Source organism: Cnephaeus nilssonii, assembly GCF_951640355.1.
Source record: "Cnephaeus nilssonii genome assembly, chromosome: 18".
Classification (NCBI taxonomy): Eukaryota; Metazoa; Chordata; class Mammalia; order Chiroptera; family Vespertilionidae; genus Cnephaeus; species Cnephaeus nilssonii.
In genome coordinates, this window is record NC_137089.1 from 4,930,364 (window position 1) to 5,170,026 (window position 239,663).

Here is a 239,663-nt window from a genome sequence, read left to right on the forward strand (position 1 = left end):
GCCGCTAACAAAGCCGACGGGCGCTTCTGCCATTACTCTGGGCTTTCCCCTTTAAAGCCTCTCAGCAAAGCAGAAGTTAAGGGAGCTCAGGGCCAGAGCGAACTTGCAGCTCTCACCTCCTTGGCCCCCTTATTCACTGGACATGTCTTTCTGGTTTGTTTGTGTGTTGTTGTTTTTTAAATATATTTTTATTGATTTCAGAGAGGGAAGGAGAGGGAGAGAGATAGAAACATCCATGATGAGAGAGAATCATTGATCAGCTGCCTCCTGCACGCCCCACACTGGGGATTCAGCCCGCAACCCGGGCATGCGCCCTGACCAGGAATCGAACTGTGACCTCCTGGTTCATAGGTCGACGCTCAACCGCGGAGCCACGCCAGCTGGGCTGGACATGTCTTTCTTGAGGGTCTCCTATGGGCCGGCACTGTCCTTGGCACTGAGTGATGGCGACAAGCAGCTGTCCTGCTCTCACACAGCTTGCCCATGCAGCGGAGACAGACAATAAACAGGCAGCCAGATAGACAGGAAACATGGAATAGTGACAAGGGCCATGGAGCAGTGAAACAGGGCACGTGACGTGGCGTGGGGAGAGGTGTGGGCGGGAGTATAGGTGCCGAAGACAAGGAGATCAAATGACCAGGGAAGCCCCTGGAGGAGCGGACCTCTGAGTTGTGGGCTGAGTTCCGGAGGGCAGAGTCTTCCAGGCAAAGGGCGCAGCAGCTGCAAAGGCCCTGGGGCAGGACCCTACACTCCCAATGCCAACCCAGAGCTCCCACCGCTTCTGATCACGGAAAGAGTTGCAGGAAAGAGTCAAACCCGGTCTAAAACTGGTGTCTGGTCCTTCCTTGGAGCAGAGGGGCGGATACCCAGCTCACTTTCAGTTCCTAGCAGGTTCATTGCGAGCTTTGGTTTTCACTCACGGGCACATTGTTCCCTCTTCAAAGTCTGATTTGGTTTCAAAGGAATTTGAAACACTTACAGCAAAACCACCAAGCTGCATCCTCCACGTGGAAACCCCCCCGCGTGTGGCATTTCCGTGGGGAACTGCAGCGGATCACTCCCACGGGCCACCGAGAGTTCCTTTGGTTTTCTCCACCTCTGTGTGGCCTCCCAGACAACCCCCCACCCCACCCCGTGTCCTGACTCAGGTGAAGAGCAAAACCCCCGGTTCTGTGAAGTTTGCTGAGTTTCAGATTTCACCAGAAATAGCCACTCACCTTTGCCTCTGCTGAGGGCAGTTTCTGAAACGCTGCAAAGAAACATAACCAGGCGGCGATTAGGAGGGAAAAGAAGTCCCAAGGCTTTGTGAGGAGGCATAGATGGGCACAGGGTGCAGCCCGCAGGGGACAGCCCTCCTTTCGCTGAGGTCTCGTGGGGAAAAGGTCAGCCATGCTGTCATTTATTCGAGCATCTGCAGTGTGCCAGTCCCCGTCTAAACACTGGATTCCCAAATCAAACCTGTGGGAGCGGGATTACCTACTCATTCCACATTTGAGGGCAGGGAGGTTCCGAGAGGTTCAGTGACTTACCTAAGGTAACACAGCTGGAGAAAAGGCAAAGCCCAATTCCAACGCGGGTCAGAGCCCCAAGTCCATACTATTACTGCGGCACTATCCCCATACTGTCCCTGGCACTGGGCAAAATGTGAGGAAATTAGCAAAGTGGAAGAAGGGAACGGAGGCAGACAGGTCAAGTCATTTGTTTTCTTGACAACACGGCTAGGAGCTTGGAGATTGCAAGTTCGTCCTCTGCAGGATGGGAGAGAGAGAGGCCAAGGCCCCTTTCCTGCAATTGGGGGGCTTTAGAAAGGCATCTACCTCCCAAGGCCAAGGTTTGATGCGGACAGATCCCATGGCTTCCACCCCTGGGCAAGAAGGAGGCAGGCTGGAGGGGGAGTGAGGCGGAGGGGCAGGGTGCCGGCCCCCAGACCCCTGGGCCCCCGGCCCAGCTCGCTCGTGGGAATCCTCGGTGCCCACCCCCCACGGCCAGGTGTCAGTGACCCCGCCTGTCTCCCCCCCACCCCCGCCCCCTCCCCGCCTGCGTGCCGGCGGGCCAAGGGTTAAGCGCGGCGGGAGCCCCCGGCGCGGAGCGGGAATGCTTAGTCAGGATCCCGATTTCCTGTCGAAGTGTTTGGATTTCCTGAAACCCGCGCCCTCCGCTGCCGAGCGGGTTCGTCCGAGCCGCGCGCGTCGCTGCGGCCTCCTCCCCTCGGCACATGGTCGCCCGCCCCTTCCTGCGCCCGCCGCGCTCGCCCCCCGCGCCTCGCCTGGCCGCCGCCGCCGCCGCGGGCGGGCACTCCGCGCTCGGGCAGCCCGGCCCGCGCCCCCGCCCCGCCCCGCCCCGCCCTCCGCTCCCGGCGGCGCCCCTGCGTTCCGCTCCGAGAGCCGCGATCGCTCGGCCGAGGGGGCCGGGGCGCGGGCGTGTGCGCCGCTGCCGGGGAGCCAGCGCGGAGCCCGCGATGGAATAATGCCCAGCGGCCCGCCAGGTCCCGGTGAGTTGCAGGCACCCAGACGGGCTCGGCGGGGTCGCCCTGGGTCGGCGGAGCCCCCGCCTGGGCCCCGCGTGGAGAAGAGCCGGGACGGGGCGCTGGGCCGGCCCTAGGCTGCATGCCCCTGTCCGCGGGGAGGGCTCCAGACCCAGGCTCTGCAGGGCCCCGAGGAGGCGCCGAGGTGGTGGGTTTGGGGGATGGGGGTGGGGGAACCCGGGGGATGGCTCCGCACGCCCTCTGAGAAGGGCTGAGACTGCGCGCCCCGCGGGGTGGCGGGGCCCCGCCAATGGGGGCCCTCCCGGTGCGGAGCGCGGGCCCGGGCATTGTCTCCCTGGCACGATGGAGGAAAGTTCCCCGCCGCTCCTGGAAGGGCCGGCCCGGCCTCCCGGGCCCTCGGGTCCCCGCACCCCGGTCAGGCCGGGACCTCCGGGCCACTTGCTGAAAGCAGATGAAACCCATGGGGAGGAAAGGTTCCCGCTCGGGGCTTGGCGTTGGCTCCCCGGGAGACTGGGAAGTGGCGGGGGATGGAACGCGTGTACCATTGGGGGACCTGCTGCGTTTTCTAAGAGCGACGTGAAGTTTAAAAGAAAAAAGTCCCTGGCGTCCGGCGTTGTGCGGTTCCAGCCATCCCGAGCGTTCTTCTCGGGCATTCCTGAAGCGGTTCCCTTTCATGATTTATTTTTCCACTGGGCAGGGGGTTCAGGGCCCGGGCCAGATGATCGTTAACGCGACCTCTGCTTTCCCTGCGCTGATGAGAAAGAACAAGAACTTTCTCCCGCTTTTCCCACAGGCTCGGTCAGGTTGTCTTGGCATCGCTGGTGCTGGGATGACGGGCAGGGCAGGGCTGGGCCGCTGGGTAATTATTGTTTGGGATTGTCAAGCGTAACCGAGCATGGAGGCCAGTTTTCTCTCCACTGCAGCCTTTACCCCGGGGCCTTTCTGGTGTGCACTTGGAGGGCCGGAGTAAAGCAGGAAGATGCAGGTCGTCTGGACGCATCAGATTTCAACCTCTGAGAAAGAAAAAAGGGTCTTGGAGAACAACTGTTTGAGCCCCTTCTTGTTATACAGAGGAGGCTGGGAGAGGTGCCGTGACTTACCCAAGGTCACGTGGCCTTTCTCCTCTCACTGTCAGTTTGTGATCTGTCAGGCATGAATCATTTGGGAATGTCTTCTTTATATGATCACCTTTCTGGTTTAGTGTCTTCTCTTGTTCTGTCTTGTCTATTACCGCTATTTTAAAATATAGGCGGTTATCTCAAACTGCATATGTTGAGATAAAGAGTTTAAAAAAAAATTCTCTAACCCATGCTGTTCAGCCACTAAATGGATTTGGAGATGCAGCCACCCAATGGATTTGGAATATAAAAATGGGTGGCTGATTACGTAGGGAATTACTTTTCTTGCTCCCATCCCTTTATGAAAAATAGAGCCTCCCAGGTCCAGAAAAAGGGCAGCGTCTTAGCACACAGTGTACCCTGGGATACTCCCCAGACCTGATTCTCGGCCCTCCTGTCTCTTGTGAGCTAAGCAGCCCATCTATTTTCCTCCGAATGGCTGGGTTTTCAATTTTAGTATGTGATGATGTTGGAGAAAAAGGACTTTTTCACAAGCTTGCCATTTGGTGAAGGAAATTGAAATTCTCGCCACCTCCCCAATCCTCACCAGCCACAGGGAGCCAGGTTTTCAAAATCAGCCGGAGCCTTTCAGGCCCCCAAAGGACTGTGTGCATCCAAACGGGGCCCTGCCCGGTGCCTGGTGGACCCTCCTGCCCATCAGCATCCCCAGGCTGCTCCCGGGCGGCTGACTTGCCCTGGACCCTGCACCCCATTCTCATGTCTCCTCCTTGTCGCTTCCTCCCACTTCTCTCCCACCCACTGTAACTGGCACGGGCTCGAGAAGAAGCCTTTTCTATGGGATGCTCGAGGCCTTCCCACAGAAGCAATGATAACGGTGACAGCTAGCTCTTACGGAGCCCTTGCCGTAAGCCCCAGACACGTTACCTCCTAAGGAGTCCCGAGGAGGGGAGGGAACCCCTTTGGGAGCCTTGCCCAGAAGGGACGGCGTTTCTCAGATTCATCTGGAATGGTCATGCCTCCTTCACCCAGTGTGCATGGCTGAGTGGCTTCCCCGTGGGAGGTGCCAGTTGTGCAAAGATGGATGAGGCCCTGGGTTCAAGGCCCTCTATTTCCAGCCTCATCTTTCGGTGTCAGCCTCCCACGTTCTCTTTCCATTCGTCTACTCCACATGCTGAGCAGGGTGGGAAGTCCCGACGGACCAGGTAGGGCCCTACCCTCGTGGAGCTTGTGTTCCAATAGAAGAGCGAGGCTAAAGCAGAGAAGCAGGCACCTTCTAACAGATGAAAGGCTGTGACTCTTATTATCGAGGAAACACATGAGGCAGTGAAATCATGACCAAAGGGAAGTGGGGTGGGAGTGGTCCCCGTTTGGCCAGGGAAAGGATTCTCTAAGACCGAAGAGTTGAAGAACTGGCCAGGCAGAGAGGTTGCAAGAGAGGGATCAGGATGTGCAGAGTCCTCTATGCACCAAAAAGCGTGATGTGCTCCTGGGAGTGAGGGGAGGAGGGGGAGAGCAGAGTGTAAGGGAGTGACGTGGGGGAGTGGCATAAGGTGAGGTTTTAGAGGGAGACAGGGGCCAGATGACACAGCGGGTTCCAGGCATGCTGGGGAGGTTCCTCCCACCCGTACAAAGGGAAGCCTCGGTGAGAGGAGGCTCAGGAGTGGGATTTGATTGACATTTTGAAGAGGTTACTGCTGGATGAACTGTTGATCACAGGGGACAAAGCGTAGACGCAGGGAGTCCAGTTAGGAGACCATTGCACTAATCCAGGAGCCATGGTAAGAGCTTGGGCCAGGTGTTCGGGGAGCAGGTGGAGAGGTGTCGCCTGTGAGACCTCGGAGGTAGAATTGATGGGCTTTGGTGATGGATTATATGAGGGTGAGGCAGGGGGAAGGGCTCCAAGATGACTTGTGGCTTGAACAGAGGGGTGTCACTTTGGGAGACAGGGAAGAGGAGGAACGTGCTCCTGCAGAGAACGAGGCTCCCTATTGGCCATGCTCAGGCATAAAGGTGGAGACTGCAGGCAGGCCTGAGGGCATGTGACTGGATCCCAGAGGAGACCTGGGGGCTGGAGACACTAATGCAGAAATGATCAGCCTGAAGCTAGCACCAGGGTGCTTGCCAGCACACGCACTGCGTCTCATTTCTCTAACGTTCTCCCCCTGCCTGGAATATTCTGCCTCTCTTCCAGGCTAACTCCCACTCATCCTTTAAAATACACTTGTGTCTTTATCCCCTTGAAGATGCCTCTAACTCCCTCCCCCACTCCCAGGTCCCTGTGTTTACCTTCAGCCTAGTGTTCTGTGGAAGTGACCTTTTTACAGTATCTTGCATCTATGAGAAACTTGGTAAAACTCTTGGAAAAACTCTGCCACATGGTAAGTGCTCAACACATGTTAGCTTCAGCTATTATTATTATCATCATTACTGAGGGGAGTTGGATAGGCATATCATTGAAAATTATGTTAGGGTAAGTATGATGACAAATGGCATATTCGTTTCTTCTTGCTGCTGGAACAGATTAAATTACCGCACACTTCGTGGCTTCACCAACACTAATTTATTCTCGTACAGTGCCGGAGGCCCGAAGTCTGAACGGAGTCTCCCTGGGCTAAAATCAGGGTGTTGGCAGGGCTCTGCCTTCTGGAGGCTCAGGGGAAGGCTCTGTTTCCTTGCCTTTTGCAGCTGCTCGAGGCCTGCATTCCTTGGCTCACGGTCTCCTTCCTCCATCTCGAAAGCCAACAATCTTGGTCTTAGTCTTTATGCTCCCATCATTCTGGTTTTCCCGTCGGGCTCCCTGTTCCACTTTTAAGGACCTTTTATGTTATATCAGGCCACCCTCTCCCTGACTCCCCTCACTCCCAGGAACACATCAAGCTCTCTTGTGCATAGAGGACTTTGCATATTCTGGTCCCTCTGCCTGGAATGCACTCCCCATGTAAAATGATCTCCTTGGTTTAAGGTCCACTGATTAGCAACCTCCCTTCCATCTTCAGCTTACTTCCCCATGGCCATGTAGCCTGCCGCATTCACAGGTCCTGGGGACTTGGATGGGGGCGCCTTTGGGAGCTGGTAAGGGAAGGTGTTACGGGAGCTCTGGGGAGAGGAGGCCAGGGGAGTCTTCACAACAGCAGGGATGCGTGGTAGGGGTCAGTCTCCACTTGTATCCTGACTGTCCTCCCCAAGTTCATTCCTTCATGGCGGTGTATTCATTCCTACATTCAAGCTCTTCTCCACACCGGACTCCACATGAGGAGCTGGAGTTGAGGATTCATTTCACTGCGCTCTTGGGCTGCAGGCCAAATAGTTTACTTTCACCCCAGGGACGCCCGCTCTTGTCACTCGGACTCATGAATGAATGAATTCACCAGCCCGTGAAAACGCTCTCGCGGCCCACCGACCCTGAGCCCACTCCCAGGACCGAGTGGGGCGCGTGATGGGTTGGTGCGCTCGCTAAAAGTCTGTTGTGGGTCATTCCCTGCACATCATGAATCCCAACACCTGCACATTTTGTCCACCTAAAACCTTGGCCCCAGAGCCTCAGCCGGCATCCTCCACCTCAGCCAGCCCTGTTCCCCCAGCAGGAGAGTCAGGAAAGTGTGTGCCTCGGGCAGGACAAACCCATCCTGACCCTCAGAGGGAAAATAACTGGAGGTGAACATCAGGGGAACACACCACGCCCGGCCAGCGTGGCTCAGTGGTTGAACGTCGACCTATGAACCTGGAGGTCACGGTTCGATTCCCAGTCAGGGCACATGCCCGGGTTGTGGGCTTGATCCCCAGTATGGGGCGTATAGGAGGCAGTCAATCAGTGATTCTCTCTCATCATTGATGTTTCTCTCTCTCTCCCTCTCTGAAATTAAAAAAAAAGAAAAAATTTTGCCCTAACCTGTTTGGCTCAGTGGATAGAGCGTCGACCTGCCGACTGAAAGGTCCCAGGTTCGATTCCGGTCAAGGGCATGTACCTTGTTTGCGGGCACATCCTCAGTAGGAGGTAGCTGATCAATGTTTCTCTCTCATCGATGTTTCTAACTCTCTCTTCCTCTCTGAAATTAAAAAAAAAAAAAATATATATATATATATATATATATATATGTATATGTGTGTGTGTGTGTGTGTGTGTATATATATATGTATATATATATATATATATATATATATATATATTTTTTTTTTTTTTTTTTTTTAAAGAAAACACACTGTGTTGTGTCACGTAGCCGTGGAGCTGTGAGGGCTAATTAAGACCAGATTTTGAACATCCTCTCAGTTATCTGGAGAAAATGGGCTTTTGTTTCAGAGACTCTCCAGAAACAGCTGGCTCCCTGCGACCTTAGGCACTTTGGAGGGCCACGTTAGCTCTGTCGCCCGCCAGAGGGCTGGGTTGCAAAGAGACCCGGGCCCCTTGCTGTCCGAGGTCCCCCTGCCAGCCCCTTCCGTCCCCATCCCTTGGAAATGTCACAAACCAGCTTGTCTTGTAATATTTTTGGCATTTCCTCTTCCTCTCCTCCTCTAAGGCAGGAAATGAGAAAGTGCACAGTTAGAAAAACACAAAAGTTAGCAAGCAGTGCATTGCCAACGGACGGGTCTCAGTCGGAGTCAGGTTAAACGCAGGATAAAGAAGAGCGCCCGTCAGCGCTTCGCTTCCCCCAGATGTGGCAGCGGGTTCCGGAGACCAGGGGGGCGCAGGCTGCCCCCGGGCAGAACAGGAAGCCAAGAGCGTGGCTTTGCTTGCATTTCCCTCATCAGGGCTAATAATGAATTCCCCATTAAGGATGCTGCCTTCATAGCGCCCTGCGTGTGGCAATACTGCGTGCCGATTTCACTGTAGTTTTGTGTCTAAACAGTTATCCTTTGGTGTAGAGATGCAGAAAGTGGTCTAGTAAAAGGACATGAGAGATGCAACTTGCCCTCCAATGGTCAAGAAAAAAATATATATATATTGTAAACATTATATGTGAGTGAGAATAAGAGAAAAGAGCAAATGGAGTAAAATACTGCTAATCATAGGTGAACGTGGCATATTGGGGTTCTCTGTGCTACTGGTATTATTACTCTTGACAGAGGACAGGATGGGTGAGTGGGGTGGCTGGTGGACAGGAAGCCAGAGGTTCCGGGGTCTCCCACGGACCCTGCCTTGCCTCCTCTTCTTGCACGTTCTGTTCCGGGCGGAGAGGATGCAGGGAAAGCCTTCCACACAAGGATGCCGTTCTCCTCTGGAAGTGCCTTTGCTCAGATGGCTGCCTCACCTGCAGACTGAGCATCTCTTAAGGGGGGCGGGGGGAGGGGCTCTGTGTCATTGCTCTTGCCCCCTTGTGCCCGGCACATGCAGATGACCACGTGCCTGGGCTTCCTTTGCTCAGCTGTGTTGCCATGTTTGTTGAATTTCCTCATCATTGAGTTTTTAACGCCTTTCCGACTCTGTTTTACTTCTAGAAATGTTCGTTGGCTCTCTTTCGGATCATCCTGGCCGAATCCTTGGGTCGAATTCTTTCATTAGAGTTTCTCATTCTTACTTTATGCCTTTGTTTTTGTTTTTAAAAAAATTATATTTTTATTATTTCAGAGAAGAAGGGAGAGGGGGAGAGAGAGAGAGAGAGAAACATGAATGATGAGAGAGAATCATTGATGGGCTGCCCCCTGCACACCCCACACTGGGGATCGAGCCCACAGCCCGGGCATGTGCCCTGACCCGGAATTGAATCGTGAACTCCTGGTTCATACGTCGATACTCAACCACTGAGCCACGCCGGTGGGCTTGTATCTTGGTTTTACTCTGGCTGGCGCCCTCTTTCAGCTTGCTCTGTTACACCGGTGCTCTCATCTCCTGCACCTTCTGGTTTGGGCACAGCGGTGCATACCCCGGAGAGTGTCACTTCTCCTGGGTCCCGAACAAGTTTCTGTGATAACCTCTGGGCTCCAGACGTTTAAACCCCGACTGGCAGTGTTTGTTGGGGCTCTGCACCCATGCCCAGGGCTATGCACCCTCTAACTGAAGGGCTACTCTTTCTGTCTGGTCAAGAGTTGGGCACTGGGGAGCCGAGCTGGCTCCTGTCCCATGTGATGTTCTTTCCTTCGAAGGTCCCTCTGGAATCCCACAAATGAGGGCTGAGCGGCAGCTGAGGGCCGCTGTGGGGCGGAGTTTGTGAATGGCCTTGCCTTCTGACCCTTGACCTTTTGTCCTCTGCGGCTGCTCCTCTGGATGGAACTTGTGAGCCTCCAGTGATCTGTCCTTTCTTGCCGGAGGTGATTTGGTGGGTGGACGGTAGAAGCATGTGTCACGATGCAATGGGAAAACAACTGACTTTGAAGTCAATAAAGACAGCTAATATTCATTGCGTATTAATACATGGCCAACACTCAGCAGTTTTTGTATACGCACTCATTTAATCCTCATAATAACCCTAGGAAATAGGCATTATCTTTATCCTTATTTTATACAGGAGGAAATAGAGATACACAGAGGCCAGCTAACTTCCCCACGGTCAGGTGACTCATCGGTAGCAAGATTTGAAGCAGTCGGTCTGTGTTCAGTGGCCACACCCTTGACCGCGATGCATTATTATCTCTAAAGACTTGAACTTGAATTCCGTGCCCTCGTTCCTTGGGAAGAGTCTGCCTTTAGCCTCCTGAGCTTCAGTTTCCTTTTTGGTAGATTTTGTGAGCGCGTGCAGGTTTCCTTAAACGGTGTTCAATAAAGCAGTACAGCAAGTTGCTGAGGGCCGGGCCCATAATTGGTCCTCACAAGAGTGAGTGGCTTCCCAACGGGATAAGCGTTCTCATTAGCATGATCAATGGGCAGCGGAAACATAGAAGGACGTCCACGTCAGGTCTTCATTGCACAGACCTTGCCTGGAGACCCACCTCCGTGCCAGGCTCCTAGGGCACAAAGACGAAAAATCTAGGTCCCCGCACTAAAATTTCCTACAGGTGATTGATGAGAAGAGAAAGATGTGGAACTGCTTATAACTTTGGACTGATGTCCACACCATGGGAACGTTCCAGAAGAATAGCCACGCCTGTGCAGGGAAGGGAGACAGTGATCCCAGAGGGGTGGTCAGAGAAAGTTCTGGGGGAGGAGGTACCTGGGAGCTCACTCGTCCCCAGTAGGCAGGATCTCAGGAAGTGGACAGAGTGGGGAAGGTCGTTAAGGCTGAGAATAGCCGATCAAAGTCTCTGTGGTAGGAACGTGCTGGTGGTTATTTGGGCAGTCTCTAAGGAAAATATTTGTCCAAGGGGCAAGGTAAAACTCTGAGTTAAGCCCTAGCTGGTTTGGCTCAGTGGCTAGAGCATCAGACCACGGACTGAAGGGTCCTGGGCTCAGTTCCTTGGTTGCAGGCTCCATCCCCAGCCCTGGTCGGGATGCGTGCAGGAGGCAACCAATCCATGTGTCTCTCACTTCTATGTTCTTTCTCTCTGTCTCCTCCCATCCCCCCTTCCACTCTCTCTGAAAACCAATAGAAAAATATCCTCATAAACACACACAAAACTCTGAGTTAAAATAAAGCGCATTTGGGGTTTCTCTCTGGAATAGAGTCATCCTTGTTGTTTCCTACCTCTCCTCCCCCCAAACTCCTGATCTCGAAGAGCGAACTGCGTGCGGTATTGTTTATGGGTCTTTCCATAATAGTCTGCAGCGTGTTTCCTCTCCTAAGACAGTTACTTCCTGAGCCCGAAAATAGACCGGCAGGAGGGTGGAGACGTGGGATCTTTGCCCGCTCCTCTCCGTTGAACGGCGCACTTTGGAGGCGAGTGGGCAGGAAGGTGCAGCGGACGCTGTTGGTTGCTCATCGAACCCCCCTTCCCCTTCTTCCCTGCCGACAGAACACTGATCTCCAGAAGTCCAGTCCCAGCCCCACGGGCGAGTCACTGCGGTCCTGTCCCCTTTGACAGTGACTGGTGTAGACACGTGGCAGTGTCCTGGCTCTGAAATATGAAGGGACGTTTGCTGGAGGTGGTGGGGAAAGAGCTTTTCTCCATCCCAAAGAGAGACATTTAGACACAGCCTCTCCTTTGTCATGGGACACGGTCGGGTTGGCGTGTGATAACCTGGTTCTGTTGCTGCGTCTTGAGACATATGAGGGTGAGCATGTTGAGCACGTCAGAGCAGAAAGATGGTAGGAATGAGACACCGGCCACCCTGCCTTTACACTGTTTTGCATTTTCTGTTACTTGTAGCCCCAAAACTGATAAGCAGTGGGCTGGCCACTTCACATGACTTCTAGATGATTCTGGTTTTATGCACCCTTCCCCACGCCCCCTGCTTAGCCACCACTGTTTGAAATCCACCACCAAATCATACACTTTTACCCTTCAGCAGTCTTGCTCTTTTCAAAGAAAACTATTTGTATTGATGTCAGAGAGGAAGGGAGAAGGGGAGAGAGAGAGAAACATCAATGATGAGAGAGAATCATTGATCGGCTGCCTCCTGCACTTCCCTCACCGGGGATTGAGCCCACAACTGGGCATATGCCCTGACCAGGAATCAAACCGTGACCTTCTGGTTCATAGATCGACGCTCAACCACTGAGCCACGCCGGCTGGGCCAGTCTTGCCCACCCCCACCCCCCAACCTGAATTGCCCTTTCCCTACCTTCTCCACCTACCAAAGTCCAACTTCTGTAAAGTATGACTCCTACGTACCCTTTCTGTGAAGTCTTTCCTGATCCTCCCTGTTGTACTTATTGTGTTCTTTGAGTCCCTCCAACGCCTGTTGCCCTTCCCTCCCTCTCTCCTTCCTTCCCTCTCCCCTTTCGTTCTTTATTAAGTGCCTACTGTGTGCCAGCTCCTTTGTGAACAGGGCAGACATGCACAGCTAATCGTGAGCCAGTGTGTTAGCGTGGTCACCCGGGAACATAAGGTATTACGGGGTGCTTATGACGAGGTGCCTGACCCCACCTTGCAGGGAGGGTCACAGTCTTGCTACAGGGTGTATCCTTGAGCTGAGTCCTAGATAATGAGTAGGAATTAGCCAGAAGAAGGGCAAAGGGGAGGGAGGGAAATTCTAGGTGTGGGGAACCACCTAAACAAGGATGTGGATGGTAGAAATAACACAGTTTGTGCTGGGAACTGATATGGCTGGACCCCAAGGCTTGAGGTGGGTGCATTGGGGCGGAGAAGAAGGCGGGAGCCACGTCCTGAGGCCTGGGCTTTCATTCGAGGCCACTGAGGGGCCATTGAAGGCTTGAGGCCGGGGAGTGATGGGACTCTTGCCCTTTAGCAAGATGGTCCGGCAACACTGGACGGAATGGGCTAGGAGGTGAGGGCAGGGAATGGAAGCAGGGAGCCCTTGAGGATGAACCTGTGGGAGTGAGTGGCCAGGATGGACAGGGAAATACCTGGGCAGTGGGATGGGCTTGTTTGGGGACTGGACAGATGCGGGGCCCGGGAGGAGGGAGAGCCGTTGATGACCCTGAGCTTCTGGCTTGCCCACGAGGCTGGTCACGTCTGTGTCTGACAAGACTGCCACGCCCCTGGCCTGGGCCCGCCAGCCTGCGCATCCCCTCGAGAGCTGCAGTGCAAGACGGGGCGACGGAGAAGCATGTCTGCTCCTCCCTCCTGTCCTCCTTCTCCCACGACCTCAGCTCTGCCTTTCCTGAGTAAGAGGAAGAGGAAATAGAGCTGTGATGGGGCTTCCCTGGTGTCCCTGCCTCCTAGGTCTGAGCCTGGAGCCGGGGGAGGACTTTCTCAGAGCCTGTGACCCATGGCGTTCTGTTTGTTCCTCTCCCAGACCAAACCAATTCGCAGCAGCCTGGCCCAGCAGCCTCAGTCCCGTCCATTCGGCCCCTCCCCACAGTTCCCGCGCAGGCCTGGCTCCCAGGTGACCTCCCCGAGGCGTCTGTCCTTCCCTAACTCACCGCCCTCCCCTTAGTCCGTTCTCCAAGCCACTGCCGGGGGGGCGGGTCTCCCTAAAACCTCAGAGGAGGGTCACCCTCATGCCCGACAAGCTTCAGCCCCCCCTGTCCAATACCTGGGCGGTCAGATGAGAAAGAAAACAGTTGGCTTTTCAGCAGCTCAGGCCTGGTGTCAGCCTGGACGCTCGGTGTACTTGCTGAGTGCTCTTGGACAAGTCATTTCACTTGCTGAGCCTCCCTTTCTTCACCTGTGAAACGGATGAGTGATGTGTGCGTGAAAAAGTACATTAAAGTGCCTGCCTGAAACACACACACACACACCCCACAGGTTTTCTTTCTCCCCTGCAGTCTAATTCATTTCAGTGAATCCTTAGTGCCCACCCCACAGTAGAGCAGATGTGTATCTTCTTAAAAAATTATATTTTTATTATTTCAGAGAGGAAGGGAGAGGGAGAGAGAGAGAGATAGAAACATCAATGATGAGAATCATTGATAGGCTGCCTCTTGCACGCCCCCTACTGGAGATGGACTTGGCCACCTGGGCATGTACCCTTGACTGGGAATTGACCTGTGACCTCTTGGTTCATAGATGGATCGATGCTCAACCACTGAGCCACAACAGCTGGGCCAGATGCATCTCTTGTGTTCGATGAGTGAATGATTCCTTCATTCTCTTTTAGTTGAGAGTTCGACAGCCTCTTGTTTGATAAATCTGAGGAATTCTTTCAAGTTGTCCTACAAGGACCAGAAGGAGTGGGGTCCTGACACTAGGGGGAGGGATTAATGTGGAGGACGAAACGGAGTTCAAGACTCCAGGGTTGGCTTCCTGACCCCATGCCCCGCGCTCTTTCCATGGCCCGCCCTATGACTTCCTGGGCAGCCAGGAGCCACCTCCTGGGGCAGGTGCCAGGGTTCCCCGATGTGTCACTCTGCAAAAGGGTGGGAGCCCCCCACACAGCTGTCATCGACAACAGCAGATTCCAGTGTTTGCATAAGCAGGGCTGCATGAGTCAGGCAGTGAGGTACACATGCGTTTTTCTGGATGAATCTTGATGGACATAACATATGTATGTGTGGGGTGTTCCCATCCTGGAACAGGCTGGGAGCGGGTTGGGGTAAGCTGAGTTCAGCGACGATATTTTAGACTTCGAGGCTGAAGGAAGTAACCGCGCCGAGCATGTGCAGAAGGGAGTTGTGTTGGAGCTGAAATAGAAACTGTGCAGAGGGTGGTCACATCACCGGGAAACAGCTTCTGGGGTGTCGACCATTGGGTAAGATTCTGGACCCTGGATTTAGGTTGAGTCCTAACACGGCCTGTTTGTGGCTACTTGCTGACCTCGGGCAAGTCCTGAGGTCAACTCTCTGAGCAACTCTGAGCCTCGGTTTTGCTACTGGTCAAATGGAAAGGCTAAGACTCCCACCTCCTGGATCGAGGTGAGAACTCCGTGTGGTGGTACATAGACGGCAGTGGGAATGGTGCCTGCACACGGTAACTGAAGTGGAAATGGGAGCCCGTCCTACAGTGAGGATTGTTAGGGGTTGAAGCGGATCCTCCGAAAAAGTTCAAGCCCTCTCCCAGTGCTTCAGGATGTGACCTTATACGGTCTCTATGGAGGTAGTGAAGTTAGAGTGATGTCACTAGGGCGAGCGGGCCCTAATGCAGCATGACTGGGTCCTCATGAAAGAGAAGTGTGGACACAGAGACAGACACGCACAGAGAGAGGGTGACGTGAGGACAGAGGGCGAAGTGGCCATGGGATCGGAGTGATGCGTCTTCCAGCCGAGGAGCGCCAAGGATTGCTGATAATCCCCGAAATCTAGGAAGATGCAAGGACGGGTTCTCCCCAGGACCTCAGGGAGAGCGCCGTCCTGCCGACATCTTGATCTCAGACTTCCAGCTGCCAGAACTGTGAGAGAATCCATTTCTGTTGCTTTAAGCCAGTCATTGCTGGACTTTGTTATGGCAGCTCGAGCAAACTAATGATGACGATGATAGAGATGATGGTGATGATGAACATGATGATGATGGAGGAGGAGAATCGTCGTCGTCGTTGTCGTCGTTGTCGTCGTCATCATCATCATCTGGCCTAAACACTGAACAGAAAGATGGTCACACTTGTCTGACTGATAGGCTTGTGGCACTAAGTCAGCGAACACTGTGTGGATATACCTTCCATTTCTAGATTCTGCATCATTCGTCTCTAAGGGTCAGTTTGAGGCACAGAGGGTAGCAAGTGCAAAGGCCCTGGGGTAGCTGCATGTGTGACATATTTAAGAAACCTCAAGGTGGCCAGTGAGGCTGGAGGGGAGTGAATGATGGGGATCCATTGATAAGGGGGAGAGGTGATGGGGTAAGAGTGACAAAATGCCTTGTTGGGCATTTTGAGGACTTTTGCTTTTACTCTGAGAAAAGAAGCGCTTGGAAGGTTTTGAGCAAAGGAGTGATATGATCTTGGCTAACCTTTTTCACCAGGATCCTACTGTCTGCTTTGTAGAGAATGGGTTGAAGGGGGCAGGAATAGAGGCAGGGACAGATTGGGAGGCTGTTGCAAGAATGTAGGAAAAGTCCAAATATTTACTGTGACAGATTTTTACAGGTAGAATTTCTGGGTCAAAGGGTAGGCATATTTTAGTGTCAGGTAGTACCAAACAGCATTCCAGAAAATACCTTTATCTCTTTATGAGCCATTGTTTTTCCTCACTTACGAATTATTTGTATAGGTCTTTTGCTCATATTTTTATTTGGTATCTATTTTTTTCTTGTTGATTTGTGGTAGTTCTTTATATATGAATGTTGCCCACTACTTCTTCAATACCTTATTCTGTTATATATTTCTATGAAAGATATTCTGAATTATTTGGAGAGAACCAGCAGTTAGTTTATTTGATGGTTAGCATGAATATTAAGGGGGGAAAAACAGTGACTAAAAACAGAAGTCTTGGGTTTGCATCCTCATGTTAGCGCAAACCAAACTTGTATGTTTGGGAACACCATTTTCCCCTCTCAGGACCTCGGTTTTCTCATCTGTATAAAGAGAGGGTTGGCTAATGAGATCATTGTAAGCAGAATTCTATGATTTTATTATAATGGTAGCACGTTGGGTCCACTTGTATTTATTTAGTATCATTGAGTTTAGACATTCTGCAGTGTCTTTAAATATCAGAATGTCATCAACTAAGTAGAAAGTGGCATGAGTATGGACTGTGATAGTTGTTGCAAACTGGCCTAACAGCGCACCTTCACGTAGACTCGGGTTCTACATTCGATTTCGCCGACAACTAGGACCTCCGACCACTTGCTCCACCTCTGAGGGCTCACATTCCTATGTGAGGGAAGGAAAGCAATGGACAGTGAGGGCGTTTCTAGCTTCCCCTTTCTGATTCCTTGTAAAGAAGCAACAGTGAGGAAACTGAGGCCTTTGCCTGCCTATGGACCTGCTTGGGGTCCCAGAATTACCAAGCCACCTTTAGATTTGAACCCAGGCGCAGTGCCTCCAAGCTTTCCCCAGCTCCACGCCCTTCTGTGGACAACGAACCCGCATGCCATTACCACTGTCCATCACCAGGCCACTCCCACGGTGGCTGGGAATCCCCTCCAAGAGGCTGAGCTGTGGGAGAGAGTTTCGGGGACACAGAGAAGGAGGAATGGCGAAGATTACAGGGGAAATGTCTGGATTTCTAAGGACAATGGGGCTGGTGGGCAGAAAGAATTTAGGAGGAGCCGCAGAGAAGCCCAAGATAAGAGAACATTGTGGAGAGAGAAACACCACACCAGAGCAAATGAGACAACCAGGAAGTGCGTTGACTCCCGTAACTGCCAGCTCCGCCCCTGCCCCCCTCCCCCCACCCCCCCTCGCCCGGACACCCACAGCACCCTTGAATTAAGAGAAGTCAAGAAGAATTTCATAAAGGAGTTTTCTAAAATCGAGGTGAAACTGACATGACATTAACCATTTACCATTTTAAAGCATAGGATTCAGTGGCGCTTACCTCATCCCCCCCGCCCCCCCAATAGAAACCCTTTACCCATGAAGCAGTCACTTCCCATCCACCCTCTCTTTCCCCATCTCCGAGCCCCAGTCTGCTTTCTGTCTCTGTGGGTTCAGCTCTCTTGGCTGTTTCACGTAAGTGGAATCACACGATACGTGGCCTGTGTCTGGCTTCTTCCCCTTGGCGTCGTTTCCTCAGGTTCACCCCGGGTGAAGAGCGTATCACTGCTCATTCCTTTCTGTGGCTAACTACCATCCCATTGTGTGGATGGGCCGCATTGTGTTCATCCATCTGTGGATGGCCGTGGGGTGGTTTCCACTTCCGGCTCTTGTGAACAGTGCCGCTGTGAACAGTCATGTACAGGTGGTTGTATGGAGACCCCCTTTCCAGTCCTTTGGGGCGTGTACCTACCGATAGAATTGATGAGTCGTCTGGTAGCTCTGTGTTTAACTTCTTGCCAGACTTTCCCAAGTGGCTGAGCCGTGTTGCATGCCCCAGCAATATCTGAGGGGCATGCAACATGGTTCTACACACTTGTTACTTTATGTTTCTTAAATTAGTAGTAGTATGGCTGACCTAGTGGGTAGGAAGTGGTAGGTCACTGTGGTTTGGATTTGCGTTTCCCTATGACTAATGCCTTTGAGCATCTTTTCCTGTGCTCGTGGGCCACATGTGGGATCCTTGGGCAGGTGTGGGCAGGTGTGGCGAATCTCTGGGGCTGTGCAGTGGCCAGGGCAGGTGGCCCTGGGGCTCCTGTGACACATCCAGTTTGAGGGGTAGGGAAGGAACAGTTACTGGAACCTGGAGGCAGCAAGGATTGTGCACAGGGGCCCAGCCAAAGCTGGGAGTTGAGTGGAGTGCGGCAGCCAGTTCACAGGGACCCGCAGAGAGGGAGCTGGTGGGGGGATGGCAAGGGAGACACAGAGCTCAATGTCCCCGCTCTGTCGCCTCCTTGTTGGCTAAAGCTGTCCCGCAAACCAGAGGGGTAGGGAGCCCTTGCATCATTAGTCCCTAAGGGTCGATTTGAGGCCTGGAGAAGGGGGAGACTGGGGCTCGGAGCGTGCGGCACAGTGGGGTCCAGGAGCCCGGCTCCCTTTCCCTGTGGTCCTTGTGTCCGTCCTTCCTGGGCTGGCTTCTCCCTGAGGCTGGGGTGGTGGCGACACAGGCTGCCGCCTCCTCGGGTTTCACATCTCCATTGTACCGTCCGAGGAGGAAGAGAGAAAAGGCCGTTTCCAGAGAAAGAGCTTTCCCAGAAACCTCCAGCGTCAAGTCTCATTGACCCACCTCGGGTCACGAGACCTCTGCACTAGTTCCTGGCAATGACTGGGAAAGTTTGAACCAGCTGGGCCCGCAGCCAGGCCCTGTAAGAACAAGCGCTTCCTGGGAGAAGGGAAGTCCCAGATGCAGTCAGGAATGAGGAAGGATGCTGGGGGAACCCGCCGTGGCCCTCCCCGAGGCTTCCTCGGAACCGCCTGTGCAATGGAAGCCCACGATTTTTCCACCAGGAACCATGCCGGGGCGAGGCCTCCTGGAGTGACTCACGCCCTCGCGGCTGCAGGACTGATGCTGGGCCTCGCGCCTTCTCCAGTCGGTGCTGCCCGCCCCCCCCCCCCCCCCCGCCCAGGCCTCCTCCGAGGGCCCCCGGCCCCTGTCATCTCTCCCCTGGCTCAGCCACCATAACAGTCCAGGGAGGGAGGCCCGACTCCATTAGAACCAGAGGCCTGAGCTCGACCAGGAGCTCGGGAAATAGGGTCTGTTTGTAGATGATCCACAAAAGACGGAATTTAAAAATCCCACCTGTCGTATGACGCCATATAGATGACATCTCCAGAACAGGCAAATCTATAGAGACAGGAAGCTCACAGTTTTGTTTTGTTGTTTTTATTGCCAGGACTGGGTGGAGGTGGAATGGGGAGTAACTGCTGATGGGGTGGGGTTTCTTTTGGGGGCGATGAAAATATTCTTAAATCTATTGTGGTGATGGTTGCATGACTCTGTGAATTATTTTAAGGCCATCGAACTGTATACTTTAAGTTGGTGAATTGGATGGAATGTGAATTATATCTCAACAAGGTTGTTAGGAAAACAAGGTACATAAGAGCTTGGTCCGCTTCTGTTCGTTTTGTTTTATTTAAAGTTGAAGTTGATTGCTATTGTATTCCCTAATAATAAAAGTGATCTGTAGCTTACACCATGTTTTCTTTTTCTTCCCTCTCTTTCCTTCCTTCCTTCTTTCCTTCCTTCCTTCCTTCCTTCCTTCCTTCCTTCCTTCCTTCCTTCCTTTCTTTCCCTCCCTCCCTCCCTCCCTCCCTCCCTCCCTCCTCCCACTCCCACTTTCCTTTGGTTCTGCCATGGGGTCCCCCTTTTCTCCCTTCCATTTTGGCTACGTATTGCAGACCATCTGAGTCCCGCTCCTGTAAGATTTGCCGTGTTTGTAACCAGGTGGAAGGGACCACGTCAGCTCAGCCTGCTGTGCGGCCAGAGCAGCAGAACTCGGGTGCTCTGTCTGTTCCGTTTCCCTGGAAACACAACTGTCCCGGAACCCGGGCACCGTGGAGCCCGAGGCTTTCAGGAGCCAACGGCCTTTTCATTCGATGGTTTTGTCTTCAGAGCAGGTATCACTTGCCGCATCTTGGAGACAAGCGACTTCGAAATAGAAAAGATTGTGATTTTCCTCAGAAGGAAGGAGACCTGTCCTGCCTTCGGGGAAAGCGTATTTTCCAAAGAACCTTGGAGACGCCGGCTGATCCCTGTGAATTCACAGGTAGTAACAGTCCCAAGAAGCAGAGATGGGTTTCCAGAAGCAGCTGGAGGGTTGGGACTGCCCCAGCTAAGCCATGGGAGCTTCCTGCTGGGGCTGAACACCTCTCCGTGCATCCTGGTTCCCCTTGGGCGGTGGAGGCAGACATGGGGTACTGCTCCTGGAAGGTGACTTCGGGCCTCCGCTGTGTCCTCCTGGCTGTCCCTGGGGCGGTGCCCACGGACAACAGGATGACCAGCTGAAGGAGCCACATCCGTGGTGCCAGCCTTGTGAGTCAGGACCTTGGGCTGCTGATGCCCTGCCTAGTTGTGGGTTGTCACGGTGGTGGCAGGTGGCCACCATACCTCTGCTCTGTGCTAGCGTTTCTCACCTCCTTGTCTGGGGACTGTACCTTGGAACAGTTGTCCCTGGCCCTTCAGCTGCTCACGGTGGCCGAGAGCAAGCTCTCGGGCGGGAAGTCTTGGGGGCGAGACTTCAGTGGGTGTACTTGGCCTTTAATGGACTTGTGAGTCCATCAAGACAATGGGTGTGGGCACTTTCATAGTCTGCTACCATTTTTCCAGACGATGATACAGGCTCAGAGAGGCGAAGTTCATTGCCCAAGGTCACACAGCAATTACGTGGGCCAGCCAGTGTGGGAAGGTATGTCTTCCTGCCCCAAAGGCTGTTCTCTTTCCACTGCTCGGGAGACTCCCCCAGCTCTAGGCCGCCTTCCCTTCTCCACCGGGAGCACAGGGGAGTGGCTCTGTGCTCGGCGTGCTCACCGAGAGCACACACGTCAGTGTGGGAAAGAACAGTTGGGCCTGGCCAGCATGTTCAGTGGTTGAGCATCGACCTATGAACCAGGAGGTCTCGGTTCGATTCCCTGTCAGGGCAGGTGCCGGGGTTGCGGGCTTGATCCCCAGTAGGATGTGTGCAGGAGGCAGCCGATCAATGATTCTCTCTCTTCATTGATGTTTCTATCTCTCTCTCCCTCTTCCTTCCTCTCTGAAGTCAATAAAAATGTATTAAAAAATAAAATTAAATAGTTGGTAGCACAACAAACCCTAGGCAAATCCTCAGAGACTGCACATTCCCCGCTTGCAGCTCTTCCCGGGGGACCTGAAGGAATCGTGTAGTTTGTAGTGGCACAGACGGCGCTGAGTCTGCTGCTGGCTTGAGCGGGGCCTGTGACTGGTGAGTGAGCCTCGCTGGCCTCCCTGCGCCCGGCCCTCAGGGTGACTTGGTGGTTCTCTCCTTATGTCCCCAAGGCTGTTTCTCTGGCATTCGTGTATTTTAGGATTCACAAAATTCTCAGGATGCAACTTTTTTATATACATACTAGAAGCCCGATGCACAAAGATTCGTGCCAGAATGGGCCTTCCTTTCCCTGGCTGCCGGCACTGCCTTCGCTCTGGCCAGAGCCGCCTTTCCGCCTTCCCACGCTGCCCAAAGGCCTGGAGCAGCCGGGGTGGGGCGGAATGCCTGCGTCGTTGCCATGGCGACGACACAAGTGTCCCGCCCCACCCCCTGGCCGCTAGGCACCTGTGTATGCAAATTAACCCGCCATCTTTGTTGGGTTATTTGCATACACACTCCTGATTGGCTGGTGAGCATTGCAAAGGTACGGTCAATTAGCATGTTACTCTTTTATTAGGTAGATTATATTTTTTATTGATTTCAGAGTGGAAGGAATGGGGGCAGGGGAGAGAGAGATAGAAACATCGATGATGAGAGAGAGTCATTGATCGGCTGCCTCCTACACGCCCCACACTGGGGATCTAGCCTGCAACCTGGGCATGTGCCCTGACCGGGAATCGAACAGTGACCCCCTGGTTCATAGGTCGATGCTCAACCATTGAGCCACACCAGCCGGGCAGGATGCAACCATCATGAGATCCTTGATATTTAGCTTCACAAATATTTTTTCAGTAAATGAGTGGATGAGCGGGTGCATTTCCCCAGTAGAGTCTTCTCATTATGGGATGTTCCAGCTGGGTAAGGCCCTTACCACATGTTTACGAGGCAGGGCCTAGGACACTGTGTCCACACCCAGATTACATCTCTGCGAGAGTTCATCCTGTCTGTTGTCTCTAAACCTGTTTCCCGCCCCCACTGGACTGTCAGCTCCACCTGCTCGACTCGCCTCACTGCCCGGCCCCGTGTGCCGTACAGTCAGCAACAGGATGTAAGTCATGAGGTCACTCGTCATGGTTTCGCCAGCAAGACTGCGGTTCTGGTGTTTCTGACCATGGGTCCTTCACAGTGACTTCTTTGCAGAGAAGAGACCAAACCATCTTTGATTGTTGTTGTTTTGTGTGTTTTTTATTAATCCTCACCTGAGGATATTTTCCCATTGATTTTTAGAGAGAGTGGAAGGGAGAGGGAGAGACAGAGAGAAACATCGATGTGAGAGAGACACATCGATTGATTGCCTCCTGCACGGGGAACCAAGGTACGTGCCCTTGACTGGAACCGAACCGGGGAGCCTTCAGTCGTGGGCCAGTGCTCTATCCACTGAGCCGACCAACTAGGGCTGATTGTTATTTTAACTGGTGGGTGAGGCAGGGCGGGACCCCAGGTCCAGAGGGGTGGGCACTGCCAGGCGGAGCACGCCAGCCTTCCCTGGCTTTAGTGGGGAGGCTTCTGTGGCGTCTGGTCTGCTTCCTTCGGTGCCATATACCGGGGTTGGCTCATCCTGGGCAGACAGAGTCCGCAGGAGCTGCCCATCCCAAACACTTGCTGGTGGACGGGGGAAGGGGAGTTGGGAGAAATGGCACGAGTCCGAAGTTACCTGGCCAGAGGCCACAGGTGCCTAACTTGGGGTTCCTCTGAGCAGGTAGGGAGGCAGGACTTACTGCTTGCTAGTGGGTATGGAAGCTGAGAGGCCTGGTAATTGATAGGAAATCCCTATGACCCACCAGTAGTTCCCTGGATTCACCATTCAGGAACGCCACCGGAGAGGAGGTTTGCCTTAGTTGTTTGAAACAAAATCAGAAAGGGATACAGAACGGGATGCACTCAGTCATAATCCCGCTGCCTTGCTGAGCGTAGTGAGGAAAGCCTCGAGCTTCGACGTCAAGCCGTTCCAAGTCAGAACCCTGAATGTGCCCTCGCCATCTAGCCTGTGACGTGGGACATGTTATACCACTTCTGGGAGCCTCGGCTTCCTTACCTGTAGAATTCAGACCATCGGTTCCTTGCAGGGCTACGGTGAGGATTGAGTGAGATAGTGAACACGCCCCGGATGGGTCTGGCACCTAGGAGTTGCCCAGTAAGGGGTCACTGTTGTTATTGTTGCCATTATTAACAGAGTAGGAGATCAGAAGTAGATGGATTGTTGGGCTGGGAAGTTAGAGAAAGCTTTCTGGAAGAAAGGGAATTTCAAAGTGGGGGGGGCTAGACAAGTTGGGCTGCGGCTAGATAAGAGGGAGATTGGCGTCAATGTGTGTTGGGCTACCTTCTAAATACAGTTTCCATGGAACAGGGGAAAATCACATCAGTAAATAGGAAGGCAGCCTGCCGTGATGTTATGGGAAAAGAGAAATGGTCCAAGCCGAAGCCAGCTGCCGATGACTCAGGCGCCCCTAACATCCTCTGCGAAAGGATGCTGCGAGTCCCAACATCCGCGGAGTCATGTCTGTTGAATAAAACTCAACACCTATTTGGGGATTTGGCAGCAAAGACGGGTTTGTGCACCAAGTGATTTATGTGTCTCATTTCTGCCTGGCACGCAGGCAGCGCTGTCCTGACTGTCACACCGCAGGCCAGAGGAGAGGCTCAGTGGGAAAGCAGAGAGGTGGGTGGATAAAACATGCGGTGCTTGGCGGTGATGAATTCTGGTTCTCTCTAGGAGGTGGACACTAAATCTCTCATCGTTGGTGGCAGCGGGAAGCGAGAGGGTGCAGAGGAGACCACAGGGGTTGGGATCACACCCTCACCGATGTATTTATTGAGCATTTACTTACGGACGCTGTGTGTTCCCTGCCTGTGACATGAGCCCGGCCCGGGAGGCACAGACAGGGCCTGTGTCTCAGGCAGGCTTTTGGAATCTCTTTGAGCCCCTCCCCTGGCCATGCCCAGCATCAGAGCATAAATGCCCCGGCTTCCTCCTCCCCCCCCGCCCCCCCGCGCCCCGACTGGGTGGCACAATTCTGAGGTGTGTTCTCCACTCTCAGAGGGTCCCAGGTGGGATTGCGCCCCCGGCTCCTAAGAGGAACCTGCGTGGCCTCGGACAAATCCCTTCACAAACACCTGCGTTTCAGCTTCCCATGGGGTGATTGTGCGGGTTAAACGAGATGGTAATACCACCACCCCTCATGCCATTTATCCATCGACTCCTGGGAAGAGTCATTTTGCTCAGTGCTTTAACTGCCTTCCCTTTCTAATGCTCACTGGGACTGGATGAGGTGAGGACTCTAGTTACCCAACCTTTGTGACGCGGGAAGGGAAGCAGGAAAGGACAAATAACTCACCAACGAGCCGGGATCTGAGGTCTAACCGGGGGCCTTTGTTCTGAGGGGCGACTTCTAATAGTAAGACAAAAGGCCATAGTGTAGGGTTTAGCAAGAAAGCTGTTGGTGTCATCGTGATGACTGCTATTGGCATTATTAGCAAGTGCCCAGCATACAGTAGGTGCTCTATATTTGCTGAGTTGAAAAGGCAGTGAATGGACGGCTGTTATTTCCTTGAGATCATGAGCATCCTTTTGTTATTGGTCCTCCTTCAGGCATCTAGAGGAGTCCCTGCCATAGGATTGGTACAAGGCATGAATGAGTGAATGAATGAATGAATGAATGAATGAACGAACGAACACAAATGGATTTTTCTTAGTTATGGGTAGTTCCCTGGTTCTATGAAAATCATTTTAATTGAAATGCATTATTTATTTCAACCTGACAAAGTCCCAGAAAGGAAGTAACCTTAAAGTCCTAACAGTATTTATGTGTAGGTGTTGGAATAATCAATATTTTAGCTTCGTGCCTTACTATTCTTTGTGATGGACCTGGATTGCTCAACTGGAAATAAATTATCTGTTTGGGGGCGGGGGGGTGGGGTGGTGGAAATCAGTCTCAAAGTATAAATGGGTCCCAAAGCAGTGGGGTGCGATCCTCACGTATACGTAGAAGCTGATCTAATTTGAGTGGCTTCAGTCTCGGGAGCAGGGTGTGAGCTGACTCTGGTGTCACCGCTCACACAGCTCTTTCACACACCGTCTCTCTGGAGGGTCACGCCAGTCTAGTGACGTAGGCGGGCTAAGGTTAGCAGCCTGTTTTCACACCCCACGGGACCTGAGAGCCGAAGAGGCTCACCGCCCAGGCCATGGCTCTGCTCAGGGCAGAGCTGGATTGGAACCCAGGGCATCTGACTTCGGTTAAGCCCAGTGGCCTCTGCACTCTGTCCTGGGAACTTCTCATGGAACAAGGGCTGCAGGGTGGGGGTGGGAGGAGACCAGGGACTCATGGGACAGCTGTCTCTGAGGATCTGCAAGACCCTTTTATAGAGGGAGAGCCTGGCTGGGACTCTCTGAGTTAGACAGCCTGGGTTGGGTCCCCCTTCTGTCACATTTTCTTGGACACAATACGGCACTCCTCGGCCTCCATTTTCTCACCTGTAAAGCTGGTCCAGCGTCTGCCTTGCAGGATTGCTGTGAGGGCATCACACCTGAGCTCTCTGTGTGCCAGGCTTCCGTTTCTTCCAGCCCGTGTTGACGCTCATTGGTGCCCATCAATTCCTGTGCCCGTGTGTATTGGTCCATTTCTGCCAGGTAACGAACCCCGCAGAATTGCACTGGCCGGCTTGAGGGTGTGTTTACTTGCATGCTCGTGGTTCTGTGAGTCAGTTGTGGGTTGGCGGGTCTTATTTGGCCTGGGCTGGCACAGGCTGGGCTTCAGGGTGGGTCCAGATCTGTCCCCCTGTCACGCATCAGTCTGGGGTCCAGAGTGAAAGGCAGCAGCGGACAGGGGCTCGGGAGACATACTCGCGTCGTGGCCCATCCTAGGAGAGCGATGGGAGGGACCTGGGACCCACACATTGTCACCTCCACCTTCCATTGGCTAAGCAAGTCCAGAATCCAGGGGGACAGAGAAGTCACCACCACCCACTGTGGTGGGGAGTGCTGGGAAGTCCATGACAGAGGGGATGGAGTGAAGAGTTAGGAGAGTGGTCCAGCCTCTCTGTATGCATCTCAGCTTGTGCGCATGGGTGAAGCAGGGGAAGCAAGTGGCATAGTGGCCGGGGGCGGCTGGGGCTATTTTTTCAGTAACAAGGCCTCACTTTTCATAGCCGTGTGCTGGGTAACGTCTTGCCCAGGAGGTGACTGTCACAGGAAGATCACCGTCTGCGATGCCTATGGGGAGCACACTGTGTTGGTTACTTAGCTTCGCAGTAGGTTTGGAAATTGGTAAATGTGAGTCCTCCAACGATGTCCGTCCTTTTCAAGGTCGTCTGGCTCTCCCGAGTCCATCACTTTTCCATAGGAACTTTGGGATAAGACCGTCAGTTCCCCATCTAACTTAAATGAGTGATTCACACTTTAATGAAAAGATTCAGTCACCATCGGCATCTACGTTTGAAAGAAGTGGTTCTATCATTTAACTGACCAATAGTTATTCATATTATGGAGGGCGCTGTGTGATGGAAGTCAAACTTAAGGAAGTACGGGAGTTACCAGGGAAAAGAGGGTGCGTGAGGGAGCCCCCCAGGAAAAGGAGGTGGCGTGTGCAAAGGACCCGGGGCAGAAGAGCCATGGCAGGTTCCAGGATCCGAAAGAAGGTCATGTGTCTGCAGCAGTGAGCCCGGGTGGACAAGCAGAAGCCAGACACGTGGGCAAGAGTCAGACCTTGTTCCGTGATTTGGGTTTTTATCCTAAAGCACTAAGAAGCCCCTGGAAAATGTGAAGCTGGGGGTGGGAAGGCGGGGAATGACAGTCAAATTTGTGTTTTAAACTTTTCATTCTGCTTATCATCCAGTCATAAGGTGTGAACCCCATTTGGATCTGGATTTTTAAAAACAATTGTTAAAATTTTTAACATTCATGAGACTATTAGAAATTTGAACATTGAGTATCTGGTGAATTGAGGAATTACCTTTTTAGGTATGACAATGTTATTGCAGTTATATTTTTTTTATAAAAGACCTTATCTTAGCCATACATGCTGTACTATATATGACTAAAATAATAAGATGGCTGGAATTTTTTTTTTTTGAAATAATAATGTTGGGAGGGGCAGGATTAGGGTACAGATGAGGTTGGGTGGATTTTGAATTGATGGAGATTGGGGCTGGGTGGTGGATACATGGGGTTCTCGGAACGCTTCTCTATTTTTGTGTTTACAAACATCTCCATAATAAAACATATAAAAAGAAAAAAGTTATTCTCGCTTCCGTGTGGGGGACCAGCTTTCCGAAGAAGAAATGGTGATGCGGGAGGACCCGATAGGCAGCTGGAGCGGCCCAGCGGAGGGGGATGGAGGGATGGAGGCTTGGTCCAGGGCTGTGCCAGTGGAGACAGAGAGGGAGATGGGCCGAGAGATCCTTAGGGAATAAGGGAGACAGGGCTTGGGGATGGATTGGATACAGGGGTCACAGAGATGGCGGGTCAAGAGTGTCCCTGTGTCTGGCCCCAGATGGAAGAGCCAGGGATCTGAGGTGAGGATCCCTGGAGCAGGGACCCCGCAGGTCCCTTCGCTCATCTGGTTCCCACAGCCCCGCCTCGACTTCCCATCCATCCCGAGAATCGAAAGCGGTTCCCTTATGTAACACCTTTCATCCCAGACTTCCCGCACTCTGCGCGCTCAGCGGTTAATTAAGCTTCGATATGCACGCATTCATTAAAATCCTCTCCCGGGTTCGGAGGGGCTGAAATATGGATCTTCATCTCTCTCTCCCTCTTCGCTGGGGCTGGTTCCCTTTGCTGGGGGGACACCTCTGCTCTCCCGTGGCCACACAGCTCTCTGTCTGTCTGTCTGTCTGTGGCACCTGTCGGCACCCTTTCATTCCTTGTTGAGGAGCCTAGGTCTAGGAAGTTAATGACTTGTAAATTGCTCTGCACAGGAGAGCTAGAAATAGAACGCAGGATGACGGTTCCCGAGCCCTCGCACGCCCTGAGCGATGGCGGTGTCAGCCCGAGCGTGGCTTGTTGCGGCGGCGGCGGCCTCCTGGCTGTGTCCCCGCGCGTGCCTGGCCAGCCCCCCGGGCGGTGAGAACACTCCCGAGACATCGCTCTGCCCAGGCCCCTGGCTGACGCTTGTCCCCTTTCTCCCTGCCCCATGCAGGTCGTCTTCTGGTGCGTGTGACACCTGAGACATGAGATCGTCAGCCTGCAGGCTCTCCAGTTTTTCGAGAGACACACTATGGAATCGGTGAGTGGCCTCAGCCCACCTGGCGGAGGGCCCGGCCTGGGGAGCGTGGAGGGATTCTTTGGGGGGCGGGGGGCGTTGAAGTGCACAACGTGACCAAACTCAAGCCCTTGGATGTGAGTATCACGGCGAACCGATCACGGGGGCGGGGGGGGGGGGGTCGACTTGTCTACCTGTCAACTTACCAAGTGCCTCGGGTCACCTCACCTGGCTCCTTGATGCAGAAGGAAAGGTGGGAGGCGGTGGTACCAGAACGCAGTCCGAAGTAGGAGCAGCAAGGACCCCGCCAACAGCAATGGGCACTAGTCTAGCCGAGTGGCTTTTCAGAAATATCCCTTCCTTCCGTCCACCCGGCGCACCCGCCAGGCCTGAGGGACGCCGTACATTTCACAGATGACGGACTTGCCCAGCTGGGTCTGAAGTCAGTTTTTCCTGACTCCCGGTCTTCAGCCTTCTCCCTCTGGGCCAGGCTGCCTCTTGGTAAAAGTATGAATTGCCCCACTTTGCCGCTGGGAATACTGAGTGTAGGGACACCTGATGGAGTCTAAGGACTCTGACCTCAGTGGGTGGAGGTTTGGGTTAGAGGACGATAAAAAACTATGCTGGACAGGAAGATCCATGAAAACTAGGCAGAGGAAACGCATGGAACCTGAGAGGGTCTTAAAGTCACCGGGGCGCCGACACAGGGTTGAGGTGCTGTGGCTGGTCTTCCCCAGGGGTCAGTGGGGGGTAGAAAGAGTGTGGGAGCTGGAGGGAGGGGGTGGTTGAATCCGGGCTCTGCCACCAACATTCCGTCTGACCTCAGGTCAGTCCCTAACCTTCTCTGTTATCTATGAAAGGTGGTGATTTTTATTTTTCACGTTTTATATGCATAAAAGAAGGTATACAGCATAGCATCTTCTGTAAAGTAGGCACATAAAGTATTGTTATTATTCAAGTTTTAGGAGAAAAGCAATTTTTAAGGATAATTAGACCGGCAGACGTGCCCAGAATGGGTGTGTGTGGGGGGGGGCGGTGAGTGGCTGGAGGGAGGGAGACCACCCTGAGAGGCTGAGAGGTGACCCAGACACGGGGTGACGGGGCACTGATACCACCTTCCAGGATGAACGGACTGCTTATTTTCCGAGATTGGCGTCTGCAGGGTTACCTGAAGTCATGTCGTATTTGGTTTTGTTTTTTAAATCAAGAGTCCAACACAAAGGTGACATTGATCTCGCAGGTGTCTCTTTTGGGGATGTGAATTATAATTGCAATAACTCAGCGCATGACTCAGGATGAGGTGTTGCTCTGAATGGTGTAAAATCTAAAAGAACATCAGCTTAAAGAAGATGCGGGTCTATTTCCCTCTTACCTAAACGTGCAAACACAGGTGGTGCAGGGCGCTCCGGCGCTGTCTGCGAGACCCCGGCTTTCCTGGGGCAGGCGGGCAGTACTGCCCTGCAGGGAGCGCGGGGTGGGGGTGGGGGGGCCTCCAGAGGTTCAGGGTGCCGGTTACATGGTGTAGAAGTTAATTCCTTAAATGGGATACTTATGACATAGACAATTTTATGTACAGTAAGTCCTCACGTACCATCGTCTTTGGGTTCTGCGACTTTAAGCAAAACAACATAGAACAAAACCAGTTTCACCATCGGCTCATTGATGCAAATAAGGGTCAAGTTCTGACAGCATCTCATTGATGTCCTAACAAAAGGACATTAACCGAGGACCTACCACCTTCCAGATAAAAAATATCTATATTATATTGAAATGTAATACGAATGCAGCAAACCCACACCCTCTTAACTATGACAAAAGGCCAACACCTTTATCTCAGATTTTTCTTTCTTTCTTTGTTGGCTCATTCCTATAACATAGGTCAAGCAATTGCTTACTAGTTATGTGCAAGGAACTGGGACAGGGTGTTGGCACACATGTGCCAGCATCAGACAGGGCCCCATCCTCTGGGGGCTTTCTGTCTAGAGGAAAAGGAAAGATGTCAGTCATACAGATCTACAGCCCCTGGCTGAGGCTCCGTGTGGGATGCCCTGGGGCCGTGGTCGGCAAACTGCGGCTCTCGAGCCACGAGCGGCTCTTTGGCCCCTTGAGTGTGGCTCTTCCACAAAATACCACGGCCTGGGCGAGTCTATTTTGAAGAAGTGGCGTTAGAAGTTTAAGTTTAAAAAACTTGGCTCTCCAAAGAAATTTCAATCGTACTGTTGCTATTTGGCTCTGTTGACTAATGAGTTTGCCGACCACTGCCCTGGGGCACTTAGATCCAGCCAGGCAATCCTTAGATTTGCATCTCCACCCACTCCTGTGATGGCGAGAAGAGTTGCAACACCAGTGGGTGAGGCTGTAGGCACATGGTGCTTCCTTCCCTCTGTTCTCCGCTAACCGGCCCAGAGAAGGGGTCAGCTTTTCCTTCCCATGTTTGTCACCGTGACAGACGCCGACCTCCACCTGGCGTCCCTGGAGCACGGGCGCTGGAGCTCGGAGCTCCGTGCTGAGAAGGGGAACCCACAGGAGCCGAGACTTGCTCCATCATCAGGGCTGAGTCCAGGGGCCTCTTGCGTTGTTAGGCTATTAAAATGAGCGCATGGATGAATGAACGGTGGACCGAATGAATGAAGGAATAAAATCACACCCCACAACAGGGCAGAAGTCATCCCTGGGGAAGCTCAAGGTGTTTCCTTCATTCCCCCAGCGTGCTCCCAGGCCCAGGAGAGGCGGGGGATGAGCAGCAGATGGAAACTGAATGGAATTCTGAGCCAGCGGTAGAATTCCGTTGGCCTTATTTTTAGGGATTTTCTCCGTAGGTAGAAACGAACTGACCTAAACTTTAGACGCACCCATACCAAGCCCAGGAGCAACCGCTGTGACTGCCCCCCCCCCCCAGCCACCCCCACCGCCTTTGCCTTTCCCAAGGTCAAGGCAGACGCCCTGTCATTAGTGTGCCGCCAGCTGTCAGCCAAATTGAGTTTCCCTGAGCACAGCTGATGTCCCTTTATGGCCGCAGGACAGGGGTCAGGGAACGAGCACTGCACGTGGACGGGAAATGTGTCCCTTGCGCTGACCTCTGACCTCCGAGCCGCATTTCTGACATTGTTGGGAGGGTTGGGTGGCAAGCCTGTGATTTCTGGGTGTAGAAGGAAAAGAAACGTGTTTTAGAAAAAAACGCTCATATTCAAGTTCTACCGTGAACGCCCTTTCACGATAATTGAGGCCGTTGAAAATCCAGCCGTAATTCCAGGGCGTCGGCCGTCCCTCAGTCACTGCACAGAGGAAGACGCTTCTGCCTCGACGGCGATTGGGGAAGGGCGGTGGTTCGGGTCCTGTTTCCTGCGTCCTTCCCTCCCTCCCTTTGTTTTTTCCTGCTCGCCTTCAGCGTGTGAGGAGCAGCTCCCATGGGCCACACCGCGGACTTCAGGAGAATGGATGAGCAAGGCTCGTCACCAAGCCTTCCTGAGCGTCTCTCCTTTCATTTCGTTTTATTTTTTATTGTTTAAAATAGATTTTTATTGATTTCAGAGAGGAAGGGCGAGGGAGAGAGAGAGAGATAGAAACATCATTGATGAGAGAGAATCATGGATAGGCTGCCTCCTGCACGCCCTCCACTGGGGATCAAGCTCACAACCTGGGCCTGTGCCCTGACCGGGAATCGAACCGTGACCTGCTGGTTCATAGGTCAACGCTCAACCCCTGAGCCACGCCGTGGGCTCTCCTTTCACTTTAAAATGTTCATTCTACAAATGTGTATTGAGCATCTAATTTGCTCCAGTCTCTCAGTAGAGACCAAAGACAGTTCCTCCTCCTGCTGAGTTTATACTCCATTCATTTTTTCCCTCGCTCACTCAGCAAACACTTTCTGGGCGCCTGCAGTGTGCCAGGGATGGTGCCAGCTGCTGGGAGACCGACATGAACAAAGCGTAGCCTCTGTCTCGGTGGGGCTGAAGGGTGAGACAATATTGTGCTTGTCTCCTAGGGCCCCAGGAACAAAGCAGCACGGACTCAGTGGCTTAATCGAAATGTATTGTCTCGTAATTCCGGAGGCTGGGAGTCGGGTTCTGCTGTTTTCCCATTGAAGGGACGAGCTCAGGGGACGGGAGGGCTGTCGGAGGCCCGCTGCTGGGAACGGGCAGGAGTGGGATTCAGTTGCAGGGAGTCTGATCCTGGAGCCTAGAATTCCCACTGTCCTCCCCCGTTACGATATCGTCCCTAGGCCCTAAGGAAAGCCTTTTAAGATAAGCCCCCCACCCCTCCCCCCACCCCCAAATCTCAACGCTTTGGGATTACTCTACAGTCCACGTGGCTTCCTGGAGGCATTCGACTCAGCTGGCCGTTTCTCCCTCTGGCAGCCCACCCGGATTGCCCCTTGGGACTCTGCCCTCTGTCTCGGTCTCAGAGTAGGGTGCCCCTCGCTCCAGCCAACTCCAGATGTTGCTGAAGACCCTCTGTAGGCTGACTCCTTCCAGATTCCATCTCCAGCTACACCTGCCCTGACTTCCAGACTCGAGTGTCCCAAATGCCTAGTTATACCTCCATGTGGAAGTCCAGCAGGCGGCTCCGGCTTATACGCCCACCGTGGGTTTTTCTCCCAACGTCTCCCTCATGAGACGCTAGGCCTCTGCTGGAAGCCAGCCCTGGTCCCCGCGCCCCTGCCGCGTCACTTCCAACCAAGTCCAGATTCCTTACTCCGGCCTGCGCGGGCCGGCGTGATCCAGCCTGCTCCCTGGTCTGCCTGCCCGTTCCCTCCCAGGCATCAGCCACTGGCCTCTGCCTGGCCCCAGACTCTGCCTCCTGCTGCTTTCTGCCTGTGGGGCCCCTCTCCCTGCACCTCCTGTCCCCCAGCCCCCTGCTCCCCACAGGAGCGACACCCTTCTCATGGAGTCCCAGCCTCAGTTTCCTCAGGGACCTTACCTCCCCTCCCCCATCGCCTCTGTGACAATCTGGAATCATTTGTGTGTTCACTTGTGCCTGTCTATGCCCTGTCCCGCGCCCCCCTCACCCCCCCCCCCTACAGACCACAAACTCCCAACAGACAGTGATGGTAACTGCTTGTCCACTAACGTTACCCCGGAGCCTGGCACAGAGCCTGGCACGCAGTGGATGTTCAGTAACTACATATGATTGTTGAAATCAAATCAGTGGCCTCTGCTAAGTCGATCATGAACATAAAGGCCAACTCCAGGCCTGCTACCTGTAGAAGAATCCTTTCTCAAGCAAGGCGGTACTGATGTGGGTGTGCGAGTGATTGAGAATTGGCTGGAAATAAATGAACAGAAACAAACTCATGGGTACAGACCACCAAACGGTGGTTACCAGAGGGGAAGGGGAACGGGGAGAGGGCAGAATGGGGAAAGGGGTCAGGTGGGTGGCGATGGATGGAAATTAGACTTTTGGTGGTGAGCGCACTAGCGTGGATACAGATACCGAATTACAGTGCCGTACATCTGGGGCTTATACAGTGTTGTCAGCCAGCGTTCCCTCCGTTTAACCCTTTGCACTCGCTTGCTTTTTTCTCGATTCCTGCTACCGATGCTAACCATGTCGAGTCACACTCGACATCCGAGTGCAAAAGGTTAAAAGAGGAAGGAAGAAAGGAAAAATTGGGTGGGACCTGGACTTTTTTTATGCTCCCTGGTCTCTGTTTTCACATTTCTCCAAAATGTCAGCACTTACAAAGGTAATCTGAGGGAAGACAGCAGTCTGGGATAGCCGATCCACGCTAGAGTTGATTTGATTTGGATTTAAAATGGAAACTGTGATCTAATGCATTTTACAGAATTGAGTAAAGAACAATTTTCTTTGTAAAGAGAGAGAGAGAGAGAGAGAGAGAGAGAGAGAGAGAGAGATAGATAGATGTGGGACACTCCGTGGAGGTTACCATCACGCCCAAAGCTCCTGAAGGGGTTCCAGTTTGGTGCTCAAAAGCTATTTCCCAGGTTTCCTGAGTATTGATACCCCCCCTCCCCCCAACCACCACGCCACCACTTCCCCAGCGAGGATGTGCTTGGCAGAGCCAAGTGGAGGGGGCTCTGGCTGCAGGTGAGTTTCAGGGAGTCTGCCAGACGGCCACCAGCAGGACTGGCTGCCTGCGCTCCGCCAGGCTCCCCGCCGCGCCGCCTCCCCGTCAGCAGCAGCGTAACTGACTGTGAGGGTCTCAGCTCGCAGACCCTGGCTGAGCTGACTGCTTCTGGCTGCTCCCCCAGGTGAGTCAGGGTGGTCAGGCGTCCCCAACCTGGGAATTTGGTGACAGAGAAGATTGGAAACGGAGTTTTCACCAGGAGACTGCCAGTGGCCATGTGTCCACTGTGGGCAAGGCTCTGTGGCTGGCGTGGTGTCTGAATTCCCTGGTGCCCCCACCCCCTCCTCCTCAGCACCAGCTAGGCGGTGGGTTCTCTGGGTAGCAGGAGAGAGGAGGTGACCATTACAGCCCAGAATGAATGCTTGTCTGCAGACGGGCTCGTAAATTACATAGCGAAGCTGACAGCTTTGATGTTGCACCTGAAAAGCTGTAATCGTCCCGTCCTCCGTGCGGGTCTGTCCCATGCGTGGAGGAGACAGGGGATCCTGTCTTTATTTTAATCAGAAGCCCTTCCCTGCTGGCAACTTGAGGTCCATCCATTTGGGCTCCGAGCGTGTCCTCTGGTTTGAGTCTCCCATCGACCGCTTTTGGATTGCCTTTATCTAATTTGGTGCTAAAGGCCCGGCGGGACCCGGAGGGGCATGATGGGAAGTTGACTTACCCCGTTGTCAGCACATGCAATCTTAGAAGATTCCAGTTCCCTCCCCCAGGGCTCAGCTGAGAGTCCAGATGAGTGTAGACGAGTGTGGCCTGTGCACGAAGGCCATCTTCACCGGGAGCCGTCAGAGGGGGGTGGCCTGTCGGAGGGGAGCCAGCAGGCCCGGGCGCTCCTGTGGTGGCCAGACTGATGGGGATTGGGCAGATCCTTCCGCATCCCTAGGGTGCTGTTCTGTGTCCGTTGGGCATCTCTCAGTGGCAAGCAGCGGCACAGAAAGAGAAGTCCAAGGTTAGAGCTGACTTCAGGCCCTCCTGGATCCAGGGACGCCACTGGGGTCATCTGGACTCGGTCCTTTGTATGTCAACTTGAGACTCACCATCTAGCACCTCCTTGTCATGTGACCTTGGGCAAGCCACTGGCCCCAGGAGCTTCGCTTTCCTCCTGCAGTGAGGATTGAAGGAGCCAGTTCATGAAAGCACCTCGCCCCGGGCCCGGGTGCACCCCGTTGTGTTGTGTGGGGAGAGGTGGAAAGTTGCCTCTGATTCCATTCCAAGCCCTGGGAAGCCATCGCTGTAACCCCTTGTCTGCCTAAGTCAGGGCTCCTCGCTGGTGCCCAAACACTGTGCCAGATGGTAGCCACCAGCCACATGTGGCCACTGAGACTGACAGCTGGCTGGTCCGAATTGAGAGGCCCTGTAAGTATAAAGCAGACCGGTCTTTAAGACTTGGAAACAAAAGGATGTGATATTTGTAATTCACGTTGAAATGGTAATATTTTGGATATATTGGGTTAAATGATACTTATTATTTAAAAAAAAAAAATCCCACCCGTTCCTTTTAACTTTCTTAAATGCAGTGGCTAAATGTTACAGATATTTCCTACCATGTACCTGGGATCTTTCCCTTAAATCCTTGTCTCGGGCTCGGCTTCTGGGGCCCAGCCTGAGATGCATCGATGCCCAATAGAAGGAGAAACGGGGGCCAGCTGTGCAGCACATCCCTGGGATGTGTGGGTGAGTGGAGGGATGGGCTTCCCGACCCGACGGCTCCAGCCTTTGGACCTGTGAGCCAGAGGCCAGGGAGCAAGGCCTCCGTGCCTGGCGTGGGGCACGGCGTCTGGCTGGTCCCCGTGCTTCCAGCCGCCACGCCCAGAGCCACCGTGAGTCAGCAGCTGAGCCAGTGAGGACCGCGCCGCCCAGGTGAGCTCTGCCCTGTGTGAGTCCGCCCGTGGCTCCCGGGAGTGTCGCCGCTGCAGGGAGGAGGGAGGGAGTGTCCAGCCCGTGCCACGACATCGAGTGTTTATGGGTGTGATGTCCTTTGTTCTCTAACACCACCCCTGACCCCAGGCAACTTTCCAACTCTCCGGACACCACCTAGGTGTCCGGCAATCAATTCAGTTCTGACACTAAGTACCCGGAGTTAGCACCGACCCACAGGTTGGGGGCCCGGCTCCACTGGAGTGCTCCCCCCTCACACGCCAGTCCCGAGTCTCAGGGGTGCTTCTGATGAACAGGCTGTAAATTCAGAGGCTTCCACAGCCCCTCACGTTCAACAATTTGTCAGAATGACTCTCTGGACTCAGGAAAGCACTTGGCTTAGCATTACCAGTTTATTATAAAGGACACAACTCAGGAATGGCCAGTAAGGGCCAGGTGTTGGGTAAGGGGGTACACAGTTCCGTGCCCTCTCCGGTCCCTGCCTTCCATCCAGCACATGGATGTGTCACCGACCGGAAGCTCCCCACCCACCCCTGTAGTTGAGGGGCTTTGTGGAGATTTCATTACACAGTCACCATTGATTAAACCATTAGCCTTTGGTGGTTGAACTCCAGTCCCTCTGCCTCCTGGGAGGGGTGGGTGTTTCTCTGGTCACAATCCTGAAGCTGTTCAGCCCCCCCACACACACACACACACCTGGGAGTCGTCTCATTAGCATACAGAAGACCCTCTTGCCTTCTGCAGATTCCAATGGTGTTGGGAGCTCTGTGCCAGGAACCAGGGACAAAGACCAAATATATTTTTTATTATTCCACAATGGGGCATAATATTAATGCGATCAGATGAGGAACATGTGGGGAGACCTGTGACTGGCGGGTTGCCTGGATCATGGCATGTAATATGTTGGCATGTGTATAGGAGGGAGGGAGGGAGATGCTCAGTCTCGCTGTATAGAACTGCTGGTGTGCGTCCATTCTTCAGTAAGCATGCAAAGCACCTACTGTGTGCTCACGTTGTGCCAGGTCAGGACCAACATTGCAGCCAGATTGAACCTTCTCAGCAGCAACCCTAGCAGCTCAATTTGCTTTTAAGGCAACGTCCAGTCCTTGGCATGACATCCAAGGCCTTCCCTGGCAGCCCTGCCTTTCTCTCCGTCCTTGGCTCTGATCCCTGCCAGCATGCGTCCTTCACTCTCATTGCACTGAGCTATTTGCAGGGCCTCACATCTGTTGCACCTGCTAGACCTCCACTCACTTGTACTTGCTGTTCCCTCTGCCTGGAACACCCTTTGCCAGCCGTCCAACTTGCTCACTCTTCCAGGAGGCAGCTCAGCATCACCTCCTCCAGGCAGTCCTTCCTGATTTTCTCTGCCATTGCCCTATCGCTTCTCCATGTCCCCTGTACTTATTTCTCATAGAACTTCAGTCATTTCAGCAGACACATGTTGGGCGCTTACTCTGTCAAAGGTACTGCACATTAACTCTAAGAATCCTCTGCCATCTATCAGCATTGATGAAGTGCCAGAGGCCCAGCTAACCAAGACGTGTATTATGTGACCTAATCCTCATGCCGCCCTATGAATAGGCACCAGTGTTAACCCACTTTTCAGAGGTGGAAGCTGAGGATTGGAAGAGGCTCACAGATAGTAAGTGATGGGCCAGGATGCACCACGCCAGCAGTCAGACCCCAGAGCTCTCGTACTTCGCTGGGAAACAGCACTCTTATTGCATTATCCCGAATTCTCTGCCTCCCAGATCAGTCTGGGTCCCAGCGTGAAGCCGACAGCACATTCATAATCGGATAATTTGAGCAGAGTTTAATAAAGGGCTCATCTGAGGTGTGGGCGAGGGGTGGGGAGGCATATGGGATGGTGGGGTGCGCCAGGCTTCTCCGAAGAAGGTCTGAAGGGGCGAGGGAGGGGATGCCGCTGGCAACAGGAGCCAGAGAGGCTGTGTAGGGTCCTCAGACAGCAGCTGAGCAGCAGGAGCCGGAGGGGGAAGCACCCCTCCCTGCATGTTCTTACTCCTCCAGCTGCCAAACCCAATCCGAAGCCGGAGGACCCAGCAGCCTGGGGATGTGTTGGGAGCAGATCAGGCACAGTCGCTGAGTGTTTGTGGGCTCCCGAGGGCCTGGCTCAGCCTTGCTCTGCAGCCAGGTGCTCGAGTGTGGGCCAGGAATCAGTAATGGTGACAGCTTCAGTGTCTGCTTGCCGACCATGTGTGCACTTGGGATTCTGAGTGTATGTGTGTGTGTGTATCTGTCCGTATTATTTCTGAGTATGTGTGTGTGTGTGGGGGGGCGGTTTCTGTGTGTGTGTGTGTGTGTGTGTGTGTGTGTGTATGTGTGTATCTGTCCGTATTATTTCTGAGTATGTGTGTGTGGGGGGGAGGGGCGGTTTCTGAGTGTGTGTGTGTGTGTGTGTGTGTGTGTATCTGTTTATGTTATTTCTGAGTGTGTGTGTGTGCATATTATTTCTGAGAGTGTATCTGTTCATGTTATTTCTGAGTATATGTGTGTGTATGTGCTTATTATTTCTGAGAGTGTGTGTGTGTATCTGTTCATGTTATTTCTGAGTGTGTATGTGTGTGTGTGTGTCCCATGTTATTTCTGAGTGTGTGTGTGTGTGTGTGTGGGTGGGTGGGTGTCTGCGTTATTTCTGAGTGTGTATGTGTGTGTGGGGGGGGATCCCATGTTATTACTGAGTGTGTGTGTATATCTGTGTTATTTCTGAGTGTGTATGTGTATGTGCACTATTAGGAAAGGAAAAAGAGTAAAAATTCCACCCAAGGTCTGGAGAAAGGACTGTACTCCATTATAATCCGAATTCTGGCTTCTCACTCACTTGTACACATACACAAATGCTGCCTATAATACAGAAGGACAGTAGAATTTTTCACCCTCATGAAGACTGTTTGGGGTACGAGCCCTAGCCATCCACCGTGTATACAAAATCAGATACATCAGGCAATAGAATCAAACAGTGAAAACTATTTTCTTCCTCCAAATGTTTTGCCCTTACTTTTGTCATTGTGGCTTGAATTCTTAATCCTAAATAGAAAGATGGGTAATGAAAGAAAACCCATTCTTGACCCCACAATACCATACCAACCTGCTGTCGGGTTATACATAATACATCGACTAATAAATACCACATCTATCTTATGTAAATAAATAAACAACAAAGCAGTGCTTCTATTTCAGTTGTGGAAAGGCCACTACATTTGTCTTTCTGGCAGGGAAAATAATGCTGGAACGTTAAGGTTGCCCTTGAAGGATGGGGCAGATCATTGATGTTCAAGCACAGCAGTCTTTGAGCTTTATCATCCTACTTCCGGTTTGGAATCTGCCCCGTCTCTTCTCTCTTAACCAAATTGTTCAGAGGTTGTACAAGTAAAATTGCTTCTTCGGAAACCCAAGCACGGAGCCTGTTGGCTCCTCTGTGGCTGTATTTCTGAATCAATTCCCGAGATGACATTTAAGTGCTCCTAATATGTATTTGTCTGTACTTGGTAAATTGAGACCCATCTTTCCAGTGATTCTATAACTTCACAAAATAAGCCTCGGTGACTGTCCTTGGAATAATTCAGTAGACGATCTAAGCCTCTGAATACAGAATCTAAAACATAGAGAATAAGTTGGGGAAAAGGACTGATAGAATCCTCGTAATTTGACCACTTCTGAGCTTTTTTTGTTGTTGTTCGTTCTTAGTTGGTTCAGCATGTTCATTCATAGGCTCGAAGTTAGATTTCAGCTGCATATCAACAAAAATCCAAATAACGTTAGCAATTAGAGTTTTTTGTTCTTTTTCTCAGACCAAAGAAGTCTAGAGATAGTCCAAAGTCAGGTGGTGCCTCCATGGTTATCAGGGGCCCACGCTGCTTCTATCTCTGGTTTTGCCATCCTCATCACATTACCTGTTGCTCCAAAGTGGCTGCTGGAGCGTCAGCCATCACATCCACGTGACCGGCAGCAGGATGGAAGAGGCAGGGAAGGAGAGCAAGGGTCTCTCTCTTGCTGAATTAGCTCTTTTTAAGACACTTTCCCAAAAGTCCTGCATCGCACCTCGGCTTGCATCTATCTCCGCGGCTAGACTTAGGCGTGTAGCCACACCAGCTGCAGTGGAAGCTGAAGACAAGTCTTGTAGCTGAGCACGTCACTGCCCTAAATCCAAGGAGGCTCCGTTACGGAAGAAAGGGAGCGCAGACAGAAGGGACCTGGCTAGGAGTGCCAGCCACATGCAGCGAGGCACTGCGTATACAGACTGCAGTGTGGGAGGGAGGGCTTGCCCTCTGAAACCCCACAGACTTGTGGGGGGATCTTACTCGGCTCCTCCAAACACAGCTGCAGGGCCGCTCCTCCGGGCCTCAGTGTCCTTTCCGTGGAACAGGAGGGGAGTCGTCGCCACTTTGTAGAGTTGTAGTGAGGTCGAAACAAAATCGTGTCTGTCAATGTCCTTATACACAGCAGGTCCTCAGTGGTAGCCATTATAGTTGTTATTAATGGATACCTTGGGCCTTAAACCCGTATTACCATAGTGACTGTTTTTTAAATTGAGGTATAATTTACATAACATAAAATTTACCCTCTAGGGGTGTGCCATCCAGTGGCTTGTAGGGTATTCACCAAGCCGTGGAACCATCACCCCAGTCTAATTCCAAAACACTGTCATCACTCCCCAAAGAACCCCCTACCCATTGGCAGCCATTCCTCCTCCCTCCCTTCCCCCTTCTGGACATTTCCTATAAAATGTCCTACAAATGGAAACCCGTAATTTGTGACCTTTGTGTCTTGCACTCAGCATAGCATGTTTTCAAGTTTCATCCACGTTGTAGCCTGTGTCAGTCCTTTGTCCTCTTTTCTGTGGCCGAATGATACTCCATTGTATGGGATGGATCGTGGTTTGTGTATTCATTCATCTGTCGATGGACATTTGGGTTGTTTCCGCGAATTGACTAGTAAGAATAATGCTCCTTAAAAGCATCCACGTACAAGTGTTGGGGTGGGTGTGCGTTTTCATTTCTCTCCGGTATATACCTCGGTGGGGGCCTGCTGGGTCCATGCTAACCCTGTGTTTCACCTTTTGAGGAAACGCCAGCTTGTTTCCGAAGCTGCTGCACCATTTCACGTTCCCACCCGCAATGCATGAGGGTTCCGTTTCTCTACATTCTCTCCAACACTTGTTTTCCGTGTTTTTAATTACCGCCATCCTGCCGGGTGTGAAGTGATGTTTCATTGTGCTTTTGATTTGCATTTCTCCAATGACTAATGATACCGAGCATCTTTTCAAGTGCTTATCCATTTGCATATCTTCTTTGGGAAAATGTCTATTCAAGTTCTTTGCCCATTTTGAAAATTAGTTATTTGTCTTTTTATTGTTGAAGCGTAAGAGTTTCTATATTTTAGAAACAAGACCCTTATCACATATGTGATTTGCAAATATTGTCTCCCATTCTGTTATGTGTATTATCTAACTGACTATTTATAACAGTCCTCTGAGGTGGATATAATGATTCCCAGTTTACAGATGAGGCAGTGACTAGTTTATCCAAGGTAACATCCTATCTAATAAAAGAGTAATATGCAAATTGACTGCCACTCCAACACAAGATGGCCGCCCCCATGTGGTCAAAGATGGCTGCCCCCATGTGGACACAAGATGGCCTTCAGGGGAGGGCAGTTGTGGGCGATGAGGCCAGCAGGGAAGGGCAGTTAGGGTTGACGGGGCCAGCAAAGGAGGGCAGTTGGGGGAGACCAGGACAGCAGGGGAGGGCAGTTGGGAGGGACCGGGCCTTTAAGGGAGGACAGTTGAGGCGGGGAGGGAGACTCAGGCCTGCAGGGGAGGGCAGTTGGGGGAGACCAGGCCTGCAGGGGAGGACAGTTGGGGGGTACCCAGGCCTGCAGGGGAGGGCAGTTGAGGGGACTAGGCCTGCAGGGGAGGGCAGTTAGGGGTGACCAGGCCAGCAGGGGAGGGCAGTTAGGGGTGACGAGGCCAGCAGGGGAGGGCAATTAGGGGCAATTGGGCCAGCAGGGGAGCAGTTTGGCGTCAATCAGGCTGGCAGAGGAGTGGTTAGGGGGTGATCAGGCTGGCAGGCAGGCAGGTGAGCAGTTGGGAGCCAGCAGTCCTGGATTGTGAGAGGGATGTCCGACTGCCCGTTTAGGATCGGACATCCCTCAAGGGGTCCCAGATCGGAATGGGTGCAGGCTGGGCTGAGGGACACACCCTCCCCCGTGCACGAATTTTGTGCACCAGGCCTCTAGTATCTAATAACTGTGAAGATGCTACTGAAACCTAAAAAAAGATTAGCCAGGGCTCTCTTAGTTTTATTGCTAGAAACCCATCTTAGACCAGCTTATGCTAATATGGAAGTATAGTTGCTCACATCCCTGGGGAATCCATGGCTGAACCCGCATCAGGGTGGGATAGTTCTGTAGATCTAGTGGTTGAAGTGATGTTACCACGACTCCCCTTCCTCTCTCCATCGCTTGCCATCCTTTGGTTGGCATCACTCTTACTAAGTAAGCTCTCTCATGTATGGCAAATATCGTCACCAGTAGCTAGCTAAGTCCTTTGAGCTGGATCTTCTAGAAAAAGGGACTTTGCTCTTTACCCCAGCATCCGTCTCAGACATCCATAGAGCTCCCTGGTTGGCCTCGCTTGAGTTTAATGCCTATTGAAAGACCCATCGATGCTGCTTTCAGGAGTCTGGGATGCTCTGATTGGACAGCCTGGGCCCAGCTCTCTGATTGGGAATGTGGAGATATATGATTGACAGTCTCTAGAGAATCACATGGAGTCAAGGAAGGGAGGGTATAGTTCCTAAAAGAAGGGGATGTGTAGGGCAGACAGAAAATAGAATCAGTGTCCTACAAGTTAGGTCTGAACTGCTAAGTTCAAGATGCTGAAATGAGTTGGGGGTAGGAGAAAAGTCAGTTTGTTCACAAAAGAGAAATGAAAGATACCGAAAACAATTACCTGTAGATCCAGTCAACACTGAGTTCTCTGCTGTCCACTTAAACATAGTAATTTTATAAATTAGTTTATATAATACTCCTGAGTCTTAACAGCCAGAGCAAAAAGACACAGTTTTCAATGACAAAAACAAAATTCAAAACCTAGAACAGCCTGGCTGGTGTGGTTTAGTGGTTGAGCGTTAACCCATGAACCCAGAGGTCACGGTTCGATTCCTGGTCAGGGCACATGCCCGGGTTTCGGGCTCAGTTCCCAGTAGAGAGCATGCAGGATTCTCTCTCATCATTGATGTTTTTATCTCTCTCTCCCTCTCCCTTCCTCTCTGAAATCAATAAAAATATATTAAAAAACAAACCGGGAACAGAAGCTGGATGTGTCTGTCAAAAGGTTTGCTAGCAATTGTAGAGGCAATTTTTTTTAAATTGGAACCCCTAATGTGATTCAGAATGTTCACATCTGAGAAAGATGTTAACCAAATAGCATATGCTAAGAAAACTCGACCGAGGGTGTGCAATTTTCCTTTTGCAAATGGACCATGCCCCACATTTGACAGAATTACGGGAAAATTCTGTTATAATACAGCTCATTGTGGTGTAGGGTGAAATACATTTGCAAGTGAAAGCGTGTTTTTGAAAGGCAACAAGTGGGCACCGTGACAGATCATATAACCCAGGGGGCCCCTCTTGGGGGCACAGAACGGATGACCTCCAGACTGTTCTTGGCCTGCAAGCAGCTCTGGAGGCAGCACTGGGCGCCATGTGGTGTTTGGGGTTGGTTACACTGATGCCCCCAAAATTCTTCGATGTTCGTGCCCTAGGACAGACCTCCCAGATCTTCTGTCCCAGGCTCTGATTTTAACTGCAAGGAAAGGGAAGCCACAGTAGGTGAGAGGGTTTGGCGGAGGAAAAGCAGCTGAGCTCGCAGGCGTCCCATGTTCCAGCTCAGTGCTGATGTCACAGGTAGCTGTCACTCATCCGATGTTTCTTACAGACTAGTGTTTCAGGCGATCCGCAGTTCCGAAAAGTGCCCATGCAAATAGGTCTGACTGGGCTTTGGGCAGATAAGAGATCTCCATACATGGAATGGCCGTTCTTTGGACTTGACACTCGTAGGTCACATATTTGAAATGCACATGTATTTTCTTCTTTTTTTAAAAAATTACTTTATTGATTAAGGTATCACATATTTGTCATCAACCCCCCCCATTCCCATCCCAAACCCCCCCCCACACTCATGCCCCCATCCCCCTGTTGTCCGTGATCACTGTTTAGGCTCATATGCAAGCACACAAGTCCTTTGGTTGATCTATCTCCCTTGTCCCCACCCTCCCCTACCTTCCCTCTGAGGTCTGACAGTCTGATCAATGCTGTTCTTGTTTTCAGTCTATGTTGCACATGTATTTTCTGTTTGAGTTCTCTGAGCACTTCATCAGTTCTGCTAGAAACTTGTATGTCTGTCTGCATGGGAGGGCAGGGCTATGTCCTGTGTATCTTTTTGGCTCCTGAAGAGTCTAGCACAGGACCTGTATGGAATACAAATAATGATATTAGAAACTAACATTTCTTGATCATTTACTATAGACCAGGCACTGTGTTAAGCATCTCGCATGGATTATCTCATTTATACCTTACAACAACCTTATTAGAGAGAGAGAAAGAGAGATCTTCTCATTATCCTCCTTTTAAAGGGAAAGAAACTGACATTAAGTAACTTGCCTAAAATTAGCAATCCCTATTAAGTAGCAGAGCTGGGATTTGAACCCGGGCAATCTGAATCCAGATCACATACTCTTAACCACTGGGAAGGTTATCGGGCTGCTTAGTAACTATGGGATGGAACTGAACGGATGGGTTCCAACCTAATACCTCTGCACCCACTGGAGAATGTCCTCAGGCACCAGGAGACCATGATCTCCTATTTGAAAATGCCCATTGGGGAAGAACTTGCTCATCTGGACAGGAAAGCGGACTCGCCAAAAGAGGCATCTCCCCTCTGCTCTGCATGTGCTGCAGAGCTGCTGGGGGTGGAGGTAGGGTAGAGCAGTGGTCGGCAAACTCATTAGTCAACAGAGCCAAATATCAACTGTACAACGATTGAAATTTCTTTCGAGAGCCGAAAACCGACTTCTGCGCATGGGCCACGAAGTTTCAGTCGCCCTGTACGTGCGCACCCGGATGTGGTATTTTGTGGAAGAGCCACACTCAAGAGGCCAAAGAGCCACATGTGGCTCGCGAGCCGCGGTTTGCCGACCACTGGGGTAGAGTGTTTACAAAATATCATGACCGACTGGCACTGTTAAGGTCACAGAATATCTCTCTCCTTACTAGTATTTCTCCTGACTTCTTATCTTTTATAAAGGGGCTCTTGAGAGAAGGGCCAGGGGTGGGATGGAGGACTTAGGAGGCCCTTTCACTGGCATTAATTGCCCTCAGGCTCCCCAGCTTCATTGGCCTTGGGGAGCAAGAAAGAAGAGAACAAGACAAGAGAATGAAAAAGGAGGTGGGAGCACTACTCCGGTCTCACTGTCCTCACAGTCTTCTTGCTCAAGTTCAGGGCCATCAGTGAGGTGAGCTGTGGGTACAGTGTTTAAATAGCAGGCAGATGTCGATAAGCATTCCTTGATACCGTGATGCAAAGACTACATGTGATCCGTTCTTAAATGGAAGTTTCTGAAGACAAGGTCTTTAATCCCTTCCTTGGAATGTAGCTGGGAAAGGTGACAGCTTGGGAAAGGCTTTGGGAACCAGGATACCTGGGATCTGGCCCTGGTTCCCCGCACATCTGCTGGGGAACGCTGTGCAAGCCATTCAGCCACCTGAGCATCAGTTTCCTCATCCGGGAGATGGAAGGGCTGGAACCCACATTATCCTGGAATGTCTTTGAGGCCCTGGTAGTGTGTGATGATGTTAGATGACTCGAAGAGACGCGAAGAAGCAGGATTTCTCTTTCTAGTTCTCCTCTCCTGAGTCCTCTCACATGCCTCTCTCTGTAAGCGTTAGTTTGTTCATTTGTTCATTCATTCATCCATCCATCCATTCCTTCTTCCTTCTGTCTATTCAATAATTATCTCTTAAGCACCTGGGACTCCGGGCTGTAGCAGTGGATGGATAGCCCCCTGGTCTCAAGGAGCTCACAGTCTAATTGGAGAAATAGAAATATTTGGAAAATGGTACCAGGGAAAAGGGCTATAAAGGAGGCACATGTTTTCAGTCTTGAGAGCACAGAAGTGGGCGTGGCTAAGTGTGATAACTAAACTGAAACCAAAACAGACTCATCAGAAAGAAAGAAAGGGAGGGAGGGAGGGAGGGAGGGAGGGAGGGAGGGGAGGGAGGGTGGAAGGAAGGAAGGAAGAAAGGAAGGAAGGAAGGAAGGAAGGAAGGAAGGAAGGAAGGAAGGAAGGAAGGAAGGAAGGAAGGAAGGAGAAACCTGGATATTCTATAAGTTCTTTCTCATTTTTTCAGATTAATGTTTTTCAGAAATAAAGTAAGATTTAAAAGCCCTCACTCTTATCGATGGCAGGCTTTTAGGAATGCCATGTCGCAGCATACTTTGTCTTCACTGGAGGTTGTTTTACTCATGTTAGAAGTGATGTAGCTCATGGAAAGGAGTTGGTTCCACATCACATGTATTGGGGTTCACAGGAGACCGGCAGCAGGCAGTACCTTCTGTGGGAAAGGAAGAGCTGCAGGGCTGGGATTCCGACGGGCTGTGAATAGCAGTTCTCCACTTATGAGCTGTGGACCTGGAGTAGACTGCACATGTCTTTGAGTTCTCTCAAGGGCAAGCATGGTACCCCCTGGGCTACTGGGGAGATTCCAAAAGATGAAGTTTGTCACGGCCAAGCCTGGGCTCCAGGACCTTCCTGTCCCTCCTTCCGTTCCTGGGGGATGGAGGTGACACAGAGAGGGAGATGATTTGTTCCCCAGGGCCCTGGGGGACTGGCACTGGGAATTCTGTAGTGCAGGGAACTTACGAGGAAGACCTGAGCCAAGCTCTGCCACAAACGGAGCTATTTGTCCATGTGTACACAAGTCTGAAGTCCTTCTGAGCCGTGCCAACATCCTCCACTTACACACACAGAGAGAGAGAGGCTGTATGGCAAACATCCGTGCGAAGATGAATCCCAACTAGAGGAGTGCGGGCAGGGGAGCGCCGTCCAGGCCAGAGGCGCTTGCCCTGGAGTTGGGCTTGCAATGAGTTCCCCAGGAGGAAAGAGCACACACACAGACCCTAACAGAAACCTAACCACTGTCTTGTGTGAGCACCTGCGGTGGCTGATCCCGTGGGCTGTGACCTCTCACTGGTCAGCCTCGCTCCACCATCTGTCACGGTGACCTCTAAGCTCCAGGGTTCCCTCACCAATGAAATGGGAACAATATGGGTACCTGGTTCACTTTATTTATTTGTTTTTAAATAAATGTTTATTGATTTCAGAGAGGAAAGGAGAGGGAGAGGGAGAGAGAGAGAGAAACATCAATGATGAGAGAGTATCATTGATTGGCTGCCTCCTGCACGCCCCCAACTGGGGATCGAGCTGAGCATGTGCCCTGACTGGCTCATAGGTCGACGCTCAACCATTGAGCCTCGCTGTTAGGCGGGTACCTGCTCTATATGGTGCTTCAAGTGGAGTGTCCGGGGAGACTGGGCCTGCCATGACTCAGAAAAGTGCAAGGGCATATACTGCCCACAGCGATGGTGAGTTGATATTCTTTCACGGGACAGAACAGAAATACGTTCCTGAGTTCATTCCGTTGATATTTACACTACGAGCTGAGTCTCCTGGGTTTCCCAGCTCCCTGCCTGCCTCTCCCTCCTGACTCCTCCAGAAGGAACAGTCAGGGCGCAGGGACGTAAAAGGGAGTGGTTTTTACCTCTCTGCACGAACGGTGTTCTCTTTATTTTCTGAGAACACTACACAGCCCCTCTCCCTCTGCATCGAGTACACTTGGGGCCAGACTTTTTATCATTAGTTTACATGAAACTGCACGAGTGCCCTTGGGCAGCACTCACACAAGTCTGACCGTAAAACACGTGGCGTCAGATTCATCCTGCCCTCCTCCCGCCGTCCCCCCCCCCCCCCCCCCCCCCCGCCCCACAGCGCTTTCCTTTCCTCCGTGACTTCATGAAGATGATAGAAGACGAATTCCTACGTTATCAGGTGAAATAAGGACATGAGAATCCTTTCTTCGGTTGTCTGGGTTGGGGAAAATATCTAACAGAGAAGCACAACACGCGGTGTTATCAAGAGACCGATTTTGCTGGCGGTTGGAAAAGGCCTGGGTTTAGTCCGCCAGGCTGGGGGACATTACCTTGCTGGGAGACTTCACTGTGTCTCAGTTTCCATTATTGTAATGCTCCCATGTCGGGACTGTTACGTGAATGAATTCAGGCCCTGCTTGCATAACTACCCGTCCAGTGCCTGGCGGGGGACTGGAGCTCAGAAAGTAGGGTCCTATACCTTAGTAGCCTCAGGTTTCTCTCTGGTAAATTTGGGACAGTTATACTTACCTTATGAAGTTGTCCTGAAGTTTAAAGCAGGGCATATGTGTCCAAAATCTGTACTTAGCAACAGTGTCTGTTGATAGCAGAACATCAGAATTTATATCTCCAGATAAGGTTTCCAGTATCCCAGAATACCTGAAAGGTATTGGCCACTTACGTCTCAGACCCTGCTAAGCACTTTATGTGCCTAGGCCAGTGATGGGCAACCTTTTGAGCTTGGTGTGTCAAACTTCGCCAAAAAACTGAGCATAACTCGGGTAGTGTGTCACTTTGAGGAAAAAACTAACTCCAAGACTCCAGTCGCAAATGTTTCATCCTCAGGAGCAGCAAATGTTTCATCCTCGGCATGCGGCCGCATGTCATCAGAAATGGCTACGCGTGTCAGTGCTGACACGCGTGTCATAGGTTCGCCATCACTGGCCTAGGCTCATTGAATTCTCAGACATAGGTACCATTCGTTGCCCCCATTTTGCAGATGTGAAAACGGAGCCTCAGAGACATTAGTTACTTAAACAAGGTCTGGTAGCCGAGAGAAGGTAATTGCTTTTAGCGAGGCCTCATAGCTAAAACATGGCAGAGATGGGAGCCCAAGTCTTTTTCATGCGAGAGTCAGCCTATAACTGATGCTCCTGTGAAACACCAGTAAATGCCCTATTCTGTCCCCCAGAAGTTGCCTTGCTCAGAATAGCCTTCTGAAAATGAGGCTCTTATATTATGACTTAAACCCACTTCTGCTCTTAGTGTGTTATCCTATTTCTCCTAAATATTGTTTATTTACTTCCCAAATCCCAAACCGTTTACTAATGGATCCATTTCACAAAGGATATTTACAAGAATCAGCCAGGTCTAGGAAAACGATTCCCTAATCCGGGATCCCAAACACTGGGAACTGCTGTGCAGCCTCCCCCTCCCTCTCCTCTCCTCCTCCAGGTGACTAATTTAGAGACATTTCTGAGTCCTGGAATGCCAAGCGATGTATTTATAGTCCAACTTCACATAGAAAGGGAGTTCAAAGGGAACTAACTCTGGTTGATTATTCACTGTGGGTCAACTGTTTTAGCCACAGCTCCTCATTTGATTTCATGTAACAACCTCTAGCATGGTTTTATTATTACCCTAATTTTGCAGATGAGAAAACAAGGCTAAATAAGTGACAGAGGAGAGATGCCCACCGAGGTCCATGTAACAAAATATATTCTCTGCCTGCACTCCCCATTGCTGTCCCATGAAGACATGGGGACCCTTGGACGAGGGCTGTAATTCCATCCCATCAGCCGGGGACGCGGGCGAGCACTGTTGATCAGGGCCACCAGTAACCTCCTCTGGGTTTCTTGCACCCTGAGAGCAACCCAAGCTCCCACCCCCACGCTTCACTCCTGCTACATTGTCAGTCATCTTGTAAATGCAGCTCCTTGGTCATTCGTTAGGCAGATGGGTGAGAGGGACGTCTGCAACTGGAACTATCCCCCGATGACCATGGCATCCATCGTGCAACCACTGTCCCTGAGAATAAGCCGCCACTATTCTCACGGCCTCTTTTCAATGAGATGAAAGCCATTCGGCAAGGACCACGCTGCCGTCTTATCCCGTCCGCGGCGCTCAGAGTAAAGAACTGGCGTGAACAGTCCAAGGTGCTGAGTACTCTTGGATGGGGAATATGGAGGTGACAAGGATATGACACGTGCTTAATACAAAGCCGGGCGCACACGTATTTTTGTGTGTGTGTGCGTGTGTGCATGTGTGTTTCCTGGCCCTGGAAAGGATGATGTCTGTTCTGAGCAGCTGCACACACCAAAACCCAGCATTTTCAGTTCTGCCCACATCAGACTCTGTCCGCTTTCAGATACCCAGGCATGGTCATGTTCAGGGCACCCGAGAAGATGAGAGGTGCCGATGGTTTGCACTGGGGCCTGGTTTCAAATCTAAAGAGGATTATGGCCCATGAACCCCAGATACGGTGTGAACCTTTGAAATTCGAATGGCAGGCCAGGCGGAGGAGGTATATCCTTACACAGTATCACATTGCTCACACGTTCCCTTCTTGGCTGGAGGAGATGGGGAGGAGGAGCAGATACATAACATAATCTTCAAATGAAAGTGAAACACCAATTGATGGCTGCAAGTTTGGGCTCTGTGGTGAATTCAGTCAAGAAAGGAACCCCTGGCTGTTTACCATCGCAGTTAGCTTAGCTTGTAAGCACCTTCATATCCTGTGTCTGTAGAGCCGAGGGTATGCACAGACTCAGCTCCAGCTGGGAGGGATCTGTCTCGTCATTTTGACACATCCCCCTTTATTTTACAAGCGATGGCACCAGGGCCCAAGGTGACAGCATCTGTTATGAGGAAAGGAGGCTCTGGAATCCAGGGCTCCTGGAATTGAGGCAGTTAGTCACTCACTCTCGGCTTTTAATAACAGTTCATAGTTACTGAGCCATCATATGGCTTTTGCTATATACCATACATAAGGGATGGGAGGAGCTACCAGCCCAGCAGAAGTGACAGGCTTTATTTTTTATTTTTTTTAAATATATTTTACTGATTTTTCACAGAGAGGAAGGGAGAGGGATAGAGAGTTAGAAACATGGATGAGAGAGAAACATCGATCAGCTGCCTCCTGCACAACCCCTACTGGGGATGTGCCTGCAACTAAGGTACATGCCCTTGACTGGAATTGAACCTGGGACCCTTCAGTCCTCAGGCCGACACTCTATCCACTGAGCCAAACTGGTTAGGGCGAGAGGTAACAGGCTTTATTTTTACTACTTTTTAAAATAAATCTTTATTGTTCAGATTATTAAAATTGTTCCTCTTTTTTCCCCCCATAGTTCCCCTCCACCCGGTTCCCACCCCACCCTCTGCCCTTACCCTCCACCACTGTACTCATCCATAGGTGTACGATGTTTGTCCAGTCTCTTCCCGCACCCCCACACCCCTTTCCCCCCGAGAATTGTTAGTCCACTCCCTTTCTATGCCCCTGATTCTATTATATTCACCAGTTTATTCTGTTCATCAGATTTTTTATTCACTTGATTTTTAGATTCACTTGTTGATAGATATGTATTTGTTGTTCATAATTTTTATCTTTACCTTTTTCTTCTTCCTCCTCTTCTTAAAGAATACCTTTCAGCATTTCATATAATACTGGTTTGGTGGTGATGAACTTCTTTAGCTTTTTCTTATCTGTGAAGCTCTTTATCTGACCTTCAATTCTGAATGATAGCTTTGCTGGGTAGAGTAATCTTGGTTGTAGGTTCTTCTATTCATCACTTTAAATATTTCTTGCCACTACCATCTGGCCTGCATAGTTTCTGTTGAGAAATCAGCTGACAATCCTATGGGTGCTCCCTTGTAGATAATTAACTGTTTTTCTCTTGCTGCTTGTTAGATTCTCTCTTTGTCTTTTGCTCTTGGCATTTTAATTATGATGTGTCTTGGTGTGGTCCTCTTTGGATTCCTTTTGTTTGGGGTTCTCTGCGCTTCCTGGACTTGTAAGTCTATTTCTTTCACTAGGTGGGGCAAGTTTTCTGTCATTATTTCTTCAAATAGGTTTTTAGTATCTTGCTCTCTCTTCTTCTGGCACCCCCATAATTCAGATGTTGGTACGCTTGAAGTTGTCCCAGAGGCTCCTTACACTATCTTCATATTTTTGGATTCTTTTTTCTTTTCCAGTTGGGTGTTTTTTGCTTCTTTGTATTTCAAATCTTTGACTTGATTCTTGCGATCCTCTAGTCTGCTGTTGGATCTCTGTATATTATTTTTTATTTCAGTCAGTGTGTGCTTAATTTCTAGTTGGTCCTTTTTCATATCCTTGAGGGTCTCACTAAATTTATCAGCCTTTTCTAGAAAATTCTTGAAAAACTTTATAACCGTGGGTTTGAACTCTGTATCCAGTCATTTGCTTTCCTCCATTTCTTTCATTTGTGACCTGTTTCTTTTTCTCTGCATTTTGGCTGCTTCTCTGAGTTGATAGAGTGGCTTTGTGTGCTAGGTGTCCTATAGGGCCCAGTGGCTCAGCCTCCCCAGTTACGTGAGGTGGACACTCTTGGTGCACCCCTTTGTGGGCTGTGTGCACAGTCTTGTTGTAGTTAAGCCTTGATTGTTGTTGGTATCACTGGGAGGAATTGACCTCCAGGCCAGTTGGCTGTGAGGATCAGCTGTGTCTACGATGGGAGAACTTCTGTGCTGGAGACACCCTTATGAGACAAGACTTGCTTCAGTGGGGCTTTGGTGCTCACTGAGTCTTCCCTCTGAGTGTGTCCCTTATGGATTTGAGAAGTTGTAATCTGGATGGTCCCACTCTGACCCATGGGTACACTGGCTCTTGGATCTCCAAGGAGATGCTAATTTAGCCTCTGCCTGAGGCCACCCAGCAGGAGCTACGGAGAGATCTGCAGATTCCTCTCTTTGTTTGGGTTTTGGAGGTGTCCAGATGAGGCCCAGCTGTGAAGCAATGCAAGCTGCTGGGGGGCCTTGGACCTTCTTTAGATGTTCTGGGTCTCACTGACTCAGCTGCAATCTGTTAGGTAAGTTTAGAATTCAAAGGACCAGGGCATTCATATGCAAAAGCCTCTGCACTCAGCTTGGATGGGGCGGAGTCTCGGGGCGGAGCAACCAGCAATGGCTTCCTGTAAGCCCTGCCCTAAGAGGCCCCTGGGTCTCAGTGTCCCTCGGTAATCGCTGCAAGCTCCTCTGAGAGAAAGCCGCCCTCGAGTTCCGCCCGCTGCCAGACAGTCCAGTTTCTCCCCGTATGAGTCTGGGTCCCCAGAGTCTCGCCTGGAATTGGAGTTCAAAGCAGTAGGGAGCTTTTGTCTCCCTCCTGCTTGAAAAAGACAGCCACGTACTCAGTTGCCAGCCCTCTCCGTGTTCGTGCCTCCGTACCTCTGCCTTCCGCAGCTCCTGTGAGTCTCAGTGTGCTTTTCTCTTTCCTTCTAGTTGTAGAATTTCCACTCAGCCAGCCTTCCTGTGGTTCAGGATGATGTCCGTTTTATCTTTTAGTTGTAGTTTTGAAATTGTTGTGCGAGGCAGCAGTTCAGGCGTTTACCTATGCCGCCATCTTGGTTTCTCCGAGGTGATAGGCTTTAGATGACAAGTTGGAACAGAGGCAAGAATAGAATAAATGCAAAGTCCAATGGCATTTGAATTGATCTCCAGCCTAGAGGAAGGCTCTCTTGGAGTGGATGGAAGTCTAAGTATCAGCTGTTGTGCTCTCACCTGCTCCACGGCGCAGCATGGGGCTGCTGAGACTCACAGGACTTAATTAGCTCAAGCTCGTTGGGGCCATGTTTGCTCCCAGTCACAGAACCTTCAAGACTGCAGGAGACAAAACACCTCAAACTCTCATAATGGCTTTCCTGTGCGCAAAGCACTTGCTCATCCATCAGCATTCAGCAGCCTCATGGGGTTGGCGCCCTTATCTTCCCTCTTCATGTGAGGCCACTGAAGGCCAAGATCCCTTCGCCAACCGGATATCAATGGGATTCAGCCCATCAGTTCCTTTTCTGCTCAAGATGTCACCTTATCACAGAGGCCCCGACTGAACATTCCGCACAACTCCATCACTTTCTTGCTTCACATGTAATCCACTTTATCTGGCATTTTTATTGATCTCTGTTGCCCTACTAAGGTAAGCTCACCAGTGCACGGGCCTTGTCACCACTGAATCTCGAGGGCCCTCAGGATGTATTGACAGTAAGTGAGTTATGCATTTTCATTTGACAACCTCTTGGCTATGATCTGCCCCAGGCCCAATGCAGAAAGCAAGGCCCCTGGCCTTCGGGGCACTCCACTATAGTTTGGGGTTAAAGACCAGAGGACACACTTAATGGATCAAGATAGCAGGAACTAAATCCTGGGGGTGGCCACAGGGCCAGCCTTCTGCCCTCAGGGGGCGCATTAGGGTGATTTGGGTGAGGAGGAGGTTTTTCCGGTTTGTTTTTGTTTGAGAGCTAGAGAAACATTGACCCACTGCTCCCCATTTATGCATTCATTTGTTGCCTCTCTCTTTTTTTTCTTTTTTTGGCCCATTTTATTTATTTATTTTTAATTTATCTTTATTGTTGACAGTATTACAGATGTCCCTTCCCCCTCCCCTCCTTGACCTTCTCCACTACCCCCTCACCCTAGCCCCCACCCCTCACCCCCTCCTGCTCCCTCCCTAGGCCTTCACTGCACTATGCATGTAAGTTGCTTGGTTAATCTCTTCCTGCAACCCCTTCCTCTGGAATTCATCAGTCTTCAATGTTACTGGATCTATTTTGTTCCTCATTTTATCTTGTTCATTAGATTCCACATATAAGTGAGATCACGTGATCCTTGTCTTTCTCTGACTGGCTGTTTTGCTTAGCATAATTCTCTGGTATTCGCCCTCACCCCAGATGTAACCTCAACCTGGGTTTAAGGGGGATGACTCCGCTAACCAACTGATCCACCCTGCCAGGGCGGAGGTGAGCTTTGAGGTGGCTATAGGAAGCTTCACTGGCTCCAATGACAGGAGCCAATCTTGTGTTGCTTCCCAAAAGCCTAGGTGGTTGTTTGTTGTTGTTTTTTTTCCTTCTTTTGAACCAATTTCATTGGCAATCAATGGTGGGAAATTAAATGGATTCATTGGACTAAGTAGATTGAGCTAGTGAAAAAAATAGCCATCTGCTGGGGCCGAGGAATGAGCAATCTGTTGGTACTTTTTCCGCAGAAATTTGGCATCTGCTTAGTGTTGTACACCATTTGCACCTCGGGAAATGCGTTTTACACCCCATGACCCTGATCTTTCCTCCGGGTTAAAAAAAAAAAAAAATGGGCAACGAAAGATTAGAAAATAGTAAAAAATCAAAACCCTTTCATTTGTTTTCATCCGGCACTTTAGCGACTTAAGCCAACTGCACCAACTAGCCTTCCAGGGGCGGCGAGAGCCCCGCAAAGGGAATGCGGGCGGGAGCCCGGCCAGCGGGCAGACGCAAGCCTGGCAGCCGGCGGGCTCCTCGCTTGGGCCGAGGCCATCCCGCGCCCCGCGGCCCCCGCGGCAGGAGGCGGCTCTCCCCGCTCGCTTCCGGCACCCACACGGGACCAAAAAAGATCGCGCCCAACTTTTTTTGGTCCCCCTTCTCGCCCACCGCCGGCGGAACGAGCCCGCGGAAGCCAGCGCTGGGGGCGGCCCCCGCCGGCGCCCGCGTCGGAACTTGGCCCGGGAGGCGGCGCGCGGGCGGGGGCGGGGGCGTGGCCGCGGGCGGCGGGGGCGGGGCGGGGGGGCGGCGGCGCGTGCGCAGAGCACTTCCTTGTTTGTCCCCGTGACTGTAGCGGGAGCGCCGCCGCCCGCAGCCTGGCCGCCCGTCCGCGGGAGCCTGTGCTCAGTCAGTCGGTGTCCGCGCCGCCGCCTGTCAGAGCGTCTGGGGAGGCAGCGCCGGCCGCCCCGCAGCTGCCCGGCCCGGTCCCTCCGCATCCCGCCGCCCCGTCCCCTCCCCCGCCGCCGAGGAGCCGCCGCCGGCATGCGCCCGGGGAGGCGGGTCCCCAAGAGCCCCCTGCCTCGCGCGCGGCTCGGAGTTTGAAGGGCCCCGCGCCTAGCGCCGCCGCCGCCGCCGCCTGCTGCTCCTGCCCGCCCGCCCGCCCGCCCGCCCTTCCTTCCTCCCGCCGCCGCCGGGGCCGGGAGCCGCGCCAGGCCGGGCGCGGGTGCGGGCTGCGCGGGGCGTTCATGAGCCGCCGGACGGCCCGCGGCCCCCGGAGCCCGCGCCCCGACTCACCCCGCGCCTGTGTCTCGCCCCCCACGCCAGGATGCCGGACCAGATCTCCGTGTCCGAGTTCATCGCCGAGACCACCGAGGACTACAACTCGCCCACCACGTCCAGCTTCACCACGCGGCTGCACAACTGCAGGAACACCGTGACGCTGCTGGAGGAGGTAGGTCGCGGCCGGCGCGCCCCGCGGGGACCCCCGGTGCCTCCGCTGGCAGCTGCTGCCCGGCTTGCCTGGCAGTCTGGTCTGGTCGCCTAGATTCCTGAGCCGGGGATGTTTGGGGCTGCAAAGCCACACCCCCTCCGGGACCCCCGCTTTCGGGTGAATGGGGGATCTGGGGGTTGTGCAGCCTCCGTCTGCCTCATATGCCCGGGTGCTGACCCCCCGGAGGCTGGAGGTGGGCAGAGGGCTGAGCGACCCCCCCCCCCGCCCCGGGAAGAAGAGGGATGGCCGCTCCCTATCTGCCGCCCTTCCTGCGTGTCGGGCAGTCTGCTAGATGCTTTCCACATCATCCTGACCCTGTCATAACTCGAGAAGTAGGTGGCGTCAGGCGACCGAGGGCAGAGGGAGGGGAAGCAACGTGGCCAAAGTCACCAGCAAGGGACAGGGAGATGGTCAGTGAATGCACTGCTCCAGGGCTTGGCAGGGCTCAGGCCAAAATCCTAAAGGAATGAGAGGGGACTCAGGCTGGGACTGCTCCCACCCCAGAAGCCCTAACCTAGTCCGGGGCCTACAGTCCTGGGTGGGGGAGAGATCTATGCAGACAAGCCCCCCCCCCCCCCCCGCCCCACCCGGCCCCCTCATCAGAGGGTTTGGTTATGCCCGAGGCTGCTGCGCCAGCAGGACCTGCCTGCTGGGCACTTACAGCCATGAACCGAGACCGGAGGCCTTGCTGCCTGGAAGTGTCAGAGCTGAGGCCAGAGGCTGCAGGAAGAACAGCTCCTCCTGTGCACACCCTCCAGAGAACCTTGTGGGTGTCTGGGGACAGGGCCAAGGACGGAGCGGTTTCCTTTACAGTTTTAAGTGAATTAGTGATAGGGTGAGATGGGTAGGTAAGGGGGAGCCCCAGGGCGGTGAAAGCCTCTGAACCTCGATGATGAAAATAGGACATTTGCCCTGGAGCTTGGCACCATCTGTAAGTGCCATAAAGCACCACTCCCCTCCAGGCAAGCCATACCTATTTCAGCTGCAGGAGACAGCACTGGGGGAAGTTCGGAAAGCAGACGGTTCGGTCCAGATGGATTCTCCTGGGTTGGCTTATTTGAGGTTTGGGGAGCCCTCTTTAGCACTGAGAAGCTTGCGCTTCTGTGGGCAAACTGCTCTTGATACGGGGTTTTGCTGCTTGCTCTTCAGACCAGGTTGCATGTAGCTCTGGTCTTCCGGAGCACAACTGCAGAACGCATACGCTGCTGGAGGAGGTAGGTCCAGGTAGGTCGACGGCGCCCCACCCCTGCCCCTCCTGGGACCCCCTCCTTGCCTCCACTTGCAGCTGCTGCCTGGCAGTCAGAGTGTCTTTTTTTTTTTTTTTTAATATATTTTTATTGATTTCAGAGAGGAAGGGAGAGAGAGAAAGAACCATTAGTGATGGGAGAGAATTATTGATCATCTGCCTCCTCCACGCCCCCCATTGGGGATTGAGCCTGCAACCTGGGCATGTGCCCTGACCTGGAATCGAACCTGGAGCTACTGGCTCATACATAGGTTGACACCCAACCACTGAGCCATTCAGAGTGTCTTGATTCCCGAGCTGGGGGATGTTTGGGGCCAGGGAGCCACACCCCTTCCCCGGTCCTAAATTTTAGGAGGAGAGATTTCTGCTGGTACTGGGTCCCATCTTGCCTGCCAGGTACTGCAGATTAGTCTGAACGTTTTCTGCCAGTTGAGGATGCTTTCTAGAGTTCTTTCTGAAGTTAATGATGGTGATGGAACTGAATTTTGAAATTCAGTTGGAGGAATATCTCACCAAACTAGGTGTGTTTGTAAGCCAGAGGTAAATGATCTTTTTTTTTTCTTTTCTTTTCTTTTTTTCCTTCTTTGTGAACTGTCAGCCTTGTGCTAACCTGATGCTTAGTGTCCAGGATTACATGGAGTTGCCAGGCATTCCACCCCATGAAGGGTCAGTCCTTCACTGAATTGTGATGAATTGGAACATGCTGATATCGGAGCATTTTGCATCCTTTTTTCTGTACTAATTGTATATGCCTCTAAAGGATGTCACATTGATTAGACTAAGCGGTTATTTTCCTTCTCGATAACTTCTTCAGTGCCTGCTAATAGTGCCGTCAGTTGTTTTAACTTTCCCTGTCTGCACATTCAGATAGTGTTACTGCATTCTGTTTGGGGTGTGATAAGAGTAAGTAGTTGGAGATGCTATTTGTAGGGGTATGTGCCCATAATTTCAGCAACCGCAAAGGATAGGATAAATGTTGCTCTTGGTCTTAGTTTGAGGTACCATAACTAAATTTAAAAGCAAATGCAAGGCGGGTGTGTGTGTGTGGTGTGTGTTACTGTTTTGCAAGGATAGAAAAATAGATCAGTCATAATACAAACGTGTTCACCTATGAACTTGAGAAGGAATTGGAACCAGGCTACAAGTTTAAAAGTGTTATGTTAGAGTACATTGATAACACTCATGGTCTCAAAAATGTAACAGTAACTCTCACTCAGAATGGCGCAGTAATTTTGTAACTCTCTTTTCTGAACTTGAGGACAGTACTGGTCAGGAAGTCATTGTCCCCAGTCTGTGTCTTTTAACTTTTGAATCATAGTCCATGAAGTTGAACTCCTAAGTGATTTTCATTTGCATAAATGTGAAACATACCCTTTAGTTTCTTATTGATAGACTAGTGGCCCGGTGCACCAATTTGTGCACATTGAAAGGAAATTAATTAGAAATATTTTAATATCGCTTTTCGCCCTTTCTCTATAATAGAAGTGTCAACCAAATTCACGATTGACAATGATGGAAACACACCACGTGTGCGATTGGTGCCAGCAAGAGATTTATATGTATCGCACATGTGCGAGTCATCTTAGCCTTTTATATATATAGAATAAACTTGCTTAATTAGACCTGCTTTCTGATGTAGCTAAACTTTTTCCAGCCCAGTGAAGCACCCCAACTTCTCTTTCAGGTAATTGTCAGCAACACAGCAGTAAATATCAACATGAAGCAGATTATTATTGTAGATCACGCAGGGAGAGCAAAGGGTAAAATATTTAACTGCAGCAGTGTTTAACTATATTCTGCACAGTGAGAAAACCTGAAGTCATTTTCAAGGTCCACCATTTCTTTCTTCTTTTCAGTCGGGTCAAGTTTCTAAGCTTTCTAAATCTCTGTTTTCCGGCTAATGAAAAGAAAATAGGATTCCACTGAGTCTCCTATCTACCTACTCCAGGTCTTCTGTGAGGATCAAATGAGATGAGGCATGGGAAAACGCTTCACAGACATTTGGTTAAAGTGTAAAATATTTCCACCTGTGTTCCTGGGCTGAAGAAACTGCAAGGAGGCTAGTCGTCACTAGGGAGAGGAAGCCGGGTGAAGCTGTGACGTCATTACTGGGACGGACACTTAGCATATTAGCCTTTTATATATATATATATATATAGATAACCACCGCGGTTGAATTCCCACCACCCCCACCCCAGCTTACATGTATGTCGGGTACATTATTGCATGTATCTTAAGTGGATCAGAATTCAGCTCTTAAAAAACCTGGGCCTTAAGAATATTAAAGAAAAGTTTCAGAGCAAACTACCGAATCTTGTTGGTTTGTGCTTCACAGGTGAGGTACTTGGGACCTTTAGGACAGGTCGCCAACCTTTCGGACCTCACCGACCACCAGTGGTCCATGGACCACCCGTCGGCGACCACTACTTTAGAACACTGTTGGTGTCATCTTGTGGTTATTCTTAGGAACAGAACTTTTGGGTACTTTTTTGGTGATGTGGAAACTCAGGAATAGATATTAACTTGGGCAGTTTGGAATTAATTCTTCTGAAAACAATCTCTTCTAGGTCTAGTAATTAAATGTCTTTCTGTTCGTTTACTATTTTGCTCTCTGGGTTCCTAATTAGCATGCGTAAGTCTCAACTAAAAACCTGTGTTGAGCTCCAAGCTTGGAATCTGCGTTTAACTCACTCTCTCCCTTGTGCTGTGTCACTGGCAGAGAGAGTGTTCTGCAGATGTCGGGGCCTCTGCTGAAATCTCTCTGTACGAGCACTCCAGGAAAGGGGTCAGAAATACGGTAAAGGAGGCAGAGGCTCCTCCTGGGCTTCGCCTCTGGGGGCGAGGGGTCCCCAGGACGCGGGGAGTCAGGATGTGGCTGGCACGCAATGAGTGGCTGCCTTTGGGAAGCAGGAGTGGGTTGGCTGCCAAGCCTTCATCCTGGTGGAGAGTGTTTTCCAAGCAGAGAGCCAGTGTTTTGCTTATTCAGCAGCCAGAGCACACTGACGCGCGCTGTTTCCCTTGTGACCGCTTGGAAGTTATGAGCAAATGACTAGGAGGCGAGGAGAAGACAGCTTTCCCGAGGATGGAGCAAGCAGGCCTTCCAGGACCACTGTTGGGGGAGCCAGTAGGAGCGACCCTCTGTTTAAAGGCTTGGATTGGGCTCTAGCCGGTTTGGCGCCGTGGATAGAGCATCGGCCTGCGGACCAAAGGGTCCCAGATTCGATTCCGGTCAAGGGCACATATCTCGGTTGCAGGCTCTTCCCGGGCCCAGGCCCTGGTCAGGGCTCGTGCAGGAAGCAGCCAATTGATGTGTTTCTCTCACATCGATGTTTCTCTCTGTCTTTCCCTCTCTCTTCCACTCTCCGTAAAAATCATTGGAAAAATATCCTCGGGTGAGGATTAACAAAAAATAAATAAATAAAGGCTTGGATTGGTCAATGCTTAGTGGTTGGTGAAAGGGAGAGTCCAGCAAAGGTGTGCTTGGTTACTTAATATTGAGCCAGCCTGTTATCCTTGGTAACGATGGAGGAGGCATGTTCCGCGCATTTGTTGAGCAGCTGCTCTGTGCCAGGCCCGACGTGGGCAGATGGCATGCATGCTCTCATTTAATCTTGAGCTGTAGGAAGGAGGGACCATTGTATATCTCCATTTTACAGAGAAGAAAACTGAGGCCTGGAGATGAAGTGATTTGTCTCCGGAGTCCGATGGCTATAAGAAAATGGAGTTAAATTCTGAATGTCTGCGAAGACCTAGTTCGCTGGCTTGGTAGAGGACATAGGAGGCTTCGCTTTCATGGCACCTTTTAATTTCTGTCTCATGAAACAGCGGTGCCTAAGTCGCTAAGTGGCTTAATTTTTCCTCATGTTCACATTCCAGGGGGTTCTTAATGGCAATACTTAACTACACCATGTTCCCCCACTGCTTTCAAATATTTACTGACGGTTTTTCAAATTCAGATGTGGGAACTCACTTGGGTGTCAACACATTTTTGGGGAGCACCTGCTATGTACACATCGTTTTGCTAAGCCTAGCTGAGACATTGGAGTTGTTATGTGGATTGTGTTACGGGAAACCAATGGTCTTTGAGAAGGAGATAAAAAGGGCTGTCACTATTACTAACAAGGTGGAAAGGGGCAGTGCATGGGAAAGACCACAGGACATTCAACCCGGCAGTACACGCTCAATCACTCAACTGAGCATCCAGTCCCTGAACAAGGCGCCTGTTATGTGCCCAGCAGTGTGCTAGGCCCTGGAGATATGCAGATCAGCAGCTTTGCCCTTAAGAAGTGGTCTGAGTTTTCTTAAGGGGCCCAACAATCAAGTGTGGGTCTTGCGTTAGAGGCTAGCTTGGCTTAACGTGTGCAGGCCACGTGTGCCGTCTTTCCGGAAGGCATGGAATTTTTGGCTGAATGAAGAATGAAGGTGTAGAATGTAGATTCACCATCAAGATCCATTCTGTCATAACAACAGTAATTACCAGTTATTAGCTTTCCTACTACGCGCAAGCCCTATTCATATTTAACACTTGCATTCACCCTACTATTATCATTACCCCCCTCCCCCCGCCCACCTCACAGCAGATAAAGTCTTGCCCAAGCTTGCACCCACAGTAAGCGATGGATTTGGGAACTAATCCCATCCTGTGGCATCTTCCTGCATGCCAGTCAGGCTTCATCTGTGCTTCCTTTTTACCCCGGCTCTTTGGGGCGTCATTCCGTGGACTCTCACACACTGGGCCTCTGTGGCCAGGGCTTGAGGGGATCTCGTTCCGCGGCTCCCAGTGTTCGGGAATGCAAGCTCTTCGGTTCTCTGAAATGTTGAAAGCTGGTAAACCTAATAGGAAGTGCTTGTTTCTATAGCAGCTGCTCAGCTAGGTGCAGTCCCACTGAAGAAGTGGGCTCGGGAAGAATTGACAGAAAATGCAGGCTGGCCCTGCGCGCTGCTCAAGGTAAAGACCATGCCCTTGGTTTGTCCCTGATCTCTGGAAGATAAAACAGCAAACGGTGGACACGCCTGCCTTTGGCACACCGCCCCACTCACAGCTGCTCTGTGGCCCCGCCCTCTGACCCCGCCCAGAGATCCCCAGCAAAGGTCAGCCTGGAAAGATACATTTGCCTGCAGAAGCCAAGAGAGAAGGAACTGAACTCAAGCTCTTTCCAAAACAAGGCTGAAACCTGTTGGCCAGGTATTCCAAGCTAATGCTGTTTGCCCTCTTATATACCATCTTTAGGCTTTAAAACACATCTTCCATATCTACCATCCAATGTCTGGTTGCATTCTGTCATTTTCTTACATTTGAATAAACCCAGGCTCAGGGAGGCCTAACAGTGGAAGGAAATGAGACCTGACTGTTCAGGTGTCCTGACTCCCAGCCCTGGCTCTTCGCACTCTGCTCACAAAGGCTATGGAGGCTGGAGTTTTTGTTTTTTGTTGTGTTGTGTTTTTGTTTTTGTTTTTGGCGGGGGGGCGGGTGGACTCTTCCCTTGCTGCTCCTTAGAACTTGCTTCCAAGTAGGATGGGCAGAGAGTGAACTTGAATTTAGGAACCCGATCTTGCAGGCCAGTCTGCTCTCTCACAAGACATACTGTGATCCGTGCGAGGCCACAGCGTAGGTCACAGGACTCCCTGGTGCCGGGCTAAGGCTCTCCCTGGAAGCACTGGTGTGGGGTTGGCCATTCAGCCACTGCCCAGGTCGTTGCCCTTACGTCTGTGAGTCGGGAGCCTTGGAGAGGGTGGTTTCCATTTACGTAACCTAGTCCCTGGGGACTAGAGCCAGACCTTGGCCTCAGCCATTGCCACATGTGTTCCTTAAACATGAGTAAGGGATGGGCTGGGGATCACTTTGCAGCTAAGCCTCGGTTTCCTCATTTGCTAAATGGAGTTGTTCTGAGTATTAAAGGAGATCATGCACGTGAGGCACTCGGGTGACTTCATTGCCGGTAAAGTGTGGCCCGATGCAGGGCAGGGTCCGAGCAGGCACATTAGTCAGCCCCCCTCCTGGGGGGGCGGGGGGAGGGCAGAAGCATTCCTCGGTGGGAAGATGGCAGAGTTCTCTCCGCCCGGACCAGTGGCGACATTTGGGTTGAGGAGGAAGAAGTTAATGGCAGGGTTCATTGCAGCCCCATCACCTCCCAGTGTGTGTCTTCGTTTCCTCTTGGAGGTTGTAACTACCTCTCAGTGAGTCAGTGTCTGCAAAGTGCTTAGAGCAGTGCCTGGCTCGGTGAGTGCTCAGTAAAAGATTACTTTTTTAATAGTATGTTTTGATTTCAGAGAGGAAGGGAGAGGGATAGAGAGATAGAAACATCAATGAGAGAGAAACATCATCGATTGGCTGCCTCCTGCACGTACCCCTACTGGGGATCGAGTTAGCAACCCGGGCATGCGCCCTGACTGGGAATCGAACCAGCGACCTCTCGGTTCCTGGGTTAACGCGCTCAACCGCAGAGCCACACCAGCTGGGCAAGATTATCCTTATGTCCTCATTGCTGGCGCTGTGTATTGTTACTGGGCTAGACCCTTGAATGTGTAAGTGTGAGGCGGAGACTCAGTAGACTCATTCCAGAAGGGTGGGTGGTGAGTCAGGTGGCAGAGCTGGGTGTGTGCCTTCAAGCACCTAGTATTGGAGGCGCAGGGATGGGACTAGAGGCACCACTAAACACCTTGACCTTTCAGGGTCATGGTCAAAGCCAATTTGATCTGAAACAGACTGTCAGCTCAGTTTTGCTGTATACTCAGTCCTTGTGGGTGCTACTCCCAGGTAGGGAGGTGCAGCCGCACTGTCCCGGCTTCCGGTTTCACTGCCGATTCTGTTTCCTCCCCTCAACCCCTCCACCATGTCCCTTCCTTCCACGGGTGCATCGAAGCCAGGGCAGCGCTGGCCCCTGGGATTTCTGCGGGGGCTTCTGGGTAAGGAGCCACTGTCTCGGCTGCATAATGAATGCAGGTATTTGTGGTTATTGGTGGGCAGGCGCTGGGGGTGCATTTGTGCCTTGGCCCTGGCCATGGCCGCCGGCTTGTGTGCCTTCCCGATTCCAGCGTGAAGCACTGAGACCACAGGAATTCTGTTTTGGTTTGGAGGCAGCGCCTTAAAGTGAACAGGATCTGTCCTTGAGCTTGAGCCTCTGTGTGCCTCATGACTCTTTTCAGGGTCCGTGGGCTGAGTTTTAATTATTAATTATTGTGGGGTAGGGGGCAGGTGAGGCCTGAGGGCACTTGACCCCGTTTGGTCCTCACAGAATCGGGAGTTCACAGTGGGCTCCTCCTGCCTGGAGCGTGTCGAGCTGCCCCGGACGTGGTGCAGTTTGCGTCCACTTATGTAAGAACCGAATTTTAACACGGAGATTACGCTATAATTTTCCCCAAAGAGCTGCAGTGTAGTCCCTTGAAGAAGACAGCACTCACTTTAGCCACCCAGGAGCTAGGAAGACAAAAGCAGAACCTCCTGTGCCAGGGAGGAAAGGCCCAAAACACGAAGGCATTCTTGGTACCAACTGTTACGGAAAGCGGAGCTGGCTACGGTGAGCTAGGCCATCTCTGTTCCTGCCAGATGTGCTTCGGATGGAGGAAATAGCAGCTCTTTCTGTCGTGAATACAGCCCGGGTAGCTTGTGTTCTGTAGCCCTGTGCTCAGGGGCCGGGCAGGGATGGCCCTGTCCCCCCTGCGCGGCCTGGCCCCTGGCACGGTGACTCCGTTATTATGGAAAACACTCGACAGAGCTGGGCAGGGCCTTCGAGACCATCCGTCCATTCCCTCTTCTCTACGGGGAGGAAACGGAGGCCCACAAAACCCAAGGGTGTTGGGCGCCTTTGTTATGACTAACAGGCTCCACCTCACCCCCAGAAAACAAAGTAGAGCTAAATGAGGCAGCATGAGGGTTCATTGGAAGGACTCCTGGAACATGAGTGGCGAGAATAGTAGGAAATGAGGGTGTTCGCTTTTGGGGGAACGGCAGAGGATGGCAGCCCCAGCACTACGTGCTCCTAGCCCAGGGCCCCCCTCCAGCCGATCCCATCGGCGGGGAGGATGGGATGGGACCAGCTGAGGTCAGGAGAGCACTTGGGCCACGTTGGTGGGGTTAGGTGACGGGGGCTAAGCCTCCCCTCGGGCAGGGACTGTGGTGTGGGGGTCGCCACCCAGAGCACACAGCCAGGCTGGGACTAGGACCGAGCTCTCTGGCCCCGTCCTCTTCATCGTCTTCATCGGTCTTCGGAGTGAGAGCCCAGTGGAGAAGCCGGGGCCTCGGGGTTCTCAGGAGAAGCAGCGGGAACACAGGCAGCAGGCCTGGCCCCAGCCGCACTGGGAGCGCCTTAGTTTCTCTGCCCCCCTCTCTCTGCAAGCCCCCCCCCCCCCCCCCCCCCCCGCGGTACTCATCTGGGCACTTTGAAGGGCTGTGGTCAGCCCTGTGCCTCTAACTGCAGCTTTCCTGATGTGGTCAGGAAAGACCAACATTCCGCACAGGCTGTGGGCAGAGGAGAAACTCCCCGCTGCCGCCTAAATCCACAGAGAGCAAAAATAGCTTTCCGTGGACACGAGCTGGACGGAGACCGGGGGAAACGGGCCGGGCTCGGCATTTTCTGGTTTGCCTGGCCGCCTGTGTGTGTGCAAGAACAGGCGCTGCTTAAAGGTCGGCCGAGGGCTAACGGCTTTCCTCCCTTCGGTGGCTTCCTCGCTGACCAGTGACATGCAGAGTAAAACGGGAGCGTCTTCATTTTCCCGAGATGTGAGGAGTCCTCCTCGGTGTTGCATTAATCATTTTTTTATGAAGCCCATTTCCTTTTCCTCGTAATGTTTATTCGCATTAATAGCACTTACATAAAATTAGATACTCCCCTCTTCTTTCCACAAAGTGCAAGGCAAAATAAGCGTTCGCTGCTGGCCCAGCAGCTGCCGCCGCCTTAATAACGGGGAGATGTTCACAGCCCTGCGAGCGAACGCGCTGCCTCCCGGTGAGGACAGTGGTGCCAAGTCCGATCACGCCGCCACCATCCCAGGCATCTGCATTTGTGATGAGAATGTGAGCAAATTCAGGATATGCGGACACCGCAATAAATCACCTACTGTGTGCTGGGTGCTGTGCTGGATGCCCGACGCACATCATCTCATTTAATTGAATCCAGCAGTTCCTCGGGCCGGTGCTTTCCCCCTGCTTACCGACGACGAGCCAGGCTTAGGAAGGATTCCAGCCTCCGAAAGGATTCGGCCCATCCCACGCTCATTCTACCTCCAATGGGGCCTCAAGAAAAAATGCTTGTGAATAGAAGAGTAACAACATAGAACCATCAGGAAGTAGGCTTTCGCTGACACATGAGGTATTTAGGTTAGAGTGAAGAAGAACTTCCTGGCAGGGTATTAAAATACCAATTGGATGGCCACAGAAGAGCATTTCTTCCCTCTGGTTTGAGGACGATTGTCATTGATTGGCTAATGAGCTCCATTATGTACTTATTCATGTTCAAACCTGTCTTCAACTTAGTATAGTGGTCGGCAAACTGCGGCTGTGGCTCGCGAGCCGCAGTTTGCCGCTCTGTTGACTAATGAGTTTGCCGACCACTGACTTAGTACATTTACACTGAAAGTGCCTCAGAGCCATGGATTGATCCCTCCGTCTCTTTTTTTTCCTTACTTAGTTGGCACTCATAAATTTGACTAAAAATATGAAGATTATGGTGAAACGGCATGTGACTTATAATTGTTGAGGGCAGCGCTGGCAAAGGTTTTCCAAATTCTGCTGTGTACCTCTCTGGCCTCTTAGTTACATGCCTAGCGATTACACAGAGCAGCCGGAAACCCTCAGTTACTAAATTTGCTAGGACATCCATATCACAGACTCGTGGCAAACCTGGATGCCCGGCCAAGTTCTTGGTCTCCCTTCTGGGGTCTGCAGCCTGCCGCCTGTCGCCGGTTAGCCATGTCTGGAGCCGTGGTAGCTCCGTTGCTGAGTCCCAGCCCTGGACCGAGTCCTTCCCGTGGGTTGTTTGTAACTCACACGTCACCCAGTGTGACGGAGCCAGGAATCAAACCTGGGGCTGCGGGGCTCCCTGGCCCTCCCCCGGCATCCGAGAGTCACGTTCTTTTACTCCCTTAGTGGAAACACACACACACATCTACACACACAGTCTTCTGCCGGTGGGAAGGGAAAATATTTCCCCCCTGACTTGCTTCCTGCGTGGGAGGCATTTGAATGTGGGTCATTTATATCTGCCATCCGGGCGGCCGTTCATGAGGTGGCACTGGAGGGATTAATGAGAGACGGGGTGTTTCAGAGTCGGCCTCTCTGACTTTGCTTTGTAAATGGTGAGCCGTGGGTCATGTGATGTTAGGAGCCCCGGGCTCTGGGTTTGCTTGCCAGCAAGAACTCTGCTACAACTTACAAAATGCTTTCCTATCACTTGACTCGTTTTATCCAGACAACACTGTAAGGCAACAAAGCCACCATTTCCTCATTTCACCGAGGAGGAAAGTGAGGCTCAGAAAGTGACCATGACTTGTCAGAGGGCGCAGGGCTGACACAGCGGCAGGCTGAAGCTTGTGGTCAGCTCCGCCTTCTCGTCTCCCGTGTCATGTCACCCCTCCTCACGCTGCCATAGCTCACCATCTGAGAGACAGACTCGGAGAGGTTTTGTCAAGTAATTTGTAACGTAAAGAAGACCTTTGGCATTTAAAAAAAAAAGGTTTTTATAATTGGATAATTTTGTAATACTTTGCATTATCAGTAACCTCCGTACACATACATGTACCTTTCATGGTCTTTTTTTCTTAGTGGCTCAGCCATTCAAGTGGTTTTTCACTTAGGGCCATGGTCGGCAAACTGCGGCTCTTTGGCCCCTTGAGTGTGGCTCTTCCACAAAATACCACGGCCTGGGCGAGTCTCTTTTGAAGAAGTGGCGTTAGAAGAAGTTTAAGTTTAAAAAATGTGGCTCTCAAAAGAAATTTCAATCGTTGTCCTGTTGATATTTGGCTCTGTTGACTAATAAGTTTGCCGACCACTGGCTTAGGGTATGCTCCTCTTTTGGTCTGTCGGTTTGTTTTTAGCTTTTACACATGCACAAAAATAGAGCGATGAGTTTGCATCTCACACACTTCTCTCTCAGCTTCGGCACTGACCGGCCTTGGCCAGCCTTGTGCTCATCTCTGCCCCACCCCTGATTTTCCTGAACCACCCCAAGGTGGTTTCATTTCACCCATGAATATTTTAGGACTTGTCTCTAAAAGATAACTTGAAAAACAACAACAACTGAACCACAGCACCATGATCACATTAAAAAAAAAAAAAATAGGACCTGTTCTCCATATCACCAAATATCAGGCAGTGTTCAGATTTCCCCAGTTGTCCTTTTTTGAATGATGGTCTTCTCTGAGAAGTGGCACATGGTTTTTTTCAAAGCCGAGTTGTATTCCAGGTGTCCTTGAGTTGGCCCCATCACTGTTGTGCGAATCGGTTACATGATGGGTTCCTGACTAAGGAGGCTTTCCTGGGCTAACCTGGATCCCAGCCGCGGTGCCTTCTGGGGTGGTGCTTTCTCACTTCCACAGGCTTTGGAGAGACCCACTCTCAGGTCTGAGGCGTCCTCTGAGTACGCTGGGCCTCTGCTTCCTTAGGGAGTCCCATCGGCAGGCATGGCTTTCTGGAGCCGTTTTCCAGGGGCATTTCAGCTCAGAGTGGGTTTCTTTAAGTTGGGCTCAACTCTTCATAGAATGTTCCAGGTTCCAAGCTGAATACTTTACAGGTAGTATCCTAAAGAGTCCTCAGAGAATCCTGAGAGTAAACAGTGCCAACTTCATTCTGCAGATGAGAAAATTGAGTGTAGAGAGCAATGGTGAGGTGACCCAGATGTGCAGTGAGTGGGAAGCTGGAGTTTGTGTCTCTAAGGCCTGTGGTCTTCCATGATTGGGGTCTTCCCTGCCCATTGGGTTCCCTTCGTCATCCTCCTTGTCCCTTGACGACTTCTTATTTCCTATGAGGTTCCAGGTCATCCTCCTCCCACCCACCCCACTGTGATTGCCCTGGCTCAGGACCCATATCTTCCTCTCCAGGGTGTCGGCTAGCTCTCCTGGCGGGAAAACTTACCATGACTCACTGGGAGGTATGAATGCCTGACAAGGTGCCACAGCCCTCACCTCTCCCAGGGCTGTGTGCACTCGCACAGTGCTGACGCCCTGACCCAACAGAACCAGCAGAGCCGTGGGCTCAGGCTTCCTCATGAGGCTGTTGGGAGGTGGTTGTAGGGGTTGAGCAGTGCAGCTGTCTCTCCCCATAGCTCAGCCTGGTGAGCCCTTAGGAACAATGCCAAGTTCAAGACGTTGCATCATTTCATCTTTGCATCAGCCTCGGGAGGTGGATGCTCAGGTCCCAGCATTACCGATGGCGGAAGCACTGGGAATGCTACCCGGCTCCCGGCGTGTGTTTTACCATCAGGCCTCACAGCCGTCTGTGATGTACCGCTTGAATTTTCAGAGGAGGAGCTGGGGGCGTGGTGGTGGGCATTTTCCCCGGCTCAGGTGGTACTGTTGAAGGGAAAACACCAAGATCCAGCCTGGGATCCGTGTCTCCCAGGTCTCCAGGCCGTTTGTAGTTCTCACCCGGGGTCCCACAACTGCTGCTTGGGCAGGTCCCCTCGTGGCGCCAGACGCTGTGGGCGCTTCACCCAGACTTACTCTTACAAGCATGAGTGATGGACAGGAGCTTGACATGTGATTCTTGACTCACACATCCATTTTGGGGAGCAGGGTGGCCTTCCTGGGGCCCTGCGCCTACCCAGGCCAGCTGGGGTGGGGGCTGAGCTTTACTCTGAAGCTGAGCATTTAGTGTCAGATTCACTTCCTGCTGTAAGGCACCGTCACTGGACTCTGACTTAGGTTTGATCTATCAGCACCCCCGCAGTCATGTGGCATTGCTAGATCACGGGAAATAGAGGTTAAAAAACCCCACTCCAAACACCCCCTCCCAGTAAAGGCAGACCTGCTCCCCCTGTGGAGCCTTCTGGAAATGTTTCGGCCTTCATTCCCACTCTGCACATCTTCAGAAGCCTCAGGAGCCGCTACGGTGTTGTAGTAGCCACAGCTTATCAAGCAGCTCAGTGGCGGGTAGGGCTACATTAATTTCTTGACATATTTCTGATCCTGGCAGCAGCTTTCCAGGAGCTTCTCCACTTTTTAGGGCGAGAGGAGATGCTTAGGGCCGACCAGTGAATGTTCAGACGGTACAGCTGGCACACGGCAGAGCTAAGCTGCAAACCGGACCTGTTTGGCTCCTCGATGTTACGCCACTGCCGGAGGCATTGTAGCCGCTGAAAAACAAATTCATGGTCTTAAAGTTCACAGCTTAAACATCTATGTACATTTTACGCATGGAGTACAAGAGTATGAATACCACACATGTTCTCCATCAGACAGTTCATTTCTGCTCGTGCCCTTCCCCTAGAAACGTTAGCGGGAAGGGAGGTTCGCCCTCAGCCAGCGCACGGTTTACCCAGGGCGAGTTGAGTTCACTTGTGTTTGTTTCTGAAACGGCAGCGGTTGCTTCCTGAGGGCCTAAGCTCGTGGGGTAAATTGCTGTGTCAGTCTGTGTCCTGACTCTCCGAGGAGACAGAGCAGCTTTTCATCCCCTGGGAAGTTCCCTGGGGCCTCGGAGCCTCCCATGCTTCCTGCCGGCGGTGCGATGCTTGGAAAACGGGGAATCGCTGGGGTCACTGCCTTCTCCAGCCAGCTCAGCCTTTCCTTCACCGGGACCAGCAGGCCGGGACGTGGGTGCTGAGTCTGCCACATCGCTGTTTGGAGGACAGGACAGTAGAAGGGACCACATGTGGACGAGCAAACCAGCACACACATATGCACGCACACACGCAGTGGGGAGGCCTTGAAGAACTTAGGCAAAGGTGCACCGAGGAAGAATTGAGAATTGAGAGTCCGTGGACCGGAAGGAGGGGAGAGGGGGGACTCCAGGACTTGTCAGGGTTCAGGGGAAGTATATAAACTTGCCATTTCAGAGCCAGAAGGAGCGAGCCCTAGAGAGCGTAGAGGTCAAACCCCTTCGGATCTTGAGATTCCTCCTCAGCCCTGATTCTGGACCCGCTGCCCAGGCAGGGCAAGGACCAGACAGACCTCTCCATCGGTGTTTCCATTGATAGACACACTGATGCGTCCGCACATTGTGTTTTGTGCTTTTGGTCATTGGTTTTGTGTTTGAGCCCTGAGATCGTTTTGTCAGGAAGGAAGGCAATTTTAAAAAATCCCAGAAATGAATCAAAAGGAACACTGCCTTCGAGTGGGAGGGAAGTGCCCCGTGCTGACCCTGTGACGGCCAGGCTGGCCTTCCCGCCCCTCCTCCTCCACTTCCCGTCTCAGTACCTTCCCCTGCCGCTCCTGCTCTGTTCGTGACCACACTTACGCATTTGTTGAACCTTCAAACTGGTTCTTACAGAGACTTAAATTATCTGTCCGCATCTCATCCACAGCTGCAAAGATTGCCAGCGTGTTTTATTTGTCAGCACCCTACAGGGTCAGAAACTTACCTTACTCTGAGGGGTTGATGAAGAACCATAGCCCAGCGAAGGGAACTCACTGAAAGCCTCAGAGGATGAGTGCTGGTGACGTGTTGGTTCCCGGTGAGGTGACTCGGCTGCCCATGGCTTTTCCATGGAAAGGAAATTAATTAGAAGAAATATTTTGGAGGCTGGGGAGGGACCGTGGGAGATTGGCCGGCCACAGAGGGACGGCGGGAGGTTGGCTCCAGGGTGTGTCCAGTCCATCTCGCCCAGTCCCAATCTGCAGGATCCCAGCAGCAAACTAACCTACTGGTTGTAGCATCTGCCCCCTGGTGGTCAATGCGTGTCATAGCAACTGGCCGAACGGTCGAACGAATGGTCAGACAATTAGCATATTAGGCTTTTATTATATATACACACATACACACACACACACACACACACACACACACACACACATATATATATATACACACACACACACACACACACACACACTGAGTGCCCAGATTATTATGATCTCTGAATGCATAATCTGGCCACTCATTGTATGTGTGTGTGTGTGTGTGTGTGTGTGTGTATTAGAGGCCCGGTGCATGAATTCGTGCATGGGTGGGGTCCGGCCAGCCTGGCCAGGGGGAGGGGACATGGGCAGTTGGCTGGCCTGCCTGCTGGTTGAACTCCTGGTCAAGGGGACAATTTGCATATTAGCCTTTTATTATATAGGATATACACTGAGTGGCCAGATTATTATGCATTCAGAGATCATAATAATCTGGCCACTCAGTGTATATACATATGTACATATGCATATAGTCTCCCCAGTGAAGCATCTCTAGCTGTATCTGTTAAGCCTACTTAGAATTCCTTGGACTTGAGGACTCATTTCCCACCTTCTCCTCAGGCACTCCTGGATTGCAGCCCACTGGTACAGGGGTGTTTCTGCTCTCTGCCCCCCACCCTGTGAACTTGCTTATGAGGCCAGCAGTCCAAATTCTGGAGCCAGCACTCAGCAGGAAGAGCCCAGCTGTGTGTGGGGGGCGGGGCGGGGCAGGGTGAGGGGAAGCCAAGGGGTCTGTGATCTGCTGGAGCCACTAGCTGGCCGAAGCAGCAGCAGGACATCAGTGCTGGTGGGCAGGGACATGCGCATTGCCCTCAGTTTGCAGCTGAGGAAACCCATGCTCAGAGATGTGGTGCAGCCAGAAGGTGGTGGAACCCGGGCCCTGCGACCCAGCATGCACGGTTCCCCCACCCCCCACTGCGTGCCTTCCAGAGCAGGACTGGAGAAACGTCCCAGATCTGCACGACCAGCTGCAGTCTTGGAGATATGGCTGGAAGTGTGCTTGGGCGGCTGTGGGCACTAACGCTATTCAGGACGGTTGGATAATGTCCTTATTTACCCGCCACATCTGCGCTGCGCCGGCTCCTCTCTGCGGCACATTTCCTGTGTGCGTGGTGCTGTGAGCAGCTCGTTTCCATCGAGTGCTTGCTGTGTGTCAGATGCCAGCCTGAGTGACCTGCATGCACTCACTTAAACCTCGAATCCGCCATTGGAGGTGGGTGCTGTTCAGTACCTGCCACTGCCACTTACTAACGGTGCCATTCGAGGCAAGTTTCTTAGCATCTCTGTGCCCTGGGTGCCTGCTCGCAGCACCACCTGCTAGTAGGTGCTTTTTTCTCAACCGTAGTGTTTGTACCCTTCTCCTGCACAGGGCGGCTGTGAGGGGGAAGTGAGAGGAGGAGGTGAAGCACCCCAGGGCCTCGGGGTGTGATCGAGGGCCAGCCACTTCAGCCCTCTCAGCCTGTTTCCTCATCTGTGAAATGGGTATAATGTCTATATAGTGAAAGGGTCGCTGTGAGATACCTGCCAGGCACCGTGTGCTCTGCATCGGCGCGCAGCAAATACTGGGTATGACTGGTAGCTGTGGAGTCTTACTGTCTCCACGGGAGCTGGTCCCCACCCTTTCACGCGTAGGTTATAGGACCAAGGAGTCCTGTTAGCAAGGCTGGCCAGTGGCCGCTGCCTGCTCAGGCTCAGAGCCGAGAATGACTTGGTGAAAAGGAGAGATTTCAGGTTGGGGGTTGAGCCAAGTTCAAAGATGATTATCAAAACCAAAGGAAACCCAAGAACACGGCGGCGGAGAGGCGCTCTGAGACGCCGTGGTAGGTTGGGGCAGCCTTCAGTTCTGCAGTTTCCACGGGATGGGAGGAAACCGCCCACCAGCGCCTCCATCCACACCCAGCTTTTCTTTCCTGGCAGGATTGGATTTCTGTCTCAGTTCAGCCGCTAGAACAGTGCCTCGGCACAGTGGCTGGTCAACAGCCGGGATCTGCTGCTCACTGTCTGGAGGCTGGGAGTCCAGGTCAGAGTGCCAGCGTGGTCCCGCTCAGAGCGCCCTCTTCTGGGCTGCGCTCTGCCAACCTCTCCCTGTGTCCTGGCATGGAGGAAGGGTGCGGGAACTCCCCGACACCCCTCTTATAAGGGCACTAATCCCTTCTGTGAGGGTTCCATACTCCTGACTTAATTGCCTCCCAGAGGCCTCGCCTCCGGTACCATCAGCTTGTGAGGTTAGGGTTCCCACATGAATTTGAGGGAATGCAAGCATTCAGTCCATTGCAGTCACCATGCTTTGTTCTGTTCATGGACATGTTAGGATTTGATCATTTGGGGAGGACTAGCGTGCTTAATTAGCACCCAGAACTTAGACTTCATCATAGGGGTTATGATGCACTCTCTTTGGACGGCTGTGATGGCGTCACTCTCCGGCAGCTAGTTAAATGTGCCTTCTTCAGTTTGGAAAATTTTCTCCGTTTTAAATTCTCTTGTTGTCAATACCAGTGGATACAACGCACTTTCTGACAGTAACAAACCTCTTGGGGATTTTCTAATTTTTTTAAGAAAGGGAACCTGAGACTAAAATGTTTGAGAACCATTGCCATACTGGGCAGAGCCCTGGCCAAGGTGCCCACCTGGGCAGAGAGCATCCGGCCACTCCTCCCAGCACTGGCCGGCAGTCACCACAACCTCCGTGTCCTGCGCCGACCGCCAAGCCTGTTTCCTCTCCTGGACACGGGGGGCCTTTTCTTTGTAGATGCAGTGGCTGCAGCTTGTCTTCCTTGGGGCCAGCATATTTTTTGTGAGTACCCCATTTCCGTTACATGTAAAGAATCTGGAAACAGAAGGACCGGGTGTAGTGGAGTTGGTCTCCTTCAGGCAACCGTTTTGCAAGAGTTGTTTTCAGAATGAAAATAAACGAGGAATTGAGAAGTTAGCAATTTTCTTCAGCAAGCCAGTGATCCGCCCAGGAGATGAGATGTTGGCCATTGCAGTTCTTCTGGTGGCTTTTATTCTAGAACTTGAGAATTCCTCCGTTGTGTGGTCCTGGCCTGCACGGTAGACTCTTAATGGCACCAACTGCCCACCCAGACCCTCTTCCTTTTTCCTCCTTCCTCCCAGGGGTTTGCCATGAGACCATGCCGCCACTGCCACCGCCACCTCCACCCCTTTTTTTCTGGTCTGAAATCCTTCCTTTCTCTGGCACATAGTAGATGTGTGGGCCACAGGGGAGGGCAGCGTTACCTGTCATCTTCCATCGGACACGATGAAGGGATGCCTTCTCCTGAAGGTGAAGAGATTGAGAAGTACCAATTGGTGGTTACAGAATGGAATATAGTCAGCAATATTGTCGTAACTATGTACGGTCCCAGGTGGGTACTTGAAATATTGGGGGGAACACTTTGTAAATTACATGATTGTCTAACCACTGTGTCGTACACTTGAAGCCAATACAAAATAATATTGAATGTAAAAAAAAGGCGGAAAACACACACAGAAACAGAGAGAGAGAGAGAGACAGGCACACATGAGGGGCTGGTTCAGGGTCTCTATAAAGCCCCCCGTCTCTCAGACAGCTTCCTTTTCAATGCTCAAACCTGTGCCCCTGGCAAACATCAGAGCACCCCCACCTCTGTCTTTGTCTAGACTAAAATCTGCAGAATCACTGTGTCTTGCTGCTTTTGTGATTTCACTTTCTCTGTGCCTATTTAAAGAGCAGGTGTGGCTCCTTACGTATTCATTGCATGAATGTGTTCACCAGTGACCTTTCTCCAAGTGCAGGCCAGCCGGAGGCAAGGGAGCCCTCTCAGCAGCGGGGCCTCAGAGAAGGAGACCCCTCAGGACTCTCTTGTCCTGAGCTGTTCTGCTCTGGCCCCACGCTTGCCTACCTCCCTCAGGCAAACAAGGCCCCACAGGGGGTGAGCTCACCTTTCTCACAGAAGGCAGGTGAGCGACAGGTGTTAACCTGACATGTCCCAGGGAGCGCTCGTCATCCTACAGAGAAATTACCCTTTGAACCTTCTCAGCTACACTTAGAACTCCTCTCTGGAAGAATACTAGGGTATGGTTTTTTCCGTGTAGTACATTTTAGAGCTCCTTTTGCATTTATGCCCTGAGCACTGGCCCAGGTGGAATCCCCTTGTTTGGGGTCAGCCCCAGCAGTGACAGCGGAGTGCCCATAGACATCGATGGCAATGGTTGTCTTCGTTTCTGTTGGCCTTGTTTCCTTCCTGCAGGTTCTCCCAGCGTGTCTGCTCCCAGCCCAGCACCCGTCATGTAAACAGCTGGATCACCACACAGACCTAGAATGAATGAATGTACATGTATAGTGCTTGAGAGCAATGGACCACATCCAGGCGTTTCTCATCGGCTCATCAGTGCAGGGAGTTGATCTGATTAGCTGTGGGGCACCTTGACCCTGAGGAGAAGACAGAGGACATGGGAAGAGTCTCACTTCTGGATGAGTAGAGTGGGGAGGGAGCAGGGCCTAGAGCTCTGCCACCAGGGCGTGGGCCATGGTATCTTCTTTGTGTGTGTAGATCTTAGTTTTTATTACTTTTTAAATTAATTTATCTTTATTATTGAAAGTATTACAGATGTCCCTTTTTTACCATCCCACCCCCACCCCGCCCCCGCAGGCTTTCACTGTTGTGTGTGTCCATGGGTTATGCATATAAGTTCTTCGGTTAATCTCTATTCTTGAGGGGCAGAAGGATATTTCTGCATTTCTGAAGTTCTTTCCCATTTCCAGGGCCTGGGTTGAGGGGTCTCCCTCCTCCCTATTATCTCTCTTTTCTTTCTGATCTGGGTGGCCTTGTGTGTCATTGTTGTCTGATGGGTAAATTCTAGGAACTGCGCAGAACCAAGGAGTTTAGTATAAGTGGTGGAGATGGAAGTTAAACTCTCGTCTCTGGACCCTCCACTGGGTTCTCTTTCCATTAGCCCAGGAGGAGAGCCGACTGCCATGGTGCCCCACCCCCACCCTCAGGGCACAGAGTGCCTGTTTGGGGGGAGACGCCCTGTCCACTGAATCATTTCCCTGGAGCTGGCCTCGGAGTTTGCTGCCATATGTTTAGTTGCTAGTGGCTTCTGTGTGGGTGATTTTTCCAGAAAAATATCTGTTTTTGTTTGTTTTGAAGATCCAGTGATTTTTATATTAGAAACATGGTGAATTTTCCTGTTCTGGTGCCCAATTGTGGACTTGGATAAACAGACAGGCTGAGCATTTTGGGTGTGCATTGGCAGTTTTAAAAAAAAAATCCCCTGTGACAACATTTTTCAAGCCACCCACAGGCCATATTTCAAGCCCCTTAAAGTAAGAGGGAAGCTCTCTAGCCGAGTCCTCTTACTGCATTATTAATTCCAGCGGAGTGCTGCTTAATTATTGATGTTTTGTTGCAGGCTGGTTTGGCCGACTGAAGTAAGCAGCTTGACTGGGAAGAGGCCCCTTTGTCCCATTGCTGGGTCAGAACCCTCGGTGCCGTCCCTGCCCGCTCAGCGGCTGCCTCTGAGGGTCACTGGTCGGCTCACTGTGTCCTGTTCTCTTCTGCTGAGACGGGAGGGGATTTTTGCCTCTAACTGGAAATGTCCAATAGAGAGAGAGTTCCTCTTCGGTGCTGTCTGGTGGCTGCACTGGTGCCAGCTGTTCTTCTGGGGCTCCTGTGTGGTTCGGGGGCAGAGTGAAATTCCCCAGTCTGCCTCCCTAGAATCTTTCACTGAGGTTGCAAATAGCTACTGGTGTGTGTTGCATAGACCTAGGCCCCTGCTTCTCGAACTGCAGTGTGCATACAAATTGCCCGGGGAGTTTGATGAAGTGCCGATCCTGGCCTGGTAGGTTTTGGGGAAGCCCAGTGTTCTGCATTTCTAACGCGCTCTCAGGTGATGCCACTGCTGCTGGGGGACCGAGCACTCTGTGACCAGCAGGGATGAGAACATTGATCTACACGCAAGCATGTCAAACCCGCAGGCCGCAGGCCTCTTTTAAATGAACGAGGCATGCGGTCCGCCGGCCGCGAGTTGGACGTGCGTGAAGCCTCACACAGGTGCACACACCTGTGTTTCACTTGGCCGACTTCTCCCGGCTGGAAGTTTAAGTGTGAGGCGAGAATCGCTGCCGTGGTTGATTGATCATTCTTTCAGCGGACATTTGTCTTGGGTCGTACCAGGAGGAGGCCTGGATGTTTTCAGGGGGCTGTTTCTGAGGCTTCTTTCTGCAGCATTTTAATCCCAGGTGGGCAGGGATCGGCGTCGAGTAGTTTCCATTGGATGCAGCTTGCCCCCTTCCTGGGCCTCCATGCCCCGTGAGTCACTTGGAAATCTCATTTCCCAATAATCATATTTCATAATCATTGAGCTGCCTGGAGTTGGCAATTTTTTTTTAACGTCCTGAAAACTTACTGCGAGTCATGGACTGACTCAGCAGCGCCACAGAAGCAGTAATAGTTTCCGTAACTGTTTTGCCAGCAACCTCGTGTGGAGGCTCTTGCCTGTGGAGTGGTCACCCTGGTGTGTTTGCGGGGCTTCCTCACGAGCTGCATTTCCCCACTGACCTCCGACTGTGTGACTCTGGCCAGGGAGCCCCAGGACTCACCCCGAGTGGGGTAGGGGGACACATCTCCGACAGAAGGGTCTGCTCTACCCTTAAGCCCCATGAGAGGCAAAGTCGGGCTCAGAATCTGCCTCCGGCTCTTTCTTTCCATCACTTTTCACGTGGGTGGCTGTATACTCTCAAACACTGTGGATTTTTGGCCTTGGATCAGAACACAGGCTTTCTACATCCCAACATCTATGAATAGGGTGGTTCCTGTCATTCACTTGGCCAGTTCTGAGTAGAAGTGTGGCCATGGTTTGAATCGGAGGATCCTGGCCACCTTGCTCACTGTTTGTCAGTGAACTACATCTCTGTGGTCCCCAGTTTCTTTCAGCCTTAGTGTTTCCATCTTTAAAATGGGCTCCGACATTGACCTTCTTGAATGATAGGCTGAAATGAAGGAGTCTCTTTCAAGGCCCAGTGGAGGGCCTGCTGCATGATAGGGGTCCAGTTAGTGGTCATTCTGGTGGCGAGAATGAGGGTGAGAGCCATCAAGTGAGAAGGAAGAGAGCACATCTGAGATCATAGTTTGGGGAAGAGAATGTTCCTGGGAGGTGGGGGGTGGGGGGCAATAATGGGCAGGAAGGTGGCTTCACTCTCTGGACCCCAGTCCACTCTGAAGGGAGGAGAGGGAATCAGCCATCTCGGGGCTTCTCGGGTCAGTGATGGACAAAGCAGTGTGACCGAAGAGTGAGCACGGGAGGGTAGAGGAGGAGAAGGCAGAGGCTCGATACTCCAGAGGGGGGAGTGAAGATCTGGTGTGTGTTTGGGTAATCTAAAGGGAGGTTTATTAATGAAGGGCTTTGTTAGCGGCGTGATTGTTCCTGGTCATATTGCGGTTTTTATGTTAGTAAATGGAGAGCTGTTGGTGCTTGAGAGCTGCCCAGTTAGTTTCTGAGTCTGAAAGGGGATTGTTGTTGATGCTGTAGCATAAAAAGTACTCTGTGAGTGTGGTGCCGGGCTGCCAGAAGTGTGACAGGAACAGGAAATCACGACACAGAGGAAATACAACAGATCTTCCATTCATTGTGCGGTCTGTTTCCTCCGCATTGTTAAGTAAAAGTTGACTTTGGGCACACGCTGCAGCTCGAAGCCATCGCTAAGCCGGCAGAGTGGTTGTGAGAACTGGTGGAATCGTCTCAAGATAACTGTCTTTGCTTCGTGGCATGTTCTGCTCCAGTTTGGTTCCTTGCCTTCTGGTTTAAAAGTAAAAAGCTGATGAAACGCGCCCTGTGCTGAACTCTGGCTGAGTGAGTGGCGTGCAGGCCGAGCCCTGGAGGGCTGAGGGCTGCAGACGTCAGTAGGGATGAATGAGGAGCTGGACTTGGGGAGAGCGTTTTCTGTTTCCATTGCCCAGGAAGCCGACGTGACACACCGATTCTTGTTACCTGGAAACGCAGGTGTAACCCTTTATGTGTGGGGAGCTTTCCGTGGCTTATGGGGTGTGTCCCTTCTCCTTAGCAGCCAGGCCTACAGACTACTCTTCTGTCTTCCTTTCCCGCTGCTCGAAGGTGCAGATCAACTGCAAAGCATCTCGCTGTTTCGAGGTTCCTTGCTCTCCCCCATAGCAGACGAGCCCTGGTCTTCCTGGGTTGAGCTCAGACATCACTGCTTGGAGAGGCCGCTCCTCACTGTTGTCTCCCCCGTCCTGGGCATGCTCACCCGTGGTGCTTCGTGGGACTTGCCCGTGGCTGTGGGTGACTTCTGTATTCCAGCTTCTGTGCGATAGCCCAGCATCATGCCCCTCGCATAATGCCCTCCAGAAATACTGCTGGATGGGTAAATCCATGGAGTACTGTGATAGTTCCATTTTATCAATGTGCTCAGTGAAAATATTGTTCTTTGATTATTGTGACCCTTGGGGGTAAACCTTTCTGCTTCAGGATGGGCAGTGCCCTGCTCTAACCTATATATTTTAATATATTATCATTGATATTAGGAAGGGAGAGAGGGATAGAAACATCAATAATGAGAGCAAATCATTGATCGGCTGCCTCTGCACGCCCCCACTAGGGATCGGCCCACAACCCCAGCACATGCCCCGACCGGGAATCAAACTGTGACTTCCTGGTTCACAGGTTGACGCTCAACCCTGAGCCACGCCGGCCGGGCTAAAAAGAGTTTTTTAGTCAGAAAAAGAAAAGTTCTTGCATTCCGGAATATTTCCAAAAATACAAGTGAAGTAAAAGTGAAGTCACAACTGATTCTGACTTGGGGGGAGCTTAGAAGGTCTTTCCTACCCGGACCGTGAAGGACAGGTGAGCAGCAAAACCCCGAGAGGGAAGGTGCAGGGTGGGATGGAGACTCCCATTGGGTGGGGGTAGGGGTCCGCATCCCCGGGGCAGCGCTGTTGGCTTTATTTCATGCCCGTTCAGGTTGATGTGATGAAGCCGTCGATCTCTGTCTTCCTCTGTTAAGTGTCTGCTATGCTTTATGTTTTGTTGGGGATGCATGTGGGAGACATTCATTTCCAGCTGGGTCCGGCTGCAATGAAAATGTCCTGTTTGACAAATTGAGGAATTAGTTTACAAGTGCCTCTCCCTGAAAGCCGGGGCACGAGCTGTAACATCAAACATCCCTCCCTTCGCGGGCAGGACAGGGGGGAAGTGGTGATTTAGGGCTGCTGGGTGTGTTGACTGGAAAATTGTTAGAAAAAACAGGGCTGTGTTGCTCAATTGATTAATAAATAAATATGGGTCCTCACAGAGCCTCCTGGGTTTTTCTCCAGGGAGAACCGGGAGGGTGCGATCTGGGGCTGCCCCAGTGCGGAAGTGGGCAGCCAGCAGGTGGGCAGAATTTTTTTTATGGGAAGAATTGATGCGTTTATGTGACGTGCTGTTTAGGCCCTATTTCAGAGCACTTCTTTTTTTTTTTTCTTAAAATGTGAAGGACTCTCAACCTTTCAAGTTTGAAAGTTCTTGGTTGGCTACACATTGAAGATGAGCCAGCCGCATACGTGCCTGGGAGAGCTGGACTCGGACCAGGGGCACTGGTGGTACCTAAGCGGGTTGCCTAGCCACCTGCCCAGGCCACTCGCCTCATCTGTGAGGTGACGTGTGTGGGCCAGCTGACCTCCAAGGGCCCCTCACACAAGAGCCCCTCGGAAGGGGGAAGGATAAATCCCAGCTCCTGCGTCCTTGCTCTGCACTTGGCCATGTCACAGCTGTGGGAGTTCACACAGACGTAAGTGACAGGGACCAAGTCAGAGCTGGGCAGCCCTGTGGCGTCCTCCATGTATGTATGCTTGTTTGTTTGTCTATCTTCACCCAAGGATAATTTTCCCATTGCTTTTTGGAGAGAGTAGAAGGGGGAGAGAGGAGAGGGAGGGAAAAAGAGAGAAATATCGATGTGAGAGAGACACATCGACTGTTTGCCTCCTGTACCTGCCCAACCAGTGACCTCGAACCCATGACCCTTTGGTGCTCAGGCCACTGCTCTAACCACTGAGCTCACCATCCAGGGCCAGATGCCTATTTTGAGGGGAACGACAGCGCTCAGCACGATCACAGAGCTGGAAGTCCTCTTGCAGAAGTGGCTGAGGGAACTTGTTGTGTTGCCCAGGGAGGAGGAGTGATGGTGGCGCTGGGGACACGCTGGCCTTTGCCCACTTGGAGACCCCACAGGCCCACAGTGACTTCACTGTGAGGAAGAGCCACCCGGTGTCTGCTCTGCATGGAGATGAGGTTCCTCGGAGAGCAGCGGGGCCTCGACGGGAGGATCTAGGAAGGTACCATAGTCCGACGCTCAGAAACCGGGTCAAGGAAAGGAATGCCCTGGATTTCCAGCCAGTCCAGGAGGCCTTGCCTCTTCCACGTGCTAAGACTCTCTACGTCATAACTAACTAATTGGGTTTTTACGTACGTTTGTCCTCATACCGCCCATCTCCCTCGTGGGAACAATTGGGTGCGATGTGGTGTGGCCAAGGTGTTCATGCCCAGGGCCCACCATGGAGGACAGATGCTAGAACTTCATGGTTTTGTTTGGCGGAAGTCTAAATCTCTGTTTTCTCCATAATCTGGAAAATTAACACAGCAGTACTGTAATGAACAGACAGAGGCTCAGTCTCCTCTCGTTGCTTAGGAGCCTGCCGGCCACCGTGTTTTAGGCACAGTGGTGCGGAGCATGTAGGCTCGGTCTGATCGTGCTGGCTGCGAGTCTCATGCCACCAGGTGCTGGTCTGAGCTTGATCGGGTCCTTTGTTTCCATGCGTCATGGTCATTTCCTCCTCCGTCATAGCGTCGTCTCAGACCGTTGTGACTGTGGATGAGAACTGCAGGTAAGAGACTCGCCAGAGTGGCCGTTGAGCAGGTCAGGTGCTCCGTCAGGTTGACCAGCTGGCCTCGTGGTGGTGGAAGGAGAATCAGTGGAAGGCGATAAACCTCTGAGTCTGTGAAGTTTTTTTTCAAAGGTGGGATTCATTCATCTGTCTTAAACCCTGCTTCTTTTTCCGTTTCTTAATGTTATATATTGACCATTTCTGTCATTAGTCTCCCAAGCCATCAATTTTTATAACAGCTTTATGGTGATAGAATTCACATAGCACACTTCATGCATTTAAAGTGTACAATTCCGTGGTTTTTAGTACATTCACAGAGTTGTACAATTAATTGTAGGACATTTTTATCACACACAGACCCCCCAAAAGCCCTGTACCCATTAGCAGTCATTCCCCATTTTCCTCCCAAGCCCCAGTCTCTCTGAATGTGCTTTTCCTATATTTAAAATAACCTATATTTTTAATGGCTGCACAGTGTTCTGACATGCGGATGTACATCCCATGCTGTTGGACATACAGGTTATTGTCATTAATACAGGTGATGTTCACACTGTTTCAGTAGAGGCACCGGGGGTCATGTACTTCTCAGGAGGAGGTAACGTGGACTCTGGTTCGTGTGGTGCTCAGGCCTGTGCTGTGAGCTGCTCCTGGACCTGCCAAGGAAGCCCGGCCCGAGCCCCACCACTCTGAGGTCCCCCTTGCTGTCCAGGGGACAGCAGCAGCAGTCAGCAGGGACAGAGGGAACGACCTACTCGGTGAGCGAAGCTGTTGGAAGGCAGACCACGCACAGGGCCGTGGGTGTCACCAACTCTTCAAATGGTGCCACGGTCTCAGGCCCAAGGACACATCCCATTGGAACCGGAGGGCAGGGAAGTTCCTCGTTACGTCTGCACAGAAAGACAGCGCCTGGGTGCCTGCCTCTGGGGGCATCCATCACCTCCATCTAAACCGTCTCCTGTGATGCACACTGACGGGCAGGGGGTGTGAGTCTGATGTGCCAGCGTCTAAAGGGCTTATGTCGAGGTGACTTGGGAAGGAAGGACCCTGAAGCAACAGGCCATCTTTGTCTCTGAGTCTGCTGTGGGATCAGTTCCACGTCCCAGGGCGAGGGAAGGGGCTGTGGAAAGATGCATTCAATCCGTGCTTTGCTTTCCAATGCCGGGATTATCATAGGAGAATCTGTTTCTGCACATTTGCCATCTGGCTATCTTAATCCATTCGAGCTTAGAGTAGTTTACATTCATTTGTTGTTCCTGGTGTTTTCTCTGCCCTTTGCTGGTCTCAGATGTACACACTCTTAGTTCCGTTAGATCAGTGGCGACTGGCTGCTCAGGCCCCTGTCGGGGAAGGTGGAAATGAAAGTTGTTGCAACAGCAGCTCAGCAGTGTTGCACAGCGACCGTTCCAAGTACATCGGTCTGGGGATGATGTGCATAGAAACTTGTATTTTATTTGGGGTGGAAAATTGCTCGAGGCATTTTAGCTTTTTTATACTTAAATTGGGGATGCTAGCGCAGCACTTACTCTTTTATAAAATCAAGGAATGAAAGTAGAGAAGTGTGGACTTTGCAGGCATCCGAATCCTCAGGCTTTGCAAGCAGGCACAAAAGGACCGTGACCGTGGCCATGACCGCAGGCCTGTGAAGCAGGCTCCGTGCCACGGTCGGCGGTGCACTGGCGTGTTGGGCCTTTCCTCACTGCTCAGGCCACGGCAGTAAGGGATGGGCTCTGGGAGGTGGGCAGGGAGGCACAGCACCTGATGGCACATGCCATCCCTCCTCAGGCCTCCTCTGATACCCACACCCTCGCCACAGAGAATGGAGAAGGTGGTGAAGGGTACATGCTGTGCGGGCAGTAAGGCAGCTCTGCCGTGTCAGGTTCCTTAAATTCTGTTTCCTCATTTGTGAGTCGGGGATAATATAGTACCTCGCTTTAAAGGGTTATTGTGAAGATGGACTGAGAATTCCGTGTAAGGTGTGTAACACAGCACAGTTGCCGGCATAGTTAGTGCCCACATGGCCGTGGTGACTGCTGAGCTGTTGGATTCAGAGCCACTTGGACCTCTCTGAGCCTCAGTGTTGTCCTCTTTGGCACAGGACAGACGCATTGATCTCAGCAGCAGCTTTGTGAGGCGTGGGTGCGATGGTGCTGGGAAAGCGGGAGCCACTCCTGACTCGTGTGGGACCCTTGGCAGGTGCGCGACCCTTCCCCTGCTTTACGTCTGTACCTGGTCACTGCGCTGGCGGTCCCCGTCGCTGAACTGGAAGCAGAGGCTGTGCTTTCACCTTGGTCTGTCCCAGAATGCCTAGCTCGGCACAAGAGCAAGACAACAAATGGCCGTTCAGACAGGTGTGTGTGAGCTTAGGGAGCACGTAGCTTGAGAACCAGTATCTCTCATCTGCCGCGGGAGAGGAGAATGGGATCAGCGGCCCCGAGGTCTTTCTCTCAGAAGGATGCTTGTGGTGAGGTTACCCCGCATCACACGAGGTCAGCCGGGGGCAGCCTGGGCCCCTCGCAGGGTGCACTGTTTGAAGTCGACCTCAGAGCCAGAAACCCACGTTTCCTGAGCTGGGGGTTCGACGTTCTGGTTGGCTTTGGAATGCTTTGAAAGAAGGATTCTCCGATGTGTCTGATCCTCCCGGTTTAAAAAGAAGCCGCCAGACCTGGTCCCAAAAAGAGCTAGATGTGAACTCATTCAGCTTTTCAGAAAAGGCAGGCCTGGAAGCCCACACATTCACTGCTGTTGCTGGGATTCCCCCAGCTCTTCCCCCCACCCCGACACATCTGGAATTCTGGCCCCTAAGTCAAGGTGAAGGTCCCAGATAGGAAAGGGTAGCTCACCACTGAAGGGTCTGGGAGCAAGGCCGCCAGCCCCAGCAGCCGGGCGTGGGGAGGCATGTGGCCACGTGTGGCCTCCGCTGTCAGCCCGTCTTCTCCAGGTTTCGGTCGCTTCTGCTTGCCTTTGCAGAGTGCAGGGTCGATTGGACACGCCTCCTGCTTCCAGCATCGTTGCCCACACTTTGCCACCGCCAGCTAAGGAAACAGGCTTCCACTAGCCCAGGGCTTTCTGTTGTTTAAAGGGGACGCTTTACAAACGGAGTGGCGAGGATGTGGGCCCTGTGCGTGCTTGTTACAAGAACCTTAACCATCTGGTGAGAACAGATGAAGTTGGGGGCTCCGCTGGAACTCAGAGCCCTATTCAAGCACCCACAAAGTCAGAGGCCTGCACTTTCACCGATTTGGTGAATTTTGCTTCCTAAGTTGATGTAGCGCGGAAAGGCTGTAACTAATTCTCCTCCAATACATGAGTCATGCGGTGCATGTGCGGTCGCTCCTGGCGGTCTGATGTCTTCGCTTCCAGCCAAGTGACTCCCGGTTCGTGTCTCCGCGCCTCCGTTTCCTCTTGTAGAGAGTAAGGGGGTCCGACTTAGCGCATCTTCACAGACTTTTAACTGTAGCTTCTCAAAAATGACTTAAGTGGCACCAACCTCCCCCTCCCCCCCGCAGTTGGGTGTGGGATTCATTCAGCCTCTTGATCCTACCAGCTTTCTGGACAGCCAGGGGGCCTCAGCTGCTCCCCAGTCCCCCTGGTGCCGGCCCCTGAGGCTCACCTCCTCCTGCTTCTGGAAAAGAGAAGCTAGCCTCGTGTTTCTGGAAGAAAAGGTTAACAGGCAGCCTGCAGGACCGGGAGGGCCCTTCACAGAAAGCTGGATTCTGCTGGTCGGATGATTGGCCCTGAGGGTTTGGTTAGTTGGCATCTAAGAGACCTGGCAGGGCAGGGGGAGAGGGCCCAGCATGCTTGAGCCCCTGGAGGAATGGGGGAGGGTGCATTGTCAGGAATCCTGGCAGCTCTGGGAGCCCCGGGCAAGAAGGGGGAAGCTCCCTGTTTCTGGGTCTGAATCAGATAAGTAGTGTGTGCGCCTGGGGCTTTCGTAGGCCCTGGGGTATAAAGTCCAGAGCAGGCCCTCCAGGACCTCACAGGCCAGAGGGACAACACCCACCCACCTCATGGGAGCGCCCAGCCTGGTGCTGGTGCCTTCTCTACACGTATGACCACCTCTTTCTAATACAGCGACGAGCAGTGCTCAGCAGAGGGCTGTGGGAACATAGGGAGGGAGGAAGCGTTCTGGCTGCGATGGCGAATAAAGGGAGTAATGGTTCACTTTCCTCCCCAGCAGCACCGGGACTTGCAAGTAGAATTCATGCCATCAGCAGGGTGTTTGTCTGACAGTGCGCGGACAGGCGAATGCTGCCGTACCCCGAGTCCAGGGTTGGCTGAAGCTCTTACAGTTACCTATTGTTTTCAGAAAAGTGGACCCAGGGAGGTAGATTCCTGTGTTTACGAACACCCTTGACTTTCCACCCCTTTCTCAGCCGCCCTCCTTGGATAAGTGTCCAAAGTGTAAAATGCTTGCATTTGCTTCAGGTGCGGAGACATGCCGTCTGGACCCCGGGTGATGGGCCAGGAGAGCGTTCTTGGTGTTACCGTTTTCTCACCAGGAGTGGGTGGCTCTTGGTGTTTAAGGAGACACCCGTTTCCTTCTGTGCCGGTGCAGTAGTTGTCATTAACAACTCTTCTTTGAAGCAGGTGCATTGATATTTTCTTTGTGATGCCCTTTCCGGTCTTAGTCTTCCTCACCGAGTTTGATTCCACAAATGCCTCTGTGTCATGAGGTCTGGGTGGTCCTGGTCCTATGGGACGTGTCCTTAGAAAGCCCCGACACAGGTGCTGGGTTCTTGCCCGTCCTCCATCTCCCTGGGCCTGGAAATGCTCTCTCCCTGCTTCTCAGCAGCACGGGGCTTTGTAGCTCTCCTTTTGCCCTTCTCACGCTCTACCCTTCGTTGCTTATTTATACGTGCATCCTGTCTCTTCTAGCAGATTGTAAACTCACCTTGGCAAGGACTGTGTGTTCTATATGTTCTTCACAATCCCCAGCGCGGGCATTTGCCATAATCAGCACATTATAAATATTTGTTGAACGGAATCCAGGCCGCGTTATTTATTCTGAGCTAAGCCCTCATCAAGGCCAAAAGGCATTGTTTTTAGGAAGGCCAATATTTGCTTTCCTCTCTCCCAATTCCTTGCCCTCGGGTCTCTATTTAGTTGGTTATGTGTCCCACCTGCATCCCGAAGGATGTGGCCGCCGAAAGATTAGGGTACCAGGTAAAAGGAGACAGTGGGCATGAGATCCACATAATACGTCTGTAAGAGGAAGCGGGCACCGAGACGCCCGGCTTCAGCAGGTGGTATGAACTCCCTAATTTACTTGCATCGAAGATGCTTAGTTACCGCATTTTCCCTTTTTACCTCCGATGGCATCAGGTTCATCTGCCGCGAGACTTCTCGGCACTCAACTTGAGAGTGAATTTTTATGTCTTGGGTTCTTACATAGTTTGTCAGCGTGCATCCCGACCCAGTCAGTCTCCCTTCAGAAGTTGTTTCATTGAATTGTTTTGTGATTTTGTTCGTTCCAACTGCTGCATCTTGTGTCTCCTCCACGCCTCATTTTTCTCAACAAGAAACCGGAGCGGTGAAGCACTGTGTCAGCAGATCGTCCCCAATGCAATATGTATGGTCTGCTCGCCCCGCGCAGGGCGGCGGTCTGCTGCATGCTTTCAAAGCAAGTTTAATTTGATAAAGGAAACATGTCCATTGGATTCAGATTTTGCTTCGATCTTTTGGCCCTCTGTTAGGAGCCGGGCACTTGCACATAAGTTATTTCATTTTATCATAAAAAGTTATAACAGGGAGAAAATTCCGTGATTATTAAGAACCATGCACCTCATGCTACGGAGTGAGCTCTCCAGGGGTTTATGTGATAGACTGGACGAGCCTGGGGTACCTTCCTGGAGCCTCAGATTGGGAGGGGGGACTCATACTTGGGCGATTCACATTACCAGTTGTTCGGTAGAATTTCCCCGGGGAGGGATCGAAGAAAAAGGCTGGCAACCCCAGTATTACTACATCGAGGGTTTATGAAGGGAACTTACAAACGAGGCACATTTTGGGCGGCGGCCAGATGCCATGGATACGCTCCACGCCACGTGGCAGGCGCTAAAGGGTTATAGAGGACGGGGCAGGATGGAAAGGGGTACCCGGGCGTGACCCGCCCCAGGTAAGGGAAACACTCCTTACTTGCTTGCCCAGGTCAGGGCAAGGGCCTGTTTCAGGAACCAGCCTGTCTGGGGCACAGCAGAGGGGTCGGCAGTCTCTGTTCTAGCTGGGCCTACCAGGAGGGTCCCGCAGCCGGCACGTCACGGAACCTTCTCTCCTCCACACCAGTAAAGTATTTGACATGTAAACCATCATATTTAAGGTTAGAAGAATATAGAAATACAGAGGAGAAGGCAAAGCATGCATGAGTATCGGCGATAAATCAGAGACTTTATTAGGGTTCTGTACGTAGAGTAAGTGCTTTAGGATGTACCCTCTGGAAGGGGTACGCTGTGGGAGAGCGGGAGGGACCCTGATCTAGTGGGTCCCACACCGAGGTCTCAGAGTTCACGTCCCTGTTGGCTGAGGTGGGACTTGCACGCCCAATGCATTGATTGTCCTTTGGACCCTGCCCCAGGGCCTGCTTCTCCCCGCCCATCAGAAGCTTGAGTGCAGGACCTGAAATCTATACGCTCAGATGGTCGCGTGGAGCTGAACTTGAAAGCCAGTCTACTCACAGGGGCAGCCCAGCACCTTAGCAAAAGGAGGCAGAGGGGGCTGGACATGCCAGGCACCTGTCTGTAGCCACTGGGGCTTCTTCTGTATTCCACTGTAATCCACGCGTGTTTGCAGGAAATTGACTACCAGCTGCTCTTCTTGGACCACCTGGCTTAATATGCCAGAAATTAAATTATGTCTTGTAATCACAGGGCTTAACATTTGAAAGTGTTCTTAGGTCTTCTGGGCCAACATCCTTGTGTTATATATATATGTATGTATGGGAGGGGATCATAGGGTTTTTCTATTTGAAGTTGACAGGTGGCTGGCCTGTTAGTTGCTTACTATTTTACTGCCCTGGTGCCTTTAACTGAAGACTGGCCTGGGCGTGCTGCTGTCGCTGGCGAAGTGAACTAGGGCGATGGTGTTGATGTCTGCTGACCCGATCGTGTCTCTGGTCAGGTAATTTTACTCCTTTCCATAGATAAATTTCCATGCAGAGTGGGCCGCGAGCAACTACGAGAAGCTATGAATCTTCTCTGTTTTATGACCGGACACTGAGAGGGAAGATTCTTGTCCCCTAGTGTGGAAGCCAGAACTGGTTGGTTAACATGTTCTTTTTAACCCTTCCTGCTTCAGACAGTCCTCGTCTTCTCAGGGTGTAAGTCTGGGTGCACGTCTATTTCTCTCTGTGTCTCATGACCACACAGCCTCGGAGCACAGGACATATGCTCATTGATATTTCACTTGGGCCGTGAAATCAGACTGCTTGATGGGCACGATAAGTTTGGTTTCTGCATTAAAATATGTTGGCTTTCCTGATTACCAAAGTAATACTCTCCTTATTATAAAAACACAGAAAAATATAAAGAAACTTGCATACCACAGTCTTGAGACTGCCGATAGTATTAACCAGACAGGAATATGTTCAGATTTACTTTTCTGTGCATTACGGAGTAATAATTGGGATTATGTATAGCACGTGTAATAATTATCGTATGAGCAGTTACAGTGCTGTGTTGTAGACTTAGTTCTTTCACTTACCGAGTTTTCCCTCATCTCATTAAAAATGCTTACCCTCCGTGTTAGCGGCTGCATAATACTCCATTGTGTGGATGGTTCCACTTGATTATTCATATTCCCGTTACTGAGGTTGAGTCTTTCATTCTTCTGCTGTGATAACACACACATTCCTCTTCCTAGGGCCCCTGCGGGAGGCCATCTCAGCTGCTGGGCTCAAGGCCTTTTGGACACATTGCCAAACGCTTCCCAGAAATGGTCCGTCAGTCCCACCAGGGGGTACAGTGTGTCCCCTCTCCACTGGCAAGGCAGGCTCGGACTCCCCATTCTTAGGGCGTGTGAATACTGGCTCTGTGCTGGCTGCCCCCGTGTTCCCACACCCCTGCATCCAAGTCGCCATCACCCTTAGCATCGCTTCTTCCTCCCCCTAGCTTTGTAGTCTTCGTTCACTGATAACTTCATCTGTACAAGAAGTGCAGGGAGATTTCTTAACATACTTTTTCTTTCTTTCTTTTAAAGGACAGAAATGTCTGTCTTAAAATTAGGCACAGCTGGGGGCCACTTCTGGCTGTGGGGCCCAGGGTGACAGCGACTTCAGTGAGGTGCCAGTCTCTCTCTCTGGCTGCGCAGCTTGCTGCCGTCTTAGCCTCTTCACCAGGGTGCTCGGCGCCCATGCAGGTTCTCTCGCACGGAACCGCAGCCGTTGCCACAGAGGAAGCGGAACTGTAAAAACACCTCGGAGCCTGCTGGCCGCGCAGACTGTAGGAGTGGCTGCTCTTCAGTTCTAACAGGTCGTGTTCCTTTTTCGTTCAGATGCAGCAGGAGCCCGGGCTTTGAATTCCCCTTTTCGGTGGTAGAGCTGCTTGGTTTCCTCCCTCCCCACTTCTCCTGAAACGGGCCCGCGTCGCCCTGGGGAGACCCTGCGCCCCTTGGGCCCCACTGCTCTGACCTGCCCATCTTCCCTCCCCTGGCCTGCTCTCCCTCCGCTTGGTGTGGTTTGACTCCGTGTCTTATTTCCAAGGGGGAGAGAAGAGGTTTATTCAGGTGTTTGGTCCTTATTTGAAGTTTAGACACACATGGGCTGATCCTCAGCCCTACCACATACTAGTTTTTGTTTGTGTGTTTGTTTGCTTAATTGTGATGTATTTGACATGGTTTCAGGCATGCAGCATAATGATTCAATGCTTGTGTACGCAACAACGTGATCACCCCAGTAAGTCCAGTTAACGACCATCCCCTTATATAGTTACAACAGTGTTTTGGATTTTTTTGTGTGTGATCAGACTTTGGTTTTAAGACCCTGGGAAAGGAAGCTGACTTTCACTTGCCACGTCTGTAAAAGGAAACGACAGTCGCGCTCGCTGGGCTGCTGGGGGCTTGGCCAGCGCGGTGTCACAAGTGCACAGAGCGAGCAGCGCGCCTCCCTGTCGTTCCGTGGCCTTGCAGTGGGTGTTCCACCTCAGGCCGTTGTATTGCTATGACGATGGGCGGAGATGCTCGGGCAGTGCCCACCGGGTGCCTGCACGGAGCAGGTGTCTCCCTGTAACTCCGCCTGCGCCCCCGCCCTCTCCCGTGACACAGCAGGTGCTCCACACAGAAAAGCCATCTGCTCCGTGGATTCCATTACACCACCAAGACCCGTGCCTTCTCATCTCGCCATAGAAACGGCCGGTGGGTGCTTCCTGCACACCCATTTGCAAACGGCTTCCTGTTCCTTATTTTAGCTGCTTCTGTAAAAGTAACTCATGGCGCGGCAACCATTTCTTCACCAGTCCTTCCTCCGCGCGCCCCTCGGGGCACCCCTTCCCCGCTGTTAGAGGGTCTTCCTTGCTGCTGTGTCAGCGGGCGGCTCCTCGGTGTGCTCTGGGGTAGCAGCTGTCCCTGCCAGGCTGGGAGCTGGCGTAGAAGGGACGGCGCTGGGGCAGGGTCTCGGGGGCACACTCCCTGATGGCTCACTGATGTAGTCGTCATACCTTTGCCCACTTAGTCAGCGACCATTTGTAGAACTTCTGAGTGCCAGACACTCTTAGCAGCAGGGTCACGGACAGGGAGGCGGCGGGGCCCAGCCTCAGAAGGACACAGTGACGTTGGCCGGTTTCGAGGTGAAGTGCACGGAACTGGGGGAGGTGTTAGGATGGCACCTGTACGGCTCGAGGAGGCAGAAGTGATGGGCTTGGCTTTTCCGTTTGGGGGAGGAGGCGATAAAAAGCCTTCGTGTAGGCCATGGGCTCATCCTGGTTCACAGACGAGGCCCAGCCCTTCCCTGCTAGCTGAATTCCTCGTGGCGGAAGCATCTGGCACGGGCAGCTGAGCTCAGCCCGCTCCCTGGGTACCGTCGTTGAAACCCTGGTGGTGGATTATGGCGTTTTGGGTGATTATAGCGACGGTTTTCCCTCTTGCAGGCGGAGAAGGGGTGTGTGTATGGTGACCATTGGACTGTGTGGCGTTAGCATGCATGTCAGGTGGGAGAGTGAAGACTAAAATGAATCCTCACTTGCCTGGGTCGTATTCATTTGAGTTTTATATGAGAAGAAATTCAGAGTTTACGAATATATTTTTAGGTTTCTTTGTTTTAACGTATTTGTGGTACTTTCCTAAAACATTATATTAGAGACAACCACAGGGATTTCAAAGGAAGAGTGAGAGATGACGCAGCCAGGTAGGAATGAGTCTGCAGGTGTAAGCTGTACCAAATGATGGTAGGTCCTAGAATAGGCAGCAGGGTCTCTGCTCACACTGTAGGATTTTCTTCCCACTTGTTTCTTCATTGTGAACATGGTTGGTAGGTAGCCCTGGTTTTGAGACTTGCCCCCTACCCTAGGCCCCAGTGTCTGGCTCTTACCTCCTGGGACCAGTTCACCTTTCTGTTCCTAGATCTCAACTCTGCTCCCAGACAGAGGATGGTAATACTTGCTTACATGCCAAGGGACTGGCCATTTAATGGAGGATTCGCAGGCGTTTTTTTGTTCCTTTTTGCTTAAGTCCTGGAACGACCCCCTGTGCCACTAGCATGATTAGCGGCTGCCCACCTCTTCCTGATACAGCGCCCCCCTCCACCTGCCCAGCGGCTCTTGGTATTCTTCCCATGGACTACAGACTCTTACACATTTCCTCCTCTGAGCCTCAATAAACGAGGTTAGAGCCGATGTTGCTTATCACTTGCTTATCAGCAATGGACTCGTTGTAGCCCATTTCGCTGCGGGAGACTTGGGGCTGGAGCCCAGGCTGTCTGGTTCCTTTTCTCGAGTGTAGAGGTCCGGCGAACACAGGTGAATACAGGGTCTTGGCCTGAACAAAATCGAGTCAGTCAGTCTGCTGTGGCTGAAACAGTTGTCTGCCTATCCCGACCACATCTAAACCAGTCTTTGATTGTAAATGTTTGGTATTGTCTGGGGCTCAGCTCTCTTCCATTTGTGCCAGTTAGAGCGTTTTGTCTGTCTAGCACTTCCATCCTGGCCAGATTAAGCAGGTTTTTATGCAGGTCCCAACCTCACGGGGCCACGGGGGAGCATACCCTGCCGTCCTGCACAAAGCTGGCCAGGCTCCGGTGCTGTGCAGATGTGGGTGTGGGTGGTTCCTGGCGTGGGTGTTAGCTCTGTTCCCCTGGGCACACCACTGCATGGTTCTGGGCCTCTACTTCCCCATTGTGGAGTTGGAGCAGACACATGAAGTTCTTGGAACATTTATTGTCTCTGCAAACCTTAGTGGTCTCATCTATAAAATGGGTATAATGATACCCACTTTTGCAGTGTTATGGAGATTAAATTAACTAGAGCTATGCACCTTGTCTAACAGGACAGCTGGCTCTTAATACTTGTTCCACCTTCTTCCTCTTCCTCCTCCTCGTCATCTTTTCAGAGTGCTTAGAGAGGCTCATGAAAGTGATGTGTGGGTTAAAAAATAAAGTCAAGGCTGTCATGATCTGAACACCTTGCCCGCTCAGTAGCATAGCGTGTAGTAGAGTGTGAGTGCAGGGAGCAAGCTTATCTTTGTGACCCAGAGCGAGAGCTTTGCAGATGAGTCTTTTCTGAAAAATGGCCTCTCCTGACCATCCTGAGAGTGCCACCGAGGGTGACTCCTCCGAGCCTTCCACTGATAATGCTCGTGCACACGCATTGCTTCTATTTTCAAGTTGACTTCCCGTCACACTGAGTTGGTTGTTGGTGGGCTGCCTGCCATCCGAGGGGTGGACCGCAAAAAAGTGTGGGAAGGAGGCCAGCAATCTGCAGGGCTATACTGACGTGAGGCGAGAGGAGGACACGGGGACATGATGGCTAGTGAGGTGGCATTAACTGCAGGCAAGATTTCTTCATATCGGAGGACCCCTGCCCCTTTCCCTCCGCAAAGACTACTAAATGGTCATCGGATAGCGTTAAGTCCGTTTTGTACTTGACTCGGAATGTGGGCAGTGTTTAAAGTGAAAACTCGTGAGCTTTGAAGATTCTGGGGCTCATAGTTTCCGGCAGTGAAGTTCATTGTTTCTTCACTCGAATCCTCATTTCCTTGGGGACATTGATTTCGGGTTCTGCCCCCTAACAGAGCTTAAATTGCATCTCCCGGTTGTGCAACATGACTGTGCTTTGAGAACACCAGTAGGCCAGTCTGTTACTGTGCAGATAACCCTGCAGTACATTTGCATGCAGGCATTACTTGAAGACAGTTTTCTTTGATCCGTGATTGCAAAGCAAAATAGCAATTTCCTCTCTAAGGCAAGAGGTTTGGGAGGAAGGCTAGATGTATGTTATCTCACTGAGGGTCAGCTCAGCAAAGATGAGGAAAGGGAGTGGACCTTCCAACTTTTTGTTTTTATTTTATTTTTGTGGAAGGGGGCAGTGGAGAGGGATGGATGCTATATATTTTTGGGGACCTTCCAAAATCACTTAAAATTGTCTGCAGGGCATAGAGGGTTGTTTATTCGTCAGTCATCAACTTGGCACCGAAGTAGCACTCAGTCCTCCTTCCCTTCCCCACTCTCTGGGTTGGAAGTTCGTTATTCCCATGGCAGGTCCATCCAGTTTTCACTTTAAAGAAAGGCCTTCTTCAAACAGAGCGAGCCAGCGGTCCCCAGACCTTGGTGTGCAGCAGAATCCCCTCGGAGGCTTGTGAGAACACCTTGCTGGCCCCACCGTCAGAGTTTCTGAGTCAGGAGGTCTGGGATGGGGCTGGGAACTTGCATTTCTGACAGGTGCCCAGGTGGTGCTGGTCCAGGCACCGCGCTCTGAGGCCACTGAGATAAGCAAAGCGGAAGTTCCAGAGAACCTCTTCCGGCTGCGAAAGCATCACTGCATGAGGCTCATGACCATTTGAGAGGATCGACTCTTAGCGCCAAGAAATGGCAAACAGCTGAAAGTTTTAAATTTTAGAAAGAAACAAGACAGTATAAGGGATTTGGGGGGAGAGGCCACATCTCTCCTCTTTAGCCTCATTTTGAGCACGTGTCCACCCGTGGCTGTTACGTTGGCTTGTGAGTTTGTTTTCATTCCCCTTGTGATTTTGGCAGAACTCACATCTACATGTATGTCTACAGTTTTTTTAAAAAAGGTTTTCATTTTGGAAAATGTCCAGATACACCAAGACAGAAGGGGAGCCCGAGCCCCCTTGTATTCAGCGCCCAGCTCTCAGTACAAGAAATGATTCTTTCGGAGAGGAGCTGTTTAGACCTTCCAATCCGGCCCCTCGGGCCCTGAGAGAGGAAGGGACGTCCTCAAGGTCACACGTTGCGTGAATGTCCCATGCTGTGCCGTGCGCTGGGCTGGCCCAGAAGGCATCTCGCGTAATTAACACCTGTTTATTCTTGCCAAGGGAAAGGCCACCTCCTTTCCCCTGGGGACTGAACCTTACTCAGCGCCCCAGAGGCCCAGCAGCAGGGCTTGGCCTCCTGCCGCCATTTGAATTTGACCCGTGCCACGTGAAGGGTAAGCCGTTTGGGCAAGTGAGCTCCAGTGGTGTTGGCATCCCAGAGCGTGTGAAGGTGGAATAACACACTCTTCAGTCCCTCGGCGCCTGCAGAAAGAAGTCAGTGTGTGTCTGTCCTTCAGCTCAGGGTCGTTGGCAGGATCAGGTGCTGTGGTACCGTGTGCCCTGGTCAGCCGAGAGTGGAAAGAGCTAGAGAGACGGGGTGAGGTAGTGGAAAGAGCACTTTTTTCTTCTCAGCTTTGCTCCTTCCTCCCCTTGGCCGGACCTGCGTCTCTGGTGTAAAACCAGTGGATGGGACCAGAGCTCTGTTGTTTGACCTCTCCTCTCTGAGACAGTGTTCCCATGTACGGAGTTGGGAGACTGGCTGCCTGATGCCACGCTAACATTCTGAACTCCGTTTGCACACACACGCCAAGAAACAAGGTCAAGGTGTTCAGGAATCCAAGTGTTTGTAGCCCGTGCTGCCCCTTTGCTACCTCTCCTTTGGCTCCAGGCTCCCTTGTAACTGATACACAGTTTAGAGGTAAAAAATTAAAGCTGCAAAAACGGCTGTGAGCTGGAAGATTTGCGTTCATTGTGATTTTTCCCTACGAGTCCGAGAAATAATCTTGCAAACTATAGGAGGGACGCCGCATCCATGGGGACTGGAGGAGGCCCCAGTAACTCTCCCTCCCTCAGCGCTGGGCTAACCTGCGAAGCGAGACCAAGGGACAAGGCAGGTGGGAGGCAAGTAGCCGTGGTCGTGGCTGGGAACGGTGGCGCTGGGTGGCCTGGCTCCTGGCTGTGGCAGGTGCACGTCCTAACACTGCGCTCCAGGACTGGAGGCCTGCGTCCAGCATCGGAGAAGCAGGACAGAAAGGGGTGCAGCTCACTCCCGAGACGGAGGTGTGAGCAGATGGCTGGGCTCTGGTCGCTCAGCTTCCCTTCCCTCGTACCCTCGGATGGAGTGTGCGGGAGCTGGGGAAGGCAGGGTATCCCACCAGAGCAGCGCCCTCGCCTGGAGGGAGACATCTGGCCGGAGCGGGGACGAGGCCTCCTGCAGAAAGGTGTGAGGGCAGTCTCCAGACTCTTCCTGTGGTCTTCCCTGGTGGTCTGGGCGGTCTGTGCGCACCCCCTCCCCCGATTGGAAGGTCCGTGTTTGCCCAGCCCAGTGGTCGGCAAACTCATTAGTCAGCAGAGCCAAATATCAACAGTACAATTATTGAAATTTCTTTTGAGAGCCAAATTTTTTAAACTTAAACGTCTTCTAATGCCACTTCTTCAAAATAGACTCACTCAGGCTGTGGTATTTTGTGGAAGAGCCACACTCAAGGGGCCAAAGAGCCGCATGTGGCTCGCGAGCCGCAGCTTGCCGACCACGGGCCCAGCCTAAGGATTTTTAAGCCTCTAGGGAGCGAGGTGTTTGTTAACGAGGCTGTGTGTGCTAGAACAAGAGCTGTTCTTACTTGGGCACTGTCTTTGCGCCAGCCACTGTGATATAAGCATGTCGTACTAGCACATTCACATTGAATCCTCGCTGCAAAACATGTCAGTAGGTGCCATTGTTATCCCCATTCTCTGGATGAGGAAACTGAGGCTTAGCGAGACGAAGCAGAGGCTTACAACTCGTGTAAATGAAGAAAGCCACGCCGCTTTATTCCACTCGGAGCGTGTGTGGCGTGTGTGTTGCCCTGCGCTTTAAGCCTGGTGTCGCGGGGCTCGGGAGGGAGCTGACACGGCCCGGGGTGAAGGGAAACCTCCGCACACACCTGAGCAGCCGTTAGAAGAGATGGTCCAGGGGGTCAGTGGTATCAGCCGTGTTCGTGAGCACCCTGTGCTTTGGGGCGGCCTTGAGGTGGAGACCCAGTAAAGGTGAGGACACTGCCACCCGCTGCCACTTACTGATGGCCGGCCAGGAGCCGGCGCCGGCCAGGCGCTTTACGTGTGCTGGGCCCTCTGAAACATGCATGTGTTTCAGAGGGGCGGGTGACGAGGCCCCATTCTCTGCCGTAAGCCTTTCAACCGCGTGTACACGCCGTTTCATGTGATTGACACGTCAGCCTGCGTCTTCACTTGGAAGCGCTCCTAACACAGGATGCTCACCGCACAGAGCGCCCCGGGGTGAGCGCAGGTGTGGCGCTTCTTCTTCTTCTTTTTTTCCTCCATTTTTTTTTATTAAGGTATTATATGTGTACATATCTTACCATTGTCCCCACACTGGTGTGGTGCTTCTTTGTAGCCAGAGCGCCAAATGTTTTCCTCTTCTGTTCGTCGGGTCGTGTTCTGTGTAAGTGCGTTCGATGCAGTTTTGTTCTGGTCTGGGTAGTGCTCAGGCCCCCTTTCCAAGGCACCATCCATGCCCAGGGCCAGGGCTCAGCACAGGGACCCTGCGGGGTGGTGGCCTGCTCCCCCGGGCACATCACCTCCATCTCTACAGTGGGTGGCGGTCATTTAGAATTTGATAAGGTGACTAAGCAAGACAACCTGCACATACATGTTCCAGACTGAGGGAGCCCAATGAATAGCAAATGCTATGGGCCATATGAAATTACCTTTGTTTTAAAACGTTGCCGTTGTTAGCTGGAGCACTTGCTTTTGTAACTGTAGGTAACCTGATATCTATTGTTAATTTTGCCCTTTTAAAGTAATGGTTTATCAAGTTTAAAAACGCATGTGCATTCAAAAAAGGTCTGGAAGAGGCAGACGGTGCAGTGGAGGTGATAGAATGGGCCATTGCTGTCTTAGCCTTCTGTACTTCCCACATTTTCATCCGCGTGGATTCTTATTTTCAATTTGGAAAGGTCGCCCCGACTCCAGCGCTCGGCTCACCGCAGCTGCATTGGGTGTGTGGCCCCGGCTGTCACGTGCAGCTGAGCAGTGACCCGGCTTCATTTCCCAGCCTGCACACGTCAGACAGGCTGCCCTCGCCCTTGTCCGTGATTCCACAGAACCACTGCCCTCCCCACAGGAGGAGCCCCTGCCCATCCAATGGAACCTCACACTGGAACCTCAATGAAACAGGTCCGATGGCTGGTTTCGCCCCGCACAGCTCGCACCGCGCCTGCTCTGGGGAAGGGGAACCTGCACGCGGGGTTGGCAGCATACAGCCTGTCTGTGCACAGCGCAGCTCAGACGCACGGCGACCTGGGACAGTGTCTGCGCTGAGCCCCTTGAGAAAATGCTCTGTTGAGTGTGGGGAGAATTTAAACAGACTCCTTGCTGATCTCCTCTCACGGGCATGAAGCAGCCCTGTTTCACTTGCCTGTTCAAGGAAGTTGTCAGAGCCTTTTTTTTTTTTCTTTTTCCGACTGAGGAATGCGATTTGGTGATGGAAACTATAAATAAAGTGACCCATTTTTAACTCGATGGTGGGTGTGCTTTTCATTTTCAGCAGGACGTTGTGGCTGAGCTAATGAAATCTTCCAGAGGTGATTCTCCGAGCCTTCTGTCTCGTTCTATCGCCACTGCCGCTTTTATGGCTTAATTGCCTTTGTGGTTTAATCCACTTCACGACACATCCATCACCGTGAAGTTTACACTCTTCACCCCTGCCTGTCCTAGTATTTGCTTGATGGCTCCTGGGGTCAAGGAGAGGCTGAGAGGTGGTTTTATGCTATTAAAAATAAGTGGTTGTTTGGTGTGGGCAAACCTGTCTTGTTTAATTAAAACAGCCCTTTTAATTTTATTTAGTGCTTTGAATCTACTTCCTTCTGATGATTTGCTATGCCGCGAGACATCAGCTGAGCCTATAATCAGTTATTTCTCTCATTTTGTAGAGAATCAGAATTTGTAAAAGCTTTTATATTCAATCCTTTAATCACTCCCACATTTCCCTCCCCCAAACCCACTGGGGCAGATATTATGATCATTTTGCAGATGAGGAAACTGAGGCAAAGAAATTAGAGGGAGAGAGTGCCGGGTCATTATTAGTAGACGGCAGAACTGGGACCATTCTAGGGTGGGAACTAGACAGGGGGCTGTTACAGTTCAGGAAGAGCTGTTTCATTGCTGTCTTATCACTGGGACTGCCCTGGTGTTTACATCTTAGTCACGTGTTAGAAGGCCCACGTGGAGTTCTGGATTTGGAGATTTTCAGCTACACTAGGAAGCTGGCTTGGGCACATCTTCCATTTTTGTGGCCGTGGCCCTAAGTTCATGGGGCAGTGAGTCACTGATGATAAAAGTCTGGCTTGGGAGGAACCAAAATACGTTTTCCTTGCTTCCTTTGGAGCCAAACTCTGACCGCTTTGAGCCCTCCCACTGTCCTCCATTCACGGACATGGACTCAGGAATTTCCAGGCGGAGCCCAGCGTACACCCTCCTGTCTGTGCACTCTCCACGCGGAGTCTGTCTGTGGTGGCAGCGCTTGCAAAGTGACAGCCACACCTCTTGGCACAGCCCACGCGGCCTCCTGGCTGTGCCCCATCACTCCACACCTGACTGGTAACTCCTCACCCCCAGCAGCAGCTGCCCACACAGCTGGGCTTACCCCGGGGTGTGTTCATTCACGTCACCCTGCGCTCTGCAGTTCCCCTCCCCCGTTCTCCTCACGGTGAGGAGTCGGTCTAAGGGTCAGAGCGCCCGAAATCTCCCCTCGCACTTGACGAGCCATCGCCCACCTCTCTCACACTGCACCGGGTTCGCCTTTCTCCCCTCTTGCATGTTGGAAACGTGCACACCTGAGTTGTAGTACACACCTGTGTTGTAATACGTACTCCTTTGAAATATATTGCTTACCTGTCTCTCTCTGCCCATCGTTTTACCCACCAAGACTGGATGTCTTAAAGCCCTAGCCCAGTGGTCAGCAAACTGCGGCTCGCGAGCCACATGAGGCTCTTTGGCCCCTTGAGTGTGGCTCTTGCACAAAATACCACGGCCTGGGCGAGTCTATTTTGAAGAAGTGGTGTTAGAAGAAGTTTAAGTTTAAAAAAATTGGCTCTCAAAAGAAATTTCAATCATACTGTTGATATTTGGCTCTGTTGACTAATGAGTTTGCCGACCACTGCCCTAGCCGGTTTGGCTCAGTGGATAGAACGTCAGCCTGTGGACTGAAGGGTCCCAGGTTCAATTCCGGTCAGGGTTTCGGGCTCGATCCCCAGTAGGGGGCATGCAGGAGGCAGCCAATCAGTGGTTCTCTCTCATCATTGATGTTTCTAACTCCCTCTCCCTGCCTCTCTTAAATCAGTTTAAAAAATGTGAATAGATATGTATACGTTTGTGTAAATAGGGACTGCATCCCAAAGCAAGCTCTGTATTTTTTAAATAGCAGCCACCCCAAGGATGGGTAGTCCCAGTCCTTAGCACACTCACCCCGTTGCAGAGTAGTCCCAGTCCTTAGCACACTCACCCCGTTCCGTAGATGATGCTTCCGGACCCTTGATTCTCTGCATGTAAGTTACCAGAGGCGTGGTTATCTGTGGCAGATGTAGGGAACCACACGCTCCCCTTCCTTTGACTGCGAGGTTCGTAGACCCTTTCCCTCCTTCTGCGCATACATTCACGCCTTGTTAGTTGATCTGTACTGAGGGACTTACACATTTTTTTGACAGATGTAAAAATAATCTCATTTGCGGAATGGAATCTATTGCCAAAAAGACCTGAAAGTGACTTCTAAACTATCTGTATTTGGGGTTTTCTTCCTCCCTTTCTTCCCTGTCGGGAATGTTAACTAAACTTGACAACATTGTGTCGTTTTATCAAAAGATCTTGCACTTAACTGATTTTTTGCTTTTGACCCCACGATAACTTTTAAAAGAACATTTGTATCTTATTCCAAAGAGTTCAGTTATTTTTGTATGTAGACACACACATGGAATCATGAATGTTCAGTTTGATTTCAGTCTATTTGATTCACTGATGATAAAAGTCAGTTTTATTTATTAAGTAGTTCACTTCACCCCTTGGGTCTGCCTATATTCAGACTTCTCATTTTGATCATAACCTGGGCTTGGTTATTTTTGAGTTTGAGTTTGGATTCAAGAATCTATTTTTATAGTACAATTGGAGAAAACCCTCTAGGATCTTAGGTTTTGAATTGGGCAATTGTGAAAATCTTAGCTTTGGAATATCTTTTACATTTGGAGTAGAATTTTAAAGCTGTGACTTGTCAAGCTTATTAAGATGGATAGTTACATGTGTTTAAAATATTTCTGTACTAATTAAAGAAGCTGGTGATAGCATTGCAAATGCAAGATGTATTGCTAGGAGCAAATTGGGTTATGGATTTAAAATTTGAACATTTCCTAAATTAATTCTGAGCCAGGAAGCAGCGACAACTTTGGAGGGAAGAAGCTGCTCACTGAAGCTGTGCTAATGTTACTTCTCTCGCGTGTATTTTAATACTAACCTTTTTAAAAAGCCGTTTTGTGTCTTTGGAAAGACAGCTTACAATGGTAGGAGGAGGGAGCATTTTGGAGCCAGAAATACCTGATTACAAGTTCAGCACCACACTTACTCCTTGGTGACCTCGATGTAGTGTTTCTACTTCCCCAGGCCTTGTTGGCAAATTAGAGTGGGAATTGGGAGATGGGGATGCTTATCCCCTGTTCCTCCTGCCTCAGGCTATTAGAAGATCAAATGAGAGGTGGATTGTTGAGCATTATACATGTGTGTATGTATACTATACATAGAGAGAGATAGCTATAAGAGAGATAGATATAACAGAAATAGATTTAGATATAGATATACAGATAGATAGATAGATAGATAGATATATCTTTTCCATAGAGGAGGTTGCATATTGGGTGTTGGGGAGGAGAATAAAAACCAGAGGCAGCAACAGATAAGATTTGCCAGTTTGCTCAGCACTTCTCGATCCCTTTGAACCACTGGAGACAGGGGCAGACAGCCCCTCCTGGTCTGCTTGGTGTGGCTCAGACCTGAACCTCTGGCTCATTGCCGCCGTGGGTACCTGCCAGGAGCCAACAGCCCCCATTTGGGGACCTCCTTTATTTTTTGCCACAGGATCAGATAAACATTTGTGACCTTCAATTCGTTAAATGTGACTGAACACTCACTATAAGTATTCATTCAAGAAACATTAAATTGAGCACTTAATATATCATAGTACTTGTCCTAAGTGCTGAGGACTACAGCTGTGGGAAAACACAGACAAAACCCCTGAATTCTCAGAGAGTACGTTTTAGAGGGAGACAGAGCAGACGAATGTTAAAGGTCCGTCTGGGTGGTGATGCTGCTGTGAAGGAGACAGCTCGGAGCCTCGGTAGAGCGAACGTGGGTGGTCTCGGTGAGGATGGCCCCACAATGCTCCGAGCATCCAGGGTAGCTGGCTGGCATGAGCTGTCTGCTTCTAGCTTTGTCTGGCTCTGTGCCCTCTGCCCTGAAAGACGTAAATTTTAATTGGAGGAGAAAAAGCACCACTGGGATGAGACTATAAATAAATGCTGAGTTACATGGTTGGTGCATGAGTGCTAAGAGATTTACGTGGTGCGTTCGAATTTATTTCAAGAGTGTACTCTAGTATGTGTATGCAATAGCGTTCCAGCCCCAGGCCTCCATCCTTGCACCTGCTAATTTAATCTTGTGCAGAGAGCTGGCTTCGTTCCTCCTGGTGCCCCACGCTTACTGGCCTCCATCTCTCGGTCTCTCTTGTTCAAAGTTTACAAGCAGATGAAGGACCAGCTCTGCTCAGGCCTTTGACCGATTGATCATGCGAATCCTCAGGGGCTTTGCGCTAATGGCAATGGATAAGGTTTTGCCTTTGCTTCTGAATTGATTTTGTGGTGTGTGTGTGTGTTTTTTTAAAAAAAAAGGGGCATTTATCAAAGGCTAAAGGGATTGTCAATGTGGGGAAAGGCATTCAAAAAGAAGCCATTATCCAAATGACTGGTGGAAGGGAGTCACGTATGATGTACATTTGCAGTGACTTGTTAAGTAATGACACTCCTAATACAGGCTGATGCATAGCAAGTGCTTGCTCTTTGCTCAATTCCCCGTGGTACTGAGGCCTTTCTGTACCGAACTCCCCTGGATCCTCCGGGAACCCCATGGGGTTGGCATTATCACCGCTCATCCTCAGGTGAGAACCCTAAGGCTTAACTTGTTGGAGGTCTCATGGTCAGTCATGGTGGCTGAATGGAACTTGGACCCAGGTCTTTCTGGCCTGAGAGTCCTGCTTAATCATGCCAAGCAGGGCTTCCTCTGATGATGTTAGGACTGTAAGCAGAGGGCCTTGTGGGAATGTTGTCTGGGGAAAGTGATGCATCGAGTGAGATCTCTGTGAGAGGAACCCACACAGCCAATGAAGGGCCTTGAAATAGCTACGGAGGGCCTATTGGTTGTGAGTTTCTTGGTGATGATCCTTAGGGAACCACTCTGAGGGTGTGGCGGGGGCCAAGACAGCTTATCGCGAAGTCCATTTATTACCATTAACACATCATTATTAACCAAAGTCCGCAGTTGACATTAGTTCACTCTGTGTTGCACATTCTGTGGGTTTTGCCAGTTTGTGACATGTATCCACTGCTACTGTATTACACAGAATGGTTTCGCTGCCCTAAAAACCACTGCTCCTCTTACTCATCCCCCTCCCCCTCCTCTCAAGTACCTGGAAACCACTGCTCTTTTAACCGTCTCCCTCATTGTTGTGCCTTTTCCTGAGTGTCATATGGTTGGATCCATGCAGTATGTAGCCTTTTCAGAATGGCTTCCTTCACTTAGCAACATGCATTCAAGGTTCCTCCATGCCTTTTCTGGGCTTGATAGCTCATTTCTTGTTACCACTGAATCGTCGGACGCACCACCGTTTGTTCATTCACCTGCTGAAGGACATCTTGGCTGCTTCTCTGGAGACGTTGTTGGTGGTCATCAACTTAGAAGAAGCCAGAGATGCTGCTAAACATCCAGCAATACGCAGGGCGCCCCTGCTACAAAGAATTATCTGACGCAGAAGGCCAGCAGGGCTGAGAGTGAGAGGCCCAGTTCTAAATATGCCATGAGGAGTAGAGACAAAGTATTTCTTCAACCGGACACTTTCAGTTGGTGGGCTAGAGCATGGCCGGAAACCTTCCAGCAATCCCCGGAGCCAGGCGTATGGTAAATCCATTTTGGGGGCGAAGAAACAGGCCCCGGGATGTCGGTTAACGGCCTTGGTCATTCTGTTGGTGACAGGCCGGAGCCGGGTTCAGATCACAGCTAGTCTCTAAGCCCAAGCATGACGCTTGCACCCAGTGTATCAGGTGTGATTGGGGTCTTCCCTTCTGCGTTATTTATGGGTTCTTTTGCTTTCAACCCACATGCTCTTCCTTTTTTCCTTGGTGGCTTACATGCCTCGTCACCCTTTCACTTCAGTTCAGTGGCAGCCCTCTGAGGGCACTGGGTCACTCGGGGTTCTGCCCTCAGGGAACCTTCCATCTCGTTGTCTTCCGGTTTCTCGTGTCTGCATCGTTTTCTCCCCTTTGATGTGGTTGCCCCAGAAGATACAGGTACAGGGACACGTCCTCTGGTGACTCAACTTGTCCTGGTCTCAGACCCCAAAGCCAGTGTTCTCCAGGGAGCCACTTGCTTAATGGAGCTAGCTGTCCGCACACGCCCGCACCCGGGGGCGTCTGTCCCCAGGGCTGGCCGCCACCTCTGGCTTCCTGTGGCGGTGGACCGTCCCCGCAGATGGCCTCTGCTGTGGACGAAGGAGTCGGCTGTCCTCCTTGGTGCCCGGCGGCCGCCTGCCCTCTCCGCCTGCTCTTCCTGTTTCCCCGAACAGCTGGCAGCGCAGCGTTGGGTTAGAAGCCAGCATTGTATTTGTTTGGGATGTTTGCCTGCTCATTTTTAGCATTTCTCTCTCATCTCTTTCAGCTGTGGAGATAGCTGTTCACAGTGGCAGATATTCCATATTTGGGGGAAATGAGCCCCACCCCCACCCCAACACCCTCCCTGACCCTGCCCTCTCTAAATATATATATATTTTTAGCAGCCCTGGCTGATTTCCATGATGTTATTTAATCTACAGAGAATTTTCTTATGTAAGGTTGGTACAATGCCTTCTTACTGGTTAAGGGGGACAGGTATGTGTGGTTTTTCAAATTTTGCGCAAATGAGACCTGGCCGGTGTGGCTCAGTTGGTTGGAGTATTTTCCCATACACTAAAAGGTGGCGGGTTCTGTCCCGGTCAAGGCACGTGGGGGAGGCAACCAAGGCATGTTTTTCTCTCCCATCAATGTTTTTCTCTCTCCCCCTTCAATATCAATATCAATAATTTTTTTTAAATGTTGTGCGGATGAGTGTCAGGGTGTGCATGTGTGCCCATGTCTCACACACTGTGAGGCCGCAGCTCCGGGCAGGTCATTTACTTGCATGCAGTCTCTCCCGCTGGGATGCGGGCTCCTGGAGCACAGAGGTTACGACACAGCTGAGTGCTTCCCCAGCAGCTACCTCTGCCCGGGTGTTGGGGAAACCTCTGCCTTCATGGAGCCACGGTCTTCTCATTCCACCTCTGACCCCGCCCTTCTGCGCTGCGGATGTTATCCTGTCCGTGGGCTTCGTGTAGAATTGGGAAAAAGAGGCTCTCGCACAGGCCAGCGTTAGTGAACTCTGGAGTACAGTGACAGCAGCGAGCAGTAACCGGGACTAGCCAGGGAAAACAGAGGCTGTGAAACAGCACAGGAAGGACCATCCCGTTTTACGTTCCTGTAAAGCATGTAAGTGATACGCTCAAAGGGCCGCACTGGGCACCTCTGGGTGCCCGAGCTTCAAGATGGTTCGTCTTTTTCCTAGCGAACATGTAGTATAGGTGTAATCAAATAAAGCCACGGAGCAGGAGAACACACCATTGAGCGCAGGCTCCTGCCCTGGAGCGGCTCCTGCGAACAGCCGTGGCCATTCCGTGCAGCAGATGCGGGTCCGTTATTCAGCCGCTGTATCTGGAGCGGCAGCGATAACCCAGGCCCTGTTCCAGACGCGCAGGCCACAGCAGTGAACACAACAGCCAAAGCCCTTGGCTCCTCAGAGCATCATACTAGAACGCAGTGTGCCTTCATTTCTGTCGAACAACGGAAATGCGTGTGAAATGCTACTGGATAACAGGAAGGAGCCAGAGGAGGCATCGCTGCAGGTCATTCCATAGCCAGGAGGTGGAGGGAGGTAGCCTGATTCGTTATGCAAGCACTTACATTAGGACGGTCTGGGTAAAATGTAAGGTGCTATTTCGTGTCATGGCCTGTGTTTATGCTGGTTCGCCATGCACTCCTCTGAACTAATGGGCTTTTTGGCATCATCCCTTAACTGAATCACAGGGAATTAATGTCTCTGCTAAGAAGCCCCGTCAGGCAGGGTTTGATTTAGCGATAGCACTCCGTGCTTTGCAGCGCAGGATGGCAAGGAGGGAGGCCCCCTTCATCCCCCCTGACAGATGCTCTGCTGAGACCTGGACCCCGCAGAAGGTAAAGGGTTGGATGGTGTCTCCTTTTCCCTGTCTCGGCCGAGGCCGCCCGAGGGGTGGGCTTTTATTTTAACAAGCCAGTTGTTCAGGCAGGGGATAAATAAAAGCAGGGAAAGAGATTTTCTTCATAGAAATTATAGCAAGGCTCAACCTCATTATCTGGTCCAGAATCGGAGAACTTGCCATGCTAACCTGAGAAATGCTATGCCTGTGGCCCCCCACCGCGCCTGCACGTTAGGCTCATGCTGGGAACAATTAAAAGCCCCAGGCCACCCCCCAGACCAGTTAAATCAGAAACGCTCTGGGCGGGACTAGGTGGCAGGATTTTATTTTATTTATTTTTTTTAATCCTCACCCGAGTATATTTTTCCATTGATTTTTAGAGCGAGTGGAAAAAAGAGGGAAAGAGAGAAATATCGATGTGAGAGAAATACATCGATGGGTTGCCTCCTGCACGTGCCCTGACCAACCGAGGTACGTGCCCTCGACCGGAATCAAACCCGGGAAGGACCCTTCGGTCTGCAGGCCGGCGCTCTATCCACCGAGCCAAAGCGGCAGGGGCAGGTGGCAGGATTTGAAACTGCCCAGACAGAACTTCTGCAGAATGGTTATACAGGCTACTCAGGGCAGAGTCTTACCTTCTAAAACTGAGAAAATCGGGGCGATGCAAAAACATTGTCCTTTTCTTAAAAGGAGAAACGTGACAGGCCGAGTTCGTTTCGACGTCTGACTTGGCTTGATTTTAAACTCCCGCATTTCATTGAGCCCGAGAGCCACATCTGCCGTTCGCCTGTTCCATGCCTCATCCCTGGGACGTTCTGGGAGCTTGTCATTCTTTTGTACTGACTGTGCGCATGTGTGTGCGTGTGTGCGCGCGTGTGTGTGAATTTCTCTTTCTTTTTCTTCTTTGGCCAAGAAGCTGTAAGTGTTAGAGCTTGTTTGTTTTCCCTTCTCTGTTTTGGCTCAGTTGTTGTTCACGGAACTGCCTGACTCCTCGTTTAATTAACTTCCATTTCCTGCATATGTGGCTCATTTCACAACCCACCCTCTCTGCTAGTGGTTCTCTGTTCCACTGGCAACAATCTGCGTGAACACCCCTCCCTCCTCTGCGTGTGCTGTTGGTTGTGCGGGAGCACGTTATTTCTGATCTTGCAGTGCCGTGCTTTCCATGGTTTCTGACAGGAGCGCGCTCCCCCCTGCACCGCCCGGCTCGCTGCTGCTCCTTCCGACCTTGAACTTGCTTTGCCCTGGAAAGTTTCGACAACGTTGCCATCTTCTTGACTACTGTCTCTTTAAATCCTAAATGGTTTTGCACTTTCCCCCCACTATTGAAGTGCCACACGTACTTGTCACATGTGTGGGGAACGACAGCCGTGTCTGTTTAAACCATAGAGTCACCAGACCCATGTATGACCCTTTCCTAGCAAACGTCCTGGCTGGATATGCATCCTTTGAAGGGGGTCTGGGGTGTCATGGGGCACACGGCCCAGAGGCGGGGGATGTGATGGTTGGTGATGCTGGATCCCCAGGGTGGCTGAGTTCCTTTGTGAGCTCCCCTCACCTCATCAGTCCCCGTGCTCAGCAGCGGCATTAAGACGCGTTCTCGTTGCCAACACCTGGAAACGTCGGGAAGATAACTCACCATCTTTTCAGGGTCCCCGAGCTCCACGGAGTGGGGAGTGGGCACATCTGCACACAGCACTGGTTCACAGCCGCTTGTGCCCCTGCGTCCGCTCACGTTCTCACCCAGCCGCTGGGCAGATGTGCAGAAGCACAGACACACCCAGCTGGACTCCCCCCCACCCCCACCCCTTTAGCCTCTTCTTCAGCTGGCCCTCCGTCCCCACCGTCCACAGCTCCCCCAGCAGAGATGTTTGTTTCTGCAGTTTGTACTGTGGCTCAGCACTCTGCTGGGTGCTGGGATGTAACTGAGTGCAAGACAAGCGGTTTCAGCCTCCCTGGCCCCGCAGGCTGGTGGGGAGACGGACAAGTAAACAGGAATCTACAGCGCGCTGTGGTCAGTGCTGTGGTGGGGAGAGCGCTGGTCCTGGGCAGGGCCCACCTAAGCCACTTGGTCACAGGAGGGAGTCAGAGGAGGTGACACCTCGGCTGGGGCCTCAGGGATAGAGGGGGAGAGAACCTACCACTGCAAGAAAACGTTCGTTAGAGCTGGAGCATGATGGGGAGAGAGGGCATTGTCCTCTGGATCCGCCTTTAGAAGGGCCCTGTGCCTGCAGCGTGGGGAGGGATTGGAGGGGGCAAGCACACGTGAAGGGCGACAGGTGTTTGCAGTGTGTTAAAGGTGACACACGGGGCAAGTTCTCACTAGAGAAATAGGGACCATGCTCCTTAACTAAGTAACCTGCGGCTTTCAAATGTGATATATTAGGAAATCAGTCCAGTGCCTGGCACGTAGTTGACGCTCAGTCAGCGGTAGCTGTGTTCATACTAGACTCTTGCTCTCTGTCCCATTCCTGTGGTTCCCCAAACCACAGACCTAACCACCACGTCCCCGATGCGGTTTCAGGATGCGAGATCTTTGCTTTCATCCTCCAGGGTGACAGAGGACCGTCTGTAGATGTTGAGCCCAGGAATGAGAATGTTATTCTGGAGTCACGGCCAGTCGTTTGCAGGGCTACCAGTTAGGTCTCGTTTTTCTCACTTTTTAATGCTTGCCACCTGTTGTGAGCAACAGAATTCCAGGCTGAGCAGCTAACTGTAAAGGTGCCTGATTGCTGATGGAAGCAATAGTCCTTTAGAGTTAAAAGCGGTTTTGTATACATCCTCTCCTTTGACTCCACAGTCTTGTAGAGAGTCTTAGCTCTGGTCTGTAGAGAATAAAACGGAAAGCACAGAGAGGGTATGTGGCACGCCCAGAGTCACACAGTAAAAACAGTAGCAGTGTTTGAGCAGAGGTCTTAAAACTCCAGGTTCAGCGCTTGCTCCCCGCTGCCCCCCGTCATCGGCTGTCTCCACGGTGAGACACCAGGAACCTCCGTCAGTGCCTCTGCTTTGGTGTGGCTGTCCCTGTGCACACAGGCACCCGGGCCGATGGGAGCTGGGGAAGCATCTGGATCAGGAATGGAATTCTGCAGTAATCAAGTTTTGGAAAGCTTCGTGGCTGTTTCTGATTTAGAGCCTGGAACAGTAGTAAGCGACGTCCCTCCTACTCCCGGCTTCCCATCCACCTCCGGCTCTTCTGCAAAGCCCGGCTCGGGACCCCTGCTCTGCAGAACCTTCCCTGGCGTCAGAGAACTGGTTTCTCCCTTGGGGTTTTACTCAGGCTTTTGTTACAAAGCTGATCACTGCGTCTTAACTACCTGTCTTGTCCCCCACCTGCCCAGACAGCCTGTAAGCTCCCTGCGGACCTGCGAAGACTCCTGCTCACCGTTACAGCCCCCGAGCCTGGCGCATTTTGGTCCTCCATACATGGTGCATGTATGAGTGCATGCATGCATGAGCCAGACTCTGTCCTGCCCTTCTTTTCCCCCATTGTCTGCTTTTTGTGGGTTTGTAATAGCATCTGAAAGTGCGGCTGGGCAGGAAGGGTGCAGACGGGAGGTGACGCTAGGATTTGTAGTGTGGCTCCCCATCAGCAGCTCAGGGAAAGCACTGGGAGGAAGGGGAGCCTCGCTCAGGGCTTGTGAGGAGCTGGTCCATCACAGCGAATGAACCAGCAGCGACTGCGGCTGCGCGCACGTGCAACACTTGCATGGTATCTTTCCTCGCTGTCCCCTTGTAAGCCTGGAATAGAACAGGCGACCTTCTAGGAAGCCCGCGTCATCAGGCTTTGCCACAGTTTGGAGAACTTGAACCTGAGGTGGCTTGGATCTAAGGAGTTCATTCCCCTGGAAATGTAAGTGGGAGTGACTCTCACCTCCTGCTGAGCCGGTGGGGGCTCTGCATGCTGTTTCACGGTGTGAATGAAATGTATTCACTTATTCACACCATTCAGTTACTTCCTCCTGCACTCTCTCATTCATTTGTGACACTTTCCTACCCCCTGTCTCCCTCCTCTGCTCCCTCCTCATCTCTGTTCTCACCGGGGACCCTGTGGGAGATGGGAGGATAGTAAGTAAGTGTTTTTGCAGTGTAAGGGGTACCATCTCAGACCTTCCCTTCTTGTTTCTCAGGAGGAAGTGGAAGGGGATGGATTTTTGCAGACCTTTTCGCTAATGAGGACAGTGCAAGAAGGCAGAGAGAGGCAGGGGTGAGGGGTGCGGGGGACAGATGAATAAGCAACCCTTTGGCCTGGGTCTTCTCTAATTGCTTCCCCTGGAATAAATCCACTTGGAATATATGCTCTGCAGTGGGCTCTCTGGCTTCAGCACTCATTCTCCAGGTGTCGATCCTGGTTTCAGCTCTGAGTGTTTTCCGGAGGAGAACTTGACATGCACACTCTAGGAGCGTTCTGTAATGTTTCCATTCACATACCACTTTCCCCGTCTTTGGCTGGAGGGGTATGTGAGTACATACCAGAATCTGAGGCTCATTTTTAGCTGCGGCAGAGGCAAGCCCCGGGGGAAGCGTCAAGATAACTGGATTCCTGAAACGGCAACTTGGCAGCTCATCTTTGTTTCTCAGCCTGCCCCGCGCCCTCTGGTTTCAGAAGATAGGTCGCTCCTCCCGGTGAAGGTCTTAGGGGAGTGACTCATTAGAAGAGCCCTTCTAATCCCGACTCCCTTCAACTGGCGACATGTCGCCAGCTTGAACGCGTGTCAAAGCAAGAAAGAAAAAGTATATTGGATACGGCACTAAAACTGGTCGGGCGGGCCTTCCTTCCTGGCGAAAGGAAAGGAAGGAGGAGTAGCATCCTCTGTGTTAAAATGCAGATGTTGCTGTGGCTCAGAGAACCTGCAAGGAACTAGCCCGAGGCAAAGATCAAGAAGGGGTTTGGGATTTGTGGACAGGGCTTGGCATTTTCAAAGGCCTCATGAACCGGAATGACCTCCATTGGAATGAGGAATAGCTGAAGGACTAAGGGGTTGTTTGTGAAGTTAGGGCCACATCCCATGTGGCTGAGGCTAGCCTAGGGCATCATGTAGTCCTGGCGCAGGTGTGCCCATTTCCAAGAAGGCTTCACCTGTGCCATGGAATCCTGTGGTTAAACCTGGGAAGGAAGGGGAGACCCAGGTGGATCTCTTAAGTGAAGGTGGTTAACGTGTATTTGTTGAATTGATACGCAGGCCAGACTTCTGAATGCCCCCTTTCCCCTTGACCTTGAAGATCATGTATGTGTTAAGAGCTGGCTGAGTTCCGTAAATGCAGGAACACGGGTGGGACACTGCAGCTCCAAACGAGACATGTCCTGATAAACATCAGCAGAGGTCATACCTGTCAGAGGATCTCTGTTCTCTCAAAAATAGCCTTTAGATTACAGTTGTTTCAGCAAGGGACGTTTTTCTCTAGTAGCTGTTGCAAAAGAATGGAATTATTCCAAGGATGAAGTTCTGGCAAACAGAGTCGACTGGTGCCCTGGAAGTCAGATACTAGAATCGAAAAGGTTAGAAATAGACTTAAAGTCTCAGCTGTATCAGAAAAAAAAGCGCCAATGAGCAGTCTCGGGCAGTTTCCTGAGATGAGCTTTGCACATGCGCATTGATGAGCCCTGATTGAGTGGTGAGTGAGGCTGGGGCTGGCACGGGGGGACTGGAGCAGAGCTTGAGTGTCCACTGGGCTTTGGGGTGCCTCTCTGTTGCTTGGTGCTTGATTGTGGGGGTGGGCATTCCAGGGGGAAGGACCTGGGCAGGAGGACAGTCATCGCAGGGACCCAGTAGGGCCACGGAGTGCACGTTTGAAATTTTAGGGAAATGCCAGATCAATGTATCAGCCCTTCTCTAAGTCCCTCCTACATGCGAGGCTGAGTGCAAAGGGCCAGGGGTTCAAAGTTGACAACATTCAGACACGGCCCTGTCGGAGTGTACTCAACTGAAGAATGCAAAATAGCTAGTTAATGCTGCTCTGTAAACCATGGCATGATTGTGTCAACGCCCCTGTTTCCAAGAAGGCCCTGGTGTTTGTGAGACAGGCCTGATTCCGAGTTTGCACATTCGAAATGCAGATGCAGAGGTCTGGGGGGTTTGCCCACAGCGCTGGGTGTCAGTCCTGGCCTTTAGTTTATGTCCCTAAAACTGCATCGCACTGTTTTCCTTGGCCTGGAAAAATCAGTGTAACCAGGTTTCCCCACAGAAATCAGCTGGATGGATGATGGTGGGTAGATGGATGGAGGATGGAGGATGGATGGGTGGGTGAATGGATGATTGATAGATGGATGATGATGGATGGATGGATGGATACATACTAGTAGATAGATGGACTGATGGATGGATAGATGGTGAATGGATAAGACCGATTGAACAGCATGCCAGCAATATTCGCCAGAGGAGGGTGTGACCAAATGAGTGAGTGCATGTCACCCTCTGTGTTGGTACTTGTTCTTTCTGCTCGAGGTCTCACTAATCTGAAGTGACCTCACCTACCTCATCTTATCTATTATTGCTCCCCAATATCCTCCCAGTGGTCCTTCCATCTGCTGTCCTTTCACCCACCCGGCCTAGCTTTGCCTGCTCAAGCACTACCTGGGGTAGAAATATATGGAGATGACGCATGAGGCTCCGTGTCTCGAGGCGCTTATGTGATCCTGCTTTGTTAGGTGAGAATAAAATAATTCTGCTCACCAGCCTCTGCGGCCTGTGCTTTCCCTGCCATCACTCACCCCGTGTCTCTGTCTGTTCCTTGGGGTCCCATTACGAGGAATGCACTCCCTGCTGCTCCCTGAACTGCCCCTCCTCTTGCCTCCTGCAGGTCTGCGCTCCCTTGAGCTGTTTCATCACAACGTTAGCCTGTCTGATCTGGGTAATAAGTGGGTGCCTGGGTTAGGGTTCCCCGAGGGCGTAGACTTTTGCTTCCCTGTCATTTCATCATGATGAGCACACAGACATTAAGGGTGTTGGCTCACTTGCGCCTTCAGTTAGAACTTCTTAAAGTTCAGTAAATCTGCTGGATGTTCTGAGACTTGATCACCCCGCTTGGTCCATGAAGGTGATGGCGCCGACCCGTTGGAGCCCTGACCTTGTATCAGGCACTGTTCTTCGTTCTTGAATCCGTACAGCCACCCTGGTTCACAGAGCAGGAAACAAGCACACAAGGTTAAGCGTCCTGCTCAAGCAGGATTACAACCTCAGGAATCCTGGCCCCAGACCCGCTCTGAAACCACAGCACCGTCAGTGTAGGACAGAGCTCTACCTGCCGCGACTCTCGGTTTGGTAAATGGTGTGTTGTTTTAGTATCAAACTAAGTGACGGGCTTCAACTGCCAGTGGAAGTGGCATGTCATATACACAATGAGATGAACATCAGTGCATGAGAATAGCTCATTTTGTAGCCACTTTTTATTATGGCCCCCTTTTCACCAAAGCTCATCGAAGACCTCGGTGGTCCTGGTTTCAGAATCTCGCTCTGCCCTTGGATGCTGTGAGCCCTGGAGCCAGTTTCTGTGCCTCTCTGAGCCTTGTTCTCCTCGTCTGGAAAACAGGTGGTAATTCTGCCTGGCGGATTGCCTGTGAGGTGTCAGGGAGATCACACACACAGGTTCTCTACAGGGGTCCATACCTGGCACATGGCAGGTTTTTAATAGCGAATGGCTAAAAGCATAGGTAGTTCAGAAACCCGTCCTTAGCAGGCAGTGATTTCGTACTGTAGGCCAGGCCATGAATTATTTATTGTACCTGTGCCACTAAGGCCTTGCTCCTTATTTTGTTTCTGTTTCTTTGTCATCAATATTCGGAGCATTGTTGTGCTTTCCTCAGCAGAGACAAAACATGGTGAAGTTAGAGCCGAAACCAGAGGCAGGAGACCTTCCACCGTGAGCACACAGTGCATGTTTCTAGAGGAAGGCTGGTACTGCCCAAAAACTGATGGCAGCTTTTTCCAGCGAATGTGACCGCAGGGCCACTGAGCGTGGGTGCCTGCCCAGAGCTTTCAGAGAAACCAAGTCAGCCTGCTGAGCGTGTTCCCTTTCTGGAGCGCTCAGGGTTACAGTTGGCTGGGTATTTCAGCTGCTTCACATATGACGACGTCTCCATTTCAGTAATGAAAACAAACTTTAAAAAAAGATGGCTCTGGAATAGATAACTATGATGATCACTGCACTTCCCCTTGGTTTTATGGAGACCACCAAAGATGATTCTAGTGATAAGGTCATTTTGTGTTGGCCGGGCACCTACCATTCTCTTCATTCGTGAAATTCCATGTCCATATGCTCACAGGCTGGCACCAAGTCAGTTATTTTTTTTTTTTTTAACTTAATGGTTCAAAACTCCTTGAGTCTTCCATTTTTATTGGTGTGTGTTCTGGAAGTTCTACAAGGAAGATGGGCTGGTGTGCCTCAGTATTTACTTTGCTAACCCTTTCCCTGGATGCTTTGGGTAGGCAAATGAGCAGGTTGCCAGGCCTTCCTTTTCTTTTTGGTCTAGCACAGTGGTCAGCAAACTCATTAGTCCACAGAGCCAAATATCAACAGTACAACGATTGAAATTTCTTTTGAGAGCCAAATTTTTTAAACTTCAACTTCTTCTAACGCCACTTCTTCAAAATAGACTCGCCCAGGCCGTGGTATTTTGTGGAAGAGCCACACTCAAGCGACCAAAGAGCCACCTGTGGCTCGAGAGCTGCGGTTTGCCGACCACGGGTCTAGCATCCCCTGAAGTCATTCACTCCCGATCTGGTAACCAAGGAAGGAAGACTAAAGGGTTCAGAGCCACTAGGGCCATGCTTTTAAGAGACTGGTCTTTACTTTCTTGGGTCTTGACTAGGGGTGGGGTGGGGAAGTTCACAGGAATGGAGACCAGTCTCTGTGGGCAGCCGCCCAGCTGTGAGGAGTGGGGAAAGGGAGTGGAAAGGAATGGTGGCTTTCATTCCCTCCTAGGGAGGTCCCATTGTCTTTATGGAAGAAGGGGGTATCAGGAAAGATGTTCTGTTCTTTGCGAAGCTGCCATGCCCTGTCAGTGGTTGCTAAGATACTTATAATTGTGCTGCTAAGTTACCCCTCCCTCGCAGCATTGCATCCTGCATCTCAGTCTGTGTGTGGTCACCCTGGTTCATTGTCACTGGTTCCCAAGCATAACCGGAGGAAGCCATTGGGCTCATTGAGAGGTGATGCTTGTCTTCATAAATCCCAGCTATACCCTGGAATCACTGATTCACAAACTCCTGTTCTCAGGAGGCCCTGGCATCATTAAGAAACCAAGAACCAAAGAAGGTTCCCCTCCCCCAGGAGTGAAGTTTCCAATCCAGTTAGTAAGCATGCACTAACTAGTCTTTCTATGGGGGAAAAGGCTGGAAGCAATCAAGGCATTGACCATGAAGAGAGAGATTTGTAGAACCTTAAGAGCAGGAGGAAAAGCCATAAGCAGTAGAGAAGCATTATTTTCATTGATCCGTAGGTCTCTAATACTGGTGGTCACCTTTTATTGGGTGTTAGTCTTGCTTATTCCATCCAACAACCTTTGGGAGTGCATATCGTTCTCAGTTTTACACACGAGATACCATTGCGGTGAGATAACCAGTCGAATGTCACACGGCCCAGGGTGTCTGCCCCTGTCCTTTCCCCTGTTCAGTACTGCCAGCAGATCTGTTGTATTTCCTGTGTGTGTATACATACACACATATTCTAAACCTGTTGGTTATTTGGAAAAATCACACACTGTTTTTTATGTATTGATTGGAAAAAGTGACTCCAAAAATGTACACATTCATTCACCCATGCTTAGACAAACCAGTGACTGCTATACCAGGTGTATTGTGGGTAACTTTAAATGGAACGATGCTATTAACACTCAGGCATAGCAGATGACTGACAAATTCGCATTTCCTTGTTTTTAATTTCAATAAAACTTGAAATGTGGTTGAATTCCAGCGCAGAAAATTAAATTCACTTGTGGTATTTTTCCTAGCTTTGAATAAGTAATTGTTCTGAATTCTAAGTAACCGGATAGTTTTTGTCATTTTATTACAGATTTTTATTCTTAAACAGAATTTCTAGAGTATATTTATGTGCCTCTGTACTCTCTTGTATTTTTATTGTCTTGGATACATAACTCCAGGTCTCAACGCTGGAAGAGTTCATTAGAGTGAGTCGATGATATTGCATGAATCATGCTCTAAGAAAGTTCCTGTCCAGGTACTGAAAATGCTGACACGACTGACCCCTATCAGTCATGGTAGAGTGTACGTGGAGAACTCCTTCCAGTAATAATACTGATTGGCTGTCAAAAGGCACCATAACCATTATCACAATGAGACTCTCTCCTGGAACTGTAATCACCATTGAGTGTATGGCTCACCACTCTCTAGGCCAGAGGTCAATTACCATTCTATGCTGATGGATTCTTCTGATATCCATAGATGAGGAACAGAGAAGGTGGAAAGGGGACAGCAAGGAGTATGAGAAAGAGCGCTGGTAAAATAATCTCTATTTCAGTCTACCCGCGCTGCGCACTGGCCTTGTGGTCTTGTTTTAAGGTCCTTTGATTCCTCGAAACCATGGTTTCCATGTCCACATAATGAAGGCAAGATCATCAGCTCTTTTTTAAAAATTGATTTAGAGAGAGAGGGGAAGGGAGGGGGGACAGAGAGAGAGAAATACTGATTTGTTGTTCCACCACTTATTCATGCATTCATTGTTTGCCTTTTGTGTGTGCCCTGACCAGAGATTGAACCTGCAACCTTGGCATATAGGGATGACGCTCTAACCAGCTGAGCTACCCAGCCAGGACCACTGCCTGTGTTATCAATGACCAAATGAAATAAGGAACATACACGTGCCAGTTTGAGATTCTTGTTAACAGTGCAAGTTACTGAACTAAGACACAGACTCATGTTTCTAAACTCAGGTTCCATCGTTGATGTTCACTGATAGTTCCCACCTCCTCTTTCTAGCCTTCGGTTTTATATTGGTTACTAGAGGCCCGATGCATGACATTTGTGCAAGAGTAGGTCTTCTTCTCCCCCTCTCCCCGGCTGCCAGCACCGCTTCCCTCGCAGCCCTTGCTTCGTCCAGAAGGACATCCAGTCTAATTAGCTTATTACCCTTTTATTATTATAGATTGGTTATTGGTTCAAGAGGGGCAGTGGTTTCCACCATTAGTTATAAATACCCCAAACTCCTCAGTGGACCAGCTTCCGCCTACAGCCCTCTGCTTCTCCTTCCTGCCTTCACTTCTGGTTTTCTTTCTCCGCTGCTTCATCTCTGATTCTTTCTGATGTTCCTTGTAGAAATTATAGGACATTTTTACAGTCGAGAGCGATCTAGAAAGCATCTGGTCACATCTGTGTGTTTTATAGACGAGGGAACTAAAGCCGGGCGGCGAGTTTTGCTCAGAGCACACAGCGAGGGAGCAGCCAGGCTGCTGAGCCCCATGTGCTCGGTTCCGAAAGCAGACCCGTTTTCCACACCACGCTGCGTTTTAAGCTTTGTTGCCATGGGATGGGGCTCCCCCACCCCCGTTTTAAAATACAGTTACATATCCCCGCAGAAGTGGTTTTTAATACCTGCCCTTGGCATTGACTATGGTGCGAGCCGGTTCGCTGTCTGTCGGGTTCAAGGCACCATCGCGGGGGACACTGATGCCCCTTGCAGAGGAGCGGAGCGTGGCAGGAGTGGGTGCATGAGTCAGAGCTCACAGGAGAAAAGAGTCATTTCCTTCGCCTCCCCCACGGACTTCTGGGAGAAAGCGACCACAAAGTTCAGGGGAGGGTGTAGGACTTGTGAACATGTCAGTTTTTCCCCCTCTCAGTCACTTTGTGAGTCAGGTGCTGGAGGTTTGGGCGTTTTGCTCTCACCTGACAAGCAGATCCTGACAGAAGCCTGATCTGTTCCTCTCCTTATTAGCTGTGTGATCTAGAACACTCCCCTCCCTTCAGCGTTTTCATCTATGAAATGGGTTCAAGGGTTCCTGTCTTGTTTGTCTCAAAGGGATGTTCTCAATCAACTAATGGATGAAGAAGGACTTTGGAAACGTGCCTAAGGCCCTCGGATTGGGAGGGCTTTTATGAAGAGACTTTAAAGTATGGGATCAAAGACTTGGATTTGAGTTCCCCCAGCGCGGGTAGGGTGAAGGGATGCTGGCGACCCCGGAACAACCGCTCTCTGTCCTGTTTCACCCTCCCTATTTATATTTAGCAAGTTATTTTGGGTCTTTTGTCCTTTATCTCTCATCTCTTTTATCACGTGTGTCAGTCTAATACGTACACAAAGAAAGAAAGAAGACAAAAGGAACGTTCATTTGCATGGAAGACTTTTGCAAAGAGGGTTTTCTCATCGGCAGGTATTTTCTTCTTGTGTTTCTAATGAAACAGAAGCCAGTGGGTCTCTTATTTCTTTGTTTCCACTTGGATGTGGTGGATGTCAGCAGAAACTGCCATTTGTTTTTGGAGAGGGTCCTTTTCTTTCTTCATGGAGCACAGGAGTGGATCCTACCTGCCATGCCCCTCTAAAACAATAAAATAGCTGTAGCATCTGGGCTGCAGACCTGGGCTCCGAACATTCTTTTGGAAATGCTCCTGTAACTGCAGTGACAAGCATGCGTGAAGCCACCTAGAGTTCTTCACCTGCTTGCTCCCTCCACACTGTCTACTTAGCATCCGATGGAGGTAAGGGCCCCATCGTCTCAGGGTGTTAGTGATCATTTGCATATGTTAACATGGCCTTGGATTTTTATTTTTTTTTCTTCAGGTTTTCAACACACTCATTAGACCCTGTCTCATGGCAGGAGGAAGTAAATGTTCAGCCTCACTGAGAACCAGGATTTCTTCCTTTCCCTGCTGCGAGTTTACTTATCGGGCCAGTTGAGCCCCACCCAGAGGGGACGGGCTTCCTCCCACCTCCGCGAAGGCCATTTGCAGGCTGAAAGCAGCTGCCACGTTCCGGGTGCTGGGCCCACAAGGCCAGATGCTCGCAGTCAGCGGGCACGACACACGCAGACAGGCATTCCTATCCTCTGGGGACACATTTGGAAACTCCTGTGAGAAATCTCACAGAAATCATTTCCAGATTGGAGCTGATGGCTGCCCTTTTGTGCTGTTTCCTAAGGTCCATTTCTGCATCTGTACTTCCGCTCTTCCCGCCCATCACACTCCTTTTTGGTGCCACGCTGTCAGATTTTGAGTACTGTGACACCAGTTTTGGATTTCTATCATGAGAACACTTAGTGTCGTTGATTACTTTGTGTGTAAGACCTTTTGATTTTAAAAAAATTTGGGGGGGCTTACATTTTTAAAGATGGTGTTGTCTAAACATTTTTTCCGTGTTGCAAAAATAGAACTGGTATTTTGCATATGTTTTTGTTGTATTGAATTGAATTTTCTGGTTCTTGCACCTCAACTTCTGTTGTGTCTTTTTTGTTGTCTTAACCACATTGGCCAGCGTGGCTTACGGTCACTGGTGGTTTCCTCTTGCCGCCTGCAGCCATTGTCTGGCTGCCTCCTCACGTAGTGTGATTGACCGTAGACACCATGCTGTGATTACGTCTCCTGAACTTACTCATCTTGTAGCTGGAAGTTTATACCTTTAACCTTATCCCCTATTACCCCCCCCCCTTTTTTTATACATGAGGAGCTGGCCCTGAGACTTTGCTGTGTTTAGGGACACTGTGCCTTACTAATAGCAATGCAGACCTGGCAGCCGGGCCCTTGGACTTCGGACATCTTTTCGTGGGAGCATGCATTCCTTTGTGGAAGGGCCTGGTCTGAGTGTCTGACTCTGTTCCTTCAGAGATGCTTGCTCCGGGAACTCCCCTGTCCTTGCTCACTCTCCTTAGACACTCTTGCTGTGGAGCCCTGCTGGGCTCACCTTGCTTCCGCTTGGTGGTTACTATCTGTGTCCTTTTGCCGCTGGTGTCGTTCATGTAAAGTTTTCCGCGCGCCTTTTCCATCGGCGAGTTGGAACAAAAACGCAAGCAAAATAGATCTCGTCGCTGCTATGGCTCCTTTAGTAATAACCACTTCACTTCTCCGAGCGAGCACTTAGCTCCGCTCGTTCCGGTGGAAAGTGCTTTCTGGCTCCTCTGCAGGCTCGCGGAGAGCATCTGCGCACTCGCAGCCGGTGTCCCGCGGGACTGGAATGAGAGGCGGGCATTGACCTGCCGGCATCCGCTGATTGTGCCTGAGTGGGTAGCGGCCCTAAGCCATTACTGCCGCCTTCCAGGAACCTCCGGTAAATGAATTAGTGGGCTCTCTGGAGCTCTGATGGACCTGTAGAAAGCCCCGTGCAGGCTTCATTTGTTCACCCATTTGTTTCCTTTTGCCGGGCCCAGAAATATAACTCCGCAGGCGGAAGCCTCCCAGCTGTGGGTTCAGGCACTTGGGAGAGGGGGAGCTACCCGGTGTTGACTCTCTTTCTGCGGGCTAGGGCTCCCCAGCCTCTCTGATTTCCTTCTCTAAAACTCAAGAGATGGTTATGATTAACCCTTCTTCTTTTATAGATGAAGCGACAGTCTAAGAAAGTTAAAAACCAAAAAACTAGCCTGAGATCACCCTGCTACAAAGTGCACAGTAGTTGAATAAGGAGCTATGGTCTCAAGAGTCTACGCCCCCGTGCCTCTTCAGACAGTCTCCGTTCCAAGTTAAGGGTAAGGGTGGGAAGCATGGGGAAGAGAAAGAGGGGAAGAAGAATTCCGGTGGGCGGCGCTCAGAACCAGTCATATTCTGTACTGTACTGAGGTGGGCTTGGCGAAGCACGTCTGACCCCTTCAGTCCACTTCCGCGCCATCTGCTCTGCACTGACACGCCAAGGAAAAGATGTACATTACCATCCATTCCCCTTGCTCCCAAGGAAATGGACTCGCCGATCAGACTTGAATGAAATAAAATATCTCATCATCAGGTGTGAATGCCCAGCACGCATCCCTGACAGTGAAGGCTTAGGAGGTAGTTGGGAGAGAGAAGTTGCCGTGTCACATTGATTCCCTCTGGCACAAGTAGGGGGTTCAGCATCTCTTTCCCTCCTTGCCATTTCGGAAACGTGGGCGTGTTGAAGGTAAAGGACAGTCCAAGGTAGACTGAGTGGCCACTGCCAGGGTTCAGGCCAGAGCCACAGCTTCCTGATTCTTCACCTGGTTCTCTCTCAACTAGATATTATCTTCTCTCCACCAAGGAAAAGGATGTACCCTCCCCACGTATACCACGTCCCACACCCAAACACCCCCGTGGCCTCTGAAAAGTACTCAGAAATGCCCGCAAGGCCCATCTTCCATGCGTGGGGGACAGGCATGTCACCCCTCGGTTCTAGAGTGACGAACTCAAAGCCTCTGTCATCGCGAGACCTGCCCTTTTGGCCTGTCCTCCCCAAGGGGAAGCTGTGTGAGCAGGAGGCGCACATTACTACGGGAAGAATGAATCATGGCCAAGGTACTGTGGATTACAGCATTTCACACCTAACGGAGCGCTACTGCAAACATTTCCTTTTTATGGAGCGGGAGCGGAGGACCACAACTGATAAAGGCCTGCCAAGATCTCCAGTCCAGTTAGTGGCTGAGCCAAGACTAGAACCCAGGTCTCCTCACTGAGGTTCAAGCTCTGCCTGCCTTCCCACCCCCTTTCTCCCATGGAGGGAACTGGGGGTCATGGGATTTTGAACAAGTCTCAGGGCTGAGAATAATGAGCTCTGTGATCAGAGCGGACGGGATCAATGGGTCTCATCTGTGCCACCTGCACCCCACAGGGCGCTGTGGGCAGCCCTGGCTGCTCCCTCCCCCCCCGGCCGGCCGGGGAAGCCCGGGGTGCAGAGCCAGCGGGCGCCCCCCACCACCCCACCCCACCCTCCGCCCCTTGCTCCTCGGCAGGGGCCTCTCCCCTTCAGGGTTTTAGATGGCTTTTGATGTTTTTCTCCTTCGAAAAGGAAAGAGCTTCAGGATACAGGCTTTCTTCATACCAAGTTTAAAGCAGTGAGTGATGATTGCAGCACTGAAGTCCATCTTTTTAAAAAACATAAGCCGTCTATTGATTTGTTGCTGAATGAGTGGCAGGACTGTAGCTGTCTCCATTAGGCCATTCCTCCTTTGAGGTCAGTGTGTGAAGTCACCCTTTGCAGCCTCACGAGACATAGCGCGAGGCACCCGCACCGAGCACAGCAGAAAAGGTCTTTCCACTTCCCACCCCGCCCCCCCCATCACCCATGTGCGGGGATCCCAGGCAGACGGACCGCCCGCTGTCTGCAGTGTTCTCTAAAAGGGACCGGGCAGCATTTCTCCCTTCGGAGTTTTTTTCACTTCTGGCACATTCACAACCTCACCATAGTGACTTTTTTCTTTCTGTGCTGATTACAAAACACGCAAAGATGGATGCACTCTTGTTGTGGTGTATAATAATATTCCACAGATAAAGCAAACCATGTGAATAAACGGGCAAAAAGCACTCCTCAGGAACGAACAGGTGCAAGGCCCATTTTCATCTGACGCCTTTTAAAGCTTGAAATGTGAAAAATGCACATTTTCAAGAAAAAAACTGCTCACGTCCCTCTTTTCTATGTCCGTGCACATCCCGTTTGCCCGCTTGCTGCGTTTTGCCGCACGTCACTAGTTTGTGTGGGGAGTAAGATGAGAGACGGTGTGAAGCGCGGTAGCTTGGAGAAACAGTTTTTAGAGCTACGGACTTGGGTGGTTTCCTCCCCTCTCCAGCCCCGCCACACACATGACCCTGTTGTAGGGTGTGAGTAAGTGTGATTGCGGCTATTTTAGTTCTGTCGTTACGTTGCTCTGGTGCTGCATAAACGGTTTGTGATATGCATTCTAAATTCTGTACAATGTTGGAGACAAGATTTATTATGGCAGGAAATACTGGACACCATCAATTAGCTCGATTTTCTGATGTTGGAGACGGAAGGAAAAACAGAGTACTGGAAAACAAATAGAAAAGTGAGATTTGAACATACAGCCGACTTCTAGCAAGTCACTTCATGTCTCTAACTCTCTCTCTTCATGTAAAACCAAAGTATGTCATTAGTTCACAGGGAGGCCTGTTTAGGGAGATTATTTATCCAAAGAGCTTGACTCGTAAGATTGAGGGTAGGGTAAGAAGAGGGGGCGAGTTCAACAAATCTTATTGAATATGAATGACCGTCTGGAATCAACCAAAGGCCTGAATCTGTGCTTCGGGGGGAAATGTTTTTGTTTTTGTTGTTTTTCTGAAATAAATCAAGCAGTTGCATGAAGTACATTTAAATCGGAAAGAGGCCACCCCAAAACACGGAGGCACACCCTTTCCTCCAGCCAACCAAGAGGAGCCGCGGACAACAAACACAAAAGTAAGAGAAAGCTAGACCTCCAGTCGTTAAGATGATTAAGAATTTAGGTAGTAACTCAGTAATTCTTGCTGTTACTCCTCTTGCAATATAAAGACTTGCCGCTTTTATTCCCATGAGGATTTTATGCATTGTAAAAATAACAAAGTGGAAAGGAATGAAATCCAAACACAATGGCACACAGTTGTAAACAGGAGACAGGAGAGTGGTAACGTGAATTTAGTCATTCACCAGGGGAGGTAAGCAGGTGAAATGCATGTTTTCACTGGGACCATTACCGACTGAGATGAAATCCCTATAATGAAAGCAGCTTTAGCTCAGTGGGTAAGCAGCCTGATAGTTTATATATAGTTTGTTTAGTTCCACTTCAAACACCTAGTAGCTTTTACCTCATTTCTGAAGGAGGCAGGAAGAGAGAAAGCCGAGGGATACGGGGATGTGGGTCACGCGGGGCTGGAAGATGAACTTCAGAGTTAGATGAGTAGCCCCAGAATCAGCTCAGCGTGTAGCAATGGGAGAGAGGCTGCTATAGATTTTGGCTTCCTTCCCTCGTTCTCTCTGAGGTAGTAAGTCTTCTTTTTGTCAAAACTATATAAGGTGTAATTTCTTGGAAAAGAAAAAGAAGTTCCTTGGATTTTTTTATTTTTTAATCCTCACCCAAGGATATTTCTCCATTGATATTTTTAGGGAGAGTGGAAGAGAAAAGGAAAGACAGAGAGAAACATCGATGTGAAAGAAACACATCGATTGGTTGCCTCCTGCACAAGCCCTGACCAGGGCCTGGGCCAGGGAGGATCCTGCAACCGAGATATGTGCCCTTGACCGGAATCAAACCCGGGATCCTTTGGTCCACAGGCCGACGCTCTATCCACTGAGCCAAACCAGCTAGGGCTTTGGACTGTTTTTAATGAAAAACTTTGACTATTTAAGAAACACATCTGTACAGGTAATTTCACCTACTGAACCTCTTTAATGAGGGAAGTTATTTCCTTATGCTTTTACATACAAAGCCCCGTCTGTGTTGGAGATCACAAAGTAGGACTGAAAAGTGTTAAAATCAAGTGAAGTTCTGTGGACTCAGAAATATTCTAGTCAAACTACAGAGCACTGTGCAATAATGGGTCAGGATATGAGTCGTGTGATCGAAATCATTCATCTGACTGGAGTGGGGAGCCTGGGTCCAAATGGGGAGGGACTTTGTCTAGGACTTTTGTCTTAGATGTTTGATAACTTCTACTTTGAAGTAATGCCTCGAAATCTTGTGATTCTGGGTAGGCTTGGAACAGACTTGGCCTGTTTATCTGTTCCAGAGACCAAATAATGCAATGACTAAAAATAACTCTGCTTTGAATGCAGACCTAGTCTTGCAGCCAGTGCCCCTACCTTTATGTACGGTTCCACTTCCCCAGGAGAGTGACTCAGCTGACGTGACCCTGTCCGGGTGGGGGCCTATCTGTGTTAGGAAACAGTTATCCCTGGCACACGAGAGGGAGAGAGCCAGTCATACAGAGTTATCCGAACTGACATTTTCTACACGAAGCTGAGATGATCACCATATATCGCGGTGAAACTTGGAGAGCGGACTCTGGTAGGTGGCATATACGGTTGACTCTTTAAAAGCATGGGCTTGCCCGGCTGGCATGGCTCAGTGGTTGAGCATCAATCTATGAACCAGGAGGTCAGGGTTCGATTCCTAGCTAGGGCACATGCCCAGGTTGTGGGCTTGATCCCCAGTAAGGGGTGTACAGGAGGCAGCCGATCAATGATTCTCATCATTGATGTTTCTATCTCCCTCTTCCTTCCTCTCTGAAATCAATAAAAATAATATTGTAAAAAATATATTTTAAAAAAATAAAAGCACGGGGTTAGGGCATCTAACTTACACAGAGTTGGAATTTCTAGTGGGCACTCTGCGTGCAGGATCCCCAACCTCCAAGTTGGCCCTTGGACAGTGTGGGTTTGAACGGTGCAGGTCAGTTGAACTGTGCTCAATTGAAAAAAATCTTAAGTATAGACACGCGCAGTTCAAACCGGAGTTGTTCAGGGTCAGCTGTGTTACCTGGGCCGTAGTTTAGCATGTTGACACACGTTGAACCTTCTTGTTCTTTTCCTGCTGCTGACCTTGCAAGCGTGTGTAAACACTCATTTGAACTGTCACTACCTGTATTCCCAGGACATCCTGTTAACAATTTTGTTGTCCGCTTCCTTGCAGCTAGAGGTCCGCTCAAGGTCGCACAATGGCTGTTTTATTTGGAAACCGTATCACAGAAACCTGCACTGCCATTCTGTCTCTGGCTGTGTGGGCAATTCTGAAACCTCGGATTTCACTTTCAAATTCACCCGCAGCTCAGCCACACTCTGCCTTTTCCCTAGGTCTGAAGAATGCATCCCAGACAAAAGGCCAATTTCGGTTGACCTTAATTCTCCCTCCGTGGCATTCCTTCAGTTCTGTGTGTTTGAAATTCAAGGCCTGTCCGGTTTCAAGTACACTTTTTAAAAAGTCTGAAACAGAAATGTATTATTGGACCGGCCCTGCGTCGTGGAGGCCAAGGATGGTTTTATGCATGAGCCACAGTACTTTTCTTGTTAGTGGTTTCAGAGCCTTTGGCTGTTCCCTCCCCTCCCCTCCCTAGTCCTCCCTCGGATTTCTTGAATCATGCTAAGGAACTCGATATTGCTCTTGTCCTGCAGAATGTAAGCTAACGTTGGCAGAGTTGTCAGGGGAAAGAATTCAGTTTGACAAACACTGGTGTAATTTTGTGGCGACTGCAGATGATTCTCCTGAACTGGAGACTCACCAAGAAGCCAGATGCCTTTTTTTAAATGTATTTATTTAGCATACCATCTAACAATAATGAGTTTTTTAACTATTTGGAGAGTAAAGCTCACCCTCCATCCCCCTCAGCCTAACCTAGCTTATTTATTACCGTTCTGTCTTTTGCACGCCTTGTCTTAAACAGTTTGCTTTTTCACTTTAGAAAATAGCACCAGTATTGCTGTCTAGTTTTGCCGTCTTTGGTAGTGTAAGGGCCACATAATATCACCATGTAGATTTTTCTTAATTTACTGAACCGCTGCTCTATTATTGGGTTTCCAAAGATGGCCTGCGTTTTGGCTGAGACCATCAAGGCAAGCGTCCACTTGAGTCACGAGCCATTTTTCCCCCTTTTGGGTGCTCTCCTTGGGATCAAAACCTACATTTTCTACACGAAGCGGAGATGCTCTTCATATCGAAGTGGAACTTGGAGCGGGGCCTCTGGTGGGTGGCAGGGAGCGCCCTCTCCTGGAACTGTGCCGCCAGGGTGCTCTGTCAGGGTGCTGGGCGGCTCCCCCAGCCACACAGAGACATGGTGTTTGCAAAGACTGCGTGTCAGCTGCTCTGGCCAGCTTAGGGCTGTGGCTTCTCGGGGTTCTGTCTAGAGAGGGGGCCCTAGGGGAGGTTCCCCAAGGAGAAAACTCTGTCAGTCATTTGAGTTCACTGCTCCTGTGAAGGAAATATTCCACCCAAAGATCCCCTGGTGTTTTTTGCAGGGGGGTGGGGGGGAAGATTACCACTCGCCTCGCACGGCAGGAATTGTAGTCCACGAAGCAAGAAGAGCCTGCATAGGAATCATAACTCCTGTACCTGCTTGGCCTCTCTGAACCTCCGTTTCCTCATTGTGTGTGAGATCATGAATAGTGCCTGCCTTGCCAGGCTGCTGACAGAAATGATGAACTTGATCCAGTGTCTGTATGTGCCTGACTCGTGGAAGGCACTCTGTTCTGGAAAATATGTAGCCTCGAGCGAGACGTAGCTGAACTTGATTTCTCTGATCTCGCTGTGTAATAGCTCTGCGGTCTGCAGAGGCTAATGATGCTGTGGGTTCTGAGGCTGAAGTAGCAGAGCGCCATGTCCGCTCTGCTCTCTAGGGAGCAGACTCCCTTCAACTTACTGCAACGCGGTGATGGCGAGCCGGGGTGGGGTGGGGTGGGGGTGAGGTCCAGACCACCTGGCGAGCTCTCAGTGACCTCTCCTTTAATGCGTTTCTGTGTTGCCTTCAGCTCACACTCCTGCCTGGCCTGGACTTGCCTCAGCTTTGCACACCTTTTCTCTACTGCCTAGTCAGAGTCTGAGTCATCACGAAGGCACGGACCTGGCCCATCGTGGCCTTTCCTCTGTCCCCTTCTCTCCTCTCTTTTCTAGTTTGAATTGCTGAGAGGGTCAGATCTGATTGGCCCAGCTCTTCTTTTCTTTCCTCCAACCACTTCATGGGCTGCTAGGAAACCCTGGTCAAGCTCCCTTCCCTGGTCCATTCCCAGTAGCCAGAGGGAAAGTGGGTGGTCCCTTGCTACCAAACCTGGCTCGCTCTCATGTGATCTTTGAGTTGGGCCTTTCTGGAGGTAGCTGTTGTGATCCACACACATAATCAGACATTATGTGCCAGGTAAAGTATATTGATAAGCATGTTAAGAATTTGGGGGGATCTTTTTCTGTTCCCATGTCACCCAAATGCAGAAACATTCTTGAGGCAAAGGGTTAAGGATAACTTTTGGTCCCAGAAACGATTTCTCCTCTCTTGATGCAAGGCAGACCTTGGGCGGAATGCAGCGAACTCTGGCTCAGTGACTCAGGACTTCCACGGGTTCGCATTTTTCATGAGCGTGTCATTCAAGGAAATCCTGGCCATGGGGTCATGGAACAGGCCTCTCTGTTTACCCTTCTGCAGAAGTAAAAAATGTGAAGCATTCCATAATCCATCTGAAGATAAACTTGTACTTGAGGTCTGTTCTCCGGAGCTTTGGGGCGACTTTTCAGTGGAGCCTGTTTTCTAAATATTTTCACATTTTGGTGATAGCCTTTATCCCAACATGGATTATGGAAAGCGAGGGTTCCAGCTCCTAGTTAAAGACATTTGAGAAACTAGAAGTTCCAGCAGACACTCCAAAACCACTTTCTTCATACTTAAGAAAGAATTATTTTCCACCCAAGTCCTCACTGAGAGCGACAGTGACTAAACCTGTAACATATTCGCAATCCCACATGTACTTTTTTGTAAGCAGCACTGGGGACATGGGGACAACTTATGAAATACATGTTTTTCTAGCGTGCTGATGGATAGCTGATGAGAAAAGCACGTGTGGTTCATATTGTCTGTGTCTAGCTATTTCGTTTATTTCTGAAACATACAGTCCTTTTTGGGTAGTAATTCTAAAGTTCATTTGTTTTTTTCCCCTTTTACACCTGTTAGCCATATTTATTTATTCATCTACAAGTGTTTATTGTGCATATACAATGTGTGAGCATTGTGAGAGTTGCGGGGGGCTAAATGTCGGTAGTCGTGGAACTAAGAACAAAAACTAAGGGAGAGAGAGGTCCCTTGACTGTAATCCCGTCCCCTCCAGAATCCCCCACCCCAACTCCCCTGGCCGCCTCTGCACTAGCATTGAGATTTTATTGTCCAAGGTTCTTACTCTGTGTCAGCTCTCTGGCTGCCTGAGGGTGCTTCCACCTGAGGGGTTCTCAGCGTCTCATTTGGACAGACCACAGTGGATGTGGACATCCCATGTGATGCCTGGCAGTCTTTTCTCATAATCAGAGAGACCCTAGGCCAGTGGTCGGCAAACTCATTAGTCAGCAGAGCCAAATATCAACAGTACAAAGATTGAAATTTCTTTTGAGAGCCAAATTTTTTAAACTTAAACTTCTTCTAACACCACTTCTTCAAAATAGACTCGCCCAGGCCGTGGTATTTTGTGGAAGAGCCACACTCAAGGGGCCAAAGGGCCGCATGTGGCTCGCGAGCCGCAGTTTGCCGACCACTACCCTAGGCTCCCCCAAGCCTGCCCCACCCCCCTTACCCTACCATGCATACATAGCACCCTACCCCAGTATTTCTCAAGCACCCCATCCCTCTACACCTCTTCCTAGTCCTTCTCAAACCTGGAAGAAGGGCTCATGTTAGGTGAAAGTGGCATAAAGCCAGGAACCCCCCTGAAAATTGGGAAGATCCCAGGCTCGTGGCCACCACACCCACTGCCCCATGTGTTTCCTCTCGTTTCACTGTCTGTTCATTCGAGCACCAGGCGAGGTGGGTGGCTTGCATTTAGGAAGACATTGTCCAGATGTAAATAACTCCCACCTCCCGCCCCTTCCTGTCCCTTGTCAGAGCCTGAAACCTGGGAAGTCATGTGCGGCCACGTGGCATAGCGGGTTAGAGACCGAGTGTGACACGGTCATGACGGCCCATTGGGTTTTATTGAAGAACAGCACTTCTAATTTCCGCTGATTTTGTTTGAGAAGCCTGTACAGTCATCCCCAGCCCCTGCTGGCTCAGAGCCATGCTCCTTTGTCTTGTTTGCCATCTACTCCTTGGTCTTAGCGCAGACGGGAGCGCACAGTCAGGCAGCAGAAGAGACCTCGCGTCCCGGGCAGTGCCCATATAGCCCCGCAAGAGGTCTGGCGGGGTTTAAGTGAATTGTAGCCCTAACCAGTTTGGCTCAGTGGATAGAGCGTCGGCCTGCGGACTCAAGGGTCCCAGGTTCGATTCCGGTCAAGGGCATGTACCTTGGTTGTGAGCACATCCCCAGTAGGGGGTGTGCAGGAGGCAGCTGATCGATGTTTCTCTCTCATCGATGTTTCTAACTCTCTCTCCCTCTCCCTTCCTCTCTGTAAAAAATCAATAAATATATCTTTTTTTTAAAAAATAAAGTGAATTGTAAGCACTCAGACGACCACTCTGAGCTTTTCTTTCCTCGGCAGTACCTTGTGAGAAATTACTTCAGTTATTGGCTGAAATGAAAGGACACATTTAAAGGGAGTGGAAAATACGAGGATATTTGAAGCTTGTTGGGAACAAATGGGAGTTCGGGGAAAATCCCAGTGGAGCATTCTCCCCTGCTTAGTAATCCCAAGGCAGGGAAGAAACCTCCCGCCTTCCTCGTGCGTGAGTCAGCACCTTATTTCTCTGGATTACAGGCGGATTGCTATTTCTTAAATTAACTCAGGTCATGGATTTTGTGAACCATACTCTGTGGGGAGACTTTTTTTTTCCTTTCTTCTGACCCCTGGCCTTCAAAACATTCAAAAAAATTCCGTAAGTAAATGGACAGATGCCCTTCTGGAATTTATTTTTCAAATTGATGGGACAAATAGGGAAAATGCTTTCATACCCTTTACCCCAATATTGAAAAAAATGAAAGGAACAGGAGAATTGACGAGGACATTTGGATATTTCTAGGTGTTTTTAAGGAAGAAATCAGCAAGTCCGTCAGTAATCATCCATTGTCTATATAAGCATGAGCACCAGGACCATTGCATTTGGAATATAACTGTGAGGGAGACAGCCGTAATCGCAAGGAGTTCCATTCTCAGAACTAAATGTACCACTTATGGAATGCCTACTGCTTACCAAGCACTTACTGCCTCCCCAGGCCGCCCATTGGCTCTGGGACATAGTATGGCTATCCCTAGGGAGCTTTGTTTGAAAGGGTGCATGTTACAGACCAGCTAGTGCGTGTGAGTTAGAGTCGGGGGAGGAGGGGTTAGAGTGGAGGATGGTGCACATTAACCATTGTACCTTTAAGGTGCCTACACTTTGCGTTAACCACTATCCTGAATTGCACTCAACTGTAATTTGCAAGAGGATTCCTTAGATCTTTGTGACATTTCTGGCATGTGATAGCTTTTTAGAAGAGTAAAACCTAAGACCGTTTGTCAGTGTTGTGACTTGGGGGCATGTGAATTTTTAATAGACTAGAAGGTATCATTAGTGCCTGCTGGTCCTTTATAATCAAGTTTAGAAACATCCGCAACTTAAAACTGCCCTTATTTCAAAGAAACTTGATTCTTTGACAGACTTGCCGAACAGGTGGTCTTACAAACAGTAAATACTTTGATTATGAAAGTGAAAACACTGGCCATTAGGTTACCTTTCAGCAACAGGAGACAGATGACATCCCAGAGTGCTGGCATGCTAGGCAGCGGAATAGTGTTAAGTGAAAAAATCAGCATACAGACCACACGGGAAACCTCCCTTAGTTACATAGGAATCATGCACATGAAGTCAAGATAAAATTGTTTTAGAGTCATGGAATTATGGGTGAAGCTTCATATCGTGTTAACCAAAACCAAAATGTTCTGAAGTTTTCCTTTTTGCCAGGAAAGCAGATGTTCTGAGTGCCTCGTGGCAGGAGACACCAGCCTGGGGAGAAATACCTACTTTATTGCTTTTAGCAGTCAAGTAGCACTAAGGTTACGGGACACCTGAGAACAGAATTGTGTTTTTAAAGCATCGATTTTGACTTGGGAGACGTGAGTCTTGAGACAATGCTTATTACCCAGTGGGCCTAGAAAAAGCCGCCTGGTCTCCCCGAGCTTCATTTCCTCAGAAAGGAAAGATGGTGGTGGCATTTGGGCAGCTGGGCAAGTCCGATGCAAGCAGTAACCGTGAGAAGGAAATAGGTATGCTGTCTTATGTGGGAGTAACATGAATGCCGCTTGATACTGCCCCAAAGCACCGATGGCTGTGTTGGTGGCTGTAGAGTGGTTGCTGCTACTGAAGAAACACCCACGGGCGACTGTCAGTGTCCTTCTGAGCACTGGACAGTGGGGTCATCTCTGGACAGACAGCAGACAGCTCCCGGGCTGCGTTCCCACCATCTCAGTGTGCATTTCCCACAGGGCGGTCCATAGCTAAGAGAAGTAATACCTGGTGTCCATGCACAGCAGTGGTTTTGCGCAGCTCATTTATAAAACCTTTCTGAGCATACATACACACACACACACACACACACACACACACACACACGCTCCTGTACCAATATGTATAATTACAAAACATAAACTACAAAGAGAGGTTCTAATGTTTTTCTTCCCACACCACCGTGGGCTGTTGTGTACATTCCAGGGAGATCGCCGGTCTGAAGAGGGGATGGTCCTAGAGCTACACATCCCTTTGCTTTTCCTTCCAGAGAAACACCAGCAGCCGTGGAGAGTGGTTCCCGCTGACTCCGTGCCTCTTGGGAACCTTAGGAAAAAACAAATCAAAGTGCCTGCCCTGCACATTCTACCTGAGGCTCGTCGAGGGTTGCCTCTGTTCCACGCACCATCTAAGCTCTTCGTTTACGTAATGAGCTCACTTCATCCATGTAGCTGTGAGATGGGTTACTGAGGAGGAAACTGAGGCACAGCTGGACTCAGGAACTGGGCCCGGTCATGTGGTTAGTTAGTAGCGGAGCCCCAGATTCTGTGCTCTTAGCCACCATGTTTAAATCCCAGCACCTGGTCGGCAGTCACGTGACTCTCGATTTTAGATAAAATTGTGTGATTAAGCTTAAGTGACATCAGTACTGTATTTTGAATCATTGGGTCAAGACATACAGGTTTAGGGGGACATTATAGAGCCTCAGAGCTGGTAGGGAGCTAAAAGACTAGCTTACTGGTTCCTAATCTGTTGCTAAAAGACTAACTAGCTCATTAGTTCCTAACTGTTTCCAACAAAAGCTGTTCTATTAGGTGGTGGGATAAATTCTAAAGATCCTGAAAAGATGTGACTCAGGAAACTCCTTTCTGGTCTAGGTTTTAATTCTTTTAAGGAACTCTCATTATGATATAATATGGAAATGGTGTATTCATAACTTTTTTTGGTCTTTAAATACCTTGTTCTACCTATAATTATTATTTTCCTAAGCATGGAGCTGGAATTGCTTCATGATGAAAAGGCCGTGGTACTTGTGGGTGGGTGTGCCACGCCGAACTTTAGAACTACAGCAGAAATTAGAGGTTCCCAAGGTAATTGCTGTGATTACTGTTTTCTATTTGGCCCAGACAGAAGCTCTTGAAACACAATATTCTACTAATTTTTTAAATGTACAGTTTGCAAGGCAACAAGGAAATTACTGAGAGTATGTACTATTTCTTCCTCATTTTCTATGAAAGTTAACATCTTGTTGGGTCTCTTGCAATTGCTGAGGGAAAAGCAGACATTGACTGTGTTACAAGATATTCTTTAAAAATTTTAACACTAAGCCAACCTTATGATATTGTATAAGGGAATTATTTTAAAAGAAAACAATTTTCTAATTATAACAGTCCCAGCTAGCAACTGTTTTTAAACATCTCTGTGTATCTCTCTAAACTTTACATTGCTGCATAATTCATATCTTTATAATATACTAGAGGCCTGGTGCACGGGTAGGGTCCCTCGGCCTGGCTGGCGATCAGAGCTGATCTGTAAGGCGACTGGCAGGGCAATCGGGGGGGCTCCCTGCTGGCACCCACCTTGGCTGGCCTGGGGCCTGCAGGCTGGGGGCAGCTCCTGCGTTGAGCGTCTGCCCCCTGGTGGTCAGTGCGTATCATAGCAACTGGTCGTTCCGCCATTCAGTCGATTTGCATATTGAGCTTTTATTATATAGGTTGTGCTTTTAAGTTCTAAAAGGTGTTTCATAGCATTTGCACATATATCACATAATAGATCCCTCATAAACAGCAGTTCTTACCTTTCTAATTGCATATATAATTTTTAGGGAACATATTCTAAGCCCCGTATTTGTTTCCTGTTTTATTTTGCCAAATAACTGGGTCTAGGTTATTTCTAACTTTTTATGCTATAAAACCTGCTGACGTGTTTTATAGTATCTCCTTTTTGTTTCTTGTTGAGGGAGCAAGTGGTGGTAGTTTTGACAGGAGCGCGAGGGATTCCTAGGTGAAATGGAGGAGCCGTTTTGTGACTGGGACACAATTTGTCCTTTCTATGGATTGTGATGTTTCTCTGAAGTATCTCCAGTCCTGGTTTTTATGACTTTTCCTGTTTTTCACAGCCGTGGGAGGATAAAAAGACACTTCAGTATTATTTTAGTTGGAATTTAAAAGTCATCCGTGTGATTGAAGTCATTTGCGGGTGTTTACTATTTTCAGTTTCTCGTGTTGATGTCTTTTGTCCTTATTCCTCTAGATCTCTCTACCAGCAAAGGAAGAATTCCACAAACTAACTACAGATGCCAACTTTTTCTTTTGTTTTTGTTGCAGTTGTGTTTTCCTCTTACTTCTTCTGTCTTGGCTTTGTTAAATATTGATTGGAGTAATTGCTCTTTTTCCTGATGGTGTCTGTTGTTGACATTAGAAAATCATTAGGTCTCTTTAAGTGATTATACCTAGTATAGTTTTTTAGGTTTAACTGTGTTAGATTTCTTTTTTAAATATAGAGTTTCCTAACATTGTTCTGCAGGTATGCAAAAACAAAAACAAAAGTATTCTGATTTTAATTAATCATTCCAGTTATTTTAGTTGTGGCTTGTTGGGTTATAGAGTGATACCCATTTCTTCGAACTCGCCCAGTCTTTCCTATTCGCTGTGCGGTGGGTCCCCAGAGGAGAGCTGTAGTTAGCATGTGGCGTGCTACACAGATTTGTCTCCGCCTCCCTTTTCTCCAGACGACTTCCAGCCTCTCTCTGAAACAGCTTTCTACAGCTCACAGGGTCGGAAGTGCCACTGTAGTTCACCTCGGTGTGTTTTTTAATAGTAAGTTAGTCTTTTCAGCGATCATGTTTTCCATGGGAAGCGATTCTTCGCTTTTAGAAGTCTCCGTGCAGATGCGTCGCTGGGGTTTCCTGGTCTCCTCTGTGGAGTGAAGTCTGTCTGTCTGTCTTAATAAAAGGCAGCACCCAGTGCTGACCAGACCCGCACGCAGCAGCTCTGAGGCTTCCTTTGGAGAACACACATGAGGTCCAACCTCAGCCGAGACACAGGCGTCACCAACGGGTCATGACTCGTATTCCCTTCCAGCGTCCGTCCTCCGCAAACCGGGAGATGGGCCACCTGTCCGGAGCTCGGCGCCTGGCATACTGGGCATGGTAACGCGTGGAGGAAAGTGTGGTTTGTAAATGGAGAGGCCAGCAGGCGTGGCAGAAGGAACACAGACGTTGGAGTTAGACTTCTCGGGCTGAGAAGCTGGCTGCAATCTTTTACGCGTTTTCTGGCCCTGGGCACTTGCTCTGGCTCAGTCTCTTCACCTGCACAAAAGCATTACTCGCGCTTGTTGATATGCTTGGTAGAGTCTTTCGATACAAAATTCGAGACGAGCTTTTGGAAATGTGTCTTGGAGGACAGGACGTGACACAGGGATGCAGAGTGGCCGGGATTAGAATGTGAGGCCAGAGCTGTGGGCGACCCTTTTTGCATAGAGATCGAATGTAAGATCCTTCCCCGGGGGGGCCTTTCACTGTTGATGCCAGCTGTGTCACTTTCAGGAAATTAAAATGTCTTCCATTTGAAACAAAACCTAACCTGCTAACAGGCTTAGCTGAAGCAGTGCACATAATATCTCCCAAGACAAAAAGCGTTTGCTTTTCAGAAAATCAGAGCCAGGAGGGACTGCAGATTGGTCCAGTTTTCCAAACTCACAGCTCAGGGAGCTGGGAACCTGCCAGGTCTGAGGAGCAGAGTCGGATTGGGGTGCCAGGTGACCCCGATCAGTGAAGTCCTGGGGAGGGGTCAGAAGGCTGGCGCCACAAGGGGGAAAGGGACGGAGTACATAGGTAGCATCTTAGAAGGCTGTCTGCTACCATTTGTCGGAGGTAGGGATGTAAGAAACAGTCGTTGGGAATGAAGGAAGGCGTTCGCAGGGGACGGGCAGGTTTTGCAGGAGACGTGCTAAAGCCCGGTCTTACAGGTTGAGCCTGGGTCTGTAGGATGGGTAAGGAGATGGCGAAGACAATGCCAAAGGCAGGAGGTTGTTGAGAAAAGAGAATTCTAGCTCCTGGAATCAACACAGATAGGGCCACAGAGGCCAGAAGGCGGCCCGGGCGTGGGGCACCGTGAATTTGGATCTAAAGAGAAAGGTCAGAGGACACGGTGGGCGTCTGCAGAAGGGAGCCTGTGAGGCGGTTGGGGTGAGGTGGGGACGGGCTCTCTCAGCTCTGGGTGGGCTTTGAGTAGAGGCAAAGGCTACTCTGGCAGGGGTGTGGAGGGCGAACATGGGAACGACCCAGAGATGGAGCCAGGCTCTGGCTGGGCAGCATCAGGTCCCGGAGGCAGGAGCTGTTGCGATGGCCTTAACCGTGCTGGGAGGGAGAACTGGCGGGTTTAGTGGCTTGTTGGGTACAGAGGGTTAAGCAAGAGGAACGTGACCTCAGGTCCGGCCCAGCTTCCTGATCCATCCTCGGAGGTGCTGCATGGTGCGGAGGGCACAGGCGTATTTTTGGAGGACGCCTGAAGTTTGCGGTGGGGTCCAGGGGCAGGAAGTGGATTGAGCCACACAGATTCCTCAGAGAAGGTCTGTTGGTGAAATGCCTCGCTTGTGGGCTCTTCCCTTTCCAGCCTTGTTGCCTTGCCTCCCATTCCCAGCACATCAGCGGAGCCACTATTTTGAAGGTAGGTCAGGACGAGTCGCCTCGTTCTTCCAAAACCCCAGAGGCTCTGTCTTCACTAACCGTTGCCTTCAGAATAAAGCAAACTGCTGTCCACGGCCTCTCCTCCCAGCATGACCTGGCCCCTGCCCATCTCTTTATCTGCCACGTGGCCACGTGCTCCAGGCCCCTGGTCTCCGTGGTGCCTCTGAACCCCAAGCATCTCTCTTCTCAGGAATGTCTGTGTGTCCTTGCTCGGTTTCCGTCTCCCACTTTGAAGAAGGAAAGTGTCTTGTCTTCACCAGGTATCTCCGCAGCTAGTGTGGGCCTCGCGTGTGGGTGCAGGAGATATTGGTGACTGGACCAGCCCAATCTGTGGGTGCTCCCCTCCACCCCTTCCCGTCCTTGGCAGGGTCTAAACACTTGAGTGACCTTCTGTGGGCCAGATTCATTTGCCTGATATGACTGAGCCCCTGCTCCGGGCCTGGCGTGGTTCCTGCCCTCCAGATGTGCGCACACCCACCAGCAGTGCCTGCGAACGCAGGAAGGTGGACTCCTGTGGGTTACCGTTTTCTGTGGTACCTTTCCTTTGCTTTGGGGAGTTTGATAGGTGGGTGGTGTTTTCATGCCTGGATGGAATCTGTCCTCAGAATGTTCAGGATGTGTTTCTGAAGGTGCCACATGGAATCTTTGGGGCCCAAATCATAATAGTTCAGCATCTACAGACCTTAGGTGAGATCCCACCTCGTGCAGCCGTGCAGCCATAGGTAGCGGAGATGTTTCTGATTGAACCTGTGTGGACACAGGAGACCCTGAGTCTTAAGGACCCTTTGTAGAGTCTGAAATAGCTCAAACGGCTTAAAACCCGTATTTGTGGATAACACGTTAACTTTCCGTTTTTATTTTTTATTTTTTTAATTTCTTTATTGATTAAGGTGTCACATATTTGTCCTCATCCCCCCATTCCCATCCCACACCCCTCCCCACGGATGCCCCAACCCCCTGTTGAACTTAACCATTGGTTAGGCTCATATGCATGCACACAAGTCCTTTGGTTGATCTCTCCACCCTCCCCCCACCCTCCCCTATCCTCCCTCTGAGGCCCGATAGTCCGATCGATGCCTCCTTGTTTCTTAACTTTCCGTTTTTAGTTTCATTATGCAAATCAAAAAATTCTTTTTAAGTGATCATTTCCCCTGGTGTAGCAGCCGCATTCAGTTCACATTCGTCTTGAAATTAACAAGCGATAACATCTTCACTTCCTCTACTGTGAGCTGCGCCTGTCTGCAGCTCGTCCGTGCTCCCCTTGGAGACCGAACCTCCGGTGATGCTGGGTTGCACAGCTGTCCCACGGGTCGCTTCCCAGCACCCCGTGCCCACTTCAGCTTCGCAAATTAACCTGGGCTCTGCTCTCAGCATTGAACTGAACCCTGAGAAAATAAAAAGAGAGAGTGAGAAGGAGCAGGCCGGGAGTGGGGGGAGTTTTGAGAAAAGGATTTCAGCAGAAAGGTCAGCCATTGCAAAAGCTCTGAGGCGGGGACACACTGGATGGGTTCAGAAAAACTGTGGGTGTGCATTAGACTTGAGTGGTGGAGAGTGTGGGAACAGAGGGCAGAGGGCAGCGGGCTGGACCCCAGGGGGCCTGGCAGGCAGCAGTGAGGACCTGGATTTTATTCTAGTAACAATGAATCCATTCACCCTTTCTTCCTCCTGTGTGTGTGTGTGTGTGTGTGTGTGTGTGTGTGTGTGTGTGTGTGTTCCTTTCATTAAATTCAGCAAATTCTTACTGAGCATCTTCTATGCAAAGAAAGAAACACACAGCGTTAATCCTCTGAGAGCTTCTAGTTTATTGAACGGGGGAAGAGACAGACCTTGCAGACCTAAAAGCTATGGCAAGTGCGGATAAAGCCCCGGGCTAGCAAGGATTAATATTTTATGAGTAACTTCTTCTTTCATCGATCTTATCAAGAGCAGTACAGGTCTCCCGCTTAGTGTTCTAGTGAAGGTGTTGTTGTTGTTTTGCTGCAGCAGGTGGAGAGGGGCCATGCCGCTGGGGAGGCAGAGGTAGATGCAGTGTTCGGTGGGCACACTTAGGCCAGTGCCTGGCAGGGCCGTGGTCTGTATATGCCAGGCACAGCTGCTCATGTGAATACGCAAGCGAATGACACAGAAACCAAGCGTGCTGATCCTCAGAGCGAGCACTTGCATGGTTAGCCCGAGCCCGCCTCTCCTCTTCGTTGAGGTCATGGTAGTATTTCCCTGTCATTCTCTCCTCTGTCACCTTTATTTTTTTTATTTTTTATTTTTTAAAATATATTTTATTGATTTTTTACAGAGAGGAAGAGAGAGGGATAGAGAGTCAGAAACATCGATGAGAGAGAAACATCGATCAGCTGCCTCCTGCACACCCCCCACTGGGGATGTGCCCGCAACCAAGGTACATGCCCTTGACCGGAATCGAACCTGGGACCCTTGAGTCCGCAGGCCGACACTCCATCCACTGAGCCAAACCGGTTTCGGCCTCTGTCACCTTTATTCACAATGCTCTTCCTTACCACATTGGATTGTTCTCTGGACTTATTTCTGATTTACATTATAATTATACACTTAGACGTTGTCATTTGTGGGGCCTTACAGTAGGTAAATAATTTATTGATTTGGCTGTGAGGCTGCGGGAGAACTTGTCTCTGTCTCCCGCTTAGAGAATGTGAATTAGGCACCTAACCGCTCCAGTCACTAGGTAGTATGGCTACTCAGCAAGCCAGAGGCCGAAGCAGCTAGTGTCTAAACCACAACGAGGCCAGAGTTCTCTGCCCTTCGTTTCCCCATTAAAAGGATCACTCAGAGGTGAGCATTTGCCTTGTGGTGACTTGGGGACAAATGCAGCTTTTAAGTTTCGAAATTTCGAACTTACCTCTTTGAGTGCAGCTATCCTATACACTAGAAGTATAATATGCTAATTAGACCAGACAGCCAAACGACCTTCTGGACGTCATTCTGGATGAAGCTGGCGGCGGGGGCTGAGGCAGAGGCGGTTAGGGGCAATCAGGCAGGCAGCAGAGTGGAGAGGGGCAATGAGGCAGGCAGGCGAATGGTTAGGGACGATCAGGTAGGCAGGCAGGTGAGCCATTAGGGGCGATCAGGCAGGCAGGCAGGAGAGCGGTTAGGAGCCAGTGGTCCCAGATTGCGAGAGGGATGTCTGACTGCTGGTTTAGGCCCGATCCCGCAGATATCCCTGCTGGATCGGGCCTAAACGGCAGTTGGACATCCCCCGTGGGGTCCTGGATTGAGAAAGGGTGCAGGCCGGGCTGAGCCCCTCCCCCATCCTCTACCCCCCCCCCCCCCGCACGAATTTCGTGCACTGGGCCTCTAGTAAAGGAATAAAATAGAAACACTCCCTTTTTTCCCAAGTGAGTGAAAATTCTTCTCATTGAAGAAATCCCTTTGCTGGCAGGAGTACTTGTTCTGGAGACGTTTGCTGTGACTGCTGCATGGGTTTTAGGGGTTCCTCGCTCAGGAGCCCCTTCAGTGGGAGGGTAACGCTAGCCAGCAGGTTTTGAGCACCTGCTCTGCGCAAGGCTTTCTGTCAGCCTCCTCCAGGTCCATGGATACATTGAATGCTCAGCATCCCCGGAGGGTCGGTGTGATGTCTGTCCACCTCGGCGTGTATCTGAGGAATTCTGCGGTGTTATTTCATTGCCATCCATTGTTTCCTTTCTCTAAGTACACGCATAAGATCTGGCTCCTAACATTCATGCTTATTTAAAAAAAAATCACATCTACCCAGAATAAGAGCAGCTTTTTCCACTTGAGTATATTGAAAAGGAGGTGCCATAGACTTAGTAATTCTAATATTGAACATTTTAATGAATAATAACAATAGGATTGCCACTGCCTCTTTAATGTAAGTATTATGTCTCAATGTTTTTAAGCAGTTGTTGAATACCAATCTTAAGGTACAAAACTGACTTAAAATGTATATGCTATTGATTTACACTTTGGCTGTGCAAAAACATTAGGGGAAGAATTACAGAGAGCCACGTTTTTTGAGTTCAGAACTTTATTTTATTCACCCATTTTCAAGCCGTCTTACTTTGCATACTTTTCTGTTTTGTGGAGCTGAGAACACTAAGGAATTCATTTCGTCAGTCATTTGTTACTTCATTTCCTGAGCATTTTTGAGCATCAACCATCTGCTAGGCACTGGAAGTGGCTTTCAGCCTTGAACTGGTTACACAGGTGGAAGGAGATCAGGACCGTCAAAGTAAACAGGTCAGGGGCAGGCTCTTTGGGGCGTGGTCATGCTTCTTCCCGCAGAAGAGCGTGAAGCGTGTGGGAGAGCAGCGGGGGGGCTGAGGGTGTGCGCCGCTCCAGGGTGCCCAGAAGGCCTCTGGGAGGAAGGGGCTCTGCCTCTGAGGCTGCGTGAGAAGACAGAGCCTGGCATTGGATAGCTTAGGGAAGAGCTGCAGGCAGAGCAGTCAGCCAGTGCAAATGCCCTGGGTGGGAGCAAGCGTGGCCGGCTCCTGTGGGTCTCTGAGAACATCGTAGTCACCTCAGACTCTGAAGGAATTTTTCATCCTGGTGTCTGCTTGTGTCATTCATTCCCTCCCCCCCCCCCCGCCCCCCTCTCTCGCTCTCCTGCTTGTGTCATTTTCCTGAATCCTTCTGGTTGCCAGCTCTCACATCATGCTTCTGTCCGGGTGGTTTCTCTGGTACCCTGTCTCCCAACAGCCTGTGTCATCTTCGTGTGTTCAGATGACCAACCTTGTGAGGTCTGTGCATGAAACAAAAGCCAGAAGTCTGCCCTGGCCGGGTGGCTCAGTTGGTTGAGACATTGTCCCTTACACGCAGTTTGCAGGTTCGAGCCCTGGTGGGGGTGTGTAAGGGAGGCAGCCAATCGAGGTCTCTCTCGTGCCTCCCTCTCCCTCTCTCTCTAAAATCAAGTTTATAAAAAAGGTCAGAAGTCTCCATATCAAAGCTGGAAGTGCCCTTCTAGGTTAACTCCCCTGCTCTTCAGTCCCGGAGAGAAGGTGACGTCGCTGTATTGGAAGGTTTTAAATAGGGATGGTGTTATTCTGTTGTTAGAGCTGAGCATATTCTCCTGGAGATTAGTTGTTATTTCATCCTTCTTCGCTCTCTCGCTCTCTCGCTCTCTCGCTCTCACTCTCGCTCTCTTGCTCTCTCTCTCTCTCTCTCTCTCTCTCTCTCTCTCTCGCTTTCTCTCTCTCTCACCCTTGTGAGTTCTTCGCCTTCAGATCTCGCTTAGCATGCAGGCAGGGGTAACATGCCTGGGATGGGCTGAGATCTGATAATGTTCCAGCCCCCGTTCTCCACCGCTTCTCTCAGCTGCTGTTGAAGGTGACATGAGCTGGCCCTGCAGGTGCTGCCCCTCAGGCAGCTGGAGGAGTGGCGCTTGGGTGCACATTTAGGCGTGTTGTTCCTGGAGGCTGCAGGGCGTCCTGAGTGACTGAGTGACAGTGTCCCTGGGCGCTCTTAAACCCGCAGCCCTCACAAGTGCCTTTTCCTTGGCTGCCTCTGCCAGGGGCCAAATACCGGAGTGTGAAAAGAGCCTGTCACCCGGACTTAACTGTGATGGAGCTGTCAAACTCGGATGCTTTTAATAACTTTTAAAAGTAACTGTGGCCCTAGCCGGTTTGGCTCAGTGGATAGAGCGTTGGTCTGAGGACCAAAGGGTCCCCGATTCGATTCCAGTCAAGGGAAGGTACCTTGGTTGCAGGCTTCTCCCCAGTCCGGGCCCTGGTCGGGGTGCATGCAGGAGCCAACCAATTCATGTATTTCTCTCACATGGATGTTTCTCTCTGTCTTTCCCTCTCTCTCTTCCACTCTCCCTTTAAAGAAAAAAAAAGAAGTGTGAACTTGGCACCCTATTAGTTCATAGATGAGTTGGTAAAAATTCAACATAAATTCTGAGGCTTTTCCCAGGGGGAAATAGAAGGGTAGCAGATAGCTGGTCTCCTAGAAGGTCACGGCTGAAATCTTCCACAGCCCTCGGCTCATGTGGAGTCAGGAACGCTAGGTGTGCATGGGCATCGATGCCCACCCACGAACTCCCCTTAGACCCACCCCCAGGTGGCCGTCACTCCCAGGAGCTGAACTGACGGGTTATTCTCTTCCCGAGCAGACCTTGCTTCCTCTCTCAGAAGGAGTTGGGGGGTGGTAAGCGCCAGGGGAAACGTGGGCGTGCCTTCTGGAACGCCGAGGTGCCCTGGTTGACCTGGCAGGGGCGGGCACTGATTCTCTGACTTGGTGTGTGACCCATGGCAGGCTGCTTCGCTTCTCTAAGGCCCGGGCTTTCATCCAATTAAAAAAAAAAATGATGGCAATAACGCGTCTATAAAAAATAAATGGTGACCACTAGGATTATTTTTTTTAATTGATTTTATTTATTTCAGAGAGGAAGGGAGAGAGATAGAAACATCAGTGATGAGGATCATTGATCGGCTGCCTCCTGCACGCCCCACACTGGGGATCGAACCCACAACCCAAGTATATGCTCTGACCATGAATTGAACCGGGATCTCCTGGTTCATAGGTCGACGCTCAACCACTGAGCCACACCGGCCGGGCTAGGATTGCTTTTTAAATGACCTTGCCATCGCTTAAATCGGCGCGTATTTGCACATTTGCATTTCTTTCTTTCCCTCACACACTCCTGCAACCTGCATGTCTTGTAATTTTCTAACCTGGACTTGTCTCTTTAAGCTGGTGGTAGTCCCCCCTTCTGACGAGACTCCCTTAGTGCCTGTGCGTTGCAGATGCCGTTGGCACGCAGGACCAGGTCGTGGCTAGATGAGGTTCAGGGTCAGTCCCAGCTCCGCCACACTGCGCAGGTCAGGCTTCTTCAGCCTCGGCTTCCTCACCTCACAGCGCGGTGGACAGTGAGAAACCACTTAAAGGCATTCTCCACGCTGTGCTTTTTCAGTAAACAGAATTTTAAAACCAAGCGGGTACTATGTCTTAAACTTTTTTTAGCACTAAAAGCGATCCTCCAGTTTAGAGTGCTGTGAAAAGCTCTCGGGGCACTCTTGTTAACACACCCTGAGTATTTTCTTTCTGGCTGAAGTGGCCATCAGGTGATAAGATGTGTTTTGTTCTCGGGTCTGTGTCATTCATTGGTTAAGCTTGCCTTTCTCCCTCCCGGCTGAGGCAGGCGGGTGTTATGGTTTCTCAGGCGCCTTGTATTTGCTCTCCTGAGCACCGCTCCGAACGATAACCGACCCGCAACCACAGTATCCACCACCCTCGACCCTGAGCTTTGTGGAAGGACCGTGCATTTAAAATGCTCCATTGTTAATAAATATGTCAGCTTGCTGTTGCTATGGTACTCGGCAAAACAAATGTCGTTACGAATGAGGTTTTATTTTTGAGCTCACCAAGTTGTTCAACATCTTTTTCCCCTGTGTTTTCTCTTTCAGGCGCTAGACCAAGATAGAACAGCTTTACAGAAGGTGAAGAAGTCTGTGAAAGCCATCTATAACTCTGGTCAAGGTAAGTACTCGTCAAAGCAGAAAACATGGTTTCTAGGCAATGCCTGCCCTTTTCCCTGTTGTTTGTAAGATGCTGAGGTTATAGAAGTCTTGATCCAAATGGAAAAAGCAGTAGGTTAAAGAAGTGCAGTTTTTTCCTTTTTTTTTTTTTTTCCTCAGTCCAACCCTCCTCCTATTTCCAAAGTAAAAGGAAAAACATGAGTTGCAGTGGGTTATATTATACATTTAAAAACTTCCTAGATGGTGGATCACTTCGAAAGTCATATAAACGTCTAACCACCCTACTGTGTGCCTGAAAGTAATAGAATACTGACTGTCAACTCTAATAAAACATTTGTTAAATACTTAGTGAAATGATAGGTAATTTTGCCACAAGTGGCATAGGCGATATTTATAATCTCTGTGTCAATCTGTAAACCAGTGGCCTCAATTACACATGAGGATCTTTTCTCTCTGGAGTATACCTTCCACATTTGAAAATCACTAAAAGTCTACGGCCACACTACCCTGAATGCATCTGATCTTGGAAGCTAAGCAAGGTCGGGCCTGATTAGTGCTTGGATGGGAGAAAATCAGTGGAAGTCAGAGAGGGGCAGGGGTGAGGGGGGCCGTTAGATGGAGCCCTGGACGTATCTCCGGCTACTCTTGCCTTGTGGCCGAGGGCATGCCAGGTAAGCTGTGTACCTAAATGTTTCCACTTTGGGCCAGTGACTGTCGCCTTGAAGAGAAAAGCGCGTTGTCAGTGAATGGCTGAGAAGGAAACCAAATTAAGATAAGTGTGGGGACCAGGGAAATGCATTGCAGGTCCAGCGCCCCCGGGAAGGAAAGGCGGGGAACAGAAAATGAGTTTCCAGGTCCCTTCCCTCACATCCCTTGTCATTATTGCAGTACCAGCTGCGTACCCAGAGGGCAGGTCTCCTACGAAATCACTTCTCTGTACCATAACAGAACCTGAAGGGCGGGCAGCAGGGTCTGATGGGAAGGGCACCGGCTTGAAGGGGGGCACAGGGAGGTTGGCATCCTCGCCCTGCCCCATGCGGTCAATTCCCTTTTTGAACATCCATTTTCTCCCCGTAAAACAGGGATGGCGGCTTTATTACAGGGTTGTTGAAGGGACTTAATGAGCTCATATCTGCCAAGAGCCTGCCACCTCATGGGAGTGCCGTAAGTGCCATGCACTTACATTGCATATAAGTTTTATGATTTATTTATGCTATATTCATAATCATCATGAGCTTGTAGTGCTGGAAGGAACATGGAACGAGGCAGAACTCGGCCCTCGGCTGCTTTACGGCCCTGCTCTCCTTCGCGGGCTGGGGATCCCGCCTCCTGCACCGGAAGCATCGTCTCTGGCCTTTGAGCCCCGAGGCCTGTGACGCTCTGTAATCTTCCTGTTCACACTTCTCACACCCGGTTCCTTGGTACCTCTCGCTCATTTCTTATGTCCAATAAAACACTAACTTCTAATCACGGTAGATACATGGTAGCTGTCTCCTTACGTGGTGACCAAGTGCTGTTTCAAGGCGTGGCCTGAATTAACGCCCAGTTTGTAACTCCTGTCTCGCTGCGTTGTGTGACTCCCAGAGAGGGGCAGGCCCTCACAGGCACCCGCTGCCAGCGAGGAGGCCGATGGATGACTGCGGGGCGGCACCGGGGCCTCTGAGGCGCCGGCATGGTTCTGTTTCTGGGTTTGGGGGTGATTACGTGGTTATGTCTACTTTTTGGTCATTTATCAAATGCTACACTTAGGGTTTATATACCTTTTCATATGTATGTATGTCTATTATGCACTACTAAAAGTATATTTAAAATTTATGTACAAGTTGGTTCCTCGAAGCATTTGGAAAAACAGAAAATAAACAGGGGATTTGCTAAATACACAAGTATATTATACATAGAATACTATACAGCCTTTAAAAAAAAAAGAAACTAAGGCAGTGTAGACATGAGTTTGAATCCTTGCTTTGTCACCACTTGTTAAAGTCAAGTAAATTATTAACTTCCCTAAATCTTAAACTGCCTCACCACAAAGTGAGAAAATAATAACTGACTTGCAGAATATTATCTGGACAAAATGAGGTGGTATTTGAAGCCTCTGCCGAACTGCCTGCTGCATAGTCGGTGCTTATGACCACCTGGTGATGGGGAATGGCAGCGGAAGCAATGGCACGGCCCCCCTGTCTTAATTCAGGCATCCACAAATGGCATGGGCCACTCTGCTGTTATAAAGAGCTTAATGAGCCAGCATCTGCCTCAGGAATAAGTGTCACTTCTCCGTAATGTCCCAGTGTGTGCTCCAGGCGCTCAGCCTGTGCGCCGCCAAGAAGGGAGTCCCTGATTCGCAGCTGGGCGGTGCTGCCCTGCTGACTGCCTGGAGCTCCATGCGACTCCTTTTCCCCAAGTGTCCTCGCTGAAGACACGCTTCCTCCTCTGCCACATCAGTCGGCGGCTCACACAGGCTCTTTTGCTCGAGGGCTGTGCTTTTCTTTAGAGCGTTTCCTCGGCCACAGCTGCCCTGGCTGCAGGAGCGGAGCTTGTCCCTGGCTGTGCGGGTGGGGAGTGCAGGGCGTGTGCAGAGTCTGGTTGCCTTTTTCCTTGTGGTTGGGGCCACAGCAGAGTGACCTTTGACCACCACCCCCTCCACCCTCACCTGGATGACTTCTGTGTCCTTCACCCTAGGTCTGTACTAGCTAGTAAAGTAGCTTCTAGTCACATACGGCTTTTTATAATTAAATCCATTGCAATCATAATGTAAAATTCAGGTCCTCAGTCTCAGTGGCCACCTTACGTGCTCAGCAGTCACCCCTGCCCAGCCCTACAGCCCTGGGGCATGCAGACGCAGGCCTCTCCACCCCCCCACGCAGGTCTTGCTGCTACAGGAGAACATGCATCCCTTTGTACGGTAACTGTGGACCAGCCTCTCGCATTAGACCAGAGACTCAGCCCTGGCAGTTCCTCAGCATCGCCTGGAGAGCTCCGAGAACACAAACAGATCCCTCAGGCCACGCGCCTGGAGTTGTTCCGCGGGAGGCCCGGGTATTGGGATGAAGTGGAACTCCTCCCTGGTGACTGGACCGTGCAGCTGGTCTGTCAGCTCCTTGAAGAGGACTGTCCCGTGTCCCTCATCTTTGTGCTCTGTGTGTTTGTCAACGTAACTTATTAGTTGGTTCAGCAGATGTTTATTGAGCACTGCTACTGTTCTGGATGTGGGTGTGGCGGACAGTCAGACAGGATCTCTGCCTCCATGATTGTACAGCCTAGAGGGAGGGAGAGGTTGAATCAGGCCCTCCAACCAGAAGGTGTCATAGTGAGGAACGGAAATGCCGTGAAGGAAAGCTCCCAGGGCACAGAGGGGAGTGGCGAGAGGGATCCGATGTAGCTTGAAGAGGGTCCTAAGGGGAGGACCTCTCGGAGGACACGGCATGCGCTGGGGGTTGATGCTCTCCTAAGCTAAGCCAGGCGAGCCCGTGAGGTCGGTCTCCATTACCCCCGTTTATAGATGTTGAGGTTGAAGCCGAAAGAGCCAGACTAACTCACTCAGGTGCCACATCGAGCAAGCGATGCAACCAGAGCCTCGCTGGCTCCACCTTGGCTGTTTGCAGGTGCTCGGTGCCGTCTTCTCCCTGACACAGGGCGGGGCTCACCACGTGGGGAATGAATTGCTGCTTGTTGGCTGGATGGTTCCCTGCGAAGCTCTCCACGAACGGCTTAAATATTCACGAATCATGATTATTCGTGAACGCATTGATCACCTGTAAGCTCCCAGCAGTGTAATCCATGGGTGACTTTGGGGGGCTCGGAACTGTGGGGACAAACCCAGATCTCACGGACTGCTGGGACCTGGCGGTTTCTGCCGTCACCGACGACTCTACCCGGGGTTTGGTCAGCTGGTGTGGGCAGCACTAGGACATTTACTTCTTACAAAATAGCCAGATGAGTAACACAGCGGCGCTGCAGATCTTTCCATGAGACAGGCTCCGTGGAATCCGCGCGTTCCCGGCCAAGGGGTTTGGCCTCGTCCAAAGAAGCCACAAGAGGCTGCACCCTGGTATCTGTTTCCCAGGGTGTTTTCATAACGTTCTTGTTTTCTCACAGTGCTTAAGTGACACGAACCCATCTGATGCTCTTTACAGATGTAAGAAGCATTTCTGTGTTTCTGGTCTGAGATCACCAACCCCAGTCTCCCCCACCCCCTTGGATGATTCAAAAGATGGTGGAGGGTCTTACTCTTAAAATACGTTTATTATTGTTACACGTAGGCCTTGTCAGTATTATAATAGCAGAAATCTTATTAGGAAACCAGTGATCTCCCTGGAGGTGCTTTCGTTTGAAAATGGCTCTGGGAATTGGTCTCTTTCTCTTGCTGTCCCTGCTGTGTATGAGGACATTTTAAAAACAAAACACTGAATTCTGTGGACTCTCTGGATCAAGGGGAAATTCTCCAAGCCATTCCATTTTTTCTAAGTTTCGAGGTTTTAACGTCATTCATCGGAGAAGTAGGTTGTCATTTAGAACAGGCCAACCTTTCGGACCTCACGGACCACCAGGTGGCGACCGCTGACTTAGAAACTGTGCCTTGGTGCGTGTCCCTCCCCCGCACCCTCACTCCCCCGCTCTCTCCCCTGCCAGCACATGCTTTAAAAGCTAGGAGTTTCTTGAACGTGATTTTAAAATACGCTGCAGTCATTGACTCTTTTTCTTTCAAAAGATGGAGCCTAATTTGCTTCCCCTTGAACATGGCTCCGAGTGGTGGTTTTAAATATTTTGTCCATCATTTTTAATTGTTATTGACAGGAGCATTAGTTTGATACGGGCTACTCTTGTCAGATTATCAACTACAGACCTTTAATTATGAAAGTTACACGTGAGTGATCCATTGATGAAGCCCTTACTGAGCATGTAGCCGTAGGGGATTGACAGAACACTCTTGGCTCACCGGGCGGTTATAAAATACGACAGTGTCTGAAAGGGACTTACGAAAGGTATGTCCTCAGCTCAGGTTGGGGGATCTCACATACCTGAATATAGGTCATTGGCATTTTATTTATTTGGTCAAAACTATATATTAAGTGTGGAGAGGTGAGTAGGTGATAGAATTAAAAGAACAAGTAGTGATTTCTGCACTCTTCAATTTACAGTTCATCGTAAAGTAAATAAATGTTTTTACCTTCCAGCCACACTTTGAAGTGAGGTTTTAAAGTCTGCATGTATAGGAAGTACCCCATGGAGTCAAAACAACCCTTGAAAGTCCTTGGATTGCCAATGAAGTACACTTCAAATATCACTCATTTGGTACTTCTAACATACTGACATTCCTGTAGGAGCCCTGGTATTTAACACACACACACACACACACACACACACACACACACGCACACACACCTTTAAGTCAGTAGTCAGTCCAGGAAGAAGCTCCCCGCCCCCCCCCCCCCGCCCCGTGAGCACATGGGGAAAGAACAGATTGCCACCAGTTTTTCTCCCCCCTCCCCATCCCCAACCGCCATCCCCCACCCCCCACTCCCATGCCCATGGCCTGGAATGGGGGCCTCGCTGCTCTTTGCATTGCTTTTGCTCTCTTGTTCTTTCAGATGCACTAAGTCAGTGGTCAGCAAACTCATTAGTCAGCAGAGCCAAATATCAACAGGACAACGATTGAAATTTCTTTTGAGAGCCAAATTTTTTTAAACTTAAACTTCTTCTAACGCCACTTCTTCAAAATAGACTCGCCCAGGCTGTGGTATTTTGTGGAAGAGCCACACTCAAGGGGCCAAAGAGCCGCATGTGGCTCACGAGCCGCAGTTTGCCGACCACGGGACTAAGTTAAAGCTCACCAGTTAAAGGCACACATGTGTGACACCATTGTGGTTTCCAGTCGTTCCCAACTAATCCCTTTTGCTGTAGTTCCTTTAAGGACCACTCTCTCCTTGAACAGACCCCCCTTAGCAATTACCATCAAGATTGTGAGGCCTGCCTGCACCTGCTGCCTCACAATTGCATTTTGACCTCGCTTTTGATGGTTTATGTCTCACCAAACTAGGCTTGTTTCTTCCTGTATAAAAAAGCTGCGCTTAAAGGATAGCCGAGTGCGGAGGGACGCTGGCCTCGGCCTTTCTCTGTGTGGTGTTCTCCCCGGGTTTGCTTCAGCCCGCCCTCTTTCGCACATGCTCTCCTCCCCACGCGGAGCATCACGTGGGAAGCAGGCCCATCACAGGTCTCCGCACAGACGCCATCTGAAGGCAGCCGCGTCTGGGATCATTCTGTGTTGAATCGATGTGTGCTTTTGGATGTGGCCACGCATGTTCAAGTTCAAGTCTGCTTCTAGGAGTGGAGGGACTCGCCAGCTGAGTCTTCAGCCAGAAGGTTACTGCTGATGGGTTTTCTGACGCCCTGTTTGGGTATGGAAATCAAGCCAGTGGCTATTGATGCTGCGGGGTTTCTCGTGGATGATCGATGCTGTGAGACAGACAGATTCAGGGCTGACGGGGGTGACTTGGTAGGGCCAGTTGTCACCTGCATTCAGACAGCAGGAGGCTGTTCTCATCTCCGTGCTCCTGGTAACTGTGCAGATCTGCTCTTGTTCTTTCTGGAGAGCTGCAGGGGCTTCCGTTCTGGGACACCCTGGGGAAAAAATGGCATTTTCTATTTGTTTGCTTTTTTATTGTTCTCATTGTGAAGGTAAAATGTTTATTAACATACTTGCTGTGTTGATAAACATTTCAGATGAGCTAAAAGAAGAAAACACTAATTAGCCATGTTTCTTTCCATTGTTTCTCATTGTGTGTATTCTGAATTACAGACGGCATGCTTAGGTGGCAAGGCATAGACGTTTTCAGTCAATTTTAGGGCGTTTTGGAACCATTAATTGATACAGCTAGTATGTTAGTACATGATCTCTGCATGTAATGTATACAGTAGTAATACATAACAAGTGGTTGAGTAAATAAGCTTTCATTGGAAAGATGTGCTTTAAAATGATTTGCTGACAGGTGTGCCTGAGCCCAAACTGTCTGGAGAGACGTGTAGAGGTGTCTGGCCAGGCCAGGCCAGGCCCTGCTCTAGGACAGGAACCCATCTTTAATGGGTTCTTTACTTACTTTACACATGGTTTACAGACCAAGAAGCTAAAGCTGAAACCGACTAAGGCATGTACCCAAGGCCACAAACCTCGTGAGTTAAATAACCTTTGTCTCCCAGCATAGGTGCTTGGTGAAAGCTTATGAATTAAAAATAAAATGTGGAGAGGTGTTTTTAAACTGCACCATTTAAAAGCAAGCGTGGCTCCATTGAGTGATGGGTAGTCAGGCTGTGGGAGGCTGGCATCGGCTAGGAATTGGTTGTTTCCTTTCTGGCTTTCCTTGGGGGCCACCAGCAAGCCGAAGTGTGATGTGTATTTCACCTGGCAGTTAGGAAGCCCGAGTGATGGAGCGGAAGAGGGGAAGGCCAAGCCGCCGCGGAGCGTGTGCAAGTGCCTGTAAATGCAGAGCGGTCCTGGGAGCTTCAGGCATCGGTTCTTGAGGTTCTGTTAGTCAGTGGGTTGTCAGTTGCTGCAGAAATGGAAGTCTGCATGCTGAGCGTCAGATAACAAACACCCAGGGGTTGGGGCAGATTCTTGCAGAGTCTGGGCTAGAGTTTTGAAAGAACAAATCCAAATTCACAATGACCTTGAAAATTTGGAGGAATGAATCATCCAAAGCGTCAGTGCCTAGAACAGGCCATGTTCGGTAAGCATGTATTTCCATATAGAGGCCTGGAGAAAGGCAATTAAAACCAAGTGCACAGGGCTTTCTGCCTCCCAGGACCTTGCCTTTCCTCTTAGTGAGAGATCTCTGCAGTGAGGGGGAGTGGGAACAGATGAGGAAACTAAGGCCCAGGGAAGTGAAATGACAGTAAATGTTGTATCTAAACGAGTGAACACTGTGTCTAAATAGAACACAGTCTGGACTCTAAATCCAGAGTTCCCAGCCCCAATGACATGGTGTCTGTAAAGCTAGAATAGATGGTTTTCAGGGACTCAGGATGGCTGTTGCTCATTTTATGGATTCCTGTGGCCAAAAGGATCTGAGCTTCATCTGGATCAGGCGTGGAGGACGATGCTGTTAACACCTTAACCTACCTAGTTCTAGATCAGAGCCTTAACCGGCCTGGTTCTAGATCAGAGCCTTAACTGGCCTAGTTCTAGATCAGACGGTGAGCTCTGGAGAGACCTCATGCCAGTCCCTGCATCCTGCCCACTCAGGCACTGGCTCCTTTACCCCAGGGCACTTCATGGTGCCTTTATGATACGCTGTTACCTCTCACCTGGAGTGTACCTTACCCCAGTTTACTTGGTAACCAGCGATTCATTCTTCAAGAGCTGCTCAGTTACCATCTCCAGAAACCTAACCTGCGCTAAGTGTTACCGTGTGTCACCTGTCAGACATTAGATGGTGCCCAGAACAGGCCGTGTTCAGTAGGCAGTGTATTTTCATACAGAGGAAAAGAAAATCAAGCTAGAGCTCTTCCTCATGCCACACAAATAAATTCATTGATGATGGATTAACTATTTAAATATTAAAAAGAGAATAAAACTAAATATTAGAAGATTTAGGAACACCCTTTTTTGTTGTTAATCCTCACCTGAGGATATTTTTTCCTTTGAGTTTTAGAGATGGTGGAAGGGAAGGAGGGAGGAGGGGGAGAGAGAGAGAGAGAGAGAGAGAGAGAGAGAGAGAGAGAGAGAGATGGATGGATGTGAGAGAGAAATCGATTGGTTGCCTCCTGCACATGCTCCAACTGAAGCCGGGGTTTGACCTGCAACCCAGGTATGTGCACAGGCTGACGCTCTAACCACTGAGCACACTGACCAGGACGGGAACATTCTTTAAATAATGTCAGAACCCTTCCTCGTGCTATATAAAGAAATATATTGCATTGGATTGAAGACGTAAATGTGTGTGTTTTTTAAATACTAAACATTAGAAGGTTTAGGAACAGAAGGTAGGAAACCCAAGTCTTTTCAGTAAAGATTGCCCAGGCCAATGATAGTCAAGTTTTTACATCCGATGACATTAAAAAATGACATCTATGTGCTGGTGAGATTATAGGGAAAGAGACCCTTTCCTATTTGTGTTGCTATTGGAGATGTGATTGCTATAGCCAACCTCTTTGGAAAGAAACATGGCAAGATTAATAAAAATTTGAAATGCACACCCTATCCCTCAACAATTCTGCTTTTGTGAATATATCTTTTCAGAGAGAAAGTAGCCGCATATAAGAGCTTGTGTAGAAGAACATTTATTGCAGCCTTGTTTTTTGTTTGCATCTCTCAGGAGGTGCATAGTTCTATAAATGGCGGTACAGTTTATTATGGAATGGAATCGTGGTTAAAATAATGCATTGTATTTTACTGTTCTGAGTTTCTTCATCTTTGTTCACTAGGAAAAAAGCAAGCCATAGAGTCTTGTAATAATATCCCATCAGTTTGTTTGTTTTTTAAGTGAGAAAAGGGGGAAAAACCCCTTATGTTTGTGTCTGTGTCTCTGTGTGTATATATATTTTAAGCATTCAGAAAGTTCTGAGATTTCACTCAAGATGATCAGCTTTGCTTATTTCAAGGAGATGGGACTAGAGAAGAGGAAGAGAAATAATTTTTGTTTTTCTACATCTTAGGATAAATGTCAGAATTATTTTTGTAATTTTATTAGCACATTTAATTAGAATTTTAATAGTGGGATTAGTACCACACCGTATGTGTAGGATAGTATAAAAGAACGCACCACTTCCCCCTAGCCTGGCGCTATAATTCCTGGCTCGTGTTACATGGCTTTCCTATTGCAGCTACAGCTCATTGTATTTTATACGCCTGGCACGGGGCCAGCGCTGAGTATGTTTGAAGGAAGGAAAAAGGCTTGTTCTAAGAGACTTCACTACGTGCGGTGAGCATTTTACTGAGCACTAATTGTGTGCCCAGCCCAGCGCCGGGACCTGGGTAGACAACAGATTCGCCGACGCTGGGGACCGGGCACTGCAAAAGGCCCAGGAGAGAATGAATGGCGGGTTTGCCCAGGACGTTACACTTACATTTGACCTTGAAAGAAGCGGTGGCGAAAAGATGGGGCTTGGAATCACTGAAGCTGAAGTCTAATATCTGGCCCCACCCTGGAGTTTCTCTTTGTTATCTATAAAACTGCCTGGAAGGTGCTTGGGGATGTTCACAGTATGGAGGCCACTCCACGGGCCCTGCTGACCCGCGCAGTCAGAATTACAGTGACGGAATCACAGACGAGCTGTTGTCGCCATATTACTGGAAAAGGAAGTCGCAGCGTAGTGACTGCTGCGGGTTAAATGCTGGGACGTGCGAACGCCCTTCCACCTGACGGAACATGTCACGTGACTAGTGCAGGGGCCTCAGCTCCCCAAAGCAGTTGAGATCCTGCCGGGGTGGCCCTTTCTGGTTTGGTTGGTAAGACAGTCTTATTTTGTCTTTTTGTCAGGCCTGAAAGGAGTCCCCTAGCTCTTAGAATTGTCTTACCTTCTGCAGCCATACCAGGAATGCCAGGACTTCCGTACAAATACTTGAAAAGCATGCATCTCCATAGCTGGTGGATCAGATTTCTCCGTGCCCACTTTGTCCCCAGCCCCCACAGGCTCCCAGCAGCTGGGTGGAGTGGGGAGCTTAAAACAGCTCTGTCCTCTCTCTGGCATGCCCTGAACGGCTCGGGCCACTTCCTGCCTCCCATGCAGTCACACCCATGTCTGTGACAGCCCTTCCCACCCCGCGGCCCCACCAAAGCCCTGTATTCCTCCTCTTTGCTAAACCCCCGAATTACATTCCATTCAAATTGCTTACTGTACTCTGTAATCCGCCCCCCTTCGGCCCTGGGCTCCCCCGTCCTCCCCCAGCATCCTAGATCCTTGCCTTCACTGTGCCTGTCGGAAACCTGCTTGGTGAACCCTAACTTTGTTCAGAGGGATGTGTGTGTCTGTGTCAGCTTCCCAGTGAATGGCCATTCTTAGGTTTGTGGTGCAGTCTGTAAGAAAAATCCTTAAAACGGGAGGCATACGTGGCTGCGCTGTTCGATGTTAAATACCTCTCTCTGTCAGCATAGGTCAGTGATGGGCAACCTTTTGAGCTTGGTGTGTCAAACTTCGCCAAAAAACTGAGCATAATTCGGGTTGTGTGTCACTTTGAGGAAAAAACATTATTTCACGATATTTATAGTTTAAATAACATAGATGTATAATTGTTATATATAATTGTATTTAATAAACCAAAAACTAAATATTTAGTGCTGACATGCGTGTCAGAGGTTCGCCATCACTGGCAGAGGTGTAGAGGTAATTATGTCTGATACACATGCCAGGCACCATTCTAAGCAACTTACACTTAATTCCCAACATTTCTACCTCCATAGGATTATTAGGATTATTTCAAGTTTTACATAGATATGTGTATATACACATAGGTATGTGTATATACATATGTATACACACACGCATGTCCACAGATATAGATATAGATACTGACTGTATGGTTATTCAGTTGTGGAATTAGCAAAACATACAGGCTCCCTGCCCTCGCCTGTGCTTACATACCCCATCTCCCCTTCTGCCGCTCTCAGACCACAGTTTATGTTTCATCTGCCCAGGAAGCGTGATTCTCCCTTGCAGAGTTCCAGGGAAGGTTATCTGTGATGCTGTGAAAGGCATTTGGTCAGAAAGGGCTCCTAACTGGTTGGTGGGCACATGGGTATTCTGTAATCATTTGAAATATTTCATCATTTCAAGCAAACGCACCGAAAACCCGATGCTTACGTGTCATTTACCACGGAGACCCTTCGCGTGGAAGCCGTCGGCAGGCAGGTGGCCGATTCTTCTCTGTCGGGCGTCGGGCGGGAGTCTCAGGGTGAGGAAGCGCTTTGGCCTCCGGCAGAAGGTGTCGGGGTAGCAGCAGCTCCAGAGAGATCCAGCACGGGCGCCTGTCTGCCCAGCTGATGTGGCCTTTCTCTTGTGTTTCTGAGCCTCTTCTCTGAGCGAATGCCGGCAGCAGGCAGAGCTGCGTCTTCTCTTTGTTACTGTCTCAGCCCCAGTGCTGACCTCCCCTGTGGGCGTCGTGAGTGTTCAATGTGCTGGTGACCGGGAGGCTGCGGGCCTCGTTCCGTTCCCCGGACGGCCTGACGCTTGTCCTCTGCTGTGCTGGGCCTGCCTCCCCGGTGCAGACCGCGTTCCGCTTCTCCGGTGCCCGTTGCCCCCACGCTGTGATTGACCCTTGGGGGGGTGTCTTCGAGAGTGAATTTTTTTTTTAATTTTTATTGATTTTAGAGAGGAAGGAGGGAGAGGGTGAAGATATAGAAACATCGATAAGAGAGAGACATTGATCAGCTGCCTCCTGCATCCCCTACTGGGGATTGAGCCGGCAACCCGAGCATGTGTCCTGACCGGGTATCGAACTGGGCATCGAACTGGGGACCTCTTGGTTCATGGGTTGATGCTCAGCCACTGAGCAACACCGGCTGGATGAGACTGAAATATTTAAAATTTCATCTTGATTATCGAGCAACCTAGGAGGCTTAAGAAGGGAATGCTTCTTAAATTCCCGGAAGGGAAATCACCAAATCCAAGCCAGCCGCCGCTCCCTGAGCCTCCTACAGAAAACCGCGAGGCCCTGGCTGTTGGGTGGGGACGCAGAGGTGAGCCGCAGGTCATCCTGCCCCTCGCGGTCTGGGGGCTGGAAAGAGCTCCACTTACACAAACATGATATGACACGGTGGAAAATACCACAGAGGAGGCTCAGAGGATCACAGGCAAGGAAGGATCTTGGCCCGCAGGGAAGGCTTTATAACGAAAAAGGTGTTGAATTTATAAGCCTTTAAAGATAGGGTTTTAATAGTTAGGACTGTGTTAGATGCGTATTTGTTCACTTATTCATTCAGTAGACATTACACATCTCCTGTGGGCCTCTGTACAAATCCATGCCTCCCTGTCCTCACGACAGAGGGGGAGAGCCGTGGAGAGCGGGCGTGGATCTGGAATGCTTCCACGGGCCCGTGCCAGGCCCGCCACGCTGCGCAGGACTCCGTTCTGCAGGTGTCAGGTGGACAGTCCGGTAGCAGCACGTCATTCACCATGCTCACCTCAGGGCCAGGGCTCAGCAAAATGAACGGAGATTAACATTCGTTGCAGGGAGATTCATGTTCGAACACGTGGGGTTTTCTTTGGCATTCCAGGGTTGACTTTTCTAAGAATTTTCTCCTCGTTTCCTGATCATCGTAGTTTCTTAATTGCTTGCAAATATGATGATTACTTGACCCCTCAACCTGTGGGGAGTCCATGGATTGATGGAGATAGAAGTGAACGAAATGCTGTGATGGAGAAAGGGAAACCTCCTTTCATTGTGAGAACGCTCAGTGCCCCGCTAACCACCTCCTGGTCGTGTGCGGTAAATAATAGACGGCGTCTCTCTCTGCTGCTGGGAGTTTCCAGTGATCGATCCATGTTCACAGCAGCTCGGTTCTGTGGCAAACAGCAGCTCAGGCTCCTCTGTCGTCTTCTTTTTCAGACCATGTACAAAATGAAGAAAACTATGCCCAAGTTCTGGATAAGTTCGGGAGTAATTTTTTAAGTCGAGACAACCCGGATCTTGGCACCGCTTTCGTCAAATTTTCTACTCTTACCAAGGAACTGTCCACCCTGCTGAAAAATCTGGTAAGCCGTTTCATACGTGATCTTTTTATTAATTACAGCCGAACAGCTTTTGAGTCCTACGTACGGAGTCACAGGTAAAGAAATGCCATGGTGAGACTCCTAGAATTTGTCCCTCCCGCCCGGCTGATAGCGGGTAAATCGGTAGAGTTGGAGAGAAGCGGGTTGACCTGAATTCCTTCCACCTCCTACCCCTGTTCTGTCTCTGTCTCGGGAGACTTTGAGCAGCTTTTGCCTTTTCATTGGTTGGAAGAGTGATGACGCCGTCTATGTCAGACACACACATTCCATCTCACGTGTGTGCAGATGACCATGCATTTCGAGCCCTGATTTACAAATTGGTTAACCTCTCCCAGTGCCCCTCGTCCTTACAACCCGCTCCCAAGAAAAAGGTGGTGAGGTTCAGGGAATCGGAGGTTTCCGAAGCATCCCTAAGACCCGGGCACTGCAGCTGCTCACCCTGGGAGGGGACACAGAGTTGGGGGTGGGGACCTGGTCACCAGGCAGCACTGTCTGGACACCCCCAGGTTATGCCCACCAGCCTCACGCTGTGTCCACACTGAGAAAGGTGCGCTCTGTGAGCTGATTCTAATCAGGTCTCGTTTCTCCTGAGTCCCTCGAGGCAGGAGCACAGGGAGATTGGAAGGTGCCCCAGGAAAAGCTCTCTCCCATGCTTTCCCCAGCCTTTTCCAGAGGCGGGGGGGGGGGGGGGGGGGGAGAAGAGGAGAGTGGGAGGAGGAGGAGGAGTTGGAGCTGTTTCTGTCCTTTCCCTGCCCCGTCTCTCCTAGTGCGCCTTGGCCTCCCGTAAGGATCCAGAGCTCACACTCGATGCCTTGACCCCGGCCAGTTGTTCAGAGGTCCGATAGGCACTGTGGCCTCATTAGGAAATGTTGGAAAAATGAAACCTTTCTGTAGAACGTTAACCCGAATAGTTGACACATCAGAACATTTCTCCCCTATTGTGCTTGATAAATACATGTGTGTATGTGTCTGTCTTCCTGCAGTTTAACTCTAATTGGTGATTTAGGCCATTGACTTAGTCTTAAAGTGACAATTAATCTTCAAGAAAATGAAAGTTGAAGATAGAAATATGTCTTATTTTTTAAAACTCTCAAAGGATCGTTTTGATCTTAGCACATACGTATGCCTATCCTTTGGAGGTTTTTGATAAATCCATGACATTTCTGTAAATCTTACATTATTTCAGTCTCTATTCAGAAGGGCCCTCTCATTTCTCCTTCCTCTGGGCTTCACCTGCCCCTTTGCTGGTGGCGTAGCTCAAAGGGAGGTGTGGTGGGAAGAAAGGAAGTGACAGCAGACTGGCCATTCCCTTTGGTGGTAGCTGGTGAGGGCTTGCTGGGAGGAAGCTGTTTCCCCAGGTCGCTCTTTTCCCAGGGATATCTCGCCAACCTTGCGTTTCCAGGAGACCTGATCAGTTTGGCTTAAGCCAAGAGTCATCACTTCCACATTTCCCAGACCAGTCCATTTCCACTCTTCCCCACACAGCAGGTCCCTTCACGTTGTGTGTATCTGCCATCCACTCTGTAGTCTCTCTTCCTTTCACTGGTATCTCTCCCTCTAGTCAGAGTCCTTTATGTGGTCGGCATCTCGCAAAGGTGAAGTGACTAGCTGTTTCCTCCAGAAGTGGACCTGCTAGGGCTAGGCCATGGAGTGTTGCTGGGGAAGGCTGCCTCTCAGTGGGAGAAGCCACAGGAGCGTGAACATGATCTAGTCCAGCAGTCGGCAAACTCATTAGTCAGCAGAGCCAAATATCAACAGTACAACGATTGAAATTTCTTTTGAGAGCCAAATTTTTTAAACTTAAACTTCTTCTAACGCCACTTCTTCAAAATAGACTCGCCCAGGCCGTGGTATTTTGTGGAAGAGCCACACTCAAGGGGCCAAAGAGCCGCGTGTGGTTCGCGAGCCGCGGTTTGCCGACCACTGATCTAGTCCATCAATGTTTACAAGGTTTTGGTGTCAAGGTTTTAAGTGCATGGCTTTTGGTTGGTGGTGAATGCTAGGTGACCTTAGCATTTTAAAACATTACTATAAATATTCCTTTCGTTGGCTTACCAATCTCTCTGAACCCATCCTTCCTCCAATTAAAGATGTCTTCCTAGTCAAAGCCGTCTGCGGACATAACCTTATTTGTTTTGCTGAAGCAGGGGCTATTCCTTATTTCCAGGCCTTCGTAGCTTCTGGTTTTCTACTTTGAATGCCCTTTTGTAGTTAATGTATTAATGAACGAGGCTTTCTTTACAACGCAGCTTCCTTGTCTTTAAAAAAACACGAAAGGAAAACTAAAGAACAAAAAGAAAGGATGCTGTTGAGTTTTAGCTGTTTCCGAGTATGTTTTGTTATTCAGGTGATTAACACAAAACGGAAATTATGTCCCATCTTCCTTTTAACTTTTTCAAGGGGAGCCGTGAGGCCATTGCCTGGGCTGCCCTGTTCAATCACCAAACCACAGAGCGGGGCCGGGAAGGCATAGCCGTGGGTGGAAATAGATTCTCCGTGGGCAGAGGGAAACCATTGGCCCCAAGCGCCCCCGTGGAGCAGTAGTTTTAGAAAATACATGTGAACCCTGTTTGAGATTAGGAGGTGGTGCCCAGAAGGACCCTCCGCCTCTGGCTCCGTGGTCCCTGAGCCTCTGCAGAGCAGAGCTTGCCCAAGAGCCCAAGCGCCCCCAGCAGGTCGAGGGCGGCGTTGCTTCAGAGCCGGTGAAGCCCAGCGAAGATTTCTCCATCTGCCTAGCATTTCCTGTTTGCAGTCTGGCTGCAGGGCATTGTGGTTTGAGTTGAGGATGCTTTTATCTTTTTTTTCTTCTTCTTTTCTTCCCCCTCAAAAGAATAGCTGGACAGGCACAGGCTGGATGTAGATCGCTGGCAGATGATTTCTCAAGTTCTTTGAAACTCTGAAAACTGTAGAGAGCTTGGGTATACTCAACGGTGAATTGGCAGCCACTGGGTGCCGTGGGTTTTAAAAAACCTCCTCTCTTTGCAAAATGGTGATGCATCGGTGGGAGGTTCAGTGTGACCCCAGACATCCCCTCGCGTCCTGGTGCGTCACTGCCCACTCGTGTTGCAGGACAGTCTCTGCAAAGCCGTCCAGCCCTGTGGATGGAGGCGGTTAAGAGGGAGGTTTTCTTTTCCCTTCTGTGATAAACGAACATGTTCCACATAAAAGTTTCAGAAATACGGAGTCAATTAAATAAGAAAGTAAAGATCATCGTGTCGTTCTAACTTCTAACTAATGTCCTCTGAAGCAATTTCATATATTTATACACAGAGACACGGGGTGTATAGAGCATCCAGTCCACAGTCTCTTATCCAAAACCCTTGGGGTAGGATGCTTCAAAATTCAGAATTCTACAGATCTCAGAAGGTGACGGATTGCATGTTACGTCACACACACACACACACACACACACACACACACAGGTGACTTCTTAGGACCTCATAATTCAGCGCAGTGTTACCTCTGCAGTGAAATGCGTGAATATTTGCATAAAGTGGGATAAAGACTGAAGAGCCCCCCCCCCCCCCCCGCCACCTCTGATAAAGAGACCTGTCGGATTCAGAGACCTTTCCTGGCTTACCGGACCCTTGTTGTAGGAGAAGCGTTGTGAATTCCTTCGAGAAAGGCTGGTGTAGGTGGTTTGCTGGGTCAGGTGATCCATTTCACTTCTTTGTTTGTTTCCACCTTGTTCCATTTCTCGCCTACACTTCCAGAATTTATGTCTTACATTTCAATATGGCATGTCTGATATTGAGACTGGTTGCTTCTTTACAGGAGCCTCTTTATTTTTTATTATTCCATTTGGTCCCTTTCGGTTTAAACATGAAGAAACGACCTACCCATTCCGTCTCCAACGAGTAGGTTACTTCATCTTCCACTGAAAGGAATGGCCCTTCCCTTGACTGCTTGCCCAACCGTGTTAAGCAAGTGGGCGTTCAGAGAGCGGCAGAAACCCCACGACTGTGAAGTCAGATAACACTGAGGACAGATCTCTGCCCACCATTTCTCCAGCTAGGTCACAGAGGCAGGCTCGCTCGCTCGCACATTCATCCAGAAACAAGGATATTACGAGAGGCCTCAGGGACGAGACCCCGGGGCTGAGCCACAGTAATGAGTAGATGCTTCTGAAGCTATTCTCTCGGGCTTTCAGAAGCTCTTCTCCTGGAATAGGAACATGGAGCAGCATTCAGCATTGATAGTTAGATACGGAGATAAACGTTAGTACTAGAAAAATTAGAAAAGACTTTGCAAATTCTGGCCCTGACTCAGCCAGCACTTAACTACGGGTTAGCTCTGTTCCAGGCTCTCTGCTAAGCTGGGCTGTCACATTCTGTTGAAGAGATGGCTTCTACAGAACGTGGTAGTAGTTTACGCGGACGCGATATTTAATGCCATAGGGAAGAGGGGCACGGGTACAGGGCCGATTCCTCTGCTTCCTGCTTTCCGTTGCCCAAGCAGAGGACGCTCACTTGGTTTCCTGGCAGCTCTTGGCCTCACAGGCGGAAGGTCGAAGGAGGTTCTTGTTCTGCACGGGTGGCCTTGGGGTCCAGCAAGTGATGGTGGCTTCCACCGCCGCCATTTAGATCCATTCTTTGAATTCTCGCGTTTCCAGTGAGGATCACGGGAAGTGAGACTTCAAAACATGAAGACGTGGCCCAGCAGGGGAGGGCCGTGCAGACAGCGGCAGCACAGAAGTCTGCTTTCTTACCCGAAAGTGAGGACACGACGTGTACTGTGAGGTGTCCCTTTCTCTGTACGTGGCAAGCCTGTGTGCTCGTGGATTTAATTAATTACGTTTTTAACGTGTGTCTTGGAGGTGCTTCCTGAGTAAAAGCTTATTGTTGTAAAAACATAATGTGTGATAGAGATGTTCAGTGAAGGCAAGGAAAATGTGATTTGATACCACTTACAGCGTGGTTTTGTTCTAGTTTAAACATAACAAATTACACACGACATGCATGGAAATGAAATTAAATGTCTGAAAATTGATCGCTGCGAACTAAGTGATTAATTATTTCAAACACAATAAAGAAATCTTTAGGGTCGGGATGTCTTTTTCAAACCATCATGAAACTAGATAGGCTCTTTTTCCTCTTGCTTTCCGTTTATTTTGGTCTTAAAATCTTCGCTACTCCCTGTTCTTACAGTTATCCTGAAATGAAATCAGATGCTGCCCATAATGTGAAGGAAAATAGTGCTTTCCTTTTCATTCGTGATGTAGGGAGATGATACTAAACGTAACCCATCATTCACTTAAATTGAAGTCATCAGAACATAATGCATCATTCTACATTAAGGAAGTCTCGTGTTCCCCAATTCTCCTACACCTACCCATTTTTCTCTGTAAAACTTCCAGGAGAACCATGCTTTCCCCTTAAATTCAGTCCTGTCTGTTCGAAGCCTTTGGCACAATGGAGTAGTTGGGTTCCCGCCTTTCCTCCGGCCTTTACCAGGTCTCTGGAGCAGCCTCTCACCTCTGCTCTCTCCTCGAGGTAAGCGTCTCAGACCACAAGCAGGTGAGGTCTTCTCTAAAGGGATGTGGGACTCCCTTAGGCAGTGGTGCCCAGAAGACCTGGCATCTGGCTCGCCTAGAAACCTCATTTACACGTGGGTGGTTGCACCTCGCCCTCCGAGCATCAAACTAGGTTTGACATTTCAGCTCTAACACGTTTCCAGGGGGTGCGGACGCTGTTGGCGGCCTGAGGGCCACATTTTGAGAACCACTAATAAGGATTATCATTCTGGACAGAGATTCAGAATTCCCTAGGGCTGTAGAGAAGCTGTACCTTTGTTCCTCCGAATCCATTACCTAATTAATTACTTTCTCCTTTATTCACTCCATCTGGTTCGCATCAGGTATTAAATCAGATCACAAGTTGAGTGAGAAATAGGCCGCTGGTTGATCATATCGCCCTCTTGTGCTTCTGTGTCATATTTCTTTTTAATAGCTTTCTGAAGACAAAAATACCAGTTCACTCTTGAAAACTTAGAAAATACAGGAAAAGGGGGACTAAAATAAAAATCACCAATAACCTCCACTCCTAAGGAGTTGAGATTTATCTATATCTCTATGTCCTCTAACTATTTTTCAGTGTACACATACCTCTTTTTTATGTGTATCATTTTAATCCTGAATTTTTAACAACATTGGATTTATGCTGTAGTGCTATTTTATAGCCCAGTTTTCACTTATTTATATACTTTGCCATGTTTTCCTATTTTGTGAAGTATTACAGCCCAAGGCCCTTCATTTAATAGGAGCATACAGCCTCCGGGAGCAGGGCGGCCTGGTTGAAGGGGTGGGAGCCCCGTGCCCAGCAGCACCCCCTCCCCAGGTCTGCAGAACCCAGAGCCCCTCATGGCTGTGTCCAGCTGTGGAGAATGCCCGTGTTCCACTCTAACTTACTTCCCCAGTCTCCTAGGTGACCTTCCCAGTGTTCCCGTTTTCCGCTGTTTGCGGCTACACGCGACAGCGTCTCTGCAGCCTCTGCATGTGCTTGAGGACAGTTACTGAGGTGCTGGCCTGCGTCACCTGCTGGGAGCTGGCTCATTGTTTTAATTGGATCCGCATCCGCCTAACTTTCAGGAAACCGTCTCTGCCTGTGAAGGGGAGGAGAGCGAACCGACGGGCAGTGGAGGGAGGTGTCAGAATTAATGCAGGTGACAGAGCCAGCCGGTGATGGATCGCTAACAGAGGCCACGGCATGGAGGTGTCGTGGAGGTGCCGTCGCTAAGCTGTGCTGCGCTCGCACTGCCCCTCACCGTCCCTCTGCCTGGTCTCCTAGGGCAGCTCGGACACCCACCACAGGCCACATGGTGGCCAGAAAGCACAGGACAGGGGCCCACGGCTGCTTCGTGGCTCCTGCCGTGGGATCTGGTCAGTTAGTGAGCAGAACAGATGAACATCACCTTCTAGAGGGGAGAGATGGGTCAGTATTTAGGTAAGCGAAGTCCTTTCATTTGTGGTGAAGCTATAAAGTTAGCTAAAATAGATCAGGACAGAAGGGGGGGGACGGTGTCTGTCCGTGTCTGTGTGTGTGTCCATAGAGGAACACTGTCTGTGAAGTCATTACCAACAGCCGGGATTTCGGGGGCTATTGGTACCCTCTCTGGTAGTGTCTAAACAGTTGTAAGGAATAAATGGTTATTTCTATCAAAACCAGTATTAATTACAGTTTATTTGCTCACACAAGGCCCTTTTGCACAATGAAAGGCTAGACCTCAGCTTCCTCCCAGCTGGTTTATCCCGAATTCGTGGTCGGGCTCGATGGCCGTGCTCCGGGAGGAACGGCCTGTCTGGGAGGAAGGAAGCGGCGGCAGTTGGTGTGGGAAGCAGCTGGATTGACCGCCCCTCAGCGTCATTCCCCGAGGGGTTTGAATGCGCTGGTGGCTCGACAACATGGGAAGGATGTACTTTCTAAAACATGCTCTTCAGCCTCAGGTCATGTGCAGTCCCGTAAAGAACTTGTTAATTCAACATCACCGTGAAAGGAAAGGACATGGAGTATAGTTGAGGCAATGGGAATGGAATCAATAGGATTTTAGTAAAACAAATGGAAAATAGCTATGTGATGGATTTGAAAGGCTTTTTAAAAAATATTTTTTATTGATTTCAGAGAGGAAGGGAGAGGGAGAGAAGGATGGAAACATCCATGATGAGAGAATCATCAATTGGCTGCCTCCTGCACGCCCCCACTGGGGCTCGAGCCTGCAACTCGGGCATGTGCCCTGACCGGGAATCGAACCGTGAGCTCCGGGCTCACCCACCGAGCCACGCCAGCTGGGCTGCAAGGCTTTTTAGTAAAAATCATTGAAGACGGTGGAGGGGCGACAGGAATTCTGTCCCCCGTGTTGTCGGTGTATTCTGCCGGCTGCCCTGCAGTCGCCTGTGGAGATGCTATGGTTACACAACAGTTTGCCGGTCTTGCTCAGGCCATGGAAACTGTTCCTGAGGGAACTGGAAAATAAATTTAAGAGTCACACACACAAAAAACAAACAGGAAAATCACAGAATCCCCCCCACGGCGAAGTCACGGGATTCCTCTCTGTCCCAGAGCAATGCCTGACGATGTGGGAGAAAACAAGTCCCTCTTCGTGGAATCGCCAGGGACACTTGGTTTGGCCTCCCAGTGAGTGATTCCTGAACATCTCCTCCTCGAGAGCGGGGCCTCTCTCTCCGCCGTCTCGCTGTGTCTTTATAGTGACAGGTGGTTCCGATGCCCTTTCACTAACACAGCTCCTTGGCCAGTTTTTACCAATGAACCCACTTTTCCTGGGAGCAGGTTGGGAAGAGTCTGTGAGTTTTGAGTTGTGCCCTTGCCACTGGGGACCCTGGATCTATCATACACACTGGTTTGCCTTCTGGGTTTCTCTTATCAGCCCCACGGGGGGGCGTGTGTGTGGATAACCACAGGAAACTCTCAGCCCCTGAGGCTTCCCACCGGGGCGTCTGCAGCCAGCGCCCCGCCCCGGGCCGGCCGCCGTGACGCACTGCGCGGTGGAGACGTGTGTCATGTATTTCTGTGTGGTCGGTCCCTGGCTTGCGAGGAACTCTTCCTTCAAACCCCCACGTTCGGTACTAACCACGGAATTTCATAATTCTTCTTCGTTACTTTCTCACACAGCTCTCAGATAACATTCTGGGGTGTTGTTTTTTCTGCTTCATCTCACAAAGGATTTGAGGCATTGGTGACCTGGCATTAGAAATGGTTTATAGCCCAGCCGGCGTGGCTCAGTGGTTGAGTGTTGACCTATGAACCAGGAGGTCATGGTTCAATTCCCGGTCAGAGCACATGCCCGGGTTGAGGACCCATCCCCAGTGTGGGGTGTGCAGAAAGCAGCCAATCCATGATTCATCATTGATGTTTCTCTCTCTCTCTCTCTCTCCCCCTTTCTCTCTGAAATCAATAAAAATATTTTTAAAAAGAAATGGTTTATAATCACTGTCTTTTCATTTTTTTGTTTTAGAATTTTTACTTTTTGTGAATAAACAATATAGTGCGTATTACCAAACTTTAAGAAAATGCAGAAAAGTACAGAGTTACAAGCCCCTCTCCCCTTGCCCACCCAGTGCCCGGGGGGACCTGGCCTCAGCAGCTGGCCGTGTCCTTTCAGAAATAACTCTAGCATAACGTACCTTGTTCTCTTTTTCTGCAAATCCTTTGCAGACAAGCGTGTGCGCAGCACTCCCTAGTGGCAGGGAGTAAGCCAGCACTTCCCACGTGCACTACTCACTCCGTCTTCATGGCAGCCATCCTGACAGCTTAGATCCGTGGTCGGCAAACTGCGGCTCGTGAGCCACATGCGGCTCTTTGGCCCCTTGAGTGTGGCTCTTCCACAAAATACCACGGCCTGGGCGAGTCTATTTTGAAGAAGTGGCGTTAGAAGAAGTTTAAGTTTAAAAAATTTGGCTCTCAAAAGAAATTTCAATCGTTGTGCTGTTGATATTTGGCTCTGTTGACTGATGAGTGTGCCGACCACTGGCTTAGAGTTCCTCACTTTAGAGGTGACGGCAGGAGGGGCGTACACAAAGCCCGCGAGGGACGGTGCTGGCCCCTCTCACACTACCCTCCCCCTCCTCCTGTGATGCAGCACGCAGCGTTAAGGCGTAAGAGGGCTTGCTGACTGCATTCTAACTGCGCTTGCCCGTCCCTGGGGTGAGCTCTGTGAAGGCAGCAGTGGTGTTTTATCTGTCTGTGCCTCCCCAGCCCCTAGGACAGAGGGTGTCAAAGAATAGGTTCCTGGTAAGTGGTGGGTGATGTCTTGGTTCCATGCCACTAACACTGGTTTCTCCACGATTTAACAGGCCCTGGGATAACAGCGTTTTGTTTTAATGCTGACGAGATGCTGTGGGAACCCCTCCCTTGTTTACTTGTGTATCAGTTAGCCTGTTGGTGGGTTTGTTGTCTCATTTCGCTTAAAGGTGCAGAACTTACCGATGCTGTTAGTGAGGGCGTACTGTCCTGGGAGCTCCTGAAGAGAGTGTACTCTGCAGCCACCTCAGTCCTGGCGTTGCTGACCCTGCCTGCACCTGTCCATCCCACCCTTGGATGGACAAGCTTCATCCCTCTCCTCTGTAGAGTCGACACCATCTTAAATCAAAGAGACCCAGGCACTGGCTCAGAACAGTGAAGAAAGCTGCACCCCAGCTGTAGATGGCGCCTCCTAAATGCCTCATCCTTTTCACGAAATCTGGGCTCTGAGGGGACAGTGGTGAGCAGGATAGTCACGGATCTGCCCGCATTGACCTTACGTTCTGGTCAGGGAAACAGAACACACACATAAACAAACTGGATCATTTTAGATCGTGGTAAATGCCATAAAGGAATATAAAAAGCAAAGTTTTTAAAAAGAATATAACAAGGAGGTGAACGCCAATTGTATCTTCTCCTTGCTCTGACCAAGGCATTTGAAAAAAAGTCAAAGTGAGATCTGCCTGCCCAGCCGGCATGGCTCAGTGGTTAAGCATCAACCTATGAACCAGGAGGTCACGGTGTGATTCTGGTCAGGGCACAGGCCTGGATTGTGGGCTCCAGTCATTGCTATTTCTATTTCTCTCCCCCTCTCCTTTCCTCTCTGAAATCAGTAAAAGTATATATTTTTTAAAAAGTAAGATCTGCCATTTCAGTAGGAGGAACCAGGAAAGTTGTAGCTATGTCCGAGGCATCGTTTGTACAAGTGTGGGCGCACTGCAGCACCCCGTTCAGAGCACAGGCCCTGCAGCCCTCGGCCTGGATCCAGGCAGCAGCTCTCCGCTCAGGAGCTGTAGGAGGGCCAGTGAGGCCGCCTGACCTGGAGGTGTCCTCTGGCAGGTGCCACGGGGGGACCTGGAGGTGTCCTCCCTCCGGCAGGTGCCGCGGGTGCTGCCTGGCGCCGGTGCGTGGGGAGTGCAGCAGTAGCCGGCCTCCTGCCCTGTGCACTCTCTGTCTCTAACGGCTTTGTCTCCACCTTTGCTTTGTCTTCAGCTCCAGGGGCTGAGCCACAATGTGATCTTCACCTTGGACTCCCTGCTGAAAGGAGACCTCAAGGGAGTCAAAGGAGTGAGTGTCCGGAATCTGATTTTCACTGTAACTTGAAAGGATTGGGGTTTTTCTCTTTTAAGATCATAGGGGTACTTGTATTTGAAAGGCACTGGAACATTCTTAGCATAAAAAGAAATGTTGTTGGGGAAGGATCACGGAAGAGTGTGCCACTTCACAGGATGTTATTGACCGGGGAACAAGACCAGACACTTGGAGGAAGAGTGAGGTCCTCGGTGGGTGGGGCAGGGCCTGGGCTCCATCACTGCTGGACCCCGCGGGCCCCCTGAGTCCCACGTCACCAATCTCAGGCCTCTGGTCTGGAATAATAGTGTGATGTGCGTGCAGGTGGCTTCTGTAAAGTTTCCAGCATCCCATAGAGGAGAACGGTTTTGCTAGGATGTTATTTCAGAAGTATTTACTCGCCTTTAGACAACAGTACTTTTAATTTCAGTTTCATTCTCTTTTTTTCTAAGGATCTCAAGAAGCCATTCGACAAAGCTTGGAAAGATTATGAGACAAAGTTGTAAGTGGTGTTTTTGTTTTATGTCGTCATGATTTTCCTAAGAAAAAGATTGGGAAAAGGACAGAGCCCTTAACTTACAAGGACAAAAAATAGTGTATGGCATACTTGTAAGGGGTAAAAGGTTGGCCTGCCTGGCGGGTTCCCGCGAGGGGTCGGGAGGCGACGCATGGAGCCCTGGGCCTGGGCCTGGAGCACCTACCTCCGAGAGGAGCATTGCACGTGCCTTTATTATGATCCCAAGTCGCCTGACTCCAGGCTGTGCGGGGGATGGGAGGAGAAATATATTTTAAAGCACTTAATAAAAACGTTGGCTGACAACTCGGTAACTATAAACGTAAGAGAATAAAAGCATTTCCGAAGGCGGCAGTAACAGCAAAATGACAAGCAAAAGACACATTGAGGATTAAATATTTTTCTCCGAAACTACTCACTACTCTCATGATTGCTGACGTAATAACTGCGTCGTCGGAGACTTGCTGTCTTAGGAATACTTTCGTGCACTGACAGTTACGGATGCAGCTGGGAAGAAAGAGGCTCTGACCATGGCCCGCTGACGTAGATGAAGGCTGTGGGCCACCTCGTCCTCCTCTGAGGGCGGGGCGTGAGCGCTCACGCGTGGACCCAGCACTGCCCTGCCCCCAGGCAGTGGCGGTACACTTGGCCCAAACAGAACTGAGTCCTTACGAAGGGGGGTGTTAGTTCACAAAACGGGAGAAAAACACTTGCTCTAGACCTGTTGTGGGGTAGCTCCTCTGTGGGACACAGGAACAGCGAAACAAGATGTGCTTTGTCCACTGAAGTCCTACAGATCTGGGTAGTTCTCATCAAAAGGAAGATGTGTGTGTGTGTGCGTGTGCGTGTGCGTGTTAATGGTGGCATCTGCTTCCGTTCCAGCACGAAAATTGAGAAGGAGAAGAGAGAGCATGCGAAGCAGCACGGGATGATCCGCACGGAGATCACGGGGGCCGAGATCGCGGAGGAGATGGAGAAGGAGCGGCGCCTCTTCCAGCTGCAGATGTGCGAGGTGCAAGGGGACTTCAGCCGCTCACCTAGAGTTTGGTTAGCTGGGCCTCCTGCGGGCAGCAGCCTCCGCGCCGGAGAGCGGCTGTGTCTGACCAGGAGAGGAGGGACAGTTACTTAAGGACTCTAATCTCATTTTTCTCCAAGCCTTTGGGATCGTCCCTGTCCCTGTTGCCTCCTGTTTTGAGCCTGGGGCCTGTGGGGCTCTAAGCCAAAGCAGGATTCTTGGGTGAGAACTTGACTGTTGCCTGTGAATGAGTGTGGAAAGGCAAATTTTGGTAACATGGGTGAATCTTGGGTTTTACTGGTACAGGTGTAGAGCATGTTTGTTTGTTTTTAACCCTGGGTCTAGTTTGAATGAAAGCTTAAATGAAGTGGTCATTGAGAAAGCCTCTGAGTTCGTGGGGGGGAAAAAAATGCAACAAAAAGCATGCTGCCTTCAGCTTAGAGCAGTGGTTCTCAAACTGTGTTCCCCCTGAACACCGGCATCCTTGACCGAGAGACCAACCCCTTCTGACATTGACACTGAGTAATGGGATTCCTTTTGTGCTTTTGGGAAACTATGAAAATGGATAGAATTTTCTCAATTTTAAGGTTTTCTTCCTTAATTTTCCCCCCACCCCAGTAAACCTTTGGCCCCTTCTTGAACTTGTCTGCTCATGAACACTCCCACACAATGAAACACGTGAGCAAGAGGCAAACAGTGCCAGCAGAAAACCTCTGCCAGTTGTGAAAATCAGAGCTCGTGGTGTTTGGTGCATAAATTACTAATGCGTTGTTTTCACCCTTTCATTTTTAGTAGCAAAAATTCTACCTCGCCTCCTTGGTCTCAAAGTTTTAATGCCTCATGGCGTAGCTCTTGGAGAGAATGCTGTTCCACTTGTTTTCAGCAAAGAATCCTCCATCTTGCAGGTCTTGACCTGAACTCTTAAGTTTGAGAGCCACTGCGCCAGAGGAAATAAGTCAGCTATGCCAGGATGCTTTGCTGTGTGGATCTCTGCTTGTCTAGTAAACTAATCACGGGCGTTTATAAGATGCTAACATGCTACCCAATGTCTACTAGTGCGTGTGCCGATCAGCCTCCCCTAAGTTAACTCACACACCCTGAAGACAGCCGAGGCCAGTACCTGACGCAGATTCACAGTGGGGGCTGCCCCCCGAAACCCTGCCCGAGAGCCCTGTGGGCAATGACAGCATCCACTTCTGTTTTATTCCCACAGTATCTCATTAAAGTCAACGAGATCAAGACCAAAAAGGGCGTGGACCTGCTGCAGAATCTCATCAAGTACTACCACGCTCAGTGCAAGTAAGTGGCATGGGGTCGTGGTGGCTCAGAGCCCGAGGGAGGGCCCGCACTGCGGTTTTGCTTCTTTCTGTCTGGTCTTCCTTCGGTCACTGCGTAGGGACATAAAGGCCTTCCACAGCCAAGTCCTGTGAAGCGGTATCGGCCATATTCAGTGTTTTCTCACATCAGCCACTCAGATTAGTGCAACTGCTTGGCTCCTTGAAAAGGCTGCTACTTGGAAAGCTGGCGTTGCCGTGACGGCCTTGCAGCCCCTCCGGCAGACACTGTCCCTGTCACTGGAGAGGCCTTCCCGGCGCCCGCTTCCTTCCCTCCTTCCTCGGCATCTCACCTGTTACAGCGTCATTTGTGCCACATTCTCCTGCTTGGGGTTTTGATATTTTCTTCTTCATCTACATGAGGTGAAACCCGTCATTTGGGCAGCAGGAACACTGCCCTTGTGCCTGGGTTGCTGGTATATGGTGAGAGGCGCCCACGGTCCCCATTTTAATTTGTTCGCGTGGCCAGGCCCCCTTTTTTGAGGCTCTGTGACACCGCATTTGCTTTTTCTTTTTTTATTTTCTTTTTTTATACATTTTATTGATTTCTTACAGAGAGGAAAGGAGAGAGAGCGTTAGAAACATCGATGAGAGAGAAACATCGATCAGCTGCCCCCTGCACACCCCCTATCCACTGAGCCAAACCAGCCAGGGCACCACATTTGCTTTTGCACTCCTTGTTTCCTTTTCGGGTTCGCTTTTGTGGGCTTTCTGGTAATTTTTACCTGAAAATGTTCCTGTTTCCCGTGTTTGATTCTGGCCCAGGGCACATGCCCGGATTGCGGGCTCCATCCCCAGTGTGGGGCGTGCAGGAGGCAGCCGATCAATGATTCTCTCTCATCATTGATGTTTCTCTCTCTCTCCTCTCTCTCTGAAATCAATAAAGAAATATATAAACTTAAAAAACCAACAAACAGTTGATGTGAAGTGCCAAGCGTGCTGGGCGTGTGGTCAGTGCTCAGCCACGCCAGGTTGCTGCCCCACAGGGTGAAGTAAGGCACCTCCTATGTCTGTGGTAGGATAAAGCCTTCCGGGTCATCGGTGCCCTGACCCCACGTCCTGTGCCTCACGTGCGTGTCGGGACTCGGGACCTTTGGGAACTGACTTCTCCAGCCTCTATGTCTAGTCCCATCCGTCTCTCCTTGTGTGTCCGGTTAGGGTCATGGTACCCCGCTAGGTAGTGTGTCCTCCTCTCTCTTTTGAGCTCAGATAAGGCACAACCAGGGGAGCCGTTCCGTGTGGAGTGGCGGCGTGAGGCACTGTGTGGACAGCGACTGCAGTTGCATTGTCTGCGTGATGTCTGCTGGCACGTGTCAGTAGTGCCCATGCGTGTTGGTTGGCACATCTTTTACAAAACACTGAAACCCATTTTACACGTGTTTTGTGTAGATACATGGTAGAGAGTAAATACGTATTTCTGGATTTTTCAGGTAATTATGGTTCATGTCATTTTTGTACTGCGGGTAAGTCTCTGATGTTTTCCATTGTAGTTTCTTTCAAGATGGCTTGAAAACCGCTGACAAATTGAAACAGTACATTGAAAAACTGGCTGCTGACTTATATAACGTAAGTTCTTTATGAAATACATGCATTTAACTTGCTCTGCAGATAAGTATCAGTAAATGTGAAATCTGTACTAGAAGAGAGTTAAAGACAAGAAGACCAGTTAAGTGATGTGTCCAATAAAGACAGATAAACCTTCAGTTTTACTCAGACATCAGTGATGGAATGTTCCAGAGTGTGTTTGGGGAACATGGGAGGAGCGGGGACTCTCTGTTCAGGGTTCAGTAACATCACGGGTGCCCTTCAGTCAGCATTCGCAAAAAGAATGTTTTGATCATGAAAGGATAAAAATGGACTGTCTCTGAGTAGGCAAGTTTATGAATTTGGGGGGCTTGCTTGCTTTATATTTCCTCTATTTTTTTCTCATAATTAGGTTTTGCTTTTATAATAGCAAAAGCAAAAGGAAAACTTTTTTGAGGAAAAAAAACTAAATGCATATGTATAAATGTCAACCTTTATTCCCATAAATCACTTGGCAATGAATCATATTAAAGGTATATGTTTTATGAGTGCAACTACATATGTTCAGATACGGTTTTTAGAGTTACAGATAATGCCATGTGTCTTTGTATAACTTTAGAGAGCATATAGCGGTGTACTTGTCCTGCTTTTCTCTTAGTGAGCGTGGCTCTGGTTGTGATCAGGTTCCACGTGTTGAACAAGCAGCCAGCCTTTGCCCGCGGGTAGGGCTCTGTGCCCTCAGGTGCACGTGGGCCCGTTGGGTTTGGTCCTCGGTCCCCGGTGTTCTCTTCTGGGCCTTCAAGGTCATCGTGGTATGACCTTTGGAAAAACCGGAAGCCAATGACTCCATGTTATTTCTTAGCTTTGTTTAAAGTGGAGCTTTAATTATCTAGCCTAGAGGTATCTACACTAATAAAAGAGAAACATGCTAATTGATCATACCTTCGTGATGCCCACCAGCCAATCAGGAGTGAGTATGCAAATTAACCCAACAAAGATGGTGGGTTAATTTGCATATGCAGGCCCCAAGCGGGTGGGATGCTTGCGACAACGACGCAGGCTTCTGCACCACCCCAGCTGCTCTGGGCCTCTGGGCAGCATGGGAAAGCAGAAAGGCGGCTCCGTCCAGAGTGAAGGCGGTGCTGGCAGCCAGGGGAAGGAAGGCCCTTTCTTGCACGAATCTTCGTGCATCGGGCCTCTAGTTATTTAATAAGAAAGCATGTTGCATTATTCACTCATCTCAAAACCCACTGGAACCTTCGTAAGATTAGAAAATTGTGCCTCTCATATAAAAAATGAGACCACGTGAAGGATTTGAGTAAGGAAATCAGCTATACCATTAAGTAGTTCGATGTGTGGTATATCGGGGTGAATTAAACGCTGCTCATAACGTATAAAAGGTAAGTGACAGAAGTAATTTTTTTCTCTTGTAGATAAAACAGACCCAGGATGAAGAAAAGAAACAGCTGACTGCCCTCCGGGACTTAATAAAATCCTCTCTCCAGCTCGATCAGAAAGAAGTAGGTGCTCAGTGTCTCCAGCAGGCTGGCCGGGCAGGCGGGGCTCCTGTGGGATTATGGGTGCCTCCCAACCTGCAGAATGGGGGAGCTGACAGCTTCCTGCCAGCGCGGGGTGGGACAGGGGAGACACCAGACACATGTGCACCTGCTGCACTGCCCAGGCTACAAACCATGTTTTATTTCCCTCCCCCCCTTACGGAAAAGGTGTCCTGAGCCCCGGCCTGCAGCTCCGTGGCTAGACTCTCTGGCCTGGCTTTGCCGATGTGTGTTTCAGGAGCGTGTCTGCTCAGACTGTGGCGGGAGGGGCAGGGCAGCGCACACCCCGTGCTCTTGAGCTCGTGTCTCTTTCCGGGCAGCCGCAGGTGGGGGCGGGGGAATAGAGAAATGGTCTGAGGCACAACCCTATAAAGTTTTGCCCCCCAGTTAGGAAAATGGAGTGAGAGTCTTTGGACACAGGGGTGGAGTATACGGAGCATGGTAGCTGTTAGATGACTGCTCAGACCCTTAATCATACGTCTTACTTGTTCATTTGTTGTGCAAACGTTTAATGAGTACCTACAGTGTGCCAGCAGCTGTGCTGGGCGGTCACCGTTAGTCCTGTCCGTTGAGGAGGTCATCATCTGGTAGAAAGTGGAGAGCGTCAGCCGTGTGGGCAAGGAGTTGTCCCTAAAGTGGTGGGGATGCTGCAGGAGAGATGCCGAGCACAAGGAAACTGCAGAGATGCAAACCTGCCTGGCAGCGAGCGGGCGATGTTGGGGATGAGGTGGGTGGAGGCATGAGATGCGGTTTCTGGGCAGAAAGCTTGGGATGCACACTGGAGGGACAGGCTCCGAGCTAAGAGTAAGTTAAATAGCCCCAGTTGTCACAAGGAGAAGGTGGAAACGTGCCTGTGTGGATCGTGAAATTATTAGGCATTGAATTTAAGTGTGATCTCTAAATGCATTATTTAATCATTATAAAATATAGTATTTTTAATATTCTTAACTCCTCATGATATTATCTCACAGTGGCCAACTATTTGTCATCTCCTAACATTTCTGAAAGGAGTGCATGAGTCCAAACAAAACAGAGTGAGCCCCCTGGAGCGTGGGAAGCCTGCCCAGCACCCTGGTCCCGCGCACCCGTCCTGAGGGTGCTTCTGCGCTGGGCCCCTGGAGCCCTCGCTGCTCTGCCTCCAGTTTTACGTTCGTTGGGTGTTGTGAAGTGAGAGGAGGTCATAGCCCTTTAGCACTGGGCCCCGCTCACCTGTGGACAGGCGACAGTGCCGAGGTGATGTGTGTGCTGTGCGCCCACGTCATGCAGAGCCTCGGCCAGCACCTGCACCGGCCTCGTGGGCCTCCTGAGGGTGCAATTGCTCAGCATAAGAGCAATAGAAAGATCCAGATTGTGGGGGGAAGAGGTAGATGTCTGTCTAGAGAAATTTGCGAGGTTTTGTACTGACCGGTACGTACTTAACCACTTCCTACCTGTTTTGCCACACGGGATTACTTCCTACATACGGAAGCTTTCTTGAAGAAGAAAAGAAGCTATTGTAGGCTCTCTGTTGTGCATAGAGCCCAGTGTGTTCTGCTCATGCTAATAACTAAAGGAAAAGTGGCATACAAGCCACAGGAGTGTGTACATGCGGAAATGCACACGGCTTGATTGATTTTAACTTCATGCCAAATAGATCAATGATGAGTTTTCATTAGCACCGAGTCCAGAGTATTTTACAAGTAAAATTGACCTTTCACAGCGTGCCTAGTCCATTCTCATGCTGTTTATCATCTCTCAGTGCAAGCTATGTTAAGAAAGTAGTGATTTTTAATGATTTCCGTTAAACATGAAAGGAGATTTTCAGCCAGAGATTTCTCACCCTAGTTCTCCGATTCCAGAAGGTGTAAAGTCATCTAGAGGCTAACCCGAGAAATTAAGGCCCAAGAAATCACTGAACAGCCTCACCCCCACCCCCAGACTCGAGCTCCACTCAATTACAGGAAGCCTCAAGAACTTGTGTTGTTAATAGGACTCCCAGATTTGGGGTAGACTCGTTTGTTTTTTCCTCATGAAAATAAAATTCTCTAATGACTTATGGCAGATGTCCTGTGGAATTAGGCATCTTGAGCTTTTATCGTAGCACCACCTCCCCGAGGAACTGCTTGCTACATGAGTATTTTGGGGGGTGAACATGTTTTATTCTTGAAGATGATGTCCATAAATCATCCCCAAACCTCCCAGCTTTGTGTGAGCCCCTCTCGATAGCACCCCGTCCTGGGGTTTGCAGGTGTCTGACAGATTCTGGGCGTGGCTCATCTCTGTCCTCGCAGCGCCTGGCACACCGCCGGGCACCAAAGCTGCTCAGTAAATATTGAGTACAAGGAGACGGAAGGACGCCTGTGCCCGCTCCATTCATACAGCGGAGATTGGAAGCTCCCCTACCAGAGGTCTGTCCTCAGATTGGGTGTCAGACACTCTTAGGACCCCATTAAAGCAATGAGTGTGTAATTGCTTGCAGTTTAAAAAGACTGGAGGTTTTTCTCCTTAATAATGCATTCAAAGGTTTGCTAATAAAGTCAGGTAATCCGTGCTGCTAATAGAGAGTGGGAAACTGAACTAAAAAGTGGCACCGTGTTTTATTCTACAGCTTACATTTCTTGGCTTTCACATCATGCAGTTTCCCCAAGGTTTTGTTCTAAATTCATTGTTTTTAGTTTTGTTTCATTTTGCCTGAACGATTTTTTTTTTTCATTTGCATTTTCTTTCCTGAATACGTGTTGGTTTTTATTATGCTGGCAAAGGATTCAGAACCTATTTCATCCCCTCAATTTTGTTCTCTCTTGTTTTTATTTAGTGTTAACAGTTCTCCGAGGTTTTCTTTCTCAGAAAGGAAAGCCCTCTTTTCATGTATCTGGAGTGCAAGCTGAATGGCCATTATTTCTCAAAGTGCAGAAAGCATCGTGTGTATGACTTTCTTAAGCCATAAAACTCATTAGCACTTAATTTGGGATTGCTTCATGCTAGACTTCTGAAATATACTGCTTCTTCCCTGTTCGGGCTAATGGAATAATGTTCTGAGGTCAGAGCCTAGAGTTCAGCCACTTCCTTTACCTTTAAAAGCATCTTTGTCTAACGTGAAGCAAGGCCCATGCGATATGTTTGTTATCCACAATTTAGAGTGTATTTAGGCTTTTAATAATTCTATGTAAGGGATGTCTAACGGTATATTCACAGGATGTAATAGTTTTCCTAAGTTATCGACATCTAAATTCTTCTTAAATATGTAAGCGCTTTCATTTTTAAAGCATAGGACTTATTTTAAAGGTTAGCAAATGGACTGAGGTTGGAGAGGCATAATTTTTAAATGCAAATGAAAAAATCATAATTTTAAATCCCGACAGAGCAGGAATTATGTGGGCAGACACAGAGAAAGTGCAGTTTGGTGAAAGAGTGCCAACTTTTAATAAGAATTGGAATCCAAGGAGAGCTTCGATTTTGTGCTTAATGTTCTGGAGGTAGAGGGATGGCGAAGATCCCCGAGCTCAAGCCCATAGCTTAGCGACTTTGATGCAGTTTCGTTGGGTTCAGGCAGACAGTTCTGTGGATTTCAGGATCTGGCCTCGTGTTTTGTCCCACACCTCCACTCTCTCCAGCTCCATCCTATTCTCCGTCCTAATTGTGTCCCTACTGTAGTTCCCGGGACTGTCACTAGGGGCGCTGTAGAGGCAGGCTGCTCTCTGCTGTCCCTAGGTCTGATCTCCAGCCAGAGGCCTGGGCACGCCTGTCAGGGAGGCCAGCGTCAGCCAAGTCCCGTGGAGTCCCAGGCTCTGGGCCCTGGTGAGACTCAGCTGCAGGGGACCGGGCCGGTTAAAGACAAAGAAGTGACTCGGGTTAAGAGAATGACTAAAGTTTGCAACCTGTTTAGTAGACTCAGCTGCCTAGAAAGGCGCAGTCAGCCTCGTGGCCTCCGCTCGGGAGAGCACAGTGAGTGGGGGTGGGTGAGTCCTCACCTCAGAGATGGGCTGTGTCCCAGTCAGTGTCCTCAGGGCCTGCATGGTGCCCGGATGCCGGGGTTCGGGGCGCGCTTCTGAGCACAGAACTCATCACATGTAGAACAGCCTTAAAGGAGTGTTGTCCTGCCTGAGGCCAGAAAGCGGCTCCTGCCCTCAGGCCTGTTGTGCACCGGCCATCAGTACGCCCCCAGGCTCACGGAGCTTCCCGCAGCCTCTCCATCCCTCCTCCAGGGCTGCTTCGGGACTGGATAGATTAAGTTCTCTTCACTCGGAAAAGCAAAACAAAAAGAACCCTTCTGAAATTTGTTGGGGCTTTTTTTTTTTTTTAATCCTCACCCAAGGATATGTTTTGGATTGATCCTAGAGAGGGGGGGAGAAACATGGATGTAGGAGAGAAACATCAATCGGTTGCCTTCCATACGCACCCCGCCCGGAGATGGACCCTGAAACCTGGGTATGTGCCCTGACTGGGAATCAAGCCCGTGACCCTTTGCGGCTCCGGACAGCGCTCCAACCAACTGAGCTGTGGCTCTGTGGAGATTTCCTAAGTCATTCCCTCTGGGCCTCACTGGGGTGCTGATCTCTGTGCACACACTTTGAGGTTTGTCAGCCGTGTTATCTTGGGAATGTGTACCTCCAGTTTCTCCACTTTGCCTTTTTTCTGCTCTCACTCAAATGGCCTGAAATAAAATTTAATTAACACATATTTTATTGTGCCAAAGTTTATCATGGTCCTAAAGATGCGTGTATATGAGTTTGTTCCAGCGTCACCTTTATAATGATGTTTTCTCTGTATGTTATAAAAAGTGCTTAAATTGTGAGTGATAAGACTGTCAATGAAATTAACTATATTTTCAAATGTTCTGCCTCTTTTTCTCTGTTGCTTTTGCCCTTCCTGATCGAAGTCTAGGAGAGTAAGTCCCCGCTGTTGGTGAGAATGTGTTGTCCTGTTTCTGTGTTTGCGGCCCCGTTTCTCGTTGTACAGTTGGTTCCCCGTTAGATTACCCCCTGCATTTCCCCAGCAACGACGGTCTGGCGGTGCCGTCTTTACAAAAACCCCGCGAAGCTCAGTGGCGCCCTGACTTGAAGTCAAGCTCGGTGGCATCCGTGTTGTCCTCGACCCGTGTCACCCTTTTCATTACACAGTACACTTGTCCCTGCAATAGATTTTTTTTTTTTTAATTAAAAGCGTGGTTGTAGGTATATTTTGCAGAGCACTAGTTAGTTCCAGAGCAAGAACTTCATAGCAGTTCTTCCTCCCTTCCCCAGAAGGTGCCTTCTTGTCCCACGCCCCGCAGAGTGTGCGCTGGGACGAGGCACACCCAGGCCAGAGCACTTGCCTTCCGGTTGCATGGGCTTGGTTTTGCGGTCCCTCGCGTGCCTGCCTGGCTGCCGGTGTGAACGGGTGTCGTCATAGAATGGTCCCCTGCATGTTTGAAGCCGAGCTGGGATCTGAACTGGCGCTAGGAGGCCCGGACCCCAGGCCCCAGCTCCGCCTTGAACTTGCTTGTGACTGCCCGGCTTCCTCTAGAGTAAAGGCCAGGACCTGGCCGCCCGCGGGCCGAGGCTCAGCGGCGGAGCAGAGGCAGGGACGTGAGAGGCGTCTCCAGCGTGTGACTCACCTGTGACTCGTCTCTCCTAGGATTCCCAGAGCCGCCAGGGTGGGTACAGCATGCACCAGCTCCAGGGCAACAAGGAATATGGCAGCGAGAAGAAGGGCTACCTGCTGAAGAAGAGTGACGGGTACGTGCAGACCCCTCCTCGGGCCTGTGTGCCTAAGCTCACTTCCTGAGCATCAGGGTGGATTGCCTACGGGCTCTCCCGCCTCCCACGTGGCAAAGACACTTACAGTGAGTCCGAGATGAGCCTGCTGCCTCGAGGAGGCAGTGACTATTCGATGTCCCTGTTTGGCACCTGAGACTTGTGACGCGCAGGGTTAGGAAGGCAGGAACCGAGGAGGACGTGACTTCTTGATCCCCCGTCCCCCCGCCCCCCTGCTTTTATTCCTTGCAGTTTCTCTGCCTGGGGTGCCCACCTGGCCGCCCAGACCCCAACCTTGGGTGTCAGCCTTGACTCCGATCTTCCCTCTTCCATCACAGCCCGCTTAGCAGCAGCCCCTGCCGTTTCTAACGAGAAACAGTACATTTCTTGCGGTCTCTGCTGTCCCGCTCTCGGGGCGGAGTCTCCTGTCGGCTCTGAGAGGCCCTCCAGGCCCTCCTCTGTATGTCACACACATATTTATTTACCCATAGAGTCGGAAATGCTTTTGAGGAGAGAGAGAGAGAAACATCAATGATGAGGGAGAATCGTTGATCAGCTGCTTCCTGCACACCCCACACTGGGGATCGAGTCCGCAACCTGGGCATGTGCCCTCACTGGGAATCGAAACCGTGACCTCCTGGGCGAGGTTTTTATTTTTAAACAATACCAGATCATACCTGAATTATCTTAAAACAACTTGCATTTCTCCATCAACGATACGCCTTAGAAACCTATACAAGTCACATGTATATGAGTACGTACCCACTTTCTTCCTTTAAACGCGTACAGGATACTCTATATAAAGGGCCCGTGGTGCTTTCGTTCCTCCTGCTGTCAGATGTCACTGCGGGCTCCTGCTTGCACTAGCAGAACCATGCTGTCCTGAGCCTCCTGGGCAGGCCTGCTCCTGAGTCCTTCCCCTGGGAGAGTGAGGGGCAGCTGAAGCGTTGTGGTTGGTGTGGCTCGGGTGGTTCCGTGTTGTAATGATGGTTATGTGTGACGCTGCATGACCACCTGTCCCCCAGTGAACAGACCCTAAACCAGCTTGTCTGCCTGGCTCTGCAGGATCCGCAAAGTGTGGCAGAGGAGGAAGTGCGCGGTCAAGAACGGGATGCTGACCATCTCCCACGCCACAGTAAGTGTGTCTGCGATCGCACGCTCGCCAGTCTGCCTCTGGGCCGCGTGGACTAGAAACTGGCAAACACGTGCTGTCACGGTGCCAGAATGTTCCCCAGGCTCGGGTATGTGTGGAGTCGGGTCGGATAGTTTGGGATATTACCTTGTCCTGCAGTGTCGGCCCTGCTGTGTTCTGTCACTCCACCAGGACTTTTCTTGTTTGAGGATATTTTTCCCATTAATTTTTAGAGAGAGTGGAAGGGCAGGGGAGAGACAGAGAGAGGGAAACATGGATGTGAGAGAGACACGTGGATTGGTTGCCTCCCGCATGTCCCCCGACAGGGGCCCAGGATAAACCTGAAACCAAGGTACATGCCCTTGACTGAGAATCGAACCCGAAACCCTTTGGTCCTCGGGCTGATGCTCAAACCACTGAGCCAAACCAGCCAGGGCTCTACCAGGACTTTTTACCTGTCCTCCCAAACCAAATCGGGTCTTCTCTTAGTTGATAATCGAATGTTTGGGGAGATAATACTGGTTGATGCGAAAAGCTAGTTTTCTGAATTACAAAGATGGCAGGGGATGTTCTTTGCCTGAAAAGGTAACGTAGGAAGTGAAACAACGCATGTAAAATATGTCCAGTCTTTTTCATTTGTTACTGTTTATTTAAATTACTCAGAAAGCCCACCATTATGTTAAAGGGCCTATAAATATAATCATGAATAATAAAATTGCCTCAATTATGACTCCCCATTTTTTAGTAACAAAGGCAATTTAATAGAAAGTGGAAAATAGCTAAGCTGTTATCACTTACATTCTATTTATCTTCAGGTTGTCAGCATATATACATACACATTGCATCCTTACAGTTGATGTCTATAATCTGTCTAGAGTTTTTGTTTTGTATCCCCCATTCCCAAGTAAAAGTCCTATCTCTACAAAATCCATACACTTGTCCAAAAGGTTCCCCCTTGGTGGTAGTCAAAGCCATCCACAGTGAGGCCATGAAATCACAATTTTGCTCTTTAAAATTAGCAAGAAATTATTTTTTAATTTTTAAAAATCATAATGGAAGATGTACCAAGCAGGACTGGAAATGGCAGAGTGCCGAGGTCGTTACAGAGGCCCAGGCAGGCGGAGTGAAGGCTCGTGGGTGAGCGCCAGCGTCCTGTGCCGGGCGATGCCCTCCTGTTCACTGCCCACAGGACAGGAGAAGTGAGCGCTGAGCCTGGAGTCCATCGGCGGGTTTCAGTATTCACAGCCGTGTGCAGATTTCCCGCTGATTGAGGAGGAAAGAAAACACCACTTATTAAAATACACGCGAGCTCGGGCCCAGCACGTCCTGGGTCCGTGGTCAGCTGTTTCCCGTAGCTGCTTGCTGGCGTGGACCACGTGTTTTCCAGACGTGCTTAGAGTGGGTAGAGGCTTAATAGCTGTCTTGTCAAATGAGTGAGTGGGTAGGGTTTTCAAATAGCCTTCTAAAATTTCTCTCTTCATCAATTATGAAAGTAAATAACTGAGGGGAAATCAGATGACCCGAGAATACATTAAGATATAATATATTTCTAACCCTTGCTCTGTTTCTAACCCTCACTCTCCTCAGAAAGAGATGTTCCAGGGACAGCGTGTGGCTGGCTTCCCGGGACAGCGTGTGGCTGGCTTCCCGGGCCTGCCCTGGAGCAGGAGGAGGGATGGGGCTTTGGGCCCCTCAAACCTGGCGGAGGCTCAGGCTCTGCCGTCGCCTTCCTGGGAGGTTGTGGGAACGTTAGTTAACCTCTCCACCCCCTCTCTCCATCGGAATTAGTGAAATAAACTGAAAAGACTTATCTCACAGGTGTATATGTAAGGCCCCTGGAATGCATTCCTTCGAGAAACATTTATTGAGTGCCTGCTTTATGCCGGGCACGTTTTAGTGAGCAAAACAGAAATGTGTGCTTTTGAGTGGAAGAAAGACAAGAAGCAAGTAAGGGGTGATAAGAGCCAGGAAGGTCAGGCAGCAGGGTGGGAGGGGAGGCTGGTCAGGCCGGGAAACACTCAGGACATTCGAACTCTGAGCCACCTGCACGAAGGGAGCAGGAGGTGGAGGCAAACAGGCAGTGCCTGACCCAGGAGGGAGCCTGACCCAGGACGGAGGGAGGCCAGTGCCCCGCCTGCCCAGCAGGGGGAGCAGCGGAGTAAGTGGCCGCAGGTGAAGTTTCAGGAGCCTGGAGGTCACATGCAGAGAGGTTTTTAGGAAGGGCTCCGTGAAAGTTTCCTCGCTCTTTTCCTTGCTCTTCTTTCTTTCCTGTTTCATCTGAACTGTTTCTGATGAATCCCAGGGCGAGTCATTTTAGCCTCACTCGGTTCTCCGCCTGCTGAGCCACCAGGAGAGGTTATGCCGGCTTTAATCAATACGCCTCCAGATCAGTGCTGAGCCCCGAGAGAGTGCTTTGAAATTCTGGAAAGTTATGCAAATCTGGAATGACTGTTATTACTGTAGTAATAACACCTGAGCCTCCGGGTGCCTTGGTCCAGGGACGCGGGTCGAGCACCCACTCCACTTTCTCATATTCCGGGCTCGGCACTGGCTGTGTCAGCTGCTTAGATCGTCAGAAATTCTGTGGGATTTTTTTTTTTTCTCCTCAAAGTCACACTTGGGGTGATGGGTCATTCGTCAGCTGTCTTGGGGGAGAACAAGCACTTAGGTAGGCTGTGTCTGTGTCCCTGAAGTTCACGTTGAGGCGGTCAAGGCCGTCCCGTGGGAATCCAATTATGAAATGGCTCAAAGAGTATCAGGCCCTTATCCTCGAGGCTTTCGGGCGCTGTGCTGTGAGGCAGTCTGTGCTTAGGGGTGAGCGGTGCTGTGTAATCCCCCGAATGAGTGAATACTGAACTGGAGTGTTTCTTCCTTTTTTTAAAGTTTTTCTATCTGTATTGGTTGTATCTGTTGGTAAGGTTGTTCAGAAACACTGGAGTAACGTGGATTTGGGACAAAAAAGAAACTGTCTAGTTAACCCTCTGCCACATTCAGATGTGAAATGTGTCTAGAAGAATCCTTAGGTTGTTCAAAGAGATTTCTCCTTCGGTTCAGAAACTTGAAACCTCTCATTATGCTTCATCAGCTTAAGCTTGGAAGTTCTTCCTTGCGTCTGGCTCCGGCCTCCGCCTGCAGTTCGAGTGCCTTTCTTCTTGGTCTGCGCAGATGGGAAACAGCTGCCTGCCGACCTGCCCGGAACAGCCTCGTGGGCTGGAAGATGCTTATTAAGTCGCTCCCTCGCCATCTTTCCTCGGCACTAAATAGTGCCTTTACCCATCTTCAAAGTTCCCATTTTCCAGTCCTTTAATCATCTCTCCATCTTCCCCAAGCTTTTCCACATCCTCCTGGACACGTGGATGCCAAACTGGAGCACAGCATGCTACAGAGAGCCCGTTCCCTGGCATGGCTGCCTTCTCGGGCCATCAAGTGCCCTGTCATTCATCGGGGAAAGCCAAGCAGGCGCGCTGCAGGACGGACAGCTCCTTTCACAGCGGCCGGGCCTGGGTGTGGGTGCAGCATGCAGTCCCGGGGCCCCCGCCTCCTCACTGGGGATCTGGCATGCAGTGTGTCCTCTCAGGCGGGACTCTCCTGGCAGGGCTCTCCCGGTTTCCATGTCTACGTCAGACGCACGTGTGAGGAGCCTCAGATACCTCGGCTCTCACTTCCGCCCGGACAGCTTGCTTTGGAGCAGATGGGCACAGGCCAAGGGGCTTGTTTTCTGTGTCGAATCTCATTGAGACCCCAGAGAAGGAAGATCTCGAAAATTGTCCAGAGAGCACAAGAAGGTGGACAAGAGATGAAGTGTCCGTTGCTCATCGCTGAGACTGAGAACTGCAGCGTGTCATTGAATTGGTCTCGAACACGTGCCATCTCTGTCGTTCAGGGCTTCGCTTGGTCACATTGTGGCGTCTCCCTACCTCCTCCCCCGCCCCCCTCTGTTTTTTCTAAAAACTTGGGGTGCTTGGTGGGAAAGTTGCTGGCATGGGGATTTTGAGAATCCTAAGTGTCAGTGGGCTTCCGGTCCTGCCCAGCCTGGGCACTCCGACGCTTCAGTCCGTTGTCAGCTCTTGCAGGAAGCAGACAGGCCGGCCTCGGCATTGGCCAGCATGTGACCCTGAACAGATGCAGGCGGGAGGTCAAGAACGAGTGTTGACCAGAATGATTCCATGGCAAGGCTCCACTTAGGCAAAGCCTAAATTAACCTGGCTGTGCACACACTACAGGGTCTGTGTAAATGATACATGTGACCAAGAGATTTGCTGATAGATCTGTGATGTGAAATCCCGGCTAGATTTTCTGTCTTCAGAATTGGGGGCTCACTGAGCTGTGTCTCGAAGGTGGTAGTTGTCCTTGTACTTGAGAGAAGTTCTGTACATTCCACGTTGCAACCACAACTTGTGGATATCTGGGACACCAGGTTGGGGTGATTGTTGCCTGGGGACATTCTGAATGAATGAGTGAATGAATGAATGAATGGGATGTACTCCACTGCATTTCCCAGCAGGATACGGTATTGAAAGTGCTGACTCTTTGGCCTGGCTGTGCATGGGGTCCAGAAAGGTGCATTTCCATGGGCCGTGTCCACTCTTCATTTAAAGGTGGATTTTCCTGATTCCATTCTGATTAATCACCAATATAGTATTTATGTACAGTTAATAGACATTTGGAAGACCACCAGATTTTTTTTTCTTTTTTAATGAGATTCAGAATCCTGATTGTCTGAGTAAGACTATCACATCTGGCCCTGGCCAAGTATCAGTTGGTTAGACCATTGTCCCAATGTGCCGAGGCTGCGGGTTCACTCCTCACTCGGGGTTCGTGCAAGAATCCACCAATGAATGCATAAATGAGTGAGCAACAGATTGAAGGGGGGAAAGACTTTTATCAAACTTGCTGCCTGAAACCGCATGCCTGCCCCGCAGGGCACCGGCCTGGCAGGCGGGGGAAGGTGCAGCAGGCAGCAGCTCCGTTTTCTCTGTTCCAGGCTAACAGGCAGCCAGCCAAGTTGAACCTCCTCACCTGCCAGGTGAAGCCGAATGCCGAGGACAAGAAGTCTTTTGACCTGATCTCACGTGAGTCCTTCTTCTTCTCTCCGGGGCCAGTCACTGTGGATCCTGACGTTGCCCATTTCCATTCCCAAGGACTGGTCTGTGCGAGGCTCTTTGCGGGGCATCTGAGCTGGATTCTGGAGCACCTATTGAAGTTCGGAGCCCCTGTGATTTTATGACCAAGAGGTTTCTTGGGTTATTAATGAGAAGTTGGATTTATAAGATGACTTCAAAAAGCCTAGACCTCTCCATTTCAGAACCTGTAGGTTATTAGGCTGTACACTGAGTGGCCAGATTATGATGATCTCTGAACGCATAATAATCTGGCCACTCAGTGTATATCCTATATAATAAAAGGCTAATATGCAAATTGTCCCCTCGACCAGGAGTTCGATTAGCAGGCAGCTGGCCAACCGCCCATGTCCCCTCCCCCTGGCCAGGCTGGTTGGACCCCAACCCATGCACAAATTCATGCACTGGGCCTCATACACACACACACACACACACACACAGAGTGGCCAGATTATTATGCGTTGAGAGATAATAATAATCTGGCCACTCAGTGTATAACTAGTCACCAGTTATTGAACATCCAATGTGTGCTGGGTGCTTTATATATGTTATTGCCGATCCTCACAAAAACCCCATTGGTGTCCTGTTTGACAGAAAACAGGCTCAGAGAGGTTCAGTTACTTATACAAGGTCACACAGCATTAAAGCAGAGATTCAGCTGAAACTCTTGGGCTATACTACCCATAGCATGTTCTTGGGCATAAACAACCCCTCTAGGAGATGGGGGTGTGAATACCTAGCCTGGAGCGGCCACATAGTGCGTGACTGGCTAGTTAAGTGAGGGTTAGTGTGACCTCACTGTGTTGAAGCGTTCTAGCGGATTCTGAGTTTTAAGCAAGAGCTTCCCTTATATTCACCTGCCCAGACTATCGAGGTTAGGGCACTCCCTCCTTCCCTGGGCAGCGGCCTGAAGGGGACCGTCGAGCAAGGTCAGGCCCTCTTTCTTGAAGCTGACCCTCGCAGAGAGCAGCCCGGCAGGGCAGCTTTTGGACTGAGCCCTGCTGTCAGAGCTGCCCTGCAAGTCAGGCACTACATCCGAAAAGGAAAGTCCTTTTTGAAGGAAACACAATAGAAGGCAAGTTGAGAATGAAAAGTAAAATACGGCCTTGGCAGCTGGCACTCTGCAGGCTGCCGCTGGAACCCGCTCGAGCAGGCAGGCCCCTCCCCCTCCCACTTCTTTTTCCTAAGTGCCAGGTATTGGCAGCTATTTTACTGCATTCCTGGGGCACTTTAGAAAAATAGTATTGACAACATGAGTTGTGTAGCTGCTAAAAAAAAATGGCGTAAAAACAAAATAATTTTAAAACCCTACTTTTACTCTGGGTTTTTTTGTTTGTTTTTAGGAACTTGCAAAATTTACATTAGACCTGAAGGTATTCTGCTTTCTAAGGTCTCACGTTGTTTTCTCCTTTGTATTTTAGATAATAGGACGTATCACTTTCAGGCAGAAGACGAGCAGGATTACGTAGCGTAAGTAGTTTTGAGCTAATGGCACCACGCGCCTCCGTCCTGTACAACATGCGGAAAGATTTCCGTTATGACTCAACACCGCCCCTGGCGGTTCCCCAGGCCAGCTTCTCTCCTCTGGGCCAGCCCACGCTGCTCTCTCTGTTCTGCATTCGCCTCCCAAGTTACACCGAGGCAGTTTCTTTCTTGTGGGAAAGTGTCCAGTGAAACTGAACGAAGAAATCACTTCTCACCGAGGAAGGAGGAAGGAGCAGTAGAAAGAGCAGCTGGCCTGACCCCTGGTCCCAGCTCTGCCCCTTTTGAAAGTGTTAAAATAACAATCGTGCATTCTTCTTGTTCTTATATTTTGTATGCCTGTTACTCTAAAACAATTGAAAGGTTTTTTTTTTCTTTAATTGTCAGAAATAGCTATCTTGATTCTCCACCCTTTTGAAATGTAGCCATTCCTTTTCACCAAATTTGAATTGTTCCTTCAGAGAATTCATTGTCCTTTATATTCGTATTTTCTGATTATCATGACAGACTTCTTTATTTCCTTACTTGTCACCAGCTCTTGAATAAAGAGGCAAAAGTGGCATAACAGAAGGAACTCTAAAAAAGGGAGCCATTAGAAGTGGTTTCCGTCCCAGCCGGACACCAGTCCACTGTGGACCCGGGCGAGTGGGTTAGCCTCTCTGGGTTTCATGTTCCTCATGTGTAAGGTGTTAGAGGCCCTGGGAGGCGGGCTGGAGGGTTGCGTTTAAAAAATTCTAAGTACTTGGCACATAGTAGGTGTTTGTAATACTAAATAGGCAGAACATTGAAATGCTTAAGGAAAGCAAAACAGAGACCCTGCAGTCAGTGAAAACGTTAATAAGCTCAGTGCCAAGGATAACATGTGGTGTCCGGTTCTGTTGAATCCAGTCTCTTAAACTATTTTTAACAAATCTATTTGTAGTTTGTAACTTGAGACTAAACGATAGAAAATATGCATTTTAATTTAAAAGGTATTAAGTGAGATCCCCCCGCACACCCCATCCCTAGAGTGTTGGTTTTGAGGTGTAGTTTTCCACATCACAGTAGAAAAACTAAAACTGCAAATGCATTTCTCACAACAAACTTAAGGTGAGCGCCACCTAGAGTCAAAGGCATGAATTGCAGCTCACAGACTCCACATAATTTGGTTTGTCCTTTAATTCCTTCCCATTGCTGTCTCTATTACTAATTCAAAACCGTTTGTAGCTAGTCCTTTGTTTCATATCCATTTGATCCTACAAGACACCAAAAAAACTACAGACTCAGTTCTGGACCTCTGTATTCTCTGCTGAGAATAGATATTACCTGACTCTGCAGTCGGTGAGAACAAACTGTGATTGGGACATGTTTTTTCTTTTCTTCTTAAAAAAGTAAATTTGGCTCTTTTTCCTCATCCATGAAAGTGATACAAGCTCCCTATATATGGAAAATTATATAAAGACACAGAGTCAGGTGATCCATCTATCCATTTTCCTACAGAAGGTCACTCAGGGACAACCAGTATTATCATTTTATGAATTTCTTTCTAGCTGTTTTTCCCCCAAACAAAAATATATAATCCGTACATACATTTAAATTTGGGGTTATATCATGCAAAAGTTTTTCCTATTTATTTCACAAAATATTACATTGTGAGCATTTCCCCAAAGTCATTTAAAAATTAGTAAAAATTACATTTCAGTAGCTGGGTTATTTCAGGCCTTATTAATCAGCCCCCTGTTGTTGGACACTTAGGTTATCCTATGCACAGGTTGGTGCATACGATAACCTAAGTGCCCAACAAAAATGTTTTTTGCTCAATACATACTGTGATCATACTGTATATGTCATTTAATAGCCTTCACTTTTTATTTTATATTAAAATGCCAGCATGTTTCCATATTAATATACCTTTTTCATAACATAAATTTTCTTTTTTTTTTTTCTAATTTTTATTTATTTATTTTAGAGAGGGGGGAAGCGGGAGAGAAACATCAATGTGCTGTTCCACCCATATACACATTTATTGGTTGATTCCCGTATGTGCCCTGACCGGGGATTGAACCACAACCGTGGTGTATCGGGATGATGCTCTAACCACCTGAGCCACGCGGCCAGGGCTCCTGAGCATACATTTTCACGACTGCTAATGAAATGCCCCGTTTATTTCCACGCCAAGGGCCCTCCCTGAGCTGGCCTCCAGAGGACAGATGCCTTTGGCCGAGCTCTTTCCTGCCTCCTGTCACCAGTTCTCTCTCATCCTCGCCTTGGGCTGCTCCCTCGCTGAGTCCTCTTCCTTCAGACGTCCATTGTTCTGTCCAGATGTTCCTGCAGGTCCTCGGTGACAGAGACCTCCGCCTCCCTCGTCTGTTCCTCTCATCGCCCGTTCTCTCTGACTCGCTGCTCTCCATTCTTTCATCCTTTTTCCTTTAGGTTGAATTCCTTTCCTTTTCTTCCTCCTTTATTGTTATGGGGGTGCGGTGTCTCTTGGTATTTCTTGGCGAAGTCAGATTTGTTGCTGTGTAAGGAGAAAACAGTGTCTGTCTCCTTCCCCTGTTTGACCACAGATGGATATCGGTGCTGACAAACAGCAAAGAGGAGGCCCTGACCATGGCCTTCCGCGGAGAGCAGAGCACGGGCGAGAACAGCCTGGAAGACCTGACCAAAGCCATCATCGAGGACGTCCAGCGGCTGCCTGGCAACGATGTCTGCTGCGACTGCGGCTCCTCAGGTCTGTGTCCCCGAAGCAGAGCTGGCTCGTCCATCGCCTCTGCTCTTCCTGCGGAAGATGCGTGAGCTAGGGATCTAAAACCCTGGCCTCCTTACGGACACGCCCAGCACGGTTCCCAGCGTGAATGACCCTAGAAAGCTCCCACCTGCTCTCCCCACATGGTCCCCTGCCAAAATGCCACCTTTCCTGGTGAGGCCCAGTTCAATGGCACCAGGGGCAGCATGGGGAGAGCACTGGACCTGGATCCATCATCCTGGCTTTGAATCGCCAGCCTGCCCTCACAGCCTGGACGGCCTCACGCCGAGTCCCTTTACTGTTCTGATCTTCAGGTTCCTCATCCTAAAAATTGGACAAGAAACCCCAGTTCTCACCAAGACTTAATGAAATAGTGTATATGGGGCTGACACGTGGGACCTCACTTTTCTTCCTGCCTAGTGACACCTCTCATCCTCTGTATCACCTGGGTGTCACCTCCCCGCAAACTGCTATTTCCAAATAGCATCTGTGTCACCTAGAAGCTGACAGTAGCTCACAGTTACTCAGTGCTTCATAAGGATCATGCCAGTTGTTTTGCTTATATTATCTTATTGAATCTTCACAGAAGTTCTGTGAGCAAGATACTAATATTATCCCCATTTTACAGAGGAAGAAATGGGAGCTCAGAGGGCACATGACTAGGAGGGGGGTCAGAACATGGGTGCAAACCTGTAGTTCTTAAACATTATAGCCTACGATGTTTTACCTGTGAAAATGGGTTTCTCTATCCCACCTACCATAGGCCCCTCGGAGACACGACTCGTTTCTTGCCCCTTGCGTGAGGTGTGGGATAGGCACTCACTGGGTGGAGGACATGGCAGAGGAGGGTAGATGCCCGGGTATTGACCCATGGGAAGGAAGCTGGCCCACAGAGGTTCGGGTAATAGAAATATTAGTTCCTGCTGTTCTGGAGCCTTTCGGTTGTAGGAACAGAGGCCTAAGGTCTCTGAGAGGCCTAAGCTCTTACCCACAGGCACTTGCGGACAAGCCGTCACCGTGATGATAGGCTCATGGGAGTTGTGACTCAAGGTTAAAGATGCCTGCAGAGCAGGCATGTCAAACTCAAAGGCTGACACGGGCCAAATAAACACGGTTTAAGTATGTGTGGGCCGCAAAAAAACAAAAGCTTCAATTTTCATAGAAACATAGATTAATTTCGATAGAGACATGCTGAATACAAAGGGCTGAAATAAATGAGTAATTGTTAACATAAAATAATTAAACATTTTAATAAAAATGAACATTTTTTCTTGAACATTAATTTACCAGACACTGAATAACTGCACAAATTAATAAGCGTAACGCAAATAAACCTATTTTTCTTGTTCTCCGAAAGTGGAATATTTCCTGTTGCTCACACCAAACAAGTCAGTCCAAGACTAATGACGAGGCCATCGGCTGCTAAAATTTTCGCTGCTAGTATTGGTGGGGAGAAATGGTGCGCCTATGCGTAAGGTGCATAGGGAAATTAATGCAACACGATTATAGTAATTAGTCATTCACGAACGTTGTAGTTCGTTATTACTAATGATGTATAACAGGATATTGTAAAAATCCTGTATAATAAAAGGCTAATATGCAAATCGACCGAACGGCGGAATGACAAGCGCTGCTCAGCCAGAAGCCGGGGTTCACGGCTGGCGAGCACAGCGGTGGTGGTGGGAGTCTCTTCCAATTCCGTGGCAGTCAGACATCCCCCGAGGGCTCCCGGACTGCGAGAGGGTGCAGGCTGGGCTGAGGGACCCTTCCCCCCCCCCCACCCAGTGCATGAATTTCATGCACCGGGCCTCTAGTTAAGTTATAAAATTTTTATTAAAATATTTTTTACATGCCGTTATATTGGCTGGGCTGCAAAATATTCATTGTGGGCCGCCTGAGCCGCAGGCGGCGAGTTTGACACGCTTGCTGCGGAGCCTGTCCCTGTGCTGGACTGCGGGTCTGCAGCCGTCCCTGTCGGGGAGGGAGCACCCCCACCAGGCCTGCGGGTGTGTCCTAAGACCTCATGGAAGTCTTCCCCACGCTTCACGAGAATAAAGAACTTCATTTGGTTTTCAATTCAATATATTGAAAGGAAATTTTTTAAAAAACGTGTCGTATTACACTTTTTGCTCTCTAACAAGCTATTGGTGTTCATCATGGGCCCTCGGCCAGATGCAAGCATCTATCTATGTCTTCCATTTAAATCTTCCCCCATAATTCTTTCATGTTTGACCACTGTTGTTTTAGCATCCTCTGTAGTTGGCACACTAAAACTAGATACTTTGTTTATTCACTGTCTTCACAATCCTTTCCACAGAACCCACCTGGCTTTCAACCAACCTGGGTATTTTGACCTGCATAGAATGTTCTGGAATCCACAGGGAAATGGGGGTCCATATTTCCCGCATTCAGTCTTTGGAACTAGACAAGCTGGGAACTTCTGAACTCTTGGTGAGTAGTGACCTGTACTTGGGAAGAAAACTTTATACGTTTATTGTCGTGAATATATTTAGCATGTTGCTTTGAGGTTTCTGTTTCTGGTGAGTACACAGATTTCTACTTCCTGGATGTTGTTTAATTTGCATCGATATTTAAGATGAGAATTTTGTGGTGTGTAATGTTGATGTTTCCGTTTCCCGTGCGAAGAACTGGTGAGTCACACATTTCCATACTCAGTTCAGCTACTGGCTCTCTCTTCTGGGGTGGGCTTTTTCAAAGCTGTTTTCTTCTTTCAGAATCAGTCTCACATGATTCACTGAAAAGCAATAAAGGGAGGCGAGCGCTGAACTCCCACATTCGCCTTACCCAGGGGCTTATGTTATCCGAAACAGTGACCTAAGAGTTTCTCTCTGCTTTTACTTTTTGTAAGTTTCTAAAAGTACACGTGAATTGCGAGTGGCCTGTTAGCTCCTGTCCTAAAACCAGTCACTCCTACGTCTTGACTTCTTTAGGTAGGAAGGGAAGGCCTGTGCAGGTGGGGGTTACCACCTGCCCTTCCCATCATGATTCACCCAAATTTGGAGCCTTATCAGGTCCCCCCAGTACATAGATCCAGTCAGGAAGGCGCCCTGGGCATCTCCCAAAATGCCTGAGGTCATAAGCCCTGTCTTGCCAAATTTGAACCTGGTGGGCTGGGAATTATACTAACTGGTCTTTAACAGTGAAAGCGCAGGACGTGAAATAGGCTCCGTCTCAGACCCAAGGCCCTTGAGCAAAACCTGAGTGAGCCTGGCTCCACAGCCGGAAGCCCAGCTCTCAGGGGCTTGTCTGGCGCACAGCACCCCAGAGTCAGTCACCCAGCCGGCAGCCGTGTCGTCTGAACACCCCTCAAAAGCAATGGGGGTCTGTCTTGGGTGTAGGAGCCCCTTGATTTAGGAAGTAGGAGACTTAGGAAGTGTTCTGATACCGGCTCCCTAATCACTCAGGACCGGAGGGGAAAGGCTCAGGGCTAACACTGAAACTTCCTCCTCTAGTGTGGGTCTCCTTGACTCATCAGTGAAACCCAGTGTGACAGCTAGAAACAGGAAGAGTCCATGTGATGAACTCAAGCCTTTCCCCAGAGACTGCTGTCAGGAACGTTTCTTACACTTTCTGTTGATTCCCACATTCTCTGAGGACCTTCAGGGTAGATGTTTTTGGAGGGTTCTTGAACCCAGAAGCATGGAGCTTCTTCAGTAGTTGCCTGCCACATCTTTTTTTTTTTTTTTAAATATATTTTATTGATTTTTTACAGAGAGGAAGGGAGAGGAATAGAGAGTTAGAAACATCCATCAGCTGCCTCCTGCACACCCCCCACTGGGGATGTGCCCGCAACCAAGGTACATGCCCTTGACCGGAATCGAACCTGGGACCCTCACTCCGCAGGCCGACATTCTATCCACTGAGCCAAGCCGGTTACGGCCGCATCTTTTTTCTTTATAATCTTCACCTGAGGATATTTTTCCTTTGCCTTCAGATAGAGTGGAAGGGAAGAAGGAGGGAGGAGAGGGCAGGAGGGAGGGAGAGAACGAGAGACATCAATTGGTTGCCTCCCGCTCATGCTCCAGCAGGGGCCAGGGAACGAACTTGCAACCCAGGTATGAGCCCTTGACTGGGAGTCAAACCCGCAACCCTTTGGTTCGTGGGCTGACACTCCAACCATTGAGCCACACCGGCCAGGGCGGCATCTTAATTTGTATCCCCAATATAAAGGAATCCCAAATTCTTTTCTGTCCAATAGAGTAAATCCCCTCACCCAAAAATGAGGCACGGTGGTGATTGCAGAGCTATTATTGTTCATTAAGCATTTAACCTAGATTCATATGTGGAGCCTGCTGTGTCGGATTCAGATGGGGTGTGTGTGTGTGTGTGTGTGTGTGTGTGTGTGTGTGTAGAACCACGTCCTATGTTGTTCTAGCGTTTATCACACTGTATTTGTAAAAATCATTAGTTTTCTTACCAGTGGCCCCTCTAGTCGATTAGCTCCTCCGGGAGGGAACAGGGAAATCCCATCTCTGTGTTTCCAGCACTGAAGCCTGGCACATAGTAAGTGCTCAGCAAGTACTTGCTGACCAGGTGGATGGATGGTTTGTATCCTGAGTCAAGTGAAGGAAGGTACATATTCAGCAATAATGGGGAACTTTTAAACCAGTAGTAACGAGTTCGCTGCGTTGTGTTTATGTTACAGCTGGCCAAGACCATTGGGAACAATAGTTTCAATGATATTATGGAAGCAAATTTACCCAGCCCCTCACCGAAACCTACCCCAATGAGTGACATGTGAGTACTTCTACCATACTGAGTTCTTTACCATCTGTCATTGTTTTTCAACCCTCCCAAAAATCATCTTAGTGGTTATAGTACCCCCTCCCCCACCTCCCAAGAGGAAACCCCATTATGAGGAAAAAGCAGAGCAAAGAAACGTATTTCGAAACCTGCTTCTGGAATGCCGGGTTATTTTCAGCATCACCTCCCCCTCGGGAGTCGCGGCTGCTCGGAGGGTAAAGCGTCATGAGGACGATTCTCTAAATCACGCCTGTTGTGATAAATAGGAGACACAACAGCAGCGGGAGACGCCTGTCGGGTTGGCAAAGGTCCAGATGCGTGACAGCCCCCGCGGCGAGACTGTGGGGAGACAGATGTCCCAGAGTCCCCGGTGCTGCTGCTGGGATCCAGGTGGCACGCTGCCCGTGAGGAGCGCGCTCGCTGTATTTGTCACAGTCAGAACTGTGTTTACCTTTGACTCAGCAGGCCCTCTTCGGGGGGTTCGTTCCCGTTGTGTCAGAGAGGAAGATGAGGGACAAAGCGAGCATCCTTCTATAGGCATCTGACGACACGCTTCATGGCTGGCTGCCTGGCTTGGGAAGGAGGAGGGGGCGTGGGAATGAGTATCGAATCCCTCTGCTCACAGGCATGCCGTCCAGACTCAGGAACTGAATTGTGGGCATATTTGCTGATCTATCCCTCACGTTTGAACTCTCACAATTTACTGTCTGGACTCAGACACCAAATAGATTTGGACAGCGACCGATACATAACCACACACTTATTTGAAATTGTGTTTGCTTGAAGAAACCCGGGAAAAGACTAGTACCCAGCAAACTGGGTACTAGTGCTTAGTCTGGGTGGTGTGACTGAGACCCCTCAGTAAACACCTTCTGGTATCATTTTTAGTTTTGAGTCAAGTGAATCTTTAAACCTATTCAAAAACTTTTACATTGACTTTGCACTTGAAATTTGTTTAATACTGTGGGTGACTAGGAAGAAAGATATCATTCTTCTCGCCATCAGCGAAGGTTTTGTGCAGCAGACGCCTGCCTACATGTCAGACCAGCCCTTCCTACATGGTTGTGGGCACCAAATTCACAAAACTATTATGGGGCGCATCCAAGCAACACGGTTCTTCCACTGTGAACTCAGCAGATCTCCCAATAGGTCTTTAATGGAGTATCTTAACTAAAATAACTCTTCTCAAAAAGCAGTTGGTCTGCAAAGAGGTAACCCTTTCTCAGCCCTGGGAAATGACGCTGCTGTGCCTCACGCTCTGTTTAGGACTGCACGGAAGGAGTACATCACGGCGAAGTATGTGGATCATCGGTTTTCGAGGAAGACCTGTTCCTCTCCGTCAGCTAAACTGAATGAACTGATGGAGGCCGTGAGGTCCCGGGACCTACTTGCACTCGTCCAGGTCTACGCGGAAGGCGTGGAGCTCATGGAGCCGCTGCTGGAGCCCGGGCAGGTGAGGCTGCGCTGACGTCATCGGATCGAGAGGAACATGGGCAGTCCGTTCCAAAGACGACTCGTTATTATAATGAGGCTGTAACACACCAAGTGCCCCGTCTAAATCAGGACAATCTGAGAGGGGAGGGGGGCTGTTAATAATTACTTGGGGGTAACGATGTGGAAGAAACTGCTCTAGACCAAGGAGGACATGCGACCGCCTGTTTATACTTACCTGTCCTTTTCAGGAGCTCGGGGAGACCGCCCTTCATCTTGCAGTCCGAACTGCAGACCAGACATCTCTCCATTTGGTTGACTTCCTTGTCCAAAACTGGTATGGTTTCTGTTTCCTCTGAATGGGCCTTGTAAGTTAGCACAGACCAGTCCTGTTAGCAACCACGATCAGTAATCAGCATGCCCTTCTGTAACAAGCCAGATACTACTTTAGGCTTTGCAGGCCATGAGGTCTCTGTCGCAGATGTTCAACACTGCCATTGCAGCAGGAAAGCAGCCATTGGCAGTATGCAAATGAGTGTACGTGGGCATGTTCCAATAAAACTTTATTTACAAAAACAAACGGAGGGCCAGAGAAGGCCTGCAGCTATGGTTTACCAACCCCTGATCCTGTCTCTGGGTCCAAAACCTCCTGCGCTAGGGAGGTTGGGAAAGAAAAGACTTAACAGGGCAGGTCCACGGGATGTTCATTGTAAGACAGCAGTGTGTGGCTGACTCGGTCGCTGATTCGAACTTGGGACGTGCTAATAGGAGTGTAATAGTCAGCACAGGAGGTTTGGGCTTGCTGGGTTCTTCATGGGGTAGATCTGTAAGCCACAGATTTTGAGGAGGAACCGGAGCTCATGCAAAGGAGCGTGAGCAAAACCGTGAGGGCGTTTGAACCCACAAGTGACCCAAGCCAAGCTGTGTCAATGCCCAGGCCCCTTAGAGGTGCCATGGTCAAGAGCATTGGCTAAGAACACACGTTGCCTGCGTGCACATCCTGGCTCCATCATCCGTGTCTTGGTACTCTCAAACGCGCACACTACGTCCTCTCTGTGCCCAGTGTTTTCATCGATGAAGTAAAAGTTGTAATAGCACCTTCCCATCAGGTGGCTGTGAAGGTTCCAGGAGCGAGGACAGGTGAAAAGCTGAGAGGCAGTGTCTGGCTCGAAGTACACTCAGTGCTGACTGCTGTCGTCACGTGTTGCTTGTAAATTTGGGTGAAATGTTAGGAACCTCCTCAGTTTATAATAAACAGGTCTGAAACCTGACTCAGTTGTTAGCCCAGACCTAAGCGGTTCACCCGCCGTGTTGAGCTGGAGAGGCAGCGTTTTCCCGCCCATCTGGTTTTTCAGCGGGAACCTGGACAAGCAGACGGCCCTGGGGAACACGGCCCTGCACTACTGCAGCATGTTCGAGAAGCCCGAGTGCCTGAAGCTGCTGCTCCGGAGCAAGCCCACCGTGGACGTGGGTGAGTGCGGGCGGGGCTCAGCAGCCGTGGCGGGACCTGAGCTTGCCTGCTGCACTGTAATCTGACCACGGTCTCCGCCTTTTCGAGGTCTGTCCTAATCATACACATGTGTTTCCCCAATTTCAGTGAACCAGGCTGGAGAGACTGCCCTCGACATAGCAAAGAGACTGAAAGCCACCCAGTGTGAAGATCTGGTAAGCAGCCCTGTGTGGCTCAGTGGGTAGAGCATCAGCCTGCGGATTAAAGGGTCCCAGGTTCGATTCCGGTCAAGGGCACGTGCCCTGGTTGTGAGGTCGATCCCCAGTAGGGGGCGTGCAGGAGGCAGCGATCAATGATTCTCTCTCATTGATGTTTCTATCTCTCTCCCTCTCCCTTCCTCTCGAAAATCAATTAAAAAAAATTTTTTTTAAGGAAAAAGATTTGGTAAGCAGGCGTGGCCGTGGGGTGTGAGTATCTAATAGACATCAGCTGCCTGACGTGGTGTTCTGTGGAACTGGAACTGGAGATCCTAGTAAAAGAAGCAATTTTTTTTTTTTAACTTTGGCTAAAGAAATTCCGACAAGCTCTGTGGCTGCATTTGCAAACACAATAAATGTGTCACCCGCCTGTCCTTGGCGTGCAGCTGTGATGGGGAGTGGGAGGCGTGTAAGAGGCGGTGTGACCAGCCGGGCTTACGGGTCGCGGTCATTCGGCTTTCTCTGTGGCTCTCCGTCAGGAAGACCTATCTAGGAAGCCAAATAGTCGGGCAAGTCAAGTGCAGAGTACAATGGTCTTTAAATGTTAAGCACGCGGCTCTCCCCCGCGCGTCCCTGCACGCACTCACCTTTTCTGACCTCACCGGTCCCTGCTCACAGCTCCAGGCCGCAGCGGAACACGATGCTCATAACCTGGGGAAGGTTGAGATAGGAAAGGTAGGTTACCTGCCCGAGCTCCAGGCCCGCGGTGGTGCTTTTCTGTGCCTGCGGGACTCCTCCGAGGAGGTCTGGCTGCCCCGCCCCGTGTGTGGATAAGAACAGGGGGACATGGACTGAACTGGGACTGTCTGACGTGAAAGGCCCGCCCCGCGCACTTCCCTGACTGTGCTTTTGCCTTCCAGCCAAGAATTCGCAGTTTTGAGACTCATTTTAATTTTAATAATATGGAAGAAAGCTTTACACCAGGCGTCCTCACACTACGGCCCGCGGGCCACATGTGGGTGTTTTTGCCGTTTTGTTTTTTGTTTTGTTTTTTTTATATATATATTTTATTGATTTTTTTACAGAGAAGAAGGGAGAGGGATAGAGAGTCAGAAACATCAATGAGAGAGAAACATCGATCAGCTGCCTCCTGCACACCTCCTACGGGGGATGTGCCCGCAACCAAGGTACATGCCCCTGACCAGAATCGAACCTGGGACCCCTCAGTCCGCAGACCGATGCCCCATCCACTGAGCCAAACTGGTTTCGGCCGTTTTGTTTTTTTTTACTTCAGAATAAGATATGTGCAGTGCGCATAGGAATTTGTTCATAGTTTTTTTTTTAAACTATAGTCCGGCCCTCCAACGGTCTGAGGGACAGTGAACTGGCCCCCTGTTTAAAAAGTTTGAGGACCCCTGCTTTACACCCTGGAGAGAAGTCACGTTGTCAAACTAACATTGACCATGCCTGGAATTCCTGGCAGTCTCTCTGAGCTGTCTGCTGGTCCAGCGTGGACGGCCAGGGGTTTGCTTATAAAGCCGCTGCTGGTGGTTCATTGGGAGCCAGGAATAGGCGGGGTTTGCTCAGTGTCTCTATAACGTTGGGGTGTTTGGCGTTGGAATGACAGTGGCTGCGCCCGCTGTTCCCTTCAGCTTTCCCAGGCCAAGTCCGGAAAGTTCAACCCACACGTCCACGTGGAATACGAATGGAACCTGCGACAGGAGGAGATGGATGAAAGCGACGACGACCTGGACGACAAGGTGAGTGTGAGTCCGCCTCTGGGGCTCTGCGTGCGCCCCCTACTTCTCTGCACATCTGACGGAACGCTGAGCGAGGTCGCTTGGTCTATGACCGGATGCACCAGGGCCATTTTCTTGGCTCAGACTTTGTGCTCCTTTGGGTCCCAGGTGGCAGCTGCATCAGTCAGGGATCTCCAGAGAAACAGAACTGATGGGATGTGTATCCCTGGAGAGAACGCATGGAATTTCTTTTAAGGGGGTGGCTCACATGCGCCTGAGGGCTGACAAGTCCAAAATGTATGGGAAGGTGGGGAACCCAGCAGTCTTGAGTCTGAAGGCATCTGGAGTCTTGGGGGGGTGCTCAGTCCTTTCTCCTAATCCCTTTAGCTACCCGGCTGAGGCCCACCCCATTACGAGGGTATCCCCTTTACTCCACATCTAAATGTTAACCACAGTGAAAAACACCCTCCCAGCAACTCCTATGCTGCTGTTTGACCAAATACCTGGGCACCAGGGCTTAGCCAAGTTGACACATAAAACTAGCCCTCAAAACGGCTAGCGAGTAAAGAATAAGTTGTCATTTATCGAGCACTCGCACGTGGACTGGGCGGCGGCAGGCACGTCGCCCGTGTCCCCCCCCCGGGTCGTTCTTACGAACGCCCACTGTGCTCTTGTCCCTGCCCCACGCTGGCAGAGGAGAAAACGGACACGCGGACATTTTGCAACGCATCTGCAGTGTCGGCTGGTGGAGGCGGTCTCGGTCAGACCTGCTTCTGTCCGGCTCCCAGAGGTAGTTCTCGGCGAGCTCTGAGGCTGGCTGGCACCTTTCATTGGGGGTGTGGGGGCGATGGAAGGAATGGCCGGAGCTGGCGTACAAAGGTGCCCTGAGGCGTTCCCACTTTAGAGGGGACATTTAGAGGCAACAGGTCAGCCTGGTAACACTGGAAACCCCAATAATGGGAATTGGGGGGTTGCTGAGGAGTGCTCAGAGGACACAGCATGGAAGACCATGTCAAGGACGGGCAGTGGGGACGGGCTCCTAAGGGTAGGGAGGAGCTGGCCGGGCAGAGGGAGGAGGAATGCATCCTCCCAGGAAGGGAGAGCCACGTGTGCAAAGGCCCAGGGGTCATGCTGGAGCCCGGATGTCTGAGGGAAGGTTAGAAGCTCAGTGTGTGAGGCGACCTGCACGTGGGCTGGGCCGAGAGAGGCCGGAGGCGGCCGCAGGGTCAGGCAGCCCGGGTCAGGAAGGCTCTGTGGGCCGCGTTTGACCTTTCGGCTTTGGATAAAGCCCATGAGTTTTTCACATTAACACCAATGAGAAGCCGACAGAGACTTCTGGTGGGAAGGGCATGTTTGCTACCAGCCCTGAGTCAGTGCGGAAAGCGGATTGAACGAGACAGAATCAGGCTGTTCGGGGGGCCGTTGCCTCTGTGGGAGCTGGGGGGTCCCGTGCACACAGCCGAGGGGCGTTCTGAGCTCTCCGTGCACAGCCGTGGCTCTGGCAGACGCGGAGGTTCCTGACTCGGAAAACAGTGGATGCTAAAGCTGTCACCAGGATGCAGACCCAGGGCACCGCACAGGCAATGAAAATGGTCTTGAATCCAGGAGGTGGGATTGGGCCTGCAGGTCTGAGTCAGCACTGGGTGTCAGTCAAAGCCAGGGGTGTGGATGAGGTTACTTCTAAGAGGATGCACGTGAGAAGAGAGGTGAGGCTTGAGAATCTCAGCTCTAAATGGCTGACCACAAAGGAACGTTGAATGTGGCCAGTTGTAGGTGGGCGGGAGTCTGTTGAAATGCTGGTGACCATGGCCTGCACCCGGAGGGACTTGTGGATTAGAGGCTAAACCTAACGGGCCTTATGCTTCGGGGCGCTGCTGATCCCTAACCAGTGTCACCCTGACGTGACCCTGGCAATGGTGACATGAGGATCAGAGTGTGAGGTCTGCGTCCTTCCCTGTCCTGTGTGGTCCTCTCGGGCCGCGGTGGTGGGTGCCCAGGTTCCCCCAGGAGCCCGCCCGCAGCGCAGTCCGGATGGTTGTCTCACCCTCTGCACTGTTCTCTCCCCTCCAGCCGAGCCCCATCAAGAAGGAGCGCTCGCCGCGCCCCCAGAGCTTCTGCCACTCCTCCAGCATCTCCCCCCAGGACAAGCTGGCGCAGCCGGGGTTCGGCACCCCGCGGGACAAGCAGCGGCTCTCCTACAGCGCCTTCACCAACCAGATCTTCACCTCCACGAGCACCGACTCGCCCACGTCACCCACCTCGGAGGCCCCTCCATTGCCTCCTCGAAACGCCGGCAAAGGTACGGGCTCTGAGAAGGGCCTCGTGGCTCCATCCTCAGAGCTGGGAGTCACCCCGCCTGCCAGGTGCGCGTGGGTGGCAGCCTATGGAATGGGGTGCCAGCACCAGCAGCCAGGTAGACGGGGTTGTGGGCACGCCTCACGCATTCTGTGTGAACCTCGCGGCAGTCCTGTCTGGGGTGTGCTCTTTGTGCCCATTTTGCAGATACGGAAACTGAGGCTTAGGGAGGTAGATTGGCTTGTCAAGGTCACGTAGCTGGTAAGTGGTAGAGTTGAGATTCAATCCAAGGTCCACAGAGGGTCCAAGACCTGGGCTCTTTCCTCTTTCGTAAGAGGAGTTTTGTTCTGTAAAAGTGGCTTTCCTCTAGACCAGCACGCCTCTCTTCTGAAGATGGTGTGGCAGCAGCATTGGTTACAGGGGGAGCCCTGGAGGCCCCAGACCCAGTCTTTCCATTTCCGGTTCACAGTGAGGTGGGTGCGGCAGTGGCTGCGTCGTGGGGACGAGGGGGGACAATGCTTCCGAGATGCTGAGTAAGTGGCCTACGGCTCTCGGCTGTGAGGACGCCAACCAGGCCCTGTGTGACCTGAGCCCCCGTGTGATCTAACCCTCCTGTCTCTCGGATGAGGCAGGCCCCGCGGCAGAATCCTCCCCGGAGGAGGTGATTGGGCAGGCGTGTCGGATGCCCCCGCGGGGCTAATGCCGGGTCCACCGCCTTGTTCTCGAGCAACAAGTGCTTGTCCTGTGCCCCTGGGTCCACAGAGACCATCCTGCGCAGGAAGTCAGGTGTTCCCCCAACAGGGATGGGGACAGATGAGACCCAGAAATGCCCACATCAAAGGGTCACCAGCCGGGGAAGTCGAGAGGCCCCGGGCCGGAGCCGGGGTTTGTTCTCAGCCAGGGCTCCCCCTGCACAGCGCAGCGCAGCGGCTCACGCGGCTTCCAGGCCGCTCCGCACACAATGCGGGCCTATTGCAATCACACTGGGGCTATTTTCTGGGAAATGTGAGCTTTATTCAAGACAGTGTTTTTTCAGAGCTTATTCTCCATTGAGACAGTGTTATAAATGGGAGCTGTGTTCTTAGAGACCCCGAATGGCCTCGTAGATCATAAAATAACGGGGAAAAGTTAAACGGAGGCTTTGGTGTAAATAGTTCTCATCGAAGCTGACCAGTGACCGTGACGGTGACGGCACGCGTGAGCCAGAAGTTTAGCCGGCAGTGTTTTTCTAGCTGCTCCCCACGTTTGCTGGCACGTACCTATGTAAGGCGTCCAAGTCCCCTGTAAATCACCAACGATGGATTGGGCCTTCGCTCCGGGCTGTGCGGGCATCGTGTTGCTGCTCACCTGGGAGGAAACTCCCCAGCAGGGGCGCGGCCTGGTGAGACGCAGGAGCCCGCCTTCTGGGGAAGCTGAAGGGACCCGAAACGTGAGCTGAGTCCCGCCGCTCGCTCAGGCTTAGAGCGAGTTCTTAGAGGACGTTGCTGAAGATCAGCTGGTGCTTGATGCAGAGGGGGCTCCCCTGGCTTGTGGCCCTTACTTTTCCCTGTTTCATTCTGTTGAACAATAGACACATTTACGTGAGAGCGAGGATGTCCTGCCTGGGTCGCTCGGATGCCCACTTCCCGTGGCGCGTCCCGCCGAGGCCTCTGCTGGCGGAAGTCCCTGCCGCGAGAGTGAGGCAGGCTCTGAAGGGCGCCGGCTCGGGGGAGGCGGAGACAGACACTAACGTTCAAGTCCCCGCCAATCATAGGACTGAGGGGGAACGTGGGATCATTCTGAATCCAGCTCAGGAATATGTTCCGGACACTCCAGCTGCCTCATCAAAATGCAAGGACGTTTGACTTAATTGCCTCCGAGCAAAGCCTCCTTGTGCTCGGGCAGAGCTGTCAACAGCGGAAGACTCGTCGATTCAGGGCCCCTTTGGCCGTCCTGGAGCCTAGACGGGCGCGCTGGCTGCTCCCCCTCTCGGCGGGAGGCCCGGCGGGATGAGGTCATAGCCGCGATTTCAGTGAGCGGACGTCTCTCGCTGTGCAGCTCCCCGCCCCCTGCGCGCTCCTTAGGACTAGATAGACGTTCCCAGGCTGGCCGGGGTCACTGCGTCTCATCTTCCACTAAAATCAGGTCATAGGACCAGGGTATCTGAGAGCAAGAGGATGCTGAAAGGTTAGGCCAGCCCACAGCCATTGCGCAGCGAGGAACAGCCCTGGGGAGGTCAAGGGACTTGAGGTCACTCGGTGGCTGCAATGGGACAGAAAATTAAAATGGGCCTTAGGACTTGTCCGACCAGGTCTCCTCGTTTCTTCCTCTGCTTGTCGGGGAGGATGGTCTATCTCCTCCTGCCCTCCTGGTGGAATTGCCCTCGGAACCCAGGGAGACAGTCCCGGAGAAAGGCTGTAGGGAAGCAGAGCCCTGGACTGCTGGGAGGCCCCTGCTGGGATTGGGCTGCGGCTCTGGGTGCCGCTAGAATCTGGAGAGTGTAGCGAGCACCGTGAGACTGTCCCCCAGAGCAGGCCCTTGAGAACAGACACTAGTGCCCTAACCGGTTTGGCTCAGTGGATAGAGCATCAGCCTGCGGACTGAAGGGTCCCAGGTTCGATTCCGGTCAAGGGCATGTACCTTGGTTGCGGGCACATCCCCAGTAGGAGGTGTGCAGGAGGCAGTTGATGGATGTTTCTCTCCCATCGATGTTTCTATCTCTCTCCCTTCCTCTCTGTAAAAGATCAATTTTTTAAAAAAAATCTCTTCTTTAAAAAGAAGAAAAGAAAACAGACACTAGTGCTTACAGCTTAACCGTGTTTTTAAGTAACTGTAAGCTATCGACCTGCCTCTTTCTTACGGTGGCGATTCCACGCCATACGCGGCGGCCAAACTGCAGCTGAGCTGGGACAGGTGTGGACACTGGTGAGGAGGGAGGGGGCATTCAGCTCAGCCTGGCGTGGGGCAGGGCTCCGCGGACGCAGTGCGGCTGGCCTGGGCCTCTGCAGCTACAGCTGTGCCACGGGGGTCCCCTGCCGTGTGGGAGTCCTGGTCGGTCTGCACCGGCTTCCGTGTGTCCGCACACTCCACCTCGAGGTGCCTCTGTTCCCCCACCTCCGAACCTTCCTTCCCGCGCGCAGTTCCTCTGAATGACCCATTGTCTTTATCCTCTAAAGTAACAAAGTTTCTACTCTTTTAAGCTCTGTACTGGGCAAACCATGAGAAAATGGGGAAATGGTCATTCGCACTGTCCACAGCTGTACAGGTGCAACCTGTGTCGCTCACACAGGGGCGGCGTGTTAGAATGCTGACGTTACACAGGGATGGTCAGGAAGTTTTAAGTCCTCTTCTGGGTCTTGTTTTCCTTTGAATAAGTTACATTTTAGTTGGTCTCCCCGCATGGAAGACGTGGGTTTTCTGTTTTGCCAACAACCAGAGGGATGAGGACACCGGAAAGGAATCCGCCTGGCTTACACCACAGACCTGCCTTCGCCCAGAACGTGCGGGCATGGGGAGGAAGGCCCGTGGATCTGGCCCTCAGGAAGCCGACGGCAGGAGGAGCGGCAAGCCCGCTCCGGCGCAGGCAGAGACGCTAGTGACGTTGGTCCTCGTGGGAGTTCAGAGATAAGAGCAATGGCTCCGGGCAGAGGGCTGGGATGACCTTTGAGCCGTCCTGACCGGGGAGGATGCTCCCGCAGAAGGGACGTGCTGCCTCCCAGGAGGAGAAGCTGGAGGCTGTGGTGGCACCGAGAGCCGGCCAGCGTCCCTCAGCCGATTCCCTGCAGGGACTGGCAGTGTCCTCCGCTCCGAGCCGCGGTCTCTGATGGCAATGCGGGACGAAGGTGGGTTCCAGGTGGCGCGGTGAGACCCCTGGCTGCGGGCCAGCAGGCAGCGCTCAGGTCGCGGGAGCTCCAGAGGACTCAGGAGTGGAGGAGGAGGTTTGACAGGCATGTTGGTTGCGATTCTAGGAATGAATTTTTTTTTACAATATCTGTATGTGGGTGTAGTTGAATGACTTCAGGGCAGTTTTTCTGGATTTGAGTGGATAGCTTTCCTGGCTCTTAAAGATATGGAGCCTTATCGGGGGAGGTTGAATTCAAACTATTCACCCATTAGTTCAGTGTTAAATTACCGGATCCAGCCTACTGTACACCAGAACCTGGCGAGCCAGACAGGCCATCAGAACGTAAACAAAGCCGTCCTCACCGACGCCGTAGCTGATGGGAAGAAAGGCTGACGTGGCGTGAGGAACACAGTCTCTTCCCTTTGAAATGATGATCCCAGAGGCGCAGTTTGGCTCGGTTCGTGGTTACGGGACGACCCTGGCCTGATGGCCCCTGAACTCGCCTGCAGACAGCGCTGCTCAGACATCGCTCCCTTAGCACGTTGCCTGGTGACATTTGGTTCCAGGCAGGATTTGGAACCCATTGAATGACCTTCCGGGTGCAGTGCCCCAGCGCGACCCTAGGTGGCGATAGAGATGAAGTTGCTGTCCATCATCCAGTCCCCGTTTATTTCCAGGAGGAAGTTACACTTCCTCACACAGCACTCGCTGCTGCCCTGGCTTTGGGGACCTGCAGCTTCGTGGGAGGGAGTGAGCACCTCCCTGTCCCAGAGACCTGGGGTGTGGTCCCAGCTCGCCCTGTGTGCCTGTCACCCTAACATCTCCAGGTCCCCACTTTCCTGGATGCACAGCGGGGGCCGTAATTCCCCACCCACATACTTTGCAGGGTCTTTATGAAAATCAAGGGGAATAGCCTATACGGACACTTTGGAAAACTAAAAGCTTCAGACGTGCAGGGGTGCGGTAACAATGACTGTTGTTTCAAAGATAAAGTGGTCCTGAGCTTGCCCTGACGGGGGCCACAACCGGGTGTTGATTTGGGGTAACGGCAGGCTTGGAGATGTAGGGCACCATAGGATTGAGAGAATCAAAGGCCAAGAGGTTAACCACATTTACTGACTTTGAGAAACAAAATGGCCAGCGAGACTGGCCATCAGCACTTAAACAAAGTTGGTGTCGATACTGACCCGTAATTGATCATGGGAAACATCAATACTTACGTCACCAGGGCGGAGGTGGAGGCCAGCAGTAACTAGGCTTTTCTTTGACGCGCAGAATGTAGAAAGCTCTTTGGGAGCCTTTCTGGATCCCAGGTACCTACCGTCCTGTGTTCACATGTGGTGTGGCCGCGTCCTCAGCTTTTCTTTGTTTCTCTCCTTTTTCATTTACTTTTAATCTTAGTGTTTGCGGGAGCAGTTACTCATGAGCACAGTTAACTGTCTGCCTGGTGACAGTCACAGAGAGCCGTGTGTCCGGTGCCCGCAGGTACTGCCTGGCACCCACCAGCACTTCAGTGTCACTTTCCAGAAACAAAACTAGCAACAAACTTTTTTTTTTTCTTCTTAAAACATTAGTTCAAAAAAGTCAACCTTTTTGCAGTAATGGTGTGTGTGTGTGTGTGTGTGTGTGTGTGTGTGTGTGTGTGTGTGATATTCATAAGCTTACTGCTATCCTGTCTTTGTCTCTGAAGGAACTTGAGTCTTTTTTTAAATCTATAGAAATCAATATCTAATGTACGTAACCTATTGAGTTTCTAATATAATAGGTGGTTTATGAGGTCCAGAACAACAATCAGAATTGGAGGAAAAAAGAGTTTTTGGATTTCTTTTTTCTTCTGAGTAATTCTTTTTACCTTAGCATCCTCCATTACTTACACAAGTCATGAAAAAAACTCGGGCCCTCACAGTGGGGTTCGGTTGGCTTGAGCATCCTCCCATGGGCCTAAGGGTTGCCGGTTCCATTCCGGTCAGAGCACATGCCTGGATTGCCGGCTCGATCCCTGGTAGGGGCAGGCAGGAGGCAGCAGATGGATGTTCCTCTCTCTCTCCTTCTCCCCTCTCTCTAAAATCAGTAAAAATATATTAAAAAAGAAAACTTGGGCCAAGTTTACTGACTTAAAGGAAAGGCTGTGGCGGAGAGAAGAGTCCTGTTCTGCTGTGGCTCAGTGATGTCACTGGCGGTGCCGCGATTCCAGTGACTTCCTGCTTAAAGCGCGTGTTTTCTGTTTCCCGCTGTGCCTAAGTGATCTCAGTGCATTGGCACGTCATGCTGACCGGTATCTTGTTTCTTAAAGACACACACTCACCTTTCCTTTGTTGTCACTGGTTTTCACCAGCAGTTCTTAGAAACCCTGTCTGTGCATCGCTGGGTTGGCGGGCGTGGCCACCTCCGGCCTGCGCTTCTGTCCCTCCCCGTGTCGTACCACCTCCGACGTGTGGATGACTGCACCCCGGCTGTTCGATGAGCCCGGGGCTAACCTTCCCGCCCGTTCACTGCCTTCCCAGGTCCCACCGGCCCACCGTCAACGCTCCCGCTCGGCATGCAGTCTTCCGGCGGCACGTCCACCCTGTCCAAGAAGCGGCCCCCTCCGCCGCCGCCCGGACACAAGAGGACCCTGTCGGACCCTCCCAGCCCACTACCTCACGGGCCCTCCAACAAAGGCGCAGTTACCTGGGGTAAGTCACCCGGAAGTCAGGGAGGGAGGTTAGTGGCAAAGGCCATGTAGCCCACTCAGACCCGCTGGTCAGCGGCGTGGCTGGGATTCTAAACCGGCCTGTCCAGCTGCAACTGCGCACCCTGCACCACTCCTGTGAGCAGGTGCTGCGGGGGGGGGACAGGTGCTGCAGGGAGGGGACAGGTGCTGCAGGGAGGGACAGGTGCTGCAGGGGGGGACAGGTGCTGCAGGGGGGGGACAGGTGTTGCAGGGGGAGACAGGTGCCGCAGGGGGAGGACAGGTGCCGCAGGGAGGGGGAAGAGAGGGCTGAGGGACAGAGACATGAACACACATGTCTTTGGAGGATGAAGGTCACCTCAAGTGGCCAGACAACATTCTGTCCGGGAGGCCCAGCCCGCCCCCTGCCAGCCCTCCCTGCCCTGCAGTTCAGGGGGCGGGAGTGATGGGCGGTGGTGGTTTAGCGCAGACCCTGCATGTGGGCTGCTCGGCCTCGTGTCCCAGCTCTGACCCTCAGCAGCTACTTGACCTGGGGCTTGCGTGTGTTTCCTCCTGCGGAAGAAGGAGGGTGGAGGGTTGTGTTGTGTGTCCCGTGGAAGGGTTACTGTGAGCACTGAGCACAGGACCTGCGCACAGTAAGCGCTCAGTGACCGGGAGCTGCCATTGCTGTTACCGTTGGGGCGCGGTGTGGTCACGGAGAGCAGGTGGTTGTGGTCAGCCTTTCCAGTGCCTTCTGGAACCTCAGGGAGCTTGTCTGCCAAACCCACGTCCCCACATTCCGTGTCTCTGTCGGAGGCTGCCACGTTCGACGTTTCCTTTTCTCTGCAGGTAACGACATGGGTCCATCCCCCTCAAGCAAGACCACAAACAAGTTTGAGGGGCTGTCTCAGCAGGCGAGGTAAGCCAGCTCTGTCCTGCTGGGCGTGTGGCTGCGGGGGCAGAATCTCAGAGATGGGCGTGTGACGGTCTGCTCCACGTGGCCCGCAGCCGTGGGCCTGGCGCTGCCGGCCGGGCTGGGAGCGGACAGCCGTCCTCCATCGGGGCTCCAGGCGGGACGGCCCTCACGTCCCTGAGTCAGTGTGCCAGAATGAGTTCTTATTTTCAGTTTTTCACATGAAGTCCTTTGGTTCTGGTACTTTCCCTCTGGGCTGCTTTTGCAGCGTGGGGATGGAAAGTTCGTCCTCCGCGGAACCCGGCACCAGAGGTCCTCAGACTCAGGGGGATGAGTGTAGGCGCTTTGGAGCGTCGTCTGTGGGCAGCACTGAGCCAGTCCCCACGCGAGGGTTCCGCGAGAGGCCGGGCTGAGATGACACAGGGGCCACTTCCAGACCCAGAATCGGGGAGAAAGTCACCTGGTGTGTGGGGACTGCTTTCCAGAGTGTGTCCAAGACTTAAAACACAAGCCCTCATTTCTTTAATGCCCCTGTTTTGCCTTGACAACCTGGGAGGTGGCCCCTGAGCACTTGCGCACTTTCATAGACGAGGGTCACTGGTGGCCGGTGGTCTCAGCGCTGGCCGCGGACCCCTGGCTCTGCGCACTCCCCGTCCCGGGTTCCCTTCCCTGCGCCCGCCCTGCCGCAGCACCTGAGGGAATCCCTCCCCAAACGTCCAAGCCAGAGCCTCGCGTCCACCGTTTCCAGCTCAGTGGTGGCTTTATCTCAACGCCAGTGGGCCCCTGCCCGAGGTGGGGGGGACTCCAGGTGGCTGGGAGCGCTTAGGCCCAGGGGATGGAGCGCCATTATAGGAGACAGAGACTCGGGTTTTGTCTGGTTGGTCTGGCTTTCCCTGTTCTCGTAAGCGCAGTTGGGATAGAAGGGAAAAGCCGCTTCTGGGGACATCCACCAGCAGAGCAGGAGGAGTGGGAGGTTAAAGCAGCTCCTGGCGGATCGACACGCGTGGCAGCTATTGCTCTGGGCCCCAGCGTCCTGTGTCCCGAGAGGGGCTGCGGCCCGTCTTAAATGGCGGCAGTGGTTCCAACAAATGGATGCCACCTGGACGCGGCACTGAGGCTGCGGGTGAACATTTGACCACGCACACGACACGCGCGGCTCCTGTCGCAGGGACCTGGCCTTTTCCTGCGCGTTCGCACGGGCTCCCAGCGGCGCGAAGCCCGGGGGCGAGAGGTCACTTAGGAGGACGAGGGCTCTGAGTCCAGCAGAGCTGGGTCTGGATTTCCGTGTCCATCACCACCAGCCTCGCTCGGGGCCTCTGCCGGTCTCCGCGGTCTCCTCCTCTGACAGCGGGGCCGGCGGGGTTACCTCTGTGTGCCACACCGGGACCGGACCCAGCTGCTCTCACCGACGGAGCCCCTGGGAAAGGCTTGGGGGGAGGAGGAGTTAGTCAGAATCAATCAGAACACCCTCCCAGCCGGGCAAACCTGGACTGATGGGAACTAGACTATCCTTTTGCTAAAGAGATCTGGCGAGGGTTTTTAGATAGCTCAGCAACGCCTCCGATTTCCTTGAATAACCTGTCCCCGCCGACATTATAACACTTTAGGTCCTAAATGATTTTTTTTTTTATTAATTAGCACCGGTTCCGCGAAGTCTGCCCTTGGCCCGCGAGTTCTGCCTAAACTACCTCAGAAAGGTAAGGTCTCTTTTCTGAGGAGACTGTCTCTTTCCTCACTGCCCTCATTTGTAGCTCTGCGTGAAATATTACTATATGGTTCTTATTGCAAAAGTGATATATGTTCATTCTAGATTTGAAAAATACAGGTAAGCAAAAGGGAGAAAATAAAAACCACCCGAGGATGCAAACAACCAAGATAAACTGGAGGGTCCATCCTTTTACTCGCTTTTCTGTGCTTTTCATAAGTTTCCATTTAAACTGATGTTTGTTGCCTGATAAATCAGAAACGTTTCACATGGTAAATAAAACTCATTGGCCTGACAGGTAACTTCCTGTCTGCATGGTATTCCCTGTCTGGTGCCAGGATGTGTGAAGAGTCTCTGTTACTTAGTTGTCACATAGTTTTCGAGTTTTCTTCTCCATGAACAGTGCCGTGCTGAACATCCTAGCACAGACATCTCGGTGCCCGGCCCGGATCCCTGCTCTGGGATGGATTTCTAGGATCAGGGTGCCCGGCCCGGATCCCTGCTCTGAGATGGATTTCTAGGATCAGGGTGCCCGGCCCGGATCCCTGCTCTGAGATGGATTTCTAGGATCAGGGTGCCCGGCCCAGATCCCTGCTCTGAGATGGATTTCTCGGATCAGGGTGCCCAGCCCGGCTCCATCTCTGCTCTGGGATGGATTTCTAGGATCAGGGTGCATGCTCTGAGGGTTATGGCTGCCCAGCACTAATAGTTTCTGTTCCTCCAAAAGTGTGGCTTACGTTACAGCAAGCCTTCCCAGCACCTTCCCTGGGGATCTCCCAGGTTCCCCCCCGGCCCCACTACCTGCCTCAGACTTCTTTTGACTCCATTTCAGAGATGAGTCTGACAGTCCTGCTTTGACTCTGAGCTGAGCCTCATCCCTGAGGCTCAGGGCCTGCCGTGAGCAGGGTGCCCTTGGGTTCGAGTTCCCTCAGAAGCGAGGGGCTGGGCGGACCATGGGAGGAAGCAGCTACAGGACAGCTTGTGACAGTTACAACATGGGGGTGTGTCTTCCTTCCTTTATTTTTTTAATTTTACGACTGTCTCTCTGACTGAGTTGGATTCTTAGGGTGACAGCTTTTCCGTTGACTCACTCAGCGTGCTTAGGCAGCTGTGTTCTTGCTGAGCCCTGTGTGACTGGCCGCTGCGCCAGGAGCCAGGGCTACAAACGAGTGAAAAGGCGAATCCTGGCTCCGGGAAGCCTGGCTGGCAGAACAAGAAGAATGCTCTAGTGCCATGGTCGGCAAACTCATTAGTCAACAGAGCCAAATATCAACAGTACAACGATTGAAATTTCTTTTGAGAGCCAAATTTTTTAAACTTAAACTTCTTCTAACGCCACTTCTTCAAATAGACTCACCCAGGCCGTGGTATTTTGTGGAAGAGCCACACTCAAGGGGCCAAAGAGCCGCATGTGGCTCGCGAGCCGCAGTTTGCCGACCACAGCTCTGGTGGAATGCTGAGAGCTGCCAGCTCCCGTCGGCCAGTTCCGTGTAGAGGAACTCATGTGTTAGCAGGGAGCAAGGCGAGGCACAGAGAGGGTGTGTGGCTGTCCAAGGTCACACAGCTGGAAAGGAAGTGGTGCAGCTGGACGCGGAGACGTGTCCTCGGTCCTGAGTTCTAGGGGACAGAGCTGTGGCAGGAGCGGCGGGAGTGGTCCCCGGGGCACCCGTCCCGGCGCGAAGAGAAGAGGAGGAACTGACTTAGAAATGCACCCAAACTCTTCAGCGGGAAATAAGTCAGTTGCAGGCAGTGTAGACGTTGTGGTCCTATTTATGGTTTATTGTCATCATGTTTATTCTCCCCAAAACGTGTCAGGGGGAAGTGTGGGGAGGAGAAACCTCTTCCTACTAACACTAAGGAATTTTTATTAGCTGGCAAATACTCCTGCTAGAACAGCGTATACGTGAAAGCAGACAGAAGTTCTATGTGTGGAAAATACACTAGAAAGTCAAAAAGGAAATACAAGAAAATATTTGCAGCGGCTACAGTGAGGTGATGGGCTTCTGGAAACTTAACTCTGTACTTTCCGACTCGCTCTCGTCCGTGTTGTTCATAGTTGTGGGGTTTTAGTTGTGGCCTCGTTCGGACATCCTTTCCTGACGTCACTGAGCGTGACATGTGAGTTGTGACGTGGGAGCTTACGGCTTCCGCTCTTGTCTGTTTAACAAGGGCTCCAGGTGCTCACGTTGGGTCATGCTCAGCAGGTGCCCCGCCCCTCCCCCCCCCCCCCCGTCCGCCCGTGACCCCCCCTCTTTGGCTTGTTCCCGCAGTGGCACTCCGGAAGACCGAGACCAGCCACCATCTCTCCCTGGACAAGGCCAGCATCCCGCCCGAAGGCGTCCAGAAATCGGCGCCGCTGGCAGACTTCCCCCAGAAGCCCCCTGGAGACCTGCCCCCGAAGCCCACCGAACTGGCACCCAAGCCCCAAATCGGAGATCTGCCCCCTAAGCCGGGAGAACTGCCCCCCAAGCCTCAGCTGGGCGACCTGCCCCCCAAGCCCCACCTCTCAGACCTGCCCCCCAAACCACAGATGAAGGACCTGCCTCCCAAGCCGCAGCTGGCGGACCTGCTGGCCAAGGCCCAGCCGGGGGAGGCCTCGCCCAAGGCCCCGCCCGCCGACGCCGCCCTGAAATCGCACTCGTTGGATCTCTCCCCGAATGTGCCGGCCCGAGACGCCATCCAGAAGCAGGCCTCCGAGGACTCCAGTGACCTGACGCCCACTCTGCCCGAGATGCCCGTGCCACTGCCCAGGAAGATCAACACGGTGGGTCCGAAACCAGGGTGTGTGTGGGGGGGTGGGACTCATGCAGAAGGAGCGGGGTCAGCAGGGCCACTGAGGGAGAAACCGGGGTGTATGTGTGGGGGGACTCATGCAGGAGGAGCGGGGTCAGCAGGGCCACTGAGGGAGAAACTGGGGTGTATGTGGGGGGGGACTCATGCAGAAGGAGCGGGGTCAGCAGGGCCACTGAGGGAGAAACTGGGGTGTATGTGTGGGGGGACTCATGCAGAAGGGCGGGGTCAGCAGGGCCACTGAGGGAGAAACCGGGGTGTATGTGTGGGGGGACTCATGCAGAAGGGCAGGGTCAGCAGGGCCACTGAGGGAGAAACCGGGGTGTATGTGTGGGGGGACTCATGCAGGAGGAGCGGGGTCAGCAGGGCCACTGAGGGAGAAACTGGGGTGTATGTGTGGGGGGACTCATGCAGAAGGGCGGGGTCTGCAGGGCCACTGAGGAGAAACCGAGGCACCGGCAGGAAAAGGCGCCCTTTTCGTTACTAGCTGTTGACTGCGCTGGGTGCCCAACGCGTCCTCTGGGGGTCATTTCCCTATTTCCGTCTTCCCGTTTGCAAAGAACTGGACGTTCCACAAATCAGAGCCCCAGTCAAGGTGGTCAAACTTCAGAACTTGGGGAAGTGCCGGCTGCCGGGCCAGCTCCTGCTGACGCTGCTTCGCGTGAAGCCGGGAAGTGTGCGCGCTGCACGTTGAGTGGCGGAAGCTGCAGATCTGCTTTGCATCATGCTTCCCAAATCCATTTTTAGACTCTGCGTCATCCTGGCCTGCGGGGGGCGGGGTGGGGGGAGAGTAGTGTGTGTCCCTGGTGGAGCCAGACTGTCCCTTGCCCTCGTGGTGAAAATGATGGGCGATGCCCGCTCGCCCGGGCCAGGCTCTCCCCTGATGCCAGGGGAAGGGACAGGGACTGTGGCATCTTGAGATGTCTCGGTACACGGAGCCCATGGCAGACATGCTCCGCCGTTCACAGCAGAGAAACTGAGGCTCAAGGAGGTCCTGGCCCTGCCCACGGCCAGCGAGCCCTTGGCTCCCTTTGGTCAGTCCTGGCCGCTGACAGCCCGTCTCCGTGTTGCAGGGGAAAAACAAGGTGAGGCGCGTGAAGACCATCTACGACTGCCAGGCGGACAACGACGACGAGCTGACCTTCATCGAGGGCGAGGTGATCGTCGTCACGGGGGAGGAGGACCAGGAGTGGTGGGTACGTACCCGCACCGTGCATTCCCTCCGGTTCCCTCGGGCGTGGGCTGCACCCGCTGGGCCCTGCCCGCACTGCTGGGAGCCGTGCCCTGCGCCCCGGGACCCTGCCCTCCTGGTGGGGACCTTCTGTCCCTGTGTCACCTGCCAGAGCAGCTGTGGGTCAGGGAATTCACGTGGGACGCGCTTCAGCCGTGGTCACACGGGGGGATTCTTCACATCCTCCCGAGGCAAACCCAGAGCTCCGGGAAGCACGTTGCCTGAGGCGCGGGGCGGCTCAGCGGGCAGGGCCGGTCCCGAGCCTACATGGTCGGCTGCCGTGGGCTGGACACAGCCGTGCTCCAGGCCCTCTGTGCTGCGGGCCCGTCACGGAGGGACCGACAGGTGGCCTGGCCGGGCTCTCAGCCCCTCCCCTCTGTCTGTCCTGGGAGCCAGCGTGCAGGTCTCGTTACGTTTCCCACGACGGGCCTCCCGTAATCAGCTCCCACGGACGTAACAGGTAGAAGCTTCTGCAGGTGACGGGCCAAGCTCAGGGAACCTGCCGCGGCCACAGAGCTCTGGAACCTGCACAGCATCCTCCCCACAGCGGCCAGGAGACGGGCGCGGGCCATAGCAGCCCCCCAGATGCGGGGCGTTCTGTCTCACAAGCCGAGGGCAGGGTGTTTTAGCCCGGGTTACAGACGGGAGGCTTAGCGAGCTGTGTCCCGCTTGCCTAGAGGGAAAGCAGTCGAGCCCCCTAAGAACACACGTTTTATTCTGTTTCTAACGCACGAGGCCTCTTGGTTTCTCCCCCACCTGTGTGCCCACCACCCCAAGCCACGTCTCCCTCCATCACCTTCGACCCCCTTCACCCCCTCTGCCTCCCCCGCCTCCCTCCCTCCCTCTGGCCTCACCACACTGTGGTCTGCATCTGTGAGTGTTTTGTTGATGGGTTTGCTCCATTCATTCGATTCCCTAAATGGAGAGATCCTGTGGTGCTTGTCTCTCTGACCGGCGTCTCTCACTGAGCCTAGTCTCTCCAGGTCCCCGCCTGCCGACAGGGAGGACTCTCATGGGCTGCCAGCGGGCAGAGTGAGAGCCACACAAAAGTGCCGAGCGCGGAGCACGTGTTCTGTGATCGTCCCTGCTACGTGGTCGGTTGTCTCCGCTCCCTGCGAGCCACCGAAGGGTGGCAGGGGGCAGGCCTGCGCCCGCCCCAGGTCTGTGGGCACAGCCGGGCCCTGGCCCAGCGGCCTGCCTCCACCTGACGCCTCTTGCTTCTCCCCACAGATCGGCCACATCGAGGGAGAGCCCGAAAGGAAAGGGGTCTTTCCTGTGTCCTTTGTTCACATCCTGTCCGACTAGCGAGAAGGAGAACCTGAGACTGTCCACACCCTTCACGGCTGACGCCACCCCCGGCGCCCTGTGCCCACGTGTACATAGCTGCTGTTACAGAACGGGACCGCCGGGCCGCGCAGGAGGGCGCGTGGTGTGTGTTGTAAATAAACGCCCTGTTATCTTCCGCCTTCGCCAGTATTAATGGGAGCCGGGGACCGGCGTCTTCCTGGTTTGCCAAAGCCGTCCTGGCGTCTAGCACTTACATCTCTCTCTGTGCCGTTTTCCACGCGAGCAGGAACCTGGGAACCGCCGGCTCTGCCGACAGCAGTGGTCTCGGCTGCGCCACGGCGCGGCGCGGACCGTTCCCAGCAGCCGTGTTCACGGTCGCTGGCGGAAGGCACGGTCCGGGGAGACTCTGAGCTCCGACAGGCCGCCTGCAGCCTGTGTTCAGTTTACAGCTCCACTGCCCACGGGGCTTTCCTGACGGCAAGCGCTCGGTTAAACGTGAGTGTGGCCCCTTCGGCAGGACAGGCACGCCCCAGCCTCAGGGCGTGCACGGCACCCACCCCTCGCGCAGGTCGGCCAGTGGATGCAGACGTCCCGGGAGCTGTGCCCGCCCCTGAGACGTTACCTCATTATGCAAAGATGACGTAGCCTTCGTGACGATTCGGACAGAAGCTAACGCCCTCGGTGACGTTCCTCTTCCAGGCCCGAGGGCGGCCAGGAACGGCAGCCTCCTCGCCGAGCCCGCGTTAGACGCCTCCGGAGCCTGCCTTCCATAAAGGAGCGTGCGGAGCGGGGGGCCTGCACGCTCTAACCTGATTGCCATTAAAAGCAGAGATGATAAGGTTGCGACGATGTTTGTGTCTGGTCAGCCCTGTGGCTTTCTCTCACGCGTGTGGCTCTCCACGTCATGTTGTGAATTAGCATCCTTCCCGTGTGTGAAAGCATCTCGTGCGTCGGTTCACATTCTGTTCGGAGCTCTGTCCCTGACACGTGTAAACCCTTCAGAGCTTAGCCAAAAGGAGGACGGGTTAGAAGTCCCCCTGCCCTCGGTCTCCCCGCCGTAGAACCAGGTGCTGCAACCGACCTTTTCTTCCTCCCGGCTCTTGGTTAAACCCCCATCGTAGGACGTCCCCAGCCCCACGCCCTGTTCCGCCGACACGTCACCTTCAGGTCAGCCCATCACCGAGGCCCTGGCGCTGCTGTGACCCCACGTGGGAAGTCTGTCCCCCATGAGGCCCCTGTCGGTTTCCTTCTCACCCATGTGCGGGTCAGACAGCAGGAACGCCGTGCCTGCGCCGGCCTTTCGCGTGCATCGGGAATTTGAAAAGAATACAGCAGGTTCGCGCCCCCACCAGCGGGGCTGAGCCCTGACCAGGGCCCGTGTGTCCTTCTGCCATTGCATTTGCTTAAACTGCTCTGTTGGCAAACCGCACAGGAAACAGCATTCTTACGCAGATAATCTTGGCAACGAGTGAGGCGTGTTCATTTCACAGAAGCACAATCCCTCCCGAACCCTTAGGGAAAGCCGTCATTGACCGTCATCACCCCGCGCCGGTGAATTCAGTTCCGCGCACACGGTCGCTCAGAGAGCTTTGGGCAGCCCCTGGCTTAGGAAACCCCGTGGCAGGCCTGCCGCCCCCCTCAGCTGTGACTCCCGCAGCCAGAGTGCAGGCGCGGCCCGTGACCTGGGGTGCGGCCGGCAGCGTCTGCACCCTCAGGACGTAGGCCACACTCGTGTCAGGGCAGGCGGTCACCCTCCCACGTCCCTAGTGTCCCGGTTCGGTTCCACGTTTTCAGTTGCATTAAAAAAAACTCATCTTTGCAGCCTACAGTGTTTTAACTGATCTCAGAATAACTGGTTTCTTACAAACACACACACACTAGATGTCTGAGACGACGCGGAATCGGTGTCGGCTCTTCCCCTTCCCAGCAACGTGAACGCGTTTTTCACACCGTTTCTTCTTTCGGGTTTGTCTCTGTTCTCCACCAGGAATCGGAGCTCTCTCCAGCTCGCTGACCCTGGGACACCTGTGCTGGTCTTAGTTGAGTTGAAATCTGATCATTGTTCTGAAACTCAGTGAGCCACTATCTGCAATTTTGTACATGAGATAGTATTTTGAAGGTATGGAAACTTATGGGGAAAAAATAGCTAATGAGTTCTCTCTCCCCCGGAGGGGAACGGTATGTTCTGCAAATAGCGTGTCTTATTTTCCTGTTGAACAGCGATGCTATTTATTTTTTTATTGCCTAGGACTCCAGCCTGTTGTATAGCCTCCATGGACCACTCGGTAAATCCCGACTCTCATCCGACATTTCCCTCGGACACCAGTACTCGCGTCCGTTCACGTGTATTTAATGTGACAGTGTTTTTTCAGTACTGTATGTGTTCATTTCTACTTTTTTTAATATTTAAAATTGCTTTTAAATAAACATATTCTCAGTTGATCCCAAACATCCGCCATCAGGCCGTTCTGTGAGCTGCCCTCTCCTCCTCCAATTGGAGAAGACCAGGACTCCCCCGGGCCGTGTGGTGGGGGTAGAGATAACACAGGTCCTTGCAGCTCCGATGTAAAAGCTCACTTCGGATGCGTAAAAATGTGCATCTGGCCCTGGCTAGTTTTGCCCAGCGGATAGAGCATCGGCCTGCGGACTGAAGGGTCCCGGGTTCGATTCCCGTCAAGGACACGTACCTGGGTTGCAGGCTCTGGCCAGGGGCATGCGGGAGGTAACCAATCAATGTCTCTCTCTCACATCGGTATTTCTGTCTGTCTCTCCCTCTCCCACTCTCTTTAAAAAAAAAAAAAAAAAAGCAATGGGAAAAAAATGTCCTCGGTAAGAATTAAATATCCTATCTAATAAAAGAGTAATATGCAAATTGACCATCATTCCAACACACAAGATGGCTGCCCCCATGTGTACACAAGATGGCCACCACAAGATGGCCAGCAGGGGAGGGCAGTTGGGAGGGACCAGGCCTGCAAGGGAGGGCAGTTGGGGGCGATCAAGCCTGCTGGAGAGAGCAGTTAGGGGTGACCAGGCCAGCAGAGGAGGGAAGTTGAGGGCGACCGGGCTTGCAGGGGAGAGAGTTGGGGGGACCAGGCCTGCAGGGGAGGGCAGTTAGGGGCAATCAGGCTGGCAGGGGAGCAGTTAGGCATCAATCAGGCTAGGGGTGATCAGGCTGGCAGGCAGAAGTGGTTAGGGGCAATCAGGAAGGCAGGCAGGTGAGCAGTTGGGGACCAGCAGTCCTGGATTGTGAGAAGGATCCCAGATTGGAGAGGGTGCAGGCTGGGCTGAGGGACAACCCTCTCCCCCCCCCATGCATGAATTTCGTGCACCAGGCCTCTAGTGTGTGTGTGTGTGTGTGTGTGTGTGTGTGTGTGTGTATACACACACACACACACACGTTTCCTGGTCTTACACAACATTGCTCTCCAGGACTTGCCCCCCCTTTCCCACTCCCACCTCCACGACACCCGCGCATGGCCCTGTTTACGGGAGAAGGGGGGGTGCCTGCTCAGACCACCTGCTGTGAGTAAATTTCTGTTAAGCTGGGGCTACCTGTGGGGAGCAGACCCAGAGCCGGACACCTGCCTGCATCCTCCTCACAGCCCATGAGAGGCAAGAGCCCTCCACTTCCTGGAGCTGGTAAATGTGGCTCCAGTTCACTTCCGCCAGGAGACGTCATCCTATATTGTAAAGGCTTAATATGCAAATTGACCAAACAGCAGAAAGACTAGTTGCTATGACATACACTGACCACAAGGGGGCAGATGCTCAACGCAGGAGCTGCCTGCAGGCCCCAGGCCAGCCAAGGCGGATGCCAAAGGGCCCCCCCCACCATCACCCTGCCGGTTGCCCCACAGATTGGCCCTGATCACCGTCCAGGCCTAAGGACCCTACACATGCAGGAATTTTGTGCACCGGGCCTCTAGTGGTTAATAAATGCCCGAGTCGGGAGCCCAGACCAGTGGCTCTGGCTCCAAGGCCCCCACAGGGATCCTGCCACATGGAGGCAGTCCCCGCCACAGCGCTCCAGCCAGAGACAGCGGTGAGAGCTCACGGGGTCAGGGCATTGCAGACGGAAGTGTCCGTCTCCTTGTTTCCTTCCAACCAAGTGGGCAGGACCCACCCTGCACAGGCTGCCAGGAGGAGGGCTTGGGCCGGGGACCGACATGATTACCTGGATAATGCAGGCAACGGGCAGCTGGGTGTCCATCTGATTACATGAGGGCGCCATGCTGGCATGTTGTAAACCCGGGACAGGGTCTGTGTGAAGCTGATGGACTCACCATTGGAAGGCAGCCACCAGTACACGGGGCCCCTCCACCACAGCCCTCTCCCGCATGAACTATACGTACGTACGTCAGTCCTCTGCGAGGTAACGTCCTCCTGAGACACCCCTTCAGATGAGGAGGTCACTCACAGAGCTGGAGTGACCTCCACCAGGTCACAGTAAGTCCTGGGGCAGTGCCAGCCCTGGTCCCCCCCCTCACTCCCCCCAGCCTGCTCTTTCCCCTAACCCTGAGTCCCCCCGCTCTCCGGGGATGTGGGTGTCCCTGTGGCTAGTGGGTGGAGGTGATAATTACTAGGGTAATTCCACCTGCTGTACTTGCCCCCACACACACCCTCGTCTGTCCTGAATGGCCGTCTTGTTTGCAGAGTCTGCAGATGGGCTCAGCTCTCCAGCCGGGGCCTGGCTGAGGGTGTGCACCCCGCCCGTACAGGGATGGGGGCCACACCTCCAACCTGGCCTCGCAGCCCACAGCCGGGTGAAGGTGAGGTCAGCCCAGCCACATGGCACACTGCCTACCCCTGAACATTCCTTCCGCTAAGACGCTGCCAAGACTGTGGGTGCAAAGCCGTGCCCAACACTGGGTTCCTGAGAAGGTGGTGGGTGGGGCAAGGGGATGACTAAGTAACGTTACTGGGCGGGCGGGGGGGGGGGGGGCTCACCTGGCGGGGAGCTTCCTGGAGGAAACGGGGTGCGCTCCTCCTAGGCCTGCGGGGGAGCAGGTGAAGGCAAGGAGCTGACGCAGGTGGGAGGGACAGCGGGTGAGGCGCCGAGCCAAGGGCTCTGTCAGTGGGAGCGCGTTCCTGGACAACACTCCGCGGAAGAACTCCCATCCCCCCCGTTTTACAGTTTGGGAGACTGAGGCTCAGGGAAGCGAAGGCGAAGGTGTGACTCGCCAAAAGTCAAGTTGCTCGTGAAGGGCGGAGGCTGGACTTGAACCCTGAGGTCGGGGCCCTCCCGGCTCCCGGCTGTGACCCTGGGCTGCCCTTTCTGAGGAGAAGCAGGGTCAAAGCCGGTCACCCTCCCAGGGCCAGGTCCGCCGGCCGGGGGAGTGGAAACCACGGGACACGGTGGCATTTCCCGTCCAGAGAAGGCGCGGCGTCTGCCAAATGGGCCGGGGGTGGTTGCTGGACAGCTGCTCCGCCCTCCCCCCACCCCTCACCCCCCACCCCCTGAGCCAGAGGGGCTGGCACCGGGGTGTCCTGCACCTGCAGGATGTGACCGAGGAGAGCAGCCAGTGAGCGAGCGTCATCGGAGCCCAGCAGCCCGTAGGCAGCCGTCGAAGCCGTGAAGCTCCTGAAAGCAGGAACTGCAGCCCAGAAACAGCTGTTTTGCAAAAACCTTACCACCCAGCAAGCCCGGGTCAGAGGCTCAGAGGCCAAGCGGTGACCTCTGCACAGCCGCCAGGGGACAAGCCTCGTTCGGCCTCATGTTTTGGGGGACAGGAGTTTGAATTTTGCTTTTCAGGTGAGTCCCAGCAGATTTGAGGACAAGAGAGGGCAGCTGCGTCCCCTGCACCCTGGCCTGAAAGCACAGCAGGGCCACGCTCTCAGACTGGGGGCATCACCTGGGGCCTCGGTGTTCAAGTCGGCTTCCCGGGCCCTGCCCCTGGGGTCTCGGAGGGGCCTGGGGTTCGGCCTTTCGCCAGCATCCCCAGGGGAGGCCCGGGCAACGCAGGAGGCCGGTCCTCCCTGGACCACTGCTCAGCCCCTAAGAATCTGGAACTGACTCCAAAGAGGAAAGGGTCACCCCGAGTCCAGAACTCTGCCCGGGGGTCCTAATAATGGTGAGCCCCTCCTCACGGCCCAGCCCCACACACCTCCAGCCACCACTCGCCTGCCACCTTAAGGGGCAGTGATAAGGATGGAGGATCTGGAGTTTGATCGGCCTCTCCCCTCCCCTCCCCTCCCCCCCCCCCCCACCTGGGCTGCTTACCAGCAACTGTGTCCAGTAGGCAGGTATGGAAAGGCTGCCTGTGACAGCCCCTCCCTGTGGGACCTGGGGACCCCGGGCACCACGGAGCTCAGGCTATGGCCTTGCAGATACCACACCGCCCGGACGCCTGCCAGGTGCCGGGGGCCCATCCCTAAGAGCCGATGTGCATTTTCCCAGGCTCAGCGCTGGCTTCCCCGGTCCGGTGTGAGCCAGCCCACCCCCCACCCCCACCCCCACCTCCACAGCTTCTGCCCGCCCCTGAGGGTGGCAGCTCAGCTCGGGGGCCTGGCCTGGCGCATCGTGGCCATTTGTTGCCCAGAGGGGTGGGATGAGGGGAGCTTAAGGGCCAGGTTTGGGAATCAGAGAACCATGGCCCTGAGCCAGAACCCCAGCCTCAGTGTCTTCCTTTGCCCAGTGGGATGTCGGTGCTCACATCAACGAGTGAGGGCGGGGATTCTGTAATAACAAGGCGGTGCCGGGAGAGTGCGTAGCCCCTGATGCCCGACTCCTGGCAGCACAGGGTAGTTCCCAGCACTTGTCCTCTCGGACTTTAAACGCCACCGTCCCTGGTGACGAGCGAGAGATCAGTCACCATCTGGTCGATGCCTGACACGCCGTCAGTGACCACATGCACCTGTGGAAGCACCTGGGCGAGCACCCGCTGTCGAAAGCAGGTGATGGCACGAGGAGCATCTCTTCCTCCCTCCCTCCCTCCCTCCCTCCCTCCCTCCCTCCCTCACTCCCTCCCTTCCTTTTCTTTCTTTTTAATATACCATATTTTCCGGCATATAAGACGACTGGGCGTATAGATTTTCCTGGGTTAAAAAGTCGTCTTATACGCCGGAAAATACGGTATTTTTATTGATTTCAGAGAGGAAGGGAGAGAGAAATAGAAACAGAAATGATCGGCTGCCTCCTGCACGCCCCACACTGGGGATGGAGCCCACAACCCGAGCATGTGCCCTGACTGGGAATCAAACCGTGACCTCCTGGTTCATAGGTCGACGCTCAACCACTGAGCCACGCCGGCCCGGCGAGCATCACGCTTTCAAAGGCCCAGGACACCCACCAGCCGAGGTTCAGAGCCGGAGCCCGGTGCCCAGCGGCTCCGTCCACTCGAAGGGACAGGGCTGACTCCCGCCCCGGGAGCAGGCGCCCGCACAATGGGCCTCTTTCACGGGCGGCGAGCCCAGGGCCACAAGAACGCCTTGTCTGGCGGGCAAGCTCAGTTCCTGCTCAGCTGGAGCCGCTTGGCAAACTCGGAGCCCAGGGCTCCCGGCCGGGCCAGCTCCGGTGCCAGCCCACGCCTCCCCTGCCCGGCTCCCTTCGTCCCCGCCACCGGGAGGCAGCTCTGGAGCCCACGGGGCAGCGAGCGCACCCAGGCGGGCCTGTCCGCTTGCCCTCCAGACGCGTGCCGGCGGCCTGGGTCCCCGTGCCCACTTGGTGGGTCACGCCAGAGTGGGAGGTGCCAGGTTGGTGACCGGCTGGTGAGGAAGGAGGAAGGAAGTTGAGGGCAGGGAGAGAGGCAGAGGCTAGGAGCCGCGTCCAGTGAATTTACCCGCGAGCCTGTGCCGCCCAGGTCGGCATGTGCTGGCGTGTCCATGTCACGGCAGGACCACCTATGAACGCATAAGCCTGTGACAGCCCGAGTGCCCACCGACAGTGGGGTGGCTGAGCAAATGGGTCTTTCTTCACAGCGTGTCCACGGCAACGAGAATGCACACGCACCACCACCCACAGCCACACGGATGAGCATCACAAACCAGGTCGGGCACCGGAGCCAGACTCGAAATAATTCACCTTTGATTCTCCGTCCTGTACGGAAATAGGGAGTCTCTATGGTTACAGGGCAGCAGCGTGTCTACCCAAAGGGGGACGGGAAGGGGGTGCTGGGGAGAGGGATGTTAGGGGGGCAGATACCGCTCTCTTTCTCTCTCTGGGCGCTGGTCACGGGGGTTGTGCAAGTTCATACATTGATCACTCCTGACGCCGCGCTTTCCCGGGTGCGTGCTGCTCTCTGTGTGAATGTGTCAGCCGCCCGCTCCTGTGTGCGGTCCATCTCCCTGGCGACCGGTGCTGCTGAGCATCTCTCACGTGCTTCCTGGCCATCTGTGTATCTTCTTTGGCGACGCCGCCCATAGAGACCGGGACCATTTTGAAATTCTGGGATCGAGTTGGAGCAGTTCATTCTATGTTCTAGATAGAGGTCCTTCTCAGATCTGCGGTTTGCAAAGCCGTTCTCCCCTTCTGTGGTTACCTCCTCCTTCCACTCCTTTGAACGTGGGCATGCCTCCAAGATGATGGGACTTTCAGAATCACAGCCCCCCAGGCTCCCGAAGCCACGCCAAGAAGCTCAGCGTGCGAGGAGGCCGTGGGTGTTTCCCGGGTAGCAGTGGTTCAGGCCAAGCCGAGCATTTCTGTGGCCTCTGGGGTCATGGGTGTGGACCTGGGCTCTCTGGCCCAGGGTTCGATGCTGCATGGCCCCCTCGTGGCTGAGGGAACGTGGGCCAGTCGGCCGGCCTCTCTGAGCCCCAGTGTGCTCCTCGGTGAAAAGTGGGCGCTACTGCAAGGGGAACAGCGAACAGAAAACCCAGAATGTTTTTATTATTATTATTATTATTAATTTCAGAGAGAAAGGGAGAGGGAGAGATAGAAACATCAATGATCAGAGAGAATCATTGATGGGCTGCCTCCTGCACACCCCACACTGGGGGGTCGAGCCCACAACCTGAGCACGTGCCCTTGACTGCAATCGAACCCGGGGCTCTTCAGTCCACAGGCCGACGTGCTATCCACTGAGCCACACCAGCTGGGGCTAACCTGGAACGTTTGAGAAGAGACCCTCCCGTGGGCTGTCTGACTACGTGCACCTTTTACTTTGATGACTGTTTTAAATAATAAAGTGGAAGAGCCATACCTGGTATCAGTTAGGGGCTCCAGACATGGCAGTCCCTCCCTGCTGTTCATGCCAGAGCCTGGCCGGGCCCCTCGGCCTCCACCTCCAGAGGGTCCTCGGTGGCTCGCAGCAGCCACACGTGGCGGGGGAGCGCAGCCCGCCTCCTCCAGGGCAGTGAGGAGGGTCAAGGCTGCGTGTCGCTGCTCTTGCTTTCTATTTTTATTAAAAAGGAGACACACGGACACGTTCCCAGCTTCTTGGGCCAATAAGAACCTTACCAACAACTGAAACCAAAGAAAGTGTATGTTTCTCTGCTTTCGAGAGGAAACAGCCCTGGGGCCCAGCAAGAGTTTCTCAGTCTTTCCCGAGGGACCCAGCACCCCAGCCCCCAGAGGGAGCCCAGCTGCGCTTCCCGGGGAACCTTGGGGCCTGGACTGCCCCGGGGTCCACCAGGGAGGTGACTCCCACAGCCAGTGTGCGCCCCCGCCCAGGTGGCAAAGGGGCCTGGAGGGAGGGGCAGGTGGTCTCAGACCCTGGCGGCTGTGGGTCTGGTGGTTCTGAAGCCGGGCTCCCCTTCACAGACGGGCTTACGGGGGAGTCAGGGCCACACAGCCGAAGGCCGAGCTGTGAGTGAAAATAAAAGCGAAACTCCAGCGGAGGTTCCTCGCGGTGCCCCTGGGGCCCTGCCGGGAAGTCCCTCCCTGCGTGAGTCAGGCCGGGCAAGGCTGGCAGCTGCTAGGCGGCACCGGGCCCAGAGACGCCCCCCCGAGGCCCAGACATACCCGGCTGGGCCAGGTGCCCGCGCCCCAGCACCCAGGATGCCCTCGAGGCAGGAGGTTCTTGGGGAGCCCCCCTGCTCCCCTGCCAACCAAGCCATTCACCTCTGTCCAATCTCTGCGTCTTGTTTAGCCCGGCCCCCAAGGTCCTGAGTCAGCGGTGGGTTGTGGGGCGGGGGGGAGGCCAGGAACCTGCACTTGTAGCGCCTCCACCAGGAGGCTCGGGGTGGGCAGTCCCGGACTGGCCTTCGGAAAGTAACCTTTTTGGGTTTCAATTGTGTGGGGTTTTTTTAAAGTCAGAACAACATGTGGGCCCGGCTGGTGTGGCTCAGTGGTTGAGCGTTGATCTATGAACCAGGAGGTTATGGTTCGATTCCCCGTCAAGGCACATGCCCGGGTTTCAGGCTGGATCCCTAGTGTGGGGCGTGCAGGAGGCAGCCGATCCGTGAGTCTCTCTCATCATTGATGCTTCTTTCTATCTCTCTCCCTCTCCCTTCCTCTCTGAAATCAACAAAAACATATTTAAAAGACCAACAACAACGTGTGGATGTTAAAGCAAAAAGGACGCTGAGGGCAAGCAGCCTGGGTCGTGGCCTGGTCATTGCCGCTGACTCCCATCCGGTCGGTGCCTCTGTTCCCGGAGCCTGGCTGCCTAAGGCGCATTCACTGCGCCCTCACTGTGGGCCAGGCCCAGGGACACGGAGGGTAACAAACACCTCCCGTGCCCGTGTGGCCCCTCAGAGTCGAGTCAGCAAAGCCCATGCCCACGATACTTAAATAGAGCCGTTTCCGGGAGGCGGGTTAGTCTAAATGGTAGTAAGCCTCCTGGCAATACATAAGAGACACAACAAATATTAATTCGCTGACCAAAATCCCAGCTCCTGGGGAATTTTTCCCAAGAAAAGGAAAAGATGTATACTCTGCTGTTATTTTAGAAATACATGTGACTAGTTAATTATGGTCCATCCACCCAATAAATTATATGTAGCCACACACACACACACACACACACACACACACACACAACCGGAACTACAGAACACACAAATGTGCTTAATATATTGTATTTTAGGGCCTAACCTAACCACCACCATCAGGGGACTGATGTTTAAGACTGAGGTGCATCGTGGCAATGAAATGCTAACAGTTGTCACAAAGTAGAAATTGGGAAGTCTCCAAGTGACAAAAGAGAAAGATTTCTATTACGGACACGGTTTATACATGGAAAAATTCTACAAGGATTTGAGCCCTAGCTGGTTTGGGTCGGTGGGTAGAACATCGGCCTGCAGGCTGAAGGGTCCTGGGTTTGATTCTGGTCCAGGGCACATGCCCAGGTTGCAGGCCCTATCCCCAGCAGGAGGCATGCAGGAGGCAGCCGATCAAGGATTCTCTCTCATTGTTGATGTTTCGATCTCTCTCTCCCTCTCCTTTCCTCTCTGGGATCAATAAAAAAATATATTTTGAAAAAATTTAGAAGGATTTGAGTGCCATAGTTCTGAGGCCAGAACTATACAGCTGTGCTTTTTAATTGTGATATCTATATAGATTGTGTAATAAATGTATATATGATACCATATATAATATAAAATAGAATATGCGTCATCTATTTACAGTTTATAGGACATACTTCATATAAAATATATAAACGTGGTGACGAGTCTTGGCATCGGCACTTGGGAAAGCCGTGGTGATGCTTAGTAAGTTGGAAGCTGCATCGCCTGCCTATTCCTAGCCCCGCGCCCCTGCGCACACGGAGAGTCTCCTACCTGGGCACAGGGAGGCATGGAGAAGAATAGCCCTGCAGAGGCACTTGTAAAAGGTGGAAATACGGGCCCGGCCGGCATGGCTCGGTGGTTGAGCGGTGACCTATGAACCAGGAGGTCACAGTTCGATTCCCGGTCAAGGGCACATGCCAGGGTTGCCGGCTTGATCGCTAGTGTGGGGCGTGCAGGAGGCAGCCGATCCATGATTCTCTCTCATCGTTGATGTTTCTAGCTCTCTCTCCCTCTCCCTTCCTCTCTGAAATCAATAAAAATATTACATATATTTTAAAGATGGAAATACTGGACTAAAGGCAGAGGCCACCCCCGAGGCAGGAACGGAACAGCCGCGTTCCCTTCCACAGGGGAAGGCTCTACAGGCTGATGGGTTCCTGGGCCGCGTTAGCCAGGTTTCCAGGGCACGGCTGCGCCCTGGGCGGGCTGTGCTGGTGCCTAAGGCCATGCCACTCCCGTGGAGCTCGCCCTCTGGTGAGGGGCGGAGGGAACGAGATGGAGGGACAGGACCCCATGGGTTTCACCCACTGGAGGTGAGAGCCGTGAATCACTAAGCGGATGGGCCTGGGCTACGTGAGCCAAGGGTGTTGGGCCAAAAAGACAGATGCAGAAGGAGTGAGACAAAATGAAACCGTGCATAGGAAGTGTTTTCAAAGCTACAAAGTTCTGGGTGCTGTTTATGGGGACGCAGGGATGACGAATTCCAAACTCAGCCTGGTGGGTCCCTAGGAGGTGGGAGGGGGTGATGGGCATGGGAGGTGACACAGGGCTTTCTGTCCTCCTCTTCCTCCCAGAAAGAAGGGAGGGAAGAAAGCGAGGGAGAGAGGGAGGAAGAAGGAAGGAAGGACAAGATCAGGAGCAAGCATGGCTAACCATCAGCGGTGACTGAGTGCGTGGGAATTGGAACGAGCTGGCCCTGGAGGGGCGGCCGTGATGTGCCGAGTTTGGTGGCCAGAAGAGCAAGGGCGTCCCTGGAGCGAAGAGCGGTCTGAACAGACCGTCGTTCTTTCTATCCCTGGGCCGAGCCGAATGCAGAACTTGAAAGAAATGAAAGCCCACTGGTTTCCTCCTGGACGGACGCCGTGGTCAGGACGGCCTGCTCTCCGCCCTCCTCACTCCGGGCGCAGCCTCCTCTGGGTCAGTGAGCTCCTCTTTCTCTCGTCCCCCCTCCCTGTGCAGCGTCAGCCCGAGGTTGGTGAGAGAGTGCTGGGACCCCCGTCAAGCACAGGCCGCCCTGCGGACACCCCCAGCCGGGCCCAGGGAGGCCTCCGCTGTCCGTCTCCCGGGAAACTCTGGCCGGCACCTGCGGGGTGCCGGGCCCTGCGCTGGGTGCTCGGAACGGGGTAGACAAGGCCCCCATTTTCTTACGCTTACCCTCCGCGGGAGCCAACAGAGCAGAAGTCAATTAAATAACATCGGAGGGCAGATGTCCCAGAGAATATGAAACAAGGTGATCCGACAGTGCCACTCGGCCAGCCCAGGGTAACGTAGAGGCTTTTCCCCCTCGACAACGTTTAAAATGAACTTCTGTCTATTAAAAAAGAGTGTCTTAGCCTGGCTGGCGTGGCTCAGTGATTGAACGTTGACCTACAAACCAAGAAGTCATGGTTTGGCTCAGTGGATAGAGCGTCGGCCTGCGGACTCAAGGGTCCCAGGTTCAATTCCGGTCAAGGGCATGTATAATGGTTGCGGGCACATCCCCAGTAGGGGGTGTGCAGGAGGCAGCTGATCGATGTTTCTCTCTCATCGATGTTTCTAACTCTCTCTCCCTCTCCCTTCCTCTCTGTAAAAAAACCAAAATATATATTTTTTAAAAAGGGAAGTCATGGTTTGATTCCCGTCAAGGGCACATGCCTGGGTTGCAGGCTCCATCCCCAGTAGGGGGCATGCAGGAGGCAGCTGATTATTGATTCTCTCTCATCATGGATGTTTCTATTTCTCTCTCCCTCTCTTTTCCTCTCTGAAATCAATAAAAATATATATATTTTTAAAAAGACATCTTAAACGAATTGTCTTAGGGTTAGTATTCTCTTTCCCCAAAGGAAGAGGGCGTTGGGGTTCAGACTGTCATTTTTCCAACCGCGAGTTGTTGGGAGGCCTCGCGTACCCTGTGGGCTCCTCTGACGGTCCTCGATGTGCCGGGAGCGTGGCTAACGTATGGAGCTGTGTTCCCCCGGTGACAGCATCGCCCTCGCCCTGTTCTTACCACAGGAAGAGGGCGGCCCTCCCTCCCGCCAATCAGCTGGTGCACCCCGAGTTTCACTTTCTGTAAAACAGAAGTGCCAGGGGACTGACAGTCATAGGCACCGACCTCACTCTTAGTGAAGACATTTTTTCCTTTTTAAGGATAAAAGGCACAGAAAGAACGAGGCCTTCTTCTCTCCAGACGTGATTGGAGGCCCGTTTCTTGAAGGCCGCGGCGCCTGGGCTGGGGCGGGAGGTGACGGGAGACGCCTTTCTGCCCCGGTTCCCTGACCATCGGGCCCCCGGCAGCACCCTCGCGGCAGCGAACAACACCTGCCACGTGAGACGTGTCGCTGTAGGGATTCCAGGCAGAGCAGCCATCACTTCGGCGGGCACACTGGGGGGATCTGGTGATGGCGGGGCGGGCTTTCGGGGTTAGAAAGGAGTCCCACAGGGGGCCCAGAGCCTGAGGGCCTGACCCTTATCCTCTCTCAGGAATCACCGTCCTTGCTGCCTACAACGTCCCAAAACAGTATATTTTCCTTTCTTCTTTCTTTTTTTTTTTTTTTTCAGTTCAGTCCCTGTCACCTACCCTATCTTGGCTAGAAGTCCCCTCAGATCTGTTTTTTATTTATTTTATTTATCTTTATTTATTTTAAATAGATTTTTATTGATTTCAGAGAGGAAATGAAAGGGGGGGAGAGAGAGAGAGAAACATCAATGATGAGAGCGAGTCATTGATGGGTTGTCTCCTGCAGGCCCCACACTGGGGATGGAGCCTGCAACCCGGGAATGTGCCCTTGACCGGGAATCGAACCTTGACCTCCTGGTTCATAGGTCGCCGCTCAACCCCTGAGCCACGCCGGCTGAACAGATCTGTGTTTATTGGCAAAGCCTCTTCCTGGTGGTGATCCCCACTGCCGCATTCAGGCGTCTCCCAGCGCCTTGGTTACTGGGTGTGAAAGGGCGAGTTTAAACCTGGAGCGAACCACAGGCTTTGAGTGCGGGTTCGAGTTCAGCTTCTGCCACTAAGCAGATGGCTTTGGGTAGGGAGCCTGGACTCATGGCAGTCACTGCACCTGCCTCACTTCGGGGACCAGGGTTTGGGGGTCCAAGAGAACGGGTGCAGAATCCCTCTGTGAACTCGGAAGCCCCCGGTAATTGTCCGGTCTTTTCATGCATTGTTGTCTCGGCTAGCACTGCTAGCAGCCAAACAGAGCTTAAGCAGCTTAGAATCACGACTGGAAATGAGAAGCAATGACAGTATATTGAAAGAAATCATGCCGAAACCGGTTTGGCTCAATGGATAGAGCGTCGGTCTGTGGACTGAAGGGTCCCAGGTTCGATTCCGGTCAAGAGCATGTACCTTGGCTGCGGGCACATCCCCAGTAGGGGGTGTGCAAGAGGCAGCTGATTGATGTTTCTCTCTCATCGATGTTTCTAACTCTCTATCCCTCTCTCTTCCTCTCTGTAAAAAAAAAAAAAGAAAAAAAAGAAAATAAATAAATGAAAGAAATCATGTGTGTCGAAGACAAAGGTAAATTGTACCAACGTAGGTGGCACGAACCCTTTGAGGATTATCTGCCCCGTTTGCCACATCTTGGTTTTCATTTGCATGTGTCACCCAAACTTTCACTATCGATCCCTTTTCTTAGAGCCTCAGGGGGCTTTGCTTTTGCATGAGTGCGACAGAAGAATGATTCTTACACGGCACCGTCACCTCCAAACAGTGATCGTGACAGAAGAACGACCCCTGACCTCGCCAGCAAGCGCCTCGTGCGCCGTGTGCCGAGATAAGGACTCGAGTGGCGCTGTCCTGTGGGGTCCTCACCAGGCCCCATGAACTAGACCAGTGGTCGGCAAACTCATTAGTCAACAGAGCCAACTATCAACAGTACAACGATTGAAATTTCTTTTGAGAGCCACATTTTTTAAACTTCAACTTCTTCTAACGCCACGTCTTCAAAATAGACTCGCCCAGGTCGTGGTATTTTGTGGAAGAGCCACACTCAAGGGGCCAAAGAGCCGCATGTGGCTCGCGAGCCACAGTTTGCCGACCACTGAACTAGACTATGGTTGTCCCCATTTTACTGACCAGTAAACTGAGGCTTAGAGATGGCGGGGCGTGAGTGCCAGGTCCTGTTTCCCAAACCTTTCATGATGAAAGCAAATCAGGTCAGATTCTAAAGTAGCCAGAATGCTTCCCACTGGAACCCTCAGCTAACTCGTGGGTGTGGGTGTGCACGCGCACACACACGGGCATGAACACGCACACACACATTTTTTGGGCCCAGTCAACGTCAGGAAAGAAGAGGTAAATGACTAAGTGTGTGTTACATGCCGTTGAGTCAGCTCCGTCTCCCGTGACCCTCGGGATGAGCGGTGTCCTGTCCTCCCAGCCTGCCCGGCTCCGCAGGCTCCTGCCTGTGGCTTCTGTCATGGGTTCAAACCAGCTCCTACTTGGTCTTCCCCTTTCCCTGCTGCCGTCGATTTTCCCAGCATGACTGTCTTTCCCGAAGAGCCCTGCTTCTCAGGGTGGGCCCCGGTAGGACGGCTTCCGTTCGTCATTACTGCCTCCAGCGATGCATCGGGCTTCACCTGCTCCAGGACCTGCTTGTCCATCTTTCTGGCGGCCCAGGGTTTCCGGAGAGCTCTCCTCCAGCGCCATGCTTCAGGCGAGTCCACCCCATCAGCCTTCTTCTGTTTTCTCTAATTACTGTCATAATTTAACAAATAACTCATGCCTCGCTGGTGTAGTTCAGTGGTTGAGCGTCGCCCTATGAACCAGGAGGTCAAGGTTCAATTCCTGGTCAGGGCACATGCCCTGGTTGCAAGCTCCATCCCCAGTAGGGGGCGTGCAGGAGGCAGCAGATCAATGATTCTCTGTCATCATTGATGTTTCTATCTCTCCCTCTCCCTTCCTCTCAGAAATCAATCAAAATAGATTTTAAAACAAGAAGAAAAAAAACCCTCATATACACCCTCTCCCTGTGTGTGCACGTGGGGGTGTGCGTGTTAGTGTGGGAATGTGCACACACCTGTGCTGGTGGACCCGCGGGCAGGGCATGCTATGCTTAGAGCAATGGCCACATTACATGTAGAGAGTGGTTTTCGGTCAGGGTCCTGAATGGCTGGAGGTGCGGGGACCCTGACAGGCGTGTAAGTGGGATGTCACTGTGTTTGCTTTTATCCTCACGGGATATGGCATCTGCTCGATCGCAAAACACTCCCCAGCAGGACAGACATGGAGGCCCTGTGTCCCCTGGCTTTCCACCTTCGGTCTCCTTCTACCGCAAACTCTCCATGGGAAACGCAGGTCTTTGTAGCGAGGATGGAAAGAGCCAGCTACTCAGCCTGAACGCTGTGTGGACGGCATGGCTAGAGAACAGGGTTCCAAGATCAGATCTAAAGTGTGTGGTTTCACAGCTTTAGAGCATTAAAAAGCCATGATCAGAAGACGACATTATTGTTCCCATTCTACAGGGGAGGAAAGTAAAGGAGTCAGAAGGTCGAGGACTTGCCCGGGGTTGCACGGCTGGGAATCGTAGGCCGGCCTTCCTGGCTCCGAAATCAGTGCTCCTTACAGGAGGCTGGGCGACGTGGAGGCTGGGCGATGTGGACTGAATGTTGGTGCTCCCACCCCTCCTTGACCTTCATATGTTGAAACCTAGTCCCCCCTGGGATGGTAGTGGGGGGTGGGGCCTTTGGGAAGTCATGAGGGCAGAGCCTGAATGAGTGAGATTAGTGCCCTTATGATAAAGACCCCAGAGGGCTCCCTGCCCACCTCGGAGGACACAGTGAAGGAGATCATTGACGACCGAGGAAGTGGGTCCTCACCAGAAGCCAAATCTGTTGCCACCTTGACCTCGGGCTTCCAGGCCTCCAGGCCTCCAGAACCACAAGAAATAAATGTTTGCGGCTTAAATCCCGCAGTCCGTGGTCTTTTGTTACCCGAGCAGGTCTCTGCAGTGGCCACTTGCCAGAGCTTTTCCCAGGCATCACCCCCGGGTGTCCCCTGGCTTAGCTGTGTCCAGCCTTTCGGGCCCTGGCGGAATGAGCCGAGCCCAGAGCCCGAACGACCCTCTCAGCCTGACGCTGTCCGGTGAGTGGAGACGCCTCCATAGGAGCTGGGCCTTCAGCTCAGGCGTCTCTGAATGGAGCACAAGGTAAGCGTATTCCAGCCCCTGCCGGCGCCTTCCCTCATTCTCCTCTGCTTCCTGAACCCCCACATTGCTTCCTGAACCCCCACATTGACACTCTTACATTCACGCCCAGCGGTTTGCATACCATCAGTCCCTGACCCCCGTGCCTTTCAATACCACTGCGATCACGGCAATGGTAACAGCTCTCTCCTGGCTCCTGCTCACGTGCTGCTTCATTTGACTCCCCAGAACCTAATGACGTCGTTATTGTTAATCCCATTTCCCAGAAGAGCAAACTGAGGCTCCCCGTGGCTAAGAGCTGGGGTTTGGAGCCAGACAATCTGGGGTTCACGCCCCAGGCTCCGCCACTATGGAATTAGAATGACCTCTAGCAAATTCCACCTCTGCCAGCTCCAGTGTGTTGCGTAACCCCGGGCATGATGAACCTGCTTCCCGGGGCTGTCACGGGAATTCAATTAGATGGGCACGTTTGGCACCTGGTAGGTACTTAAAAAATGTTTGGAATTTTTACTGCCCACGTGAAGCAGCCAAGAAAGAGACTCGGCTCAGCTCCGCTCTGATTCCAAACCCTGCTCCTGCTTCTCCTCGCGTTCACGGCCCCAGACCAGCTGCTGCACGCTCCTCGCCCCATCAGGCGAAGGTGGGGGTCGGTTCCCCTCACAGGGGCGAGAGCCCTGATGCTTGAGCCAGCTTCCAGGTGTTTCTTTTCCCCACTTTGCCTCAATGCCTCTCCAAACTTGGAGGAAGGTTCCCTGATCTGCATCACCTGCTCCCTTTTAGTCCCTCCCTCCCAGGTCCCCCAGGCACCTTCACGCTCTGTCCTCTGTGCTTTCTACAGATGCAGTCCGTTTGCCCTCAGGACCAGGCGCCCCTTGGAAGTCAGCTCAGTGCCCAGCTCCTGGCCCTGGGCCTGGGCAAGTCAGGGCTTTGGGCGTGTTTGTTAGAGACCCCAATGAGTGATAATCAGCCCTCAGTGTTACCTGGCACATCCCAACCACTCCCGGACCCTCCCTGGGCACAGCAGGAGAGCTGGTGTGGAAGGTGCAGAGGGAAAGCTTTTCCCGGAACTCTGCCCTGCTGGATGGAGGTCAGTGGAAAGGTGTTTTGAAGAACATTGTCTATATTCCTGGGAAATTTTGGTTGAATTTCGAGACAGTGATCGGATGGGCTTGAGTGCTGGGGAGCGAGGCCGAGGGAAGTCCCCATCCCCTAGGCTAGGGCCTAGGCGGGTCCCGTTAGGTGGGGGAAAGTGCCATCGTTGCCGTTACAGACACCGGGGAAGATGGGGTCCCCATTATACCGGAAGCTGTCATTATAGCGAGGAGCTTGTTGTCTGGGACTCTCTGGACTAAAAGTCCTGGGGGAGCCCCTTCGGAGAGCACAGACACCCCCTCCCCGGTCCAGCTCTATTTCCTCCTAGCACTAAGCACCTCCACTGTTATTGCTGCCCCCTCACCTCGTCCCCCCCCCCCTCCCCAGGGACCTGTTTAGGCTCCCGCTGTGCCCCCAGGGCCTGGAACCGCCGGCACTTAGTAGGCCCTCTGTAAATGTCCGGGGAGGGGAATGTTTTGGATGCACACGCTCTCACTGACCCGCTGCGAGGCGGGCTGGACACGGGTCACCATCATTCCCAGCGCGCAGGTGGGGGGGAT

At 51.4% G+C, this 239,663-nt stretch overlaps 1 protein-coding gene across 1 annotated transcript; it reads left to right on the forward strand.

Moving 5' to 3' along the window:
- The first annotated feature begins 2,274 nt into the window (after positions 1 to 2,274).
- On the forward strand, positions 2,275 to 220,169 carry ASAP1 (ArfGAP with SH3 domain, ankyrin repeat and PH domain 1). Its single transcript, XM_079796332.1, has 30 exons — positions 2,275 to 2,491; positions 28,422 to 28,508; positions 56,680 to 56,806; positions 146,789 to 146,861; positions 160,398 to 160,543; positions 171,526 to 171,600; positions 172,056 to 172,105; positions 173,000 to 173,129; positions 174,346 to 174,431; positions 175,957 to 176,032; positions 177,424 to 177,510; positions 183,142 to 183,242; positions 184,326 to 184,395; positions 189,377 to 189,464; positions 190,934 to 190,982; positions 193,541 to 193,704; positions 196,037 to 196,170; positions 198,386 to 198,477; positions 199,750 to 199,936; positions 200,166 to 200,251; positions 201,270 to 201,385; positions 201,512 to 201,579; positions 203,214 to 203,321; positions 205,371 to 205,599; positions 211,923 to 212,093; positions 212,918 to 212,987; positions 214,620 to 214,678; positions 216,957 to 217,450; positions 218,550 to 218,672; positions 219,938 to 220,169. Exons 2-30 carry the CDS (start codon positions 28,453 to 28,455, stop codon positions 220,010 to 220,012), a joined length of 3,390 nt encoding a protein of 1,129 aa, XP_079652458.1. The 5' UTR covers positions 2,275 to 2,491; positions 28,422 to 28,452; the 3' UTR covers positions 220,013 to 220,169.
- Positions 220,170 to 239,663: the final 19,494 nt, after the last annotated feature.

Excerpts from the sequence above, each read along its gene's own strand:
- ASAP1 (XM_079796332.1), top strand. The coding sequence starts at position 28,453 with ATGAGATCGTCAGCCTGCAGGCTCTCCAGTTTTTCGAGAGACACACTA. Across the intron at positions 146,862-160,397 it reads CATCTATAACTCTGGTCAAG|ACCATGTACAAAATGAAGAA; the intron begins GTAAGTACTCGT and ends CTTCTTTTTCAG. Across the intron at positions 199,937-200,165 it reads CGCTGCTGGAGCCCGGGCAG|GAGCTCGGGGAGACCGCCCT; the intron begins GTGAGGCTGCGC and ends TGTCCTTTTCAG.